This window comes from Aotus nancymaae, unplaced genomic scaffold (assembly GCF_030222135.1).
Source record: "Aotus nancymaae isolate 86718 unplaced genomic scaffold, 86718_ANA_hifiasm-v0.15.2.pri h1tg000036l, whole genome shotgun sequence".
Classification (NCBI taxonomy): domain Eukaryota; kingdom Metazoa; phylum Chordata; class Mammalia; order Primates; family Aotidae; genus Aotus; species Aotus nancymaae.
The window spans coordinates 30,345,640-30,633,997 of record NW_026988450.1 but is presented as its reverse complement, the minus strand read 5'-3'; the positions used below and the strand labels follow the sequence as shown (position 1 = coordinate 30,633,997).

General features: G+C 39.8%; 1 protein-coding gene, 1 long non-coding RNA gene and 1 pseudogene across 7 annotated transcripts; 2 read left to right on the top strand and 1 right to left on the bottom strand.

Moving 5' to 3' along the window:
- Nucleotides 1–222: 222 nt before the first annotated feature.
- Nucleotides 223–1,170, top strand: LOC135277962 (large ribosomal subunit protein uL18-like; annotated as a pseudogene).
- An 11,820-nt stretch (nucleotides 1,171–12,990) lies between these two features.
- Nucleotides 12,991–18,729, bottom strand: LOC135278019 (uncharacterized). The gene is made up of 2 exons (XR_010345568.1): nucleotides 16,366–18,729; nucleotides 12,991–14,128 (listed from the first exon to the last, which is right to left on the bottom strand). It is a non-coding gene; the product is annotated as an uncharacterized LOC135278019 (long non-coding RNA).
- Nucleotides 18,730–120,135: 101,406 nt separating this feature from the next.
- On the top strand, nucleotides 120,136–266,251 carry PAG1 (phosphoprotein membrane anchor with glycosphingolipid microdomains 1). Of its 6 annotated transcripts, none has more exons than XM_064384299.1 (9): nucleotides 120,136–120,154; nucleotides 167,190–167,259; nucleotides 211,727–211,820; nucleotides 249,222–249,426; nucleotides 251,304–251,355; nucleotides 254,802–254,898; nucleotides 257,134–257,735; nucleotides 261,914–261,973; nucleotides 265,037–266,251. In XM_064384299.1, exons 4-9 carry the CDS (start codon nucleotides 249,302–249,304, stop codon nucleotides 265,397–265,399), a joined length of 1,299 nt encoding a protein of 432 aa, XP_064240369.1. In that variant the 5' UTR covers nucleotides 120,136–120,154; nucleotides 167,190–167,259; nucleotides 211,727–211,820; nucleotides 249,222–249,301; the 3' UTR covers nucleotides 265,400–266,251. The 6 variants fall into 6 exon arrangements, with proteins under 6 accessions (XP_064240369.1, XP_012306370.1, XP_012306368.1 ...); XM_012450945.2 differs by lacking the exon at nucleotides 120,136–120,154 and adding an exon at nucleotides 124,299–124,349; XM_012450947.3 differs by lacking the exons at nucleotides 120,136–120,154; nucleotides 167,190–167,259 and adding an exon at nucleotides 124,295–124,349.
- The last annotated feature ends 22,107 nt before the right edge of the window (nucleotides 266,252–288,358 follow it).

Genomic DNA, 288,358 nt, shown 5'->3' with positions numbered 1-288,358 from the left:
TATTAATACAAGCCACAGTGATAAGGAGAAAAGAGTCTGTAAAGCAAAGATGGACAAAATCTTCAAATTAACCCAGGGTGGGGAGAAGTTAGAGAGAAAAGATTTCCTAGCACCTTAATGTGCTTAGATGTGCTAGCATCTTAATACATTTTTTCTTATGATAGAAAAAAAATATGCTTATACGTGACTTAGGGGGCCTGCAGGTCTCTGTTGAGCCGTGGATGCAGGTCTCTGTTCCACAGGATGGGGTTTGTTAAAGTTGTTAAGAATAAGGCCTACTTTAAGAGATACCAAGTGAAATTTAGAAGACGACAAGAGGGTAAAAATGATTACTATGTTTGGAAGCACTTGGTGATACAGGATAAAATAAATACAAAACACTCAAATACAGGATGATAGTTCATGTAACAGAGATATCATTTGTCAGATTGCTTACGCCTATATAGAGGGAAATATGATAGTCTGCACAGCATATGCACACAAACTGCCAAAATATGGTGTGAAGGTTGGTTTGACAAATTATGCTGCAGTGTATTGTACTGGCCTGCTGCTGGCCCGCAGGCTTCTCAATAGGTTTGGCATGGACAAGATCTATGAAGGCCAAGTGGAGGTGACTGGCGATGAATACAATGTGGAAAGCATTGATGGTCAGCCAGGTGCCTTTACCTGTTATTTGGATGCAGCCCTTGCCAGAACAACCACTGGCAATAAACTTTTTGGTGTCCTGAAAGGGAGCTGCGGATGGAGGCTTGTCTATCCCTCACAGTACCAAACGATTCCCTGGTTATGATTCTGAAAGCAAGGAATTTAATGCAGAAGTACACTGGAAGTACACCATGGGCCAGAATGTTGCAGATTACATGTGCTACTTAATGGAAGAAGATGAAGATGCTTATAAAAGACAGTTCTCTCAATACGTAAGGAACAGTGTAACTCCAGACATGATGGAGGAGATGTATAAGAAAGCTCATACTGCTATACGAGAGAATCCAATATATAAAAGGAAGCCCAAGAAAGAAGCTGAAAAGAAGAGGTGGAACCATCCCAAAATGTCCCTTGCTCAGAAGAAAGATCTGGCAGCTCAAAAGAAGGCAAGCTTCCTCAGAGCTCAGGAGCGGGCTGCTGAAAGCTAAACCAAACAATTTTCTATGAGGATTTTTCATATAAAGACAATAAACTTATTGGCAGAAAAAAGAAAAAAGTAAGTTGGGGCCATGGTGGGAAAAATCTGAGAAGTGTGGGAAAGGCATTAAGTCACCTGAAGACCTACTCATTTCACTTCATGGTTTTGCTGAAAATCAGCTAGGCTTGCATGCTGTTACTTCTGTTCCATTTTTTAAAATTCCTAAATCATCAATACATTAATATAAGCAAACCTATACTCTTATTTATTTAAACAAAATTCTCAAAAGTTATTTTTCAGAACTGATTAAGATTTAACTTAGGCTTATACTTTTAAGAAACAAGCATATTGGCAGTGAGTTTCAAAGAAAGCTTAGAAATCTTCTCGATATTTGTAAATCTCACTGAGATTATCACAGTAGGAGCCAAACCATATCTTGGAACTTTGCATGTCATTTTCTCCTCAGCTAAGAACGTGCAACAGTTAAGAACTAATCTCAGCACGGCTGTACCTGCTGTTCGAGGCTTGGTGGCAGATAATTGCAGCTCAAAGCATCAGAGGAGAGAAGGAAAGACAATGTAATAGTATTTCCTTTGTAGAGAACAGGGACAGTTATAGGAAAGAATTATATAATTGTGATTTCCGAATTATTTATCTTGTGCCCCAGATGTCACAGGGCTTGAAGTAGAGTTTCGTTATTTAACATGAGTAAGATGTAGGATCTAAAGTTTCTCCTCATAAAATTTAAGTCATTGACTGTCTTTTCAAGGATGGAAGATACGAAAATTGTGATTCCAATCACGCTTGATTCCATAGAACTGAGAAGTACAGCCAGGCAGAGAACCCAAAGAAGAAAAAAGTTAAGCTTTTCAAAAAAGTGGGGGCTAAGTTCCATATGGCTCGCCTGGTGAGGACCAGATGGCCGGGGCCCTGTGCTGGAAGAGCTGACGCTGGCCAGCAGGCAGCTAGTGATTGTGCCCGCTGGAGCCTTCCATGAATAAAGGGTTCCAATCAGTTAGGGCAAGGAAAAGTCATGATTTTTATGTTCATGATTCCTTGATTTATGCATTTCTAGGAGTGAAATAAAATGGCATGAGGACAGATGTGAAAAAAAGGTGGAAGAGTCTCATGATAGGCCTACTGGTGCCAGAAGCCTAAGAGAACAACTCTGGTTGCTAAACTAGAAACCCAACATCTCCAGAATAAAAGCTAATGTTTGTGTAGCACTTTCTATCCCAGATTTTTGAACTGTCACCACCTTATTAGGTAGGTCCTAATTTTGTTCTTATTTTGTACATGAAGAAATAAGGCCCCAAAAGAGTGACTTGGTAATATTATCCTAAGATTAGTCATGGAGCCATTTCTGATTTCAGAATTCAAGAGCTCACTCTTGGCCATTCCTTTAGACCACTTGTCTGGAAGACGTGTACTTATTTAAAAGCAAGGCTTCCTTCTCCATCATACACAGAGAGTGAAAGACAGAGTCATTCATTTACTCAACAAATCTTTACTGAACATCTGCAACGTGCCAGGACCCACCGCCTAGGCTGTGTGGATGTTTAAGGTGTGAGGATCGAGAATGATGTGCAAACCAGTGATTCCCAATTTTAAAAAATTCTCCTCCTTCTAGAAGATTCACTTTCACACTCTTTATAAGTTACTGTTCCAGAAAGAACACTGCTATTCATGCCCTGTTGTAATTGTGCCTCCTGCTCCTCATGACACACCTCCTGCTCCCACCAAACTGGATTATAGCTACTCAGAGGCTGAGGCAGGAGGATGGCTTAAGCCCAGGAGTTCAAGGTTGTAGTGAGCCATGATTCCACCACTGCACTCTGGCCTGAGCCACCGAGGGAGACCTTGTCTCAAAAAACAAAACAAAAAATCTGGATCATACCCTGCTCTCCCCCATATACCCGACACTTACCATCTTTGGCTTCCTTGATGATACTCTTCTTTCTACCTGTAATTCATCACTGTCTCACCTCAAAATCCTTCTTGTCCAACTGAAATGCAAACTTCTGCCACAAAACCATCTCTGAATTTTGCCCATATGCCACAGCTGGAAGCACCCTCCCCTGCCTCCTTTGAGATTTCTGGGATGCTTTGTCCTTACCTCTCAGGACATCTTGTACATTTTGAGTGTTGTGATTATTTTGTACTGGTATTATTGACCCTTCTTGATTGGGAGCCTTTTAAGAGAGGATTTTTAGTCTTATCCATCTCTGTGTACTCCAGGATCTAGCAATGTATTGAATAGATGGTTGAATAATAATTTTCCTCAAGCATAATTTTCATAAATTAAAGACAACCCTGTGAGTCTAAGTTAATTATGCAGATTTTAAGAATGTCATTATCCAAGAACAATCAAAGATAGGTAACTTTCCTCAAGAACATTATGAAAGACAGTCCCTATAGGCAGGTACCACAAATGAGGATATTTTTTGTTTATTTAGTAAAATTTACCTATGTTTTCCAGAATTGCTGTGATTTTTATTTGTTTATTCATCTGAGTCCTATACCTATAGCTGATACTTTCCCTCCTCTCAGCCTCCATTATCCCCTCCTTGTTATGGCCCTCGTCACCTCTTGCAAGAAATTCCCAAGTTCATCTCCAACTTCTGACTCTCTCTCTCGCTCCACTGTAAACTATCTACAATCTCCAAAATGGTCTTTCTAAAATGTGCTCCAAAGTGGCAATAGACCCGAGTGGTCAAGAGGCTGGGCTTCGCAATCACCGGTGCCCAGGTTTGCATCTCTGTTAGGCCACTTACTGTCTCTGTGACCTTGGAAAAATTACTTAACTTCTCCAATCCTCAATTTCTTCTTCCATATTATTCAAGAAAATTAGTCCTTTCTCTCACAATAATACGGTTTGGCTTTGCGTCCTGACCCAAATTTCACCTCGCATTGTAATCCCCAGGTGTCGAGGGAGAAACATGGTTGGATCATGGGGATGCTTTCATGCTATTCTCATGAAAGTGAAGGACTTCTCATGAGAGCTGATGGTTTTAAGTACAGCACTTCCTGGCTCTTTCTCTCTCTCTCTCTCTCTCCTGACACCATGAGAAGATGTACCTAGCTTCCGCTTCACCTTCCACCATAATTGTAAGTTTCCTGAGGCCTCCCCAGTCATGCAGAACTGTGGGTCAATTAAACCTCTTTCCTTTATAAATTAGCCAGTCTCGGGCAGTTTTTTATAGCAGTGTGAAAATGGACTCATACACATAGTGTTGTTGTGAAAACTTCTCATGTAAAATGCCTAAGTAACATGCCTAGCATCAGTCTCAGTTACTGAACAGGGCTATCATTTTAGTCTCATTCTTTTGCTAAAAGCAAACTATAAATAGTTTTTAATAGGTTTGAATTTAAAATATACATTTCTTAGCCTGAAATGCAAAATATGAAGCACTTGATAACCTAGCATCATTCTATGTTTTCATCATGAGCTCCCATTCTTTCCCTCGTGTAAGCCCTCCCTTCAGCCACAGAGGGTTTTTCTATTTTCCCACCTCATGTTCACACCTATGAATATGTTGGTCACTCTTACTAGAATTCTCCAGTAGTCCATCTGTTAAACTCCTACCATCAAACACAACTTAAATATAAGCTCCTCTGTGAAGCCTTCTTGGTTACCCAAGACAAAATTAATTCTCCCGTTTTGTTCCCAAAGCTGCATTGTTCCTAATTCTAGTAGGTTTCTTACGGCATTGTCATTGTTCATTAGTTCCTCTCAGTAAGCTCTAAAATCCTTTTAAGAATGTGTTTTTATCAGTCTCTGGGTAGCTAATACATACTAGAAGTGAGTGGCACAAACACCCATAAATATCTGTAAAATAAGTGAATAAATGTATAAATGAATAAATTCATGAACCAAATAACTCATTCTTTGTGGAAGAAAAATACAAAGTCAGGTAACATGTATCGGGCCTAAGTATTTCACTTTTAATATGAAATGACAAAACACACACACACATGCCGACGCAAGGAAAAATCAAGGAAACAATGTAATATCAGAGAATGGTTTTGGGAAACCATATTCCCCGCACGCCTATTTTAGCCTAATCTTCTAAAGCCTTTCTTCACATCTACAATAACTTCTGGGCAGTCACAGTTCATAATGGTGACCTGGAGCCACCACAAGTCAAAAACCATTTTCTGGTTACTTTTCAATTGACAGGACATTCCATTTATTACAATAATTTAATTCCTGGTCCATCAGGGCTTACTATAATAAGAAAGGCAGTTGGAATTATACTTCTGGGATTCATGGAAGCAAATAATTCTAGACGAAGAAAAACCTTTATGCCCGAAGATTTGCTCTGTAGCATTATATACAATAGCTGAAAAATTACAAACAAGCTAAATGCCTAAAATATAATCACGTTAAGTGCATTATGGTACATTTACTCAGTGGAATTCTGCTTTTTAAAATTATGTTCTTAATGTGCATATAGTATAATGGGAAAATTAAGTATGTTAAATTTAAAATCAGTGTACATAGCTGCAAATAGACAATTATTACAATCACATAATACAAACAATTATAGAAAAAAATGCTGAAAAAACACATCAACTATTAACAATGTTTGGGTAGTGAAGCCATGATTTTTTTCCTTTTTAGTAATTTCTAAGTATTACTTAATGAAATACAGTATTATTGTTATAAAATATTACCTAATTGTTTTATTTTATTTATTTCTTTAGAGACAGAGTCTCGCTCTATTGGCCAGGCTGGAGTGAAGTGGTATGATCTTGGCTCACTGCAAACTCCGCCTCCTGGGCTCAAGCAATTCTCAGGCCTAAGCCTCCCAAGTAGCTGTGATTACAGGCACACACCACCATCCCTGGCTATTTTTTGTATTTTTAGCAGAGATGGGTTTCTCCATGTTGGCCAGGCTAGTCTCAAACTCCAGGCTGCAAGTGATCCACCCAGTTCAGCCTCCCAAACTGCTGAGATTAAAGGCATGAGCCACCACACTCAACCTAGTTATTTAATTTAAAAGACTATTTTGATGGGCCCAATCTGCCCACTCAAACCACTGGGCTAATTTAGTCCAATATATGTTAGAAGCCTCTGTGAGTCAGCCTTCCTAAAAAGTCACTGTCAGATATTTGCTAAGCTCTTATCTCAGTTCAACAAGCTTTAGTGAAGCACCTATTGTGTGAAGTTTTTATATTAGGCATTGAGGTGAGAGAGAGAGAAGATGCAAAGATAATACACACTATATCATGGAAGGGACTTCAGCCTCATCTTACGTGGCTGGGCTGCACGTACCCCACTCGGTCCACTTGTGTGCAGCCTGTCTGTTCAGATGCTATAACAGAGATGAGAATAAAGGGCCACACAGGATTAAACTCCACTTCACAGCAAGGGAAGCTGACATTTGAGTTGGGAGTTAAAGATTGTGAAGTGTAAAAATGTGAGAGAGAAACTCCAGAAAGATGAAGAAAGGCGTTAAAATGCATACGGAGTAAAGAGCTGTCTGCTGCGATGGGAACATTCAGTATGAGGTGGGGAAAGGCTTGGAAGGAGGAAAGTATAATTGCAGTAATGCATTTGTTGGCAGTGACACGGAAAGCCTAAATAAACTTGTTCCTCTTCCAAGCTTTAAATATTATATACTTAATTTATTCTGGAATACTCATATCCATAACTTGATTTCCCATAATTTAGTCTATTTTTTTAAGTTCTAGATCTGTATAATTATAATTATAAATATAACAACATCAAATCTTTTTCCAGGATTTACCTGTGCCAGGCACTCTGCTAAGTGTTTTCTGTACATTATTTCAGATGAGCCTCATGAAAGCCATGGGTCCTTATCCCCATTCTACAGATGAATGAACTGAGTCACAGAAATGTTAAATATTTGTCCTCAAATCACACAGGTGGTAAATAGGAATGAAAGGTTGTAAAGGCCAAAGCTAATCACATGGCATTAAATTAAAATTAATTCTCAGGTTTGAGTCGACCAAACTAGGTAATGCCCTACCAAGGTAGTTCAAGACGAAAGCCACTAGATGGCGGAACCAGACTAGCTTGCATAGAGTTGTGACTGGGCGTGGTCAAATCTTGGAAGCCATGAGGTTTAGCAATGGTTGCAAATAGCTGCCTCCCTTCAAACATAGCAGATTGAAATAGGAATAATAATAGTTAAGCTTTAAAGGGAAACTTCTTTCTTTTTTCAAGTCGAACATCAAATACAACTGATCAAAATAATTTCCCATATATTTAAAAGGTATAATTGACAAAATAAAACTAAACAGAATATGTCTTTTCAATCCTAACTTTACAGAGGGGAGAGGGTGGAAGGCTGTAATCCCGGCCTTTTAAATTGTAGCTATTTCTGGTTTCAGATGTACATACATCTATCTGCTGCAGTAAATCTAGAGCGTAGACCTTGTTTTATTTGATACCTACCAAAGTAAGAGTGTTACTTAACCTAGTAAAGGTCTGGCAATCCAAGTCTGTCTACTTGGATTGACTTACACATTTTCCTTCATTCTGTTAAATTTTCAACTACTGAACTTAGGTTGAATAGGTACAAATATTTATCACGTAGAAACAGTCCAAAAATGTATATATAAGGCAGGACCTAATTTTTTCCCGTCATCTGTAATTTAGTTCAGATGAGTTGAAGCCAAAACCCAAGCAAACTTTGCTCTAAGATCTAAAATAATCATTTCTGTTAACAGCACTGACAAAATTCACGATCAGGATTTCCCTCCCAACTTAAAGGTATGAATAGATCAAAGGGGCACTCTAACAATTCCTGGTTTAAAGCACAGGCCCTACCCAAAATCACAGTAGTGAGGATCTTTGTGTAATTGAGGGCTTCATGATGGGAGAGCTCTAAATATGTAAGGGATGCATCAGGCTGAGTCACAGCAAGTTCAGGTCACAATTTACTCACACAAACCATGGGAATCCTTCACGATCCACTTCCTGTTTCTTAGCCGGCACATAACCCGGAGCCCCTCACTCCCATCTCATGCTCCTCATCCATCTCCCAGCCCTATTTAAAAGAGAAAAAATCCTAGCTAGAAAACATGTCATTAAAGAACACAAAGAAGAATTTGTAATTCTAAATTGTGAAATAAGAAGAACCATTCAGACCCACATTGAGTGAAACAGAAAGTATGTCACCCATTGTGATTTTGTTAGAACATGCCCCAGAGGCTGTTCCTTTAAATGGGAACAAAAATCCTCTCTTTTTCCTCCATCTTCCCCTGTTCTTCAAAAGGAGAAGTGCTAAATCTTTGAATAGGATCCCAGAGTATTCATAGAAGATATATGTATTTATATGTGTGGACATATACATATATAATCAGCTTTCTTGAGAAATAGCATTAATATAAAATAAAATACACTAGTTTTATTTTAAATTTGTGATGAGCCTGGCCAAATGTATACTGCTGTGTATCCACCACTGCTATCATGAACATTTCTCATGACTTCAAAAATTGCACATTCCTAACCAAAAGAGAGCCCGCATAGCCAAGTCAATTCTAAGCAAAAAGAACAAAGTGGGAGGCATCACACTACCAGACATCAAACTCTACTACAAGGCTACAGTAATCAAAACAGCATGGTACTGGTACCAAAACAGAGATATAGACCAATGGAACAGAACAGAGGCATCGGAGCCAACACAACATATCTACAACCACCCGATCTTTGACAAACCTGATAAAAACAAGCAATGGGGAAAGGATTCCCTGTTCAATAAGTGGTGTTGGGAAAACTGGCTAGCCATATGCAGAAAGCAGAAACTCGACCCCTTCCTGACACCTTACACTAAAATTGACTCCAGATGGATTAAAGACTTAAACATAAGACCTAACACCATAAAATCACTAGAAGGAAACCTAGGCAAAACCATTCAGGACATAGGCGTAGGCAAGGACTTCATGATCAAAACACCAAAAGCATTGGCAACAAAAGCCAAAATACACAAATGGGACCTAATCAAACTCCACAGCTTCTGCACAGCAAAAGAAACAGTCAATAGAGTGAATCGGCAACCAACAGAATGGGAAAAAATTTTTGCAGCCTACCCATCTGACAAAGGTCTGATATCCAGAATTTACAATGAGCTAAAAAAGATTTACAAGAAAAAAACAAACAAGCCCATTCAAAAGTGGGCGAAGGATATGAACAGATACTTTACAAAAGAAGACATACATGAGGCCAACAAGCATATGAAAAAATGCTCATCATCACTGGCCATTAGAGAAATGCAAATCAAAACTACATTGAGATACCATCTCACACCAGTTAGAATGGCGATCATTAAAAAATCTGGAGAAAACAGATGCTGGAGAGGATGTGGAGAAATAGGAACACTTTTACACTGTTGGTGGGAGTGTAAATTAGTTCAACCACTGTGGAAAACAGTGTGGCGATTCCTCAAGGACCTAGAAATAGAAATTCCATTTGACCCAGCAATCCCATTACTGGGCATATATCCAAAGGATTATAAATCGTTCTACTATAAGGACACATGCACACGAATGTTCATAGCAGCACAGTTTACAATAGCAAAGACCTGGAACCAACCCAGATGCCCATCGATGATAGACTGGACAGGAAAAATGTGGCACATATACACCATGGAATATTATGCAGCCATTAAAAACGAGGAGTTCGCATCCTTTGTAGGGACATGGATGAACCTGGAAACCATCATTCTCAGCAAACTGACACAAGAACACAAAATCAAGCACCGCATGTTCTCACTCATAGGCGGGTGTTGAACAAGGAGATCACATGGACACAGGGAGGGGAGCACTATACACGGGGGTCGGTTGTGGGGGAGTGGGAGGACAGCGGGGGGGGTGGGGAGTTGGGGAGGGATAGCATGGGGAGAAATGCCAGATATGGGTGAAGGGGAGGAAGGCAGCAAATCGCACTGCCACGTGTGGACCTATGCAACAACCTTGCATGTTTTTCACATGTACCCCAAAACCTAAAATGTAATAAAAAAAAAAAAATACAATATGAAACAACAAAGAAAATAGAAAGAGACCAGAAACTTTTCAGTGTGAATATCTTTAAATATACACAAAAATAGAGAAAAATAATGAACTTTGATTTATCTGTCAGCTTAAAAAATGTCCAATATTTTGCCCATTTATGCCTCTTTACACTGTTATCAGTGTTTTAGGTAAATCCCAGAGACTATGTAATTTCATCCACAAATGCTTAAGTATAAGTTGATTTTAAATTTCATCTGCAAGAGAAAAGGAGTCATAATTTTAAAATCTTTTTTAAAAATCCAAATATTCTATGAAACAACATGCTATATAAAATGTTCACAAAGAAAAGACTGATGGAAGTTAAAATTACGGACTTGGAGAAAATATTAAGGGCATATATATGAAAATGAATGAAGAAATTATAAAAAGACAACCTAATAAAGTTGGTCAAAGCATATAAAGAGGCTATTAATAGAAGAATTCCTAATGATTTCAAATCCTGAAACATCATTGGTAATTAAAAAAATGCTCATTAAAAAAATGCTCATTAAAAAAAAAATTGCACATTCCTTTGTGCAAACAATCTTCTAACTCTCCCCTCTCCCGGCTCCTGACAACAAATACTCTGCTTTCTGTCACTATAGTTTGTTTTCGTGGGTTTTTTTCCCCCTGGAATGTTTTATAAATGAAATCACATTGTAAGTAGCCTTTTTTACCTGGCTTCTTTCACTCAATATAATGCTTTTTAAGATTCATCCATGATACCGTATATTTCAATGGAGTTTTTAATTGCTGAATAATATTCCATTGTATGCATATACTACAATTTGCTTATCACTTCACCAGCACTATTTTTTTGATTTTAGTTTTTAGCTATTATGAGTAAAGCTGCTAGGAACATTCAAATGCAAGTCTTTGTGAACACGTTTTCACTTATCTTGGGTAAATTCCTACGAGTGGGTCTGCTAGGTCATCCAGTAAATACATGTTTAACTTCTTGAGAGTCCACCCCATAGTTTATCTAGAGATAGGCTTACTGGGTGTGATTCTTCTTTCTAAATCCCCATGTTTGGAATAGTAAAAGACCCAGGAGCCTCACCCGTATGAAAGGACCCTGAGCCAATGCCCTATCGTTCTGCGTTTCATGCATTTACTATAATTTGTATCATGTTGTTAGCTGAAGAATAAGAAGATTCCAAGATTTTACCTGAGCCTGGGAAGAGAACGCTGTCAGATGGTACCACCTCTCCCACACACATCTCAGGCCAGGGGCCTCGCCTTACTCTGGTGTGTTTTATCGGCAAACTTCCATTGTGATCTCAGGTGCCATCAATGCTAATAATAAAGCTGTCCTTGGCTCTTCTTTGTTAGGGTGTCTCTCCCTCTGGAATCCCAAAGTGAAAGAGATGCTGGTAGCAAGACAACATTCACTTGAATGAATCTCCTCACCAAACTGGCCAACAGCTGTGTGCAGTGTTACAGGTGGTGGTATTCCCTCGCTAAATATTACATGCTAATGTTGTGTGTTATTCTGCAGTTCCAGAAGTCAGAATTTGGAGTACCTCTGACTGAATTTGGAATCTGGAAGTCAGAATTTGTACTATCTAGGACTGAGAAGAGAAATTATCAATAAAATAAACATATGGGAAGTTTTTGCCTTGATTATATTTGGTATGTATTTCTTGAGCATTTACTAGGTACTAAGAAGTATTTTAAACAGTGGGTATACAGACAGCTGGGAACATGACAGACAGGGTTTTCTTTTTATGGATCTTATTTTTTAATAGGGTGGGGATATACCCAATTCACCCATGAATGGGCAAACACATGCACATACACGCATACACACAAACATGCACACATACACACACACACACACACACACACCCCAAGAACAATATTAATGCTGGGCAAAGAATGAAACCAAGATGATATGTGAGCTGGAATTTAAGGAAGCCTCTCTGAAGAAGTCAGCTAAATAAAAATCTGGGGCCAGGTGCCATGGCTTATGCCTGTAATCCCAGCACTTTGGGAGCCTGAGGCAGGAGGATTGCTTGAGCCCAGAAGTTGGAGACCATCCTGGACAACAGCAAGACCTGATCTCTACTAAAAATAAAAAAAATTAAAAATTAGCCAAATATGGTTGCATATGTCTGAGCTATAGCTACTAGGGAGGCTGAGGAGGGAGGATCACTTGAGCCCAGGAGTTCAAAGCTGCAGTGAGCCATGATCACATAACTGCACTCCAGCCTGGATGACAGAACAAGACCCTGTTGCAAGAAAAAAAAAAGATCTTGGAAAATGCATCCTGACGCCAAGGAAGCAGCGGAGTCTCCGTGTTGAACTAACTCTGAAAAACAGAAAGGAAGCTGCTAAGACAGAACTCGGGGCTGGAGAGTGCTCTTAAGATTTCCTTGGCCAGAGTCAGGCCTTCAGATTAAGTGCCAAATATTCTGTCTCCAAACCCAAGGATTATATAACCTTGCCCTTGAGAAATGTAGGACCTTAGAAGAGAATTAAAGAGACTGAGTGAGGCTGAGAGTGAATTAATGAAAACCTAATAACTATTTTTATGTTCAGGGAACAAAATAATGAAAGTGATCAAGACCATTTACCTTGCCTTCTAAAGACACCACCTTCCTCACTCCCTGTATAGCAACACCTCAAAGTTTTATCCAGCCACCTCTTCATATTTGTAAAGATCTTCTTTCAGGTTTATTTCTACATCTATCTATTTGCTGTAGTGATGTGGTAGCTTATGAATTTTTGTTTGTTGTGCCACTTCTATGCTAATATATGCAAATTAGTGATTTTATTATGGAAAAGTTGTCTCTCTGAGTGGCATACAATATCAGTATGTGATATTTAAGCACGAAATCACAACATAAACAGCAAAAACATCATTTGTTTTCATGAGATAGCAAAAATTGTGACAGATCATGTTGAGCACAACAAACCCAAAGGCAGACAAGCAAGAGACAGAGGGCAAGGCAGGCTGCTCAGGGTGAGCTGATTTCATTTTACAACTTGGAATTCCCAGCAGTGTGCCCATATTTAGTACAACATTGTCATGGCTCATATGGGTTACATAGAAGTAATTCTGCAATCCTAAAATACTACAGTAGGGTATTTTGTGGATAGAGAGGGCTTACTTCATCGAAATTCTTAGTAAAGAAATGTTACAATCAATGAATGTTATTTTAAAGGAATTCAAAATGAAAGAATAATTGAGTCTGTAAAATCTTCGGCATTCCCTATAAATGCAATAAACAATGAGTGGACTGTGTATCTACTATCTCATTTAATCTTCCCACCAATATTATGCAAATGGCCTATTTTAACAAATATAGAAATTGAGGCTTAGGAGTATTAATTAACTTGTCCAATACCACACTTGTCAGTGATTCCATAGCTGGAGTTTTACTCCAAGTCTGTCTAAGTTCAGAGTCTCAGTTCTTAAGCACCACACATACTGTCTCAGAAGGAGGATAAACTAGAAAAAAAAATGGTCCTCTGGGGCAGGCAATTTCATAATGGCTATAAAAACTATTTTTAAAAATTACATCTCCAGAGTAGGCTGGAGATTCATTTTCCTATTTCCACTCACTCATTCATTCAACAAGTATTTACATGCCAGGCAGTGTTTTCTGCACTGAAACTACGATAATAAATGAAAGAAAATCTCTACCCTGCAGAAGCTTAAATTATAGTAGGGGAGATGTATTAGTTTTGCACAGCTGATGTAACAAATTACTACACCCTGGGTGGTTTACAACAATAGAAATTTCTTCTCTCACGGTTCTGGAGGCCAGAAGTTCAAAATCAATTTGTAGCTTGTAGGGTTGCAATGCCTCTAAAGGCTCCAGGGGAGAGTCCTTCCTTCCTTCCTTCCAGCTCCTGATAGCTGCAGGAGTTCCTTGGCTGTGGCTGCAGCACTCTAAGCTCCGCCTCCTGCATGTGGCCTTCCCCACTGTGTCTTCTCTCCAGTCTCCTATCAGGACTTGTTCTGGATATAGGATCCACCTAGGTAATAAAAGATGATCTCATCTCCAGATCTTTAACTTAATTGCCTGGGCAAAAATTTTTTTTTTCTGAATAAAGTTACAACCTCAGGCTCTGGGATTAGGACATGGACATATCTTTTAGGCAGCCACATTTCAACCTGCTACAGGAGAGAAACAATTTTTTAAAATCAAGAACAAATATGTAGTGGCAATAAGGGCTATGGAAAAAAATAAATAGGGGAAAGGAACAGTGAGTACAGGCATGGCGTGCTGTGGTTGCATAGTAACTGGAAGCTCTCACTCAGGTGATATTTAAGAACCAGCCTAAAGAAAGTGATGGACAAACCCATGTGGTTACTACAGTGCAGAGGGGGCTAGCTGCTCTCTAGAATCTTTCTACTTTCCTGGTCCACACTGAGCTACACGTCCCAGCTCCCTTGCTGGGAAGTTTGGAGGTGATGGCTACAGAAGGACTTTTTATTTGAAGACTTTTTTTTTTTTTTTGGTACATCAAAATGGTGATGTGATCAGTCATCAAACAATGCTTAAATTCCTAATTCATTGCATTCCAACTCATGCTGGAAGCTGTGACACTTTCAGCCTGTCCAACAAAAAGCTTCCCCTCTGTGCTCTTTCCCCCTTCTGCCTTGTAAAGGGAGACACTCCTGAGTAACCACAGAAACCTCATGTTGAAGATGACACAACTTCCTCTAGCCTGGGTGGCTGTATGACAACATGGGGAAGGACTCCCCTTGGAGCTGTCCACCCACCCAACACTATTCATGAGAAAGATGTTCACTGTGTTTGAGGCATCCTAGAATTCTGGATCTACTCATTATAGCAGTTATCGTTTCCTAAGGAATACACAACGGGGAGAGCATTAAGGCAGCAGGTAGAAGGTGAGAAAGGGCATGCTCTATGTGTTTACAGAGAAGCAGGACAGACAGTCAGTATGGCTGGAACGAGGTGGGCAATGAGGAGAGGGCCTGAAGATGGAGTCGCAGAGGTCCGGGGGCCCGTCATGTACTGCTGCAGATCACAACAGACTAACTTGGGAAGTCGCTGTAGAATTTAACTGAGGAGTGACATAATTTGAGAGGATTACTATGGCTTCTGCAGGGAAAAAAGAATGTAGAAGGGCAAGTGCTTGAAGCAGGGAGATCAGTTAGGAAGCTACTGCAATCATCAAAGCAAGACCTGAGAGGTTTAGTCTAGGCTTGCAGCAGTCAAGGTGGGAGATTGTGTAGGTAAGAGAGACGTTTTAAAGGTATATCCAACAAGATTTCTTGACAGATTGAGTACAAATGTGAGAGGATGACAGAATATGAGGATGACTGAGGTTTTGGCGCTAATCCAGAAGGATGGAGCTGCCATTTACACTGTTCCATAAAGGCAACCCTCATGTCAGTATCCCATGAATACCTATAGTGACCATGATGCAGCCTTCACAGAGCCAAAGAAGCCTCTGGATGAAGAATTCTTAACGAGAAATAGCAGGGCTAACATAGATTTCTTGCCTCTATTCTTTGGGATACTCTCTCAGCATGCTTTCATCCTCCCACACAAAAGATTTTTTTCTTTGCAAGTGCTGCCATCTGCTCTAAATTTGACACCTGTGTGGTTTTACTGTGTTTTTTTCAAGTCTACATTAGTGATATTTTTCTGTCTGCAGAACAGGTTTACAAAAAGCAGGAACTATCGCTATTTGAGTATCTATGCACTGTCTACTCAGATACCTTATGCAATGAATTAGGAATTTAAGCATTGTTTGATAACTGATCACATCACCATTTTGATGTAGCAAAAGACAAAACAAAACAAAAGTCTTCAAATGAAAAGTCCTTCTGTAGGTAGCCTACCTAGTCCAGAGTGTGAGCTCTCAAGAAACAGAAGGATTCTACATATTATCAGGACCTCTTTAGTATGAAGAGAAGATTCTCAAAGCCATCATAGAAGATAATTCCCCCTCTATTCTCAGAAAGTGCAAATTTCTTGGAGAAAGAGACTAAGCCCAATGTATGTTTTAGCATAGAGAGAATCCATTTCTCCTGCTTCCTAGCCATTAAACAGATGCCATTCCAAAATAAGTGAAATAAGTGATTGCTGTGGTTTGAATGTTTGTCCCCTCCAAAACCCATGTTGAAATGTAATTGTCAGTGTAATAGTATTAAGAGATACAATTCTAAAGAGGTGATTAGGCCATGAGGGCTTTACCCTCGTGGATAGGATTCACCTTAGGAAAGGGTGAATCCTTACCCACTTTTGGTCTCCTTTGGCTCTTCTGCCACACAGAGAAGAATGTTTCTTCCCTCGAGAGGATGCAGCATTTAAGGCACCATCTTGGAAGCAGAGACTAGGCACTTGCTAGACAACAAACCTGCTGGCACCTTCATGTTAGACTTCCTAGCTTCCAGAAATGACAAATAAATCTCTGTTCTTTGTAAATCACCTAGGCTCAGGTATTCTGTTATAGCAACACAAAATGGACTGAGACAGTGATGACAGCCCCTTTCTTGCTGCTAAATAAAAATGTCTTTTAGATTGAAACAGAAAAAGTCCTTCAAGAAAAATATTAACAAGCAAATTCATTCAGACCTCTATTCTACAACATTCCTTAACAATAGGTATAGACAAATACATGACAATTTTTTTAAAAAATATGAAACAGTTCTATTTCTTTTGGGATAAAGTTCTGAGCAGGACATGGGTTCTTAGCTTGTCATCCTTTGGGCTGGCTCAGGATGAGGAGCAGGATCTGGATAGCAGCACCAAATTCACTTATCTTCAGCAAAGGTTTATAAACCGCCTAATAAAATAAGGCATCCAATATTCAAATATGAAAACTTGGTCCTGCTCCCCAATGAAGTGTAGGCATCAAAACTAGATTGTCTTCCTATTTCCACCTGTGCTACATAGAGTAGACTTACTGCATTACAAACAAATCCAAAATGTGTATTCAGTTTTCTCTAACATTGCAGTCCAATGTTGAGTTTCCTTTCGGAGGCTTTCTGCCACATCCTTCATGGACCGAGGCTTCTTCCATTGTGGCTCCTCCCTTCTCCTGATCTTCTTGTCCTCTCCAGTAAATCACAAGAGGGAAAAGGGCATGTGTAGACTTGTGAGCAAGTTTTTATGAGACAGTCTTAGAAAAGGAACACATTTCTTCCCACATTCCATTAGCTAACTCAGTCACATGGCCACAGTGAACAGCAATGGAGGGTGGAGAAAGTCAACAGTTGAGTGCCTAGGAAGAAAAGGAGATGAGTCATAGAGAACACATCACAGATTGGACACTGATTTGTTATTTCAGGACATGGAAATCTGCCAGGCGCAGTTGCTCACACCTGTAATCCCAGCACTTTGGGAAGTCAAGGCAGGAGACTTGCTTGAGCCCAGGAATTTGTGACCACCCTAGGCAACACTGTCAGACCCTGACTCTACAAAAAATAACAATAAAAAAATTAGGTCAGTGTAACAGTGTGTGCTGGTCGTCGCAGCTACTTGGGAGGCTGCACTCAGGAAGTCAAGGCTGCAGTGAACCATGATTATGCCACTGCACTCTAGCCGGAGTGACAGAGTGAGACCGTCTCAAAATAAAAAATCAGAAAACATAAATCTGTTGGTGGCAGAAACTTCGTGGACTTGCCAAGATTTTACATATTACTGTTGCCTTTGTTTTAATATTTATAGGAAAACATCACCCAGCCAAAGAAAATAAGTAGAAACAGAAAACTATCTTGAGGCATTCACAAGAATCTTTGAAATAGAATATTCTAATTCCTTTTTTTTTTTTTTTTTTGAGACAGAGTCTCGATCCATCATTAGGCGCCAGACTGGAGTGCAGTGGTGTGATCTCGGCTCACTGCAACCTCTGCCCCCCGAGTTCAAGCAATTCTCCTGCCTCAGCCTCCTGAGTAGCTGGGACTACAGGCGCGCACCACCATGCCCAGCTAATTTTTGTATTTTTAGTAGAGACGGGGTTTCACCATATTGGTCAGGATGGTCTCGATCTCTTGACCTCGTGATCTGACTGCCTCGGCCTCCCAAAGTGCTGGAATTACAGGCGTGAGCCACCGTGCCTGGCCAGAATCTTCTAATTCTTTGGTCAGTTCCTCATCATTTATTATGTTAAGGAAAAAACAACCATCCCTTATTTCTTATTTTTAAAATATTAATTTTCAGGAGCCTTTCATTTCTGGATTCTGTATAAGTCCATTATCTCCAGTTTTTCCTGGCTCTCTACTCTTCACAGGGAATCAGTCATCCTGGAAGACAAAAACAGAAGTACCTATAAATGTCGTGTGATGAAGGAGGAGATTCATCAGCCAGATTATCTTAAGTGGCTCCAGGCAAGAAAGGAAGATGGTGCATAGGAGACAAGGCTACTGTGCACCTCCCACTCATATGGACAGAACAGCATGTAGAGACTCACGCCGTGAACTTTTGCTCAAAGAACCACCACAGGAATGTACCAGAAAATGCAAACAACTTCACAGATCCTTTGAAAGAAGTGGTATGCCGCTGCAAATTCCATGAGACAGGCAAAAACTGTGAGTTCCCAAAGTGTGAGAGGGGAAAATCTGCCTCTGAACACACATCCTCCCTGGGGAAACTGAAAATCCAGATCACAGGAGGAAGAATTAACCTTATCTAGAGCTAAAGAGAATTTAGGGAGCCACATGAAACATAAATGTAGAAGCAGCAGCAGAAAGAGCCTTGTAGGCAGTCTCAGTCCCCAGCTCAAGCCCAGGGAAGCCATCCCTGACTATATCTCACAGGGGCCCTTGGGGAAGGCCAACAGAATTGTGGAGGAGTCACAGGTCAAAAGAAGCTCCCAACTGAGCTTTGTAACAATTTTCAAATGGGCACACATTTTCTTGAGCAGAATCTAGGGTATGAACAAGAACTGCTACAGATACAAGCACAGGAGCTGCTGCTGACATCATGGGCAGACAAGGAGGTGCAAGGCCCAAAAGCCATGCTTGCTTCCTCAACAAGGAAGCATACAACCTGGAGCAAGGTCTGAGTCCCATGTGCAGGCTGCCTGGATCTAAACTTCTTGCTGTTAGTGGGACACTGAGGGAGTGAGACCGGCTTCATCAACTATGTGGGAGTTGGGTGAGGTCTATTGCTAGCAGCTTTCCCCCACTTCCCTTGTGAACTATATGGCCCTGCAGAGACAGCCATAATCCCTTCTGGAGCATAACCCCATTGACCTGAAAAACCACCTTCCCATCCCCCACAATGGTTGCAGCAAGCCCTGCACAAAGACAGTCTAAGCTCAGGCCCACCTACCCCTGCCCCTACCTGATGATATTTCCCTATCCACCTGGTAGCCAAACACAAAATATGTAACTCTTAGGAGCGTTATGACCCTGCCCATTGCCCGAGAAACCCGAATATTTACCCTGCCCAACTTAGGGCAAGCTTACATTCCCCTTCTACTACCACAGCTGGTGCTGTCTTGAAAGTGCTACCTCCTGGCTGGAGGCCAACCAAATCAGGTCATTATATCAACTAACAACAGAATAACCCTGCTCCCAGAAAGGAGAAAACAACAGCTAATTCTACTGCCTGCAGCATCCTGGCTCACCAGAGGTCCTGAGTCTGTCCACATGACAACTTTACTGCTGGCATAATCAGCATTCAAGAAATCCAGCACACTAAACATATCTACAACCAAGGACTCACACAGAGTTTACTTCACTTCCCTGCCACTTCCAGCAGAGCAAGCACTGGTATCCAGGGCTGGGAGACCTGAAGACAGATCACATTACAGGACTCTTTGCAGACATTGTCCAGCACCAGCCCAGAGCCTGGTAACCCTGTTGGGTGGCTACACCCAGAAGAGCAATAATAATCACTGCAGTCCAGCTCTCAGGAAGCCCCATTCCTAGGGGAAGTGGGAGAGCAACACATCAAAGGATCAACCCATGGGACATAGAAATCTGAACAACAGCCCTTGAGTTCCACATCTTTTCACTGAAATAGTCTACCCAAAAGAGAAGAAACCAGAAAAGTAATTCTGGTAATATGACAAAACAAGGTTCTATAAAGCCCCCAAAAAGATCACACCAGCTCCCAAGCAATGGATCCAAACCAAAAAGAAATCTCTGAATTGCCAGATAAAGAATTCAGAGGTTGATTATTAAGCTACTCAAGGAGATACCAGAGAAAAGTGTAAAACAACTTAAAGAAATTTTGAAACAATACAGTATATGGACAAAAAATTCTCCAGAGAATTAGATATCATAAGGAAAAAATAATTACAACTTCTGGAAATGAAAAACACATTTAGAGATATATGAAATGGACTGAAAGTTTCAACAATAGGCTAGAACAAATGGAAGAAAGAATTTCAGAGCTTGAAGACAAAGCTTTCAAACTAACCTAATCCAACAAAGACAAAGAAAAAAAAGAATTTAAAAAAAATGAACAAAGCTTCCAAGAAATTTGAGATTACATTAAATGATTAAACCTAAAGACATTTGGTGTTCCTGAGGAAAAAGAGAAATCTAAAAATTTGGAAAATTTATTTGAGGATATAATTGAGGAAAACTTCCTGGCCTCGTTAGAGACCTAGACATCCAAATAAAAGAAGCTCAAAAACAACTGGGAAATTCATCCCAAAAAGACTGTCACCTAGCCACAGTCATCAGGTTAACTAAAGTCAAGTCAAATGAAAGAATATTAAAAGCTATGAGGCAAAAGCATTCAGGCAACCTATAAAGGAAAACCTATCAGATTAGCAGCAGACTTCTCAGTAGAAACCATATAAGCCAGAAGGGATTGGGGTTCTATCTTTAGCCTACTCAAACAAGAAAATTGTCAGCCAAGAATTTTGCATCCAGCAAAACTAAGCTTCATAAATGAAGGAGACAAAAGTCTTTTTTAGACAAACAAATGCTGAGCGAATTCACCACTACCAAGCCATGCTAAAAGGAGCTCTAAATCTTGAGGAAAAAAAAAAACCTTGAAACACACCAAAATAGGTTTGTTTGTTTTTTTTCTTTGAGAGTCTCACTCTGTCACCTAGGCTGGAGTGCAGTGGTGTGATCTCAGCTCACTGCAACCTCCACCTCCTGGGATCAAGCACTTCTCATGCCTCAGCCTCCTGAGTAGCTGGAACTACAGGTGCTTGCCACCGCACCCAGCTGATTTTTTGTGTGTTTTTAGTAGAGATGGGGTTTCACCATGTTGGCCAGGCTGGTCTCAAACTCCTGACCTCAGTTGATCTGCCTGCCCTGGCCTCCCAGAGTGCTGAAATTACAGGCATGAGCCACTGCACCTGGCCTAGAGTCTTCTTAAAGCATAAATCTCACAGAGTCTATAAAACAATAACACTATGAAGAAAGGCATTCAGGCAATCAGGCAACAACTAGCATGATAAATAGAATAGTACCTCACATCTCAATACTAACATTAAATATAAATGGCCTAAATCCTCCACTTAAAAGATACATAATGGATTAAAATCCACAAACCAAGTATCTGCTATCTTTAAGAGACTCAAGTAACACAAAAGGGCTCACATAAACTTAAGGTGAGGAGGTGGAAAAAGATATTCCATACAAATGGATACCAAAAGCCAGCAAGAGTAGCTATTCTTATATCAAACAAAATAGATTTTAAAGCAACAGCAGTTTGAAATGGCAAAGAGGGACATTATATAATAATAAAAGGACTAGTCTAACAGGAAAATATCACAATCTTAAATATATATGCACCTAAAACTGGAGCTTCCAAATTTATAAAAAAATTACTACTGGAGCTAAGAAATGACATAGATGTCAACATAATAATAGTGGGGACATCAATAGTCCACAGACAGCGCTGAACAGATCATAAAGACAGAAAGTCAACAAAGAAACAGTGGAGTTAACTATACCCTACAACAAATGGACTTAACAGATATTTACAGAATATTCTACTCAATAACTATAGAATACACATATTTTTCATCAGCACATGAAACATTCTTCAAGATAGACCATATGATAGGCCACAAAACAAGTCTCATAAGTTTCAGAAAATCAAAATATATCAAGTACCCTCTCTGACCACAGTGGATTAAAACCAAAAATTAACTCCAAAAAGAACCTTCAAAACTATACAAATACATGGAAATTAAATAGTCTTCTCTTGAAATATCTTCAGGTCAAAAATGAAATCAAGATGAAAATTTAAAAATTCTTTGAACTGAATGATAGTAGTAACATAACTTATCAAAACCTCTGGGATATGGCAAAAGTGATGTTAAGAGGAAAGTTCATTACATTAAATGAATACATCAAAAAATCTAATAAAGCACAAATAGACAATCTAAGGTCACACCTTAGTCCTCAATACTCAGGAGGCTGAGGACAGAGGATCACTTTAGCCTGGAAGGCCGAGGCTGCAGTGAGCTGAGATTGTGCCACTGCACTCCAGCCTGGGTGACACAGTGAAACCGGGTCTCCAAATAGAAAAAAAAAAAAAAAAAAAGCAGGTCCTCATATTCAAGAATATTGAAAATGACAGCTTCATTCCATGGTCTAGAGAAAAAGCAAAAGTAAAAAGTCCATTGCAGTGCAATTCCATCTAAGGGGATGGAAGCCACATAAAAGCACACACGCAGCCATGAGCAAAGTCTGGCACCACCTCCACACCCGTATTCCTCCAAGTAAGTCACCCGTTGTGACTATGTCCATAATATGTTTAGTTCCATACTTTCCACTCGTCACTATCACCCAATGATCTATTTCAGAATAAAATCAATACCAGCCATCCTGCCTAAAGTTAATAGCTGTAGTTCACGACAGTTCTATTAGGTTGGTGTGAAAGTAGCAGCGAGGGACAAAGATGAGAGAAGCCAAACCGGTGTATTTGAATCCAGAAGGTACATTTTGAAACCCAGTGCATTGCTACAGTTCCCTCAGGTATGTCTTCCTTTACAACAAAAAGACGCAGCTCATCCTTGAGTGGTGCCGCAGAACTATGCACTGGCCAATAGCACTTTTACAAATAGTAAACTGCGATACAACAATGGTCTGTGAACTTGCTATTTGAAACATGGTTCCTCTCTCCAAACAGCTTCAGCATCACCTGAGGGCTCGTTAGAAATGAAGAATCAATCTCAGGCCCACTGCAGAATGACTGAATTGAAATTCCAGTTTTAACAGGCTCTCCGGGTGATTTTTAAGTTCATCAAATCTGGGAAGCACTGTTCTATAGGGTTCTGGGTCTTCGATGTTACCGTCTCATTTCCTATTGATTTCTTAACACAATCATCATGTGATTCTCAATTGGATTTTGTTGCTATCTCTTTATTAGTCTGTCTATGAGGAAGAAGTCAGCCATCGTGAAATCCAATTTAATTAAATGGGCCTGTTAATTAGGACACAAATGCTTCATCTTGGATTAATCCAGTTGATTACTTGGGTGGAGAAAATTTACTGAGTTTACAAAGGATAATATGATGAAGTGGAGGAACAGAGCCACTAATCCTGATTTTCTTCAAAATCTACTTATACTAAATGCATACAAGTTTCTTTGTTAATTTCAATAAATAAATTTGAAAAAATCTATTATAAATATTTTTCAATCTTTTACAATAATCATAGAAAATGAAATTGTATCTTGTTGCTCAAAATTCACACTCAGTTATTAAAGTTATGAAAGCAAAATTATAAACAATTACGGCATGTGCATTTATTTATTTAATTGCCAAATCCTACAGCATGCATAGGAAATATCATTTTCAAAAGGAATTAATAGAAACTCTACCAAGTCTGTATGCAATTATTCAAGCCCATTTATTAATGTCAAAGATTATCAAAATACATTTGCAATGGTTTTATTTTTTATTGTGCCATTTTATAGAGAGCATTATTCAAAAATTATTGACATACTTTAACTGGCAAAGGGTACAACTGAAACTATTATCTTGAGAGTTCTTTTATACTCTAGAAATACAAGCCTAAGGCAATACTACAATTAGTATAAGTGGACTGTACTCTTTAAAAAATGTGAGACCAGTTATTCTCATGACTGATGAAATCCCACATGACCTTAAGTATTCCCACAATTTATCAAGGACATTTTTTCTGTGCAAAGTGCCGAGAACTTATTCGAGAATGCCTTATGAAAAAGAGAATTTTCCCACAGTGGAACAGAGGAAATGCATGTTGAAAGGCAAACACTAATATGTAATAGGAAGCATGTGACATATTTAATTATGTGCCCTTGGGACATGCAATGTGTTTGCAAAGTAACGAAGGCCTTAAAGGTCATATTGAGGAGCACAAATCAGATGTAAGAAGGAAGACGAAGGAATCCCGGCTGCATGGCATCTTAATGAGATGAAGCATCCTGTCACATCTTCACAGTTTACGTCTATTGACAGCGATCACGAACCCCCAAGAGAAGCAGCAGCAGAAATGCTTATTAAAATGGTGGGAAGCACACTGCATTTACACATGAAATATGATGCAATTGAAGGATATTAACAAAAATTGGATTGGTCTTTTTTTCCTATAGATTATAAAATTTGTAAGTAAAATAAAATTCCGTTTTTCAAATCTAATAGTTTTCCTATTACAGTCTTCAGGCCTCTTTATAGAATCAGAGACAACGATGATAGTTCCTTGCCAAATTATATCCTCAAAAGAGCTGTCCGCAAAGTGAAATTCTCAAAAATATCTCTCATGTAAATAATTCATAGAGAGTTGCTGAGACCCTATTTTGAAACAGAAGACATCATGCCAAGAGCTCCAGTTGGGACTGGCCCTCTCTATGCCCTCAGATGGCACTGAGTAATTTAGGCAAAGTAGCTGCCTTCTCACAACTTCAATGCCCCTATCTCTGAAAGGGCATTTCCCAAAATGAGTGTGTGCTTTTAATAAATTACAAATGCACATACGAAAGATGCACTTTATGGAAGCCATCCCAGCATATTATAAATGGAACAACTATAATGACTGTCAAAGTAAGCCCCAAGCTCATGAAATAATAATAATACCCTGTACTTAGCATTTTTCTCTGAGGAGCTTAGAGCACTTTAGAGGCTTGAAAATGTTTCTCTTTCTAGTAAAAAAAGTCCTTTAAAAGTCTATTCCTGAATGTTGAGTGAGATAAATTACACTCATTTCAGCACACTATTGTGCAATTCTCAATATAGTATTCACTGTGCATCAAACTGTTTATCCGAGTGCTTTTTTTCCAAGAGGATGATGTGAGAACATTTCCTGCTTTTCTTTCAGGTTATCTTATTTAATCTCTGGGTTCTTATATTTAATTAAAATATCCTTTCTTAACTTTTACATTTATTCCACAGACCAGACAAGAAAATGTACACTACGGCTTAATTTTAATGCATGAGCAGTAATTGTAAAGTTTTGAATGTGTATGAGTTTTCTGCTCTTATGTATTTAAGAAGCCGTAGTTTCTTGAGAGGGATTATATTTGGGAAGTTGGTCAATTCTTTGTTTAAACCATGTGCTCTATTTTCTTTTCTTTCTTTTCTTTTTTTTTTTTTTTGCTTGTTTTGTTTGAGATGGAGTTTCACTCTTGTCACCCAAGCTGGAGTGTAATGGTGCAATCTCAGCACACTGCAACCTCCGCCTCCCAGGTTCAAGAGATTCTCCTGCCTCAGCCTCCTGAATAGCTGGGATTACAAGAGTGTGCCACCATGCCCAGCTGATTTTTGTATTTTTAGTAGAGATGGGGTTTCACCATGTTGGCCAGGCTGGTTTCAAACTCCTAACCTCAGGTGATCCACCTGCCTCAGCCTCCCAAAGAGCTGGAATTACAGGTATGAGCCACTGTGCCCAGCCCACATGGGGAGGAAGGAGTTTAAATCAAGTTTACTGAAGTGTAATTTACATACAAAAAAGTTCTTCCTTTAAGTATACCGATGAATGAATATGTATAAATATATATAGTTATGTAACCACCACCACAAACAAGATATGTAATATTTTTATCATCCCCCAAAGTTCCCTCAAGCCCCCATCCCCAGCCCCTGTAAATCACTGATCTATGTTCCATCACTACAGTTTGCCTTTCCTAGGATGCCTTATGGACTCATACAATAGGTGGCCATTTGTATTTAGGTTCTTTAACTTAGCAGAGTGTTTGTAAGACTCATTCATATTGTTGTGTGTGCTCATAGCTTCTTTCTTTTTATTCGTGAGTGATATTCCACTCTGTGTGTACCACAGCTTGTTATCCATTTACCAGTTGATGGGTTGTCTCCAGTTTGGTTGATTATGAATAAAATTGCAGTAAACATTCACATCTGGATCTCAGTTTGGACGTGTATATTTATATCTCTTGAATAAATACTAGGAGGTGGGTTTCTGGGCCTGTGGTAAGTGTGTCTTTAACTTGTAAGAAATTTCCAAACCGTGTCTAGAGTGGTTATACCATTTTGTATTCCCACCAGCAACATAAGAGAATCACAGTTGCTCCACATCCTCATCTACATTTGACATTACCAATCTTTTCATTTTAGCCATTCTATGTATATAGTTGTATCTCATTGTGGTTTCATTTTGCATTTCCCTAATAACAAATGATGTTAAAAGGGCATGATATTTTCATGTCCTTATTGGCCATTGGTGTATTTTCTCTGTTGTAGTGTCTCTTCAAATATTTTCCCATTTTTAAATTATAAGAATCCATTTTCTTGTCTTTTCCAGTTTCTAGAAGCTCCCCACATGCCTTGGCTTATGGCCACTTCCTCTATCTTCAAAGCCATTGCTGGCCTGTCCAGTTTTTCTCACGTCACACTGATTTGATTTTCTCATCTGCCTCCCTCTTCTACTTTTAAGGACTCTTGTGATTACATTGAACCTATCTGGATTATCCAGTAAAATCTTCCTGTCTGAAAGTCAGTTGATTAACAACATTAATTCCGTCTGCATCCTCAATTTTCTTTTCTTATGTAAAATAATCTATTCACAGGTTCTAGGGGTTAGAACAAAAACATCTTTGGAGGTCATTATCTGCCTCATACAGAAAATGGTAAGAAATCAGACTAAAAGCATCTGTGCTACTATAACCTCTAGCCTATCTTGTTTTTGTTTTTGTTTTGAGACAAGGTCTTGCTCTGTTGCCCAGACTTGAGTACAGAGGTGGGATCTGTATGCTCACTGTAACCTTAAACTCCTGGGCTCAAGAGAGCCTCCTGCCTCAGCCTCCCGAGTAGCTGAGGTGTGCACCACTCCACGTCACTAATTTGTTGTTGTTGTTGTTGTTGTTGTAGAGTTGGAGATCTTATTCTGTTGCCCAGGCTGTTCTTTGGGAAGGAGAGTGAGACCCCCCCAGGTACACACTACCATACCCTGCTAATTGTTGTGGGGTTTTTTAGGAGACACAGGTGTCTCATTCTGTTGCCCAGCCTGGTCTTGAACTCCTGGCCTTAAGTGATCCTCCCACCTCAGCTTCTCAAAGCACTAGTATTACAGGCATGAACCACCACACTAGGCTCAGCCTATCTCTTTATAGTATTTAAGAGACACACTGTACCGATTCATTTGTTTGTCTGCCCCTAGCCCTTAAATTGTGAACTTTTTAAGGAAAGGGGCTGGATTTTTTCTCTCTAGCCTTTACAGCAATAGGCCTGCCATATAGAAGGTAGTCATAAATATTTGGGAGATGAATGAATGGAGGTAAAATTAATGAACAAAATTTCTTCAAATCAACCTGCTTGTCTTGCTCTCATCTATTTTCATCACAATACTCTAAGCTGAATGGGATATTTCTTGGATCCACTAATTGCTCCATAACTTTGAGCTTCTGTATGAGTTTTCTGTTGCTGACATAACAGAATGCCCCAAATTTAGCAACTTAACAGAACACCCATTTGTTATCTCACAAGTCTGCAGTTCAGAAGTCTGGTATGGCTTAACTGGGTCCTCTGCTTAGGTTCTCCCATGCCCAAAATTCAGGTATCAGCCAAGAATTCACTTTCTTATGGTTGTAAGACCAAGACTCCCATTTACTCTCTGGCTATCTGCTAGGGTCCGCACTCTGCTCCTAGAGGCTGCCCACACTCATGTGGTCCCTCCCTTTTCAAAGCAGCAAAAGGAAGCTTCTCACACTTTGACTCTCTTTTGATTCCTGCATCTGCCTTTTAAAGGGCTAGAGTGATTAGATTGGGCCCATTTGGATAATCTCCATGTTTTAAGGTCAACTGACTTGGGATTTTAATTACAACTGCAACCCCTCCCCGCACCAACACTACCTAGATAAATGTCTAATTAAATAACCGGAGGAATGGAATGGGGGAAAGGTGATGAGAATCTTGAGAATTCTGCCTACCCTCACTTCTAACTTAACCTAATCTGCCCTTAATAAAAAGTGAAAGTGGGAATTATCCCACCTCCTTATAAATTGTTAAATGATAATTAAATGTCATAATTCATATAATATGCCTAGCAGAGCTCCTAGGCCTTAGGTGAAATTTAAAATATATTTCCTTTCTTACAAAAGTATAATCATTTTCAAAAAGTCTATATTCTTTTCCTATTATTCTTGGCTGCAACTTACTGCAAACTGTGTGCAAAAATAGTTGTCACTTTTTAATAAAGTTGAGTTTGCTTTCTGAAAAATCTGTATTTTACATGAAAAAATGAAGAATTTTCCAATGTAAATTTATATGTGGTGTTTTAAATATCATTTTTGACATATTTTTAATCTTTGGATAAAACGTCCTAGGTATAATAAAAAAATCAAATAATCTTATATGCTTCACCATCGGTAACAGATTTTCTAGGAAGCTTTACTGCTCCAATTAATTGTTAATACTTCCTGCTTTCATTATAGGGAAACTCTATAACTACTTTTGTGGAATAAACTTTCTTTATACTAGGAACGAATTTCATCTCCTTAATACCTCCCTAATTTACTAAAGAATCTCCCGAGTCTTTGATGTGGAAAGACGAATGACCAACAGCTGTTCTCACCAGAGAGTTCCTAACCTCTGACATGGGTTGAGTGAGTCAATTCATAAAACAGTTGACCTTCTGATGACTAGGTTGGGGGTTTCAATGGGTAAAACACTTACAAAAGAATGAATTGGATATTTCTGTCTCCAAAAATTACCTCATTTTCTCATCAGGCCTTTGGTTCACTAATTACTCTATTTTTCATGTAAAAGGAAAAGACAGATTTCTAACAAGGTAACTGTGCTTTCCTGTTATTCTCAATCTTCATCACATCCCCTTTTATGAAATAAGTTTGTAGGTCATGAGCAATTCATTCATTTATCTATTAAATGGTGACAAATTTATTTGTTCACTCTATAATTATATAAAATATTCAAGTTAATTTAAAACGAAAATACTAATAATTCACCTGGATTTTTTTTTTTTTTAAAAGGACACTTAATATGCTTACATTAGTACAGTTTTAAATAAATTTTCCATTATTTCATTTGGTCCTCACCACAACCCCTGTGAGAGGTCAGATGAATATTATTATCCACTTTTACCAGTGAGGAATCAGGCTTAGAGAGGATAATTAATGTGGTTATGTTCATGTTAGCTGGTAAAGGGCTGACCTAGGCCCTCTAATTTCATCTTGTGTTCTTCATCCTATGTAATGCTGCAATTATATTTCAGAACATCTCTAAGTCGACGGGTTCCCCTTTAACTGTACATTATTTAGTCACATAATTTTAAAATTTGTTTTAATTTATCCTATGCTTTAAAATGTAGAAATTCCTAAAAAGAATGCACACTGAAGAAAAACTATGACATTATGTATAAATGTAAATTTTTAAAATTCTCTTTGTGATATACACTACTATTAAAATACATTCATTATTATCTTCTCATGGTAAATTGCAATAGCTGTTCTTTGAATTTCCCACTATATTTTAATTCTAATTTTGACAGCCTGATTTTTCTCTCAAAGTCCAGAAGAATAGGTTCATCTTAGCCACGCTAAGCATTATCATGTTGTCATGGAGGTTAATAAGAACTAAAGTGAACATATAATTCATCATCTAAACAAGGGCACCTTTGAGAGAAATGTTATTAATAATTGTGCTGAAAGAGCAGGCATCATCCAGGATGGACCCAAGGAAACCCAGGATATATAGTCACTGTAATAATAAACACCCCATCCCTGACATCAAAGATTTTCCATTTCTTAAGTGGAAACAACCTTTATCTTCATTACCCTCCACTTAAGCTGCCAACGTTTAAGACTGTGCCTTGGACTTTGTTATCACTCAAAACTGTGTCATCTCCAAAATTTTGAGCTCTGAAATGTTCCCTTCCTGCCTGCCTTTCCACTGCCTCACTATTACTGATTCTGACCTTTCTCTTCCAGTTCCTGGAGCACCTCTGTCTTGGCAGCTCATCCAGCAAATGGTGCATTTGCCTTGGACATGGATCACTCCCTATGGCAGGGGTTCCCAACCCCCAGGCCACCGACTGCTACCAACCTGTAGCGAACTGGGCCGCATGGCAGGTCCTGAGCAGCCAGTGAGCAAGCAAAGCTTCATCTGTACTTGCATCCTCTCCCCATCGCTAGCTCTACTGCCTGAGCTCCGCCTCCTGTCAGATTAGCAGCGGCATCTGATTCTCATGCGAGTGAACCCTATTGTGAATTGCACATATGAGGGAGCTAGGTTGCCTGCTCCTTATAAGAATCTAATGCCTGATGACCTGCCACTGTCTCCCATCACCCACAAGTTGAGGGCTCCCACTGGTTCTACATTATGGTGAGTCATTTTTCTTTATATATTACAATGTAAGAATAATAGAAATAAAGTGCACAATAAATACGAGACACTTGAATCATTCAGAAACCATCCTTCACCCTGTCCTGTGGAAAAATTGTCTTCCATGAAGCCAGTCCCTGGTGCCAAAAAGGTTGGAGACTGCTGTCCTATGGGGAGCCATTTCAGTAAAGCTCTCACGGAGAGCCTCGGTCTCCTCTATGCCTTATCCTTCCAATGACCCAACTTTTCAGTTCTTTACTCCGACTATTTCATATTATCTCTTCCCCTTTTATCTTGAGGCTGTTGGGCATTGCTGAAGAAAGTCACAAAACCAAGCTTTTATGTTTTATGGTTTGTTTTTCAGATTCATCCCATCCGTTAGCAACTTAATTAATCCCATCCGTTAGCATCATTAATTAATGTCCTTTCTTTCACACTCTTCAGAAATCAATCAGACATCATTTCTGCCTTCAAGAAAAATACAACCAGTAGAACAGATAGATCTGCGTACAAAAAGTATAATTAAGAATTATAGGATAATGATATCTTGGGGCACAGTGGGGCCATAAATAAAGAATAGGATGACTTGAGAAGGATAAAAGCAGCCAGAGAAGATTGCATAGATGGTTCCTACTTGAAGTAAGTCTTGAATGAATATGCATTTCTTAGTGGCAAGGCAGTGGGATAAAAGAATATTCCAGGCAGAAGGAGCATCATGATCAAAGGCATAGTGATGTGGAGTAGCCTGATGAGGACTGCAAGCACTTATGAATGACTGGATTGTGGGTTTCAGATAAGGCATGAACTGGTGCAGATTCTTAGTCTGTTTTTCAGGGAACTCAACCTACAGCTGTTACTTAGGTTGACAGAGTTGGAAACGTACTATAGCCTTTAAGCCCCAAATAGATGACTGAGTTGGGGTTAAGATGTTAACTGAGACCATTGGACTGAATGAGCTGACTTAGGGTATACGAAGTGAAAAACAGAAGTTAGAGAACCTTTGGGCATTACTGACATTTAAATGACTTGTCAGGAGAAGACTAATAAAGAAGACTAAGGAACAATGCTCAGAGGGGTAATAGAATCAAGAGAGGGTGCTATTTTAGAAGCCAAGGGACCAAGGAAGTGACCAACAGTTTGAGAGTGGGCACAGTGGCTCATGCCTGTAATCCCAGCACTTTGGGAGACTGAGCTGGGAGGATTGCTTGAGGCCAGGAGTTTAAGATCAGCCTGGGCAACATAACATAATATAGAGCCCATCTCTATGGTATTCACATAGTAGGTGCTCTATTCATACTTGTAAGGAAAGATTCAAAATGACTCAAACAGGAAGAGAAGTGGGGTATGTTGAGTCACTGAGGTGCCCGCCACTGTCATTAAGATGTTATTTTGGGGGGAAAGTTGAAAAAATAGAAAAAGGAACTGTCATCTGCAGACAAAATAAGCTTATAGAACCAAAAGCCAGTCATATTGAGAGCCAGGCAGACTTGACAAGATAGCTTCTAAACTAAACTAGCCTTTTTTGGTCAGGAACAAGACAGTTAATTAAGGATGTCAATTAGTCTCCTTAAGGAACCAATGGATGCAACCATTTGGCATATACTGAAGTATTTCATAATATATGCCAAATGGTATCCAACAGTATTCAGGGTTTTGAAAAAGTTTCTTTGATTAATAAATATAGTTCCTAATAAACTAACATCTAATAATTAATCCTAGTGCATACAATTTATTTGTTATAATTTTCCTAAACCATACCAAGTTTTCTAGCTGAGATTTGGGTTAAAAAAAAATTGTAAGGTAAAACTCAGAAAATGATTGTAACTTTAGCCTTCACCACAGTCTTTTAATATTTCCTTTCAAAAGTAAGTTCCAAATAATTGAGAGAACATAGGAGAAAATCTATTCAGTGTCTAGAATCTCTTAAATATAAAACAAGAGTTAAGGTTGGATTAGCAGTTCCTTTGTGGTTTTACTAAAGTGTCTTTTCAATTGCTTCATCTCCAAAAGAAAAAAAAAAAAGACTCACTCTCTAGGGAAATTAAAATTGTCCATAGGTGAGTTTTCTTATTCATTTTCCTGTTAATGAGAATAAATTTAGAATAATCTTGCAAAATTTGGAGTATTTCACGCTGAGTTAATTTATTAGTGGTTAAATTCCCTTCTAGACTTGATCCTTCTGAGAGAACCCAAAACTTATGAACCTTAATTACGTGTACATTTCTCCCAGTCAAAGTGGAAAAAATTTCATTTTTTCATTTTGTGATTCTCTTGTTTATATCCCTCCCTAAAGAGGGTAGCTGACATAAGAATCAAAGCAAGCATTTCCAATTGGTGAAACAAAAGAGTAATATTTGAAGTAATCAGTTGTGACAGGCCACGATGATAAATTAGGCAGTTAGGCTGTAAAAAAAAATCAGTTAGATAAAACAGAATAATTAGAGATACATAATTGGTGATGCAATTTGCAGATGAAATGAACTATTTTTCCAAATCTTTTCAGGAAATTTTAAAAGTTTCTCAAATACAAACTAGAGCCATTTTAGAAAATAACAACCTAAACCAAGATTTATAATCTTAATTTTGTTTGATATTTAGAGAACACTAATAAAATAAAAAATGATTAATGTTTACATCTTCAGTCTTGGGGAAATATAACACTTTGAAATTTACTTATTTGAATTAAAATATTTATGAAGAGTATAAAACTTGGTATGCATTAAATTTAGCTGTAAGATATAGCTGCATGAAATATGTAAAAGCATTTAGTAAATTCCAAAGAGAAGATAAATGTGGATGCTATTGCTTTACTTATGAGAAGACTTTACTAGAATAATTTAGAGGAGTGACAGTTGTAATAAAGACATGTTATCAGCCTATCTCTGAAGTTATCCATTTATATGAGTTAGGTCCAAATTTAGGCTGAAGAAAGGCACCCATCACCCCTCTCTTTCCTCTCCCCAAATGTGGAGAATATCTTATGCTAGAGCCACATGGCCATCAGAAACCAGCAACGCCTGCCTTTCTGCAGAGTCCCTCAAGAGCTCAAGACCTAGCTGATTTGAGAACAAATGTCTGTCCTTATTGCAGTACTGAATCTTATGGGCAACAAATGAAAACACATGACCTCTTAACAAGGTGAGAGAATATGCCTTACAACTAACTGCAAAGCACAGCCTGACTTCTATGGTATTATGTGTGGGCACTCTGGATTCTTCCAAGAGGGCAGTCTCATGGTGGACTTCCTCTGAGCCCAAAAATTTCTATGCTGCCTTACAGAATGAGAATCCAGAAGGAGATACTGCTCCAAAAAGTTTGAATGACAACAGCTGATCCTTGGGAGCGCCAATGGGGTATATTTCTACCTCAACATGGAGAATTTTGTTCCTACTCTGGCTTTTACCCACACTCTAGACATGATCCCATTACCACTGAAAGGGAGACCTCAGTTGTCTTCCTCTAAAACAGAAAAAGAAGCAGAGATGTAAATGAGCAGGGAAGCAATAGCATTATCTGAGATTTCCATGAGGCCTTCAGAGAGCTGTTTCCTTTTTCTCTTGACTCTGCCTTGTCTTTAATTCCCTGTTAGCTGAGATAACCCAAAATCTGAAGAAGCTCAACCAGCACAAGCATAATTGAATCAACACGCTGTAACAATTTTCTCTTCCCTTTTGTTACTTCAAAGTTTTCTTGGCTTTTTCCAGTGATTTTTTTCCCTTTCTTTATGCAGAAAAATCAGTATCTATTTTGAAATGAGTGCCCAGCAAATCAACATTTTAATCCATTTGTGTTACCCTCATGTATATATTTAGTTTTTATAATGTGAACCAATAATCTAGAGTGAATTATATTCCCTAAATTGTATTTATTTTTTCAGTGACTCTTTAGAAATTCTACTTCTCATCCTCCCTCTTTTTATTTCCTTATACCTTGAGCCTTACCACTGGAAGCCTATAAATGCCCTTCCTCCTCCGTCTCCATTCTCATTCAGTTATTTGCAAATAATCTATGTGTGCACACTCTCATACATGGGGTTTTTAAAATCAATTTTTGTCCCACAAAAGTGGGATAATTCCATAAACATTTTGCTGCATCTTAACTTTCTGATTGAAAAATGGAAATTTAGCTTATTGGATATGACTTTATTTCTTCTTATGGTTACATATAATCCAATGGATGGATATGACACAATATATTCAATTATTTTTCTGTTGAGGAAAAACTTCCTGACTTTCTTCTTCTACAAGCAATTCTACAGGAGGAGATTTTCTGAGTATATATTCTAAGGCATGAAAACTTTTGTTTTTATGTCATAACCTTACAGGAAGAGAATTTCTGAGTTGAAGACTAGTATCTGGTAATAGATATTACCAGATTGCTTCACATTTATGCCAGAAGTCTATGAGAATACTGTTTCACTGAACTCCGTACATGCACTGGATGCTATCACCTTACAAATTTTACTCATATGATGGATAAGAATTAGTATTTCATGGCTAAAATTGATTGTCTTTACACATATGTATTTTTGAAGTCACTTGGATTTTGGATTTCCTTTTCCATGAATTGTCCATTTATAACTTTTACCTATTTATATAATTAGGGGTTTTTTTATTTATACATACATATAAGCCCTTTGCTTATATCAATGTTTTTTGCAAATATTTCTCCATAGTTTTATTTTTGTTTTTAATATATAATTTTCCAAGTAACATTTAAAAATTCTGTGTAGTCAAAATATTTTTATTCTTTTACAGCTTTGTTAGACTGCCTACTTTATTTAAATGACCTCTCCTAATTTTCCCAAAATTTTGATTGTTTTATTTTAAATATTTAACTCATACAGAATTTATTCTTCCAGATGCATCTAATGATTCTCTATATTTCAACCGGATTAGCATGAAATATATACCAATTATTTGTTGTAATTGACAAGCTATAAAATTTTGAGCCTTCTCATCCAAAATTAAACATATTTTCATTTATTCAATTTTGTTGTGTTTAAGGAGAGAAATATATAGTTTAATTCATATAAGCCCTTCTTTCTGGGTAGATTTTTACCAAGATGATTTCTAATTTTGTTTGTATTGTAATTGAGATTGTTTTTCTATTTTTTTTTTGGTCCAAGTTACCATTACAGGTGAATAGAAAAATGGATGGCTTGGTATATTTATTTTACAATCAGTTACCTTAATGAACTCTTTTACTATATCTAATAATTTTTTGTTATTGCTTTCTCGGGTTATCAAAGTAAACAGCCATAATCTTATAAAATGACAATCTTGCCTTCTTGGATTTCATAGTTGTATTTCTTACTTATTTTTCTTGCCTTGTTATATTGGCAGACTTATTAAAATGCAAATGATGATAGCTATCATTGTTTTGTTATTTACTTTACTAGCAATGGTCATTGTTTAGGCATTAAGTAACCTCCATTAAGAATTAGGTTGACTATTGCTTGAGCACAGCCAGATAAAGAGTTATAGAGGTTTCAAGTATAAAATTATGATGCTGCCATCCAAGATGCCATCCCAAACAGAAACAATATTACACTGTAAAATACTGTCAAGAAATTCAACAATTTTGTTTTCCCAAGATGACTATTTCAGTTAGTATTCTGCAAATACCAAATATCAAACTCTTTTGTTTTCTGTGTACATATTTAGTTGGCTTATTGGAATATCCTGTACTGAACTTGAGATAATATTCTTTGTCATATTAATAAAGAATCTTCCTATTTTAAAATAACTAAATGCCTTTGGTCAGAAAGTGATGTTGAATCTTTTCAAATGCCTCTCCAGCATCTATCAAGTTTATCCTTTTTTGTCTCTGATTATTGAGGTATTTAATTATGTTAATATATTTCACCAATGCTTTTATAAGCATTATTGCTTCCTCAATAAACAATGTATAAGCACTTAAATGAAATGTTTAAATGAAGATATAAATTAAAAATGTATCTTCATATATATTCACTTCAAAGATTCTATTTATTAGCAACTTATTTAGAAATTTTAAATTTTTATTGTTACAATAAATGACTGTTGGTTTTTGGGAGGCCCTATTTTCTGCAATTTTGTTTTAGCTTTGGTAAAATATTATAGGAGATATTTTAAATGAACTAACAAGCTTTTCATCATGTTCTATTTTCTGGAAACATTTATATAATAAGTGAATTATCTGTTGATGTTCTGAAATAACTAATTATACATAATTTATGACCTTTAATTAAAGGTGAATTTTTTTCTAATTCTATTGCAGTAGTAACCTTTTTGACTTTTTATGTTCTTTTAAAGCAGTTTAGGAGAGAGATCCAAGATGGCTGATCACTAGCAGCTCAGGATTGTAGCTCCTAGTGAAAGTGCAGAGAATGAGAGGACGCCACACTTTTAGACGAATTTTTGTTGCTCATGGACCAGGAGATTCCCAGTGGAGGAGCTCCACGGGTAACCAGAGTGACTCTTGTGGCTGGCGCGGCGGTTTTGCTGGCGCCTCAGTGCAGCAGTTCTTGGTGCAGAGTGAGTGGGACTGGGCCCCCTTTTGGCCGATCCCTGGGCAGAAAAGCGCCATCAATCTTAACACCGCTGTTTTGGCCGGCGCAGTGGATTGCTCAGATTTCGGCGCTGGGAATCAACAAGTTGGACATCCACTCAGAAACCTAATTTGAAAATCGGAAATCACAAAGACAACAGGTGGATAAATTTACAATGATGGGAAGAAATCAGCGTAAAAAGGCTGAGAATACCCAAAATCAGAATGCCTCTCCCTCTACAGGGGATCACAGTTCCTCATCAACAACAGAACAAGCCCTGATGGAGAACGAGTGAGTTCCATTAACAGAAGTAGACTTCAGAAGGTGGATGATAAGAAACTTCTGTGAATTAAAAGAACTTGTTCTAAGCCAATGCAAAGAAACTAAGAACTTTGAAAAAAGGTTCGATGAAATGCTAACGAGAATAGACAATTTGGAGAGGGATATAGGTGAATTAATGGAGCTGAAAAACACAACACGAGAACTTCATGAAGCATGCACAAGTTTTAACAGTCGAATTGATCAAGCAGAAGAAAGGATATCAGAGTTCGAAGACCAACTTAATGAAATAAAACGAGAAGTCAAGATTAGAGAAAAAAGGATAAAAAAGAATGAGCAAAGTCTCCAAGAAATATGGGACTATGTGAAAAGACCTAATCTACATGTGATAGGTGTACCTGAATGTGATGAAGAGAATGAATCCAAGTTGGAAAATACTCTTCAGGAGATTTTTCAGGAAAACTTTCCCAACTTAGTAAGACAGGACAATATTCAACTCCAGGTTATACAGAGAACACCACAAAGATATTCCTCAAGAAGATCAACCCCAAGGCACATAATCGCCAGATTCATTAGGGTTGAAATGAAGGAGAAAATACTAAGAGCAGCCAGAGAGAAAGGTCAGGTTACCCACAAAGGGAAGCCTATCAGACTTACAGCAGATCTCTCAGCAGAAACCCTACAAGCCAGAAAAGAGTGGGGGCCAATATTCAATATCCTTAAAGAAAAGAACTTTCAACCCAGAATTTCATATCCAGCCAAACTGAGCTTCAAAAGTGAAGGAAAAATAAAATCTTTTGCAAACAAGCAAGTACTTAGAGATTTCACCATCACCAGGCCTGCTTTGCAGAAGCCTCTGAAAGAAGCACTATACATATAAAGGAGCAACCAGTATCAGCCTTTCCAAAAATATATCCAGCTAGCATCAAATGGTAATATTAAACTCATAAATATTATTAACTAAATAAAAAGCCAAAACCCATCGGTACGCTGTATCCAGACCCATCTCACATGCAACGATACACAAAGACTCAAAACAAAGGGACAGAGGAAGATACACCAACCAAACGGAGAGCAAACATAAATAAATAAATAAAAAGCAGGAGTTGCAATTCTCACCTCTCATAAAATAGACTTCAAAGCAACAAAGATCAAAGAGGCAAAGAAGGACATTACATAATGGCAAAAGGATCAATGCAACAAGAAGAGCTAACGATCCTATTTATACACGTACCCAATACAGGAGCACCCAGATACATAAGACAAGTTCTTACCGACTTATAAAGAGACTTAGCCTCCCACACAATAATAGTGGGAGACTGTAACATCACATTGTCAATATTAGACTGATCAACGAGATAGAAAATTAATAAGGATATCCAGGACTTGAACTCAGACCTGGAACAAGTAAACTTAATAAACATTTATAGAACTCTCCACTTCAAATACACAAAATTTACATTCTTATCAGTACCATATCACACCTATTCCAAAAGTGACTACATAATTGGCAGTAAATCACTCCTTAATAATTGCATAGCATTTCATAAGTTTAAATGAAATATTGGTTGGCTGCTTGTTTGTTATTTTCTTCCCTTATTCCTTCCTGTCTCCATTGTTAAGCACAATTATTGGCATAAAAGAGGTTTTCAATTCCCATTTTTAGACTGCATTCTAGCCTGGGCAATAAAGCAATACTCCCGTTCTCTCTCCCTCTTTCTCTTCCTTTTTCTTCCTCTTCTTCTTTCTTTTTTTTTTTTTTTCTTTCTTTCCCTCTTTCTTTCTTCCTTTTAAAAAAAAAAAAAAAATCTCATAAAAGAAATCTAAGTGTCCAGCCTAGGGAACTGGTCATATACCTAGAGTGTGGCATTATAGAAGCCAGGAATTAACTAATGAATAATTTTTATTTAAAAAAAAAAGCAGTTTATAGTTTACTCAAAAACCAACTGTTTCATTGATGTTTCTGTTGTGTTATTATCAAACACTTTTAGTATTTTTCTATATTAGGGCTAAATAAGTAGTAGCCTTATTTTATTTTTAGGAAGCCATATCATAAATGTATTAATTTTAACAATTTGTGGTCTACATTTATTAACTTTTATTTTTATTTAATTCTTTCTCAATGCTTCTTAACTTGAACACTCTTCTTAAGTGTGTAACTTAAGAAGTACCTTTAGAAACTTAAGATGCTTCTTAAGTTTCTAAACTATTTGGAACAGCATTGCTCTGAGATGTTTATATATATGTACTATGAAAAAAATTTTCTCTGATCAAATAGTTTAGGAAATACTAAGTACATATTCCCTTTTACATCTTCACAATGCTCATTATCATGTTACAGATATTGAGTAGTTCTCAATGTCTTAGCTTTTTTAACACAGCATATTCAAATAATTTTTTCCCCAGGAACACTTTCTATGGTATAATAATAACATCTTGTGAGCATGGAGTCATACAGGACACCAGTTTAGAAAATTCTGGCCTCAAGTCATTTGTATTCCTTTTTGTTTCTTTATTAATGATTTCAACAAAAAGAGTCAAACTCTGTAAAATATTTTAAGATCTTAATTCTAGGACAAATATGAGTGACTGTGGCCCGTGATACAGCCCTCGGAAGGTCCTGAGAACATATGCCCAAGGTGGTTGGGGCACAGCTTGATTTTATACATTTTAGGGAGACATGAGATATCAATCAAATACATTTAAGAAATACATCGGTTTGGACCAGAAAGGTGGGACTATTCCAAAAAAGGAGGTGGGGAGAGTCCAGGCTATAGGTAAATTTAAACATTTTCTGGTTGACAGTTGGTTGAGTTTGTCTAAAGACCTGGGATCCACAGAAAGGAAAAGTCTGGGTTAAGATGAGAGATTGTGGAGAACAAAATTTTATCATGCAGATGAAGCTTCCAGGTAGCAGGCTTCAGAGAGAATCAGTTGTAAAATATTTCTTATTGGACTTAAAAGTCTGTGTTGATGTTAAGTTAATGCCAGAAAGATATAATGAGGCATGTTCAATCCCTACTTCCCATCATGGCCTAAAACAGTTTCTCAGGTTAAATACTAAGAGCCCTGGCTGAGGAGGAAGAGCATTCAGATGATTGTGTTGTAGGAAAAGGGTCCCCATCTAGAGCCAAAGGGAGGGTTCTTGGATCTCACACAAGAAAGAATTCAGGGCAAGTCCACAGTACAAAGTGAAAGCAAGTTTATTAAGAAAGTAAATATACTTACTTACATGCCTCCCTTTTTAGACCATATGGGGTAACTTCCTGACATTGCCATGGTATTTGTAAACCGTCATGGCACTGGTGAGAGTGTAGCAGGGAGGATGACCAGAGGTCACTCTCTTCACCATTTTGTTTTTGGTGAGTTTTGGCTGGCTCCTTTACGGCAAACTGTTTTATCAGCAAGGTCTTTACAACTTGTATTTTGTGCTAACCTCCTATCTCATCCTGTGACTTAGAATGCCTTAACCATCTGGGAATGCAGCTCAGTAGGTTTCAGTCTCATTTTACCCAGCTCCTATTCAAGATGGAGTTGCTCTGGTGCACATGCCTCTGATAGTTGCAGGGGCCTCAGAATTTTATTTTTGGTTTACAATCAAGGCATTTAATGATATGAATTTGTCTCTGTGTACTTCTATGACTGCAGTTCAATATGTTTTAATATGTAATGTTTTCTATTGTCAGCTTCTTGAACTCTTTCATTAAAGAATTATATAAGAGAATTTTTAATGTTCATACAGGTAGCTCTTATTTTATATTTTTGTTACAATAAATAATTTTGTTGTATATATAGTCTATATAACTTTTGCTTTAGAGAACTTATTGTGGTTTTTTTTGTGTGTGACCTAATAGGTGATCGGTTTTTTTAATGTTCACAGATTCTGGGAAAAATGTATTTACAAAGAGAAAATACACAGCCTGATTTGGTGCAAGCTTCTTGGCATAATATACACAGATTGTATACATTATACACATGTGCATCAATAAGTCAACATTATTAATTGCACATTACTAAAATTCTCTATATTACTTTTTATATTCACTTGTTTGAATTGTCAAAGAATGAGTGAAATGTATTAAAAATATAATAGAAATGTATTTCTGATAATTTCTCCTTATATTTCTATCAGTGCCTTTTAAAATATATTTAATACATTACATTTTAGGCCAATTAATTATTTAATCTTATTAAGTTTGCTTTATGACCTGATAATAATTTGTGATAAAGCCTAAAGAACCTAACCCAGACCTGGCATACAGAAAGCACTCTAGTATTGCCTTACTTTCTAGAATCTTTGAAAGGCTGGAGAATTAATAGTTAAAATTTTGTGTCAATCTTACATTTCGTGAAACTGAGTTTTCCCTGAAATTTATGATCTAGCAAAACTCCAGTCTTGCTCCACAGCAGTATGATTACCCATCAGGCTTTATTAGAAGCTTGCACCAAATCAGGCTATTAGAGCCAAATGGAGCCTTGATGAGGCATTTCCATACCCCCTGCCACTCTGCTCTTGACATCATGTCAATACAAAGCTTCCTGTATTCTTTCCTTAACTCAGTTAGGCCCTGGGTTGACATTAGCATAATTGACCTGAAAATTATAGATAATAGCAACAAGAAGAAGTTTTAACAGACTGGACAGCATTATTTAGTCTTTTACCAGAATGTCCTTTTTATTACCATTATTTCACTCTCCTTATTCTATTTACCACCCATTGTCAAAGCACTGAGGCATGTAAGATGCTATGAAGCTTTCTTTCCCCCCAAAAGACAAGACTTCTTGTCTTGTCAATGTCATCACCGCTTACGATAACCTTCAAGGCCAGCGACTTAATGACCTTATGTTCCAGGGGGAAATGAAGACTCTGCGTTAAGTGCCCTTCCCAGGACAAATCAGATACACAGCTAGAGTCACAATCCTGCACTTTTGGCTCCTGGTTTGTTTGACTGGAAAATAGTACATCGTCCTGCTTTTAATTGTGGCCAGGACCATTCAGAAGGTAAAATGTAGTGTTGTGGTTATGGGCCTGAATTTCAACTTTAATAAATAGGCATACTTATCATATATAGGTGGCCCCTCGTTGGCCTTTGATCTTTCAACTTAGCTACACACTGAAGTTTACATCTGGAGAGAGTCCAGGGCACTGCATGGGATTACAGTAATTATAGGCTTTTTGTCTGGAAGCTTAAAAATTCAGCAATAATGGGAAAAATGCAAAAAGTACACTTCTTGCCATATGTGGAGCAGAATAACCTGGTTAATGAACATGGAGCCTGTCCACTGGCACGTAAGCACCTTGGGCCATAGTCCAAACACATCTTAGTGACTATCCAAGGTCAAGTTTTGTCAACACTTGGGTGGAAATCATCCAGAGATAACCCCAGGTGTGGCAAGAGGTATGTTGATGATTCATTAGTTGGCTTTCTCCCTTCTGAGTCAATGATTAACCCCAGCATGCTATTATTGGCATTCAGGCATTCTGAAGGCTCTGTACTTTTTATGGCTTTAAAACTAAACTCGGTCTAAAGTATTGGCCATGAAGGTAGTGAAGAGAAAACAGTGAATCTGATTGGAATACAATTCAGAACTAATTGGCTACATAACTTCTGTTAAATTCTTTAGGATTCTCTATAGAAAACTTGTTTTCCTTAATTTCTCTATAAAATTATAATTTCCTTGAAAAATCAGTGCAGACATTACAGCTGTGAAGTAGCATCCTGACAGTGTTTTGAGAATAATATTCTCATGCTGGAGAATTACATAAGTTTACTCCAAGAAAGCAAGCCACAAGTGAGTTGTTTGCAACAGGGCAGTAAGGTTCACACACCTCAGACTCTTGAATGGATACAGAGACCCTTCTCCATAGTGAAAGGCATATTTCTGAAGAAATAGTAGCTGCAAATATGTATACCTTTTACAACATCATTTTTAGTATATATTCAGTATATTGATGCTTATGTTTTTTAATTACACCTTCTTTTTATTGAACTATGAATCCCTGCAGTTTAGAACAATGTTCTCACCACGCTTCCTCTACAGAGGTTAAACGGGACGGCCATAGTGAGTAGCAACAGAAGCACGGCCTGGTTTTCTTCCTGGTTCAGCATCCAAATGATACCTGCTTGGTTAACATGGTCATGATAGCAAAATTGCAAGCAACTGAAGAAAGTCACTTTCAATGGAGTTTTGTGAGGAAAAGAGACCATTAAACTAATCTGAAGGAAGGATGAGGTGGGTGTAACAGATCCAAATCATACTGGCCTTTTAAGTAATCCATTTTGATGGAAGGCCACTATGATTTCGCAGAGCTGAGAAACTGCTAAATTAAAAGACCACTCAAAAGCCAAAATGGCAAATACATAAACTACTCTTATAAACTCAATAACTTTTAAAAAAAATATTAACTTCAGAGCTAGAAGGGGATTTAGAAATTACCAAGTTCAGACAACTGGGAGCTAAGCTATGAGGATGTAAAAACATATAGAGTGATATAATAACACTGGGACTTGCTGGGAGGTTGGGAGAGGGATAAGGATAAAAGACTACATATTAGATACAGTGTACACTGCTTAAGTGACAGGTGCACTAAAATCTCAGAATTAACCACTATGTAACCATCCATGTAATCAAAAACCACCTGTTTCCCAAAAACTATTGAAATAAAAAAGGAAAAACATAAATATATGAAGCAAAAATTGAACTATGAATAAGTAAATATAAGAAATTGTCAAGTTCATACTTGAAGTTTAAGGTAGGCATATTGAAGGTTTATCTGATTGCTCTTTCCTCAAAGATACTCCCTGGGAAACCATGAAGAGGAAATGAGGAGGGTGTGTATTCCTGAGGACTCTTAAGAACAATAGCAGTGAAAAGAGATTTGCTCAGAGATCATAGCCAGCTACATGGTAGTCAGACCCTCCTACTGTGATGTCCTTTCTAGATCAGGTTTACCTGGATATTTCATGACCTACATCCCTTGAAATATGCCTGCTCCATCTCCTCTCTCCATCAGTACTGAGTAATTAACTAATAGATTCTCTTTGGGAAATTATTTTAATCGTTAATAATAACCTAGTATGTTATTTCCTTAATGTTCTATTTTAACAACTGTGATCTGTGTTTAGGCTCAATGCTTTTTAAATTAACTTCTTTAAATGAAAAAAAATAAAAATTAAAAAAAGATGTTTACCTGATTCACATCCCCTTTCCCTCAGCACTAGGTATTAGACAAGAAAAAGTTAGAACACAGAGCTACAATTTACATTTTTAAAAATTCCTGCTTGCTGATTTTCTATCTTAACTGGAATCATTTTTTATGATTCTCTAAATAATCGTCACCTTTTCTTAAATGATGCACACGATACTCTCTTGCTTTTCTAATTCTTCTAGGTTATCTGTGGTTTCATTTGATTTCTTATTTGTAATGCTATTTCCTTGTGTTGACTGTCCATTTTTTCTTGCTCAGAATTTGAGCAGCCATGCTCAACTCAAGACAAACTGAAATGAAAAGAACTAGGCTATAGACAAACTTGTGTATGAAAAGAGGAAAAACCAAGACACTATGCAAAGAGAGAAGACAGAAAAGGTAGTCACCTTGATTTTTGCAAAGTTTCCTGTTTTTTTCTGCAGTTTTGCTTTCTCTAACCTCTAGTTTCTATTTTACTTAAGCTAACCAGAGTTAGTTGTCTCACAACAAAATGATCTCTGACACAATTATTTTATTTCATTAAAAAATTATTATTATTGTTTTTTGAGACAGAGTCTCACTCTGTCGCCCAGGCTGGAGTGTGGTGGGGTAATCCCGGCTCACTGCAACCTCCGCCTCCTGGGTTCTTGTAATTCTCCTGCCTTAGCCTCCCGAGTAGCTGGGACTCCAGGTGCACGCCACCACACTCAGCTAATTTTTTTGTATTTTAGTAGAGATGAGGTTTCATCATGTTGCCCAGGCTGGTCTCGAACTCCTGAGCTCAGGCAATCCACCTGCCTCAGCCTCCCAAAGTGCTGGGATTACAGGCATGAGCCAATGTGCCCGGCCTCATTTAAACAGTTTTAAGTAGCATTTTGACATTATTTTAAATGTAGTGGGTTATCAAAGCTTTTAAATAGTGAGTTTAGTACATATGCTAGCCTGTGAGAGAACTAGCCAGTTGGTTCATAAATTTATGTCATAGTTTATCTGTAACAGCAACTTGACTTTTTAGTATAGTTCCTGGATTTCTCTGCTGCTTTCAATAACTTTGGTGATTCTTTTCAAGAAAGGAAGTAAGCTTGTAAATGGAAATGGCATGTATTAGTTTCCTGTTGCTGCTGTAACAAATTAACATGAACCTGGTAGCTGAAAATAACACAAATGTATTATCTTATGTTTCAGGTAGTCAGAAATCCAAAATAAGATTTATGGACTTATTGTGTTGGCAGGGTGTTGTTCCTTCTGGAGGATTCGCAGAAGAGAATCTGCTTCTTGGCCTTTTCTAGCTTCTCAAGGCTACCTGTATTCCTTGGCTGTGGTCCCTTCCTCATCCTCAAACCACATCACTGAGCTCTGTTTCTGTCATCACATCTTCTCTCTGCTCTGATCCTTCTGCCTTTCTCTTATCAAGATCCTTTTAATTATATTGGGCCCCAGATAAACCATCTTGAACTGAATCACACCTGCAAAATCCCTTTTACCAGTTAAGTAACATATTCACACATATTCACATTCTGGAATGACAATGGAGACATCTTTGAGTGGGCATTGTTCAGCCTGCCATAAGCATTAGAGTAGGGGCTGTTTATTCACATGCTAGTTCTGTAATCAATAGCTCATTAAAAAAAAAAAAATTCTCCACATCTCAGTTTCTAAAACTGTGAAATGAGGGGCTGATACTAAATGAACTTTTAAAAAAATCTCTCTTCCTAGGCCAAAATTCTATGTTTCTAGGTTACCATAAATCACACATAAAATAACACCAAATTGTCAGCATAATTTTGGAAGTGGTTATTTTTTTCTGAAGAATATTTTACTAATTTTAACTACTAGGTCCCTTAGTTTCATGCAAGTATTTAAATGTTCCCTCTCATTTGACAAGAACAGCATTCTGCTTCCCACTAGATATAATTATTTTGTTCTTTCTTAATAGCATTGTTCCTATTCAGTACTATTCAGTACTTCCTTTCCTTTCTAATGCTTCTCCACACTCCTTCCTGCTCATACTAACTGACTTCCTAAATCTCTTGCTAAAAAAAAAAAAAGAACTTTAAGACTCAGTAATATGCTGTAACTTTTAAGAAAGCTTATTTTAAGTGAATACTCCTTTTTTCTATTCATTTTTCAAAAAATATAAAAGTAAAATATGAGGCTTTTTATCTATTCCCTCTTCACCCACTCCCATCCCACAAAATAAAAAAGCTCTACTTAGTCAATAATTTAAGCCTTTTAGTAAAATGCTGTTTCATAAAATAACAACAGTTGGAAATGTTAGGATTCACGTCTACATTTCTCCTTTCCTTGAAGTTATTGCTCATTTGAAATCAGATGAGGTTCTCTGGTATCTCAACATCATTGAAAATTGGACTGGAGAGAAACCCTTGATCAAACAGAAGAAAGCTGAAGGAAGTTTGGGCACAATGGCTCACGCCTGTAATCCCAACACTTTGGGAGGTGAGGCAGACAGGTCACTTGAGGTCAGGACTTGGAGACTAGCCTGGTCAACATGGTGAAACCCCGTCTCTACTAAAAATACAAAAATTAGCTGGGCATGGTGGCCTGCGCCTGTAATCCCAGCTACTCAGGAGGCTGAGGCAGGAGAATTGTTTGAACCTGGGAGATGGAGGTTGCAGTGAGCCAAGATCATTTTACTGCACTACAGCCTGGGCAACAGAGCTAGACTCCATCTCAAAAAGACAAAAAAAAAAAAAAATTGCTTAAAGAAATTCATCTGGTTACAAGATTCACCTTTGCAAAGTCGGTTAGAAAGGCAAGCACCCAGTGCCCGAAGGAACTCATGATCTCAGATGTGACATGCACATCACATTGAGTGGGTCCCCTGGGTGAAGCCTGCTATCCAGCTGCTAGAGAGCAGGCAGAAGATGAGGTCAGGCATAAGGCACGCACTGTCCTCACGTGTCATGTATGGTGAAAAGTATAGAAGCAGGGCATGCTATCCAAGTGGTAGATTGCAGCCAAGGCACAAGGTCGCTGTTGCCCTGCGCTGTCCATTCCTAGCAATAATCACACCTGTGTGGAGAGTAGAAGAAATAAGGTCTAGCTCTTTTGTTCTCTCCTCACATTGACCCTCACGTTGAAACTATTTATGTATTTCCCACTTTTCAGGATTGATTTGGGAAGAGAAAGGAGACAACAGGAAAGCGAAGACTAACTTTCAGGACCAGCCGTTCTTCTCAGAAAGTGAGCTCCTACCTTCTCAGATATTCCTTTTAATTCCAAACCCCACACATCACAGTATCCAGAGAAACCAAGGGTACTTAGAGGAATTGTCAGAGATTAAATAAAGGATATAAGGGGCAATCTCATGCAGGAAAGAGAATATGCTTAAGTGAATATTTTTACAATTCAGTTTATTGTTTTAGCCCTGTTGTCAATACCATTCTCATCAACAGACATTAATGCAACTATGTATTTCAAAATTTGCAAGAGCCAAAATGAGCAACTTTATCTTTTGCAACCTATTTTCAATACTTTCATTATCCTAACTCTGAATTTGCCCTGAAAATGCATTCCAATTAATGTCTAACACCAGGCAACTTACGATGTGGTTATAGACTCCTTAGGGATCAGAATTAAACCATTAAATCCATTTTCTAAGTCTAGGTTGAAAGGTTAATGGATTGACTAAAATGCTAAACAAATTCAAAGTAGTATCCCTCGGAGGAAGAGATGAGGAAACACGTCAAGTGCTTGTCTTGCCAAGTTTTTTCTCTATTCTTAAATGTTCTAAATAATATCAAAAGAACTGCAGAAAAACTATGGAGGCTAAAAAATTAAATAATGATGAGTCCTTTGTTACTGCCTTCCACCAAGAAATTTTTAGCAAATTTGAGTTTTTACCTTGTTTCCTTGAAGACACAGAATAGTAGGTCAACAGGAAATGTTTTTTACATTTAGCAGTTGGCAGAGATGAGACTGCAAGAAAAATTGATATGTGCAGCTTCTCACATCAACAACAAAAAAGAATAATATTCAGAACGTAAGAATCCAGCTACATTACTCATTACCTGGACTATCCTTTCTTTCTGGGAATTAAAAATGTGATATCACAGTTGAATACATAAAAATTATTTTCCTTCTGAAAATCTAAGCTCAACTACAAATGATGTGACAGATTATATGATTGCTTAAAATTATTCTTTCTTCCTACCTACGTCTGTAGAAAGAGTGATCTACTCTGTCTTTAGACTTCGGGCTTGCCACTGCAACTTGCTTTGACCAATGGCCCGTTGACAGATATGACATCAGCAGGAGCTTGAAATGTGCTTGCACAGTTGTCTTCTTGTGCCTCCGCCATTGCCATGAAGAAAGATTCCTTTGCATACCTGTTTGCCCCGGGATGAAGACCAGAGCCAAACCTGTAGCTCAAAGTTGAGTTACTTCGCTGAGACTAGCCCGGATGAGCTAACTCCTACCAACCAGCAAACTCATGAGAAATAAGCACTGATTGTTGAATGGCACTGAGACGTTATGATTGTGCAGGAATAACCGACCAAACGATGAGAATTGTGTGGTCTACAGTCTAGGGTCTGAAGATAGTAGATTTCCTTTTAGCTCTGTCTCTGAGCTGCTTTTCCTATTTTTAACTCCTGAGCCCTAATTCTCCCAGGCTAAGGTGATTTGCTCCAGCTCCCAGCCATTATTACAATTTTGCAACTACATTTTGTTTAGTTTTCCTTGCTACAGCTGCAATATTTACAACTTAAATTACCATAACCTTTGTGTGCCATGTTGCTTGGCTTTTTCTGTTGAAGGAGTTTAGGAAATGCCACCCTGAATTATGCCACTTTGGACCTCAAACTGAGGCCACTTTGGGGAACAGCAAATGCGGGGCAGGGCTTTCTCTGAACATCCGTTATCTACCTAAAGACAAATCCTCCATATGAAATGCAAATGTCGTGAATCCCCTGCCCAGAAATCTCATCAACCAGAGAAGCTCAAACTTGAGTTGAGGTGAGTAAACTGGATATCAATCCCATGCCCAGACAGATTTTGTCAACTTTTCTTCTGAGGGCCGATTTATCTTGTCCCCAAATCATTACTGTTTCCTGTGTTGTCTACGTCCCTTGTTCCCTTTTCCCAACGAAGAGAGTATATAAGCTTCTATATAGCGGATTTTGGGGTATTTACTTTTCCTTCGTGTGTTGCCCCCATGCACGTAATAAATTTGAATACCTCTTCTCCTGCTAAGCTGGCTACTGTCAGTTTATTTTATAGACTCAATTATCAAACCCTCAGAGAGTAAAGGGAAAGTCTTTCCTCTCCTACACTGCTATTGCCCAGGGCAATCTGTGGAATCCCTGAGAATGTAAATGGGCTTAAGGTATTTACACATTTGGTTTCTGCATATTTTTGCTCTTTTACTGTATTTGGAGGAAGACAGCACTGAGGTCAGTATATTTTTGGTATAGGTTTTATCACTGTAAAAATCTCATTTGCATGTAACATTCAGAGAGTAACATTTCCTATCATTAGCTTAGAAATGTAATGTGTACCAATGTGAACATACAATTGTCACTCCTATTTCATGGAATTGTTTCCTAGGGTGGCCACGGAACCTTGGTCTAACAGTGCCAAATCAGATGAGTGTCTGCCAGACTCTGACATTTGAATAGGGATATTGTACATGGAAATGTTAGAACTGCAGGGGTCGGAATTTTATCCACTCTCATGTAGACGGTAAAGATAAAGAGAATCTAAACATCATTAGCTATCTTCATTCAAGGAAGAGACAACTTCCTCAGCCTGCAGTAGAGTGACCCAAGTGAATTGATTTAATGAACACCCTCTCCTGGAAAGGCAGTAAAAAAACTTTAGGTGCATTTTTAAGTTATCATAAAAATAAGGGAAATCTTCATTGTTCAAAAGAATAAAAACAGTAATCCAAAGAGATAGATAAAGTTGGTTGGTGTTTTCAAAATTTAACCTACCTTAAGTTTCATTTCTTTATTTTTGTTAGCTCTTTCTTCTTTCAATGTTTAAAGAAATTTTAAAATTTTAATTGATATATTATATTTGTACATATTTATGTGGTACATGTGATATTTTCTTAAATGAATAGAATGTGCAATGATCAAGTCAGTTATTTAGGACAATCATCACCATGAGCATTTATCATTTGATGTCTTTTTTTTTCTTTTTTTTGAGATGGGGTCTCTCTCTGGAGTGTAGTGGCATGATCTCAGATCACTGCAACCTCCACCTCCCAGGTTCAAGCAATTCCCCTGCCTCAGCCTCTTGAGTAGCTGGCTCTTTGAAATGTACAATACATCGTTGATAACTTTAGTCACCCTAATCTACTACTGAACATTATAACTTATTTCTTCCAGTTGTATACCATTAACCAATCTCTCTTCATCTCGCCCTCCACACTCACATCCTTCCCCGCCTCTGGTAACTATCATTCTACTCTGTCTCCATGAGATCAAGTTTTTTAGCTCCCACAATGAGTGGGAATGCATCTTTACAACGATAGAATTTGGGTCGAATTCCATAAGAAATAAAGCTGATGGGATCTATATAACAATTGCTCTATGGCCGGGCGCGGTGGCTCAAGCCTGTAATCCCAGCACTTTGGGAGGCCGAGGCGGGTGGATCACGAGGTCAAGAGATCGAGACCATCCTGGTCAACATGGTGAAACCCCGTCTCTACTAATACAAAAAAAAATTAGCTGGGCACGGTGGCGCGTGCCTGTAATCCCAGCTACTCAGGAGGCTGAGGCAGGAGAATTGCCTGAACCCAGGAGGCGGAGGTTGCGGTGAGCCGAGATCGCGCCATTGCACTCCAGCCTGGGTATCAAGAGCGAAACTCCGCCTCAAAAAAAAAAAAAAAAAAAAAAAAAAAAAAAAAAAAAAAAAAAAAAAAACAATTGCTCTATTACAAGTGAAGTTTCATAGATATCTATTGATAAAATGCACATAATGGGATGTAGTTCAGACTCTCAAGTTGCAGGGTTCTCAGTCTTGGCACTATTGACATTTTTTTTTTTTTTTTTTTTTTGAGAAGGAGTCTCACTCTATCACCCAGGCTGGAGTTCAATGGCATGATCTCATTGCAACCTTCCAGGTTCAAGCAATCCTCCTGCCTCAGCCTCCCAAGTAGCTGGGAGTACGGGCGTTGGCCACCACGCCCAGCTAGTTTTTGTATTTTTTGTAGAGACAGGGTTTCACCATGTTGGCCAGGCTGGTCTCCAACTCCTGACCTCAGGTGATCCGCCCACCTTGGCCTCCCAAAGTACTGGGATTACAGGCATGAGCCACCGTGCCTGGCCAAAACAATTCTTTTTGTGGAGACTGTCCTGTGCATTGTAGGATGTCTGGCAGCATCCCTGGCCTCTACTCAACAGATGCCAGTAGCACCATAGTTGTGACAATCAAAAATATCTCTAGGTATTTCCAGATGCTTGAGACAAAAATATTCCAGTTGACAGCCACTGAGTTAGAGGATGTTGTACTTCTAGTTTATCAACTAAAGATACCACTTTTCCCTTCTTCTTCTCCATGATTTTGCCAATACGCCTGATCTTTCTCTCTCTCCTCTCTCTACAAAGGTATCATTCTTTATGCAAACCTCTCATGCTTTATAGAAATGTCCCATTACATTAAAGTCCAGTTATAATACAATGGTAAATGTCAAAGCAACATTTATGGAGACAAACTCTTAAATAGACAGGGACTGGTGAACATAGCATCAGTTACGCTAACTTTTTGGTTCCAATATTGTACATTGATACCAGTCTGTATCTGCACTCGTTTATTACATAAATCTAGACATCATAATGGTATTCATTAAAGAGATATTTTACCTATATCTCATTGTTCTCAATTGCATAGTCAAGAGTAGAACATTTTTCTACCGATTTGAAGAAACTTTGTATGCCAACAGCGACAACTAGTCCGGTTCTTATAATTAGACAGTATAAGATTTCTTGCATGCAAACACCATAATCATATTTTATTTTCAACAAAGGACCATCTGTTTGCTAAAGGATGTGCTCCCAGGCATGCAATATTTCATTTAGATATTACGGCGCTGCTATATTATCCTTGCTTTGTGAGTCATAACATTGCAAGTGTGAAGTCCGCAAGCCATGTGTTGCAATATGGTTATCTCCTTTTCTAATGTTAGTTTTGAGGCAACATGTCAATAGTTTATGCATACAGTGACACAGAAAACCTGGAGAGTAAATGAAACAGTTCATGGTAGAGGCAGACGGTGAATGCCCTTTGACAGTGTTCAAGCACAGGCTACATAGTAATGGCTGTTTGCTTGGAGTGGGCAATTGGCCTATTTAATGTCCGTGTTCCCTCCAAGTCAAATACTTTATTATTCCTATTTTTTAAACTTCAACTTCAATCAATTAATTAACACTTAAACTATTTTTAGAAAGTAAATGCTGTGAGAAGTAATGCCTAAATCCTATAAAATGGGTATTGTCATCTCCATTCACAGATTGGGAAAACAAGGTGTAAAAAGCACCCCCTTCTAACTCTATGTCAAAGCAGAGATTCAAGCTCAGATCCAGCTGACTACAGTAGGGGACTAGGAGTCAGAGCATATGATGAGTGTTTGGCCAAGTCATAATTTACAAGCCTGAGATTTTCACCACACATACCAAAAAATCTTCATCTTTCTTAAGATTCTGCGCTTTGTATCACTTATGATGAGATCCTATATTAAACAAAAAACTAATTAGGCAATGAAAAAAACTCTATTAATAAAGGTGTTCGCTACAAGTGATGCTTTGTTCTCTAGTTAAGTAATTGTATTGGTTCAAAATATAATTAAATTTTCCATACACAAAAAAATTCCATTAGAAAGGAACCATAAAGCTATATCACTTTAATTCTGTTATTTCTTTTAAAACTGCATATACCAATTTAGTGAAATGATTTATATGTGTATGCCTGTGTGTGTAGAATTTTTAACAAGTAAGCTTTAAGTCCTAGTTTTCATATTTGCACTATTTTCCCCCAGACCATCAAAAAGATTTGTAGAGAAACACAATTGAAAATAGATTAAGAATTTTGTTTATGGTACAACTATTTTCCTGATGGAAATCAGAAAATTATAAAACAAGATGGTTTGCAGTATATATATTTGAGAACAAGATGAGGAAACAAAATGCTAAAAACATACACCAGAAATGCTATTTCTGTATAAAAATAATGAAATGTCAGGATCACGAGGAATCCCATAAATCAGTGTTATTAGCTTCTGTTTTAGTTTATTACATGCAGCTATGGATCTGAGACCTTTTCCCCTATTAAATCTACAATTGACTAAATTGACACAATTTCACTCTCATAAAAAAGGAGAATCCTATCTAAATTACATGATTTAGTTTTACCCATTATTTGACCTTTCCTTTGCCCATATTTCCTATTTACAGTTTCAAGCTTTTGAAAGCTGGCTTGACATACAAAGTATTTTTCTGTGGCAAACAAAATAAACCAATCCCTTCAGAACACTTTATTGTATTTATATTCCATCTTGTTCAAAAAGATAGAGAGGATTTACAAAATCATGTATAGTAATATGACAATATTTAAGGAGATAAAAGGTTAGAAACGAAGAAAACAATGAGGGAAAGCTTTATAATGTTACTTACTTTAAAAGAAAAGTTGATTAACCACTTAGTTGCTACTGCTCAAGATTGTAAACAAAATAACCAATACCAGACGAACATGCTCTACTAGTTTTACCTTGCTAGGCCATTTCTCTTTCCTCTCACTTGTTTCATGTGAGGTCTTTCTGGAAGAACACCAGGTTAGCATAGCATTAAAGTGACAGTGGATACCATTTGTTGAGCATCTCCTCTGTACCACCCAAATAGTCACTCATTAAATTTGGTCACATTCTAAGCTAAATTCAGCTCCACCATCAGACATTTGTGTCCTGTTATTTCATGTTTTCCCACACATGTATTTTTTATGTGCCCTCTGAGTATAAGCCCCTCAAGGGCAAGAACACAATGTTTCACCCCTTTATATTGCTCACAATCCCAATTCCACCATGCTCCCCCAACATAAAAAAGTTTTATTATAATAGAGGTCTATAGGAAGAGCAATCTTTGCCCATCTTGCCTCTTTGTGTGTGTGTGTGTGTGTGCGCGCGCGTGCGCACGTGTGTGTTTTATATTCTAAACTACTTATTACAGGTTCTGAATCCCAATCCCAAAGTCTATAAATAAAATGTGACTTTGCAAAGAGAGTTGAAAGAGATTCTTATGAGTTGGAAGCATGTCCCTCCCCAAATTCACATGTTGAAGTCCTAATCCCCATTACTTCATAACTTATTTAGGGGTAGGATATTTACAGAGGTAATCCAGTTAAAAGTGAAGTCATTATGGTGCACCCTAAGCTAATATGACCAGAGTCCTTATAAGAAGAGGATATTAGAATTCAAACAGGAACAGAGGGAAGACAATGTGATGATGGAAGGAGAAGACAGCCTTTAGCAAGCCAAAGGGAGACCTAGAACAGGGGTCTCCTTCAAGGCCTTCAGAAAGAACATAGCCTGCTGACACCTTGATCTCAAATTTCTAGCCTCCAGAATTGTGAGAAAATTAAATTCTGTTGTGTACGCTACTCTGTTTGTAGGTACTTTGTGACAGCAGCACCAGGAAACTAACACAGAAGGTTTTTGGGTTTTTTTGTTTGTTTGTTGTGTTTTTTAACTTGCAGCAGCTAGGTATTATTTGACACTGTCTGAACTCATTGAGATAAGAATTATATATATTTTAGTCCTTGTTTTTACATATAGCAAACTACTAAGACTATATACACAGTGGGATCAGATATCAATATTTAGTTCTACTCATTAATTGACTATGGTAAACTTTCACCAGTTTTTCAAGAGAATAGTATGTGTTCTGGTCCAGTCTAAATGATACAAGCTATAGTATCGTCATAATCAACAACTATTGAGGTTATACCCTGTGCCTATTACACCCATGTTAAATCTCTTAACCCTCACAAGAGGAAGGAAATGCTTTTATTATCTCTGTACCTTACTGTTTCGTATACTACCTCTTCTTTCTTCAGGCCTTTACTGCTAACCACAGAAAGTAGTTCCTAAAAGAATTTAAGGTAAGTAAGTTAAGGCTACAATGTTTGATAGCTCCTTTTCTCAGAAGGCTGTCATTCTATCAATTTATTCTGCAAGATATTGGATATGAACAGTACAAGTTAATGAAAATTCTGCATAATAACCCAGCTCCCTGTCATCTTATAGCTCACCTGCTTCAGAATCATCTTGACTACTTGTTTAAAATTCTCATTCCAAGGTCCAATTTCAGACCTAATGAATTAGTTTCTGAAAGTGGGGACCTGATGACTATATTTGTAAATAAACTTTTTGGACAATTTCTCTACACATTCAAATTTGAGAACCACCCTGTTTTGAAAATGCCTTGGCCGGGTGCAGTGGCTCACACCTGTAATCCCAGCTACTCTGGAGGCTGAGGCAAGAGAATCACTTGAACCTGGGAGGCGGAGGTTGCAGTGAGCACTGCACTCTAGCCAGGGTGAGAGTGAGACTGCATCTCATAAAAAAAAAAAGAAGAAGAAGAAAAGAAAATGCCACCTGTGTTTTCACTAAATATTAGTTCAAGTATTTCATTAACTCATTAATGGAGACCTTACCTACTAATCATATGGGAAGAAACTTTAAAAATTATGAAAGTTTAAATATAAAATTATTAAAAAATTTTAAAAATCAGTGCAAATTAAAAGCAGATTACATGCACACTGTTAGGAATACAAGGAAAGCCAGCCTTAATACCCAACAAATGAGCCTGAAAACATCACTAATCCATCTGCTTTACATTCAATGTCTAATTAAGAAGGACAATTTCAGCATATGGTTACTGACCCTGTGGATTTCACCAATTATTCATAATACTGTAATCCAAGTTACAAGCTCCAGCACACATATTTACAATGAAATCTAAAGGACTGTAAAAAAGAAAAGAATTCATTATAAATATATATTAGTCTCATTATTTTCAAAAATCTTCCATCAATTTGATTTGCTGATAGTTAATAGCTTTATAGAAAAGCCTAAATATTTCTAAGTTTCTGATTGGTAACAGAAAGAGGCATATTGCGTAGCCAGCCTCCAAGATGGCACCCAGTAAGCCTGACCTCCTGGTTTTCAGACCCTTATGTAGTCCCCTCCCATACCGAATAGGCCTGACTAAACTCATTGAGATAAGAATCATATATATTTTACTCTTTGTTTTTATACATAGCAAACTACTAAGACTATATATGCAGTGGGGTCAGATATCAACATCTAGTTTTACTCCTTAATTAGTGATGGCAACCTTTTACCAGTTTTCCAAGAGAATAATATGTGTTCTGGTCCAGTCTGAATGATAAAATTTATATTATCCTCATAATAAACAACATTTAATTGAGGTTATACCCTGTGCCTATCCATCCAGTAGGATATTGCAAAAATGATTGAGTGGGATTTCTGAGGCTAGATCATAAAAGATACTGTGGCTTTTCTCCTGTTTTCTGCCTCCTATTACTCTGAAAGACTCCTACTGTCATGCTGCAGGGACACTTGAGTAGCCTATGGAAAGACACCTATGGAGAAAAACTGCCTTCTGCCAACAGCTGGCATGAACTTTCTACGCATGTGAGTGAGCCATCTCAGAAGCAAAACCTCCAGCCTTGGACAATCCTTCAAATAACTGCAGCTTCAGCCACCATCTTGGTTGCAAACTCATAAGATACCCTAAACCAAAACCATGCAGCTAAGCCACTCCTGAATTACTAATCCACAGAAACTGTGATAGAGCAAATGTTTATTTTTGCTTTTAAATATTTTATTATGTAGCAATAAATATAAATTAACACAGATATAAATGCAATAATTCCAAAAATGCTTAAATGCTGGAATAGCACTTGATAATATTAATCTACCTCTCCTCAGCCCTTCAGGTCCAGGTTTTATTTTCACTTTTCCACCATCTTTTCAGATAGCTCTTTCTCAATCCCTTCTGCTTTCTTTCTCCTTTTATCTTTTATGCTTGGTCATTTCCAAGAGATCTAGTTTTTATCCTCTTGTTTCATTCATCCCGTATCAAATAATCTTCTCTATGAGGATGGTTTTCAAATCTTTTTTGTTTTCCAGCCCTGAATGTCTCTCCTAAGCTACAATATACAAATGAAAACGGCACTTGAACGTTTCCACATGGATGCTCAGTCAACACAGCTGCAACTGGATTTGTCTTCTTGTCGTTAAAATTGATTGTCCTCTTCTGACTTCATGTCTGTTAGTGGGACCATTCTTCTCCCCACTGATAAACCATCAAACTAGTTCTCCAACTCTTCACTCATTTTCCCTTGGCTTCCACATTCTATTATTAAATTCTGTGAATTTATGCTTCACAATGTCTTTAAAATTCTCTGCTTCCTTTCATTTCTGTTACCTGACTCACAACCACTTCCTAGTGATGTGATCATTACAATAACCCCAGGAGGTGATAATTATAGTAACCACTGGATCTATTCTTCGTGACCTCCAGCACATCGTTTCTTCCATCTGTCATGCACACAACTGTCAAATTTGTCCTTCTACACATTACATTCTTCTTTCACTGAGAAACTTTCAATGGCAATTCTTTATTCTTAATTTTACCTGTCCCAACCCCTTCTCCACTGCTGAATTATTATTATTATTATTATTATTATTATTATTATTATTATTATTATTTGAGACGGCGTTTAGCTCTTCTTACCCAGGCTGGAGTGCAATGGCGCTATCTCGGCTCACCGCAACCTCCGCCTCCTGGGTTCAGGCAATTCTCCTGCCTCAGCCTCCTGAGTAGCTGGGATTACAGGCACGTGCCACCATGCCCAGCTAATTTTTTGTATTTTTAGTAAAGACGGGGTTTCACCATGTTGACCAGGATGGTCTCGATCTCTTGACCTCGTGATCCACCCACCTCGGCTTCCCAAAGTACTGGGATTACAGGCATGAGCCACCGCGCCCGGCCCACTGCTGAATTATTTTAATCCTCCTTAACTAAGCTGGAATTTTAGTACCATCCTAACATGTCAAACATAGTTCCACCTCCATACTCCCTGTCCAGTTCATTCTCCACTAGTTAATGACCTCCTTAGTCTCTCTACATATTCATAATATTTAAATCCTTGCAGTGCTTTAAACGCAACTCAAGTCTCACCTCTCTAGTAGATTTTGTTTGTTCTCTCTGGTTCACAAAATATTGCCAGTATATGTATTCATAAGTATAATAAATAAAAAAGAAATATTAATATGAAATTTAGATACTATCTATACAAGTTTTGTAATCACTATGACACTTGCTTCTTTTTGCATTCATTTAGCAGTAAATAGTGTATACCTTTGTACTTTTAACCAATGAAGACCTACCTCAACAAGAATCAGCTGAAATAGAATGACATTTCTGAAAATCTCTAGAAATCCCATAATTTCATCTGGAGTTATGAATGCATGCTGGTCATTAATAAGCCAGTTCTACCCAAATAGTGCTATAATTTCATCTGGAATTATGAATGCATGCTGGTTGTTAATAAGCCAGTTCTGCCCAAATAGTGCCATAATTTCATCTGGAATTATGAATGCATGCTGGTCATTAATAAGCCTGTTCTACCTAAATAGTGTTATAATTTCATCTGGAATTATGAATGCATGCTGGTTGTTAATAAGCCAGTTCTGCCCAAATAGTGCCATAATTTCATCTGGAGTTATGAATGCATGCTGGTCATTAATAAGCCAGTTCTACCTAAATAGTGCCTACATGATTACATCAGCATCAATCTGTAGTGATTTAGAATAGAAAGCGGCACCACCTGCATTGTTTTCCTTGCCACTGTTCTGCATTGTGGAAATGCTTAACTGATTAAATTATACTTTCTATACAACATTTTATTAGTAAGAGTGGGAATTGCTGTATTTCTCTTAAAACTGCACTTATTTATGAAATAAGTTCAGTTTTAAGAGAAATATCTTAAATGCTATTCCTAAGGGCCAAGCCCACAATAGTACTTCTCTAACAGCATCAACATAGCATGTCTGCCCAAAGAGCACTACATTTAGCCATTATGATTTAGCTGACTCTAAAATACTGACAATATTATGAAATTTTTTCATGTTTATGAGTGTCTCCTCCCTCCATAAGTTGCTCACCTCTGGAAGTCAGAAAGCAAGCTCAATACTTCATTCAAAAATGTTTTCTGAATATCAGTTCATGAAGGATCTATTAAAAATTTTGAAGCAAGAATGTATGAGGCAGAGTTCTGAGTTGCAAGCAGCAGAAATACTCTCTGGTCAAATTAAAAAGGAAAGGAAAACAATATATTGAAAACCTATTGGGTGGCACGCGGATTCATCTGCAAGTCAGAGATCCAGGCTCATAAAATAGCCAGGAACAAAGGGCAGCTGGATCATGATATAAAACTGGTTGGTCAAGAGACCGAAGCTCTACATCTGACCTCTGGACACTGGAACTACCACCACTGCTACCTCCAGCTCTGTGCTCTGGAGGCCACTCCTGACACTATTACCTTGGAGACTGGATATTGCTGCCACTTTTTACTTTGGATTCTAATTCTGTAGCAGGCATATCTGATTGGGCTATCACAGGTTATGCACCTCAGCTGCAAGAGGCTGAGAAAACAGTGGCAATTCTTTTTTACCTTCAAAAACAAGAGGCAAAATAGGTCAATCAGGGAATGAGGTTGAGATGCTAGACAACAAAAATAATTTTCTAAAAAAAGATATATATTCACTACAATGTATTATGATCATTTTCCAGGTTTAGAAAGATCACTATAACACCAATATTTAGAATAATTACAGAGAAAAAATTGGAGTTTCAGTTTGAAGCTGCATGCAAGACATTATGAAGCAAAGGGGATGGAGAGGAAACAATGGATTCAAGAGAGCATGTAATGACAGAATTGACAGAATCTGGAGACCAATTGCACTTGGTAAGCAAAGGAGGGTTGTCAATAATTGCTGTTAGATTTCTGGCCTGGGAGACCATGTGAATTTAAACAGAAAATTTAGCAAAAGAGTTAGGGGCATGTCAAGTATAAAGTGTCTGTGGCTGTTTAAATGTGGCCATAAAATCTTTGCAGTTTTTCAAAGAAAAACTGCAAAAAAAAAAAAAAAAAAAAAAGATTCATGATATAATTTGGATATTTATCCCTGCCCAAATCCAGTGTAGGAGGTGGGATCTAGTGGGAGGTATTTAAGTCTTAGGGGATGATGCCTCATGACTTGGTGCTGTCCTCACAATATTGAGTCAGTTCTCATAAGATTTGGTTGTTTAAAAGTGTCACCTCCCACCCCCTCTCATTCCTGCTTTGGTCATGTGATGTACCTGCTTCCGCTTTACACTCCACCATGAGTAAAAGCTCCCTGAGGCCTTCCCAGAAGCTGAGCAGATGCTGGCACCATGCTTGTATAGCCTGAAAAACCACAAACCAAGAAAACCTCTTTCCTTTATAAATTACCTAGCCTCAAGAATTCCTTTATAGCAATGAAATAATGGCCTAGAACAAAAAATTGGTACTGAGGAGTGAGGCATTGCTATAAAGATGCCTGAAAATGTGGAAGCAACTTTGCAACTGGGTAACGGGGAGAGGTTGAAAGAGTTTAGAACACTCCGAAGAAGACAAGAGGTGAGAGAAAGTTTAGAATTTCTTAGAGACTGGCTAAATGGTTATGACCAAAATCCTGATAGTGACAAAGACAATAAAGGCCAGGCTGCCAAGGTCTCAGATGGAAAAGAGGAATTTATTGGGAACAGGAGCAAAGATCACCCATGCTATATGTTAGTAAAGAGCTTGGCTGTATTCTGCCCATGTCCATGAGATCTGTGGAAGTTGAAACTTAAGAGTGATGATTTAGGGTACCTGATGGAAAAAATGTCTAAGTGAAAGTGTTCAAGATTTAGCCTGGCTGCTTCCAACAACCTATACTCACATATGGAAGAAAAGAAATGACTTAAAGTTGGCATTTATATTTAAACAGGAAACAGCATAAAAGTTTGGAAAATTTGTAACCTCATGGGATCTGGTTGCTTCAAAGTGTGTCACCTCCTCACCACTTGCTCCTGCTCTGGCCATGTGAGATGCCTACATCCCTTCTTCTGCTTCACCTTCTGCCATGAGTAAAAGCTCTCTGAGGTGTCCCCAGAAGCTGAGCAGATGCCAGCATCATACTTGTAAAGCCTACAAAACCATGAGCCAATTAAACCTCTTTCCTTTATAAATTACGCAGCCTCAGATATCCCTTTATAGCAAAGCAAGAATGGCCCAAAACTAATCTGCTTCCCCACTCCATGAAATATAGCAGGTCTCATGGTAGAAGTGATATGTGACTGGCAAGTCTCAGCCACAATTGGTCTTGCAGTTTTCACTCTCATCCTCTTTGAACATTGTGATCACCAAATGAAGAATTTCAAATTAACCTGGACAAGGACCACATAGACAAAAAGAGGCTCAGCCATTCCAGCCTTCAGAGCTGAGGACTGAGATATGAAACCTACTAACTTCCTATAGCATCCTGAGTGGACCAAGGTGAGACAAGCAGAAGAACCATCCAACTGATCCCCACCAAATTGCAGAGCAAATAAATAATTGAAATTATTTATCTCAAATTCAAGAGCAAAGAAATAATTTTCTAAAACACTGCATTTTGAAATTGCAGTGTTTTAAAAAATTATTTCTTTGCTCTTGAATTTGAGATAAATAATTTCAATGATTTATAGCAATAGAGAAATCATATATTGCTGATAGAATGTCCTGGAGGAGATGTCCATTTGAGAGTTAGAAATGAGTCTGGAGCAAATGAGAGATAATATGACCATCACAATGTCATGCACTGCATGAGATTATCCCACATAAGGTCATATTGTTTCAGTCATAGGCAAAGGTGATAATTCAAACCAGCACCTAAGACATGAATAGAAAAAAGAAATTAGTGAAGGAAATTGCAAAGGAGCTTCCAATGACGAATCAAGCAAATCTATTAAATAACTAGGAAGTCATGGATGACCTTGGTCAAAATTATTAGTGTTCTTTAAAGAACTGGTGTAAATGCCAGATAATATGAATGGAGATGGGTTTAGAAAGTAAAGAAAAATAAATAGTAAGTCATGATATCTGTTTGAAAATAGTTTTATATAACTAAAAGCAAAATATAGGGTAGAAGTTGGAGGATTTTTTTCAAAAGATGAAAAACATATCAGCATGTTTACAAAGTGGCATGAAACTTAAAAGAGATGATGTAACATCCCTGAAGAAACAGTAGGGGAAGAAATTAGGCATCCTCATGTAAAGGGATCAGCATTTTTCAGGAGGAAGAGCTGTACCTTTACGGACCCTGGAATAACGAATGGAAGGACAAGTACCAGAACAGTTGATTTGCCGAAGACGGGCCAATATTTGGGAATGGGAAGGTTCAATCTACAGCAAACTCATTGCCAGGTAGGAGCAGGAGAGGGAAGTAATTTTTGCCTAAGCTCATCCATTTTCTCTGAAAAGTTAGAGATCATTTATCTTCCAACCATAGGAATATATGAAAAGCTAGGAGATCCGAGGAGAGTGGCAAATATTGAAAAAAATAGTGGCAAATATTGAAAAAAAATAGTGTCTGTAATACAATATGGCCACAAATTCTGTCAGTCCTTCTTAGCAAACAGACTTCTGAAGTTATTTCCCCAACTCTTGAAATCAAGTTTGTTTTATGTCTGCTTTGACCAATAGCACATGGCAGATATAAATGTAACTGGCTAGCCAAATGTTCTGGGTTCAGCGTCTTCCTCTGCCATTTTATTAGCTGTATGACCTTTTAAAAGTACATGTGTTCATCCACTCATTCAGCATCCACTTGTTGAATAGCAAACTCTCCTTTGAGCCAAGGAGTGTGCAAAGTATTTGATACATAACAGTAAAAGGAAAAAGATAGCAATATGATCACCACTTTTACAAAGTTTATAGTCCTTAGAAATCACATATGCAGTGTCTCAATTGTCATGTTTGAAAAATATGACTAAAAATTTTAACAATTATGCTGACAATAGCTAACACTTGCTGAGTACAAACTGTATGTGTGACACCATTCTCAGCCCTTACCTGTATTATGTCATTCCATTTTCCAAACAGCAGTAAGAGGTAGGTACTATTATTTTTCCAGTTTTAGGGATGGGAAAACTAATATCAAGAGGTTAAAAGGTTAGAAATAAATACCTTAGTCTGGAGTTTTGGAAAGCACAGTCTTCTCTAAAGGCTTTTGTGCAAGTATTAATACTTTATTGGAAAGTGTGACATAGAGAAGGAGGATGAGGGATAGAAAAAAGAAAACAGAGGAGAGAGAGTCAACACAAAATGCCTTATCAAGTTATACATGACTACAGGCCCCACCAATTGACACATAATTGTTCAATGAAAATGCTACTGTCTCCCTACTGATTTGAGGTGACATCTTTCTTCTATGCTAATTCCCTTTTTTATGTTAGACCCATTTATGGTCTATTTAATCCCATTGATGCCTTTTTATTCAGGTATCACATTTTTATTTATTCTTTTTATTTATTTATTTTTTATTTATTATAGTTTAAGTTCTGGGATACATGTGCAGAACATGCAGGTTTGTTACAAAAGTATACATGTGCCATGGTGGTTTGCTGCACCCATCAACCCGTTATCTACATCAGGTATTTCTCCCAGTGCTATCCCTACCCTAGCCTCCATCCCCTGACAGGCCCTGGTGTGTGATGTTCCCCTCCCTGTGTCCATGTGTTCTCATTGTTCGACTCCTACTTATGAGTGAGAACATGTGGTGTTTGGTTTTCTGTTCCTGTGTTAGTTTGCTGAGAATGATGATTTCCAGCTCCATCCATATCCCTGCAAAGGACATGAACTCATTCTTTTTATGGCTGCATGGTATTCCATGGTGTATATGTGCCACATTTTCTGTACCTAGTCTATCATTGATGGGCATTTGGGTTGGTTCCAAGTCTATTGCTATTGTGAATAGTATGGCAGTAAACATATATGTACATGTGTCTTTATTGTAGAGTGATTTATACTCCTTTAGATATATACCCAGTAATGGGATTGCTGGGTCAAATGGTATCTCTGGCTCTAGATCCTTGAGGAATCACCACACTGTCTTCTACAATGGTTGACTAATTTACACTCCCACCAACAGTGCAAAAGCCTTCCTTTTTCCCCACATCCTCACCAGCATCTGTTGTTTCCTGACATTTTAATGATTGTCATTCTAACTGGCATGAGATGGTATCTCACTGTAGTTTTGATTTGCATTTCTCCAATGACCAGTGATGATGAGCTTTTTTCATGTTTCTTGGCCACATAAATGTTTCCTTTTGAGAAGTGTCTGTTCACATCCTTTGCCCACTTTTTTATTGTTTTTTCTTTTCTTGTAAATTTGTTCAAATTCTCTGTAGATTCTGGATATTAGCCCTTTGTCAGATGGATAGATTGCAAAAATTTTCTCCCATTCTGTAGGTTGCCTGTTCACTCTGATGACAGGTTTGTTTGTTTGTTTGCTGTGCAGATGCTCTTTAGTTTAATTAGATCCCACTTGTCAATTTTGGCTTTTGTTGCAATTGTTTTTGGTGTTTTAGTAATTATGTCTTTGCCCATGCCTATGTCCTGAATGGTATTGCCAATGTTTTCATCTCGGATTTTTATGGGTTTTGGTCTTACATTTAAGCCTTTAATCCATCTTGAGTTAATTTTTGTATAGGGTGTGAGGAAGGGGTCCGGTTTCAGTTTTCTGCTTATAGCTAGCCAGTTTTCCCAACACCACTTATTAAATAGGGAATCCTTTCCCCATTGCTTGTTTTCTTCAAGTCTGTCAAAGATTAGATAATTGTAGATGTGTGGTGTTATTTCTGAGGCCTCTGTTCTGTTCCATTGGTCTATACATCTGTTTTTGTACCAGTACCATGCTGTTTTGGTTACTATGGCCTTGTAGTATAGTTTGAAGTCAGGTAGCGTGATGCCTCCAGCTTTGTTCTTTTTGCTTAGGATTGTATTGGCTATGCTGGCTCTTTTTTGGTTCCATATGAAATTTAAAATAGCTTATTCTAATTCTGTGAAGAAAGTCAATGGTAGCTTGATGGGAATAGCCTTGAATCTATAAATTACTTTGGGCAATATGGCCATTTTCACAATATTGCTTCTTCCTACCCATGATCATGGAATGTTTTTCCATTTGTTTGTGTCTTCTCTTATTTCCTTGATGGTAGTTTGTAGTTCTCCTTGAAGAGGTCCTCCACATCCCTTGTAAGTTGTATTTCTAAGTATTTTAGTCTTTTTGTAGCAATTGTTAATGAGAGTTCACACATGATTTGGCTCTCTGTTTGTCTATTATTGGTGTATAGGAATGCTTGTGATTTTTGCATATTGATTTTGTATCCTGAGACTTTGCTGAAATTGCTTATCAACTTAAGAAGTTTTTGGGCTGAGACAATAGGGTTTTCTAAATATACAATCATGTCATCTGCAAACAGAGACAATTTGACTTCCTCTCTTGCTATTTGAATACACTTTATTTCTTTCTCTTGCTGGATTGCCCTGGCCAGAACTTCCAATACTATGTTGAATAGGAGTGGTGAGAGAGGGCATCCTTGTCTTGTGCCTGTTTTCAAAGGGAATGCTTCCAGCTTTTGCCTATTCACTTTGATACTAGCTGTGGGTTTGTCAGAAATAGCTCTTATTATTTTGAGATATGCTTGATTAATACCTAGTTTACTGAGTGTTTTTAGCATAAAGCGTGTGAATTTTATTAAAGGCCTTTCCTGCATCTATTGAAATAATCATGTGGTTTTGTCATTGGTTTTGTTTATGTAATGGTTTACATTTATTGGTTTGCATATGTTGAACCAGACTTGCATCCCAGGGATAAAGCCAACTTGATCATGGTGGATAAGCTTTTTGATGTGCTGCTGGATTCAGTTTGCCAGTATTTTATTGAGGATTTTCACATAGATATTTATCAGGGATATTGGCCTGAAATTTCCTTTTTTTATTGTGTCTCTGCCAGGTTTTGGTATCAGGATGATACTGGCCTAATAAAATAAGTTGGAGAGGAGTCCCTCTTTTTCTATTGTTTGGAATAGTTTCAGAAAGAATAGTACCAGCTCCTCTTTGTACCTCTGGTAGAATTCGGCTGTGAATGTGTCTGGGCCTGGGCTTTTTTGGTTGGTAGGCTATTAATTACTGTCTCAATTTCAGAACTTGTTATTGATCTATTCAGAATTCTTCCTGGTTTAGTCTTGGGAGGGTGTATGTGTCCAGGAATTTATCCATTTCTTCTAGATTTTCTATTTTATTTATGTAGAGATGTTTATAGTATTGTCTGATGGTAGTTTGTATTTCTGTGGGATCAATGGTGATCACCCCTTTATCATTTTTTATTGTGTCTTTTGATTCTTCTCTTTTTTCTTCTTTAATAGTCTGGATAGCAGTCTATCTATTTTGTTAATCTTTTCAAAAAACCAGCTTCTGGATTCATTGATCTTCTTTGAAGGGTTTTTTCTGTCTCTATCTCCTTCAGTTCTGTTCTGATCTTAGTTATTTCTTGTCTTCTGCTAGCTTTTGAAATTGTTTGCTCTTGCTTCTCTAGTTCCTCTAATTTTGATGTTAGGGTGTCGATTTTAGATCTTTCCCACTTTCTCATGTGAGTATTCAGTGCCATAAATTTCCCTCTTAACTGCTTTGGCTACTTCCCAGAGATTCTGGTACGTTGTCTTTGTCCTCATTGGGTTCAAAGAACATCTTTATTTCTGCCTTAATTTTGTTAGTTACCCAGTAGTCATTCAAGAGCAGGTTGTTCAGTTTCCATGTAGCTGTGTGGTTTTGAGTGAGTTTCTTAATCCTGAGTTCTAATTTGATTGCACTGTGGTCTGAGAGACCATTATGATTTCTGTTCTTTTGCATCTGCTGAGGAGTATATTACTTCCAATTATGTGATCAATTTTATAATAAGCACTATATGGTGCTGAGAAGAATATATATTCTGTTGATTTGGGTGGAGAGTCCTGTAGATGTCTGTTAGGTATATTTGGTCCAGAGCTGAGTTCAAGTCCTGAATATCCTTGTTAATTTTCTGTCTCATTGATCTGTCTAAGATTAACAGTGGGGTGTTAAAGTCTCCCACTATTATTGTGTGGGAGTCTCTCTCTGTAGGTCTCTAAGAACTTGCTTGATGAATCTGGGTGCTATATTAGGTGCATATATATTTAGGATGGTTAGCTCTTTAAAGTCTGTTTTATTAGAGACTAGGATTGTAACCCTCCACCCCCTCTTTTTTTTTTTCTTTCCATTTGCTTGCTAAATTTTCCTCCATCTTTTTATTTTGAGCCTATGTTTGTCTTTGCATGTGAGATGAGTCTCCTGAATACAGCACACTGATGGATCTTGACTCTTCATCCAATTTGACAGTCTGTGTCTTTTAATTGGGGCATTTAGCCCATTCATATTTAAAGTTAATATTGTTATGTGTAGATTTTATCCTGTTATTATGATGATAGCTGGTTATTTTCACATTAGTTGATGAAGTTTCTTCATAGTGTCAATAGTCTTTACATTTTGGTATGTTTTTGCAGTGGCTGGTACCAGTTTTTCCTTTCCATATTTAGTGCTTCCTTTAGGAGCTCTTGTAAAGCAGGCCTGGTGGTGACAAAATCCCTCAGCATTTGCTGGTATGGAAAGCTTAGTTTTGCTATATATGAAAATCTGGGTTGAAAATTCTTTTCTTTAAGAACGTTGAATATTGGCCCCCACTCTCTTCTTGCTTGCAGGGTTTCTGCAGAGAGATCCACTGTTAGTCTGATGGGCTTCCCTTTGAGGGTTACCTTACCTTTCTCTCTGACTGCCCTTAACATTTTTTCCTTCATTTCAACCTTGGTGAATCTGATGATTATGTGTCTTGGGGTTATTATTCTCAAGGAGTATCTTAATTGTGTTCTCTGTATTTCCTGAATTTAAATGTTGGCCTATCTTGCTATGTTGGGGAAGTTCTCCTGGATAATATCCTGAAGTGTGTTCACTTTCAGGAAAACAAATCAAATGTAAGGTTTTTTTCTTTTCACATAGTCTCATATTTCTTGGTGGCTTTGCTCATTTCTTTTCACTCTTTACTCTTTTTCTCTAATCTTGTCTTCTTTCATTATTTCATTGAGTTTATCTTCAATCTCTGATATCCTTTCTTCTGCTTGACTGATTCACGTATTGATATTTGTGTATGCTTCATGAAGTTCTTGTGCTGTGTTTTTCAGCTCCATAGGCCATTTATGTTCTTCTCTAAACTGGCTATTCTACTTAGTAGTTCCTGGAACCTTTTATCAAGTTTCTTAGCTTCTTTGCATTGAGTTAGAACATACTCCTTTAGCTCAGAGGAGTTCATTATTACCCACCTTCTGAAGCCTACTTTTGTCAATTTATAAAACTCATTCTTTGCCCAGTATTGTTCCCTTGCTGGCAAGGAGTTGCAAGCCTTTGGAGGAGAAGAGGCATTCTTGTTTTTGGAATTTTCAGCATTTTTGCACTGGTTTTTCCTCATGTTCTACCTTTGATCTTTGAGGCTGATGACCTTTGGATGGGGTTTTTGTGTGGGCGGACTTTTTGTTGATGTTGATGTTATTGCTTTCTGTTTGTTAGTTTTCCTTCTAACAGTCAGGCCTCTCTTCCGCGGGTCTGTTGGAGTTTGCTGGAGTTCCATTCTGGATCCTTTTGCCTGGGTATCACCAGTAGAGGCTGCAGAACAGCAAAGATTGGTGCCTACTCATTCCTCTGGAAGCTTCATCCCAGAGGGGCACCCACCAGATGCCAGCCAGAGCTCTACTGTATGAGGTGTCTGTCAACCCCTGCTGGGAGGTATTTCAGTTCTGTTCCAATCTTAGTTATTTCTTGTCTTTTGCTAGATTTTGAATTTGTTCCATCTGAGGAAGCAGTCTGTCCCTTACCTCAAGTGCTGTGCTGGGAGATCCACTGCTCTCTTCAGAGCCCATGGGCAGGAATGTTTAAGTCTACAGTAGCTGTGCCCACAGCCATCCCTTTCCCAAGGTGCTCTCTCCCAGGGAGATGGAAGTTTGATCTATGAGCCCATAATGTCTTTCTTTCAGAGATGCCCTGCCCAGAAAGGAGGAATCTAGAGGAATCCAGAGGAATCTGGAGGAATCTAGAGAGGAAGTCTGACTACAACTGCTTCACTGAGGTGGGTTCCACCCTGTTTGAACTTCCCTGCAACTTTTTTTATACTGTAAGGGGAAAACCACCTACTCAAGCCTCAGTAATGGCAGATGCCCCTCCTCCCACCAAGCTTGAGCACCCCAGGTCAACTTCAGACTGCTGTGATGGCAGTGAGAATTTCAAGCCAGTGAATCTTAGCTTGCTAGGCTCTGTGGTGGTGGGATCCACTGAGCAAGCCCACTTGGCTCCCTGACTTCAGTCTTCTTTCCAGGGGAGTGAATGGTTCTGTTTCACTGGCCTTCCAGGCACCAGTGGGGTATGAAAAAAACCTCCTGCAGCTAGCTCAGTGTCTGCCCAAACAGCTACCCAGTTTTGTGCTTGAAACCCAGGGCCCTGGAGGTGTAGGCATGCAGGGGAATCTCCTGGTCTGCGGGTTTCAAAGACCATGGGAAAAGCATAGTATCTAGGCCGGATAGCACTGTCCCTCATGGCACAGTCCCTCATGGCTTTCCTTGGCTAGGGAGGAAGCTCCCCAACCCTTTGCACTTCCCAGGTGAGGTGACACCCCATCCTGCTTCTGCTTGCCCTTTGTGGGCTGCACCCACTGTCTAACCAGTCCCAGTGAGATGAACCGGGTACCTCAGTTGTAAATGCAGAAATCACTCACCTTCTGCGTTGGTCCCACTGGGAGCTGCAGACCAGAGCTGAGATTTAAAATGTGTTTAAATGTGCGAAAAAACTAGTTCTCTTTATGATTGCTTTTCCAGATTTTTCTTGACTATTTTTTCTTTTAATTTTTTCATTTGAACTTTAGTATTAGCTTGTCTTTGATTACAAAATAAAAATGCTGTTGCTGTTTTTATTGAATCAAATCTTTGTGATGTTGACTTTTCTTATCTAAGAAATAATATACTTTCCCATTTATTCATCATATTTTGTGTTTTTTGGTAGCATCTTAAAATGTTCTTTATATAAATCGTGCCCATCTCTGACACTTATTCCTAAGCACTTTATCTTCTTTGTTGAATTGTAAATAGTCTTTTCTTTTCTTTTATCATATATAGGTATATAATTGACTTCTGTAGATTGCAAACCCACAAACTTACTAAATTCTCTGATTTTGGTTGGTTTCTTTGATTTTTTGTCATGAAATCTGACCAACATCTATATTGAATCATAGCTTTGCTAGATTTAATATGCCTTGAAGTAAAGAGCTACAAAAATCCTTTGCATTTGATAAATGATATTATTTGAACGCAGGTCACATCTTCTATAAAAGCATTATTTCATCCTGGTTTTGGGATATGAAGCAATGTTATGGTTGATGTTGATCTGTTTGCTTTTCTTCAATATTTAAAACAATATCCAGCTGTTAGTTTTTATTATTATCAAGTAATCCATGAAAGTCTTGGGAGAGCATTTGCTGTAATATTGTACTTTATCAAAAGAGGAAATATGTGGCTTTTATTGCTAAAAGAAATAAGTTTCAATTATTCTGGAATATATCTTCTCTCTTACCATGAATCATTCAACTGATTACCCACATGGGCCTCACACTAGACCAAGTACTTCTTTAACAGCATAATATCAGAAGTACCAGCTATTGGGAGCTAAGGTTGTGAATACCAAAGAAAAGCTGGAAAGATCAAGGACTATCAATGATCCAAGCTAAGGCAGGTAGGCAAATTGATGTTGGCATGCATCTATATGTCACAATAGTCAGAAGCCAAGCAAGCAGACAATAACTGGTGGTTGAAGTTGGTGGTGGGGGGTGATATTTAATAGAGCATGAAAAAAATCGGGGAGAGAGATCCAAGATGGCTGATCACTAGCAGCTCGGGCTCCTAGCTCCCAGTGAAAGTGCAGAGAATGAGAGGACGCCACACTTTCAGACGAATATTTGTTGCTCACGGACCAGGAGATTCCCAGCAGAGGAGCCCCACGTGTCACCAGGGTGACTCTTGTGGCCGGCGCGGCAGTTTTGCTGGTGCCTTAGCGCACCAGTTTTTGGTGCAGAGTCCGGAGATTCCCGGGCAGAAAAGCACCATCAATCTTAACACCACTATTTTGGCCGGCGCAGTGGATTGCTCAGATTTCGGCGCTGGGAATCAAAAAGTTGGACGTCTGCTCAGAGACCTAGTTAGAAAGTCGGTAATTACAAAGACAACAGACGGATAAATATATAATGAAGGGAAGAAATCAGCGTAAAAAGGCAGAGAATACTCAAAATCAGAATGCCTCTCCCTCTACAGGGGATCGCAATTCCTCATCAGTAACGGAACAAGGCTTAATAGATTATGAGTGTGTTCCAATAACAGAAGCAGGTTTCAAAACGTGGATGATAAGAAACTTCTGTGAATTAAAAGAACTTGTTCTAACCCAATGCAAAGAAACTAAGAACCTCGAAAAAAGGTTTGGCGAAATGTTAACGAGAATGGACAATTTAGAGAGGAATATAAGTGAATTGATGGAGCTGAAAAACACAATATGAGAACTTCGCGAAGCATGCACAAGTTTAAACAGTCGAATTGATCAAGCAGAAGAAAGGACATCAGAAGTCGAGAACCAGCTCAGTGAAATGAAACAAGAAGACAAGATTGGAGAAAAAAGGATGAAAAGGAATGAGCAAAGTCTCCAGGAAATATGGGACTATGTGAAAAGACCTAATTTATGTTTGATAGTTGTACCTGAATGTGATGAAGAGAATGAATCCAAGTTGGAAAATACTCTTCAGGATATCATTCAGGAAAATTTTCCCAACCTTGCAAGGCAGGGTAATATTCAACTCCAGGTAATACAGAGAACACCACAAAGATATTCTTCAAGAAGACCAACCCCAAGGCACATAATTGCCAGATTTATTAGGGTTGAAATGAAGGAGAAAATACTAAGGGCAGCCAGAGAGAAAGGTCAGGTTACCCATAAAGGGAAACCTATCAGACTTACAGCAGATCTCTCAGCAGAAATCCTACAAGCCAGAAAAGAGTGGGGACCAATATTTAACATCCTTAAAGAAAAGAACTTTCAACCCAGAATTTCCTATCCAGCCAAACTAAGCTTTATAATCAAAGGAAAAATTAAATCCTTTGCGAACAAACAAGTACTTAGAGAGTTCACCACCACCAGACCTGCTTTACAAGAGCTTCTGAAAGAAGCACTATACATATAAAGGAACAACCAATATCAGCCTTTCCAAAAATATATCAAAAAGAAAAGAACATTAACACAATGAAAAATTTACACTAACTAATGGGCAAAACAGTCCACTAGCATTGAATGCTAGTATTAAAGTTATATATATTCTAATTGGATGAAAAGCCAAAACCCATTGGTATGCTGCATCCAGACCCATCTCACATGCAACGATACACAAAGACTCAAAACAAAGAGAAGGAGGAAGATTTATCAACCAATCAGAGAGTAAAAATAAAATAAAAAGCAGGAGATGCAATTCTCGCCTCTGATAAAGTAGACTTTAAAGTAACAAAGAGCAAAAGAGGCAAAGAAGGACATTACATAATGGCAAAAGGATCAATGTAACAAGAAGAGCTAACGATTTTATAGATCAACGAGACAGAAAATTAACAAGGACATCCAGGACTTGAACTCAGACCCGGAACAAGTAAACTTAATAAACATTTATAGAACTCTCCACTTCAAATACATAAAACATACATTACCACCTCACACCTATTCCATAAGTGACTACATAATTGGAAGTAAATCACTCCTCAGTAATCGCATAGCATTTCATAGGTTTAAATGAAATATTGGTTGGCTGCTCGTTTGTTATTTTCTTCCCTTATTCCTTCCTGTTTACATCAAGTATAATTATTGGTATAAAAGAGGTTTTCAATACCCATTACTAAACTGCATTCTAGCCTGGGCAAGAAAGCAATACTCCCATTCTCTCTCTCTCTTTCTCTTCCTTTTTCCTCCTCTTTATTCTTTTTCTTTCTTTCAAAAAAATAAAAATAAATAAAAAATAAAATAAAATCACCACCCCCCCAAAAAAAGAAAAAAATCAATGACAAAATACTAGATGGAAATATTATATGTAACTCATGAAAGACCAAACACAAATTGTCCAACGATAAAACAAAAAGCTACAGTAAATATGCTAGGTTATATGCAGCTATTAAAATTATAACTCTGATTATTAGGTAGAAACATTGAAAGTATTTACAAAATGATTCTAAGGGAATAAAAAAATCATAATAACTACATATTCAGTATTTATTATTTTTAATTTAGAAATCAACTATAAAGACAAAACAATGGAGACGGCAAAAATATCAGTTGCTGCCAGAGGTCAGAAGGGAGTGAAGCACAGAGAATTTTAAGAGCAGGGGCACTACTCTGTATGACGTACCCATGCATCACTTAACAACAGAGATACATTCTGAGCAATGTGCCGTTAGGCAATTTCATTGTCGTGCAAACATCACAGAATGTACTTCCACCAATCTAGATGGTGTAGCCTACACATACAGCCTATTGCTCCGCCTCTACAAACCTAGGCAGCATATTACTACTCTGAATATTATAGGCAATTGTAATACAATGGTGAGTATATGTGTATCTGAACATATCATTGAAAAGATACAGTAAAGTTACAGTATTATAATCTTATGGGACCATTCTTGTATATGCAGTCTATGGTTGGCTGAGATGTTGTTTATGCAACAAATATGATTGTACCATAATGTTGGATGTATGTCAATATACATTTATCCAAACCCATAAAATGTACAGCACCAAGGGTGAACCCTAATGTAAACTATGGACTTAGGATGATAGTGATGTATCGATGAAGGTTCATTAATTGTAATGGATGTAGCATTCTAGAGGGCAATGTTGATCATGGAAGAGGCTATACATGTCTCAGGGCAGGAGGCATGTGGGAAATCTCTATACCTTCCACTCAATTCTTCTGTGATCTTAAATCTGCTCTAAAAAGTAAAGATTTTATTTTTAAAAAGTGAACTATGTGTGGATAAATTTTTTGAAATAATATGAATAACAGAGAGATGGGATTATGTTGTGATTTAGAAAATAGATTTTTTGTTGATTTAACAAAAAAAATTAATTCTATTATCAAGATATGAGCTTAAGAGCATGGGAAAAGTGATGACAACAAGAATACCTGATAACAAAGGCTGGCATTTGCTTTAATCAAGCAATGGTATATGCCTCCCATTGTTATCATTAAGAGCTAATATTTACATATTATTTCCTTAAAACAAAAATTAGTCCTCACCTATGATTAAAATCCACTTGTACATATCTTTTTTTTTCATTCCTGTCCAAAATGGATAAAATGAAAGTATGCTACTGCATATGGAGAAAACAAGAGACATAGCAAAATAAAGGCATTTTTCTGCTGCTCACTATATAAGGATACAAGAGAAATATATGAGGTGACTCCTGCCCTCAAGGCCCTTAGAACTTAGCTGAGGGAAATTGTACCTGAAATAATTGGCAATAAAAGCTATTGTTTTCTGTTGCCTCAAAGTGCAATAAAATATTTTAAAAAGAGAACAAATACATAAAAACAACTCCACCAGTGTTCCTCAACAGAAGCGTTGTTAGAATTTGTGACATTTCTTCGATTGTGCAGAACCGTCTCATGCATTGCAAGACTGCTTACATCCCTGGCCCCTATCCTTTAAATGCCAGGTGTTCCCAGCCATTGCGTCAAATAAAAATGAATTTAATTTCAAATGCCCCTCAATTTATTTACAAATTAAGACTCTTTAGACCAAGCATTTTCAAACTGTAATATTCCCAAAGAATCTTAGGTGCTTTGGTGCATTTTGTTCAACTTATCAATATTGAAAACCATAGTAAAAATAATAATGATAACATATGTATCCAAAAACCTTAGACATCTTGACTTTTCTCTTCTCTCATCTTCCACATCAGATCAATCAACACTGCTCTGTGTACGTTTAAAACCCCACTCATAGTCCAACCACTTCTGACTACCATACTGCATTGTGCAAGCCCCCATCATCTCTCACCTGGATTATTGCAGTAGCTTCTTGTTGTGGACTGAATGTTTATGTCTCCCCAAAATTTATATGTGAAGCCCTAACCCTCAATGTGCTGGTATTTGGAGATGAAGCCTTTGGGAGGTGATTAGAGTTAGATGAGGTCATGAGGGTAGAGCCCTGGTACCATGGATTAATGTCCTTATTAGAAGACTCACAAGACAGCACTCTCTATTTCCTCCTCTCTCTCTCTACCTCTCCTCATTCCTCCCCCACCCATGTACACCCATCAAGGGAAGGCCATATGAACACATGGCGAGATGGTGGCTACCTACGAGCTAAGAGAAGAGGCCTCCCAATGAAGCTTACCTCACTGGTACTTTCATCCTGTACTTCACAGCCTGCAAAACCATAAGAAATAAATGTCTGTTGTTTAAGACACCCAGCCTGTAATATTTTGTTTTGGCAGCCAGAGCTAACTAGTACCCCTCCCAACTAGTTGCTAGACGTCCCCTTAGCCTTGTTCAGCCCATTTTAATGGGCTGATGTAATCTGATTTGCATTTTCACCAGGATGATCCTGGTGAAAATGCAAATCAGATTACATCATTTTCTCCTCAGAACACATCCATGACTTCTTCTTTCCTCATGAGCATTACAAAAAAGGGTTTTACATAACCCTTATGACTCGAGACTTGGGCCCTGTGAACTTTTTGGCATGGCCTTTTAATACCTTCCCCACCCACTTCATCCAGAACACAGACTTGCTTGTCTTCCAGTGTGCCAGGTCCACTCTCTCTTCAGGGCCTTTGCACAGTCTGTTCCATCTCTGGAGAGTTCCTCCTCCCTCACTCCCTCGACCATGAAATTTTTTACTCAGCTATCCATGGTCACTTTAGCTACTACTGCCAATGCCCTTTCATGCCACACATCCACTTCCTATCTCCTTCCTTTAATTTACTTTTCTCCTTGTCCCGTGCTGCTTTTTTGCTTTCCGTTGCACATTATACATCTTATTGATTTATCTTATTTGTTGTTAGCTCTTCCCCCCATGAGAATATCACCTCCATCAGGACAGGGGTTTTCTTTTCCATGTTGTTCATTGCTGTTTTCCAGTATCTGAAAAAGTGTTCCTCATTATTTTTTTCATTATTGCTCCCCTAAGACTTTTTCAGACATCTTCTTTCCTAATCACCCCCCATGAAATTTTAATGCCACAGATAGGCTGTATATATGTTTACATTTGGAGGGCCACACACCATTTCAATATATAACATTTTTCACCCTCAATAACTAATATTTTCTCCCTTGGCATATTGAAGGTACATGATCTAGAATAAGGCCTTGGATGTAGCACATGGTAAATAACTATATGTTGAATAAATGAATGATTTAAATAATATATATACATCAAATTTATCACTGAATACCATTGACATATTAAATTATGCACTATAAAATAATTTTATGCAAATTTCAGAAAGTTTTTCCTATTGTTTCTGTTTAATAGAAAATTCTGAGATTGAGACTAGGTGTGGTGGCTCACATGTGTAATTCCAACATTTTGGGAGACCGAGGTGGGCAGATCACCTGAGGTCAGGAGTTCAAGACCAGCTTGGTCAACATGGTAAAACCCCATCTCTGCAAAAAAACAAAAGTTAGCTGGGCATGGTGGCCTGTGCCTGTAATCCCAGCTACTCGGGAGGCTGAAGCAGAAGAATCGCTTGAACCCAGGAGGTGGAGGTTGCAGTGAGCCAAGATCCAGCCTGGGCAACAGAGTGAAACTCTGTCCCAAAAAAAGAAAATTCTGAGATTAAAAGGGGAACTGCTAAAAATTGTAAATATTTACAACTATTTGACTCTATGAATCATAGTTTTTTTAAATACTAAGTAATCATAATAAAATATGACATAAATTGCATGTTGAGGCTAAATATAAGACTATTATACTTATCTATACACCTTGATTTCCAACTTTTTATTAATTGAAACATTAAGTCTCACTAGCTTGGTAGTTAAACTCTGTAAATTCAAATTTATATCTATAAGATTTTGCATGAGCACATTACTTAAAACTTTAAAAAGCATTGCATTCAACTGCCTGCTCCCAGAGGCAAGTGGGACTATGATTATCTGTCTTTATAGTTCCACTGCCTTGTTGAGTACCTGGCACATAGTGTGCACCTAATAAAGACTGTTTGAATGGATATAGGCTGACTGTATTCAGGAGAAGCTTATGAAGAAGCTAGAACTTGAATAAAGGCTAAAAACATATGCTGAATTTACATAGAGGAAACATTTCTTATTTGAAAGAGCATCAGGAGGAAAGACTGCCAGTTGTACATTTGGGAACACAGAGAAGTCAACTTGGGTATATACAAGAAATTCAATTATGAAAAGCCTTGAAAACATGTCTGAGGAGTTTGGACTAAAAGCAAAAAGAAACCATTACAGGAATTTATGAAGTAGAGTTAAATCACAAAAGTCGTCTTTTAGGAAAAGTCACCGGGCAACAGTATGAAAGGTGAATAAGGAGGAGGACAGAATGAGAGGCTGTAGATCGGTTAGGAGGTCATCAGTGATTGAGAGATGACCCTTGTAATAGGGAAGAGTGGAGAGACTGAGGCTACTTTCGGAGGACCAGGTAGACCCTTATCCTCATTAAGAGCCTTGGGCTGCAAGTAACGCAAATGAGATTAAACAAGAAAAAATATTGGGTCCTACTGCTGGATATCCAAAGGTAGCGTCCTTTCAGAGACAGGTTTACCCCAGTTTTCTTCCAGCTCCATTTATCTGAGATTCATCTGACTCAGTGCTTCTCCATTTGTCAGCCTCATGCTCCAGGTAGCATGAACCTGATGACCTCAGTTCCATCGCATACACACAGGAACATATCCTGAGAAAAAGCAAGAAAAAAGAGAGAGAGAGAGAATTACTCCTGAAAGCTCCTTCAGAAGAGCAAGGAAGAACTTCCCTAGAATCACTAACAAATCTTTTCTTGAATCTCAGGGACATTAACTGGTTTGCATGCCAATTGCTAAACCAATGTGGCATGAGGAAAGGAGATTCTCCTTGGACCATCCTACTGCCTTCTTGGGCTTGGGAGAGAGTTTGATTTCTGAGCCACATGGGCTGCCTAGAGGAGGATTTGGATATAGTACTAAACTGGACTTTCTTTAAGAGAAGAGGGAAGAGGTAAGGGATGCTGGATGTGCAACCAACAATGCAATGAAGAAGAGAACAGAATTTAAGATGAGTCCTGGTTGCTAGCTATTCGGTAGTATAACAGGTAAGAGAGACCAGTTTGAGAGTCAGAGATAAATTTAACTCCATTTTTAGAGAGAGCATATTAAACTGCAAAATGCTACTCAAAGATACTGTTGCTTCCTTGTTAGTAATTGGATAGTCAGTGGAGAATGGCCCTGAGCCCTTAGGGATATCTCAGAGCTGGAAACAGAAATTTAGATGTCATCCATATAGAAGTGAATGAGCTCCCCAGAGAGTGGTTATAGAAAAAGGACCCATGATGAGTCTTATCCTCAGATTGGAGGAAGGAGGAAAAACAGATGTTAGGAGATTAAGGAAAACAAAGAGCTGTCAGAGAGAGATCGAAGGAATAGTATATGTGATGTAATCATGGAAGTTGAAAGGAAAAAATAATTCATGATGAAGGTATCAAATGTTACCTAAAGATTATGAAGAAAGAGAGCTGACAAAGCCAAGTTTGGGCTTTAAGGGAACAAGATGTATGTAAGGAAGTCATTAAAAGATTCATGAAAGATTTCCAAACAGCAGCAGACTGAATTGAAATTCCCAGCAAAAATCTGCAATAGGCCAGGTCAATTGAGTCCTTTTCACAATCCAATATGCCTCCTGCATAGGAAAAAAAAAAAAAATGATCTGATCATTAAAGATGTATAGTGGGCTTGGAAAAAGATAAAGAGGTGAGAGAATTTTAAAGCAATATTAAATCGTTGAGTATGGAATTTATACTGTAGAGGGAATCTCAGCCAAAGGATGGACAAAACCTCAGCCTTTGGTTCTGTTTCATTGAATTTGCAATACAATATAGCAGACTTACTAACTTTGTGTCTTGGTTTGAGCTCCCTTGAAAGCACAGCTTAAACTAAGAGCTTGGGTACCAGTAGTTTATTAGAGAGGCAAGCCTAGGAAAAAGAATATGAGGAGTAAGACAGGGAAGTGATAAAAACTGATAAAGTGTGTTATCGATTTCAGCCAGCTATTGCACATAGTTGAAAGTCTGCAATGTAGTTGCTGGAATCCCACCTCAAGCTCATGTGATGATGTCTCTGTTTCTCTGCCACAAAGCTTTCTTTAAAGCTCAGTAACACAGCCTGAAATTGCTGAGGTGTTAACAACTCTAGGCAACCCTCAACCACTGGGAGAAGGCAGGGTGAATAAGGGTCTGCTGTACCAGCCAGTTACCACTGTAGGCAACTGAGACTCAGACCCTCTGGAAACACACAGAGCAATTGTGAAAAATACCCTCAGAATGGTCCCATCAAATAACAGGGAGGTTGAACCTTGGTTGAAGTTTCTCCCAGCATAATCCCACGTTGCACCTGCACAGGTGTTTCAGAGAAAGCCCTAAGGCAGAAAAGCAAAGAGCAACTACCACATGTGCTTGAAGTGAGACACTAGTAATTGCATGCCACTGTCACCACAGCTGTCCATCACAGCTGTCCACCACAGCTGCTCAGAAATCAGTAGCCCAAGAAGCTCTGACATGGGCATCACACACAGCTGCTACACCAAGTTTCTCCACCACAACGCTACTGACATTTTGGACTCAGTAATTCTTTGTTGTGGGGGCTGGCATGTGCCTTGTAGGATGTTAAGCAGCACCCCTGGACTTCCCCTATTACATGCCAGCTGCCCCTTGCCCAGTTGTGACAATGAAAAATGTCTCTAGACATTGCCCAGCGTCCCTAGGGAGGCAAAAATCATACTCAGTTCAGAACCACTGTGCAACACTGTGTAACCTTGGGCAAGTTGCTTCACTTCTCTAAATGTTTCTTTTTTCTTTCTTTCTTTTTTTTTTTTTTGAGAGGGAGATTTGCTCTGTTGACCCAGCTGGAGTGCAGTGGCACCATCTCAGCTCACTGTAACCTCTGCCTCCTGGGTTCAAGTGATTCTTCTGCCTCAGTTTCCTGAGTATCTGGGATTACAGACTTGCGCCACCACACCCAGCTAATTTTTGCATTTTTAGTAGAGACAAGGTTTTGCCATATTTGCCAGGCTGTTCTCAAACTCCTGACCTCACGTGATCTGCTCTCCTTGTCCTCCCCAAATGCTGGGATTACAGGTGTGAGCCGCCGTGCTCAGCCCTCTAAATTTGTTACTTATCATAAAACGAGGATAATAATACTACTGACCTCAAAGGTTTTGGAAGATGATTAAATGAAGTGGTGAACATTAAGCAGTTATCAGAGTAAATGGACCCTTAACACATAGTATGTGTTTAATAATAAGATAATAATAATAGCAGTACTGTAAAAAATAGTGATATATTTTTATGGCTAGAATGAATTCAAGACTTAATTTCCTCTTATTTGATTGAAATAATAAAATAAGGTACTCATTAAAAATAAAAATAAGGTATTTATTCCTAATATCTATTTCAGCAAATGAATCAAAGGCAGAATCTCAATGTGGATAAATCAAAGTGAAAAAGTTTGACATCAGTCACTTTTCATCTTCTTTCATTACAAACACCAGTTAATGCTCTTAAGTTAAACATGACCACATATCATTTTGTTGTAGCTAAGTGAACTCAGAGTGCGAGGGAGATAAAAAGAACTCTACTTAAAAAGTGAATAGAAAATTTGAATGCTGTGTATTTCAGAATAATCTTGCAGAGTTTATAAAATCAGTATTTTATAAAATACAGATTTAAAACATACATTTAGTAAAACAAAATTTTTTTAGCATAGTCTGCAATCTCAGACTTAAAGATGTGAATATTTTAGGTTTATTAGCATAAATTGAATACCAGCATGCAAACACTGAAATGAATTTAAGGAAATTGTTAATGATTCATTACATAGAGTAATTAGATTTTTGTATGATTGGAATAAATTCATTAGCAAAAACAATTATGCACTGATACAGTGAAAAACCACTCTCAGGAAAAAAGTCAGTGGTGTAATAAAAAGGACATTTTTGCAGGGCTCCTCCTGTACTTCCTTGACTGAATCACAAACAGCTGTTGCCATCTGCCAGGGTGAGCCCTTGGCAGAAAGGCATGACAAACCTCCGCCAAACCCTGGTCTGTCGAGAGTGTCTACCCCAGAGCTCTCAGAGACTGAGTATTCTTAAGAGATAGTAAGTGAATCTCCAGTGAAAGTGGCTTATGTCATTCTTAAAGGACTGTAGGGGAAAAGCAAACAAGATAAGCAGAAAAAGCACATTTGTGAAGAATTGCCTTTGTGGCTCTGCTTCTGTTACTTTAAATCTTTTAGAGGGTATACGCTTTTGCTCACAATGGAATCATTGTTCAAACTTACTACATGGTGTTGTAACTACTTCTTAATGTGCATTAAACTGCTAGTACAAATGCCAAGACATTGTCATCTTTGTATCCCCAAGACCTAGCACGGAGCAGGTACTCAGTGGGTAAATGAATGAATAAAAGAATTGGTCCAGGCTGGATTCGGTGGCTCACGCCTGTAATCCCAGCACTTTGGGAGGCCGAGGCAGGTGGATCACCTAGGGTCAGGAGTTCAAGACCAGCCTGGCCAACATGGTGAAACCCCTGTCTCTACTAAAAATACAAAAATTAACCAGGTTCAGTGGCTCACACCTGTATTCCCAGCTACTTGTGAGGTTGAACCAGGGAGGCAGAGGTTGCAGTGAGCCAAGATCTTGCCACTGCACTCCAGCCTGGGGGATGGAAGCAGACTCTGTCTCAAAAAATAATAATAATAAAATATATACATATACATACACATATATATACATATATACACGGTATATATGTGTATTTTATATATATGTATATATACACATATATTTTATATATATGTTTATGTATGTGTATATATACATATGTTAAATATACACATTATATATGTGTGTATATGTATGTATATGTGTATGTATATGTAAGAGTGTATATATATACACACACACACATATATATACACACACAATCACACACACACACATATATATACACACACAATCACACACACACACACACATATATATAGGTCCAGCTCACCATGACTACTGTTCCGGGCTCCAAGATCATTTGCAAATTTCAAATACCAATCTCAGCCTTCACAGGGGTATCTTAAGTACTGTACCTCAGAACCACTGAACCTTCTTATCATGTCTCAGCCTTCCTAGAATAGACACAGTCTGAAGTGGCAGGAAATGAAGCAATGAGAGCCACGTGACATAGGCCACATCTACATCCTTGAAGAAAATAAGTTAGGCAATCTTCTAGATCATTGAGACAGAAAAGATGTTTGCCAGGAAATGCCAGACAACTCAGGCAAAGTGCCTTTTTTTTCCTGCTTGAATTAATAGTATAATTGCCTCAGTTCTCCATTTGTCTATTTTTGTTCAGACATAGCTTCAGATCAAATAATTTGCAGCAAGGAGTCTTAGGGGAATAAAAGAAAAGGAGCCCAGAGACAAAGGAGGAACCTTCCAAACTAGTTCAACTGTGTCACAGAACAGCCTGAATGCATCCAGGTGGCGGTGTGGAAATTAGGAAGCGAAACTGGATCTACACAAATGATGAGGAAATGCTTATTTGAATTTCACAAATAAGAGCATTAGTATTTTCACAATGCAAAGCATTTGATTTTACCTTAATGTATCAATATTTCAAAGGCAAGTCCTTGTAGATCAACTGTTTCTATTTCTTTTCTGTGGATGTTGACTGCAAAGAGGCTTTTCTGTAAGAATTCAGTCTAGAAAAGCTTAAAAGAAATAGTGGTGAAGAAGAAATGGTTTTAAAAACTAAACTTAAATAATAATACTGTCTCCTAGAGAGTGATTTTGAAATAATTAAAAAAATCAAATTAAGTACAGTAGAGTCTCACATGGATCTCTGAAGCCCTGGCTCCAAGATTATGCTAGAGGTGGAATCATATAGGAATAAGCATCTTTTGGGGCTCTCATTATCATTCTCTTGTTATATTTCACTCAAGACAATTTATCTGTTCTTGCCCTAGCCATCTTTGTAGCTTCAAGTTTCAGATTATGAGTGATCACAACAGAGTTCTAAAGTCTGACAGAAAAGTAAGGAGTCACCTTATAAATTAAAATGCAATTAGATGTAAGAACACTTTGTAAACTGCTAAACACCATGCAAATCTGTTATTATGGTACAGGAGGCTCATTAGAGCCTTTTGTTTTTCCTTTTAACAAAATGATGTGACTAATTATGAAGATAAACCTCATGAAATCTTTTAACCTGATTTTCCTTTCTAATTATTGGAAGCTTATATATTGTCTGAGAGTAAAGTTCTTTTCTGAAACTAGAAAGTAGCCTCTCCCTGCTTCGATTGGATTTCACAGGGCCCACTGTGATACATCACCTCTGGAACTGTTTGATTCAAAGGAAGATAGGATTAGTCTACCTGCATTACAGGAATTCACCATGGAAACCACAGAAGAGGAAAAAATGAGGAAGAGAAAAGCAAATTAAAATCACCATGACTGTTGAACACAGGTAGTTAAAATTACAGTAAGGGTTCCCCTGCTTAGTTGGGATTCTATTCCTGAGCCTTGAAAAGAACTCACAGACTTTGAGTAAGACTTGGGGCATACAATGAAATTACTTTATCTTAAGCTAAATGACCTGTATGATAATTTTATTTCCCTTCAGAATTAATTTTTTGCACGTGTAACAGTTTAAAGACAATTTGTAAAACTGATATAAACTTAAACATAAAATGGTAAATTCTCACACATTAAAAATATTAGCTCCAGAAGTCGTATCAATAAGATGGTTGTGAATGACATCGTACATCTAATTGTTGATGATATTCTTTGTTTGAAGTTTCTTTTTCATTCTTTAAAATTTTTTTTTCCTTCAACGTTTGCTGCTTTGGGAGAGGCAAAGGTGTGCTTTTAGACATCATCAGGTTAAATAACCTTAATCTTAAACTTTTTGAACGACTGATCTCCAAACTTTTAATTGTGTCTCCCTTTAATTTAAAAAGAGAGATCCCCAATAGCTCTATATAAAAACATTGTAAAACAAAGATATTTTAAAGATGTTTTAGTAAACGTATTTCATCCTAAGAAGAGATAATCAACCCCATGTCTAAGATATTTTTCATAATTACCTTTGATGGACTTAACAATAACACGTGCTATGTGGCCATTGCTTTGCTATTTGTTTTCTTTTTCTTCACTGTGCCCTTGGGCTTTAATCACTTCTTAAATTGCTTCTAGATGCCTGTGTTGTCATCCTGAGTCCCACATGGGAGATTCTCATACTTTGAACACATAATGATGCAGTTTGCAGCAATCTGGTCTCAGTAGAGGTCAGTTTTCCTAAGTAGGATCTAGTCAAATTCAATTTGAACAAAACTTAGTGGATTAATCAAATTCTCTTGACTACAATTTTGTAGAATTACGTATTATATAAAATGAGTGGTCTATTGTTACATACTTAAATTTCTTTATTCAGAAATTCAATATTGCTCTAGTAATATGTACTTGATAATATTATATCATTCTTACCAGTTTCATTTTTATTTATTTATTTATTTTTATCGCATTTTAGGTTTTGGGGTACATGTGAAGAACATGCAAGATTGTTGCATAGGTGCATATGTGGCAGTGTGATTTGCTGCCTTCTTCCCCTTCACCTATATGTGGCATTTCTCCCCATGCTATCTCTCCCCAACTCCCCACCCCCCGCTGTCCCTCCCCTATTTCCCCCCAACAGACCCCAGTGGGACCCACCAGTTTCATTTTTAAAAAAATTTTTAATAAACAAAAAGAACAAAGAACCCACTATTATATAGAAAAAGAAAGTATTTTTAAGATGGGTAATAAGGAGGATCAGAATTGCAACATTATCTTCTTTGCTATTGTTGTTGCTTTTAGACACTTTAAACCATGCCTAATAAAATAAATTCACTGAAAACCATTTATACAATGTTACATGTCATTACAATAGGCAATAGTATGGAAAAATAATATTTCAAAATGATTCCAAGTGATCTCTCTCTCTCTCTCTCTCTCTCTTTCACACACACACACGCACACACACGGTGTTCATGAGGTTTTTCCAGAGCCAAACTAAAAGGCTGTAGTAGGCTAGTGGTCCTACAATTAAGTTATCTTAGTAAGTTCAAAGGACTTGAATGAAATCTTTCATTCACATATGATTCAATCTCTAATTTCTACTGTGAAAATGTATATAACATTTTTTTAATCCAGTAAAAATTACTTTTAAAGTCATGCAAACATTACAATGTTAGCTACATCTTTCTGTGGATAACCAAGAGTTGACCATATTTCTGATAAGTTTAGTTGGTCATATTAGCCAACAATTCAACTAAAGCTTTTCAATACTTAGTCCTTTTAATTTAATGAATTGCTTTCCCTTTAAAGTTTTAGTAACAGCTGAATGAGGAGGGTGTAGCAGGGGGGTTTAGGTGTCACTCTTGTAATGAGAGTGAGATCTTTCTTTCAAATGTTCAACTGTGCCTATTCTTAGGTTTTATTCTAACTAATTTAATAACATTAAAAATTAATCTTCTCTACTCTTTAGAAAAGTGAAAATTTTAGACAAGTGATTGGAGAAAAGATGTATGTGCATATTTAATTATTTATGTTGGTCACTGCCACTAAAGCTGCAAATCAGAGATGAGGTTTGGTGCCTTGTGACAGTGATGAGGCATTTGCAAATCTGTAATGGGTGCTGTAAAACACCAGTATTACCCAACATCTTTATCATAAGCAATTTCCTAGGGCAAAGGAAAGCCATCTTGGTAAGGGTGCATGGTGTATTTCACAGGCCTTTTGCCACAGCCGGTTTCATAATTTATTACACCAGCTTTATTCATAACATACCAAATATTTCCCTCCCTCCTTGCTAACCAACCTCTGCTGACTTATGAAGAAATAATCAAGGCAGATATCTCATTTCTTTAATTTCATCTGCTCCTCACCTTCCTTCTCCTCCAGCTCACCATGTCTTACAAGATCCTGCTGATACCTAACTACTGGCCTCCTTAGCCTAACTCAGAAAGCTGTTCTGAGGTACAGGGAATTGTTCCCTTGGGCGGCCTACCCAAGTTCAAAAACACCCTCATCTACACAGTGGTCATACCTGAAATTCCACAACGATCTTTGGTAGCATTTTCTCCCTCCAAAAATCTCTTGGGGACTTTAGTAAATTTCTCAGAGGGAAGAAATCTAGATTGGAGTAACCAACCAGAGATTAAAAAGCAGAAGTAGAAAATCTGGATTAGAAAGATTATAGCTGCTGACCACCACATGACTGAATTCTCAACTGTTCCTGAGTAAATGGTGATAAGAAAGGTCATAAAGATTAATCATTTCTGACCATGAAGTAGGTGCTTTCTTTATTGGCAGTCAGACACTTGTATAATTCTTTTCCTCCTCCCTTCCTCCACGTTCCTATTTAAAAAAGAAGACATCCGAAGGGATGGACTGGGGCAGGGGGCAGAGAGGGGACTAAGTATGAAAAAGCTGTAAATTTCACCTTCTCATTCCAGCTGTCAGTTTTCTGTGTTTCTGTTGTCTTGCCCCAAACACTTCTCTATTTTACTGTAAGGTCGAATGAACTAGAACATCTTCTGGAGGATCTTACCTACCTCATAGGACCTCACTATAAACAGAAAACACTTCATCATCATACAAAATAAGTATCAGTAAGATGATCAGGCTGTATACCTTTAACTTAAACTTTGTGGCTTTTAGGGGCTTTGCAACACCTCCTCCAGCTGTCTGCTAGATTTCGTCTGATTGTTGTAGTAGCAGTTGTTCATCAAAACAGAAGAAGATCATACTTCATATTCATTATTCATAGAAAACAATCATGGGGTGCTCTATTTATAGCTCAAAATTGTTGCTCTGTAGAAGAAAAGGGAAGAGGGATCATCTCATGCCAAGACCCTGAATCCAAGCAAGAGATGATTCTGTGCCCAATAATTCCAAGGATGGCATGATCGGCTGCGTGGCTCCCTCTCTAATTATCTCGATTCATTTTGGTTGTCAATTCTGTCAGGAATTTTTGACAGAAAACCAACGCATCGCAGATAAGACTAAACGAATTAATTCTAGTCCTTTAAGCCTAAAATATTAACATAGCAACCAATCTGATGGAGAGGACCCAGTGGAGGGGGAGGGGATGATATCACAGCTGCACAATTGCATGTTGTAATCACTGCTGTTATCTTCTGTGCTTTATATTCAATAGTTCTCTGATAGTTCTCTGTGCTGAGCACTGCATATTGATTTGGAGAAAAGTAAATGAGTTTCTGAATACATAAAGCCTTTCTGATATACTTAGAACAATTCATTTCCCTTTTTATTCTTCTCTGATTTATTTTCTAACTTCAAAGATCCTATGACTCTTATTTTTAACTTTTTTTTTACATAATTTGTTAGGCAGGATAATTGTTTGATGGAGTAAACATGCCAAAAAAATTAAATTAAATTAGAAATGAATTTCTTCCTAACAAGAATCCAGTTTAAACAGATTTAAAAGTTCTAACACAGTGTGCGAAATATTTATGAAGATGTTCCTAAGTAGACATCTAGAAGGTACGGGAGGGAAGTGATTATGTTAAAAAGGCAGTGCTCTGATTCCAACACAAGGCCCTTCAGTTGTGGGGAAACCTCAGTGTTCTCTGATAAGAGATTTCAGGTGTGGACATGCCGCAAGACAGTGAGGGTTCCTGCCGGCTGCTACTCACGCCCCCAGACAGTTCTGCTCTGGTGTCAAGAGGCTGGGTGATGGGGAGTATTTGTCTTAATGAGGTATTGGGTGCACTAGCTCTCCATAAAGAGGGCTAGAGAGCAGGGAGCACCTGTCTTGGGGAGCTCTTGTACCCAACCCTTCCAATCTGGAAGGATACGATGGATGAGTGTGTGAATGTGCCCGAGCTTAAAAAGAGCAACTTAAGAGCTAAGTGCTCTCCTCTGAGATGATAGGTAGCTCCCATATATTGAGTGCCAAATATGGCAGGCATGACATAAGAAGCCCATTCAATGCTTTAACAACTCTTTGAGGCCCATTTTATTATTATTCTCATTATAGAGGTCAGGAGACTGAGGCTTGGGAAGGTGAGGTTACCAGCCCAAGCTCCCATGGCTAGAAAGAAGTAATGCTGATGTTCTAACTCACGCTCTTCCATAGACGTAACCACCACTGCTCTTGACTGCTCACCAGACTGCCTCCCACATGCTGCCATGGGCTGAGAAGGCAAACGCTATCAAATGGGATGACCCCAATATTTGTAGTCAAAGGCCTTCCTTGGCCACTTTCCAGTATGTGATCAGTGTGTCAAACTGTTCCTTCACCCCCTGCTGGTAAAATGGGGGAAAGTAGACTTATTGGAAAGGATCAATATAAGAAATAAATCTGCTTTCCAAGCAGATTACTTGATATATAATCAGCGCTCAATTAATGTTTGTTGCATCTGATTCTTGTATAATAAATATATGTATATTTGATAGTAAAAATATATGTATGTTTTATATAGCTTCACAGTAAATAGCAACTTGATAACATCTCATTTCATCTCTAATAGAAACTTGATAAAATCCAGGGTTGAATTTGGGAGTTTAATTCTTTACTTTGTCTTATCTTGTACATAGATACCCATGCATTTGCTTCCAAATTTAGAGCTCAGGTTCTCAGCTGAACATGCACGCATACGTTGAGGAAGATGTGAGCACCTGGCCCGGAGCCCCCAGAGCAGGAAACTGATGGACAGGTGGTTGAACTGAATCTCAGGCTTGGCAGAGAACTATGCTACACCCATTTCCTGCTACAACCTCTTGTCCACACAGGGTTCCTGCTCTTGGCTGTTGGGGGTTCCTCCCACTTACAGCCCACAGCACTTTACCATACTCACCTTAAGAAGGAGAAAGTGCTGCTGGCTGTGTAGCTGGGTGGGAAGATAAGTTGTATAGGTTCACAGGGTAAAAAAAAGAAGCAAGAATCGAGGAGGGAGAAGAGGTACAGTGTGGACCAGAGAAAACCTTGGCTTTCCGGATATGGTGGGTCCCTTTGGATACAATGGGGTGATGTATGCTTGAATGATGCAACATAGGGAACCCTGAGAACATCGCCAGCCTGAAAAAGCTGCACACAACAGCAGATCTCAAGACCTTTGCACATGCTCTTGCTCGAGGCTACCCAGCTGGTGTCTCCTCCTTGAGAGTCTTCTCTGACTTTTCTACTTAAAATAGTCACCATCATTCCCATGATACTGTAGCATCTTCATAGCACCTATTATGATCTGAAAGTAAATTATGCATTGAGTTACTTCTTTTCTGATTTATCTTCCCCTTCTAGAATGTAAGCTCCTGACTACTATCCCTACAATGCCCAGATTAATGACTGAATGCATATTTAGCAAAAGAATGAATATTACCAGTGACATTTTACCCCCTTTTAGGCTGTTAATTTCCTCCTATTCTAGATCTCCACTCAGATATCTCATTTTTATTCAAAACCAAGACTCAAAAAACGGGCTAAAAGTCCTCTATTCGGTTCCCCAACAAGCCAAAATATTTTCTGCCTTGTGCTTCCGCACGCCGTTTCCTCTGCCTGGAACATCAACTACCTCCACACTCTCTGCTCCTTCTCAAATTCTGAGAGCAGAGACTCTTAGAATAATGTTCAGTTGCTTCTCATCCAAATTCAATGTCATTCTCCAGAAAGGATGTCCCTTATTGGTCAGTCATCTCTACAATTTTTTTTTTTTTTTTTTTGAGATGGAGTTGCACTGTGTCACCCAGGCTGGAGTTCAGTGACACAATCTTGACTCACTGCAACCTCCACCTCCCAGGTTCAAGCAATTCTCCTGCCTCAGCCTCCTGAGTAGCTGGGATTATAGGTCTGTGCCATCACACCCAGCTAATTTTTTGTATTTTTAGTAGAGATGGGGTTACACTGTGTTGGCCAAGCTGGTCTCAAACTCCTGACCTCAGGTGATCCGCCTAACTCAGTCTCCAAAAGTGCTGGAATTACAGGTGTGGGCCACTGCACCCAGCCTCTGCAGTATTTTACATTACAGCAAACTAGGTTTCTTTTTTGATTTTGGTTTTGGTTTTCAATTCAGTCACTTACCTATTTACTTGTTTCTAGTCTGGCTTCCCCACTAGACTATAAGCTTCACAAGGGCAGAGACTGTGTATACTTAATTGTACAATCCACGCTCAGGGTGTAGGACAATGCCTAGAACACACTGGGTACTAAATAAATTGTCAAATAAATGAATGAATCGATTGTTTGAAGTCATTCTGTCTACATTTAGATTAGGAGGCAAATCTAACTTACAAATTTTTTAATAGTTGTAACTCTTTCCCTCTTTTAGTTTTTATTTAGATTATCTCTCTGTTAAAAGACAAGTTAAAATTTCACTTTGCACATGAGGCTTCTCTAAACATTGCAGTCACTGTCACCTTTCCCTTCACTAGACCCTCATTCATTTCATTTACAAATGTGTTCCTAGCACTTTCTAGTGCTAAGATACATTGATATGGTCCCTGACCTCAAGGAGGTCTGAATATCTATCACATACTTTTAGACTTGACTATAATTCAAATGTGTCAAGTGAATAAATGAATGAGTTTAATTACAGCTTTATTGACATCTCAACTCCTCCTTATTCTTCATGATATTAAACACAAATGTGTAGCTTCTTCCCATAATCTTCCTGGGAAGACTCAAGAAAGGTCATTCTTCCAGAAGAATCAAAAGAGAGTGATCTATTCCTGGTACAGACTGGATGCTGAGAAATAAGTCGATTCCCATCATCTCTAAGTCTGACTTACACTCTACTAATTCATTATAGTTAAATGGATTTTCCACAAAGACACACCTTCTTGTATTTCAATGTAAACATGGAAACATTTTCTAAGTCACAGGTAGAAGGATTTTAATTAGCCATCTTAAGACGTGACTTTTTCTCATTGGCTCAGATAACTCTATAGTCGATATCCATGGGGGATTGATTGCAGGACCCTCCTCAGATACCATTCTGGGATGCTGAAGTCCTTTATGTAAAGTGACATAGAAGTTGCATATAACCTGCACACATCCTCCTATATACTTTAAATCATCTCTAGATTACTTATAATATCTAATGCAATGTAAATATCATGTAAATAGTTATTATCCTGTATTGTTTTTACTTGTATTATTTGTATTGTTGGATTGTTATTTTTGTTCTTTGGGGGTTTTTCCAGATGGTTGTTATCCGAGGTTGGATGAATCCAGGAATGTGGAACCCAAAGATATGGAGGGCCGACTGTATTCATCTCTTTTCCTTTTTCTCTTCCTGCTTTCCCAGGATCATATCTGGCAGTATTGCAACGAGGCCTCACCAATTTGAAAACAAACTTGAAATCAAATTCAGGTTTTTTCACTTTGCTTCATCCATTGCATCCAATCCTTTTTAAAAAAGTTTTGTGTATGTAGTACAAAAGCAAGTAGCTAAAACGTGGGAAATTGTGGGAAAATGTTGGCTGTGATATTTGCACAATGCTCCACTTAGGTTTAATGATTTTTCTCTGCATTTGATAAATGGAGCTGTTTTTTTGGCAGTATCTTGGCACAATCAGTATGCTCCCAATTTCCTTTAACATTTCTAAGCTTTATTCTTTCGAAAGCTATTTTTTTCACTCTCAACTGCAGTCTACTAGAACTGACTGTTTCTCTTCCATTCTGCCCTGCTTGCCTCAGCCACAGTGATTAAATCCAATACCCTTTTTACTGGTAACCTCTAGATCAGTCCTCTTCACTATCACATTGACTCAGACTTCTGAAGAACAGACTGTGGGAAGCTCATCATCCTTCCTCATGTATTATAACATTCTAGTTATTTTTCTACTTAACTAATGCAAATCTGTTCATATTTTCTATTCAACTAAAGCAAATCACCTTCTGCCATTGACTCACCAACTCAGTTGTTCAATTTCCTCATTAAATCTATCATCAAGACTTATAAGTTCTACCTCCCTAATATATCTGAACTCCACGCACTTCTTGCCATGCTCATTGCTACAATCTTAGTCTCATCTAAGACTGTATTTTTTCTATACCTTTATAACAGACTCCTTGAAGAGGCCTCTCTGACTCTTTTCTTAGACAACCTTCTGCATATTAACTGCAAGTGTGTAAAGCACCTTCTAAAACATAAATCAGATCATGGCACTTCTCTGCTTGAAATGTTTTAGTGGCTTTTCTTAGAGACCACAGTAAAATCCAAGCTTCCTACCTTGTCCTGCAAGGCCCCGTGTGATGTGACACCTCCAACCTTTTCACTTCTTGCTCTGTCCATTCATTCAAGGCACTTAGGCCTCTTTGGCAAAACACCAACCTCTGAGGGCCTGTGTTTCAGTTCATTTGAACCACTATAATAAAATACCTGAGACTGGGCTATTAATAAAGAACAAAACTTTATGTCTTACAGTTCTGGAAGCTGGTTGGTCCAAGACTAAGGTGCCGGCAGTTTTGGTGTCTGGTGAGGGCTGCTCTCTGCTTCCAAGATGGTGCCTTGTTGCTGCATCCTCCAGAGGATGAGGAACACTGGGTCTGCACATGGTGAAAGAGGGAAGGACAAGAGAGCCAAGTCCTTCATAAAGCCCCTTTTATAAAGGCTTTGATCTCATTTACAGGGAGAGGAGCCCTCATGACCTAATCACTTCTGAAAGACTCCACCTCTTACTATTATCACATCGGCCATTAAGTTTCAATGCTTGAATTTTGGAGGAGATACATTTGAACCTTAACAATCTATGACTTGCTCTTTCTTTCTCTGTCTCTTCACATGGCTTCCTCCTTCATGACCTAGGTTTCAGTTCCAATGTCATTTTCTCAGAGAAGCCTTTCCTTTCTCCCTTGTTAAGCAACATCCCTCTTCTCTCTATATGACTTGTCCACAGTGATTATGTTCTTCACACTCATCAGTGTGTGAAACCATCACATTTACTTGTATATTGAATATTGTCTATCTCTCCCTAGAACATATGCACTGATCAGTGCGAAGGTCACTGATATGCTGCTTAAGGTCAGGTTTACTGTGGGTATTATTCACCATTGTGTCTCCAGCATCTCATATAGTCTAACATGCATTCCTTTCATTCATTCCACAAATACTCATTTAGCAACTACTCTATGTCAACCATTGTCTTGGGCAGTAGGATATAAGCTGTGAATCGAACTGAAAAGATGCCTGTAATCCCAGCACTTTGGGAGGCCAAGACAGGAGGATTGTTTGAGCCCAAGAGTTCAAGGCCAGCCTGGGTGACACAGTGAGACCCTGTCTCTACAAAGAATAAAGAAATCAAAATTAGGCAGGTGTGGTGGCTCATGCCTATAGTTCCAGCTACTCAGGAGGTTGAGGCAGGAGGATCACTTGAGCCTGGGAGGTTGAGGCTGCAGTGAGCCCGGATTACCACACTGCACTTTAGCCTGAGGCAACAGAGCAAGACTTTTTCCAAAACAAAAAGAAAAAGAGAAAGGAAGAGAGAAAGAGAGAAAGAAAGAAAGAAAGAGAAAGAAAGCGAGAGAGAGAGAAAGGAAGGAAGGAAGGAAGGAAAAACTGGAGGGAGGGAGGGAAGGAAGGAGGGAAGAAAGGAGGGAAAGAAGGCAGGGAAGTTTCTGTTTTTACAGGGTCCATGTTATATTTGGGTGGGGCAGTACACACTTCAAAAAAAGCAAACTTGTCAATAAACAACTAAATATATACGACATAAAGTGATAATAGGTGCTCTATAAAGTAAAGCAGGAAAGAGGAATAGGGGATGCCAGCAGACACATTCCCCACCCTCCAAATAATAAGCATGGTGAATTACTTTCCTTTGCTTCCATAGCACTTTAGATACACTTTTAAAATATCACATTTATCACATTTTATCATAGCAACTTGAAGAAAGTGAATTCATTTGGCTCTGAGTTCTAACTTAGTGTTGATGTTATATGTATCAGTCTTTGCACCAGGCATATAGGAAGACTCAGTAAGTGCAATTAAATGAAAGAATATGTGAATTAACAAATGTTTATATTTCTATTCTTACCCTCTTGAATGTCTTCCTTGTAAAACTTCCTGAAAGAGCATTCATAGGAGACCTGCAGAAATATTTGATCATTTAACCCTTCCTGTACACAATCAGGGCTGCATGTGTTATCTCTGAGCATCAGCAAATAGAAGGACCACCCCATAACTGTTGTGTGTTTTCAATTTGTGAAGTGATTATCTGAACCTGGTCAGACTAAGATCTGCCCTTCTTTCCTTCAGCCCACAGCAGAGGGCTTGTGCTCAGTGGCCTTTCATGTGTCATACACTATATTTATTCATATAAAGCAGATACATGATACACATTATCACTAATTTTGTTCCTTTGTTACATAGAAAACAGTTACAGAGAAGATAGTGTGTATTTTGTATTTCTAATCTGGGTGCTTGGCGCCAAGCCACTCATCAAGGGAAAGTCCAATTTTTCTACAGAAATACTGTGATAAATTTGAAGTGCTTCTCTGCAATGACATTACACTACTTTCCTAGATAAGCAAACATCTTTTTTCAGTGTTTCTGGTGTATTTAGATGTCAGAAGCAATAATGTATATAAGCTCATTTTTATTTGTAAAGAATTGGTTCCCAGTTTCCATCTATGACATGGCTGAGGAAACGGTAGATAAAGAATTTAATGAAATCTGATACTATATCCGTATGAGGAGTATTAAAAGGAGAAGTAAGTTTTTGTCAGAGACTTTAAATGCTGGAAAAGTACATGAAGAGAGCAAATACTTGAGCATCAGCTAAGCCGTTCATTTCCTGATAAAGGATAGCTCATGTGCCCCTATAAGAAAGAGAAAAACAAAAGGTCTATTTCTCTACTAAAAGAATATACTCACTAATGTCAGAGGATAAAGAAGAAGAAGAGATAATTGTGTTGCATGTTATTCAGGATTACAGGATTTCAAAATGCATGTGGTTTCCTGCCAGAAACTAAATTTCCAGTCTTGCTTTCCAAACTATGTAGACTGGGCTCTCGTTGACTTCCTATGTCCCTCTCTGATAGTAACATGTAAAAATAGAAATCAGGAAGAAAACACTTATCAGCCAAACTAAATCATTTGTGTTTCAAGTGTCAACTAGCAGGAAAAAAAAAAAAACTACATCATTGGTTAAATCTCTACAATGTCGTGGAGGTTTCAGTTTTTACATTCTGTCAGGGTGTGTCTCTAATCACTGTTGTGTAGGGAGCTGGAGCCCCTTTGGATTGAGCACATTTGGGAAGTGTGATCCAAATACCTAGAGAAGCTCTATGTCTTGCAAAACAATCAGAGAAAAATCAATGCAAGCGTGTCATCTACATAGGAAGTGGTACGGAATCATTTTTGTTTAAGGCACTAAAAGGGCTACCATTTCATAAGGCCTGAAAATGTAGGTCTTTCATACCAGTCTGACACTGGTGTGGGAACCACTGATGGATCCAATGAATCATGTTTTAGCTGGCTCATAAATGGGATTCTTTGGAATGCTTAGCAAATAAAGCTTCCATTATTTATCCATCTTTGGCCATTGTACACAGTCCACATCTTGCTTGCTGTGCCTATGAAAAGAGGTTCTTAATGATGAACACTATTGTCAGTAATTTTTCACGTATTTGAAGTTTTAATTAGTACAGGTGTTTGGAGAAAAAAATTCTCAGATGTAGGCAATTATTTTTCTGCTATTCTATAGGTTAGTTAGGGATGCACACATGCAGAATAAAATTGCATCAAATCAGATTGGAATGTTTTGACAGCAAGCTACAGCAAATGATTAGGCTGGTATTATAAAGCAGGAGCGATTAACAAGTGATTTACGAATGGCAGCAGAGGCACAACCTTGAATTACAATGAACAGAGAGAGCTGAAATATAGCAAAATTGCATTTGATCAGATGAAGATTTGGGGGATTATTTCTAATGAGTCATAGATAATAGTTCTAACACAAGTGATTTCTTAAATGTTGATTTATAATACCCACTCATTGACCGGTCCTACAGGCATATGTGTAGCAGCCCAACAGAATTCAAACAGGTAAAATTGTCAAGAGAGCCCATGTCCATTTACATCAGGAAAATCCTGATTTAACAGATGTGCTTTATGTAATACCCTGAGGGACAACAGGTTTAGATTTTTCTGAATCAAAAGAAAAAACATTCCAGAGCTTTGCATTTCTTTACTAAACTCTCCTACTCTCAGTCCTTAACTAAAAAGACAATTCGAATAATACTCAATCTTAACTCAGAGTAAGACATCCTTCCTTAAGCCTTTAAGATGGTTGAATTGCAATCTGAGAAAATGGCAGGTGTGTGCTGTTTTCCCTGTTTTTAAAATGAGATGTTTTTAGAGGGACGAAAAAGAGTGCGGGTGGGTTTGATTATGTGTGAGATCAGATCCAAGAGGATGCCATTGGTAAAACAAAAGAAAATGAAAGTAATTATCATGATACGGAGTAATGATGTTTTCAGAGTATTTTCTTTTTTTTTTCTTTTTAACATTCAAGGTATCGTCCAAAGAAAAGGAAGTTTTATTCCCACTTGACAAATTGAAAATCAGATATTTAGAGGTAAAAAGAAAATTTATAATAAGTGAGTATAATGATCAAAGATTAGAAACAGTGCTTTCAGAAATGCTTTTGTTATCTTTCAAGCATTGGCATTTCCTTCCAATAACCTTGATCATGAAATATTTCTGGGTCAGCTATAGAAACAGTCAAAGTGCTGTCCCGATGTCCCATTCACTCTGTCTCAACCCTCCCTTCAACCGTATTCATTCTTTCCCTGCCATTCTCCATCCCTACTTCCCATATTAGGAATTATGCACATGTGTAAAATTACAGAAACACACAAAACAGTGTAATGGTTAAGGGAAAAATACATTTATGTTAATATATTTAAGAAACATTTATGGTAAAGTCAATAAAATGTGAAAAAATCTTCATCTTCAATAATAACTTGAAAAATGCAAAACAAATGAGATACCATTTCCCCACTATCAGAATAACCAAAAATTTTTAAATTAAAAACTAGTTTCTGCAAAGATATGAATAAAAAGGAGCCCTCATATCATACCCTGGCATAAGTATAAATTGGTGCAACCCCTTATTGTCAAAATTTTGCCTCTCTCTCTCTCTATATATATATATATGTATGTATATATATACACACATACATGTAAATATATATTTTTGTAGCACTATTTTCTATGGAAGAAAAATGCAGAAATATGAAAAGATCATTTTCTTAAAAGATTGTTATATTTTTAATATAAAAAGTTGCAGAAAACAAACAGCTACATATATATGCAGTTGTGTACACATACTATACATACTATATATATGTATACACACTAAAGTGGTAATAGCAGTTATCTTTGGGGAGAGGGTTGTTGAAAGATTTCATAATGTTTATTTTTTCATGGTAGAATGAAAGTTAATTTTAACTTCTGTGTGTGTGTTCATATTTTTCAAATTAAAAACACAAGCACACAAACCATATTATGTCTTTAAAAAGTATATATGTCATAAATTTGGGGATCAGACAGGCATAATTTGGGTACTGGTTTTACCACTTAATCATCTTAGATTCCCTCAACTTTTGTTTTCTCCAAAATTAAAATAAGATAAGAACCTAAAATTAGTTTTTATCTTATAAAGGTGTAAGGATTAAGGAGATAATGCAGGATAATTTATGAAAATGATTACTATAGTAATGGGTGCATTAAAAGTTTAATAAATATTAAACATTATTCTTATTATTGCATTCAAATTCCAAATTCATCTGGCCTATCAGATAAACGTTAATCCCTGCCTGTTCCTAAACCAGGTAAGGTCCTTGTCTCCCTGTTCTTTTAGAAGTTTGCATTTGTTCTTACATTCCATCTAGTTCTTCCCACCCAAAAGCTGCACTTTCCTTTGCCTTGCCTCTCCGCTGGAAAGCTCTTGTCTGGGTCCCTATTTTCCTAAATTTTTTCAGGTAGAGCTGCCCCCTATCAGCCTCTACTCACCCACTTCAGCTGATCTCACTGGAATTTTATCTAGGCCAGAACTCAAAACCATTCCACTCCTACTGCCTCTCTGTCCTTTGCCTCCTAACTGAATTCCAAGTCTTGCTTATTTTTTATTTTAATTTCTTGGGTCCATGTGCAGGATGTGCAGGTTTGCCACAAAAGTAAATGTGTGCCATGGTGGTTCGCTGCACCTATCAACCCATCACCTAGGTATTAAGCCCAGCATGCCTTAGCTATTTTTCCTGATGCTCTCCCTCCCACCCACCGTGACCCTGTCCCCACCAACAGGCCACAGTGTGTGATGTTCCCCTCCCTGCGTCCATGTGTTCTCATTGTTCATCTCCCACTTATAAGTGAGAACATGCGGTGTTTGGTTTTCAGTTCTGCGTTAGTCTGCTGAGGATAATGGCATCTAGCACCATCCATGTCCCTGCAAAGGACATAATCTCTTTCATTTTTGTTGCTGCTGAAGGTTTTTGCTTTTTTAATGAAGAGATGGGCCCAGGCATCCCAGTATTTCCAAGAAAAACTTTTCCCTATGATAGCAGTAACATGGAAAAAAAATATTACTTTTCAAAAATTGCACAGAAAGCATCAGTGTGACCATAGAAACATTATGCTCAGGTCCCATGATGGACAAATCAGCTATTTTTGGAGGACAAAAGGAGAGATGGATTCTATTTTAGAATATATTTTACTTTGAGTGTGTTCCTTAAAATATTTAATAGGGCAGTTTCACTGGTAACTAGAACATAAAACTAAAGTTTTCCAGTCTCTGCTGTCCATGGCAACTTAGGTGATCACAGGAACTGCCGCTCTTCCTGACTCTGCATGTAGACATTCTGTGCTCATGGGGAAAGAGCCAAGCGGGGATGTGAGGAAGAAGTGCTTTTTAAAATCAGCAGACTTTTAATACTTTTGTTCTTCTGGACAAAGAATATTCTCTACAACTAATGGTTTATCCAACAATTATCTCAGAAACATGTGAGTTTGTTAATTTTCTTAGCATTAGTAACTGGGTGATGTACAGACAAACACGTTTGCCTCCTGACTGTAGCAAAGAATAATCTCCTGATATGAAATAGTTCTTTTTATAGCAACAAAAAGCAAGTAAAGCAGGGCAGTAAGATGATGCTGTTAGTAGTTTATGTCCCTTAAGACCTTTAAAGGTAATAATCATTCTACCTTCCATTTCCGTAGCGCCTGATGGTTTGCAAAGTACTTTCACATATATTATCTTGCTCAAGGAAAAAAAATGCATATTCTAGAAGGGCCATTCCTGAGAGAAAATAAAATGTCAAGCAAATGTAAACTATTCCTAGATTGAATAATTCAGGGAGCTGCTCTGTCAAAATGGTGAACCACTTCATGAGAAACAGAGGAGACAAAAAATAAAATAAAATCACCATCACTAGCATAAATATGAAATGTATGGGGTTGACTAACTTTTTTTCATCATGTTCATGATTCAGGGACTATAATTTGTTTCATATTTGTCAAAATTGGAAATAAGATGATAAATAGATATCCTAGCTCTTAGGCACCCCGTGGAATTTCAGTGCCTTGCCACCTAAGGCAAAATACACACACACACACACACACACACACACACACACACACACAATTTGGCAATGTAATAACTTCCTTTTACCCTCTGATTCCATACAAATTTCACTGCCTGACATGACACCTGCCCCACTGTTCTTGTTGTGTACCTTCTGCTCCAGCCAGGCCAGGGTCTTCCTTTGACAAAAATGTGCACATTGCTGTTTCTAAGCCTCTGTTCCCCACACCATTCTTCACAGCTAAAATAATATTTCTTCCTCCAAGCACTTTGCCCAACTACTCTGAGCTACAATCTCCATTCTTTGTCTCTAATAATTCCTGATTTTTATTCATTCATTCAACAACTATTTGATGAGATCTGCCTATGCACAAGACATCGTGCTGGGTACTGGGAATAGAGCAACAAAAAAGACAAATGAGATCTCTCCTCTTAAGGAGATGGGAACATTCTGGGAGGGGGGACGGATAATAAACACATTTTACACATTTTAGATGCTGCTAAGTGTTATGAAGCTCTAGAACAGGGTGATATAAAAAAGTGGCTGGAGAGGGGACTGATAGCTTAGGTTGGGGGGTAGTCAGGGAAAGCTTCACTGAGGAGGTGACATCCGAGCTGGGGCCTGGATGACAAGAAGGAGTCAGCCCTGCAAAAATAGGGGAAACAGGAAGACGCGTAGTGTGGCAGGAGGAGAATAAGCATGGAGAAGCATGCTGAGAGGCACGAAGAGGAGCTGAGAGGCAGGCAAGAGTTAGATCCTGCATGGACTTTGCCTTTTACTTTAAGTGCACCGTGCACCCAGAAGCATGGGAGGGTTTTTTGCAGGAGAGTGGCAAAACAGGATTTGTGTTTTTCGAAACATCTCTCTGGCTACTGGTCAGAGAATGGACTATGAGAGTACAAAGTTAGAATGAGGCAGACCTGTTAAGAGTCTGTTACGGGTCCATGGGAGACAAAAGAGGTGGAGACTTTGCGTGGGTAATATGGAGAAAAGTTGACAGATTTGGGGTCTCTTTTGTACATGAAGTCATTCAGACTCATGGGTAAGTTAAATGTAGCAGGGGAAAGAAACTCGATTTCATATTCCACTATGACATAATTAAACAATCCCATGTGTGTTTATACAGGTATTTCAACTAAATTATAATTATTTTGCAATCAGAAATCAGTCATATTCTTCTACTTTTTTTTTACTCAACTACAGAAATGTAGAAATGAGCACACAATAAAGACTTGCTAACTTGAATCCAATGAATATTTCTACTTCTATTGTGGGTCAAAAGTAGTCTAGTCCAACTGATCGTTGCAAAGCCAAGTGTCTCCCTTCCATTTTCTTTTCTGCATCCTGCCGTCTGTCCTTTCACTTCCTGCTACTTTTCAGTCAGTGTAATTCTCCCTGTGGCTCCTTGGCAGTCACCCTCTGATCATCAGATTTCTGCTTCCTCACTCACTGCACACCACCGCTCGTTCTGTGCAGCTTGCTCCAGCCATTTACTCTGCACCCACTCCCTGTCAGGTCCTCACCTGCATCATGGGGACCCAAAGGCAAACATCAGCAGACATGAGAAACTTCATAGTATAATTTTCACACAAGAACTAGGAGGGAGAATCCTGGACCACACAGATGAACGTAAGAAAGAAAGGGAAGAATTATGCAGGAAAACACAGATTTGATTCTCTCCTTTAGAGCTGGACTCTCTAAGAGTTCCATAAAAGGAAAGACATCCTTGCTTCCCTGCCCCTTATCTCTCAAGCCTTCTGGCCACTCTGTGTTTCGAGTTCCAGGAAAGGGAATCTTCAGTCTCTCCTTGAGAAGCAGAGGCTTCAGTGATAATATGCACGGAAATGTCTCTGAGATTCCTTAGATGATTCCATCTTTCTTCTCGCAACTCACCTCCTCACAAACAAATGTCCTCTCCTGCATTTGAGTTAATTTATTTTCAGTAAACACTCATCAAATGGCCACCACCAAGCACAAGACCTGGCAGGATCCTAAAAATATAGTTCCTGTCTTCTAGACGTTTGAAGGAAAGACATAAAGTAAAATGAAGTTCACACCAAATAGACATCTGAACCACAGAGTGTTTGAACACAAAGGTGATGCATTCTGAATAGATGGCTCAAGAAAGACACCTGCCTGGATGTGGAAAGGAGGGTCGTATTTTGAGAGGCTCAGAAGAAGAATATGGAGATACAGGAACAGAGTGGGAAAAGGCTCAGAGGCTTCACACTGCATTGAAACTCCAGATTATGGTGGGAAGTTGTCTGTGGCTGGAAAATAGAGATTAAGGAGAAATATACTAAAAATCAAGGTGTAAATGAAGCCGAGGTCAAGCTTTCAGAAACCTTCGATGCATGTTGGAGCACTATTCTCTGGCCAAAAAGGAGTTTCTGAAGGCTTTTGAATACAGAAACAACATGATCTGATCCAGAAAAAGGAAGATAATGCTGACGTGGTGGCCACGGGAAAGTCATGCTGGGGCCTCCTTCAGGGGAATCCTCCCTAAGAGGAGCAGAGCTGACGAACAGTCTCTCCAGTAGTTAATCCTTTATGACCACAATAGTATTTATTCCAAAGCTATCCTTTCTGGCCAGCATGGAACTTCTTTAGTAGTAAACTTCAGTGTCTTACGGACTTCCCGTTGGCTTGGCTGAGACTTTCAAAACTGCTGTGATCTGAGACTCTCTGTATGCAATCCTTCTTTCTCCTTCTCTTCTCGAAGATGTCAGATCTGTAGAGCAGTCTGAAGCCTCTCTCTGTGGACTCCTACTCTCTCCTTGCATTCTCTACAGACAATGCCCCAGGTAATCCTCTTGCATGCTTGGCATCGGTTTCCCAGAGGGCCCAGACTGACACAGCTGGTAAAGCAGGAAGGATGACAGCCCTGACCCTCTTTTGGAGTAATATGCAGGGCAGTGCAGAGTGCTCAGTACCAGCAAGGCAGAAGGGGGACGGACAGGGGAAGGGGGAGGGAAAGGGACACTTTTAATTTAAAAAAAAAAAAAGAGCAGGTTTTGTTTGATCATCTCCAATATTCTTGTGAGAGAAGGGATTTTGCCAATTATTTTGAAATCATTCAGTCATTAATGGATTTTTCGTATATGGTGAGGCAGGGTAATGGATAAATATTGGTGTTTTCTTCATTGCTGAGTCTTTGCCTATGGTATTTTTTCTCTTTTGTGTCCCTCTAGGTATGATAGACCTAGTCACTCACGTCAAGAAAGTTTTCTAATGGCAAGTTAGGAACATTTATGCCCTTTTTTTGCTATCAATAGCAATATTAAATAACATTTAATGTGATCAAAATGTTCTTATTAAAAAATACTAAAGCCATTTATCCATATGCTATGGGGCATAAACCTGAAGAGTAACTAAAGAATAAAGAATATAGTTTGACTCACAATCTTCCTACTATTTCCACATAAGAAATTATGGTTTTACAATGGTGTTTAGTTTTTTAAAAGAGCAATAGTTTATTTATTAAAGTAATCCTCCTCTATTATATCGAAAGTCTTTTAATGTTTAATAAAAGAATAATAATTATAAAGCCAGTTCATAATTTCCAAGCATTCTCTTGAGGTCTATGACAGGTCACTTCTGGTGTTTCACTTATATAGGATTTATGGTGAACTTCCTATTCTGATTTTCTATGTTCCAATTTATCTCCCTACTAAACATAAACATATCAACATATCAGAGTGAATAAATATGAATTTATAGATAAACTAAATATGGAGTATTTAGCAGTAGTTCAGAGCTACTCTGATTTGATGTAGATGAAAATTATTTTATATTTAAGAAAAACTAGGCCAGGTATGGGGGCTCATGCCTGTAATCCCAGCACTTTGGGAGGCTGAGGCAGGCACTTGAAGTCAGGAGTTCAAGACTAACCTGGCCAATATGGTGAAACCCCATCTCTACTAAAAATACAAAAATTAGCCAGGCATGGTGGCACACACCTGTCGTCCTAGCTACTCAGGAGGCTGAGGCACGAGAATTGCTTGAGCCCTAGAGGTAGAAGTTGCAGTGAGCCCAGATTGCGTCTAAAACTTTGGGTGACAAAGTGAGACTCTGCTTCAAAAAAAAAACAAAACAAAACTGTATGCCACCATAAACATTATGGCCCATGGGAGCTGTATGACCATCTAATTAAAGATGTTTCAAAATGCATAATAACTTGATAGTAATTATACACGTTTCTGTGAACATGGAAATTTATTTTAACTAAAAAGGATTTGTTTGTTCATCTCTTATGATTTGTTCTAAACCGTGGTATGTAAACTACTTTTATAACTTGTTTTCATCTCCACATCCTGTGAAACGATTTTGTTTATAAGATTCTTTTTGAAGGCAAGGAAAGCTTTACAGATGAAAGAGATAACACAATCTTGTCCTTTCATATTATAAGGCAAGTAAGGCGAGTTGTTCATTTGATCAGTAGCTGTCCCTCTGAAACAATCTTCCACCAAGTCCAGAATCTTGGAATTATCTGGGAAAGAATGGCCACTACTAACAACCCTTCTAAACCATAAAAAAACTTGTGTGTTTACCTTCGGTATACTAGAAAGTCCATGTTCCTCAGTATAGTTTACAAGGCTCTTCCAAATCTAACTCACAAAGAGATAGCTGCAGCAATCTCCTGATATCTACACCCCTCTTCTTGCTTAGAAGAGCCTGGATTTTGTGTAGGAATCCACGTGCCTACATCCCAGCAATGGTCATAGTCAGACTAAGCCAATTACGCCATTCTGTTCTTTACACTTTTATCTTCTCTTGCAGCTAGTGGTAGCCAGTAAACAGCAACAGAAATCTGTTGTTGGGGCTTCTGGGAAAGTTTTGCCTTCCTGACACAGGCGCAGATGTCCTGCCACCGCTGTTTCTTCCTTCCTCTTGGCTCAAATGCAGATGTGACACCAGATACAGAGGCAGCCATTTTGCCACCATGAGAAAAAAGCCAAGAGAACTGCAGAGCCACTGAACCAATCCTCTGCCTCCCACGTTTAGACCTTTGTTTCAGAAAAATAATCCCGTACTTGTTTAAGTCATCACTACCCACTTCTGTCACTTGCAGTAGAAAACATTCTTAACTGAAACAGACTGATATCACTTGCTTTCATTTCCTGTACCCTATTCCTTAAACTGCAAAAATCTATTTATCATTCTACTAATCTACTGGGCTACTTAATGACTGATACAAAAACACTCTTCCTCCAAAATCCTTTTCATCAAAATAATTCAGCTTAAATGAGAAACATCCCCCAACTAATACCCTCACCCTCACCCATGCTCCTTTAACCTCTGCACTGGCCTGCTGTTTACCAAGGCTGAAGGAGCCTTGAGACACTATTCCCAGTACCCAGCATAGTACCAGGAACACCAGGACACATAGTTATCTTTGTTAAATCTTACATTTTCTAAACTACTTGAAGAGATAGCCTTGGTCTCATCTGCGACTTTTCACTGACAGGGTTTCCTTTGGTTCTAAGTGAAGCTGAATTCTCTCTCCACTGGGCACTCCCAGATAAGGTGAAACAAACATACTATAGAGGTCTTCTGAAGGACAATTTTGTAATAACAATTAAAATGTTAAAGGTGTATAATGTTTGATCTCGCAGTTCCAATACTAGAAAGTGATACCAGAGACTTATCACAAAAGTGACCAGAGATATCTATACCTAGCTACTGATTAGAACATTGTTTATAATAGCAAAAGTTAAAAACAGGCCTTATGTCCACTAATAAGAGACAGGTTAAATAAATTATGGTACATCCATTTAAAAATTGAATGCTATGCCACTGTTCAAAAGAACCAAAAAATCTACAAATGGTGACATACAAGGTCAGGGTACATCACTAAGGAAAATAATCCAGTTACAGAAGATTATATTTTATTCCTTTTCTGTAAAAAAAAAATTATATCTAATGAACAAATTAAGATAAACTCTACCTGAAAATTAGTGGTTAATTCTGAGGCTGGGACTTTTATTCTCTTAGATATCAGTTTTATAGTCTACAGATTTATGTAATCAGTACATGTGCAATATTTATAATCAGAAACAAATTACTAAAAAAGCAGATTTTCCCTGATATTTGTTTGCAGTAATGGGAGGAGGCCAGGAGCACCTGCAGAGCTGCAGCCCCTATGCAGAAATAAAGAAATGCAGAGACAATTTGACATGCAGCGTAGAAAGAGGCCAGAAGTGAGACAGTAAGACTGGAGGTTCAGGGAAGAAGAATACATGAATGGGTGAGCACCTAAATAATCCAACTGTGCAAGCAAGAGATCTAGGAGCCTTCCTTTACAGCTTTCTCTCTGTCATTTTCCTAAGATTCCTCTAACATATACACTTTTCTCCATCTCTACCAACACCATCCACATCCAGCTAACCAACTTCTCTGGCTTGAGTTATCAGAATAACTTACTAATTGTATCTGCTTGAAGAATTTTGGACCCCAGACCTTTGCGCCTGATGTCACATCTGTAGATAGCTTAAGTTCCATAGAAAAAGGGACTTTGCAGATTTGGAAGAATACTAGTCAATTTAACACACTCTCAGTTTATCATCAGAATAGGGAAAGTAGCCTGGAACATCCAGGTGAGCCCAATGTAGTCAAATGAACCCTTAGAAACGAGCTGTCTCCCAGCTGAAGGCAGAGGCGGAAGTAAGGGAGACGCGACAGAAGGGGAAGTTAGAGAGACTGAAAGTGTGAGAAGGTCTTGACCTGGGTTTGCTGCCTTGAAGATGGGAGGGCCTTCATGAAAAGCTGGAGAAGGAAATGAAGTAGGCCAACCACCAGTGAGCTCAGATGAGAATCGCAGCCCTGGCTGACACCTTGATTTCTATCTTATTTAGCTCTAGAGAGAGAACCCAGTTGACCTTGCTGTGCCGAGATCCCTGACTTACAGAAACTGTGATGTTTTAAGCCACTGAGTTTGTCGTACTTCGTTTCAGCAGCAATAGAAAACTAATAATACAACCCTGGCCCATCTCTCATCTAATCTTGCAACTATAATGAGAGCGATATTTTTTTTCCAAAATACAGATCTGGTCATGATACCTCTGTTTACTTACAGCTTCCTAATGCTCTTCGGAAACACGGCAAACTCCTTAACGTAGACTTCAAATCTTGCTTTGTCTTCAGCTGCCATGAACCTCCCAGCCTCATTTTCCCCTACAGGTCCCTAACTGCAGTTCAGCCACTCTGACCTTCTTACATTTGCTCATACTGCCGTGCTTCCTCTTGCCTCAGAGCCTTTGCACAAGCTGTTCCCTCTGCCTAGGATGTCCTTCTTTTCCTTCTTCAGCTTCTGGATATTACCTTTCATCTTTCTATTTAAGTCCATGCACCTCCCTCTTAGAGATGTCTTTCCTGACCTCTCTGACTAAATTAAGCATGGAAATTATAGGCCTCTGTGGAATCATGTATCTTTCCTTCCAAGAAATTGTCAAGATTACAATGGTTCATGGATTACTTGACAATTATCTGTCTTAAGCTCCATAAAGACAAGATGATGTGTACGTCTTTCCTCACCATTATATCAACCGTTCCTCGTAAAGAGTCTACAACATACTTAGTTCTCAAAAAATATTTGCTGTCTGAATAACTGAATGAATGAGTCACATTGAATTACTGAACCAATGAATTGGTACTCTAGGAAAGAGTAGATGAGAAAATACCAGTCACCAGTCGAAGGCTGAGTCAAGTGATCAGAAGTTATCATACCAGTTCTCAGATTGCATGATGCTAAGTACTGTGTGCCCATGCAAAATTTGATAACTGTATTACCCAGAGAACCCTGTTTATTCCAGTTAAAATCGCTGCCAAAACACCACTTCATCACCTATATGTATATATCTTGTCTCATGAAATAAATGTGATAAATATTTAATCAGTAACGACCAAGTAAAACACACTGTATTACATATCCCAAGGGATAGAAACATGTCCTTAAGTATTAATATATTTGATTTATATATTAAACTTCATGCTTTATAAAATATACTTTTTCATATATTCTCTACTCTAACCCTCACAGTAATTTTGTAAAGTATTTGTATATTATTATAACTGTTCTCAATTCAGCACAGATTAATTCAGAGATTTGCAGCTCAGAGGTTAACTGACTTGCTCAAATTCAAAACACTTGAAAGTGACAAAATTTCATCTCAGATTTTCACTCCATGTGCAGAGTGTTTTAACAGAATCCTAGATTTTCTCTGTAGAACTAAGCCTCACGATTCCCTATGTACACCCCTTCTCTTCATCCCTATTCCCTGGGATGTAAGAATGACCAATCCTAGCACCTCAGAAGTGGTCTGGGCAAGTGTCCACAGCACCCTTAGGGTAATGTCTATCTAACCTGCCACTACACTTCCCAAAGATGAGAAGATGAAACAATTGGACAACCAATAAACGTTTCTTGAGTAGATAGTCTACTTTATCCTCACTCTTCACACATACACAAACGAACAATTATTCAAGTGTTAAGCTCCTCAAGTTTGAGAATATAAATCTCTGTGCGAGAAGTGTTCTATTAATTATTTATTATTCTTTTATTGGCTTGAGAGTAGGTCTCTTTTTAAATAGTTAATAGCTGGAGGGGAAAGTACTGTGGAATTTCTGAGAGATGCACTTTTTTCTATGGATTTACGTCATGATGCCACAGATTAGTGTGAAGCGGGCCTTACCAAGAAGGACTGGAAATTGGTTCACACCCAGATCAGCTCAAAGATAAATGTCTGCTTAATTGGAGTGGGTATAACATTCCAATGATTTTGCTGAATACACTTGAAAATCCAGAGGAATTTCCAAAAACTATTAAATAATCTTTACTGAAATAAGAGTATAGTCTCATCTTATAATTACATTAAAAGAAATTAGTCTCATGTGCATTCTTTTAGTATGTTTGGTTTTTAAAAAGAAACCTAAGAGTGAAATCAATAAATCAAAGTGCACAAACAACTTCCTTACAAATTTAATTTTTTTCCTGACTGTTAAATTAATCCATGCTTATGTAGAAAGTACATAAAAGTATCCAGAGAGAGATATACAATTTAACCATAATGATCATTGTGCTACCTTGAGGCAAATATTAACATCTTGACACTTTTATATCCACCATTTACCTATTTATTTTTCTTAGTTGAGATGTAGTCTATTTTTTCTACTTAGCATTTTGCATTTTTTTTTCACCAGTAAAGCATTTGTTTCAGTGCTGTGAGATAAAAGTACTAATTCTCTGTGTTACAATTCAAAAGCTGGCCCTGTTGATGTAACCACTATACAAATTTGGTATAAACCTTCCTTACTTGTTCCCTACCTAAGCAAGTATATATATATATATATATATATATATATATATATATATATATATACATACATACAGTAGATATATAAATACCATTGCTGCTATTGTTGTTTTTACAAAAATGGAATCATACACATAACTCATTTTTTTCCTAATAAATCATTACATTTTCCTGAAACTTTTCTTGTAGACCTATCTCATTTTATTAAGTAACTGCATTAGTATTCCATAAAGTGCACATACAATTATTTATTATACCATCTCCTAATAATGGACATTCAGATTCTTTCCCCTTATTTTTTCCTATTGTAAGAAACATAGCAATAAAAACTGTAATACATGTATTTTTAAAATGGTACTTTTAGTTTTAGAAAATATATATATTTTTGCTATCGATTACTTATTTAACTGACAAATACAATTGGGTTCTTTTCCATATTCTCCATGAAGGTAATATCTGTCTAGTGTATTGCTCTTTTACCCATACGACACAGACTGTGGAATATGGAAAGTTCAAGTCAAATTTATATTTGTTAAATTGAACTAGACAGACAGCATTTTTGTGGGAACTCTGAATTTACAAGTAGTCAATGTGTGATTTATACCATGTGATGAATGTTGAGGGAAGGTACCAGCATCCGGGCTTAACTAGGACATTCACAAATCCATCATTTGCATCCGGCTTGGCTACTAATGGGCGGTGTAACTTTCATCTCTTTCCACTTCATTTTTTTCTTTCTTATAAACTGGTTAAGTGGCATGCTCCTCATGTTGCATAGACATGTCCCATTTTAATATGCATTTTATTTTTGTCATGTGTCTGATGGTAACATAATGCAAAAAGATTCATTTTAACATTAAAGTGATATATTAAAATTTCATGTTTGTAATTATGAGAGTATTTATTGACATGTTTTTAAGGACTATTTCACAGGCAAAGGATGAAACGATTATTAAATTAAATTCTCTCATTGACTCAACTTTAAAATATGCAGAGTCAAAGTGGGAATTTGTTCCATTAGCCCATAGTCACCCTGAAAAATGCATGACACCATCAGGAGTAAGGAAAGAAGGCAATGCAGATGAATCAGTTTAATAAACCCATCTATTTGGGCAGGGAAACAGAGGCCCCTTGGGGTAGTCAACAGCTTCTTGAATGTTGGAAACCAAGGATACTCAATATTAACATCTTTTTTTCTCTCACTTGTGTTACGAATAAATTAAGACAGGAGATGGAGTTAGGTAGGTGGAGGCCACAATATAGCATTTATCACCAATAAAGATGTTATGGTAGGATGTGACAACACATCTATGGGCAAGCCAGCATGTCAGCACTGCACCATAAAGTTAGGCAGGCTCTTCTCTGCTGCAGGGAGTGCTGCACCAAGCCATGTCTCTCTCTTCAGGAGCAGACCCAGCTCTGTAATGCAAACAGGAGAGAAGGAGCACTGTAGAAACGAGAAGAGGGGGCTGCAGGCTGTACATGCCCTGTTTTTCCTTTCAACCCAGCCTATTGGACTGAGTCACCCTCCCTGGGTAGGAATGAGTAGGCAGGAGAAGAGGCTCCATGCATTTTATGCTAGTCAATACCATTTTACATGGAAGAAGATATCAAGTACGGAAAAGAAAGGCTTCTTCTCTTTTTGCTTGCTACTGAAAAATGTATTTTATTATTCATTTTGCTCCTATACATGTTACTGCCTTTTACAGAAATTTGGATTTTGAGATAGCAGCCAGCTTGTAGTACAATCCTTGGACATCTTCACAAAAGACCTCACACAAACCACGCATGAGTACAAACACATCTTCCGCCAAAAGCACGTGGTGAGGGCATTTCTACAGATTGTGAGTTAAAAGGGGTCTTAATTAAAAGTTTTTGTTTGGTGTCTAAATTTTAAATCCTTAACCAGTTGACAATGCATATTGAAATCTAACATCTTTCTTAGTTATGTTGAAAATGGAGCAAGGAAATTAATTTAGTCCATGATTCCATATACAGTTTTAAATTCTCATAGTGTTATATATTTTTCTTGCTGGTATCACTATATTCTTTCCTTTCAATCATGTATTTATTGAAAGCATTTGTTGAATACTTCTAGGAACATTTACGAATGCCAGTAATGATCCAAATCTCACGAGGAAAGTATTATCAAGCCTATTTTACAAATGAGAAAATTAAGATTAAGATAATAATTTGTCTAAGGAGATACACAGTTAGGAAATAGAAAATGATATTTGAACCCAGGTCTTCCCAATTCACATAGGTGTTCCATCATGGTTACTTATCCAGTTGCCCGCCATCCTAGATAAAAATTCCTTGTGGTTGTGATCGTGGCTTCTATTTATTCATTTCTTTTTCTGTCCACAGCAAAGAACACAATGCTCTACACTTAGCAGGTATTCAGTAAATGTTTGTTAAGTTTAAGTAAATACACTATCCATTGTGCAACTCTAGATATGGAAAATGCATAGAAATATTCCAATTTGAGTCTGGCATTTTATGTTAGGAAAGTAAGGCCCAAAGAAAATCTCAAGTTTACGTAGCTAGGAGAGTACCAGAATCTAAGCAAAAATGTAACTCCATCTATGCAGACTTTTGGCCCTTCCTGCTACCACTTCCCCCTCACCTTGGGAATCATGAGAGTGGCAAGTGGCTTGGCGTGGATCACAGTGGCTCACTAAGAGGAAGGGTCAGCTGCTGCTTTTCCTAGGACAAAAGACCTGAGGGAGCAGAGGTCATCGCTGTGTCACAGAGTTGAAAAAACTGACAGGAAGGAGAACAACAATAATAAAATATTATACTTACTTACTGGACAAGCAGCAGCAAATCGTGACTCAGTACACGACCTCGAGCCATGTGGCCTGGTTAAAATGTGTAGAAGTAATCTACTTATTAGCTGTGTGATCTTGGACCGGTTACTTGCCTGTATGTGTCTCAGTTTCTTTATCTGTGAAATGAGAAAGGGTGCGTCTCATTCTGTCTTTGTGAAAATTAAATGAGTTACAGCTATAAAGTGTACAGAAAGCACCTGGCACAGGCCAAGTACTATATAGTAGTAGTGAATTGAGCATTTCACAGGTTCCAGAGACTATGCCAAGTATTTAAAAACCATTGGGTCTATGATTAGCATATGTATTTCACATATTATTAAATACTAAATAAGATAAGCCATTGCTACATTTTAAAACAAGGACTCTTGAGATATAGAGAGGGTAAGCAACTTAATTAAGATACTAGCGCCTGTCAGAGGAGGCGTATAAACCTAGGGCACCTTCCACCAGAGCCCACACGTTGACCATTGTGCAAAGGGCTGAATCTCATTACTGGCTTGCTTTCTTATGAAAAAAGGAAATGATGCCTTGGGGTTCTTACTGAAGCAGACACACAACTCCCTAACCAAAGTCACTCTTTTTCCTAACAAAGCCTCCTTCAATTCTCCTGTGGCCCCAGGAGGGTGGTCCTAAAGTGGACCATCCCTAATCCTGGATCATCCCTAATCCAGAAGAGTCCAGATTGGCTAACAAACTGTTCTGGAAATCAGGAAGTTTATAATTACTATAGGTGGATCTCAAAAAAGAACTCATCTGGACTTCCCTGAAATTAAATGCCCTTGAAATAGTCAAAGTCAGGCCAATCTCTGAGACCTTCTCTTGAAAAGTCAAGTCTGTCTCTCAGTCAACAGCATTGCACATCAACATCTTCCTGGTGTCTTTTGGAGAAAAAAAAGCCCCATCCAGAGATAGAAGAAGGATCACAACTATTTCACTTAACTGCAAAAAGGCCACAAAAATCACCTGCTTTGTCTCAGAGAATGCATCCCGAATATGTGTAAATTTAAGACTCTGGGAAATAATAATTTCTGTCAGTGTTTGCCATTTAGATAAAGTTTCTTGGGAAACATGTTGAGAATCAGTCTATCAACACATATTTATTATTGAACTTATTATGTACTCAACACTGGGTTAAACAGACTTTGAAGTTTCCTATCACATGTTTGAGGGGAATTTAAAGCTCTTAATGGACATGATTACATGTTGTCAAATAGAATGTTTGCTAGTTGCTGTCATTCTTGGAGATTTGTTAGTAATAAAGTAAAAGTTTGGTATGTTAGAAAAGCAAGTAATTTCTTCCGAACAGTGACAATAAATCAGATAAAATAAAACAAGACTTCTCTCTCTGTTTTCTTGTCTGAAATAAATTGTTGGCTGTTATCCCCCATAGTCATTAAAAATGCCTCTGGTTGTAAAGTTACTATTTCAATTTTGATTTATGGAAGATTCAAAGAGTGAGTCCAGCTACAACTCAATAGGGCTAATTACATTTTAATCTGCTAGATAAGCAACACAATTATTTTTATACTCAAGATGTCTTCTTTAAAAATGTTTCTTGTTGCTCTTTTTGTCAATGCTTTAAGTCTATTTTTTTGTCTTTTTAAGAGAGCATATTATAAATTAAGTAAGATTCCTAACCTTTTCTATCGGCACAAGTGATTCATTGGCTTAATTTGGCAAGAAGATACTGGGTTTAGCTGCTAGCACAAACATAAGCTAAAACAATTCTAAGATGAATGACAGTACTTCCATGCACACCATGCATAATAGAACCTGATTCTGAACCTCAATGGCCGCTTCACTCTCTATCATCTTCCGCATGGTGGTCAGAACCAGACATGACCAGTAGTTCTTGATACTTAAGGAGAGTATGGCAAGCTAAGTAACAGGCTTGGAAACATAGGGGAAATGGATTTTTAAATGTATGTCCAATCCTGAGTTTCTCTGAAATCCTAGGCAACACACTTAACCTATGGCTTAGCTTTTCCTATCTGTGAAATAAAGAGAGAGAGAAAAAAAGATTACTAATGTCCAGAGAGATAAGACTATTCAGTAGGCATGCAATGCAAGTTGAGTATTACAATTAATAAGTAGTTATTTGCATATCGTCATATCAACCATAAAGCATTTTAGTAGTACTTAGGATTTTTGAAGACAATTCACAAGGCATAGATTGAGGTAAAAGATGTGGAATACGTAGGCTTGACTCCCAGAAGCTTGCAGTCCAGTTGGAGAGAGAGGGTACATATATTACAATTTGTTGATTTCTATATTGACCGTCAACTCACACATGCAGATTGACTGGTATGAACATAATCACCTGATATAATTGCTCTCTTCTTCATCTTGAGATGGTGATGTTATTTCTGCTCTGTGTTAATCACATTGCAAATAGATGTCACAAAAACATGGTGTATTTTTAAATGCACAAAAAATGAAATGTTGTGTTCCAACATCAAGTCCCTCACACCAACTAGATGTCCTACAATTCAATTCTTCAATTCTGACAGTAACTACCCGGTGTGAGAGTCAGTTCCCACAAGTTAAAGGGTAAGGTTCCTGATGAGACTACTCTCAATTCAGACATCAGTTACAAACAGGGTCCCCAAACTACCTGCACTTCTGTCTGACTTGGCTACAAATTTGGGGACTTTCCCATGACCCCTCTTCAGCTTCAGTAATTCACTAGAAAAATTCATGGAACTCAGGAAAGCACTATACTTACGATTACTGTTTTATTATAAAGCATGCAAATGAGCAACCAGATGAAGTGATACAGATAGCAAGGTCCAGAAAGGCGCTGGGTGCAGGAGCTTCTGTCTCTATGGAGCCAGAAGGACACATCCCTCTCCCAGTACAGCAATATCTTCACCAGACAGGAAGCTTCCTAAATCTCCATGTCCTGAGTTTTTTATCAGAATTTTATTATGTAGGTATAACTGATTAAATGATTGGCCCTGTGATTGAACTTAATCTCCAGTCTCGTTCCCTTCCCAAAAGTTGGGGGCAGGGTCTGAAAGTTCAACCTTCTAATCATATGATTGGTTTTCCCCCATTTGTTAACATAAACTCAAGTACAGTCCAAGGAGGTTAATTATGAATAAGAAAAGATACTCTTATCACTCTGGAAATTCTAGGAGTTTTTAAACTCTGCTAGGAACCAGAGACAAAAGCCAAATATGTTCTGTATTATATCACAAATGAATATGAATATTGCTTTATCAATCCTTAATAATAGTCACACTTCATTTCTAGTCATTTGTTCTATAAACGTTAATTGAGCAGTATGTTAGATTTTTTTCATCTTACAAGGATCGGGCAATGAAAAGGAAAATTTACTTGAGGATATGAAGGGTCTGGAAAAGCATTCCATTGACTGGAATGTTCTGTCTCTCTTCCACTGCATCTCTGTCTCTCCCTGTGTTTCTGTTCCATTTTCCTCCCTAGACCATTCAATCCATTTCATATTCTCTAGTCTATATTTCAGAGGAAGCTAGTTCTATTGGTTCAGCTGATTACCCCTACCCCTTAAGCCCTTTGCAGGTCACTCTTAGGATCAAGTGACAGCCCTGGTCCAATCAGTGGCCAATGTCAAGGCTCAGTGCAGCCTACAGTCACTTTCCTGAACAGGGAACTATAAACAGGCATAGGGAAAAAAGTGGCACAGAGACGGGCAAACACAATGACTGACAGGACAGTTTTCATGTCAAGCAACCTGCTATGAAAGGCATTGTAGCAAGAAAAATGTTCTGCCAGACTTTCTGCTCTCCTGTCATTTCTGCTTTCATAGATGAGCACCTTTTCTCCAACAATAGACTCAGTTTTTCTTCAGGCCTTGGGTTCAGTCGTGTCCCTTATCAGTAGGAGGTGGATACTGAAGAATCCTTAGCCCAGAATTCAATATAAATTAAATCTTAATACAAATCTGGTTCACATCTCTGCTTCAATTGTAGTAATTAGAATTCAATTTTTGCTCTTCAGATCAAGCCCTCACCCTATAACTCAAATGTAATAAGTATTTAATATATAACTATATAAACTTTGACAATCTGCCCAATGCTGCAATCCAAATGGGATTAGGTGCTGAATCACTCTTCGAGTATTAGTTATCTGTCTTCCTCCACAAATCTACACCTCTCTCTTCAGTCAACATGCTCATAATCAACATTATAAGCATGGACATGAAAAGAAGTCTTATGGCCACATACAAAATAACTAGAGAGTTAAGCAGTGGGAGGAGGAGAGAAGACACAAAGAAGTGTAAAACTTAGTGCCTGCCTTCAGGAGCTTGCTGTTTCATTGAACAGCAATACATATATTGATGTCCATAAGGCAAAGCAGTTTAGGAGAAGCACCATGTGGATGATCCAGACAGCAAGTGTTACAGATGTTCCCGGGAGGAGACAATCTTCCAGCTAGGAAGATTAAGATCAACTTCATGGATGAGGTGAGGTATGAATTAGGCACTAGAATGGGTAGTATTCTGAAGGACACACATGGGAGATGAGGACTTGATTAAAAAACAGCAGTGAAACAATAGCAAGAAAGGACAAAGGAAAATGAATCTTGGAATAGTAAAACAGTTTGACCAAAGAAGAAGATTCAGGATGGTGTGTAGCGAAAGATAAAGTTGATGGTAATCGTTCCTGTATGCCCAAAGCCTCTTTTAATCAAGAAGTCCAGTCATGTATTTTCAGAAAAAAAATTCTAATTATTAATATGAACAAAGCAAACTGCTATGAGCTTGCCTATAATTGGGTTCAAAACAGAATAGTCTAGTATTTTCTGAAAAAAAATACTTGAGAATGTCACTGTGTTTGTTTGGATACTGAACATTCCTTGAATAAATTATTTGGACTAAGTATGTCAAAGGAAAAGATTAAATATTTTAAACTGCTGTTTCTGGCTCTAGAGCTCCAAATAATGTCTCTTGGACTCAGCTGTCCCTTTGTATATATAAACAAAACAACGCTTACACTTCGTTTCTTTTCTAGCCAAGAGAAATCAGGTTCCCATGGCTTCAGACAGCTGTCATGCATTTCCCTGACTGCTGCCACATGTGCGTTAGGCTCTGCAGATCATCACCAACGCCAACATCTGGCTCTGCTTGCTTTTTTTCAAAAAAGAGTTTAATTTTCCTCTAAGTTTCCAGAAACAGGAAATACCATGTGCACTTCAGTGGAATTTGGGATTAAATATTTTTAAAAGCAACTGCTGTTTTTACAAGACCTTTTGGAGTGATAGGTTATTTTATGGCTTTTACCTCTGCAAGTTCTTTTTTCTCTCTGAATTGCTATGAAATCTCCAAGGTCCCTTGACTTTGTATCAGGCTACAATTGTGCTTTTATTCATCCCCCGAAGAATTTGTTTAAGACTCTGCTGAGGGTCTGACCATCAGTCACACAAGTAACATCTCAAACACCAGTTTTTGTTACCTGTTCAGATCCATAGGTTTGACCACTGGCAAGTGTATGGAAACTTTAGTGAGGCTGCACGCTCACTGGCCCTCACTGGTATTGACCATCGACCCACTCTAAAAGGTATTCTCTTCTTTGGGAGTAGAGAACAAAAGAAGAGAGTTCAGCAGAAACTGAATGCTCTCCAGAGGGAAGCAGGAGTAGGTAAATGGCTGACTCTTTTACAAAATAATTGTATTGTTTTCTGAATACTGATAGTATTTTCTGATAGTATTATCCTCATTTTTCGGATAAGGAACCTTATGCAAACAGAAGAAGAAAGCCACGTAAACAATGAATAACCTTCCACTTCTCAGTGGGCTTTGGCTTAAAGAGAAAACCACTTTCTGCTGAATTTCCTCTTCCTGTCATCTGTTGTAGCTATATAACAAGAGACAGCTTCCATTTTAGGGTGAGTGCAAGACTGAGAGCAGAAAAGTCTATTTGCTGAATAGGTGTTGAGAGGGTGGGGCTGGAGGGAGATATATAACAGCAAGAAATGACAGAAATGCTTCAGCCACTACGAGTCTTTCACATCTTTCTGATGTTGGAGATGGCACAACTCACTTCTTTTGGAATTGAATTTCTCATTAACTTTATAAATCTTCCTTTCTTGATACTGAAGTTTTGCTTGTTGGAAGGCAACTGGTTGGCTACTAAAGAAACGCACAGTTTTCTCTATGCTTGCTTAAAATATGTTTATAAAAATTGTAGTATATTGAAGTGATAAAGGCAGAAGAATTAAAAGTGAACTTAAGGAATCTCTACCCAACATTCTGAGTATCTACTTCAGTTTTACAGGCACAAATCTTGAGTGTTAATGGCAGAATGGAACTTCAAGGAATGTGTAAAGTCAGGTTAATAAAGGACAATGGCAATGTCCCTTCTTTACTCTGTAATATAAAGACATGTCTTTATAAGACTCTGTTTTCACTTTTGTAGCTACTGTCTCTAGCCACCATAATTTCTTTGTCTCAGTAGAAAGATCTGAAAGTGTCAAGTCCTTAAGCCTTGCCTTTTCCTCCGCAGTATAGTGTGAGGCCACAGAGTTACATTAGTAGGCTTTGCCTTGATCTCCCGTGAAAGCTTTTCTACGTGATTCTCTTGTCCTCAGAGGAGCCCTAAAGTCACTCCTAAGTCTTCTTTTGGAGAAGGAAAGTACTCTTGAAAACTACAGTCCATCGTGGTTTACATTAAAATGATAAAATAGACATTAAGAGATGTCTAGTTTCAGATTTTAACTCTAGCAGAGTTTTTTTTTTTTTTTTTTTTGTAAAACTCAATACTAATAGCTAACATATTCAGAAGCTAATATATGTTTGAAGCTCTTGTCACTGTGTGTTAGGTAATCAAAGATGGCAGCCACATGATTACAGCTGATGGATGGAGATGCTGGGAGCTGGGGCCAGACAGCCTATGAGGTTCACACTGTGCAGCACGGCCTCTCCCTCAGCTGCTCTCTCCATTTATTAGTGGGCAATTTGGTTGGGAGAGAGGAATAAATAATGCTTAGACATTGAAATTGAGTGCATATTTTGTAGTAGTTCTTTAAAGCATCTATCATGGGTTTTAAGGAATGTATAATCTATTTCTTAACCTCTGGTCCCTCTTTCCTACAGACGAAGTCCCACATGGAATCCTCAGCACTTTAAGTTCAGGTAAGCTGTGAGTTGCCAGTGGAGTCTTGACTGCTTGCTCTCTATTCTTGCTCATAGGCCATTGCCCAGCCTTCTCTCCGAAACTGCTGATATTCATTCTCCACCAGCCTTTGCTCCTCAGCAACCAAAGACCACTTCCTGCCTTCCCTCTTCCATCCCTAAATTCCATCCTGTCCCAGCCCCTGACCCCACTCCTACCTTAGTCCAGCATCCTTACCCATCACCTATTTCTTCTCAGGCTCAGGGTTATAATTAACTTTCTATTAGCTTTTTTATTAATAGAGGCTTACAAAACATGGAGCTAGCCTGCAAAATCCAGATTATTTATTATATTGACTGCTTTAAATTCTAAATGAGCTAACTTAGACATGAACATTTAAAATGCAGGTACTTCCTAAGTTTCCTGCATTAGGGCAAGAATTGGGCTAATACTTTTCTAAAGTTTCTCAGGAAAGAAGACAGGATGCTAATCTCCCCCAATGTCATCTACACCAGGAATTCAGTTACAGTTTCCAGTGAAGTTATCAGCTGCTGCATGTATTTAAATAAAGCAAACTTTGTAATAAACAATGTTCCACAGATCAAGCACAATTTATATTAATTTTTATGGCAAGCTTATTTTTCACCAAGTAGCATATAATTCCTTTCTCCCAACTGTCTCGGTCTTGTTAGTCACCTTGGACTCCCCACAGTTCTCTTATCTGGACTGTGTTTATGAAGTAAATGAAGATTTTCATGTCAAGAAATCCCTTTGAGTGAAATGGATAAAGAAATGTAATTAATAAAGGTGAAGACTTTTTGAGCCTAAGCTTTCTAGCTCAGTGATAAGCCTGTGATTTTTAGCAGAAAGAGTTTAATAAAAATCTATGCTAGGTACAGCTTCTGAATGAGAGAAGAATAGGTTCAATGGAGTCATTAGTGTCTATATAATTGAACATCTCACGACTAGGACTTTTAGAGGCATTGAAGGAAGGAATTCTCAGCCAAAGAGTAGGCCTTGCTGACCCATAAGGAATACAGACCTCAGAGAAAAAGATGCAGCTGCAATTCCTGCCAGACAACAATAGCAGCTGATGTGAAACAAATTCTAAATACAGAAACAGTCAATATCAAGGCACAGTCGATATTAAGGCACAGTCAATAAAGTATCAAGGCAATATTATATATTTCGCGTACTTAATTCCAACAACAATGGTTCAAAATTCAATAGCAGTAGGACACACTAGTTATTAACAACTTTTTATTTAATTAAATCTTGGATCTCTTGAAACCAATATACAAATGAATTATGTAAATATTTTTATTGGAGTTTCAGGCACCTAAGAAAACAATGACAATGTTGGGTTCTTCTAAAGGTCCCAACATTATTATTCTGCTACCTTCATATTTTAAAAGATATTTCTTACTAAAAACTGAACTAAGTTTTACAACCTGTGATGCACCAGCTCCTTCAAAGAATTCTCTTTTATTAGGAATTAACTTCATAATCACACCGAAGAATGGCCATAATGGAAGAGTTAGATAAGAAGTAAAGATAAAGGCAGGTAGAACACAGTTGGCAATATAGTATTCCCAGTCAAACCTCTGGATTTGAAGACTGTATATAACTATCACACACTTGCTTCCAAAACATTTCTCAGACCAGGAGTATAGTCCATAGCATCTACCACAAGCACAAGAATTGATCCAGACATTTTTGCTTCTCTATCAAGGAGTGGCTTTGAAATACATTTGGGTTCCAATTTACTGATGGCAAGTCCTGGTATGAAAAATTTGGAAATGAAAAACAACCCTCAGCACGTTACTTGGTGAAAAGAGAGCAGAGGAAAAGCACAGAGGCCTGAGATTGGCTCCTGCCTGCATTAGTGAATTTGTCTAAATCACTTAGCTTCTGAGCCTGGGTAAAATGAGGATGGTAATTACACTTGTCACCAGAAAATGTGTCACCACCAAACTCCTCGATGAAGCCTGAACTGTGTAACTGCAATGTCCTAGGACTGGGTTACTCTTAGAACATTTTGCAATCCCAACTAGTGTAGCTGCAAAACTGCAATGAAGACCCAAAACGTATTTCCTTCTCACTAGAATGAAAGCCTTCCTAACTCCAAATTTAGGTACAGCCTCTAAAAGATGTAACCAATAAACACAGAAACCATTTGCTTTGCACGATCTGATTTGTCCTCTTCTCCAGAGTTATAGGAGCCAAGTCCAGCATTGAGATCGCTACTTTTACTCAGTTTCCACCATGAGTCAACTAATGTCCAGGGTGTCCTCTTTAATGTGTAAAATGGGCACACTTTTTACATTCAACTTAAAAGACCACTGTGAAATTTCAATCAGGTAGCGTCTGTGACATGTCATACTCCATAAGCTCTTAAACACCTGAGTTTCATACCATGCTCTGAAACAGGAGGCCAAGTCTGGTTCCTGAGTCCTCTTCCCCAATGTGATTTCCAAGCTCTAGGCTGAGTTTAAACTTCATTTCCTCCCACATACCCTTCCCTCTGTGACACACTAACATCCTTTACTCCATCCCTGTCTTCCTTACTCTCTCCCTGATGAGCCTTCTTCCCCAGCCAACTTTAAGCTCCCTTTAATGATATGTGTAACAAGTGTTCAATAGAGCGTATGTATGTATATTTAACACCATATATATGTTTTTTCCTGCTCAGTGATGCATCCTAATTGTAGAAATTTGGGACTAGTAAGATAAAGCACCCGTTGGTTTAGAATCCCTGATTTGAAGTCAGATGTCCTGAGTTCTAGACTTGGCTTGTCTCCTGGTAAGTGCAAAAGTCTATCTATTCCCAATTCCAGCTTGCTAGTGTGAACTTCAAGTCTGGTCCAAACAAAACCTCTGTCAGATTTATTTTGAATGCTTATGCCAAATGGAATTCTAGAAGCCCACCTTTGCCCAGGGACTGAACCAGAACCACTACCACTGGGGGTACAGCCTGGCCATTTGCTCTGCATTTTTCTTAGCCCCTTGAGTGACTGTCAGACAGTCCAACGTTTCAGAAGCTCTGCTCCAGGCTCTAGACCACACGTTGAGTAGCAAGGATGGGGGTCCGGACCTGCAGTATTGGCATCCTCTGAGAGCCTGTTAGAAAGATCTCCCCTTCAATATCCCAGGCCTATCGAATCTGAATCTTGCATCTCAACACAATCCTCAGGAGATTGTGTCACACACTGAGGGTTTGGGAAGCACTGCTTTACCTCGGTGTCTTTTGATATCTACTGATACCTGGGCCCCACCCAGACATTGTCCTGTAATTGCTCTGGGATGCGGCTGGGGCAAAGGGCTCTTACAAGCTCCCGGCGTTATTTTAATGCACAGCCACAATAGAAGAGTCCCCCAAATCGCAGCTCTTTACGGTTAAGCTGTAACCTGAGTTAAATTGGCTTTTGTGAGCTCCGCAGGGACCTTAAGGACCGCTTAAACAGTGCTGTTTAAGGGACAATGGGCTCCGGAGACAAGTTCAACCTCAGAGATTTGGGTTCCTAAAACCCGGGGAGGGAGACTTCCTGCATCTTCCCGCGAGCAAGCCGGGCGCCGCGCCGGTCCTCACCCGCGTGCACCCCCAGCGCGGCCCCGCCCGGCTCGCCCCATCCCGCGCCCGCGGCCCGCCCCTCCTCCCCCGTGACGTGCCGCAGCGGCCGGGATCATGCGCACTCGCGCCCCGCTCCCGGCGCCGCTGCTCCGCCTCGGCGCCTGTCATTCTCCGCGGCGCGGCGGCGAGCGCTGAGTGCGGTACTCGACCGCTCGCTCGTCCGTCTGCGCGCCCGCGATGTGACCGACCGACTGGGGGCGGGCTGGCGGCTCTGCCTGCGGCAGCGCATCGATTTTTCTCGTGCCAGGTCTCTCGTTGAGCCGTGATTCCCTTGGAGCCAGAGACACGCACCAGGGGCTCGGAGCGCCGCACTCCGGGGCTGGAGGCAGCTGCAGCGCTCGGGTCCGCGCGGCCGGGTGCAGCAGCCTCAGTCGCCGCCGCGGCCTCACCGAGTCCTGTTCCCTGGCGAATGCCCGGCGCCCGGCACGGCTGAGCCGAGGCAGCTGGTGCAGAGCGGCGGCGCCTGCTCCTGCATTCGCCGCTGCCGCCGGGCTGTGCTGGGGCGGCGGCGCTGCGCGCCGGAGTTTGCAGAGTCTGCCTCCGAACGCGGTCCCCCAAGAAGACTCCCTGCCTCCTGAGTCCCAGTAAGTTGACTGTAGTTTCTGAAGTTGGAGGGAATCGTGGAAAGGAGAGGTTCATTTTTATCTTCTTGTGGGAAGCCGAGGGTGGTACCTCTTGTTAGCAGAGTTCCAGCTTGAGGAGGGAGTGCAGGGTGCCAAGAAGGGGACAAGGCAGCGGGAGGTCTGGAGTCCAGGGACTGGCTGGCCACAGCGTCTCACGAATGTGCCAGTTGGAGATGTATTGGGAGACGACAGGTGTCCTAGGGCGTTTCGCCGGCTGCTCGCTAATTATTCAGTCTGAGCCCCTTGTCTCTGTGTGTACGTTGGGGTGAAGGGGCTGGGCAGGGTCTTGTCACCTCCATCCTAAGACCTCTGGGGAGTGTAGCCAGCATTGCGATGGATCTCTGGGCGAGCCATTCCTTTCAGGCCTGCAGGCTTCCCGCGCATCCCACTTTTCTCTTCCCCTAGGCAGAAGTTGCTAACCTTTTCATAATTGGAACCCAGTCCTTTAGGGAATAAACAACTTATATGTCGACTTGGTGTTTTATGCCCTAAGGCAAATAAAACGAGCTCTGTGCGTGTGATTTCATAGACTTTAAGAATGTGGGCAAGTCTCGAGAAATAGGACTCAAATGATGACACTTGGGTTTCACCCTGATTGTCCTGCACCTCTTATGTAAGCCTCCAGGCTGGATAACTTTGTCTCTGCAGTGGCTGCAGCTGTGGCTCTCCATTCCATTTGTTTAAAGTCCAGCTTGAACAGTATTTAATGAAAATGCTGACATGATATAGCGGCCTGTAGTCTGAACAGAGTGCACTCTTCAAATTGGAGTGTCTTCTCCTAATAGGGAGCAGGGGAGGAACAACCCAGTATATTTTTCAAGGCAGCTCCAGGAATTAGACCCATAAATCATGTTTTAAAATAGCATGCATTGTGCGGAGAGCATGCAGAGGACCGCTTTTTGAACACATCCCCTTTGTTTTAGAAAAAGTGGAAATTGTTTATGCCAGACAATTGTTGAGTCTGAAAATTAAGTGTACTGATGGGCCTAATTATCTTAATAATCAACGAGCATGATTTACAGGTATCTGCAGTGCCCTACTTTGAAGGATAGAAATCTTTAACCTTTCTTTCTCAGCTGTCCCCAAGAGATTCCTTTTAAGCAGAGCAATGGATTATCATCGTTGATGTTTAATACCTGAGTTGATTAAACTTGTAAAAGGAATAGTACTTTGAAATACCATGCAGTACTGTTGTGTGCCTATTACACAATGAATATTATAAATAAGAGGAATATTTGGAGTATTGGGTATAGATGTCATTAGTTTAACAAAATAGATTATATTAAAACTTCCCTACTAAATATGTATACACATACATATATGTTTAATTTGGACTTGAAGTTACTGTTTAAACCAAAGCTCAGGGGTATGTTTTAATATAAGATTTATTTACATAGTCTTTAGAGAGAGAAGTGCATTTATTTATGGTATTTCAGCATACAGAACAAGATGAACTAGTTATAGGCACCTTATTTAAAATGTAGAGAGTTTTTTTTTAGGAATTCTAAGAAAATACACAAAATGTTATTTCAGAAGTTGAAAAGTTAGTCACATCAACACATTGCAGTTTGTGAGAGCATCCAGTGCTTATCTCTAGAAGAGATTACATCCAAGCATGGAGTCTCAAACAGACCCAGTAAGCACTATTGCATCCTGGTTAAGAGTACAGGCTGTGGAGCTGGGCTGCCAGCTCTGGTCCCATCTGTTTGAATCTAGGCACGTTATCCAAAGTCTGTGTCTCAGTGTCTTCATCTGTACAATGGGGATGACGTTAGTAGTACCTACCCCACCGAACTGTGATGAGGATTAAATGAGCTCATAGACATAAAGCTGTTGGGACAGTATCTGGCATATTAAGCTTGTTCTGGGAAAAAATTTTCATTGTTATGAAAGGAAATGCATCTTTGGATACTATGGACATTGACTTGCTGCTGATGAATGTTAACAGAAGCAGTTCATGTGTATAATAGGAGAGAGGGCATAAACATTTCTTGGGCACCGCCTAGCGATACAGACACCAACTGGTGTTTAACACTGTCTTGCTGAATTCCTCACCACAGTCCTTTGAGGTAGGTGGCTTCATCTGTACTTTAGAGATGAGAAAATGGAAGCTCAATGAGATCAAATAGAAATTAGAGCTGGCATTTTAACCCCTGTCTGTCTGTGCTGAAGCTGTGCTCTTTTTGACCCTGTTGCCTCACCTTGCAGATGTAGTCGTGCATTATTATCCTCAATTGACACATGAAGAAATCTGAGCTTAAGGATTAAAGTATGCGAGGTGCTTAACAGCACCCACAACAGAAATGATCCTAATTGTTAAATAACTTGCCCGTGCTTCCATAACTCCTAGTGTGTGGTAGAGGTGCCAGGTCTTTCAATTAGATGTGGATTCTGTTGCTTTTTTATTTTTCTATTCATATATTCAGAGTCAAAAATAGAAAAATTGGTACGACGTTAGAGTTTACACTGGAGGGTGATGTTCTCCATTTGGTTTCCTGCCTGCACATGTAGCTGCAGCAATCTACACAGTCAAGGAAACCACCACAGCAGTGGCAAGCAGTCCACGAACAGCATCATCCCTGAAAATGAGTTCAGTCGCAGCTGGAGAACTCCCTTGGGCAGAGAGAGGCCTTGCGCTTTGCCTCATATTAAATTGCGTGTTCAGAAATAGAAATCATTTATCCTTTTCATTAAATAAGCATGCTCCCTTCAAGCCTTAGTACCGCATGTCCTGGGAAGCAGATCTTGGGATCCTGTACGAGTAGTATTTCCTTTAAGGTTTCCATAGCTTGTTAGACGCCTCACCTGGGTTCTGGAGGTTGGGAATAATTGAGAGGCCATGGTGTTTTTGTGGCTGTCTCAGGTAATCACCCAAATACTAGATAGTGTTCTGGCCTTTTGTAAGTCTTGTTTCTAGAGATTAAAATCTAATTGCTGTATAGGGCAAATAGACCACAGACTGCCCGCAGTCTGATTTAATTTAAATAACAGACTGATTTAATGTTTAATGAAAACTCTTAGCTAATGTATGCTAACACTGAAAGGTACTTCAATACAGATGCTCAAAGTTGGCTTGGAAAAAAAAAAAACAAAAAAAAACTCTCCAAGAGTAAGCTTCCTGTAGGCTGCCCCCATGCGCCTGGGGACACAATACCATAGTTGCAAACTGCCCAGAAGAGCCCCTGCTACCGACCAAGTCATCTCACATCTCTCTGAATACCTTCTGTCTCAACTTTAACCCTCCTTTTCAGAGAACAGATAATCCTCTTTGCTCAATTAATAGTTTATTTCAAGTGTCCCCCTGCTCTGGGTTATTCTATAGTAAAAGTCTCCCTTGATCACTTTTGTGACTTGAATGAGGTCCATGATTTATTATTCACTAACTCCTCAGAATAATCCATATAGTTGTTTTATTTCCCATCTGTGTTATCTGTTATCTATTTAGTGGCTTATCTGTGTCACTTTTAAATCTCTGAATAATTTTCTTCTGATGTCCATCAGAAGATAAGTGTAAAAGAAATGTAAACTAATTTTAACATGGATATAAGTGAATGAAGATCATTGACAGTCATATGTACTGTTTTGAACTTTCTTTCCTTTGGGCTTGGGGAGTTGAGAGCTGATATTTCTAGAGCTCCTGCCTCATGTATTGTGAGAGGTATGTTGGGAGGTTATACAAGTTATACACGCAAGCAGTTCATATGCAACCCTGCAGAGACAGCCCCTGAGGGCTCGGGGGTCATTGCTGAGTTCAAGGGCAAGGGGTAAGTATGAAGGGAAGTATGCACAGCTCTGTGCATGACTTATGTGATCACATTTCTAGTCCTTATTGGTCCTCTTCTGGATAAGAATTGGAATGAGTAGCTTACAGGGAGCATTACTGTGTGTTGGCCGCCATGCTAAGAACTTCCCTTCATCCGCACAGTCACCTTGTTTGGTAGTACTTTATTCTCCTCTTTTGCAGAAGTGACAGCTGAGGCCTAGAAAGGTCAGGGCACTCGTCCAAGGTCACACTAGTAAGCTTCAGAGTAAAAAGTGGAGCCCAGAGCTGTGCAAGGAGGCTGGTGATACTTAGAACATTCTGCTGCCTCTGATTTTTGAGCCTTTGTGATAGCTAAACTCTATTGCATAATATAGGTAGACTCTATTATGCTTTTCAAAAGAGTCCTATGCTATCTTGCTTGGTCCCCAGGTGAAGGAATGGTGGGAAGATACGTGCCTGCCTTCTTACCCACCGCCAGCAGCAGGAATTGATGGCACAGGAAGTATCATCTCCATTATCTTTGTAGAGGAAGAACTTAAGCTTAATTCATGCAATGAGCTCAAAAAAGAAAACCGCATGTCCGCTTTGTGAAATAGGAAGCATAAAGCCTTCAACTGTTAGTGGAGCACAGTGGGAAGGCATGTTAACTTTATCTGTGTTTAATGGCACATACTTACATCATTCTCATTAAAAAAAGGAGAAGTGTGGAGACCTGAGATTTTCTTGGGTGATTTTTTTTTAAAAAGTTTATTTAAATCTAAAAAAGTATCAGCAGTGAACTGTCATGGGAGAATCACATTACTAGCAGTGTCATCTGTCATCCCGTGAGACTAAGGTTTTTAAAGGAAATAAACACTTACGTCTAACCAGTAATGCTTAAACGTGTTATCTTTTAGTAAGAATATTGCATCCAATCTTCCATGCCTGTATCATATAGCCTTTCTAACTCCAGTCAAAATGGAGTTCAAATGGAGTTTTAAAAGGACAGTTTTAAAACCATCTTGTAATATTTTCAAAGCCTTTCCCCTGAGCCTTACCTCCTCTATTTTTTCTCAATATCATACTGGAGCCAATACTTGTTCAATAACTTATTCACATCCCGTGGAGTTTGAATTATAAAAGAACTATTATGATTATAATATTTTGGCATATCCTGTTGATGTTTCATTCACCCCCATCTTTGACGTTATAGGACTGTATGATTTTTTAACCTGAGAAATGATTTAAAATGTTTTAAAACTTTAGTTTTCTAAATGTAGACTGTTTATTGCAGAGGACAGGGTAATTGGCCTGACTGGGACATTAGCTAAAAATACAGAGCTCTTGAAATCCCATGAATCTTATGGAGTAAGCAAGTAAAAAAAACAAAAAAACAAAAAAAAAAAAAACAGAAGAAGAAGTAGTTTTAAGATTGGTCACTAGGCAGGGTATGGTGATTCATGCCTGTAATCTCAGTACTTTGGGAGGCCGAGGAGGGTGAATCACTTGAAGTCAGGAGTTTGAGACTAGCCTGGCCAACATGTTGAAACACTGTCCCTACTAAAAATATGAAAGTTAGCTGGGTATGGTGGCATGTGCCTGTAATCCAAGCTACTCAGGAGGCCGAGGCAGGAGAATCACTTGAACCCAGGAGGCAGAGGTTGAAGTGGGCCAAGGAGATCATGTCACTGCATTCCAGCCTGGGCAACAGAGGGAGACTTTGTCTCAGAATAAATAAAACATAAATAAAATTGATCACTAGCAGCTTTGTACTTCCCTCTCCCATTTCATAGATGTCCAGCTGACCCAATCCCTAGGTACCATATCATGTATTCATTTGCAAGTAACGAGGTTCTCTTGATTTTCTAAAAGTACCAAAAGGTGTGACTAAATCAGTATTACTGTCATCTGCCATCTTCGTGTTGAGAGAGCCCTAGGGTTGCATATCTAAGCTTTTATGTGAATTTATTCTTTGAGGAACGAAGGTTGATCAGATAAGTCCTCAGGCATTTCGTCTCACTGTGTTTGTGACTCCATCATTACTATTAAAGTTACTTCTGCCCACTCCATCCTTTCACCTCAAACCACACCCATTCCTTCATCACGCCCATTGTGGTAGAACATGGTGAAACTTCTGGGAAACTCAAATGTTGAGGAAGCTCATGTTCGAAGTCAGAGAAGAAAACACATAACACAATAATTTTTTCTTTAAAAAAAAAAAAAAAGCCAATCCCTAACATAGCTATACACAAGAACGCCTCACCTTCTGCATTGAGCAGTTGAGAATCACAACCAGAGTAGCCTTCTTAATTTTTCCCTGACACTTTCTAAGGAGGGCTGTGAGCCTCTAATTCACACATAATCAATCACTAGCAGCTTTGCTGTGTTTTGAGTCAAATTTAGTTGGGGTGATATTTATTCATTTATACACCAGATATATATTAATTAATATATAATAACAGGCACATTGTTAGATGATAAGACCTCAACTATAAGAAAATCCCTCTCTCTGCCCTCAAGAATCTCAGATTCATGAGGGAAGGAGATACTGGGCAGCAGTTGGAACCGGTGCTTAAAGGATGCTGGGCTCTGTCAGGGGTGCCTGACTCCAAGGGGATGACTTTCCCTAAGGCAGCAGGGCTTGATTGAGTTTGGAAGAGCCAGTAGGAGGGTACCAGGAGGCTGAGGGTGGGTGTGGGCAGGGATAAATTATTCTGAGAGAGGGAACAGGGAATATGGTACAACAAAGGTACTAGAGAGGTGGGTTGTGGAACAGCTGGTCATTCCATGTGGCTCCTCACTGGTGCACAGTGAGGGTGGGAGATGAGGCAGGAGATGTAAAGCGGAGGCTGGAGCCACTTTTGGAAGGGTCTTGCGGGCCATTTTTAGTCTTGTAGATGAATTTGAGGACTTTTTTAGAATGATCACTCTGGGTGTATTACACAAAATGGATTGGGTAGGGGACAGAAAAGATAAGCAGTGCAAAAAAAGGCCCTTGAATCTTGGTGTGGATTTAAGGTCTGAACTCCCAGTAATAAGCATGGGGACATTAATGGGAGAAGCAAGGAGGGGATGATGACTTTAAGGACGACTCCCAGGTGTCTGGCTTGGATAATTGAATCAACAGGGGTGCCATTGGAGATGATGGTGAATACAGAAGATGGAGCAGTTTGCAGGAGAAGATGACAAGTTGTAGATTTATGTACTGTGAGGCATCAGAGGGACATCCAGGACCTGAGGTGCAATTGACAGTTGTTCAGCCTGCAGTTCCGGAATTGAAGATGGAGGCTGGACTGGAAATGTAGGTTTGCAAGTCCTCCGTGTATTTGAAGATGCTGTTGAGGTTGTGATCTGCTTGTGAGAATGTGTGGACTAGAAAAAAAAAAAAAAAGGAGAAAGGCCAGGGTGGCTGTCAGAAGAAAAAGAGATGGCATAGTCAGATTAAGCGAGAGAAGTTTTTGACAAGTGCTTGGACACAAAGTGGCAGAAGCCAGAGGCAAAGCAAAATGAGGTGCTTGACTGAATGGGAACCAAGTGACAAAAGAAATGAAATTGAAATAGAAAGAAAGCAAAGGGACAGGTCTGATTGTTAACTTGCTTCTATCTACACAGATAATGGTGGCTTTTTCTCCTAGAGTTTTCAGTCCTGGTCAATAAATATTAAGACCTACTATGTGGAAGGTGGGTGGGGAAGGGGAGGGGGAAAGGAATAAAATAACACAGCATGATTCTGGATCTCAAGAAGCTTATAGAATTGTCATTTCTTATTTTTCTTTTCCATTTGTTTTTTTCCTTCATTGACAGCAGGACATAGGCTTCTTGGGAGAATGGGGAGAGTGAAAGAATCACTTTGCTGGTGCTTGAAGTGCCTCAGTTCCCCATAGCAGGCATATCTCATTGTATCCACAAAATAACACACTGAAAGAGAAAGTGATAAAAGACTCATTATTTGACAGATTATAAAAACTAAGCTTTTATCATGGCCATAATGTTATTAGGGGTTTTGGACCTTTGAACCAATGCTTATATAATTATTAATGAGACTTTCAGCTCACTGGATTATTTGAGGTATGCTGAGTACAATGTCCTGTAATTTTCACTTGTCTTAGAAAAATAGGGCACATTATATTAAAGACTAACTGGAGTATTTGAAGATGATGGAAATAATTACCATATATTTTAGTTAAATATCATGCCTTTCAGTCCCCAAATGTTTGTCCTTTAATTTTGACCTGAAGGCAGAATCACTCAAGTTATACAGATGAGGAAACTGAGATACAGGGTTCAGATGGCTGGGTGGAGGTAACACAGCTAGTAAGAGTTTCTCAGATCCAAAATGAGGTGTCCTGGGTTCACACTACTCCATCATGTTGCTTGTATTTTTGTGAATAACTACTAAAGAAGAATTAGGGGGTGGTATGTTTAAGAGATTTTCTTTATTAGTCAGCTCAAAGCACCAACAGTAGAAACTGTATCAGCTTCAATTTCTATATTTGATGGACCACAGGTTATTTATGCAAATATGTGATTAAGTTAGACTGGGGAAAAATCTGGTTGTTTGGGGTTTTTTTGCACCAAATGAACATCTTTTGCTTTCATTATCTCAGGAGTGCTAAAAAAATAATCTGAGTATAAATGCAAGGAATCAGTATTTTGACTTATAAAATTATTGTAGTTAAACCTATTTGTGATACAGTGGGAATTTGTTTTTCAGCAATTGCAATGGCTGTTGTCCGTAAGAGGCATTCTGTGTGTACACATATCTGTATGTGCATGTATGGAAAATAAAATTCAGCCTAATTAATTTTAAACTATTTGTTTTCCTTTTGTAATATTTTTGAATTCTCTAGATACGTTAAATGATATCTTGCTTGCTTTGTCTTGCCAAAGCAGCTATTATGTTATTTAATGCCAAAGTGTTAAAGCATTTGTCTTCTGTGAGAAGTGTAAAATGATGCAGGATGAATCTAAGGGATTAATTTTAATATTACAACTTGTACTTTGGCTCCTGATAGTCTAAAATTTTGATTTACCTAATTTTGCTACTATTAAAGCGGATATTAGCTATTAATACACAGTAATATTAGAATCATGAAAAGTACATAGAATGTTATTGCTGTTGGAAAAAGTTTATGATGCTGCATTTTTTTCTTTCACAAAAAATATCCAGGAGGCGTACTAAATTGCAGTTTCCAGATGAAAGCAATTTCTAGCAAGTAGCAAAATGCTGGTGCTAATGCTTATCCCTAAATCTCAATTTCAAGCTTCATGGTACCCATTTTACATTTTAGCTTCGGTAGGAAAAGTTGAATCCAAAGGGGCTTATGCCTTTGTGACATTTGGTGGATTGCTCTTTTGTTATTGGTGCTGATTTTTTAAAATAACAATACATTTGTAAATTTTAAAAAGTTTTAAAAAACGTTAGGCCACTATCTTAGTTCTGAGTGATCACTACACATGGTGTTTTATAGTAGCCTTAGTCCAATGTAGTTGAAAAATTACAATATAGGCATGTGAAAATTTAAATAACAATGTAAAGTAATATAGTATTTTATATTTGATTTTTATTGCACTTTATAATAATATGTGAGGAAACTCAAATGAGGTAAAATGAAGATTAATTTGGTCATTTCATGCCTCATGTGTCCCAATTTCATCCAAATGCAAATATGATAATCCAGGGCATAGAGTTAGTATTCTGTTCAGGTGATTTGACACTACTGAATTTATCCCTCACTACCAAGATGAACAATTAAACTGCATTTCCTACTCATACTCATCTTTCTGTGAGTATATATTTTAATATTATGTACTAGGAGTTTTCATTTTCTAAAAAGATTAATTGCATTTTCTTCACCTCATTTTTCTTATTCTGACTGAATTTTATTCAGACATTTTTATGTTACTATACAGTTGACATGATAGAACATGTCTAAATTAGTAATCTAATTCGAATACCATAATTATGTGTACAGTTAGAGCTTGATTGAATGGAGTGCTTTTGCACATTGTGTATGTTCTTTCTCTTAGTGGATTTAGGAATTATGTGCTTAATATTAAAGCGTCCTAAACCTGCTTATGTTTACCAGTAGGCGCACAGAGCAAAACGTAAATATTTTTACCAACATAATTGGAAAGATATGCTTCCTTTTCAAGTGTTAGGAATTAACATGTAACTGTCTATGGTAGTTTTTTTCCTATGAACAGATTGCTAAGAAATATAGAAGTGGCTGAAAACTAGAATGGTGTCATTCATATTACCTAAATTATTGGTGTTGAAGTTAGAAGTGCACTCCTCTGTTTTGCTAAATAAGAAATAAAGATGCTTTAAAATATTTCTCATAAATCCTGATAAATATTTGTACATACTTAGATAGTGTTAAAAAATTTCTTTTGCTTTATTATATAATGGTCACTTTGCTCAAAATGTACATCTTGAACTTTAGTATGAAATGCTCAGTGTGTCCAAGGTAGAATTGAAACCAAAATATTTGGAGTCCTATTAAAAAATACAATATGGATAACAGCTTTTTAGTCTTTGGGCTGAGATACTTGGAAGAGGATTGCTAAATACTGTGGTCACTGAGAAAAATAAAATAAAGCACTGATGTACTAAACTTACAGTTAATTTAATGGTTTCTGCTCCCACCGTCCTTAACCTTTCCAACTGGCTGAGTTATTTGCTAATAGTGGCTTGTCACAACCTGAATTATAGATCTTTCCTTTTAATACATATTCAATAGCATTTTCAAAATTGTTCTCCTAGATACAATTCATAATAAACAGCGCAGTGCTGGCAACAAGCATGCTTCTTTCAGACTGTTTTATAGCCACAGGCTATTTGGCATTTGGACACTTCTCTTATGTATTTCTGCAGCTCCACATTTCCTGAAAACTGTCAGCTTTATATTAGAATTAGCCTTTTGCATCTCCACAGTTACATGGAGAATGAAAAGAATTTCTCTCCTTTTCTTTCCCTGTAATACACCAAGGCCTGTGGTCAGAGAATCATAATTTGCTAGTCATATGCTTTTTCTTTCTTGATGTTCTCATTAGCTTCAGAAGCCATAGCATGAAAGGCATTGTTGAAATGCATTTGCGTCAGTTTGGTTTGATCCATCTTAAACTTTTTCTGTCTAGAGCTGTGGTTCTTAACCCCTCAGAGGACATTTGGCAATGTCTGAAGACATTTTTGGTTGGCACAGCTGGGGAAGGGGATGCTACTGGCATCTGGTAGGTAGAGGCCAAGGATGCTGCCATACATTCCACTATGCACAAAACAACCCTCTCCATGGAATAGTTTTCCACCCCAAAATGTCTATAGTGCTAAGCTTGAGAAACCCTGATTTAGAAGGTAGGGAATGTCTGTTTAATTTGTATTATATTTTTGATGCAATTGAAAAACCCTGATTTAGAAAGTAGGGAATGTCTGTTTAATTTGTATTATATTTTTGATGCAATTGAAAAGTGATATATGGTTCTGGTGAAGAAATCATTGCATTTAATATAATCATTTATTCAATACCTGCTAGGCTCTGAGAATACAATGAAGACTGTGACATGTTTCTTGCCTCAGGAGTATACCCTCTCTTTGCCAAAATGATTAGTAAATAAAATCAAACTGTTCAACGTGATGCATGCTGTGATTAGAGGTATGCATGGCACATTAAAATAAAAATAATTTAGATTTCACTAGGCAAATATAAGAGAATTTCTGGAAGGGATTGTTCTCTGACTAAATGTAGTATCAGTCATTTGTGAGTATAGAAATTCTCATTTTTCCTTGGTAATGAGAAATAAGTTTTATTTATTGTCTTTTAAAATTTCAACTAGTATTAATTTGCAGTGTCAGGAAAGAAGGGAAGGTGTTGACATAAAAAGTGTTACTTTTGGAATTTAGGGAATTAGTTTTTTACCATCTTCATTGGCTTTTACATGCCATAAAAGTCTCCAATTTCAACTGAACAATTTGCTGATTTTTAGTAAACTTACAGAGCTAGGGAACTGTGACCACAATTCAGTTTTAGGACTTTTCTATCACCCCAGAAGGCTCACTTGTGCCGGTGTGCAGTTAATTCTCATTGCCCCTGCCAGCCCCAGGCAGCTACCAATCCTCCTATCACTTTCTTTTCTGTCTCATTTTTTGTCTTTATACATTTGCCCTTTAGCAAATCTCTGCACATTTCATTTGGGATATTAATATTTACCAGTTAAAACGTAGTGTCTATCTTCTTTTTCAAGATCAGCATCACCTTGTATTTTTCATATTGCCTGTACCATACACAGGCTACAAGGCAGGTTCAGGAAATCTGAGTTATCAGAACTCTCTGACTAATAAAGTGAAATACGCAGCAAAGAAGAAGATAAGCATGCGTGTAAGAATGGAAGGTGTGCCTGTTTTTCAGCTTTGACCTGCTCTGTCCCTGGGTCAACGGTGATCACCCCCCTACTACTTTTGTAAATCTATCTACAAAAATAATGCTATAGAAATAATTGCAAAGCTGAAGTCAGATAAATACCTGCAAGATGTGTGGAAACTATAAAAGGATTAAATCTGGAGAACACTCCTGTTTGGGAGCTGTATTCTGGTCAACCATTACTTAGCCAAACCCTTTGGGGCCAAATGTCTTTTCAGATTCAGCCTTTAGAAAGGTAAAACAGTGCATACATTGTGTATTAATGTAATACCCCCATGGGATCCTGGCAACACACAGTAATTTTTGTAGCAAAGTGGATGAATATTCACATTTAGTTAGGCAGGGAAAAACTCACCTCATGTCAATTCAGGTCAGTTCGGTGAGCAAATTCATTTTGTAGCAAAATAACAAAGAAATTCTATTTTCAGAAATTTCTGCATTTCAAAATTGTGGGTAAAGGTTTGTGAGACTGTCTCAGTGTATCCCAGGATCTTGCATTTCAAACTATTGCATTTCATCTTCCTTCCAGCTCCCCACCTCACAATCCCCTCTCCCATAATCACACTTCATTTAACTTAGCCATGGATGTATTTGTCTTTCTTTTTTATGTTGACTTGACAAAATGCCAAATTAGCTGTTCACTTTTGATGGATGAAGGCAAGATATGAATGTGTTATGGCCAGCTAGGTTTGTGGTTTGTGGTTCACCTCTCCGCTAAAGGCCTGGATTGTAGCCATGTTCATCTGCTCCAGCCCCTGGGTTGAAAAAGAATAACATAGTTTTGTTGGGTCAAAAAGACACCCATGGAGAAAAATCCAAAGGTAGCAATGGCAGCTGCCATTCCAGGTAGCCCCAGGCTCATGCTCCATAGCCCTCTCACTTATCATGAAATCCTAGGCAGTGAGACTAGACAGCTATAGGAAGAGAGTCAAAGCAGGTAAGAGAATTCACTAGAGTAAATTTTCTTGAAGGAAAGATATTTCGAGTTCAAGGAAGATAAAGACATGAAGAAAATTATGTGGGGTTCTGTATTGGACCCACAGCTCAGAAGTAGGATGCCATTCCAAAGCAAAACATTAAAGACTTGTTGCAAACTATTGAATTTTGCATAATCATCTTATGTAATTTGCCTAATGGTCCTTAGCAAGCCCATTAGTCTTTTAATCATAAATGTAACATCTGTGTTAATTTCCAGATTTCCAGTGGTGGTACTTAGAAAACTATAACTGCAGGCCAGTGGGTCTTAACTGGTTTCCTGTGGCACTTCTGGGTTGCTATAGACCCATCATGAATCTAAATGAATATTTTGATGGATGTGTAAAATTTGCTTTCTTACAAATAAAATGCATATTCTTATGGCAATATTAGTTAAGCAGAATATAGTCTAGATTATAGGACTCATTTATAAGCAAGGAGATCTAATTTCTGCAAATTATAAGAAAGAGCAGAGTGTAATATTGCACCAGAATCAGATAAAACATTTATAGGAACATTTTCTTCTAAGGACTCAAAAGCATCATCAAGGCAGTACTGTTTTCAAAGAGCAACGTGATGCTTAAGGTCTACATGGGAGTGAGGTGGTAATTCTGGATGCTTTTATGGACACTCAGAAGCATGTACCAGGGAATACATTGCTACTGTTGATTACCTCTTTTTTTTTTCCTTAAGTTCTTAATTGATTCAACTGTGCCACCAAAATCTGTGTCTGAAGGTGAATCATCAGTATGAAATTGAATCATTGCTGTTTGGTTGTGGAAGTATGCGCCCCGCCTTTCCTACCTGCAGACTTCTTTCGTAGGTGTCTTGGTGTACCCCCACCACCTCCTCCAGCCCCTGCCAATAATTTGCTTACAAGTCTTAACAGGCTCTTTGCAGATATCATTTTTTCTTTTACCTCCCAGCTTTCAAGAGCTAAACTTGTCCTGCCTCAGTACTGCACCTGCCTCCTCTTACCAAGTGTCTTTCTGAGTTTGCACACATTCCTTCTTTTTACCACACTTCCTGTTGGTAAAAAGCTGACAGCCTCGCCTTGTTGCTGCTGCACCCCCTTCCACATTTAACGACATCCTCTACCCCCGCCCCTCCCCAGCTCTGGTGATGCTTTTTAGAGGGTGGTTCTCCATACTAGCTGTGACGAGCATCATCTGGGGAAGTTTCACATCTACCATAACTGATTACCAGGGCCCATCCCTAGTAATTCTGGTTAAAGTACCCTGGGGGTGGGGCCTCAACCTTGGTAGTTTTTGAATGCTTTCCCTGGGGATGCAGCCAGCACCGAGAACCACTGGTGCATAGGGTGTAACACCTGTCCATCGTCAATAATGAGAGCAATTGCAGAAAGGTTACCAGAGAGTTTTGAAAAAGGATGAGAGGAGATTAAAAAACAAACAACTCTTCCTCATCCCTCTGTTTGCTTTCAGTTTCAGCTCAAAGGAATGAGTTCTGGTAAGTGGCACCTATGCCCACCTAACTGGTGTGACTTCTTCCCCTTGGGCCTGTGTTCTCATCAGTAAATTCCTGGCAGGCATGTGCTTCCAGCAGGCCAGAAACCATTCCAGGCAAGGCCTGTGCTTATCTCATCATGAGGCAGCCCACCAGGGGCCTGCTTTTCCTTTCTTAACTGCGCATCCTACCCTGCAACCTAGTATTTTCATTTTTCCTTTTTGTAAGGCTCTGTAAACCAAAGTCATGCACCCTCCCGGCTCATCTGCTGTCGGTTCACTTGAAACTCACTAGCCCGAAGGACACACACAACAGAACCCATTAAAGTTCTCAAGTGGAGATTTTTCACTTAATTTTTCACTTGCAGGAAAGATGGATGGCAGAGTCTTTGCTGGAAAACTATTGTGTAGAATTTAATTTTGCTGAGTTAGAGAGGGGAGGCCACTACCAAAATTGAACTGTCATTGTTTTTGAAGTTTTCTTTTCTTCTTAATACATCTGTGGGCCTCTAAAATCTCTTTTTATATATTATTAAGTCCAGGAATTGGGCAGAGATTCATTTGGACAGCCTTCTTTATAAAGCGATTTTTGTGAAGTCTCTTCTCTAGGCTTTCTGGGTTCAGAATACATGTTCCTTTTCCAGAGGGCAATACACAAAGGCCATTGGCTGTGCTCCTTGGCTACAGAGTTTCTAAAGGAGCTGAGAACACTTACAACATGAGTACTGTCCAGTACTCTCTGGACCCCACTGCTTAATTATTACGGAATTATTTTTTTCCAAAGACAGTAATTTTATTTTTATTAGTAAGTAGGAAAATTTAAGTGAGGTGATTTTGGTGTTAATAACAAGGATGCAGAGATGTTTTAAGGAAATCCAATGCAAAATTTATGTGAATATCCAGTTGTACAAAAATTAAGACAAAAGTGCTTTACTTGACAAACTTCTCCATAAGAGGTATGGAGTCCGTTTACAAAAATTGTTTATTCATTCATTTTTCCTGAGCACAGATATTGCACAAAGCAAACACCACCCTGCTGTTGTCCTGTTGCATGGTAAGAAATGCAGCTTTTGTATTTGTCAGCCTTACACATATAGTGTGAACCTTGCCAAGACTGGCAGTGGTGCAGGCCAATAATTAATTAAGGGGGCATGCAGCATACATTTATTGAGTACCTATTGTGTCCCAGGCACAGGGATAGGTAGTACGTATAGAAGCAAACAAGCTATCCATCCTTACTTCCTAGTGGAAGGAGACAATCACATAACCAAGGGATTATCAGTAGTAGATGTTTGGTTTTAGCAGAGAGTAAAATATATATAGTCATTAGGAGTGACTGGGAGGCTAGGGAGGGTCTCCCTGAAGAAGTGACATTTAAGCTGAAATGTGACCCTAACAACCAGGACTGGCATGAATTGAGACCACCTGGACAGAGTACATGCAGGCAGTTGAAGGAGGCCAGAAGGGCAGAGAGTTGAGATTGGGTGCCTGTACTCAGGATCGGGAAGCAGCATGGCCAGGTTTGTATTTTAGGAAGATAACTCTGGTAGCCGCACAAAGGGTGAATTGGAACCCAAGACAGGGATGCTGGGAACTCAAAACCAGGGTACTTGCTGAAAATAGAACAGGCAGTGTGCTGACTTGATGCTGAAATGCTGGGCTCCTCTTTTGTCCTCTGTTCAAACCCAGATTGGACCTCACAGCCCCGAGAGTACACTACCCTTCATTAACTTGTTAAAATGCTTTTTAAAAATGCCAATTTCTGGACCTGGTCCTCACCAAATGATGTGAACTGGCCACCGAAGACTTCACTAAACCTTTGAGTGACCTGATGCAGGGAGTTCGTGGACCAATCTTTGAGAAATATTGTGCTAAAGACTGTACTTTTACTTTAATATTCCATTTAATTCTCAAACAACCCTGTAAGAGAAGCGTGTTTTTCCTAGCTTCCAGATTAAGAAACATGCTCAGTGTGATTAAGCATCTGGCTCAAGGTCACACAACTGGTGCGTGTCGTGGCTGGCAAAGCAATCTGCTTCTTTTCATAGAGAATCCTGCCTGTGTGAAAATGGTAAGAAGAGCCCTGCAAAATTCAGAAAACCTTTGAGGGTTAATTGTTTCATGAGTGAACATGGTCCATCTCTCAGATACAGGACTTCATATATCCCATCTTGGGATAGAACCAGAGTGTTTATTTTTGCTAGCTTTTCTCTTTTCTGAAGAAGTTTAATTTTTTTTCCTCAAAGCTAGAATTTTAAGTTCTAGGGGAAAATATATATATTGCAAAGGAAAGCTTGGATCTTAATATTGGTGTTTCTGGGCCTCTTTTTCCCATAAAGGAAGTTGAGAGGGTCAAGGAGTAGCATATTTTTATCACCCGTAGACCGAGAAACCCAACCATTAGGCCTCACAGAAAATTATCATGCTTTCAGTTGCCATGAATCATTTATTTCTTAAGTGGCTCTTGAACCAAGAGTTGCAAAAATGATGTTGAAGAGGTGGAGGAGGGTTGCTGAGTGAAAAGCACACTGATAATTAGAAATCTTGTTTAAAAGCTAGCTTGAAAACACATTTGCTTCAATAAATTACCTACCTGCCCCCATTCGAATGTGTGAGAAAGGTTCTAGCTTAATTTGCTCATGTGGGCAAGGTATCGAACGTATTTATCTGGAAGACTTAATTTCGTAATAAAGTTTAGCCTGGCCTGACTTTAAGGCGTCCCTCCTGGGGTATAGGTAGAGAGGAAGAAGGTGAAAAAACAAGACAAGAAAACGTTTTCTCAGGGTGGCCCCTGCTCCGCCACACGCTCTCAGCTGGGGAGAACTGCAGTGAGCTCTACCGCAGCATCCTCTAGAATGTCAGGCCCCCACCCCACAGCCGACTCCAGGGTGTGAACTGCCTGTCTCTCGCATGAACCCAGTTTGAATGAGATGTCAGGAAGTGATAGAGGGGCTGCACGTCCTCCTGAAGCCTGGCCATTATGTCCTACAGAATTGGCTGGGGCGAGGCAGGCCTTTTTGTTTACAGACCACATCACAATTGTTACAGTGTAGATTGCTGCTTTGATTATTTCAGAACGTTGGATGAACAAACCTTCCTGAGGTTATTTTCATCAGCAGTGATCAAATTCAGTTGCTACTGTGTGTGGCCGATTGTCCAGAGAGGGTGATTTCTTGTGTACAGGTTTTCCTAGGGGGAGGTTGTGATGCTTGGTCTTGGTGGTCAGTCTTATTTACCATCATTTATGGTGTAAGGTGGGCCTAGGGCCACGTCTGGGGGTATGGCATACAAGACATGATCATATTGTAAAAGCAACGTGTTCCCCCCTTGTCTGTGCCCACATTTGTGTCTAAGTAAAAGAGGAACCTCCGTGACAGTCTTGAAAGGAAAACAGTTAACTGCAATTTTAAGAATGATGGATTTGCATGGGGGAGAGACGTTAGCTTTGTGACTGTAGTGAAAGCATTTATGTGTTGATTGCATCGATTGTTCATAAAGTCTGGAAACATCTATTTCTAGAACATATTATATAAAGTAAAATGAACCTACCATTAATTATACATGGGTCTTCATTGATTTCTAGACCACCCTCAGACTTTTAAAAATTAATCATGTTAGATTATCTCCCCAATTCCAGCTGCATCCTGGATTCATGGTTCACCCACTGAAGGTAGATGCCTTACCTGGGGCAGATTCAGGTAAGGCATATAGTCATTCTCTTCTCTGTGCAGCTGATTGTGATGGTGCCAAGAAGGCTGGATGCTGTCAGCATACCATTTCCTCTGTTTTGTTGTTATTGTTGTTTTTAGCATATGTCTTCACTTACTAAACATTTATTAAGCAACAAGTATTTTTTAAGCACAGTAATGTGTATCGTACATTAAGGCCTCACAATTTCTACTTCGTAAGGGAGGAAATCTAGTTGAGGTGGTGGTGTGACTTGCTATGTCATGCAACTAAGAAGCTTTTGAGTTGAGATTTAAAGAGAGAGCTGATGGAAGTTGTGTTTTATGCTTTCTCTCTCAATTCTTATATGATTTCTCCTGTTAAAGCTCACCACCACAAGAAATCAACATTAATTTTCACATCAGTTAGGGATTAAGAATGAATTGTTAAATCAGATCACATGTCCTTTTGACATAGGTAAAATGGTATATACTGTGAACTTGAGAAACAATTTTCATTATTTTTTCCATATGACGTTGAGAAAAGCATACTGCTCAATGAAGAACTTAATTTTAAAAGTTGTAATGCTGTGTCATTTGTTGAGTCAGTTCCATAAAGAGGGATACAATTTTGGATCAAGCTAATACTGCTGAATCTGTAGAGGAACATCGACATTCGATGGTTACTTGGTTGACATTTAGAAACCACTTCATTCTGAGATGTAAAGATTCTATGGATTTGTCATATTTAACAGATATCAAATTATATCCAGAATAAATGTCTTTCTTTACTGCTTCATTATAGAAAATGATATTGTCATTTTAATATTCACAAATGGATTTTTTTTTTTTTGAGACAGAGTCTTGCTTTGTCACCCACACTGGACTGCAGTGGAGTGAACACAGCTCACTACAGCCTTGACCTCCCGCACTCAAGCAGTCCTCCCTCCTTAGCCCCTCAAGTACACCAGGGTACACACCACCCCTGGAACTACAGGTGCACACCATGATGCCCAGCTACTTTTTCCTTTTTTTGTAGAGATAAGATTTCACCATGTTGCACAGGCAGGTCTTGAACTCCTGAGATCAAGCCATCCACCCTCCTCAGCCTCCTAAAGTGTTGGGGTTACAGGTGTGAGCCATTGCACCCAGCCTAGATTTACTTTTATTCAGACAGATGTCTAAACTAATATTGTCCAAGTTTTGTTTGTTTTCTGTTTGTTTGTTTGTTTGTTTTGAGACAAGGCCTTGCTCTGTTGCTGAGGCTGGAGTGCAGTGATGCAGTCATAGCTTACTACAGCGTTGAACTCCTGGGCTCAAGCAATTCTCCTGCCTCATCCTTCCAAAAGATTATAGGTGTGAGCCACTGCATCTGGACAGGGTGTTTTTTGTGTTTTTTTTTTTGTTTTTTTCTTCTTTCTTGGTTCTGTGACTTAGCATGTATTTATTGTAAATCCCATTGATAAAACTGGTTCTTGACTGCTTGTTGAAGCTTTCATGGACTTTAGCATTTACCAAGTCCTGCTGTGAATTGTTTGTTTATTTATATATGTATATAATCATGCACCACTTACCAACATTTTTGTCAGTGATGGATCACATATAAAACAGTAGTTCCATAACATTATAAAACCCTATTTTTACCTTATCTTTTCTATGTTGTGTTACAATGGCCTTAAGTATTCAGTACAGTAACATGCTGTACAGGTTTGTAGCCTAGGAGCAATAGACTACCCCATATAGCCTAGATATGTAGTACAGTATACCATCTAGGTTTGTGTAAGTGCACTGCATGATGTTCACATGATGGAATTGCCCAATGATGCATTTCTCAGACTGTATCCCTGAAGTTAAGTGAAACATGACTGTATTCTCTACTAGATCATAGGGGAAAAGAATTGTGTTTAGTGCATCTTTTGGAGAGTCCCTTAGGTGCCTGATAAAAAATGAATTTTTGCTATGTGATACTCTAACTCAGCATGTGCAAATAACCAGCTTGTCAGTATGCCCCAATATGCTTCCCTCTACCACATCTTACATCTTTCTGTAGTCTTTGCCTTAACGTCTCCCATTCAATAGATGAGGCAAATAAAACAGAAAACCACTCTTGGTGCCTCTTCATCCTTCAAGGTCTATATGCTCTATCTATAAAATATTGAATCTGCTTTTGATTTCAAGTCCTTCGGCCATTCTCTTAGTTTAGACCCTTATCATCTGGATGACATATGTTCCTGTATTAGCTAGTCTCCATTCTGCCGGATTTGGCTAGGACTATATTATTAATATTTTCCACCCTCTGCCAGGGAGAATTTTCTAATATGCCAGTTTGCTCAGGTCATTCTTTAAAATCCTTCATTGATTTTTCTGAACATTGTCTCTAGGTGAGAGATCTAACTCCTTCATGTGGCATACCAAGTCTTTAGTGATAGACCCCTGGTGGTCAGTCAGCCTCATTTCCTGTACTCTGCTGTGTGATCTGTATTCTAGTTGTATAACTCAGAGTTCCTCACGTGTGGCCCAAGGCTTTCAAGAACCACTTCCTTGAGTTCCTCAGCTGACTTCCCTCTTCAGGTATCCTATTCTCTGAGAAGCTGATCCTGATTGACCAACCACCTCAATCTAATCTGGTTTAAATGCCCCTCATTTGCATTCCCACACGCTCTATTACATCCCCTTCAAAGAGCCTTTCACACTCTGCTGTAATTGCTGGTTAGTGGTCTCTCTTTCTTCCAATGGACTATGAGCTTCTTGAAGGCAGATGTCACATCTTAATATTTATTTCCTCAGTGTCTACAATTGAATCTAGTCTGTAGGAACCAATCACTTATTTATGGTGTTGGACAAGTTACATATCCTATCTTTTTAGTTGTCTTCATCTAAATAGCAGAATTTGTCTTATAAGGTTTTGTGAGAAATGAAAGAGCTAACATACAGAAAGCATCAGGACAGAGTCTGGCACAGAATAAGAGCTCCACAGATGTGTTCCTGTCTTGTAATCCATCCCAGGGACATAGAGTACTCATTGAATATTTGTAGAATGCTATCGATTGATAAAGCCAAAAAAGAGTTACACAAATCACCTGAGAGAGAGTTTAGAAAAATTGTGGGATATGTCATGGTTGCATTCCTATACACCAGGAAATTAGATAACTGTTTGAGATTGTTTTAATTATATAAAAATAATATTTACATTAGCAACAGAAACTACTCATGCCCCTTGGAGAATTACAGAACTATTGAAATGCATAAAAGAGCTAAGAGTAAATGGAAAGATATATGCAGAGTTTATGGATTGAGAGACTCAATATAGGATCATCCTTAATTTTTAAAAATTAATCTATAACTCCAATGCAGTTTCAATCAAAGTCTTCTCTCACAGGTTTGTTTTTATTTTTTTAAATGAGTGGGCTGGGAAAGTATTCTTCATAGTCTCTCATGTTTCTGCCTGTTGTGTAAGCAGAAGCACTAACAACCCTTTTGTTCTGAACTGTCTTTTCAAGGATGTTTGCAATGTAGCTGTAGAAGATAAAGCTGTAGAAGCTAAAGATAGTGTTTCCCTCCAGAGCAAAGGGTAGGTTTGTTTACTGTCCAATCCAATAAAGATAATGTCTCCCAGCAGGGCAGGGCTCCATTATGAACAGTTCAAGTTCCCTAAACTCGGGGTTCTTTAAGTATGATACAAACCCATTACATGCACAGCATCTGCCTGTGCCCCTGGTATTTGGGCACCAAGCAGAAGTGACTGAACATGAAACTTAATGCTGTTAACTATCGTGTAAATAATTAAGTCCTTTGTCTCAGACCCAGGAGTTTTGTGTCTTCTTCTAGCATCTGTAAAAATGTGCAGGCCAACTTGTTAACTTGTAAGTTGGGTGAAATCTCAGATCTTTCACAATTCTTGACAGAATTGTGATAAATCTCCACTTGTAAAAATCATTTAGCATATTGAATTACAGTGCTGAACAGTAAGAATGTGGTACTATGCTTTGTCAAAAAGCTAAAAACAAATAGATCAGCCATTATTGACAGGAAAGAAACTGACTTACCTTTTTTTTCCTTAAGGATGTTAAATGAGCATCTTCAATTTGTCTAAAGCCTTTCACTTTGATATTTTCCATAACAACTTTCCTTTGGTCTTGTTAGAGTTTAGCATTTCTAGATCTTTCTACTGGTGTGTTAAGCTGGCATCTTTTCTGAAGGTATGTGGTGGGGTTAGCTTGCTTGTTTGTTCAAATATTTTTTTGTATTAAATAGACAAGGCAGATTTATTTGGGCTCTTTTTTGTGACTTAGTACTTTCCCACTATTTTCTAGGTCTCCTTACCCAGCTCTCTTTGATTACACCAAAAGATATTATAGTCATTTTGCTGTTTGTCCTAACCCTACTTCTAACCTTAACCTCTAACTATAACAAGGATAAACACATTATGGTGTTAAATGCAGTAGGGAAAAAAAAAATAAGTGAAAAAAATCCCCAGTTAATAATGATTATGGAATGCTTATTTTAGTGCAAGGAACAATTCTTTTGAAGGGTAATGGATTTTGGGAGATTAAAGATCGTATAAATAGCATTGATAACCAGTTGTAAATCTAATGAACTACTGTTGAAACACAATGCTCCACTTGTGTCTGGTACATTTTTTTCATAAACACGTAAATGACTCAGGTTGCTTCAAATCCTTTTAGGAAGGAGTTGAGATGTAAATAATACAGAATCAAAGCAGCACACCCACACTGGAAGCTCTCTTGAGATAATAGATATTGAGGAGTTATTTTTGAGAAAAAAAAATGAGGTAATTAGACAGCACAAAAGTATTTTAAAATGGCAGTAAATTTTGGTTCTGAGAAATCTTAAGCTTTAATTCAGTATTTTTTCCCCGACTGATCTTTGATATGTATTTGGGAGAAGCCCAGTGATGCCTCAACTGCCTTACCTTTCCTAAAATTGTCAAAATTCTTTTTTTTTTTTTTTTTTGAGACAGAGTTTCGCTCTTGTTACCCCAGGCTGGAGTGCAATGGCGCGATCTCGGCTCACCGCAACCTCCACCTCCTGGGTTCAGGCAATTCTCCTGCCTCAGCCTCCTGAGTAGCTGGGATTACAGGCGCGTGCCACCATGCCCAGCTAATTTTTTGTATTTTTTTTTTTTTAGTAGAGACGGGGTTTCACCATGTTGACCAAAAATTCTTAAAATCATAGTGGACAACATCCAGTGTGGCTTATTTGGGTCTCTGGCCCCAGCACGTGGTGCCTGGCCAGCCCAGGTGACCGACAACAGTGTAGCCTTGCAGCTGAGGATTTGTTCTCCTGCAGCCACAGAGCCCCCCATGTGTACACCTATCCCTAAAACATGAGCTGGGCTTGTTCTATAACTTTGTGCAAGTCGAGTCCTACTCAGTGTGTCCTGTGACTTGCTTCTTTTACTCAATAATTGTTGAGATTACAGTATGTTGCATCTAGCTGTGGTTTCTTTTCATTGCTGAATAGGGTTCTGTTGTATGATTATTCCACAATTGACTTATCTACTCTCCTGTTGATGGACATTTGGGTTTTGTCATTCTGTTCTGTTATTGACACGGTGCAAATATGGAAGAGTTTCTTTAAGATGGGTCAGCAAACTTTTTCTGTAAAGGGTCAGGTAGTAAATATTTTAGACGTTACAAGGGCACATATAGTCACTGTTGCTGCTGCTGCTTCTACAACTCCTTAAAAATGTAAAAGTAATTCTTAGCTGGTGAGCCATGAAGCAGGGGTCGGCAAACTGACCCCTGCTCTCAGATATATACCTTAGAGTAGGAGTGCTTAACATCAGTCATGGACGTGTACATTTTAAAGGGCAATGAGAAACTTTTTTCAATGTGATTATATCAGTTTACTATCCCACAAGAAGTACATGAGACAACCCCAATGAGCCTCCACACCATAACCTAACATTTTATTTTTTAACTTGCTAGTCTGGTAGGTAAGAAATGGCATCTTCTTATGGGCCCCAGTTAGCATTTCCCTGACTGCCAATGAGGTGGAGCATCTTTTCCTACAATTATGAACAATGTGTGCTTTCTCTCATGAGAAATATTTGTTTGTATCTTTTGCCTGTTTTTGTTTGTGCTGTTTGAGTTTTTCTTATCAATATGTAGGTATTTTTATATATCCCAGGGACTATTCCACTTCTGTATGTTTCAGATATTTTCTCTTTTGTGTCCTGTTATTGCATCCTTTTGTGTACGCGCACACACACACACACACACTCACACACTCACACACTTCTTTCCTTCTTCCCTAACAGTGAGAGTAAGAACTACTCATGTTCGCCCTGAACTACTTTAACATGCTCCTATCTGAAGATGAAAAAAATGAACTAGATGACTTCTTTTTACAGTACTCTCAGCAATAAATTCTGATTTAGACTAAATGTTCATTATTAAATAAGGTAAAATTCTATTATGAAGTAGCCTGTAAAAGCAAGCCAGAGTAAAAGTATAACCACCTGCTAGAAGAATTAGAATTGTATATGAAAAAGATTCTAAACCAAAAAAACATAATTGACCAAAATGCATGCTATAGTGTTAAGCATTCAAAGACTTCAAATATTGACTGTGTACTTAGGTTTACCTGACTATATTAACAATTCAGCTTTGCATATGAAAGAATTACTCTGACCAAACAAAATTCAGATTTATTCAGCATTATTTCTAGGTCTCAGGCAGCTGGAGATAGTATAGCCTTTGCTATATACCTCATCTCTGTAAGGATGTGTCATGTGTCCTTTTCACATAAAGGGAAATAAGTCCTCACAAAATCCTACATATTGCTCTCTGTTGGTAAATTTACTTCTGTGGAGACAGGGTAATGCACTATTTTCTTTCCTAAGCAGATTTCACGGTGGGCCAGTGGGCTGTTTTGGACTTGCATATTGAGTACAGAATGGACTCTTGTTATTCTAGTAATGGGCTTGGTTGATCACAGAGCACAATGCACCTTTTCATGATTTTAATGCCTGAGTTATTTAATTTTTTGTGCTACTTGTCACTTCACTGTTTAGTTTTTTTTCTAGGGTGCTTTTTGCTGGATTGGCTGTGAGTCAAGCTGGTTGATGAAGCTTAATTTTGCTAAATCTCCAGAATGGCTTGTTAATCCTTATTTTACATTTCACTGAGTACTGTACCATGCAGTTTCCTTCTGTTCAGCGAAAAAAGAGAAAATGGCTATATGAAGCAATAATGTGATGAATTTAGAGTCTAGCCGGAGGAATCACCATTTACTTCTAATTGGCACATGGAGCATAAAATCAGAGCCCTGATTTTTCTAAGAATTATTCCAAGTAAAGCCCCAGCAACAGTCTTAATTCACAGCTACTCCTAGATTGTTTTAAAGTGCCTTCATCAATTTGAAGGGTATTTTTATTTATACATTTCTTGCCATTTTTTGTATCTTATTTGACTCTGATACTTTCAAATTTCTTAACAGTAACTTTTCATGTTGAACTGTTAAAAAAAAAAGAAAATGGACTTCATCTTAGTGTATTTCACATAGATTTCCATTTACTTTTCACTATGTTTTGTCTACATTTTACTTATAACAAAGGTTGATTAAAGGAAAATAGTTGTAATTTTTGGAGCTTGTCTGCTCTGATACAGTGACTGACACTCATAATGTACATTCAGTTCTCTTAAATCCCATAAAAAGCCATTGGGGAGAAAATTTTTGAGATAATATAAATATAATCATACATAAGACCTGTATAACCACTTCTTACAGACAACTTAGGAAAGAAAGAAGCCTTCAAATAATTACCAAAGTAGGAAGAAAACTAAAAACCTCTGGTATTAAGGGTAATAATTTCAAAATGGTACCCACATAGAAAAATTCCCTTCCTTTCATTTTCTTGAAATATCTTGAAACAAAAAGTTAATGAACATCATGTCGGTACTTTTTAAGAACTTTTAAAATACATTATTTTAAAATTGACTTTCTTAAGGGTTCAATACATGGTTTTGAAGTTTTTCTCAAGCTACTTTGAAAGTATTTTAAATTGATTTTAGGTACACTTTTGCTACTATTGGATGTGGCCTTTTCAGTATAGCAAATGCAGTGTTCTTCATTTTGAAGCTTACTAATTTTAACCTCAAAATGAAATGAAGAATTTGTTCTACTTCCAGGAAGATGGAGTAGACATACTTTTCCCTGTTCTTCCCACTAAGTACAACTAAAATCCCTAGACATTGTACATAAAACAAATGTAAAAAGACTGAAAAGTAGAGGAAAGATGGCAGAACATCTATAGACCTCAAAACCCAAGCAACACACAATGGGAGTTACCTGGCTTTTCCTCTTTTTGCATCATATATCCCAGAGCCCGTATATTCCATTTTTTTTTTTTTTTTTGAGATGGAGTCTCACTTTGTCGCCCAGCTGGAGTGCAGTGGCGCCATCTCGAGTCACTGCAACCTCTGCCTCCCAGTTTCAAGTGATTCTCCTGTCTCAGCCTCCTGAGTAGCTGGGATTACAAGCATGCACCACCATGCCGAGCTAATTTTTGTATTTTTAGTAAAGATGGGATTTCACCACATTGGCCAGCCTGGTCTTGAACTCCTAACCTCAAGTGATCCACCCACCTCTGCCTCCCAAAGTACTGGGATTTTAGGCATGAGCCACCGCAACCTGACCGAGATCCTGTATGTTCCTGATGAAGAAGGCAGCAAGCAGCAAATACCAACAGACACAAGTAAAAACAAATAAGTAAAAAATGAAAATCTGTTCTCTGTAACCAGAGGACCAGAAAATGTACAGCCTAGCAAAATGGAAAACTTAGATAATAAATGTTGTACTCTAGCCAAGCCCCACAGAAAAAAATGTGGCCTCACCCTGGCAGCAAAAGCTGATAAGGAAGCCTAGATTTCCATCCTTGCCAGCTCTAAATTGAGGACTGGGGTGTCCCGAGGCACCCCAGCCCTCCCCGCTGAGTAGTGTCACAGAAAACTGAGTAGGGAGCCAAGGCTTTCATTTCTGCTGTGTAGTAACAAAAGCCTCCACCCTAACTCCATGTAAGTAGAAACCACATGTGGAACCTGGGTTTCTGCCCTCCCCAACTCATGACAGTAATGAGGGGTCCTTTTCCTCTCTGACTGGGGTGGTGTCAGTGGACATCATGTGGGAACCAGTAACACTACTTCTCCCAGCCAGGAGGTATTGGTGGAGGCCCGATGGAGAGCCAAAACTCCCACCCCTACCTAACAGTAAGAATGTATCCGCCTCAGGTATCAAGGGAGGTATAGTGGAGAACCTGATTTTACGCCAGTGATCAGGCTGACCCAGCAATAATAATATAGTCTCCCTTTCCCTTGTTGAAGAGGTAACAGAGGAAGTCAACTAAAATAGAAAGTTTAAGTAAGATCCAGAGTCTCACAGCATAATACTCAAAATGTCCAGGTTTCAATGAAAAAAATCACTTATTATACCAAAAACCAGGAAGATCTCATACTGAATGAAGAAGAAGAAGAAAAAAAAAGGCAGTCAACAGAGGCCAGCACCAAAATGGCAGGGATGTTAGAATTGTGTGCTAAGAATTTTAAAGCAGCCATTGTAAAAATGCTTCATCGAGGAATTCTGAACATGCTGGATGCAAACGAAAAAATAGAAACCTCAGCAAACAAATAAGAAACATAATGAAGAAGCTAGTGCGCATCTTAGGACAGAAAAATACAGTAACCTAAATAAAAATCTCACTGGAGGAAAGAATCAGTGAAGAAAGAACCATCAAAACTATTCTGTCTCAACACTAGAGAGAAAATAGAATATAGAGCCTCAAGGACCTGTGGAACTACACTTAACATCTACCATGTGTGTCATTAGAGTCCCATAAGAAGCATAGGAAGAGGGAGGGCCTGGAAAAGTATTTGAGAAATCATAGCTGAAGACTTGCCACATTTAACAAAGGACTGAAACCTACAGATACAAGAAGCTGAGCATAGTAGACCAAGTAATGGATCCCCAGGCAATGACGTCTTGATTCCTAGAACCAGTGAATCAGGTTCTTTTTTTAATGTGGTAAAAGGGATTTTGCAGAGGTAAGTAATATAAGGATTTTTTTTCTTTTGAGACAGAGTCTCACTCTGTTGCCCAGGCTGGAGTGCAGTGGCACAATCTCGGCTCACTGCAACCTCTGCCTCCTAGGTTCAAGTAATTCTTGTGCCTCAGCCTCCCGAGTACCTGAGACTACAGCATGTGCCACCACACCCGGCTGATTTTTGTATTTTTAGTAGAGATGGGGTTTCACCATGTTGGCCAGGCTGGTCTTGAACTCCTGGTCTGGCTGCCTCAGCCTCCCAAAGTGCTGGAATTACAAACATGAGCCACTGCACCCAGCCAGGGATTTTGAGATACAGCAATTGCACTCCTCAGCATTTAATCCCAGGAAATTGAAGACATTCTCACAGAAGCATTAATAAAGCTATTAATGCTTATAGCAACCTTATTTGTAATAGTCAAAACTGGAAATAACCCAAATGTCATTTAATGGATGAGTGGCAAACAAACTGGAACATCCATATCATGGAATACTACTCCACAGTAAAACAAAAGAGCTATTGATACATGCAACAGCTAGTGTGAATTTCTAGAGAGCCATGCTGTGTGAATAAGACCAATCCCAAATGGCTACATGTAACATGACTCCATTTATATAACATCCTTTCAATGATAAAATCATACAAATAGAGACGAGATTTGTGGTTGATAGGAGTTAAGGATGTGGTAGGAGCAGGAGGGAAGTGGGCGGGGCTACAGAAGGGCAAGATGAGTAATCCTTGGTGGTGGAAATGTTCTGTATCTTCCCCCTCAATGTGTATACCTTAGTTGTAATATTGTACTATAGTGTTGCAAGAAGTTACCAGTGAGGGAAACTGAGCAGTGGGTACATGACATCTCTCTTTATTATAAGTAACTGCTTGTAAATCTATTGCTATCTAAAATTTTAAAATTTAATTTAAAAAATAAAGAACTTTTTAAAATTTCTTGTAGCTATATCAATTTGAAAACACAATGCTGTATCATACTATGAAGAACTTTGCATATCCAAGTTCAGAAAGGTGTTAGTATGAAGTTCCTACTTCTAAAGTCTAATTTTTTGTTATTTGCTTAGGAATTGGGAAGGAAGGCAAGAGATTCTGTCTTATCGATCATATATGTTAAAAATAGATAATATTTGTTGACTCCTAAACACCCTGTGAGGTCAGCATTATTGTAAAGAAGAACACACTGAGACACAGGGAGGTGGAATGATTTGCCCTCATGAGTAGTGAGGTCACATTTGGACTGGACAGTCTGGTTCCAATGGCTGCATCTTTTCTTAGTGACTATACTCTTTGGCCTATCTGCATAGGCTATTAGTATCCAAGTATTTTTCCAGAGCAGGACACTCAACCTCAGAAAGTTTAAGCACTTTTCCTAGGTCACAGCGGCATAGGTCTGGGACTGAAATTCAAGACCTTTCCTATCAAAATCCCATCCTGCTTCCACATGGGAGAAGCCATATTCCAAATGACCCTCAGACCTGATCCTCAAGCATGTTTTGTTTGCCCACTTAGTTCTGGGCAGTAGAAAAATTTTCCTTTTTAAATTTACATTAGCAGCATATACTTAAACATTGTGAGATATATAGAAATCTAGGTTTCTAGCTTCTCAGGAAAAATAAGAAAATCTGCCAACACTGGGTTTACATTCTCAAGTTCTCCCAAAGATACAGGATGTTTAGGGAATGCCTCTTTAGAGGTGGTTGTTTGCCTCAGTCCTTACCACTCCTTACTCAGAGACCATAGCCAACCATAAGCTGGTTTTTATTATTGTGCAATACTGTTGCGTTTCTTAGAGTGGAGGAAATGCTTCTACCCACCTTACTACTCAATCATAGCTTTTATGTTTTACCTTTTACCTTAGCAGTTTGTGTGGTTGTATTCTTCCTGATTATAAACTACTTCAAGTTATATTTCTGAAAATCTCCATTATTAGTGGATTTGCAGTTGTTGTGCTTAAGACCCCAATAGAATTGGAGGTGCTAAAATCACTAGTCCATCCATGAAGTCTAGTCACTAAAATGAAATAGGCATACATGAAATAGAATATGTCTCCTTCAACATTTCTTAAATTAGAAACTACGAGTATTGTGCCGTCACTCTGTTCATCATTACAATTACTTTAACATTCCTTTCTAAAGACTTTCTAGTAATTTATCTAGAGATTCAATGAGGTGCTTATAAACTGATTTTGTGCCAGGTGCAGTGGCTCATGCCTGTAAGCCCAGCACTTTGGGAGGCCTTGGAAGGAGGATCACTTGAGCCCAGGAGTTTGAGACCAGCCTGGGCAAGATGGCAAAACTCAACCTCTACCAAAAATTAAAAGAAATTATCTGGGCATGGTGGTGTGTGCCTGTAGTCCCGGCTACTCAGGAGGCTGTAGGTGGGAGGATCACTTGAACCTGAGAGATCGAGGCTGCAATGAGCCATGGTCATGCCACCCTACTCCAGCCTAAACGACAGAGTGAGTCCCTGTCTCAAAAAATAAATAAATAAATAAATAAATAAATAAATTGATTTTGCTTCATGACATGTGGTACGCATAATAATAATAATTTCTTCTGTGTCTGGCTTTCTACTGAAGTGTTTTCAGTTCTACAATTCAAGGTTCCTCCACCCCTATTGGTCTCTCTCTTAAGGAGCCCAACTCTGAGTGTCTTTCCTGAGTCTCATATGCTCAGTCTGAAATAGTTGACCAAGTAGGAAGTGGAAGTTAAGAATTTCACAGAAGGGGAATTTGCCATAAGGGAAGGGTTAATAAGTTATTCCTGTTGATAGCCTTCGCGTAGTGCCTAGCACTGTGAGTAGTTACAGAGTAGACATCCAGAAGTGAAATGATTGTGTTTGATGATGTCAGACTCCTAAGTAATTCAGTATTGTCTGAGGATAATGGTTCTGCAAATTATATTACAGTCAGAAGTGTTTTTGTTTTTGTTCTTTTCCGATCGAGGATTAGATGACTGGAGGCTGCCTTGTTTGCATCAGTGGTGTCGGGATGACCTTCCAGGCTGGGCATGTGATTTGTGAAGAAGTGGTTACTTGTTTGGCTCCCATATTAATGCAGAAATTAGGGTTTGAGTTGATAGGATGTAAGAAAGGGAAATCAAGAAATGGAAAGGCTGCTTGAGATGGAATCTGTGGACTCTTCCTGTCTGACCTCTGGTTGCTAATCTATGTAATCTTTACTGGAAGGGGAGGCCTGTGAAGGCTGAGTCCTGGGTAGGATTTCACCAGACAAGGAGATCAGTGACTTCTTAGCTTATAATACCACTGTAGATGGAACTCTAGCATTTGCAGGCAAGTTGGAAGATAAGGAAGTGAGTGAAAGGGTGAAAAATGAAATAAAGATTGAATAAAGCACCTGTACTCTGGAGCTAGACTATGTGTATTTAGTTTCTGCCTCATTCTGCCAGTCAACTGTGTAACCTTGAGCAAATAAGTAACCTCTGAATGATTCAGTTTCCTCATGTGTAAAATGGGAATAATAATAGTATTTACCTCATAGTGTAAACAGCCAGTAAGTAGCAGCATCTCTGTACTGGAAAAAAAAAATTTCTTGTCAGTTGCTCCTTTTATTTTGTACCTACAAAGTCATCCTAAATAGCCTGTCCCTTAGTGTATGGAGTCAGGAACCTAAGAAGAACTTTAGAAAAAGTAAGGAAGGATAAAGGAATAGTAAGCAAGGATAAGCAATTGCCTGCATTTGAAACCTTTGTCAACGTGTGTTTTCACCAAAGAAAATGTGCCTCTTTAGAGAACCCATTTCCAACCTTAATGATTTTTCAGATTCAGTCCATGCACTAAACCCAAATCTTCTCATTTCCAAAGTACATCTGTTCATGACTTACATGTGTTAGGAAGATCTTTGGCCATGGTGAGAAAGCCTTAGTTCTTATCCCTACTCAACTAAGGGATAGAGAAGAAAAATCTTCAAATTGCAATGAAATCAATTGACCTCAATTCTTTTGAGATATTTTCTGCAAAATATCTATAGTAATAGATTTTAATACTTTTGCGGTTGATTTTATTAAACAGATTAAACGTATAAGGCCACTTATCTCAATAAACGTGTATACAAAAAGTCACATACAACTAACTACTTCAAACCCAAAAGCTCTGGCACTGAAGGAGATGAACTAGCAGACACCTTCTATGTATTTTCCTACTTCTGTACCTCTAGACATTTTCTGAGTATATTTATAACAATGACCATGTCAGAAATAATATTTTTGAGTTCCTGGATTATTTTATTTTTTTATTTATTGAGATGGAGTTTTGCTCTTGTTGCCCAGGCTGGAGTGCAATGGCTCAATCTCGGCTCACCACAATCTCTGCCTCCTGAGTTCAAGTGATTCTCCTACCTCAGCCACCCAAGTAGCTGGGATTACAGGCATGTACCACCATGCCTGGCTAATATTTTATATTTTTAGTAGAGACGGGGTTTCACCATGTTGGCCCGGATGGTCTCGATCTCTTGACCTCGTGATCCATCTGCCTCGGCCTCCCAAAGTGCTGGGATTACAGGTGTGAGCCACCGTGCCTGGCCCCTGGATTTTTATTAATCCATTTCATTTACATGGGTTTGATTACTGTGGGCTGGAGAATGGTAGGCAGAGTAATACACAAATTGAACAACATGGAAGTCCTGTTTCAAGGAGTTGCTCTTCCAGCCCCTGACGTGGCTCTTTGAAATGGATTTAGGGATGTGGGAAGAGCAGAGTGAATCCCGGGGAGAAGGATTCATGTGGCTGAGGGGAAGTTTGGGACTGGGAAGAGGGCATGAGTGAAGAAGAGGGTAATGTCTCTTGAAACAGCAGAGTGTCATGAGGCTTGCCTGCCCCTTGTTCTTCAATACCTTTTCTCCACCTTCCCATTCTTTCAGCAACTGCAGACTTTATTCTGAAGTGGAGGATTAGGCGGTGGCTTAGGAAGGGATGAGGAAAAAAGTTAGGATGTTTCTTTTTCCTGCCTATGCCTCTTTCTCCTTACTTCTGATCCCACCTTGTCACATGGAGCTGACTTGCCCTCTGGACTGCCGAGTGGAAGCCAAGGACGAGAGTTCCAGCAGTACCGGAAGAAAGTGCGGTGGCTTTTACTCCTTCATCTTTTCTGGTCTCCCCTACCACTTACTCTGCATCTTTCTAGGTCATGTGGGGAAGGGAGATCTGCAGGAGGAAGGTGCAGGCTCTTTTCTTGGTCCCTTTCACATCCTCTTCCTCTCCATCTCCCCTTCCAGCAGGACCCCCTTCTGCCATGCTGAGGTGTGTGTAGTGTGGTGATGAGGGCTCCAAGAGAAAGGAGGTTGAGAAACTGTAGCTGGATGTTGTGAGTGATGGAGGGCCTAAAATTATGAGAAGGGTGATCAAAAGATGCAACCCTTGGTCTAAAATGATCTATGGTTGAGAAAACCGGTTTTAACATTTTTATACACATTCTAATAAAGCAGTAGATTCTGACTGAAGAGGTCAGAATGACTGAGTCTGCCTTGAAGGATGAGTTGTAATTGAGCGGGTGGGAAAGGAGAAGAGATCCTGGTCCCAGCAGAAGTAACAAGTTGGTAGCATCCAAGGCAAGAGTCACAGATTCAGATGGGACCCATAAATGAGTGAATTGAGCCTGGGGATCTCTAAGCTGTCTTGGAAGATCAGTGACTTGGGAGAGAGGTGTGTGAAAACAACAGTGCTGTGCAGTGACGAAAGATAGCTGGCACTTGGCTGCAGTATGGGAGACAGTGGGGAGTGGTAAGGACTGTGGCAAAGAGAGAGCACATGCGTCCTCTCAAGAGGGAGAACTTACTGCTTTTGGAGAATGTGGGAATGTGAGCCCAGTGCTGGTAGATTTTACATTCCGCTTACCACATGTTAAGCCCTATTCTAAGTGCTTCATATACTGACTTAACAACCCCAAAGATGCAGTAAAGGTTTTCCAAAACCTGATACTTCACCTAATTCATGATAGCTTCCATGGTATGAGTTCAGCAGCATATTCTTTTTGTACTTTTCCCCAGTGATGGGATGATGTTGTCTTATGAAGGCCGTGCTTTGAGGCATGGGAGAGTGCTTTTAAGTAAGCCTGTCCCCTTCTGGCTGTCTTTGATAGGGTGGTCTCTCCCAAGGTTTATTTAGGAAGTGATAGAACACAGGTCAGTCTGTCCTTATCTCTAACCAATCTAAACATTTCACTTTCAGCAAAATTTTTATATTCTTTTCAAACCTTTACTCCACATCTTGCATTATTGATTTGATTAATCTTTGCTGTTTTTAAGGCATATCTTCTTCAAGACAGCAGTTTTCTTTCATATCCAACAAATTCCTTTCAGATTTCTAAATGTGGAAAAAAAACTTAGTTGTGGACAAAAGTACAGCTAATCTCTTTACACCTGGAGAGGTTGTTTTTTCCATAAAAGTCACCATATGTTAGGAGGGTGACAGTTGGTATTCAAATGTGAGTGAGGACAGATATCTGCCATATACAGACTGATTAAAGTACATGTCAGCCCTTTCCAGCTTTGGAAAACATTGAGGGCACAACAGTGATGGAATTGTAATATTCATTACTAACTACTTTTCATGGCTGAAGTCTAGGGGAACGTGCTTATAATCTAATTTCTCTAGTTAGAAATTAATATCTCCTACTCTGTGGTAGGAAGTATATAATGTGGCTGGACTGGCAAGGTGTGCATGCAGGGAACTGGTTTGAAAGATGCAATGAAAAACCAACCAATGAAAGATGCAGAATCAACAGCAACTCAAAGAAGTTTTTAAGAGTTTTTAAAAAGGTTCTATTTTTTTTTTCTTGGAATACATATCCTTGAGGGTTTGTATTATATTCATTTGGCTGGAATCTAGAACTCCAAGGCAGAGCCATATATAAACCAGGACTAGGAAAATTTAATAAAGCAGGGAAATAGAGGTCAGAAGTGAACAACAGCCTGGGCTGCATCACTCAACTTGAAATGTGCAAATACATGGGGATCCAGAGCTCAACTGAAAAGCATAGTATCCAGTCCAGCACACCATCACAGCGTGTTCTCTTGTCTCTGGCAGTGTGCAGTGAGCCAGTCCCCTGCTGTAATATCTTTCTAGATTTTTGCTGGTGGCATCTTGTAAGTGTATTCAAAATGTGGAAAGAATAAAGACCTCTGAGGCAAACAAATATTGCCAGTATTGCAGTGTTTCCTGCAATCTGTGGGTTGTTATTAATTACAGTTTCATTCCTATTGGCCTATAGAAGAGAATGCAAGGAGGTGTACTCCTGAGTAGAAGTAGCTGTAGAAGGTTGGAATGGAGAGCAATGAATCCCAGGTCAGGATATGGACAGGCTTACAAGTCACTTAGCCTGTCTGGGTCCCAAACTTTCTCAACTGTAAAACGAAGCAGTTGAACTTGATGATTCTCTAGTTGGTGCCTCTTAGACTTTAATGTGCATCCTGTTAAATGTGCAGATTCTGATTCAGTATGTCTGGAGTGAGGCCCAGGGTTTGCCTTTCTAACGAGCTCCTAGGTGATGCCAGTGCTGCTGGTCTGCAGATCACACACTGTTTAGCAAGCTCTGCACGATTTCTAAGCTCAGGCTTCCATTAGCTCTACGATTCTATGAACGTGCAGTCATCTGACATTTTAGAAAAGACAGGAAGGTTTCATGAAACATGCCTACCATGGTATTAACTGTTCTCATTCTTCATAATCATCTTCATCAAAAACTCTTTAAGTGTCTAATTATGCATAACAGTTTCCCATGCTTTACAAAAAGAACTAAGTAGATTTGGTCTTTGCCTTATCAGACTTGACAACTTAAGACAGAGAAGTATGTATAGAGACAGAATAAATATTGAGGCAGTAATAAATATTGAGTGATAAATGTTCATCCAGATATAGAACACATGAAAATAAAAAGAGTATGTATTTAGCATGGGCCCTAGGATATTTATTTTCTTACAGTTTGTCTTCCTTTCAAAATCTGGGAAACTGAAGAAGTTGCCCTACAATTTTCACATAAAAGCAAAAGGTTTCTCTTTTTTTGCAGATGGGGGTTATAAATGGGAAGATCAGTTTCTGACGCTACCTTTAATGTTGTTGTTTGGTTTATTTTGGCCTCACTGACTTAAAAAGAAATATTTTCTCAGCCCTGAATGCCTAACCCTGATTACCATCTGCAGGTGCCTTGGCTTGACTTTATGCTTCTTGGCACTGTGTGTGTACATAGGCTTATTAAATTAATCTCATCTCCTCCTACCCAAGGATCTTAAGCCCATCTAGTCACCCTGACAGTATCCCTGGGAAGCAAAGGAGGCAGGGCTGGACATTGTTATCTCTGAATCATGGGCTGTGAGCTGATGCCAAGAAGGAAACTGGTATGTCCAAAGCCTTGTGATAATTCACATGGGAAGCTTTGGATTTGGTTCTCTTTCTTCTGTACACATTTGCGTTTGCTGAACTGACCTGAGGACTTGATCTGCCTTGGTATGGGAAAGGATCAGATAAGAGGTCATTGCCGGCATTTTCTTCTGACAGCAGAACAGGTTCTATTCCTGGAGGCCAAGTCACCAACCAACAGAGAATGTGTTCATGTACCCATGGTAAGGAGCCAGTTTGTTATAACCATATCACAGGTTAGCAGAATAATGCCAGGATGGCTGATTTCATTGATTACTCTAGCTTAGCAAGAGCTACAAGAATTATAATAGATCTAGAAAATGGTCATGTCTAAGCAAGGGTCTCTGTGTCGAATATTTACCAATAGTGAGATTAGAGACCCTTGTTTACACTTTCTCGATTCAAGTAGGCACATATAATATTTAGTCATGACTATGTGTATGCTCAGAGATGCAGGAATCCAGAGGGAGCTATGTGTGCCACGCTCTCGGGCTTCAGCTCTGTGTTATCCTGTGTGTGTGCATGAGGAGCCACTGTGGAATCAGGTGCACTTGGGTTTGAAACTTGGCTCTACCACTCATTGCTGTATTACTTCACCTTTCTAGGCCTCAGTTTCCCCATCTGTAGAACCAGCATAACAATAGTATGAATCCCATAGAATTCTTATGAGCATTGCATGAGATGAGGATGTATGGAATGTGTAGCATGGTGTCTGCAAACAGTACTTGATAATTATTGGTAATCATAGTAAAACTCATACGTGACAGCATCTGAAATCATTTGTCTTAAAAGAAGTGAAAGATTCTAAATTATTTCACATGCAAGTGTTTATACAGGAGGTTATATCTGGGTTAATGAAAATGTCACACTCTGTTTATTAGGAATACAGCTATTAAGAAGGCAAAGCAAGCCTCCCTTAACTAGACTCACCCTCATCCTTCACTCTGTAATGTCATATACAACTGTTTTCTCTTTTTTATAAATTATAAAGAGGTAAGTCACTCTACTCATACTAAAAAGATACAAAACCCCGAACACTTATTATAGCAGGAAGCTAAACTTCTAAAAAGCCACAAATGGCAATACTATACCTTTTGCATTCATGTCTTGGGATAGATCTGTATGGGCACATGGAATTACACAGGCTGGACTGAGGACCCTAAGTATCTGGTTGCCTTCTCTCAGGAAAACTAGAGTGGAGACAGGTATGTGGAACCTGGTTGTGGGAAGTAAGGAGATGCTCTGCTCTTTGCCTACAGACAGGGAGGGAAGGCTAACCAACACTTGAAGGGGCAGTGTTCTTTGGGAAATGGAATTTTAAGCCTGCCAACTATATCATAAGACCTAGCAGAACAAAAGCATGAGACAGCTGGATGGAAACTCACAAACCAAATGAGTGATTTAAAGTGGAGCTGTTAGGGCCGGGCATGGTGGCTCACACCTGTAATCCCAGCACTTTGGGAGGCCGAGGCAGGTGGATCACGAGGTCAAGAGATCAAGACCATCCTGGTCAACATGGTGAAACCCCGTCTCTACTAAAAAAAATACAAAAAATTAGCTGGGCATGGTGACGCGTGCCTGTAATCCCAGCTACTCAGGAGGCTGAGGCAGGAGAATTGCCTGAACCCAGGAAGTGGAGGTTGCGGTGAGCCAAGATCGCGCCGTTGCACTCCAGCCTGGGTAACAAGAGCGAAACTCCGTCTCAAAATAAAATAAAATAAAGTGGAGCTGTTTGAAGGGGAAGCAGAGCCCCAGGGAATTTCCTAACCTCAGAAAGCTATTCACTAGCATTTTTTTTATAGGGTGTCTGTGGCTTCTGGTTGCCTGCAAATTGAGCCAGCATGGTGCAGATGTGATAGTGGTTTAAGGCCGTTTTTCCCCGAATTTAGTGTGAATCACCTGGGGATCTTGTTAGAATGCAGAGTCTGATTCTGTAGATCTGAGGTAGGGTCTGAGATTCTGCTATTTTTAACAAGTCCCCAGATATTGCAGAAGCTGCCTATCCTGGGGCCACACTCTAAGTAGCAAGTGTCTAATCCACTCTCTCCCCAACCGTTCCATTCTCTGATCACCACTTCCCATCTTCTATCCCATGTACCCTAAATCTAACCATTCCTGGCCCACCAGTATTCACCATCCAGTGATCTTACTAATTTTCATGATCTGTCACCCTTTCCCGTTCTTTTTTCCTAGTTATACAGCTTAGATTCCATGATCTCATGTTATAATTATTCTTTTGCATCCACCCTCTGGTTCTTTTCTGCTCCCTCTTTCCTCATTACCCTCACTGGCAAAACCCCAACCCTGCATAACCCAGCTCTCTCCCCATGCCACATCTTCACCTACGCTGGTGAGTGCAGCTGAAGGAGCACACGTCACCGTGCTCACAGGTCTCACTTTCATCTCAGTGGGTCCCTGTGCCACTATTCTGTTCACTCTTCCTCTCTTCTGGATCACCTTCTTGTACCCTCTCCTCATTATTGCAGCTGTTCTGCCAGATGATGGGTTTATTTACCACCTCCACCAGAAAGCTCCATGAGGACAGGGAATTTTGCCTTGGTCAGTAGTGGAACCTCCACCTAGAATAGTGGCTGACACATGGATATTCTCCTTAAATAAAGTATTTGGATAGATACTAGCATGGAAGGTGGGATTATGTTAGGACAGAATCAGAAAAAGTCAACTAGGAAGAACTGCATATCCATGAATGTATTTAAAAAGCCACTCTCGGTCTTTTTGAATAGACAAGGCTAAGTAAGATCCTTTTTGGGGGATGCTTTTGACCTGAATGTGCTCAATTTACTAGAGATTGCTGAGCCCACCAGGCCCTTTGGGGATCAGGAGGGGAAAGGACCAACATCAAATTCTGTCTGCGAATTCCTGTCCCTTGTTTTATTTTATTTGATGCTCACTTTGGTAGTGTGAGTCAGGATTTAACCTCCAGACACTGCTCTGCACTCCAAAACTTGTCATCCTCACTTAGGACACTAGCAGAATTGTAACCTGTTGCATTTAACAAATCTGCAGGCTAAATAGGCCTAATTTGCTGTGGTTTGAGGAAAAGAGATATATCATGGCCATGCCTAGGACTCCATGTGGGCCAGTCATGATGAAAAGAACCACAGGACTTTAAGACAGCCCTGGAAATGTCCTAAAACATCACAGAATGAAATTGATTGCCATGAAAATGTGCTGTGCTGGTCATTCTCAAGGAGGGGAAGAGTCAGGTGTTCAGTCTACTGAAAGTGAAGGAAAGGTGTGGCTAGCAATGCTTCTTTTTATTTTATTGTGAAGAGTTCTGCTTTTAATAACATTCTCAGCATGCACTAAATCGTTGCCTCTCAAGGTTTTGAGCAGCTGTGACACAGAGGGAAAAGCCCAGGGTGTTTTGTGGGTATTGGATAAAACAACTGACCTCATGTGGGGCCAAGAATACAACAGGGACTTTGTACATGCATCCACTCCCTCATCTATGCCCTTTCCAAGGGTCCCTGTCCATACTACTGCTTTTCTGCATGATATGGAAGTTAAGTTATACATATGAGAATATGTGAGTGTGTGTTTGTATTTAAGAGATGCTCTCGCTCTGTCACCCAGGCTGGAGTGTAGTGGCACAGCATAGCTCACTGTAGCCTCAAAATCCTGGGCTCAACCAGTCCTCCCACCTCAGCCTCCTAAGTAGCTGGGATCACAGGTGTGAGCCATGATGCTCTAATTATTGTGTTTTAATAAGTCATCCTTCATCTTAGACCAGTGATTTTCAACTTGGGGATGATTTTGCTCCTAAGGGGACATTTGTCAAAGTCTGGAGACATTTTTGTTTATTACAACCCAGGGCAGGAGATGCTAGCCCCTCAAAACAAAGAATTCTCCAGCCCCAAATGTTAGCAAGGCCAAGGTTGAAAGCCCTGTTTTAGCACATGGCTTTCCACTGGTGTTTCTAATTATTTCTTCATTGGTCTCTAAATAAAGGAAGGAGAGGATTGAGAAGGATGTGACTGCCTGAGGACACAATGGGACAGGAGGTTGGGACAAGTTGGAGGACCCACCTATCAGGTGCCAAGATTCACCAACTCTACAAGCATACTACAGTTTCCAGCTTAAAAACAAGTGTTTCATTAGATATTTACAAGCACACTACAGTTTTCAACTTAAAAACAAGTGCTTTATTGGATATACTCACTAGCAAAACCCCAACCCTGCATAACCCAGCTCTCTCCCCATGCCACATCTTCACCTACACTGGTGAGTGCAGCTGAAGGAGCACACATCTCAGTGGGTCCCTATGCCATTCTTTATTGGTTGATTAGCCTATAAAGCAGACAGGGTGGCAGAGGCATGGAGGACTCAGGAGGGCGGTGAGGATGATGGGATGATACTGGACAGGTTGGGCACATGATGGGGAGATTGTCACAATGCCAGGGGCTTGGGTTTTATCCCAAGGGCTGTGGAGAACAGCACGGATGGGGCCCTCCAGAACCAAACTGTCCTGTTCTTTTCTGTACTTTATGCAACGTGTTCATACTCCTCTGATTCCTTGTGTCTCTCTGTATTGTGCTACTTACTTGTAACTTGGGCTCCTTAACTGGGCCTTATCATCTTGCCTCTGTATACCCCTTGTACATAGCAAAGAGATTTATCAGTAAGTGTTTATTAAACAGATTTGGCAGTGTTTTAGACACCACTAGCAGCCTCTCAAAATAATTGTTTCTACACTTTTGAACAGATACTATTCCCAAATACTTGTTTCCGATGCAGTTATTTAGAGCTTGAAATGCATCCTCCTGGTTTTGTAAATGATAGGTTTCCAGGCTGGTAGGGAAATTTCCCAGCACCCATAGTGTTGTTGAGCCATAATGTTTAATAGTTCAGGATAGGGAATTTCCTAGCAAAAGGCCAAGAAAAGAGATTTTTCCATTGCCTTTCTTTGTTGCATGTGGACTCTTGGCAAATGTATTCTTTACCATTTTACTGCCATTCCTGGCATGGAACTTTCTCTCGCCTTCTACTGCACTTTTCTCTTGATAATTGTATCCAAGAGGCTCTTAGACCACATGGGTTAAGTAGTCTGGGGATTCATGTCTTGATGGCCACTGTGGAGTTCGGTACTGGAGCTTATGGAAGGATTATCACCTTGCTTGTTGTCAGCTTGACTATTTGGTCTTTCAAATGTTTCTTTGCTTTTCATTTCTTCTGAAAAAATAGCTCTTTCTTCTCTCTTTTAAACTTTATCAAAAAAGAAAAGAGAAGAGAGGAGGCACCGGTTTCCCTCAGTGGATATTTTTCCTGAAAAAATTCAGTCTCATTATTAGGTTCATTCTTTACCCATGCTTTTTACTTCCACTTAGCATATTTTCAGATGTATACTTAAATCCACAGTTCCACAAAAACAGAATTTTCAATTTGAGATTACATTCCTCAAACTCTAATCACATTTATTCTTGGAGAAGTGATCTATATAAGTGATAATTTTATTTTTAAGCGTAAGAAGCCATGCTAACAAAAATACAGCATATTTCAAGATGAAGACATTAAATAATATAGCTAAATATAACAATTATCACATGTCTCTATACAATTTTGTTTCACCTTTTTTTTTTTTTATTCTTTTTTTACTGACAACACTGTCATCTTCTTGAGGCATGCAACCAATTTCGTTTTTGCTTAATCCATGTACATTGCACATGGCCTCTAGGGGTCTGTGTTTGGGGTGTGCAGGTGCAGTGCTGGTGATAACCCCAAGTCACTATCAAAATTGGTGCAAATGAGGTAGAAGGCAGCAATGAGTAAACGTGTGAGGTTAATTTATTATCACATTGATTCATGTCATCATTGTTACTTTTCTACATGTATAAAATTAGGGATAGCATATAGTTCTGGATATTTTAAGAGCAAGTTTTAGCTTTTGCTTTTTAACATTCTTTTTTTATAGTATTAAGGCAGTAAAGCCTAATTAAATAATTGTTTTTCAGTTGCTTACTATTGGCCAAAACTTAAATAAGTAAATGAAAAGATTATTATTTTACCCTTAGTTGTTGCAGTTTTAATCCAGTTCAGAATTTTGAAATTGTTCTCTCTTGTGTTTCTTTTCCAGAAAACACGAGGTCGTTCTCCTATTTTGGCAGTTGGGCACAATTTCATTGCTGAGAAAGGGTGATTTCAAGGTATTCCTTTATCTGATTTATTCTACATTAATACTCATTCAACCTGGCTTTTAGTTTAACTTTGCATGTATCAGTTGTTGATTTGGAGACTCTGTTTGGGTTAAGTCTGCAGACACACAGCTTCTAAGCTGAGAAACATCCAGGGTATGAGCTAGTATGATTTGAATTTAGCACCTGAGGTCTTCTGCAGTAGAAATCAAGATGCCAGTGGGTGTACTTCCTACAGCATGGTGTTTCCCTTTGATTGGTGGTAAGCCGATCGTGGCTGAGTTTTGTAAAACCTCTGTGAATTGGGCTAAATGCCTACACTCTCTCAATCTCTTTCCTCATCTTTGAGACAGGGATAGTAACTGGATAGCCTCATGGGCTTGATAGAGAGATTAATGGGATACACAGTGCTCACTGCCACCACCACCAAAATGATAGGAGGCTGTGTTTTTGGTTATCATTATTCATGGTATTAGTAATCTCATTTTGTGCTGATGATTCAGTTATGTTAATAATTCCTTAATGACCTTGAGTCATCTTCTGTGAACAGACCAAACACAGAAAAAAAACCATTCAGACTAAATGAACAGGTTAACACAAAGACATTCTGCATTTGATTTTAGCAATTAGTTTACTACAGTGGTTATCACTTTTTATAATGAATCCTGGACTTTGAAGCACTATGTCCACCCATTTGAAAGATTTATTTTACAAACCTCAAATGTCATGGTCTGCCCGACTCATATTCATTTTAAATCATTATCCAATGCCTGTATGGCCTGGAAAGGAATTCATCTCAGCTTTCCCAATCTCTTCACCAAAGGAATCATGTAAAATAGGCCACTGTCTTTTAATTAAATCTTTGCTTCAACTTACTGAGAAATTCCTTCTCTTGCTAAAGTAACCCTTTCCTCTTAGGAGAGCAGGGAGCTATGTCAGGGTTATTCTGGTTCCCCTCTGAGGCCACAGTCTTTCTAAATATAACTACAGATCCTGGAAATCAGCCTGCCTTTTGTTAGTTAACGTAGGCTAAAGAATCAGTGCATTAAGAGCTTTGATTATCCACGCTCTAAAAATGCCTTCCTCTGATCTCCTAATATTTGACAAGAATCTCAATTCAGGGATTAGACATTTTCTCTAATGCATTTCCATTTCCACTAGAGCTGCTTGCCTTACACATGTTATTATGGCCTGAAATGTAGAGCATTTTACGGTTGGGGGTAATTAAGATTTAACTCAAGAGTCTATGTATTTTAGAATAGGCATCACATGCTTCTGTAGTAGAACCACAGTCCTCCCAATTTCTGGAAAGCATTGTGTGGTACTTTTTTATACATGGCTGCCTTCTTGAGTTTTACTCCATCTGACCCTCCTATAGAAGCTAAGCTTGAAGGCAATGTTTGTATCTTATTTTAGTACCTACAGCATCTAATAAATGCCTGGATCATAGTAACACACAGTGGATGCTCTAATTTCTTTAAGTGAATATATCTCTGACACTGTAATAAAGAAGATAGAGACTGGGCGTGGTGGCTCACGCCTGTAATCCCAGAACTTTGGGAGGCTGAGGTGGGCAGATCACTTGAGGTCAGGAGTTCAAGACCAGCCTGGCCAACATGGTAAAACCCCATCTCTACTAAAAATACAAAAAAATAGCTGGGTGTGGTGGCGCATGTCAGTAATCTCAGCTACTTGGGAAACTCAGGCAGGAGAATTGCTTGAGCCCAGGAGACAGAGGTTGCAGTCAGCCAAGATGGTGCCATTGCACTACAGCCTGGGTGAGAAGAACAAGACTCCATCTCAAAAAAGAAGAAGAAGAAGAAGACAGAATTCATGAAAAATAGTTTATCTCAAGCTGTGCTTTTTTTTCCTGACTAAATGTAAGCATTCTTCTCAACAATAATGCTTTCCTTGTTATTTTTGCTTTTAGTAGCTGTACATTAAAGAAGAGCCACCAAAACCAATTTATGTCCCCTTTCCCTCTTCTGCTGAGATCAGAACTAGCATGGTGGCTACATTCTTTTGTAACTGTGTATTATTTCCACAGTGGAAGTAGATTCAGACTGTATCCGCACCAACTTTAGTGATAATAGTAGCTACTTTATGATGTTTTAGTTTGAAATTCAAAATTCAAAATTGCCCCAACCCATTTTCAGGCTTCTAATGTGCCTGTGCCTAGTAAATATATTTCAAATATCCAGAGTTGTTCTTTCCAGTTACTAGAAATACAAGCAAAGCACGCATGGTGCAGCGGCTCATTCCAGCACTCTAGGAAGCCAAGGCGAGCAGATCACTTGAGGCCAGGAGTTCGAGACCAGCCTGACCAACATGGCAAAACCCTGTCTCTATTAAAAATACAAAAATTAGCTGGGCATGGTGTTGCACGCAATCCCAGCTACTTGGGAGGCTGAGGCATGAGAATCGCTTGAGCCCAGGAGGCAGAAGTTTTAATGAGCCAAGATTGCCCCCAAAAAAGAGAAACACAAGTAGAGAACACAGAATCAGCAACTGTCCAGGGAGATGTGCACTCCTAAGCCAAATTAACAAATAAGTGTGATTTCTTGAGAGGCCAGAGTTAACACAATTAGTGATGAACTGCATCTTTGAAGAGCTAGGGGAAAATAATAGGATTCATTTTTAATTCAAACCAATTCTAAGCAAGAGCCTTGGCTTTCTGGAGTGGCTTTGTAATCAAAGGTTACCGCAGGGCTTGTCAGAACTTTTAACAACTGTCTCCACTGTGAAAATGGTCTTAGGTTGTAAGGTGATTGCAGAGCTGAGGAAATGATGACTCTAGCCAGCTTTTGTCTCACATTTGATCTTTGGCTCACAAAGACAAGGTTAATTTCAGCATAAGCTGTAGCTTTAATTTTTAAATCAGTCAATTTTAATAGCAGCCTGCTTATGCCCTGAAAAGCATCCAAGAGCAGTCAGAACGAGTTGGCCTGGAATATAAATAAGTGTTACAGTATAAGTCTTAGCTATATCTAGGCTAGTACTCAACAAAATACTTTGCAGTCAGTCTAATTAATCTTTCATTTTCTTTTTGCTATCCTCCCTTATGTTTATTGTGTGTGTGTGTGTGTTTTCTGAACTATAAAAACATATACATATTCACTATATTCACTACAGTTGGAAAATTTATTATTCTCAAGAAAAAAAAGTTTCCTCGTGAATCCATTACCCAAAGAGAACCATTGTTAGCATCTTGGCTGATGTTTTTCATTGAGAATTTTGCCAAACAAATATACGTAATTTTTAAATTCCTTTTGTTTTTTTTTTGGTTTTTTTTCTGTTTTTGTTTTTAGAGACAGGGTCTCACTTTGTTGCCCAGGCTGGACATAGCTCACTGTAGCCTCAAACTCCTGAGTTTAAGAGATCTTCCTACCTCAACCTCCCATGTAGCTAGGAATACAGGTACACACCACCATGCCTGGCTAGTTTTCTTATTTTTTTTTTTGTAGAGATAAGGTCTCACCATGTTGCTCAGGCTGATCTCAAACTCCTGGGCTCAAGCAATCCTTCTACCTTGGCTTTCCAAAATGCTGGATGGCAGGCATGAACCACCATGCCCAGCCTCATACTTTTAAACTGCTTATGATGAAAAGTTTTATGCACACAGGACAGAATCACTGAGTCCTTACATACTCACAATCTAGATTCACAGAGTATCAAGCTTTTGCCATCATGGCTTCATCTGTCCCTTTTTTCTTTCTCCCTTTCTCTTTCCTTTTTTGAAATATCAACTAAGCTACTTTTAAGAGGAAAAGAGGACTCCTGATATTCTTAGGACTACAGAAAGCAAGTATTTGCCTGCCAATTTCACACACTTTCATTTATCCTTTATTAGGAAGCAAAAAGTATGGTTTTACACTTCATGTTGTATTGTACTTTGGGAATAAGCTGCCTTAAAGCTCAAGTCTACTGCATGCTAGATGGGTATTGATCTTTCCTCTTAAATCAATGTTTCCCCAGAGCATAGTTTTATTTATTCATAAAGCGAAGATGATGTCTGACAGGAGTTACAGCAGTGTAAATCTGTGGTGCAGGCACAATAAGAAGAGCTTTTGTAAGACTCAAAAATCCATATTCTAATGCTAGAGGGCATCCTCAAAAGCCTGAAAAAGTGCATTTGCGATGCTTCCAAGTGTAAAAGGAGCATTGCAGCATATGGTTAAGTTTTACTCCTCTGTCTCCTATGCTACTTTGCAAACGGACCTAAATGCATTGCAACTGAAGCCAAGCCATGATTGTGTCTGATGCCAACCCGTTACAGGAACAGCAGGCTGGATAGAATCAAAGCTTCAGCCACAGTCTCTTGTTGTCACCAAATGTCAGCTTGCTCTGGAAGGATGTAGTGACCCTGTTGATCTGTCCCCTGTAATTCTGCTCCCTGGCCCAAAGGATGGGCACTGATGTCCAAGGGGCAGTTAACATGAGAGTACTCACTTTGGGATACTTCATTCACCTCGGAATATCTCTGTGTACTTGTTGGTGTGTTATAATACATGTAACAGCTCTCTGTGTAGCTGGACCATGTAAGTCAAGTGTAATCCTAAAAGTGCACTCCTTTTGTTGATGTGTGTGTGTGTGTGTGTTTGTGTGTGTGTGTGATACATAGTCTATTTTTTTTAAAGTGTTTAGGATATAAAAATTATTGTTAGACTTTTTAAACTTAGATAAAATATACCCCAGATTTTCTCTCAACATTAACTGATTTATTTTTATGGTTGCAAATGCTTCTAATGGCTAGAATGGCACCATTTGGAATTTTAAATGTCCAGTTTTTTATTGGCGGTCTGATCTTCACACAGTGCAACTGTTTGGAGAGTCAGGTAACCTAAAAGCTAGTTTCATCGTCCACTCTTGGCTGCTTTGTGACCTAAGGCGAGTTTCTGAACTTCTCTGGAACATTTTATTTATATTGTTGTGTTTTTCCTAATTTAAATAACAGTGAATTTGTGTGAAATTGGCAGATATTTACTTCCTGATTTCCATAGACTTCCATACATCAGGATTTTTCCTTTCGAAAGTTGCATTTAAAAAGAAAAAAAAAAAAGGAAGTGAAAAGAGAAATAAAAGAATGCAGAAGTGAGGATTATTTCTTCATGGAGAATAAGGTTCCTTCCAAGTTTAAAAGCCCATGACTTTCTGTGAAAAGATTTCAGATGATTAACTCAGCTACCAGGAGCCACACAGTTTTCTTAGAAATTGTGCCATCGAGGACACCAAGGGGGCCCGGGAGGACGCAGCTCCAGTTAGAGTCTGGGGCCTTTAGCCCCTGCCCCTGAGAGCAGCTGGTGCTCTGCCAGGCCTGTGGCTCCCAGGATGCCCAGATCCCTTGCCAGAGGTTTGGAAGAAGCCTTGAAGGTGCTGTCTTTTTGGATCTCTGCTGTTTCCTCTCCACTGGTAGCTATGTTGAGAGCTTCTTCAGAGGAGGGTTCTAGGAATTAGAAGGGAAAGCATATAAATGGCATTACTACATACCTGTTCACTGCTGGTCAGTTTCTCCTTTGCCACATCAGCCACAGGCATGGAAATAACCTAGTGGCAAGTCAGTGTCTTCAAGTTTTTCACATTAAGCTCCAAGAGCATTGATTGCTATTCACTTCATGAATGGATGTCTGAGAAGATTGTAGGAACTGCTTTTGGAGGACCAAGGCTGAGGTCTCTGCTTCAGTAGAAACCCGAGCTGTCTGACATGAAAATCACATGAGAGGACCTATTTGAAGAGAGTTAGCTGTTTTGAATCCAGCCATTTATGTTAAGGTCTCTGTGTAAGGTTTTCTAACTGGTTTTAGCTAAGTCCTCCAAAATCTTATTTTACATTCCTCCAGTATAATCTGCTTTTTATTCTTTAATACTGTGTTTTGCTCTTTTAGCATTAATTATGCACTCCTCTAGGAAGCTGATTAGAAAATCTTCCTCCTTGACCCTGTGTTTGGTTCCTTTAGAGCATGAGTTTTCACCCCTTGGAGGAACCAGGCCACACAGCAGGAGGTGAGTGGTGGGCCAGCCTCCTGTCAGATCAGTGGTGGCATTAGCTTCTCACAGAAGCGTGGACTCTGTTGTGAACTGCACATGTGAGGGATCTAGTTTGTGTATTCCTTATGATGATCTGAGGTAGAACAGTTTCATCCCAAAACCATCCCCACTCCCCCTGTCTGTGGAAAAATTATCTTCCATGAAACCAGTCCCTGGTGCCAAAAAGTTTGGAGACTACTGCTTTAGAGGTCCTCTTGGCTCCCCAAGTCAACCCTGGAGAAACTAAAGTAACTCCAACTTGTAAGCTAATCTACCATGTTGACTTCTTATGAACAGTTCCAGGAATGCCTCTGAGATTTCAGTTTATCTGTCGTTCCTTGTGAAAGAGCACATACCTACCATAAATCCTGCCTTTAGAGCAGATCGACCTTGATATACTGGTCCTTACTGTAAATCCTGCCCTTAGATCAAATTCCTACTCATTTCTTCTGGAGCATGTGTACCCCTTCTCTGGGTATATAATCTGTAGGTCGGGGGTCAAATGATGAGGAAATCCACCCGTCTTGTGGTCACCCAAGACCATGCTCCTGTCTGTAAGTTCCCCAATAAAATCACCCTGTAACAACAAGATGGACTTGTCTGTCTCCTTCCTTGGTTTCTTGACTCCTTCTGTGTTTGGGGGTCACTTTGAATATATGGCCTTTTCATGAAACACCTCGTCATTAATGGAGTGATAGTTTCACAACCAGACACCTGTCACATCCAAATTACTAACATAAGGTGATTCTGAATGCTGGACTTCTAGGATCAACCACAGGTTCTGGTACTTTAAAAAAGTTTAAAATTTTTTTTTTTTAGAGACTCCCACTCTATCTTCTGAAAGCTCCATCCTCACCAGTGAAGAATTTCCCTGTTGGGTGTTTGTGTCTTGCAGGTGGCCAGGGAGGCTCACTGAGGCCTCTCCTGTTCAGTCACAGAGAGCTCCAGACCAGCCTCTTGAGCAAGGTTTAATGAAACTGTGGCTGCCTTTCATATTCCTTTTTCATGTCATGAAAAAAGATATTTTTTATGGGCCTGCAACCTTAGGAATAAAAACCCTCCCCCAACCCCTTAGTACCAATATCACCCTAAGAAGGAAGCACCTGGCTCTCATGGCCTTATCTGAGCCTCAAATAGCAGAGACCACACAGGCTAGAACGGCCCTGCCCAGGCCCACCAGGAGAGATGTTTCAGTTCCAAGTAGGGTTTTCATTTTAGATGTTTAAATTCCAACTTTCTCATAGTTATTCATGACTAAGAAAAGGGGCAGCTCTGCATTATTCCTCCACTTACATATTTTCTTCTTTTCGCTTTTTTTGCCTTCTCCTTCTCCCTTTATTTAGTAGATTTTTAAAATAAACAAAATGCTATGTGGCATAGCACTTTGCCAAGCAGGAAACTCGTAATTTCATAATATTTTCTAAAATAGATTTTAGACCAGCCATGGTGAAATTTAATCCTGGTGCTATTGTGCTTCTGAAGATTACTGGTAAAAGACTTATGTCTGTAGTCCCAGCCACTCAAGAGGCCAAGGCGGGAGGATCACTCGAGTCCTAGACTTTGAGGCTGCGGTGAGCTATGATCACACCTCTGCACTCCAGCCTGGGCAAAGAAACCCCATCTCTTAAAAAAAAAAAAATTTTTGTTGAAAGAATAAGTTAACCCTGTCTCTGGTGGCTTTAACTGTGGCAAATCAGCCAGCAGTAAATTAAATAAATAAAATTTTTTCCTAATATTTCATATAAGGGAAGAACCAGGGCCGGGCGCGGTGGCTCACGCCTATAATCCCAGCACTTTGGGAGGCCAAGGCAGGTGGATCATGAGGTCAAGAGATCGAGACCATCCTGGTCAACAAGGTGAAACCCTATCTCTACTAAAAATACAAAATAAATTAGCTGGGCATGGTGGCGCGTGCCTGTAGTCCCAGCTACTTGGGAGGCTGAGGCAGGAGAATTGCTTGAACCCAGGATGCGGAGGTTGCAGTGAGCCGAGATCGCGCCATTGCACTCCAGCCTGGGTAACGAGCGAAACTCCGTCTCAGAAAAAAAAAAAAAGGGAAGAACCAAAAGATTGAGAATTATATGAGAAATGAAATATGTCTGATAATGGGATAGCTAGAAAACTTAGAAAATGAGAAATGGAATCGCAATTTCACTCATGTGATTCTTTGCCATTGCCCATCTGATGCCCCATAGCCCAGAGACATGCTGCCAATATGAATGTTTACATGTATTTTTTCATAGCTGAATATATATAGTTTATAAAATTTATATATACCATTAAGATGTTGTTAGACAAGTATTAAGCCAAACTGATTATGTATGCACAAAACAAGTGTGAATGCAAGGAGTTTAGTGTGTTCTTAAACTTCTGCTAACAAAAGATCTCCCATTTACTTTAACAGAGATAAGTCTGCCTTCTGAGTATATGAGAATGTGACATAGACCACAAATAGCACCTCAGACTTGATGTGAACTGCTGGTGACTATCGGGATGAGTGTGGGTGCTTTTATAGATAACTGAGGTGTTGTTAGCTGAAGTGTAGAGTGGCTGGATTGTAATTATTGTTGACTCATTTTAAATTGCTTTGTTTTATAATCCCTTAATATAATCTAACAAATACAGTAATATTTGAAAATACACCTCCAAGACACCAAAAATGATGAAAACTGCTGAATTATGAGACTTAACTGCTCCCTCCCATTTGCTGTCTATCATCCTTTTCCCATAAAAGATGGTTTTTATAGGTTGAAGGCATAGAGGATTGTTCCTTCTTGTCATTCAGATCTCCGCTTAAGGATTACCTCCCCAGAGAGGACTTCCCCAAGCATCCATGGCTCAGGAAACCCCCAAGACACTCTCACCTTTCCTTTTTTACCTTTAAAATGTTCCCTGTCTGATACTTTGGTGTTAGCCTTTTGTCAGTCTTCACCTACAAGGAAGTAAGCTGAGACCCCATTTGTTTTGTTCACCCTGTGTCCTGAGTGCCTGGAGCTGTGCCTGGCATTGAGTAGGCATTTGTTAGATTTTCCATCTGCGGGCTTTCTCCTTTGGACCTACCACTGTGCCTGACCTTGAGACCATGTCATCATCATTGCCTTGAATCAGCCCTTGTTTTGGAATCCATGGTACTGTATTCTCTGAATTTCCATCATTAACCAGCATTTACTCCCTGGTTGCAGCATCTGATTAGTATGATGATAACACATCTACTGTACATCAACACGATAAGCATTTGTGGCAAGTGAGTCCTATCAAATTTTCCAGCCACAAGATAGCTTGAGAAAGGTTTTGAGAGAGAAACGTGTAGACATTTAAGTCTTTCCTATGCTGGTGTTAACACTCAAGATCAGTTGACCAGAATGTTCTGCTCTTATGGTAGACCTGAGGAATAGCCTATTGTAGCTTCCTTTTTTGGTATTGTTATTTAATTTACCCCTCCCCACCTTCCCCCTCCAAACCCCACCACCTCGTGAATACTAATATAAGAAAGAAGGCTTTCTTTTAGGAACACTTCACTTCTCATCCCCCCACTTCCAGCCCAGTAGCCTGAGTCTAATCTTGTTATATCTGGGAACAGAATTACTAGATTTTCTGCTAATGGCTGTATTTTACATGATAATGAATCCAGTCTTTTCTACAAAGTCTACTTCATTTATGCAAAACAGATATAATTCGGAATCTGTATGAATGAAGCTATTCTTTCAAGGGAGCAGAGAGGCTGCTGTAGAGTCTGTTAAATACAATTTTATGGGCCCTCATGTCAGGTTAACACAAGCAAATGTTGGTTCTGTGGTCATCAAAGTAATGCTTATTGGATAGTTTCAGGTAAAACAAAAAACAGCTGTTGAATCTCAGGGCCTTGTCTACTTACTCCCTAATTTAAGCTCAACTTGTTTTCAACCATCTTTCACACTTTGAAGTAGTGACCTCTTATACATTGGTGGCTTCAAAGTATTAGTAAGACTGCTGCTCATTGATTTTCAATAATATGGAGAAGGTATTCCCAACTGGTCCTGGCTATTAACAGAGCAAAGGCAGAAATTTAAATTAGCAGGGGGATATATCAAAAGCCTTTTGTAAGTGCCATAAAGTCTCCAAAATCTAATCCCTGAGATAAATTTATTTTGTTCTGGAAAAAATAGCTTTCTCTCCTAAGAGATGCTATAATGCCTTTCATTTATTAAGAGAATGGATTGTTGCTTATGAATAGAATAACAGGAATTCTGAATCCTTTAATTTTGTCATCAACTTGTGCTGGTGTATCTCAAAAAATTATCAATCTGTAAGAAAAACATTCATGGGCTGCTCTGCTCTTTGACTTTTAGGTAGAGTTAATTGTATAGATTAATTTAAAAGTTAGGTATACCAATTAATAGTCACACATTTCAAAGTCCTTAGCTCAGGGTATTTATTGATTTTTGTCTTTTTTTGAGCTTTATAAAAAGATATCTAGATGCCTTAAAACTGAATTGTTTTAAAATGCTAAGAAAGAGTAACCCTGCCTTCTTATTAATGGACAAAATTTTGATTTTCGGATCTACCACCAGTGGTCTAGTGCAGAAAAACAAATATTTACTTGCTTAATTAGGATGGATAATCAGTTTTTTTATTTTTATTTTTTCAGAAGCAGGGGGCTAAAAAAATACTTAGGTTTTTTTTTTTTTTTTTTTTTTTTGAGACAGAGTCTTTTTGCCCAGGCTGGAGTGCAGTGGTGCAATCTCAGCTCACTGCAACCTCCGCCTCCCAAGTTCAAGCAATCCTTCTGCCTCAGCCCCCAAGTAGCTGGGATTACAGGTGTGCACTTCCACACCCAGCTAATTTTTGTATTTTTAGTAGAGATGGGTTTCACCATGTTGGCCAGGTTAGCCAGGCTGGTCTCGAACCCCTGACCTTAAGTGTTTGGCCTCCCAAAGTGCTGGGATTACAGGCATGAGCCACCATGCACAACCCAAAAAAATACTTAGCCTTTTTAAGCAAGATAAATGTGCTTTAGGAAGACCTGTTTGCAGAGGCTGATATAGCTTTGGGGAGATAATAGACTCCTTCGAGAAGCTAATGATTATTCTAGACTGTCTGAAGAAAGACACATGTGGGAGTGGGATCCAAGATGGCGGATTAGACACAACTCCAGCACACAGCACCCAGCGAGAGACGCAGAAACCCAGAGATCTCCTAGCTTCAACCGAGGTACCAGGTGCATTTCAACGGGTCTGGTCTGAGGGTGAGCAAAGCCCACTCAGGGCAGACGGAGGTGAGGGGGGCGGGTGCTGCTTCACTCAGAAAGTGCATCTGACCGGCGAGTCGGAGGCTGCACCTCTGGAGCTCCGGTCCAGATCCAGCACTTCCCCCAAAGCCTCAGCAATACACAGAACAGGGGATCTTTGCCAGTCAAGCGCCACCTGGAATTACAAATGCGGAGTTGAATAAGAGTCTGCAGACTGAGCTATCGCCCCCTCCCCATGCCTGGAGAGAGAGGGAGCTGTAAGCTGGAGCAGCTGGGCGGCCCCTACCCCATGACCTGAGAGAGGGAAAGCTAAAAGGGGGAGACTGCCGGCTGCAGCTGGGCGGGTCCCTATCCTCCCCCACAAACCCCAGAGGGCTGAAGCTCTGACTCTAGTGGGTTGCGTAGCCAGTGCCACAGTCTAAGATGAACCCTGAATGATCCAGCCCAGTGGAGGAAGGGCACAACCCACCACTAGAGGGGTGGGACTAGGCTACATGTTTTAACAAAAAACACAGGAAGCCTACGTAGCAACAACAGCGTTCTTGCGGAAGAGGCGGGCCTAATTTCCCAGCATAAACAAAAAAGACACAGGAAGCTTCCCTGGTAACCTGAAGGAGTCCCTAGAAACCCAGTAGCATCCCCACAGGCAGACAAGTGACCTCATCAAGCAGCTCCCTGACACCACAGCCAGGTAAATCCACAAAGATGGGGAAAAAAACAGCGCAAAAAAGGTGAAACCATCAAAGACCAGAACACCTCCTTTCCTTCAAGGGATCACAACTCCTCAACAACACAGGATCACAACTTGACCGAGAAGGAGTGTGAAGAATTGACGGAAACAGGATGCAGAAGGTGGATAATAACAAACTTTTCAGAGCTAAAGGAACACGTTCTAACTCAATGCAAAGAAACCAAAAACCTTGAAAAAAGATTAGATGAAATGCTAACTAGAATAACCAGCTTAGAGAAAAACACAAACGACTTGATGGAGTTGAAAAACACAGCACGAGAACTATGTGAAGAAAACACAAGTTTTAATAGCCGAATCGATCAAGTAGAAGAAAGGATATCAGAGATTGAAGATCAACTCAATGAAATAAAAAGAGAAGACAATACAAGAGAAAAAAGAGTGAAAAGAAATGAACAAAGCCTCCAAGAAATATGGGATTATGTGAAAAAACCTAATCTATGCTTGATCAGTGTACCTGAATATGACGGGGAGAATGAATCCAAGCTGGAAAACATGCTCCAGGATATTATCCAGGAGAACTTCCTAAACCTAGCAAGGCAGTCCAAATTTCAAATTCAAGAAATACAGAGAACTCCACAAAGATACTCCTCAAGAAGAGCAACCCTAAGGCACATAATCATCAGATTCACCAGGGTCGAAATGAAGGAAAAAATGCTAAGGGCAGCCAGAGAGAAAGGTCAGGTCACCCACAGAGGGAACCAAATCAGACTCACAGCAGATCTCTTGGCAGAAACCCTACAAGCCAGAAGAGAGTGGGGGCCAATATTCAACATCCTTAAAGAAAAGAACTTTCAACCCAGAATCTCATATCCAGCCAAACTAAACTTCATAAGTGAAGGAGAAATAAAATCCTTTACAGACAAGCAATTATTGAGAGATTTTGTCACCACCAGACCTGCCCTACAAGAGCTCCTGAAAGAAACACTAAGCATGGAAAGGAACAAGTACCAGTCACTGCAAAAGCAAACCAATTGGCAAAGACCAAAAATGCAATGAAGAAAATGAGTCAACTAGTGAGAAAGAAAACCAGCCAGTAACAAAATGGCAGGATGAAATTCACACTTAACAATATTAACATTGAATGTAAATGGCCTAAATGCCCCAATCAAAAGACACAGACTGGCAAACTGTATAAAAAGTCAGAACCCATCAGTGTGCTGTATTCAAGAAACCCATCTCAGATACAAAGACACACACAGACTCAAAATAAAGGGATGGAAGAAGATTTACCAAGCAAATGGAGAACAAAAAAAAGCAGGGGTTGCAATCCTAGTCTCTGATAAAATGGACTTCAAACCAACAAAGTTCAAAAGAGACAAAGGAGAACATTACATAATGGTAAAAGGATCAATCCAACAGGAAGAGATAACTATCCTAAATATATACACCCCCAACATAGGAGCACCCAGATACATAAAGCAAGTTCTTAATGACCTATAACGGGATTTAGACTCCCACACAATAATAGTGGGAGACTTCAATACTCCACTGTCAATATTAGACAGATCAACGAGACAGAAAATTAAAAAGGATATTCAGGACTTGAATGCAGAGCTGGACCAAGCGGATCTAATAGACATATACAGAATGCTCCATCCCAAATCCACAGAATATACATTTTTCTCAGCACTACATTGCACTTACTCTAAAATTGACCACATCATTGGAAACAAATCACTCCTCAGCAAATGCAAAAGAACAGAAATCATAACAAACAGTCTATCAGACCACAGCACAATCAGACTAGAACTCAGCATCAAGAAACACACTCAAACCCACACAACCACTTGGAAACTGAACAACTTGCTTCTGAATGTTGACTGGATAAACAATGAAATGAAGGCAGAAATAAAGATGTTCTTCAAAACCAACCAGAATGAAGACACAACTTACCAGAATCTCTGGGACACCTTTAAAGCAGTATTGAGAGGGAAATTCATAGCAATAAATACCCACCAGAGAAGAGAAGAAAGATCTAAAATTGACACCCTATCATCAAAATTGAAAGAACTAGAGGAGCAAGATCAAAAAAACTCAAAAGCTAATAGAAGACAAGAGATAACTAAGAACAGAGCAGAACTGAAGGAGATAGAGACACAAAAAACCCTTCAAAAAATCAATAAATCCAGGAGCTGGTTTTTTGAAAAGATCAACAAAATAGACCTCTAGCCAGATTAATAAAAAAGAAAAGGGAGAAGAATCAAATAGATGCAATAAAAAATGATAAAGGGTATATCACCACTGATTCCACAGAAATGCAAACTACCATCAGAGATTACTACAAACAGCTCTACTCACATAAACCAGTAAACCAGGAAGAAATGGATAAATTCCTAGACACTTGTACTCTACCAAAACTAAACCAGGAGGAAGCTGAAAGTATGAATAGACCAATAACAAGGGCTGAAGTAGAGGCAGCAATCAATAGCCTACCAACCAAAAAAAGTCCAGGTCCAGACGGGTTCACAGCCGAATTCTACCAGACATACAAAGAGGAGCTGGTTCTATTCCTTCTGAAACTGTATCAAACAATACAAAAGGAGGGAATCCTCCCTAACTCATTTTATGAGACCAACATCATCCTGATACCAAAACCAGGCAGAGACTCAACTAAAAAAGAAAACTTCAGGCCAATATCCATGATGAACATCGATGCAAAAATCTTCAATAAAATACTGGCAAACAGATTGCAACAGCACATCAAGAAGCTTATTCATCACGACCAAGTAGGCTTCATCCCAGGGATGCAAGGCTGGTTCAACATACACAAATCCATAAATGTAATCCATCACATAAACAGAACCAAAGACAAAAGCCACATGATTATCTCAATAGATGCAGAGAAGGCCTTCGATAAAATTGAACAGCTTCATGCTAAAAACTCTCAATAAACTAGTTATTGATGGAATGTGTCATAAAATGATAAAAGCTATATATGACAGGCCTACAGCCAATATCATACCGAACGTGCAAAAGCTGGAAGAATTCCCTTTGAAATCAGTCACTAGACAAGGATGCCCTCTCTCACCACTCCTATTCAACATAGTATTGGAAGTTCTAGCCAGAGCAATCAGGCAAGAAAAAGAAATAAAGGGTATTCAATTAGGAAATGAGGAAGTCAAACTGTCTCTATTTGCAGATGACATGATTGTATATCTAGAAGACCTCATTGTCTCAGCCCAAAATCTTCTCAAACTGATAAGCAACTTCATTAAAGTCTCAGGATACAAAATCAATGTGCAAAAATCACAAGCATTCCTATATACCAATAATAGACAAACAGAGAGCCAAATCAAGAGTGAACTCCCATTCACAATTGCTACAAAGAGAATAAAATACCTAGGAATACAACTAACAAAGGATGTACAGGACCTCTTCAAGGAGAACTACAAACCACTGCTCAATGAAATGAGAGAGGACACAAGCAGATGGAGAAACATTCCATGCTCATGGTTAGGAAGAAACAATATTGTGAAAATGGCCATACTGCCCAAAGTAATTTATAGATTCAATGCTATCCCCATCAAGCTACCAAGGACCTTCTTCACAGAACTGGAAAAAACCACTTTAAACCTCATATGGAATCACAAAAGACCCGCATAGCCAAGACAATCCTAAGCAAAAAGAACAAAGCCGGAGGCATTACACTGCCAGACTTCAAACTATACTACAAGGCTACAGTAATCAAAACAGCATGGTACTGGTACCAAAACAGAGACATAGACCACTGGAATGGAACAGAGACCCCAGAAGAAACACCACACATCTACAACCATCTGATCTTTGACAAACCCAGAAAAAACAAGCAATGGGGAAAGGACTCCATGTTTAATAAATGGTGTTGGAAAAACTGGCTAGCCATGTGCAGAAAGCAGAAACTGGACCCCTACCTGTCACCTTACACTAAAATTAACTCCAGACAGATCAAAGATTTAAACATAAAACCTAACACCATAAAAACACTAGAAGAAAATGTAGGCAAAACTATCCAGGACATAGGCATAGGCAAGGACTTCATGACTAAAACACCAAAAGCAATGACAATAAAAACTGGGATAGACAAATGGGATCTAATTAAAATCCAGAGCTTCTGTACAGCAAAAGAAACTATCATTAGAGTGAATCAGCAACCAACAGAATGGGAAAAAACGTTTGCAATCTACCCATCTGACAAAGGGCTAATATCCAGAATCTACAAAGAACTAAAACAGATATACAAGAAAAAGACAAACAACCCCATCCAAAAGTGGGCAAAGGATATGAACAGACTCTTTTCAAAAGAGGACATAATGAGGCCAAAAAACATGTGAAAAAATGCTCATTATCACTGGTCACTAGAGAAATGCAAATCAAAACCACACTGAGATATCATCTCATGCAGGTTAGAATGGCAATCATTAAAAAATCTGGAGACAACAGATGCTGGAGAGGACGTGGAGAAATAGGAACACTCTTACACAGTTGGTGGGAGTGTAAATTAGTTCAACCATTGTGGAAGACAGTGTGGCGATTTCTCAAGGACCTAGAAATAGAAATTCCATTTGACCCAGCAATCCCACTATTGGGTATACCCAAAGAACTATAAATCATTCTACTATAAAGACACATGCACACATAGGTTCATAGCGGCACTGTTTACAATAGCAAAGACCTGGAACCAACCCAAATGCCCATCAGTGATAGACCGGACAAAGAAAATGTGGTACATATACACCATGGAATACTACGCAGCCATAAAAAACGATGAGTTCGTGCCCTTCGTAGGGACTTGGATGAATCTGGAAACCATCATTCTCAGCAAACTGACCCAAGAACAGAAAGCCAAACATGGTATGTTCTCACTCATAGGTGGGTGTTGAAAAATGAGAACACGTGGACTCAGGGAGAGGAGCATCACACACAGGGGACAGTTGGGGGGGTAGGGGAGAGACAACGGGGAGTGAGGAGGGACGGGAGGGTGGGGAGGGATAGCATGGGGAGAAATGCCAGATACAGTATGCACCTAAAGTAAAATAAATTTAAAAAAAAGAAAGAAAGAAAGACACATGCACAGAAAATTTTTCATATAGTTGCAGGTAGTTTACAGACCCCTCTGAAAGTTGGCCAAGATCTTGTTGTCATCTATCTATAGAACTCCAGGTAAATACAATTGCACCATTGACTTACTTCTTCCAAGCAGGAGGCCTGTTTAATTTTGTGCTGTAAATACTGGTCTTTCAATTTCTGGTAGTAACATAGCACCCCAGGTATATTTGAATTTTATGCAATGCTGTAATGTTTTTATCTAAACAGAAACAACATTTACAGTTGTCTCTCTGTATCTCTGGGTTCCGCATCCATGGATTCAACCAACCACTAATTCAAAGTATTCAAAGAAAAAGAAAAGGAAGGCTTGCATCTGTACTGAGTATGTACAAACTTCATTTGTTGGTTGAATATGTACAAACTTCGCTTGTTATTCTCTAAACAATGCAGTATATCAACTACTTATATAGCATTTACATTGTATTAGGTATTTTAAGTAATCTGGAGATGTTTTGAAGTTTATGGGAGGATGTGTATAGTTTATATGCAAATACTATGCCATTATGTATATATATACTTAAGTATATATATGTAAGTGTCTGGGGATTTTGGTATCTGAGGGGAGTTCTGGAACCAATCCCCCAGATACCAAGGGACAACTGTATTTAATCCTTTTGCAATGAAGTATACATTTAAGATGCTGAAAATTATTAAAGAAATAGTTATATAGAACACTTACTGAATCAACAAGATGCATTTTTTTGTTTCGTTTTTTCAAGGCAGGGTCTTGCTCTGTTGCCCAGGTTGTAGTGCAGTGATGTAATCATACCTCAGTGTAGCCTCCAACTTCTGGACTCAAACAATCTTCCTGTCTTAGCTTCCTCAAGTAGCTGGGAGTACAGGTGCACACTATGATGCCTGGCTAATTTTTTTATCTTTTGTAAAGACAAGGTCTCATTGTGTTGCTCAGGCTGGTCTCAAACTCCTGGCCTCAAGTGATCCTTTTACTTTGGCCTCCGAAAGCACTGTGATTACACATGTGAGCCACCATGCCTAGCCTGAGTTTCTAATACGAGCTTTAAAATGTCTCGCCCTGGTGCCCAGGTTGGAGTGTAATCATGTAATTGTATCTCAGTGCAGCCTCCAACTCCTGGGCTCAAGTGATTCTCCTGCCTTAGCCTCCTACAGGCTCACACTTACAGGGGATGTTAGGAAGGAAAATAGTATCAGCTTTTATCACTTGCCTGGCATTTTTTGTTTTTTCCAAGTATTCCTAGTAAATTTTGGTTTATTCTCCTTTATGTACACACATTGAAACCTGCAGAAGGATGGGTTCTTTTCTTTGTGCTGCTGTTGTTCAAACCTGCTGTAAGAAGCTACAGGTTCCTTTTTGGGTCCATGTTAGATTATGGTTTAACAAGCATTTAATTTTAGCAGGAACTAGGATTAGGGTTGCAGGAAAATGAACACAGAAGTCTCTCACTGAACAATGCCTATACATCCACTAAGGTCCAGCTCAAATCCCCCCTCCTCTGAAAAAAGTTCCCTAATTCTTTCTGTTTCACTTCTCTTTGCAAGTTTTTGATACCTCCCTTAAGGCAGTATTTACTGTTATCACTTTATGCAGTCCCTTCTGCTAGACAAGGAGTTTGACTAATGGGACTGGAGTTATTCTCGCTTTTGTTATTGATATGTAAAACAATGGCTACCAAATGATTTATATATATGGTAGAAAGAAGTATAAGGAACGTCATTAACTTAACAAGAAAAAGGAATTTAAGTTATAAGTAAAAGACTGGACTTTCATATTCTAATATATTTTACCAGTGATACTATTTTTCCAAACATTTATGAAAAATTTAATAATCACATGAAACATACTCAATTGTTAAATTTATTTAACTATCAATTGTTGCTAAGATGCAATTAAAGTCAGTTCTTAACTTTTCAAATAATATGAACCTTGGGATGAATTCATTCATTTCATTCATTGACCAAACCAAATTCTTCAAATATTTATTTTATACCCTGATATCACTTCATCTTCCTGAATTTCCTGTCCCAGTTAATGGCACTACCGTATGGGCAACATAGTGAGACCCTGTCTCTACAAAAGAAATCAAAAATTAGCCAGACATGGTGGCGCATTCCTGTAGTCCCAGCTATTTGGGAAGCTATTTGCTTGAGCCCGAGAGTTGTAGGCTGCAGTGAGCTCTGATTGCATCACTGCACTCCAGAGCAACACCCTTTGTCAACAACAAAGAAAGGAAGGGAAGGGAAGGAGAGGAGAGGGGACGGGAGGGGAGGGGAGAAAATTAATTCAGTGATGAGTTAGTGTCTTGGACAGGAACTGATCTTGGCTTAGTCATTGTATCCTTAAACTATTAGGAGAAGATAGAGTCAATTATCTCGTGTCTGTGTCTGAAGAACAATTTCATTTTCTTATGAAATCTAAATAGACACGTTTTAAAGTAAAAGGAAATTACCACAACTTTTAGAAAAAAATCTGGGTTTAGTTACTGACATTTACATTCTAAACATGAAATAATAAACTACAATGCACACTTACACATTTGTAAATATGCTAAAATGTTATTTAACTTAGATAATAAATAAGTTTAAATGTGAAAAAAAAAAAAAACTATTGATGTCCCTCAAGGTTAAAATAATAACAATAATGGCCACATTGGGTTTTTTTTCTACATACCAAGGGCAGTGATAAAAGTTTCCCCCTTCTCCCATGCAGTCTTATGAGCTTTTGAAATGTAGGAATGATTGAGAGTGAGGGGTATAGGGCCAACTGCCTGGGCTGGAATCAGACGTCTTTCACCACTTACCAGCTGTGTCACTTAGACATGTTTTCTGGCCCCTTATGCCTCAGTATACTCATCTATAAAACAGATAATAGTATGTTATTCTGAGGATTAGTAGAAATATTAATATACTCCTGACCCCTGTGCCTTGTGTTAGCTGTTAGAATCATTATCCTCATTTTGCAGTCAAGGCATCTGAGTCTCAGAGGTTAAATAACTTGCCCCATTTCACACACTGTCAGTATGAATCAGAGCCAGGGTTTTGGAACCATCTGTCTGACTGCAAGCCTTGTATATGGGATATATCCTTATTGAACTGAATGGAAATTCATGATTACATGTTTTCAAATTTCATAGCACACAAATTTGCCTTACATATGTTCTTCCTGGGTGATCTTATCCATTCCAAGGGCTTCATTTTCCATCTAATTCAGGGTTGGCAAACTATCACCTGTAGGCCAAATACATTCTGGCACCTATTTTTGTAAAAAAAGTTTTGTTGGAACACAGGCACACTCATCCTTTAGCTACTGTTAATGGCTGCTTTGGTGCAACAATGGCAGAGTTGAGTGGTTGTGAGAGACTCTATGGCCTGCAAAACCTAAAATGTTTACTCTCTGTCCCTTTATAGAAAGCGTTCACATACCCTGATCTTGCTCACTACTTTCAGCCTTTCTCGTGACATCTTGATTCCTAAATTTAGCCACCCTCCAAATTTCATCATGCCCCATATCTACCTTAAAATCAACATTTTCCAACCTGATTTCTTCAAATGTCCATTTCCCACCTGGAAATCAGTTTCTCTTCTTGAATTTCCTATCCCAGTTAATGACACCACCACCTGCCCAAACTGTATCTCCCCTTTTTTATTGCTCATGCTTGATCACTTCAAAGGGCCTGTTCATTGATTATCCTGAATACATACACTTTTTGAAGACAGTGATCTAGACTTTTAAGTAATCAATGCTAATCATTCTAATATTCCCAGGCCCCATGTGTGATTAGACCAGAAATTCCTTTGACAGTCCCTCAGAAGTTGCTTTAAGGTATATTCAATGAGAAATAACTATGGTCTGTCTCCATCAAGTACGCCATGGAAACATGGATCCATTTCTCAACTTCAGATACTATTTCACAAGTAAGAATTAAGGAATGCTAGAAAGTCAGAATATTGTAAAATTTTTAGTCATTACTTGAATATATGGGGAAAAATGGGTATATGATTTACTAAGTTATCACTTGAAAGTTATTCATCATTAATGTTTTAAAACTAAATCTCTATTCTTTATTTAGGCCCTCATTGGCTGGCGGGGTAAGAAGTTAAAGTTCTAACATCAGATTATCATTTTTTCTTGTTTATCCAAAGACTATATTCAGATAATGCATTCATGTTCACCCTCATCAGTATTACTTGAATATTATTCCAAAGCTCATGATATTATTAACTCTGCATTCTCTTTTATGAATTTACAATTACAATTATGCTGTAATAACTGATGAAGAGCACTGAAGAGCATAGTAAAAATAAATTAACTTTGAAATATAAAAGGATTAGCAGGGATAATAAATATCCACTCAGTGTCTTAGCATCTTTGATCTTGGCATTTGTTCTATGCAGCAAATATTTTCATAGTACTTTAATTTCAGTTTCTTTATCTGAAAAATTATGCAGGAGCAGGCTTTGTTTTCCAAGAACAACAGAGATGTTTATAGCATTTAAGTCAAAAGCAGAGGTAATAAATTAATTCTAATCCTCTGAGCAAAGACATTAGCCTTTGTGTAGCACAGGGATTTGGGTTTGTTTACACAAAATAATCCCAAGAATAATAGTTCCCTGTGCTCACAATGATCTTAAAGATTAATATATTTCTGTGGTTAATGATTATGTAATACATTAATAAGCTTCTCCAAATACTTCCTGAAATTTTAATTATCTGTAGACTTTTAAAGCTATATTTTGATCAGACATGTAAAGAAGCAGTGTGGCTTAGTCACTGTCAAATTAAGGATGATTTTACATTCTACTTTAGAGAAAAATGCCACCCACTATCAGTCTTCAAAATAGCTGAAATACTTAGAGGAAAAAAAGTAAGTGGTTAAGGATGATAAGCTAAAATACTGTCTCAATGCCCTTTTTGTCAACTAGCCTCATGCAGTGGTAGAGGCTGCTAAAGTCATATGATTTCACCCTGCCTTCTGCTGGGAGTGCAGGTGCCCCTGGCCGACCCCCCACCTAAGCTAGAGGGTGACACTGATAGTCTCGACCCAGTCTCACATAAAAATCACTTTCAAGTCTTTAGTGAACAGATTTTAGCTATGAAAATGAAAATTTGGAAACTACTTGCTTCAACAATGAGGATGTGACTAAGGATATAAAAATGTTATATAAAAATATTACTTATATGTAATATATAAAAAATGTAATCGTTTTATAGTCAAAATGATTTATGCAGGCTATTCTGAAACATAGAAATGCATTTTTGACATAACTGAAAATTATACATACACTGTCTTTGCTGATTGCAACTTGCTAAATATTTACATAAAATTAAAGATCAAAGGAAACGTTACAGTACAATTGAGTTTAATGTTCATTGGTTTCTCTGTTTTCTATAAAGTTGTTTAACTTTATAAAAATTAATATGACCTATTTGTAAAAACCCTCCTTTTCACATCATTCTATTGAGAAAGTATGTTCAGTCTTCCAATGACTTAAAGATGAATTTTTGGAGTAAGCTCCTTTTATAAATTAGGCCTCTTCTGATGTTTTTCTTTTTCTGGGTTTCCAGATCTTATGTATGTGCAATAAGCCAAAAAATGGTGGGAAGATGAACAGAACATTTAGATTTCTAATTAATCCAACACAAATAGAGAAATGCCTAAGTAGATGTGTCATTCTATAGAAATTGATGTGACAGTTAGGGGCTGATGATTTCAAAAATCTTAAGTCATTTTTAAAGGGCACCTGGCTGTGATTCATATAAATTAGGACTTCTCTGTTCTCATTTTTCTATTTCCTCTTATCACATCTAACAGAGATGCTAATCCAGTAGTGCTCATTTTACATTAGAGCAGAACCTTCAGGCTTACCTTGGGCATGTGATAGAGCTGGCATCGCGTCATTCAGCCCAACACTCAGTATCAGAGACAGGTTACAGATGGATGGAGAAAAATCCACTGCATAAGAAATAATGCTGCATTCATTAAGAGACATATATATGTATAAGTTTTATCTCAAGAAAAGTAAAATGTAAGACAAATGTAAAGTCACAATCCTGTAGAGAAAGAGAGTAGTAGAAGAATATGGGCAACTGAAATTCACTTTGGCTGTCTTCTCTACTTGTTCAGTTCTGTAAGACTGATGATTCTAGGAGGTAGAAGGCAGTGGGTTTGTGTTTCCTTTGTAATGAGCACATGTTCGACTGGATTCTGCCAGCTTATGCAGCAGGAATGTGAGGATGTGATTGTGGAGTTGACTTACCAACTGATGGACTCAAGTACCTACTTTTCTCTTTTCATTGCCTCATTGGTTTTCTCTACATATTGCCTCACTGGGTTTGCTTTTCTGTCTGTTTTCCTATCTGGAAGGAATCCAAATGCCTTAAATCCAAATGTTTTTACCACACATGAATTAACTTATGGGCAAATATAGATAGAAAGCACTGTGAGTACCATTTTTTTTTTTTTTTCATTTCAGGACTAAGCTTTGATCTCTCTCCCATATCTTATGGCATTTTATGACAGCTACACTTATGAAGGGGTAACTTCATACTAAAACTGTGGCTTGAGAACTGCAGCATGGTACTGGAGCCTCAGATCCCTGTGATTTTAGATGCGTAAAACTCAAAACTGAATTTCAAAGAGGGTCTTCTCCAGACACATTATTACCACTCTTCCAGTGAATGTTTAAATCTAAGTTTGCTTTATTAGATAAATTCTGACATTTGGGTATATGAATGAAGTAGACTAAGTTATGTGATTAAATTCTCATTTGTTTGATAGAGGATTAAATGCTTCATTGCAAAATGCCAAAGGATATTTTTAATTTACAGTCTCAATTTTAATTGAAACACTATCATTCTGTTTTGAGCATTGAGGACTAGCAGTGAAACACGTGCTTAAGTTATAAAGTAATGATTGTGTTGTATTAATTTTAAGGCAGTTTTCCCTAGTTTGGTTTTTATAGGAAAAATATTAACAAATTTTTGTATAATTTAATTTAACAAATTAAATTTTGTCCACATATAAAGTGAAAATAGTACATTAAACATGCCATCCTGTGTCAAATGGGGCAGAGTGGGTGAGAGACCAGGAGAGCAGGGAGGGACCTTCTCCATCCCCAGGCCCAACATGGGGTTTGTTATATGGTAGGCACTCAGTACATATTTTTTGAATCTCCAAATGAATGATTAACTACTGGGAGTTAGCAGTCTAGACTGGAGTACCCGCCCTGTTAGTCCTCAATAGTGTCACTGATCCTCAGTCTCGGTTTCCCCATTTGTAAAGTAGGCAGGGCAATGTTTACTGTCGTTTTAGTGGAAGATGGTGAGAACAAAGGGAAAATGTGTGGCACATCTTAGAAAATTGGAAAATGGTGATCTAAGCAATTCTTTCTAGCATTATTATTTTGCTCTGTGCTGCTTGTTAGTACGCTGTGTTTGTTAGTATTAGCATCGAGTTAACATTCAACGAATGCATATTTAAGATAAGCTAATGCACTGACAGTAAAATTGAGGACACATTAGCAATTTATCATAAATTATTTGACTTAGCATTTTTCATACCCAGTATTTATGTAGGCATAATTGTAATTCATTTATGTACTTAGTTTACTTTTGCATTTCCATAGGTGGACTTTGAAAAACACGCGTAGACAACTAAATCATTTCTCTGCAGCGTGGTACATTAGCAGCTCTTTGTGTACGTGTGAATAGGAGTCAGCGAAAGATAATGTAGCACATAATATAAAGGTTTAAGATGTACGTAAACGAGAAGCTGGTTTATTGCTGTCACTGCTTTGGAAATTAGATTAGTACATATATCACATAAAATTCACTTTTAGATATATTGTGAAGCTAATGACAGGGCTTTGTTGAAGCGAGATCTTGTGGGTTTTGATGAAGAAAATCGGTATATGCCTTATCTTTTATTCTCTTTTCTTGCTCATTGTGCAATTAGATTTGCTCTGCAGGATCACAGTGTAGAGCATATATTAATTTTATATTCACCCTGCCTATAATGATTGTATGCTAAGCACTTCTAAGTAACACCAAAAATGCGTTAATAAAGTCATGACCATCAGCCAGAATCACAAGTGTTGTAGTCCTAACTTTTGCTTTATTTTCTCTGTATATCCTTAATTAGATGATGTATTAATGATTGAACCCATTTGAGTTTATTTGCACTGTATATTATATATTGCAATGAAACACTGGGCTGCAAAAGCTTATGAAACATGACCCAAAACTTTGTCCAGGCAGGGAGATGGGACACAATCTCACATCAGCTTTTAAGATCATCTAATAAATATATGTATGCTTATATATGAATGATGCTGGAGTCGTTGATGTAAATCATAATAATGACAACCACCTTGAATTTCCCAAGTTCTGAGAAAAACTAAGAGATAGGATAAAATCATTGGCAGATAAAGCTCAAACATCACCCTTATTATCTATAAAGGCCAGGCTGCAGGACATGGTTTGTTTGGTCTCCTGATATGGAACCCAGGAATTAAGCTCAGGCCACAATGGCTGGGACAGGCCTCCCTGAGCCCAAAGAATCAAGTCAAATTATTTGCTGGAGGATCAGAGAATTCATATTCCTGAATGGTAGCCCTACTGCCTACAGAGAGAAGGCAAGAGCTGAGTCCAGGAGATGCTTCCCCAAATTGCCCATTAGACATGTATGTCACTGAACCTCTCCTTGGGTAGAGTAAATGAAGAGATGAAAAGAAAGGTGTTATATGCTTGAAATGTATAAGGAAAAAAGAACTCTCCCCCGATATAGGACAGGTAATATAATACTTGTTGTCAAGTGAACTGGGCAGACTCTAAGGGCAGAAGGAAAAGAGCAAGCCTTAATAAAAAGGACAGTCAGGACTTAGAGATAAGTGGTCAGGGGAGAAGGGGGAGGAACATTCCAGGCATGAATGGTATCAGCAAAGGCACAAGCAGAGATGGTGAGTTTATGCTGGAAAGCAGTCAAGGCTGGTGGATCAGGTTACAGAAAGCTGGAAAGTTCTAACCACAGGAAATAGGCAGTACCTCCTTAACCAGGGAGCTTTCGGAAGTGGTGCATTTGAGTACTTCTTTTTGAACATGTGTAGGAGAGGTTTACGTTTTCTTTATTGTATCCTGGAACACTGAACTCTAAGAATGGTTTTCATATATTTGCATGGTTCTCTCTATAGTTTATCTTGGCTAATTACATTTAACTATGGGCTCTCCAATTATACGTTGAACTCAATGACTGATCATCAGATTCCGATAGCAAAGAGCCTTTAATGTTTTGAGTGTATGACCTATGTAAGGACATGTTGCAGAAGGAAGCTATTTTCTTTACCATGGTAAAAATTTGTTTGTGGTTACAATAGAAGCTACCTCTAAAAGACATTTAGCTCTGAGATATTTTTAAAGCTGAAGTTTGTTGTATGTGTCCATCCGAGTGGACCCTGTGGAATCCTGCTTACCGAGTCATCCCCAGCTGCATGAGACAAGAGCCTGTTGATTTTAAAGGCTTCCGTTTCTGTTTAAGTGATTATAGTATACATTCCTCCAAAATAAAGACTTTTCTCAAAAGAAGACATGCCCAGTCTATCATTGATGGGCATTTAGGTTGATTCTATATCTTCAACACACATGAAGAAAAGCTCAAAATCACTGATCATTAGAGAAATGCAAATCAAAACCACAATGAGCTACCATCTCACACCAGTCAGAATGGCTATTATCAAAAAGTCAAAAAACAGACGCTGACGAAGTTATAGATAAAAAGGAATGCTTTGCCACTGTTGATGGGATGGTAAATTAGTTTAACCATTGTAGAAGACAGTGTGGTGATTCCTCAAAGACCTAGAGGCAGAAATATTTTTTGACCCAGTAACCCCATTACTGGGTATATATCCAAAGGAGTAAATTGTTCTATTATAAAGATACATGCACACATATGTTTATTGTGGCACTGTTCACAATAGCGAAGACATGGAATCAACTTAGATGCCCATCAGTGATAGACTGGGTAAAGAAAATGTGGTACATATACACCATGGAATACTATGCATCCACAAAAAGGAACGAGAACATGTCTTTTGCAGGGACAGGGATGAAGCTGGAAGCCATTATCCTCAAGAGACTAATGCAGGAAGAAAAAAAACCAAATGCCATGTGTTCTCATTTATAAGTGGGAGCTGAATAACGAGAACAGATGGACACATGGGGGGAACAGCACACGCTGGGGCCTGTCAGAGGGTTTTGGGGTGGGAAGAGGGAGAACATCAGGAAGAATAACTAATGGGTGCTGAGCTTAATACCTAGGTGATGGGATGATCTGTGCAGCAAACCACCATGGCACACGTTTACCTATGTGATAAACCTGCACATCCTGCACATGTACCCCTGAACTTAATATAAAAATTGGAAATTTTTAAAAAAGAAAAAAAAAAGACCTTAGAAACGAGGCTTCAAAGAGTTGTCACAATCAATTATGGGATTATTACATAGATTTTGTTATTCCGTGCATTAAATTATGTTTGCCCAAAAACAATGTTACTAAAAAGAAAAAAATATTTTAATATGAAACTCTGCTATAGGTCTATCCTGTGCCCATAAAGCAACTGTTAACTCTTTGCTGAATGCTTTGAGTATCAAATGGTGATAAGAGAAGGGGGAAAGGACATATCAGCTGCCTTTGCTGTCATCAAGGAGTTTGAAATTTCACTGGGGAGATGTGATAAGCATTCACATGGTAAGTGGTAAATACTAAACAGTTTATGGATAAGCATCAGGATGTCTGCTTTTAGTCATTCAATGTTTCCTTTATTCAGAAGGCTTTCTAAACAGTTTGCAAAGAGTTAGAGATGCGTTCCTTTGCCTGATACACTGACAGATGTTACTGCCTTCCGCAGAGATCATTGGATTCACTCTGTAACTGATATCCTCTCCAAGACCAAAAGCTTGGTAGATTTTTAGGGTTCTCTTCTTGGCTGTCATTTTATCATCTGTAAAATGAGGGCTTTGGAACCAATTGAATGTCTTAATTTCTTCCCAGCTCTAATATTTACTGACTTAAGAGTATCCCTAATGACACAGAGAAAAAGAAGAGAGAATAAGGATAATGTAAGACAAAAGGAAAATTTGAGGTCAAGTTATGCTGTTACAAGCCCAATGCCGAAGCAGTGGGATAGTTCAGAGTAAATGGGCCTGGCATGAGATATCCTCGTCTGTCAGGTTTTCTTTTAGATGCTGTAAACATTACAGGCTGCAGTATTTTTTTTTCTTTTTTATTAGTGCAGAAGGTCTATTTTATTTTGTCTGTGCGGATGTTTGCTTATAAAATAATTGGCTTGTTTTAACAGAAATCCTTGTAGACTGGGCTGGATTGAATGAGCCACTCTTTTTTAAAGAACAAACTTATTGAGATATAATATCTTTCACATGCTGTACAATTCACCTATTTAAAATATACAGTTCGGTGGCTTTCAGTATATTCAGTTGTGCAACCATCACCACAATCAATTTTAGAATATTCTCATAACTCCAGAAGGAAACTCCTCACCCCTAGGCTGTCACCCCACCTCCAATTTCCCCATCTCCCACTCCTCCCAGCTCTAGGCAACTACTGATCTACTTTCTGTCTCTAATGAGCTGCTCTTAAATGAAGGAGACAGTCAGTGGACCTCAGAGACTAAGCACCATAGTGAAGCTTTATCCAAACACATATATTTAATGCTTGGAACTGTAGAGTTTGCAGTATCTGATGGAAAAGTCTAGTTTCTAAATAAGACTGACTGGAAGAATGAATGTTATCAAAAATAACAGCATGAAAATAGCCACAAATTCAGTGCTTAGGAAAGTACTCTTCAGCCATTGTCAATGGCGTGCGTCAGTCATTTGCAGTCAGCCTGACCTACTCTACCTCGTTGCATGAGACCTGTTTAACAAAATAAAAAATTATGATACATTGCTGATAGCTGTTATATTTTCATGGCACTGGTATACAGTTCACCCAGCAAAATCCCACTTTGGACATTGTGTATATGGTAACTTTGCTAGAGACATTGAATGGCTTTATCTTCGAGGAGCTTGTAGCACAGAAGTGGGTGATAGGTGTGTCTAAACAAGCAAGTGCAAAATAACATTAAAATACTCCAGGTGCAGCACAGGGGGGACTCACAAGGACAGCCAGCTATGCCCAGGGAGACTGGTTGGGGGGGGTGCCAGAGACAGCTCATGGAGGAGGTGGCCTTGCAGATAAGCAATGGAACGTTAGTCATGCTTAGGCAATGGGAGAAGCAAATTTAGGTAGAGGGACTGGTGTGTTCAAATGCACTGACATAGGAAGCATCCTAGAGCCTTTGGATGTGAGTAGATAAGGCAGTAGGGTGTTTGCAGGAAAGGTTGTGAGGAGGATTCTGAGGCTGTGTGTCAGTGTGTGAAAGGGACTATTTGAGATCCCTAAGGAGTTGGACTTGACCCACTGTTTTAGTTTCCTGTGGCTGCTATAACAAAGTACAGCAAACTGGGTGGCTTAGAACAGCAGAAATGTATTCTGTGCCAGTTCTGGATGCCAAAAGTCCAAAATCAAGATGTTAGGAGGGCCATGCTCCCTCTGAAGCCTGCAGGGACAGACCTTTCCTTGCCTCTTCCAGCTTCTGATAGCCTCAGGCATTCCTTGGCTTGTGACAGCAAAATCCCAGCCCTTGCCTTTGGCTTCAGATGGCATTTCCCCTGTGTCTCTTCACATCTGCTTCCCTCTAGGTACATCTGTTTCTGTGTCCAAATTTCCACCTTTTATATAAGGACATCAATCCTAATGGATTAAGGCTTACCCTAATGACCTCATTTTCACTTGATTACCTCTGTAAAGACTCTGTTTCCAAATGAAATCACATTCTGAGGTACTGGGGGTTAGGACTTTTAACATTTTTTAGGGGATAAAATTCAACCCATAACTGTCCCCAGGCGTTCAGGTGTTATTACAGGGGAGTCAAGTTAATATTTGCATTTTAGAAAGTCACTTGGAGAGCCGTATGGAGGACGAATGCAAAAGGGCAAGAGTAGTTGGGAACCTCTTGGCCTTGACCGCACAAGAAGTCTGGTGGACTGTTATTTTATCCTTCATGCTCCAGATTCTTCAAGTTTAAAAAAAAGAAGAAGGAAAAAGAAATCCACACATCCACAGCAGAACTGGAAAGTCAGGGAGAAATACCATCAGTGGAGAAGGATATTAAGAATTCCCAGAAGGTACTAAAAGAAATGAATCTGACTGGTAAAACCCAGAAGAACCAAGGCTTATATTCCCTATTACAGTTATATACTATATATTAATAAAACTTTGGTTTTTAGGTCAGTAAGGAGCAGGAGAATAAAATGAAAAATGTGTATGTCCTTTGACTCAGCAACTCCATGTCTAGGAATCCTATCTATACTCACTCATGTGCTGAGATATATATATGCAAGACTAATCATTCTAATGTCGTTTATAATTGAGGAAAACCAAAAATAATCTAAGCATACATTGGCACGGAATGCCCACTTACAGTATAACCATACCATTCATTGAATATTCTATAGTTATTAAAAGGAATGAGATAACCCTATATGTACTGACAGGGAACATTCTCTAACACACAGTAAATGAACACAATAAAACTGTTGAACGGTGACTAGTATAGGGCATTATACATGTAACAAAGAAAGAAAAAAGTATTCTTAGATTTCTGTATCTTTCCAGGCATTTTTAAAGTATTGTACTAAACTCTAGCAGTGCTTACCTATGGGATTATACAATATAGTGAAAAGGAACGTTCTTTTTTAAAAAATATAATACTCTATGTCCTCTGTGTTCTGTGAACTTTTTCAGTAATCATGCAATATACCAAAACTGGACATTTACTATAACATTTAAGGAGACAGACTCCATGAGACTTGAGACTTGGCCAGCAGCTGACTGTGGTAAACAGCGGGGTGGTAAAGAGGGGAAAGTTGAGGAGGGGTGGAACAGATCGGGTAGAGGGAACCTGAATTCAAAACACCCAGAAGCAAAAGGGCAACATTTTAAAGGGAACTATCTTTAAAGAAAGACAGAAAGTATGTATTTTGCTGTAAAAGGAGTCTAGGAGTGTTAGAGAAACAGAAGGATTTATGCATCTTCAACTACAATTGGTGAAGCCCATCAGCATGAGAATGTAGAAACAGTGCTGTGAGATGAAATCCAGTCGCAGAAATTAATGCCATTCCCAGAATCTCTTCTGCTAAAGAGTGTATACAGCCACCAATGACTTATTCCTAGTGGTCCATAAATTGCAAACAAAGTAACACACAACCTCAGGGCTAGGTACTTATCTCTGAAATGGGAGGGAAAAGTCTTTACTCCTTCTCTTCATTAACACCATCACTTGTTCCTCTCTCTGATTTCCCATCTCTTCCCTTTTCCTTTGACTTTCCTTTTCCTCCTTCCCTTCCTCACCGCTCTTTCTCTTTCACATGCACATACACACATGTACACCTACCCACCGCATGATACAAATCTGTTAGCCTGAACAAAAAGTTAAAGAAAGGGAATTCATAGAAGAACGTTCAAATCAGATAAGTATCTCCAAATAATAAAGAAGAAAAAGATTTTCTTCTAAAATTAACGTGAAAATTGTCATGGTCTACTTATTTTATCATTTTAAAAAAGTGTGTTAAAAGTAATGTTAACATAGCAGAAAGCTTAAAAAACAAGTGACAACCATATTTCCAAATCAGTTTTATATGCCTAGTGTTTTGCAGTTAGTGACCAAATACTTTCACAGCATTATCTTGTTTGAGCCTCACACGGACCCTTTGAATGAGGTAATGCTTCTGTGTCTCTATGGAAGGGGACATTGAATCCCAGAAATGGGCAAGAGCCTTGACTGGTGAGGCATCGGCTCTCTGTTCTCTATGACACTCTGTTGCCTGCCTGGCCTCAGAAGAATATAGTTGGTACCCCATGGATTTGTCTCTCAAGCTAAACCTTTCAGGCTTTATCTTCCAAAATCTTGTTCTGTCAGCTGCCTTAATCTTGAAGAATCACAGAAGTTAGCAAAATATATTAATCCATGTTATTTATTTATAAAGCAGGGTGGTCATTTGAACAACAACAAGTTTAGTAGATAAAGGGGATAAGATTTGCCCTTTGGGGGACCACCAACAATAGCTTACAAAGTAAAAAAGCAGAATTTAATTTCAAAAATAGTGTTACTTCCTCATTCATGATACTAACTGTGGATATTATCGTGAGCCATGAGCAATGGAGGAATGGCCAAAGAAATTAGGTTTTCAAACACCGCATGTTCTCACTCATAAGTGGACATTGAACAATGAGAAAACATGGACACAGGAAGGGAACATCACACACTGGGACCTGTCGGGGGGTGGGGGTTAGGGGAAGGATAGCAGTGGGTGGAGGGATAGGGGAGGAACAGCATTAGGAGAAATACCTAATGTAGATGATGGGAGGATGAATGCAGCAAACCACGGTGGCATGTGTATACCTATGTAACAAACCTGCACATTCTGCACATGTACCCCGGAACTTAAAGTATAATTAAAATAAATAAATAAATAAATGAGGTTTTGATCCCAGCCAGGCTCTGAGGTATTTACTGGTACCTGGCCTACAAATATTGGTGATACTTGTTCATAAGAAGAATTAGCTATGAATTATATATTTCACCAATTTGTAGCATGCAATCCTGAACTTCTCTATCTGAAGGGAAGAAAGCAGAGAAATTATTACTAAATGTACGACCTAAGAGAGGTAGAAGTACAATCAAGGAAGTCATTCAGTGATATGTTTACTTTTTAGAAGTTTCCTGATATAACACTACCCAACTGCAACTTTCCTCCACAAAGTCATCACAGAGCTGAAATGTACAGATGGGAATAGGGATATAAAGTGGAACCTAAAACAAATGGAGGGCCACAGCAGCCCCTCACAATACTTCCCTGGCCCCGGTTCCTCCAGGGACCATGGTCTGGGCTGACACCTTCTCTCCTTCCAGCATCTCTTTCAAATAACATGAAGATCTGGTAAATGGCCAGTCGAGTCTCTGGCTGCTCATTCCGGTAGGTCTGTGGTTATTTTTGCTATAACACATCTTTCTTATTTTGTCCCTCTGTTGTGGTTTTGTATAGATTTTCTTGCTTCTACTACTTCTTAACTACAGGATAGTTACCATGGCAACACCTGTTGATGGCAGACAAAAAAATATGTGATTCCACTGGGAGGAGGCTGCTCCTATATTTATTGATCTTCACTCATGGTTAAGATTCAAGGGGTGTTTTTGTTTCTTCTTTCTAAGTCTTGTGGGTGACACCAGTTTTCTCCATTTTGGCAGATTGATGTGGAAACTGCTGTCAGCTGCTTCAGTTTTACATGTAAAGATGCAGCCATGTTACCCTCGGGAGCATTTGTTGTCATGATTTTTAACACCTGTAATAGACATTGCGTCTTTGTACAAGGGAGTTCACAGTCTTTCAAGTCTGTCTTTTTTTCTCCTTTCCTCTCGTATTTCCTTCTTCTCTTTCCTCTTCCACCCTTATTTGATCAATTAGATGGGCCCATATTCCTTCTTTGACTAGACTGCCAAAGGTCTGCAGTAGTAAGGTCTAAATTTCACATCTCACTTAAAATGCCATTAGTCTGGTTATCAAAACAACTAATAAAGTAAAACATGGGCTATACATAATGCCAACTAGTTCTGTAAACAATCAGGTTGAAAGAAATATATTCTAGAGAGTAAATAAATGGAAGAGACTTAAAAAATAATAAATGTACTAAAGAACAGCCACATATGATAAGTAGTCTCTTCTTACACAGATGTAGTTATATCATAAATATTTCATATTTAAGCAAGCATTTTGATATGCCTCATCTGGACATGCCATGGCAGAAGAATCTTTGGGATGAGGGTTTTTGTTTGTTTGTTTGTTTTTTGGCATCTGCTGTAACGCCAAATCACCTGATTGGGGAAACCAGCACAGGTGGCGTTAAGTGAAATGGAGGTGAAGGTAGTGAAAAGTGGCCTGAGTTTTGTTTGTGGCTCAGACCTCAGATAGCTGTGTGATTACAACCGGGCCTCAGTTTCCTTGCCACTAGAATTAGAGATTGAGCAGAAATATCATGGAGTTTGTTTCTAATTTTAAAGTATATTAATATAACTCTGAAATATACACAAGTACTAAACAATAGAACAGAAACATCATTATACACTACAGGCTGAGGAAATGTACATAGAGAACCAGAGCAGACTCATGCGCATGAATTTTGAGTGACTTTTCAAAGACAAGGCAGAGCATGAATTATCCAAGAGGGGAGTCTAAGAAAATAAGTGATCTAGCATATTAGTCTTAAGATACTGTGTCCCGGTAAAGCAAATAAATTCCCAGGAATTTTGGTCAATACAAATTCTTATGGAGCCCTTCAAAATTTTTCCTCACAATTAAAACAATTATTGAAAGTTTTCTCATTAATTATGCTGCATATTTTTTGGTCATTCATCTCTCAAACTGTTGCTGGGAAAAAATACTATTGAAAATGCAAGTTCCCTCTTTGAAATTGTATAATGAATTGCATGAACTTGACTGTTATTTTGATGTTCATCTGAATTTATGTGATTAAGAAATTATATAGCAGCTGGGTTGATATGTAAACTTTCTTGATATGAAGTATGTAAAGTAATAAGAGTTACCTTCCTTACCCTAATCTCTGTGTCTTTAAGTCAGGACTGGAATATTAGGTAACTTGACCATCATTTTATGCACTGGCTCTGTATTCAAGGGCTGCCATAACAAAGCACCACAAACTGAGTGGCTTAAACATCCAGAATTGATTGTCTCCCGACCCTGGAGACTGCAAGTCTGAGATCCTGGCATCGACAGGGCCGTGTTCCCTCTGAAGGCTCTAAGCCAGGATCTATTCCAGGTCTGTCTCTTAGCTGCTTGCATTTCCTTGGCTTATGGCAGCATACCTTGAGTCTTCACATGAGGTTCTCCCTGTGTGGGTGTCCCTGTGTCCAAATTCCACCATTTTATAAAGATACCAATCACATTGTATGGTGGCCTATCCTACTCTAATATGACCTCATCTTAACTACTTACGGTATATCTGGGATATGCTATTTCCAAATAAGGTCACATTCTGCTTTCCTGGGGGATAGGACAAAGATGTGAATTTTAGGGGACAAAAATAACACCTAACAGGCTCAGAAAAGCATCACATAGGCACATGTACACACACATACACACACACACACACACACACCCAGAATAAAAGATTCTCTAAGTGTGGCCACCATGCGAACATGGACTCTTATTAGGGTCTGTCATGATACTTGTAGTTCTTCTAAACACCATGTTTTATCAATTATACTTTAGCTAACATTTACTGAGCACTTAACAGTTGCAAAACTCTTGTTAGAATGCTTAAGCATACATTAGATCATGCATCCTTTCCCTTGAAGTGAATCTCCTTGACTATCTCTGTGAGAGTGAGCATTACATCTCACTGAATGTCTCAGAATTTCTCTAAAGTTCCACTTAGATCATTTAGTAGTAACTTTCCATCATAGAAACTAAATGTCATACATATGACAGCATGTCTTAAAACCACCCTAGGTCATACGAGAGTGCACACATGGGCACATTATCGATAGCAGAGTTCCGTTGTGGTATCTACAGGCAGCATTGAAAGTCTAAGATTGAAGTGGTCTAATGTGTGTGTGTTCTCCTCATACACACACACACACACACGAGTATATGTATGTTTATGTATGTGTGTCATGAGTGTACATTATACTCATTACATATATATATGAGAGAGTGTGAAGAAGCAAGGACACTTCAGACTACTTTATCCCATATGGTCCATCTATAAAATGCCAGCCTACCAACCCCCAATTCACACACAGCCCTGCATACCCCTCTGAAACTCAGGCATTTTACAGACAACAATCTTTCAAAATGTGGAAGCTGCCAGGCAAATAACCAGAGCTTAAATGCCTCTCCTGTGACCCCACAGGCAGAGCCGTTGCCTCAGGTCAACACAAACAGCCCAGCCAGTTCTGCAGAACCCCAAGAACGGAGGTAAGGGTCCTTTCTGTGGCTGGGAAGTTACCCTGGGACTGGGACTTTTCACAGCAGAGGAACTTCACAGCAGATTTTCATGAATGTTTGGCATCTCGGACTCACACCTGGGCAGACTTCATGTTAGTTACTGACCCCACACCTTCCTTGACTTCCTGGGGAAAGGGAAGTCTTTCTTGCATGCCTCTCCCGACTCAACGTGCATACCCATTCACACAACTTCTGCTGGGGCAGCAACCCTCCAACCCCTAACTCCTTGAGTGATCCCAAGATTAGATAACTCAGAAGTCAGAGAACTGTTTCTCATCAGGGAATGCCTGAGGCAGACCTGAGGCTCTGTGAGAGACAACGGAGTGTTCCAGGTGGCTACCCAGTTAGATGCCCATGATATACAGTGGCAGGATAGGTCATGGGCATTAGGCCAAGACAAGCCAAAGCTCCATAAAATGGCAGCTAAAGTCCCAGTCCAAAACAAAGTTCCTAAATGTGCAGAGTGGAAGGGACTGGAATAATACTTACTTTTGTCCATTTTATTCATAAACAAGGAAATAACATTGACAGGTGAATAAAGAAAATGAACAAATCACTGAATGAATATCCTCTATAGTTGTGCTAGTTATTATCTCATGTTTACTTACATTGCCTAAAAGAAAATGTTTTAAAATCTGTATTTTACTATTAATTTATAAACTAATAATTAGAGGGGTCAATTTATATGTTTTCTGTTCACTAAAGCAACATTTAAGTACTGAAGCTAGTTTTGCTTTGTATTCAGATGCCTGAGAAGCAGGCTGTAGAACTTCTCTTAAATACATTGTGCTGCATATTAAAAACTGTTCTATTCTGTGCCAACAAGAAAGATTTCTTTTTCTGTTGAACACTTCTGTCATTTTGATTATTTCTCTGCTGGTATTGAAACTGCAAGGAATTCATATCCAAGCCACACTTGGGATGGGTCCCTACAGATAAGGCTTATACTAAATCATGGCATTTTAAGCCTCTTTCTAGGCGGCATACTTAAAAATAGACGATTTTTGCTAATAAAATGTCATTTTTTAAAAACTCAGTGTATGTATTATACTTACCTGGGTCCTGTATGCTGTAGATAGTGTAAGGATAACATGTTTAAGGATTTTTATCATCAGCTTCCTAGAATTCAAGAAAATTATGTTCCTCTTGGAAAGGAGATTACAGCGTTTTCATTAAACCACACCATTGAAGAGGATTTTCAGAAGGAACTGTTTTTCCAGTTTCATACTTAAAATCTTTTTGATGCCTAAAGAAATCTGATTATTATTATTTTTCGCCTTCATCTTATCTTCACAGTGGCCTCTCTTTGGCAGCTCTGTGAACTACCCTTTCTCGCTGCTTCCATTTTTTCTGTACTCAATGAAAAAAATAAAACCCAGAAAACCCTCTTTTAATGGACTGCTGCTTTGCATACATCAGGGATTTCAGCTGTTAAAGTGTGTGAAAAATGAAATAGGAGACATCAGATGGCATGAAGACTAGAACTGTTAACACAGTAAATACCAGGAAGGCTGAAAGTGTGAGCCAAAGCAGCTGGGGAGGGGAAAAAACGAGAGGCACAGCTGGGAGAAGCAGCAAGAAAAAGCAGCCAGGAAACACGAGGGAGCTCAGCAAGGGGAGAAGAGCAGCTGATGAAAGCAAGAATCCTAGGGTAAGGGAAGCAGAAGCATTGGTAGTTATGTTTCTCCAATATTGCACCGGGCATCATAGCCCATATGCATTGTCTTTGGCTACGTCTTTCATTGCTGTGCCATTGAGCATATTTAATACCGTTTTCTTGCATGATTACTGTGGACTGAATATGAAATGTCAATGAAATAGCTATGCTTTGAGGTTGATCTCTGTTATATTGATAATGTATTAAACCCATCATAGAAGTCAGACAGGTTAATGAGAAGTATCATGCATTAATTTATGGGTATGTTTTGGGTTTTTTTTTTTAATCAAAGGTATATCATATTGCTAACATTTAGTATTTGGACAAATAAGGAATGTGTGTAATTAGCTGGATTAATAACTGGTTTCGTAGGTATATCCAGAGAAAACTGATTAATACATTGCTGTCTTCCTGAAGAGAAGTTTTTGATATTTTAACCTTATTCAATCTTAGTACCTGTTAGGCCTCACATGAATAAAACTATATAAATGCATGCCCCAAAATTGGGGGAAAGAGCAGATGTAAAAACTGATGGAAACAAGATTCAGGAACATCTTGACATTTAACATAGTGACCCAAGTCTAAGAAGCAGAAATGTCACAGGGATCAATGTAAGCACCCTGCTCTCCCAGTTAAATTGCAAAAGGACAGTGAGGAGAGATGAAGCTTAGCAACATTGTATTTCACAGAAATTTAGATTTTAGTCAAATATAAGTATATATAGATGTGTTAGTATATGTATATAACATTGTATATATATATGCATGTATATATGTTGATACATATATACACGTGTGTATGTGTGTGTATATATATGTATGTGTGTGTGTGTGTGTGTGTATGTATGGCAGGGCTGGTAAAAAGGCTTCTGTGATCTTTGGCCTTCTAAATAATGTGGGTGGACAGAAATAAGAGTCCTGTTCCACTCTTCACTGATGAAGTGCTTAAGCTGGAGAATTGCCTTTGAGCTTGATCTTTTAGAAGAGAACATCCAGAAAATGACAATGCCAGTCCCCCATCCCCCAATACATCTCCTGCCTTCCCTGTTTCCTCACTATCTCTCTGTTCTTCTTGCATGCACCGTCGTTGCCCTCCCCAAATATGACTTTGTTCTGACTAAAGCAGGAAACACTTAAGATGTTCAAACCTACCCCACAGTCCACTGGAGCACATTACTAATTATACTCTCTCTCTGCCTCGCCCACAGTAGCATCTTGCCCAGTGCCAGCTGTGCTTGTTTTTGAATGGTAATCTCCCATGTTGAGATGGTATTGCCCCACTGAACACTAGGATGACTACACCACATTCCAGCGATTTTATGGCTATGCAGATGCAGGCTCTGGTATCCCAGTAATGATTCTCAGGCTCCCATGATCCTTACTCCTTGGCCTTCCAAGTTTCAGCTCTTTCTGCTGCTGTGTAACCAAGTGTCTGGGACTGAAGATCTTCTTTGGGTCTCATAGTCTGTGTTGGTCTTGCCAGGTGGTCTTCTTGAGAATTGTGGCTGTTACTCTGAGTCACTTCAGTGGCCAGATTCTGTTGCTGTGACTAGACCTCCAGGATGGTAATGGACCACCTTCCTGACTTCACCAACTTACTTACTCTTTGCTGATAGCTTTGCCTCCCTGTGACAGATGGGCCCCAAAGGTCCCCACCCACCCCCACCACCAAAACCCAGGTAAGGGTTATTTCCTAAATCAGGTCCACGTTGCCTTGTCCCTTGGACATTGTGCTTGGTTGCTGGCTGCCCTCTCAGGCTGGGCTTTGTAGCTGGAGCAGGCTCTTCACCTACTCTGCTCTTATGGGCAGACCTGGCCAGGGACCTGCTCCCTTCTCCTGGCAGTCTTTGTGTTCTTTTGAGTTATGACAGGTGATACATAAAACCATATTCTTTGGAATAGAGGAGGAGAGGCTCAAGGGTGGGGGAAGAGGGACTTCTTTAAATAGGTGTCTTCCAGTATTTGAAGGGTTGCCATGTTGGGGAACTATTGGGCTTGTTCTGCATGGCGCTAGACATTAGAACTGAGATTCAAACTAGGTTGAAGCCACTAAGCCTCTGGAGCACAGAGGCTTGCTTTCTTACTTATTCCTAGCTCAGATTTAACAAGGCTTCCCAAAGACAGAAAGGGATTCCTTGGGATGGAGGAAGCCCTTTGTTATGGAAGGGAATTCAGCATAGGTAGATTAGCAGGTCTAAGTTTTGTTTATTGGTTTATTTCCATTGCAACATAGATAAAGTATTGTGTTTACTGGAATGATGTTTGCATGTGGGAAATACTGCTTCAGTGGTATGCCAGTCGTGAGCAACCTGTAATCCTACTCTCTTCTCTGTCTTCAAGGACTGTGAGGGAGAGAGGTTTTATTACAGCAACACCCTGGAGCCTTACTCTGATTTTTTAAAATTAATTCACTCAGTCAGTGAATAAATATTAAGCAGTTACTATATTCTAAGCACTGTGATTCATTCAGTGCTCAGTATGTTGAACTGTTTAACCAAGTCCTTTTGACATTGCAGTTACAGATGAGATGTCACAGACATCATAGAAAGGATTCAGGTATCAAGTGGGGTTGATTTATGGATGATCTTTAAGTTTCTTTTAAATTTGAGAATCTATAATTGAGCTTCATGATTCTAGTCTCATTCTGAGTAGATATCTTGCCTCCAGGTACAGTTTTTAAAAGTCAGACGTGAATTTGGAGTAGATTGCTGAAGTCTGTTCTCAGTCCCTGTATTTGTCTACCCAGATAGCAGGGAGACTGCACTCTCAACATCATTACTCCTTCCCCAGAAAAGACTGTTAGGATATAACCTTGAGAAAGCACTCCTCTCCTTAGACCCTCCTCCAGCACTGCCAGCGGGGGCTCAGCCCCGGCCATCTGTCGGGTGCACATCTCATCTGTCAGGGTTTCAGTGTCCCAGAATTGCGCTCTGTTTTGGTTCCTCTGAGTGGCTTTAGCCAGAATAAGAGTTCAGGTTAGTTTGGTAAAAATACATCCTGAACTCCCGGAGTTCACTCGCTTGGGCCTTCTTAGGAATGTCATCATCAGTGTTAAGAAGCTGCTAACCACCCTTATGAAAACTATCAGAGAGCCAGGTATAGCAGAAACTGCTGAGCATGGCATTCCATGGACAGGATATGTGGGTTTTGGAGAGAGGGCATATTTGACTTAATCATCTGCATCAGAAATCCTAAAATTCCATTTGGTGGAAAAAGAAATCAATATTGAAGGCACAGGGTTTCTATGTGATTGGGTCAATAATCATTTGCAGTGATTCACCTTATCTCTATACCCTGATACCCTGATTATCTCTATCACCCTTGGAAATAATCAGCATGATGAAAGGAGACCTGAAGGAGTATTTGGTCTATCAGAATTATACTCAAGTTGTCCCAGTCAGGGTATGGTAGTTTGCAACGGAGCTAAGTCATCTGCTTAGTGTAACAACTCTCATGATTCAGCTAAAATTATTTTGGGGTTTGCCATATTTTTTAAGATTAATCTGGAAAATAACTGATGCTTATAACATCCAAATGCTTGGAATATTAGTCTTGATAAGAGCTTTATATAGATGTAGTTCACATACCATACAAGTCACCTATTTAAAGTGCAACCATCAATTCTAGGACATTTTCATCACCCCTTCTTCCCCAGCCCTAAGGAACACAAATCTACTTTTTATGTCTATGTATTTGCCTATTTTGGACATTTCTTATAAACATATAATCATATAATATCATATAATTTTTTTGTGTGACTGGTTTATTTCACTTAGCATGTTTTCAAGGTTCATCCACGTTGTAACATGTACCAGCATTTTATTCTATTTTATGGCTGAATAATATTCTTTTGAATGGATATACCACATTTTGTGTATACCCACTCACCAGTTGAGGGGCACCGTTTCTCCTTCTTTGGCTGTTATGAATAATGCTTCTGTGAATATCTATGTGCAAGTTTTTGTGTGGATGTATATTTTCATTTCTTTTGCTTTGTACCTAGTAGAATTGCTGGGTCCAATGGTAACTCTCTGTTTAAGATTCTGAGGAACTACCAGACTGTTTCAAAGCAACTGTGTCATTTTACATTCCCATCAGTGGGGCATGGGGGTTCCGATATCTCCACATCCTCTTAACACTTGTTATTAGCTTAGACATGTTTGTTACGGCCAAGTGCAGATCACTAGGAAGGTATTAAGTGGTATCTCATTGTGGATGATTTCCACTTCGTTGTTGGCTACTGATGTTGGCATCTTTTCATGTGTTTTTTGATTATTTGTATATCTTTTATGGAGAAATGTCTCTTTGGATCCTTTGCCCATTTTTTGTTGGGTTACTTGTCTTTTTATTATTGAGTTATAAGAGCTATTTATATATTCTATATGTAAATCCCTTATCACATACGGTTTGCATATATTTTCTCCCATTTCTTGGGTTGTCTTTTTATTCACTTGATATTGTCCTTTAAATTACAAATATTTTTATTTTAATAAAGTCCAGTTTATCTGTTTTTTCTATAGTTGGCTTGTGCTTTTGGGGTCCCGTGCCTCTGCCAGATCTGAGCTGATGAAGATTTAGCCCTTTGGTTTTTTCTAACAGCTTTGTACTTTTTGCTCTTACCTTGAGGCATTTGATCCATTTTGTGTTCACTTTTTCTGTGGTCTGAGTTTATTCTCTTGTATGTGGCTGTCTAGTTGTTCCAGAACCATTTGCTGAAGAAGCCTGCTTTTTCCCCATTGAATACTCTTGGCACCCTTGCCAAAAACTCAGTTGGCCATATAGTTGAAGGAATATAAGTATATGGGTTTATTTCTGGATGCTAAAGCATTGAGCTCTATGTCTGTCCTTATGATAGCACCACAGTGTCTTAATGACCTTGTTTCCTTGGAATATTTTTAAGTTGCAAAATGTGTATTCTGAAAATATAAAACTGTGTACCATTTTTGTATTATTAAATTAACTGTCAAATCTCATCTCTAATTTTCAAATTAGGATCTTATTCATATCTGGTAATAGGGAAAGCACATCCAAACATTATTTTTAATACACATGAATAGAATTTGACATTTTTAAAGAAAATTGTTAATTCTTTACATTTTACCTTATTTAACTGTAAATATTTGCAGTTAAAATTGCAGCAATTTGATTTAGATAATTAAATCTTGTTCACGTTTCTGACTAATTCAGGAGAATTCCCTGGATTGACCATGATGACATGGAAGAGTGGAGAGGTTTAGGGTTGGAATCCACATCTCGATGTATCTGAATGGCAGGGGTTCAGAAGGAGGCTTGTCCTGAAGTCTAATAAAGGGGTGGCACGATGGCTTGGGAACTCAGTTGTCTATCAAGCCCTGCACCCGGCAAAGCTGTCTCCTAGTTGGTGTGATTGACAGCAGAAAGACCTGGAGTTGGGTTAGAAGAAGATAGCCCATGATCGTGTGTCTTGTTCTGATCTTTTTAAACTTATTAAAAGAAAATAATAATGTAGCTGAATGCCATGGCAAACAAAAGGCAGCAGTTTCTCACTTTCTAACTGTCAAGGAAATAATAGATATACCTCAAGATAATATAAATATTCTGCTGACTCTGCTATGGGAGAAAGCAACACACAGTCTATGATGATAATATGTGGTTCTAACAAAAGAACATCAGTAGATGCAAATCTGGAAGGCTCATGTTCCACTCAGTTTGTTATATTGGAAATCAGGAGTTATGCCTCAGTTGGTTAAAATGATTGAGATGTTCTGAATCTTAGTCAACAGCCAGGATATTCTCCTTAGAGTGTGAACACAGTCGTTCTTTCATTTGTTCGTTCATTCATTAATTCATTCCATCCCTCTTCCCTCCTCCGTTTCACACTGCACTTGTCATGGTGTCTTATGTAAAGTAAGTGTTCAATATGGGAGAGACTTATTTGAGGATGGAAAGAGAAGTAGAGAGGAAGAGGGGCAGAGGAAGGACTAGACACCAAAAATAGAGCAAAACCACAGATAGGATTGGGGAGCTGGTGAATCAGGAGGGACAGCAAGGGAAGTTGCCCACGTAGCCTCTCCTTTTCTGCACATCTTCCCCATTCCCACAGCAGAATACGTGAAGGGATGGCTTGGGGTTAGGTCTGCATGTCATCCAGGTCACACTGTTCACTCTGCACCAAAGTTTCCTTTTAATAAGAAATGTTCTGAACTGAATCACAGCTTACCTTACCAAAAAGTGTAAATCCTCTTTTTAAACACATCACTTGTTTTATTTCAAATTTCAGAAAACAGTTATTTGGATTTTAATATCACTGTAGTAACGCAGAGATTTACTTGGCATAAACTAGGAAAAATATGGAAAGAGCAAGTAAATTGATTTATATTTGATGAGACACTGACTTGACTTTTTTAATAAAAATTTTGGGGGGGATGGGGAGATGAGAACTTTATTGAAAATTTTTTATTTAATTATTACTGTCTATAGTTGTCTCTACTTTGCCTTTTGCTTTGTTCAGGAAGGAATATAAGAATATAAAGCTCAGTGTTTGATGTAGGAACACTAGCAATTTTACAGTGAACTGAACAAGTATCTTTCACAGTGTATACCCATCTGCCTTTTTTCTAACTTTCCTTCTCTTTGGTTATAGGCCAAGAAAGAAGAGAGAACTCTCACCACAACATTTCAAAGGGGATTCATTGCCAGAATTTGGAATACTCTTCTGGACAAACGTTTTCTCCAAGGTAAATATTACCATTGTACCAATAAGGGAGCACATGATTAGAATTTTCAGATGGCAGCGGTACAGCACAAAGGTTTAATTGTTTAGTCTCATACAGACCTAGAGTGATATGAGAGAAAGAGAGAGAAGGAGAGAGAGAGAAGAAAGCAGTGCTGTTGGGGCATCCTGCAGCCTCTTCTAAATGTGTTACCAGGAGAATGCCATCAGAATCTGGGAGCTCACTGGGCTGGACGAAAAATGTGTGGGAAATGAGGAAGAAAGGAGAGGCTGGCCTTTTTTCTTCATGTTACAGATACTTGTGAACACAAAAGCCAGTGGGGTTTGATTATAAAAATAACATTTTATCTTTAATAAGGAAAAAAATCAGTAGTTTCCTTTAGAGGTTAAAATAAAATATATGCTATATTCATATCACAAGAGGGGAAAGCCTGAATCATAATATTTTGCACTAACTGAGACAAGTATGAAAGATTTTAAGGAACTCCATGTTCTTCTATGAAAATACTTGCTAAGTAAGTCTTTAGAAAGCCTTTCATTGGTTTGTGAGAAATGCTTTATGAAGTTCTTGTTTTGGAAATCGTATCTTTAATGCCTCTTGTGGGGAGGTGTGTGTGTGTGTGTGTGTGTGTGTGTGTGTGACAGAGAGAGACAGAGAGAGAGAGAGAGACCAAAGAAGAATCTGTCAGCATGATACTCTGTGTTTCACAGGAGTAACTCTAGGCGCTTTCTTTATGAATCATGAGCTCAGTGGGAATAAAGGCTTAACAGAAGCAGCTGAATTCATAGTCAGCTTCAGCATTCATGAATTAGCTGCCAATATTTTAGCACAAATTGTTATGTCATTTCTATGAAGTTTCCCTGTCACTGCTCAGTCTGGAGCTAAAAGCTGTTTTATTTTATCTGATGAAATGCCTCCTAAAATTTTATCTGATGAAACACCTCCTTCCTTCCTTATAAAGATATTTGTGTAACCCACACACACAGAAATTCAAAAACATATGATCTCATTTAAAAGAAAATAAACTTGTCAACTTTCCCTGTTTAGAAGTTAATATGATAGAGTTGGCACTACTTAGCCCTTAGTGTTCTAGAAGGCAGTTTCAGACCGACGAGGGGAGAGTTCTGTTTGCCTCCTCGGTCCTCATCCTGGTTATTCTCCTCTGAAGGGCTTGGGGTGAGGGGAATGTAGGCTGTACATTAGAGGAGAATTTTGTGATACTATTCATTCTCTGTTCTGACAGAGAGGACATTGTTTGTTCACTGTAACAGGCTTGGCAGGAATCTGTGCTGTGCGTACAGAATGGGAAAATAGCAGAGCAGTGGGAAATCTGAAAATTCTAAGCAGCAGATCAGCTTAGAGATTTTTCAAAAATCTATTTTAATAGCTTCTCATTACTGTAGATGTAAGTCATAATTTGGGGAAATAGTTTTCCTTTCAGTGATAGTTTTTTTCACATTGTATTTTGCCTGTGTTACATGAAAAAAAGTCTCTAAGATAGCAGAATGCCTATCCAAGTACTGTAGTAACAAGAATTAAAATCATGGAAGTTTAGGAATACTTGATGAACTCACTAGACCTGCTTTGATATTGCCCTTTGTATGTCAGCATTCACATTGGTAGAAATGAAAATTAACCTATGTACGTCATCTGGTGGTTCACAGACGCGAGTGTGTTCTGCCAAAGATACATTTAAAGATGTGCCTTGAGGTAGAGGTGCCCTGCTAGTGAGAGGGAACTATGCCCCAAATGTTCAGAACTTTAAAGGCAACAACTATAAAAGCAAGGGCTCAAAGCAGTGTGCAAACCCGGAATTGGAAACTGACCTGGCCATGACTGAGGTCTGGTGTTTCTGCTGCTTGAAGCTATGTGTTTCCACCTCTCCCTGAGTACAAGGACTCGGCAATATGATGGTCCCTGATGGCCCCAGGTGTCTGGGGACTTTGTGTGTGTGCATGTGTGCTAGGCTACTGTGTTCACAGAAAGTGTGTGAGCTAGAGAGTGGGACAGCTTGCCACCAGCAGCCCCAACAGCAGGTGTGGGCAACCTCGTCCTTACGCTTACAGAGAAATTTATCATTACTTCTCAATCTTGGCCTATATTTTTAAGAACAGCTCCCTGGATATTTTTTTTTAAACTACATAATACAAATTATGAGACTTCTAAAATTATATCTGTGGTAGTATCAGTACACAGTAGAGCACTGGATTACTTTTTGTGTAGCCCGCGTAAGGGTTAATCTTACGTAACAAAAGCAGGTCCTTTACTCCACCACTAGTGATGTGATTCACATATACTATGTGCTTTGTTTTTTTAAGTTTCCCAGTCTTTTAAATTTGTTAGACAATCCTTTTGATGATGCATGTTTGTCTTTTAAAAAATGTATAGAAATTGGCTGGCTGTGGTGGCTCATGCCTAAATTTCCAGCACTTTGGGAGGCCAAGGCAGGCAGATTGTTTGAGTCCAGGAGTTCAAGACCAGCCTGGGCAACATGGCTGAAACCCCATCTCCACAAAAATTACAAAAATTAGCCAAGCATGGTGGCATGCACCTGTAGGCCCAGCTACCTGGGAGGCTGAAGTGGTAGGATCACTTGATCCTGGGAAGCAGAAGCTGCAGCGAACTGAGATCACACCTCTGCACTCCAGTCTGGGACAGAGCAAGACCCTGTCTCAAAAAAAAAAAATGTATAGAAACATATTTACATGATGGTAATTTCAAGTACATTACAAAGATAGCAAGAAAAAATAACCAAGGCTTTAATACCCTCTTTATCTTTCTTATATCTATTTGGTACATTTTTTGGTCTGTTTTTCAAGTAGTTTTTATTTTATTGTTTTTCACAGCTGAGTTAAGGATTACCGAGGGACGTGAGGTTGAGGCAGGGCCAGGCTCTCCTGGCTCAGCCAGGGGCTCCTTGGAGGTGCTGCCTGCTGCAGCAGGACCAGCAGACCCCTGGAAGACACCGCTATGTGCGGGGTAATTGCTGGCCCATCTGTGACTGCAGCCATGCCTCCTGTCCTGCCTGCTTGTTCCTTTTCTGCCGGGATCTCTGGTAACCCCCAAGGCCTGATCTTTAGCACATGCCAGTGGCAGCTGGCTCTTCATAACATGTGACCACACCTTGCCAGAAAGCTGGGAGAGTCTGCAGGCAGCTAAGTAAGCATGGGCACGGGCCTCATGTGTGTCATCATCACGGCTCGGGCAGGATACCCCAAAGCACGGCACGCAAGGGCCTTGTTTCACCAATGTTATATGTCACCATCAATTACGAAAGAAAATGTTTATCCGTCGAGGGAAATTGGAGTAAACACTTAATGACACTATTTTATTTTGGGTTTTGTTTTGTTTTGTTTTTCTGAGACAGAGCCTTGCTCTGTTGCCCAGGCTAGAGTACAGTGGCGCCATCTGGGCTCACTTCGATGTCTGCTTCCCGGATTCAAGTGATTCTTATGCCTCAGCCTCCTGAGTAGCTGGGATTATAGGTGAATGGCACTATTTTATTTAACAAACACTTAAATTGTACCTACAGTGAGGCAAGCACTGGTCTAAGCACTTTGCAAATATTCCTGATCACCCTATTACTATTATTAACATTTCTGTTTTACCAAAGAGGAAACTAAAGCTCAGAGAAGGTAAGTGACTTGCCAAAGGGTAGAGTGACTTGCCATTGGCATCTACTCCAGGGTCTAGGCATTAGGGCTCCATGGGTCCAAACACAGGTGTCCGTCCCTTGGACCATAGCAGAGCTTGCTTAACTGTCAGGCCCCTTTGGGCTCTGTACACACACACGCTGCCCCCACAGAGGTACACACAGCATGCTATGTTGTCATTTTTGGAACTCTGTCCCCACTGACTGATGGCATTTGCTCAGTGGAAGAAGAATTTGTTATCCCTGTCTTTCTAGAATTCACAGTGGGTGCAGACTAATGTTGCATGGTAAAGAGGATTCCAGGCACCTCCTCCTGTGGCTGTCAGGGTGAGCTGCATCCTGTGGCGTGCCTGCAGAAAAGCGCCCAAGCAGCATGCAAAGAAAGGCCTAGGGTACTGCCCTGCCATTCTTTACAGCTTCTTCACTGGTGGGTCCCGGGCCCTTTGACATCCTGTGGCCCTGGGCACAATGCAGTGTAGCACCACCTGCCAGCATGGAGAGCAGCCGCTCTTCAGGATGGACTTTTTTGACCATTTCTCCCTTCCCGCTACCGTGGGGATTTAGACAGTTGCTCCTGCAGACCTATCTTAACCCAGAACTCCCCAAAGTGGAATCTGAGGAGTGTTGATGGATGCAGCTCTCTCTCATTTGGATGCCCCTGCAAGAGAAAAGAAAAAATGGTTTATTAGTGGTTGGATATGTTTGGGAGACATGGGTTCAGCAGAATGAAATTGATTTACTTATTGCACAGGATTTCTCAGAATTTTCTTGTGACTCTCCAAAGCAACATGTAGAATGCAGAATTTCCTAAATTTTGTATTGCCTCAGGTCAGTGAAAATGTCTATCAATATCCCTTGGACAGTGTTGTCTTAAGGAGAGGTAAAAAAAATAAAAATCTAATGTCACAGGAGGCAAACAGATATTGAGGGAAAATCAATAAGCTATATTTTGGATCTCTAAATTCCAGTCTCTTTTTAAACTGATAGCTATTGGGACCTTAGAGCCTGAAATTTCTCATTTGTAAAATACGGAGGATGGAACTGAATTTTCTCTAAGCTTTTTTCTTCCTTATAAGCTAGTGGCTGTTTTGTTCCAGAAGAGTTTTAAGAATAAGATGCAATATACAACACATCAAATGGAAAATTGGTGAGGGTAAAATGAGACACAGAATATATAAGGTAGAAAACATGGGCCAGGCACAGTGGCTCACACCTGTAATCCCAACACTTTGGGAGGCCAAGGCGGGCAGATCATGAGGTCAAGAGATCAAGACCATCCTGGCCAACATGGTGAAACTGCATCTCTACTAATAATACAAAAATTAGGCGTGGTGATGAGCGCCTGTAGTCCCAGCTACTCGAGAGGCTGAGGCAGGAGAATTACTTGAACCTGGGAGGTGGAGGTTGCAGTGACCCACGATTGTACCACTGCACTCCAGCCTGGCAACAGAGTGAGACTCCATCTCAAAAATAAAATAAAATAAAAAGATGGAAGAAAGAGGGAAGTTATTATGCAAAATATGTTCTGTGAAATCTTTCATGGTTAATATAATAAAACCAAATTTTGTTCTGTGCTTTCTAAGGAACAGTTTGAAAAGGGAACAATGACCATAACTTCCTAATTAACAGAGTCCTAATTAAAAACAAACATTTTTCTAGAAGAAACAACTGTTCCCAGTTTGAACAAATTTTTCCCATGGCTTTTAATGCTGTGGTGTTGTCCTTTGGTCTTTTAGGTAGAAATTTCAGCTCTGGCAGAATGGCACCAAGATTTGGAACCTCAGTAGATACACTTCATAGGTACCTGTGGATACATATATATTATATACATCATCCATGCTTACTGAACCATTACATGTTGTAGCCCAGCCCAACTTGTGTATATGTGGAGCTGTTTGGGTCTTAACTCTGGACTCGAGTTTCTCCAGATCCTGGAGGGGCCGTGTGCCAGGAGCCCGGGAGTATCAGCCGCTCTCCAGGTGGCCTCCTTTATGCATCTTCACATCAGTTCTCCATCCTGCATCTCTAACTTAGCTTTGACCAAGCCTGGATCTGCATTTCCCAACAGCCTCTTCACAAAATCACTGCAATGCAAAGGTGTCCCAGGGGTTTTACTCTGTTCTGGTAGTAAAGGTTCAGACCTACGTTCCATTTTTAAAGTAATTATTAATAAATAAAATGATTACTTAAATACATTTAAGAAAATAATACTGCTTCAGGACTTCTTAAAGTGTGTGAAGCTATTAGTGCCAGTCAGATGAGTGAACATGCTTATGACTCACATAAACACTGCAAGCCCCCATAGTGGCTTTAATTAGTTTTTATAATTAGTCATGTACTGTTACTTTATACATATAATGGATAACTGATTAAAGACAGTAAGCAGAGGAAGCAACTGATGTGATGTTTATAACTGCAGTCATCTGGTCAAAATTCTTACAGACTTTTCATAGTGTAGATAATGTTTTATTTCCTGAACTGGGTGTTTATTTCTAAACATAGGTGTTTATTGGATTCTTCTTTTAATCTTAAATATTTTAATATATTTGTAAAGTTTTATATTAGCCTATTAGGTCATTTATATGGTATAAAATTCAATGTTGAAAAAAGAAAAAGTAATGATAATCATATATAATTTGGCTTGTTTATTAGAAATAAATATTACTCTTTCCCTCTCTCTCTTTTTTTCTTGCTCTCTCATTTTGCTCTCTCTCTCTTTCCTTACATTGTTTCTGATAAGCTGACAACACAGTCAAATGAAACACAATATATATATTAACTGCAGAGAAGTGTATGCAAACAGCAGCCTAAACCTTTTTTTATCTTGTCTCATTATTTTATAATTAAACACAAAAATTATTGTAGGTTGATTTTTTTGTCCATAATGCAAGATTACCAAATATTCATGAATGAAAACAAATTTTATCTGTTTATCTATCATGACATATTAATTTTTAGGTTGAAACTTATGTAATTGGTCCCCAAACCAAGTATATGCCCATTTGTCATTTCAAAAATTTGTCTACAAGTCATGCATTTCATTACATGATTAACTTAAAATAGACTAAGCAGCACATCACTGTTAAATAAGAAGAAAGTCAAATTAGAATCAGTAAAGTTTGTATTTAAATGAACTTGATAATGTAACCTTTAGTAATTTACTTAAAATCAAATAATTTTACTTAAGTTACTTCTTACATGCCATAAAATTTTAAAATAATTAAAATATCTTCCATAGAGGTTTGCAAAGTTTATACAAGTCAAAACATATGAAACCTTTAAAGAAGTCAGGAAAAGATATTAAAATAATTATTTGTATTCATTTTAAAGAGAATCTTACTGTTCTCGAGTAGATTACTGATAATTGGATAATGTGAGGTGTGGTCAGTAGCAGAAGGGAGATTAAAGGCCAATCGGATAGTCACCTGATTTGAAGAAAATGTTATAAAGTAATTCTTGCTATGCCTTGCCCTGTGCACATCATAGAAAAATCTCTTATAATTCCCTGTCCCAGCTCTCAGTGAAAATCAAGGATTACCTCTTCCAATGAATACTAACCTTAAATAGTTATACAAAAACCTATACTGTTTTATGTTCTTTTTATTTATTGAAGGTATACATAGATATTGATAGTATTTTGAAATACCAATTACAAATGAGTACCATTTTCCCAATAATATATGGGCATTATTGTGAAATGAAATACCTTTTACCTTTAATTAATTGATTGATGGGCGTTATTGTGCCCATATATTATTGAGAAAAAATACGGTAAGTAAATTTTACATCTACTATTATATCCAAATGTGGCTAACAATTCAGAATGATTTAGATCAGCATGATTATTTTCCAGCAATATCGATGTTGCTTGGCTGTTCCAATTGTTAATTTTAAAACTCAACTGTCATCAGACTAACTATGATTTAGTAAAACTTTGGTAAATGTCTAAAGGAGGCCTTCAGTAAATATGATCTAAGGAAAAGGAAATATACAGAAATGAAGTAACTTTTACTTTGAATTAATTGAAGTAAGTTGCAGCATTTTTCTGAATTGCAGCTAGCTTTCATTTTCAGACTTGGGAAGAACAAGTCATTTGTACCAGGAAGTAGATGGTAAAGCACTATGTTTGGCAACTTAGGGAACATTTTTAGCATTTGAATTTCCCTATTTATAGTACAGCATCAGGCATAGTAAAATGTTTGGCATTTCTATAAGGGATGCAAACGCCTTAACATTCACTGTTGTGATCTAACAATTCATTTCAGAGTAAGATGAATCAGTCTTGTTTGGAAAATGTTTTACACAAATACTGGCAAGGAAACTATCACTGCATTTCTGTGGATTTAAAAAATGCAGACTCCTCTAAACTAAATGATGACAAATTGCACAATGTTTTTTCTTTCTTCTGCATTACTATGCTTCTATGTGAACTGACTTTTATTACTCCAAATTCTCACACTACTCTGCTCCATTCCTTGATTTTTAGATTTTGTTAACCCATGCCGGAATCAGAAACTCTGTTTCCAGGCCCTTCTAAATGTCAAATTCTTTTTAACCTAGCCTTCCTTTAATCCACAGTGTTTTTCCCATAATTGAAACTACAGATTATTTCATTAACATATGCCCTTTTCTTTTGCATTAGAGAACATGAGAATTGTAATTTGTAAGATTTACCCTTCATTTGCTACATAGAAGAGAAATATTCATATTCTCTTTCTCTCTTTATCGCACACACAGAAGCACACACACACACACACACACATACATGAAAAATGAGCAGACTAAATGTAATGCAGCATCCTAGATGGGATCTTGGAACCAAAAATAAAAGGATCAAGAAAATCTGAATAATAATAATAATAATAATAATAATAATAATGTACCAATATTGGTTCATTAATTGTAACACATGTACCATACTAATATAAGATGTTAATAATAGACTAGAAAAAAATACAGCAAATGCATTTATAACTAATGTATTAAATAACCATAGTTGACTTCAGCCTGTTTTGTGATAAGAAGAATTGAAGTATAAAAAGTGATAATGATATCTCCTGTTGTCAGTGTCTTCTACTGAACATAGCCATCTATAGCAGAGGCTGGCAAAATCCAAGTATTTGGCAAAAGCTGGGGACCAAATCCAGCCCCGCCACCTGTTTCTGTAGGGCTTGAACACACTTCACTGTTATCTTCCAGATGCCCCTAGCGGGGCGAGAGGATGCAGGTTCAGATGTCCTGGGCTCCATTCCCAGCCATTTGGTGTTATGGGTATTGTTTGACTTGTTTAACCTTTCTGGATGTCATTTTTCATATCTGTGAAGTCAGAGGGTCAAAACAGATTTTTCGGAACCTGTGGTTTAGAGAATTTTGATTCTGAATGTGTGTTGGAGGTCCATTTGTGATTACAGCATAGAGTTTATTGAAGATGAAATTTTGGCATTAAGGCAATTTGCATTCATTATGTATGCACTATATAGTTTATAACATAAGATTACCCATCACTTTTCAGCACTTTTGAACTTCTTTACAAAAAAGAAGTAATCACAAAAAAGAACACTATTGCCGTGTGTATTAATTAGTCTGTTCTCATGCTGCCAATAAAGACATACACAACACAGGGTAATTTATAAAGGAAAGAGGTTTAATGGAATCACAGTTCCACATGGCTGGGGAGGCCTCACAATCATGGTGGAAGGCAAAGAAGAAGCAAAGGCACATCTTACATGGCAGCAAGCAAGAGAGAGCTTGTGTAGGGGAACTCCCATTTATAAAGCCATGAGATCTCATGAGACTCATTCACCATCACAAGAACAGCATGGGAAAGACCCGCCCCCAATGATTCAATCTCCTTTGACCAGGTCCCTCCCACAACATGTAGGAATCATGGGAACCACAATTTAAGATGAGATTTGGGTGGGGACACAGCCAAACATGTCATTCTACCCCTGGCCCCTTCCAAATCTCATGTCTTCCTATTTCAAAACCAATCATGCCTTACTAACAGTACCCCAAAGTCTTATTTCAGCATAACTAAAAAGTCCACAGGCTAAAGTCTCATTTGAGACAAGGCAAGTCCCTTTCACCTATGGGCCTGTAAAATTAAAAGCAGGTTAGTTATTTCCCAGATACAATGCGGGTACAGGCATTGGGTGCATATACCCATTCCAAATGGAAGAAATTGGCCAAAACAAAGGGGCTACAGGCCTCATGCAAGTCCAAAATTCAATAGGATAGTCATTAAACCTTAAAATGACCTTTGACTCCATGTCTCACACCCAGGGCATGCCGATGTAAGAGGTGGGTTCCCACTGCCTTGGACAGCTCTATCCCTGAGGGTTTTTAGGGTACAGCCCCCATACTAGCTGCTTTCATGGGCAGGTGTTGAGTGTCTGTGACTTTTCTAGGTGCACAGTGCAAGCTATTGGTGGATCTACCATTCTGGGGTCTGGAAGACAGTGACCCTCTTCTCATAGGTGTACTAGGCACTGCCCCAGTGGGGATTCTGTGTGAGGCCTCCAACCCCACATTTCCCTTCCACAATGCTCTAGCAAAGGTTCTCCATTAAGGACCAACCCTTGCAGCAAACTTCTGCTGAGACCTACAGGCATTTCCATACGTCCTCTGAAATCTAGGTAGAGGTTCCGAAACCTCAGTTATTGACTTCTGTGCACCCATAGGCCCAACACCACGTGTAAGCCACCAAGGCTTGGGGCTTGCACTCTCTGAAGCAAGGGCCTGAGCTGTATGTTGGCCCCCTTTAGCCATGGCTGGAACTGAAGCAGCTGGGATGCAGGGCACCATGTTCCGAGGCTGCACAGAGCAGGTGGACCCTCGGCCTGGCCCACTAAACCATTTTTCCTTTCTAGGTCTTCAGACCTGTGATGGGAGGGGTTGCTGGGAAGGTCTCTGACATGCCCTGGGGACATTTTCCCCGTTGTCTTGGTGATTAACATTTGCTTCCTCATTACTTAGGCAAATTTCTGCAGCCAGCTTGAATTTCTCCCCAGAAAACGGGTTTTTCTTTTTTATCACATCATCAGGCTGTAAATTTTCCAAACTTTTATGCTCTGCTTCCTCTTGAATGCTTAGAAATTTATTCAGCCAGATACCCTAAATCATCCATCTCAAGTTTAAAATTCCACAGACCTCTAGGGCAAGGGCACAGTGTGCCAGTCTCTTTGCATAGCAAGAGTGATCTTTACTCCAGTTCCCAACAAGTTTGCCATTTCCATCTGAGACCACCTCAGCATGCACTTCATTGTCCCTATTACTATCAGCATTTTGACCAATAAGTTCCAAACTTTCCCACATTTTCCTGTCTTCTTCTGAGCCCTGCAAACTATTCCAACCTCTGCCTGTTACCCAGTTCCAAAGTCACTTCCACATTTTCAGGTATCTTTATAGCAGCACCCCACTCCTGGTACCAATTTACTGTATTAGTCTGTTCTCATGCTGCTAATAAAGACATAGACAAGACTGAGTAATTTATAAAGGAAAGAGGTTTTGTGAAATCACAGTTACACATGGCTTGGTAAGCCTCACGATTATGGTGGAAGGCAAAGAAGAGGCAAAGGCACATCTTAACGTGGCATCAGGCAAGAGAGCATGTGCAGGGTAACTCCCCTTTATAAAACCATCAGATCTCATGAGACTTATTCACCATCATGAGAACAGCACGGGAAAGACCTGTCCCCATGATTCAATCACCTCCAGTTGGGTCCCTCCCACAACACATGGGAATCATGGTAGCTGCAATTCAAGAGAGATTTGGAGGGGAACACAGCCAAACCATATCACCGTGTGAGTCACTTATGTACTAGGAAGGCAAGACCACAGTTTTTTGAAATGCCCATGTTGAATCTGAGCTCAAAATTATATTAAAATATTAAATTGTACCTTAATTTGTGATAAAGTATTACATCCATTATAATGTACACTTTCAGAAAGAAAAATTTTAGGCTAATGTGTTTTTAGATTGTACACTTAAATGCAATGTAGATTGAATTTATAATCCAGTATAGCGAATAATATTATGTGGTATTTAATTTAGGCCAATAAAATTTTGAATACCTAATTATGTTAAGGTCTTTAAGAAAGTTAAGACTTTGCCAGATGTTCATATTATGCTTGTTGAGTTAATTATCAGGAAGTTACTTATCTGATCATTGTTTCTTAATTTCTTTTGAGCCAGTCATTGTCCATTATAAGAAATTATTTTCCATCTGTATTTCAGTGCTGGGTTTTGATTATAGACATATCAAAAAGGTTTATTTAGACTGCCTTTAAAGTTAAATCTAATAGTAATCATTTGACTAGTAGAGGCACTCCAGGAAAAGGTTGAGTAGTGGCTCTCCACTTTGGCTACTCAGTAAAATTACCCAAGGGACCATTTAAATTCCCATCTGCAGGTGTACCCCCAAACTAATTAAGTCAATCTCTGGAGGCATTTTTTAAAGCTCCCAAGGTTTTTCCAATATGCAGCCAAAGTTGACACATACAGGCCTTGAGAACAAGCAAGGAAAGCCTCCTGTGGAGGTCTTTCTATAGCATAACACTCTTGCTTTTTGTAATTGGGTAACTTGAGTAGCTATGAAGTTATTTGAAGAAGTTTATTTTCAAAGAGAAAGAAACTTCCCAGTATCTGGAGGGGGCAGAAAGCACATGTTGCTTGCCCTAAATCTCCATCCTACAAATACCAGGAGAGTTTGTCCTGATTTTGAAAGGATTTGGGAATTAACATCCTGCTTGTGTCAATGCATGGTATTTGCTTTAACTTTTGTTTGGCATCTTATTTCACCTATAAGATCAATGGAAGTTAACATTTATTGAGCACACTTGCTAAGTATTAGGCCCTGTGCTATAAACATCACTCTGTCTCATAGCCAGGAAAGATAGAATTATTCACTTTGGAATAAAAAGTCAGAGTTCTGTTTTGTTAGAGAAATCTTACCTCAGAGTAATTGAATGTTTAGTCATTTATTTATTCATCTGGTAACGTTTGTTGAATACATATGCTATTCAAAAAAATAAGTTTAACATGCCCAAAGACTACAAAGAAGCTATTCATTATCTGTTGCTTCATAACAACCTTAGTAGCTTTAGATGAACGTGTATTTAGCTCTTGATTCTGTGATTGATAGTCTAGGCTGGGCTTAGCTGGGCAATCCTCTCTTGGCTAGGCTCACTCATGCAACAGTGGTCAGCTGTGGTTTGGCTTTGCTGATCCTGGTGGAGCTCTGTCACCTGTCTGGGAGCTTTAGTTGAGGCAAGCTGGCTGACCGAGCTCTGGTCCTTTGGCCTCTCAGCCATCAGCAGATTTGTTGGAATATGAAGTTAGGGTTTCCTAGAGAATGCCTGAAGTATGCAAAGCACCTTAGGCCTGGTGTGAGAACTGGCACACCATCACTCCTGCCACATTTCCTGGCCAAAGCAAGTCACAAGCCCAGTCTAGACACAAGGAGTGGGGAAAGAGATTTCATTTCTTGATGGAATGTACTAAAAAGTCACATTTTAAAGGACAAGGAGAAAGGAAAGAGTGAGCGATTATGGTTAATTTTGCAGTCAACCACAGGTAGAAAACTTTAATTCTATTTTGGAACATTAAAAGATGTTCCTGAGAAATGGTTACATTTGAGCAGGTTTCAAGGGTAGAAAATATATTTCAGGTAGAGGCAATAGCATAAGGAGAACTGTCAAATTGTACTTTCATTAGTGAAAAACAAAATGGAAATAGTAAGTTCCCTAAACATAGAAAATGTCTAGCCAACACCGAGCATGTGGAAGGCACTCAGCATGTACTTTATCATTTACATCAAAAGGCAGTGACGTGACTAAGAGTTTAGGCACTTAAAGCAGGTCTAATAACCGGATAGCCTTACCATTTACCAGCTAGTTGAGCTGGAACAAGTTACCGTGCCTCTTTAGTACACTGAGGACAATAATGCCTCCTATATCAGGTAGCATTTGCTGCATAACAAACCACCCCATGACTTCACAGCTTAAAAACAACAGCCATTTTCTCAGCTCCTCATTCTACAGTTTTATGGTTTGGATCGTCTTAGGTGGGAGGTTCTTCTGACCTCAGTTGGGCTCATGCCTGTGTCTTTGGTCAGCTTGCAGTCAGCCAGGTGTCTGCTTCTGGGGATGACTGGGTATTGGGGGAACAATAATGACAACTGGACAACCACATTCTCTCATCATCCAGCAGGCTAGTGTGGGCTTATTCACATAGAGGATCAGCAGGGTTCTAGAGGGAGAGTAGAAGCATTCAAAGCATATGGGCTGGGTGCAGCCTTGACACACTATTGCTTCCACTGAGGTCCATGAGCTAAAAGGAGTCACAAAGCCAGCCCACTATGAAGAGTAGATAAATAGCATTTCTTGCTGGAAGGGGCTACAAAGTCATGTTGCAAAAGGTGAGGATACAGGGAAGGGAAGACTTGTGACCATCTAGGGAATCTTTTATACCTATCTATAGCTCACAACACTCCTATGAAGAAAAAGTTAAATGTAACTTGATTTTTCTAGGTGAGGCTCCAACCTAAAAAGTACCAAGTTAATCATAGATATTCAATGTATGGATTGAATATCTTTTTCCTGTAAAAATTAGAAATCAGATTTTAAGCCAAAATCTTTAATCGCTTACTTTTATAGAATATCAGATGAGCCTCCAAGTGCTTCTTACAAAGATTAAACATTACAATTCTTTCCCTGTTGCAGAAAGATAATGTAAGTGGGGAAAACTCACTGCCTCTGAGTGTGTGCATATCTAGGCATGGAGTCCAGGTGCCAACACCTGAGGAGGCTGACAGAGCCTGGCAGCTGCACTGTGTAAAAAAAATACGCTTTCTCAACATAAAGGGTCAACTCAGGAGAAGAACCAGAGTTGGTAAAGTACAAAATTTCAGCTCCCAAAATATTTAAGGCCTTTTATAATGGGTAAGAACTCGTTTCAAAACCTATGCAAAGAACAAAAACCTTAATAAATTGTTATTGATTTTTTTCACTGTTACGAGTATTTTCATAAAACCAGCTAAGCCTCATATAGTTCTAGATTGATCCATGCATAGCTTTTGGATCCCATAAATTGCATTCAATGGAGATTTATTTATCTGGCAGCTAGAATACCTCTAATCAGTGATGTGAGCTGGATCAAAAATACCTATCCTCTTTGAAATAAATAGAACATCAAAGGGTATTCTTTCAAGAATGTGTAGTGTAGAAATATGGCAAATGTGCATTGAGGGTGGTGACTGCCTTTTTATGATTATGGAACTTCTAAGCTCCTTAAAGGCTTAAAGGATAGAGATCAGATGGTCCTTGGGCTCTGCCTCCTGATTCCAGCCTGCTTTACCCAACGCACCACCTCCAGAAGCTTCAAGGCCCCCAAAAGTGCCCTCTATCCGCCTGATTGTACATCATTCGCAAACACTGAGTCTCCATTATACTGCTGTTCCTCTTATGATTTTACAAAGTCTTAGTAGGGGAGTGATTAAGCACTGTGGCTCTGATCCTCATATCTCTCATTTTCTTCCTCTCTGAGTGACAGGGGAAGCTTCTAAAGCTACAAACCTCATTCCTTATTTCCTTAATAGTGGTCGTATGAAGACATGTTTACGTGGTCATTCTATCGTATTTAGAGTCATTTGCTCTTAACAACAACCATTGAATCCCCAACCATTTCTGTCACCAGAAAAGAAAAACGAATATAAATTAATTAACATTTTTAGGATAGCCCAACATTGGGTTTGCTGATGGTCTCGCTTTGGCTTTCAAAGCCTGCTGGTCCCTGCCTTGCTCTATGGCACTGGAGTATGGGTCAGTCACTTTCTGGAACGGCTTCAATGCATTTGCTATAAAGAGTAAATAGTTTGTTTTCAACTGTCAGTTTGTTTTTAAAGTAATGTTTTATGGGCCATGTAATGAAGTACCTAATGTAGTGCCAAGCACATAGCAATAAGTATTTGTAGACTTGATATGTCTGTCTGTGCATGCCTGAGAATGATTTCCGGTTTATAAAATTTGTGTTGTCAAGGAAAGCAGTTTTTGTTGCTACTGATAAACCATCTGGGGCTTGATATTCTAAATTTGATGACTCTACTTATGCATAATATCTTTAAGGGAGATTCCATATTTTTGATGTTTGTTTGCCAAACTAGAGTTATGTACAAAGTTGTAAGCCCAAAATATGAGAATTTTACCCTGGCAAACCCTACAAATATTTTAAATTACTGCAGTGATTTTTTAGTAAATAAAATGTAAATGCAAATTTGTGGGACTAGATTTCAGAGGTCCCTGAACATTCTATGGTTTTTAATACTGGTACTGTAAGGAATTTATATTATATTGAACATGTTGTATTAAGCATATGTCTTGAGACTAGGTGCAGTGGCTCACACCTGTAATCCCAGAACTTTGGGAGGCTGAGGTGGGCAAATGACTTGAGGTCTTGAACTTCTGTTCAAGACCAGCCTGGTCAACACGGTGAAACCCTATCTCTACAAAACATACAAAAATTAGCCGGGTATGGTGGCAGACACCTGTAATCCCAGTTACTCGGGAGGCTAAGGCAGGAGAATCACTTAAACCCTGGGGGCAGAGGTTGCTGTGAGCTGAGATCATGCCACTGCATTCTAGCCTGGGTGACAAAGTGAGACTCTGTCTCAAAAAAAGAGGGCAGGAGGAACTTGATATTGAATTAGGTATGGGAGGAAACTGAGAGGGTGGTAAACAGGGAGGACTTGGGATTTGATCTTGGGCAGCTACCTGAAGATGGCACTATTTCCAGAGAGAGGAGCCCTGGAGGATGACCCCTGGGCAGGGAACAATGGAGAGTCCAGCCTTGTGCACACTGAGGTGGAGGGCTGGGGGACACCCAAGCGGAGAAACCCAGGTGCAGCTGGATATGGGATGGCAGCTCAGAACAGAAGCTTGGGCCAGAGATACAATTCTGGGGATCACGGCAACCTAATGGGAATTGAAGGCATGGTTGTGGATGACATGTCCAGGAAGACAACATGCAGCAAAATCAGGGAAAGGGCCCAAGACTACACCTTAAACAACTACGGTATTTCACAGCTAGGGAGAGGAGCCAGCTTCCTGGGGTGTTTTCTCAAATGTGTGGTTACCATAGTTTGTCATCCTCCTTTGACCCATACCTCTGCCTTTTAAATTGGCAAATGGATGATAATGATTCTGGATAGTTACACAATGTCTGAAATTTGATCTGATATTTTCTCACACAAACTCATACACAAACTTCTGTCTTGTGGATGTGAGTTGACTGACATGGGTAGGCAAAATTCTTGATGGCTATTTGATGATTTAAGTGATAGAAGTGAAAAACAATGTTTCAAAAGTTCTGGCAGGTAGATTTAGAGGCTTGATCAATGCAAGTTTACATTATCATTAGACTTACCAGCTAGTGCCCAGGATTTCCTGTTGCATCACACAACACAGTGTCTGGTTGTGCCTCTTTTCCTGACATTAAGATTCATCACTGGATTCAGAAGAATCTGCTTCTTTTAAACATTCCATGTATATATAATATATTCAAATGTACAGCTGGTATCTGATTATTTCTCTATTTTAGTTACAGCTGCATTAAATTCAATTATAAATTATAAATCGTAATAGCAGAATCAGCTGCTTCGAATGCAGGAAGATGCAGATTCTTCTTTGAGTATGTTTTTGAATAAAATAAGATTTTGCTAAACCACCCAGGCAAGCAGCAAAAGGAATTAATATTTATTGGGTGCCTACTCTGGGCAAGGGCACTGCACTATGCATGTTGCATGAGATACAAGTGTAGCTGATTCTATGCTGAATGGCAATCTGAAATACTGAAGATACTGAATGGAGCTGACATGCAAACATAGGCACATGTTTGGAAGGCTGGCAGAGTACATTATCAATATGGCTTAAAGCGCTAGTCTAGACCAAACAGAAGTGCCTCAAAATAGTGGTAGTGCCCAACTGTCATTCCATATGTCAGAAGGATTTGTCCTGAAGATATTGCAGCTGACTCCCTGGCCAGTACTCTCAGTATCGTGGTAATAATGGGAGGATAAGATTACAAACAAAAGATCCCAGGCTGTAACGAGTCTACTAACATTAAATGGATGCTTTCTGCAATATACCTCCCATCTCAAGACGACACATATGGAAATGAACAATCACAAGAGACCCAAAAACTTTACCATGGCAGACTGAGGACCCTATGCCAAATAAACATGGTGTTACTCCCAATAAAGTGATCTAAAGAAGCCTCAACACATGATTGGAAGTACAGTTTCAGACATTAATGTCTAGCTGCCTTCTGCTGGAAATGGAAAGGAACAACTAAGATTGCAAAATGTGCAAATGGAAAAGCCCTCTCTAGCAGAAGCTTAGAGCCAATCAGAGGTCAGCAAGGCACAGGCTGCAAAACGCCTTCTCTGCAAAAGTAGCTGGCACTGTGAATCTAATTAAAATCCCAACATGTGCATATTGCATGAGGGACTATAGCTTAAAATAAAATTGCAACCGTACACACTCATTATCTATTAACTATCAGTAGTTACAACCTTAAAGAATACAGGACTATATTTGGTACTATTCTTAGTAAGACTGCAAAGATATGCATTCATTCACTCCATCAATATTTACTAAGCACCTGCTCTGCTGTACGTGCATGTTAGTCCATTTTCATGCTGCTGATAAAGAGATACCCGAGACTGGTAATTTATAAAGAAAAAGAAGTTTAATGGACTCATAGCTCCATGTGGCTGGGGCGTCCTCATGATCATGGAGAAAGGTGAAAGCTATGTCTTACATGGCAGCAGGCAAGAGAAAATGAGAACCAAGAGAAAGGAGTTTCCCCTTATAAAACCACCAGATCTTGTGAGACTTACTCACTACCATGAGAGCAGTATGGGAGAACCACTCCCATGATTCAATTATTTCTCACCAGGTCACTCCCATAACATGTGGCAATAATGGGAACTACAATTCAAGATGCCATTTGGGTGGAGACACAGCCAAACCATATCAGTGCCTTATTTATAGCTGCAAAAACAAACAGGGAGTTTGTGCTCATGAAGTTCTATTCTAGAGGGTGCGCATACAACAATAAACACAAAGGCCAATAAATCATATGCTTTCAGATAAGGATAACAGGAAAGGACAGCAGAGTGATGGGATGAAGGCTGAGTATAGTGGAGTGGAGAGGAGAGCTTTTGAATGGTTGGTCATGCTTTTCTGAAAACATGATCTTTGAGCAAGACTGAAAAAATAAGGAGGAACCAGCTGTATGATGACCTGAAGGAAGATCATTCCAGAAAACAAACAGCTAGTATAAAAGCTCCAGATGGGGGGAAGCTTGACATGGTCAAGGGCTAGAAAGAAAAAAGCACATGAAAGGTCATGATCAAGGATACCAAGGAACCAGCTGAGGCTGGGGTGGTTGGGTCCACCTGCCCCATGAGAATCCATCAATTAATGTTGATCAAACTGAGCTGTACAAATGTACCATGTCTATTTAAACAATGAAGGTCAGTAGAAAAGCTAGAGTAGCCTAAATCATAAAGAAAAGTGATTATCATAATAATGTGTTGATTTCTAGGACATTCTTTCCCTCTAAGAATTATGGATCATTTTGCAAGTGGATAGAGAAATGTATTTTAGATCAGCTTTGACATACAGCCTAAAAACAGTGGTGTGTTACCCTCAAACAAGGAACGGGCCAAGAGATTTTATATATTTCTTGTTGAAAATTTTATATTTGAAAATACTTTTTAAAATGCTATTTTAATTTCTATAATAAATTACAATAAACATATAACTTTTAGGTTATTTTGAGGGATACAGAGAAAAATACATAGACATAATATAGCAAACAAGCAAAAAAAATTGTGGCTCAAAATCCCTATCTTCTGAATCTGAGTCTTTATGTTATGTGAGTTCAGGTACTACCTTCTGGAGTAGATAAAAAACATGATCTGTTTTGGCCTGGGCTTTAAGGATATGCATGTGCAAAACTTTGGTTTATGCGAAGCCCAGCGTAGACTCATTGTGTGGGAAGAGGAACAATGAGCTGTATCTGTTTTATATTGCCACGTCCTGATTCTGACATATTCCAGTACTACAAGAGAAATAAGATGACTTAGCATCTGCTAGTTAAGAGTTTAGAAATATGAACGAATCATCTATATACTCACTGATTCTCAGCCCCAACCATATATTCAGATGCCCTGGGGACACATTTACAAACATCAGTGTCCCGGCCCCATCCCTGACTTATTAAGCCAACTTTGAGAGTTAGGCCTGGGCATTAGTGTATTGTAAAAAGTTTGGGCTGGGTGCAGTGGCTCACACCTGTGTGTGATCTCAGCACTTTGGGAACCCAAGGCAAGAGTATCACTTGAGGTGGGGAGTTTAAGCCCAGCCTAGGCAGCATAGCTAGATCCATCTCAACAACAAATAAATAAAAATTAACCAGATGTGGTGGTACATGCCTGTAGTTCTAGTTACTTAAGAAGCCTAGGTAGGAGGATCTCTTGAGCCTAGGAGTTTAAGGTTATGGTGAGCTGTCTATGATCACGCCACTGCACTCCAGCATGGGTGTCTGAGAGAGACACCATTTAAAAAAAAAAAAAATTACGATGGATAGCGAGGGCTGAAAACCACTGGTCTAATTTAATAGGTCACCATAGTCTTTAGGATAACGTTGGTTTGATTTTAGCCATCTTACTCTTTGTATCTCATATGTTATCATCTGGGTAATACTTAATTCATTATTTTTTTAGAGATCAGAACTTATGGTCCCTAAAGTTAGTTCGATGGGAAAGTCTTTCATTTCTTCCTTCCTTTTTCCTTTTATTCGTTGCTGTTTTGAAAATGTATTTTTCTTCTAAAGCATAATCTGGACATTGAGAACTTTTTAAATCTATAAAGGAATAGTCTATGATAATTAAACTTCAAGTTTCATGTATCCATTATTCAGAAATTAATATCTGCTTCTAAAAATATTGAGGTTGTTATAATAAAGATACATACGGTTTTTTTTAAAACATATAAAATAAAAACTTGTAATTGGCATTGGTGTAGAGAGAGGAAAGAAAGAGCTAGACGAAGGTAATTGCTATAATTAAAGATAATTATAGCTTTGAGCATCCAGCCAGCCATGTGAGGGGAAAAGAAGAAAGGAAATATGATTTTTGTATTTGTAGTTTATCTTTTATACAAAAAGGCAAACTAATTCACCGGGACAGAAAGCCTTCTTCTAAGAACTAAAATCTCTAAGAGTGTATCATGCAGACACATAAAGCTTTATGTTCCACAGAATAGAACAATGTCATTCATAGTCTTATAAGAAATGTGATAAACAAATCAAGATAATTTCTTATATTAATATTTTAGAGAAGCTACCTTTATGACATTAATTTGTCAGTAGTTTCAGCTGCTACCTCAGTCTCCAGCTCGCAACAGTAGGACCGTGCCAGCTGCAGTCCTGGAGGATGCCAGTATTCCGGTGAGCTGTGGCGGGGGGATGTCCTTCAGGTCATCCAAAAGCCATACCAAGTCATAGACTAGAGAGAGCATAGGGCAGAACACCACTCTGTTAGGAAATGTGAGATTGGAATTTGTTCTGTCAGGTTCACCCTACTGTTTTAAATTCTTACTGTGGTTTGAGAACTATATTGCAGTCATATACCTTAGTGTCTTAGATAGATACTATCTTAGATGGCTACAGAATCAGAGAAAGATGTATGATAGATGAGTGGCTACTGAAGAACACCTTACATTGTTCCTTTTTTTTTTTTTTTTTGAGATGGAGCCTCACTCTGTCACCCAGGGTGGAGTGCAGTGAAGCGATCTCAGCTCACTGCAACCTCTGCCTCCCGGTTCAAGCAGTTCTCTATGCCTCAGCCTCCCAAGTAGCTGGGACTACAGGCACGTGCCATCACACCCAGCTAATTCTTTTGTATTTTTAGTAGAGACAGGGTTTCACCGTGTTAGCCAGGATTATCTTGATCTCCTGACCTTGTGATCCACCTGCCTCGGCCTCCCAAAGTGCTGGGATTACAGGTGTGAGTCACTGGGCCTGGCCCAACAGTGTTGTTAATTATGTTTAAAGGGAAGCGGTGTTATCAGTGACTACTAGTGGGCCAGTTGCCCCTAAAGTTTGTTTATTCCTGAAACACTATAACATGACAATTTATTAAGAAGTACAATGGAGTACATTTTTGAGAGTTTGGAGAAAGGCCTAAGATATGTGATGTGAAAAAGACTTAATTGTTCTTGTTTATGGCATAAAAGCTATTGTTTTACCATTCCTGTCTAGAAATCACGTAACATTACAAATAGTTGCTTACAAAAAGAATTAGGATGAAGCCACATAGCTTACATTATTTAATCCAATGGACAAAAATGATACATACTAACTTCTTTTCCCAATAGCAGTAACTAGATGTCAGTGACTACCTTGATTTTCCTAGATGAGTTTCCTTTTTGTCCTAAAAACACATCTTCCTGTCATATTTTGTAAGTATCTTGTTCTTGAAGTTGTCCTGTAATAGAGGCATGAGAAATAAGCACACAGTGACTCTCCCTGGACCAAATTCCACTGTTATATTTCTCATGGTATGCATTGGCAGGGCCACTGCAACAGCTATATAGTGCAAACCTCAGGCCTCTAAGGAGGTGCCACTCACAGAAGTATACTCTATGCCTTTAGCACAGCCAGACCTCCTCAAAGCCTCAGTGGCAGAGAAGCTTGAACTCACATTCCTGACTCCATGCACGAGAAGTTCTTTGAGCTACCGTGTTTTATTTTTTAAGTTCTTCTTCTTCTTCTTTTTTTTTTTTTTTAAGATGGAGTCTCACTCTGTCGCCCAGGCTGGAGTGCAGTGGTGCGATAATCTCGGGTCACTGCAACCTCCACCTCCCGGCTTCAGGTGATTTTCCTGCCTCAGCCTCCTGAGTAGCTGGGATTACAGGTGCCTGCCACCGTGCCCAGCTAATTTTTTTTTTTTTCTTTAGTAGCGATGGAGTTTTACCATGTTGGTCAGGCTGGTCTCAAACTCCTGAACTCAGGTGATCCACCTGCCTCAGCTTCCCAAAGTACTGGGATTATAGGCATGAGACACCTTGCCTGGCCTATTTTTTAAGTTCTTAATAGAACCTTGTACTCCATAAAGATCTGTATTTCTTTTATAATAAATTAACTGAAAATCAAGTAACTTCCACATTTCTAGATGTTTTGGCACCTTTTTCCTGTACTTCCAATACACATCTCTAATATATGCCTGGCGTCCCTACCTGTAAGCCTTGCTGCTTTATCATAGGCCACTCTCTCTCTGCCTCTCAATTGAATGCCTTTAAAATACCCCTTCCAGAAAAGGAGTGAAAACATAGCACGAGAAGTGAAGGGGGCAGGGCTGTTAGAGCCATACCGTGATATTCACTCTCACTGTACAATTTGAAGACTTTCCTTGCTTTCTACTTTCCAAAGAAAGTGGAAACTGGGGGTAGTGTGGCCATATTGACTGCCTTACATACAGAGGGCTTTGAACTCAGCTCGGGGAAGGGCTGTCTTTAAAATGGTAGCTTAATTAATCCATATTCTAAGGCCTCTCCAAAAAAGTTCTTAATACTGTGGCATATAATACATATGATCTTTCAACTTGAAAACCACTGTGACATTCAAAATATAAAACTCTTCGCATTATACTTCAAGACTTTTCATAGACATAGCCTTAACCCATAACTTCCATTTTATTCATGATTTCCAAACAGAAAAAAAAAAAAATAGAAAATCTTGAGGAAGACAGTGTAATTTTCATTTAGAATTGTATTCTTTCAGTGCTTGAGGTCTTGTAAACACATTAGCTCCGTGGCTTTCTAAGGAGGGTCAGTTTTCTGAGTTCTCTCTGTGGACTTCTGGAGTTTCACTGCCTCCTCTCATGGGACCCATATGAGATTAGATTTTTACTTTCACAGGATGAACCAGGGACACAGTGAGGCTTGTCTACAGAAGCAGTGAGATGGAGAGGGACAAGGAAGAGGTGGCACACAGGAAGAGAAGTGCCCACATGGGGAGAGAAGGGGTAGAGAACAGATTCAGGATTGGGCAGTGCAGGACTCACAAGCTCCAGACCTGTGTCCTACAAATGGTTTCCAGTGAATGACCTACTTTGGAATCACTTAGGATGCAAGATAAAAATGCAGATTCTTGGCTTGGTGTGGTGGCTCACACCTGTAATCCCAGCACTTTGGGAGGCTAAGGCAGGCAGAGCACTTGAGGTCAGGAGTTCGAGACCAGCCTGGCCAACATGGTGAATCACTGTCTGTACTAAAGATACAAACATTAGCCAGGGGTCACGGTGCATTCCTGTAATCCCAGTTACTCAGGAGGCTGAGGGGGGAGAATCACTTGAACCCGGGAGGTGGAGGTTGCAGTGAGCTGAGATTGTGCCACTGCACTGCAGCCTGGGTAACAGAGCAAGACTCTGTCTCAAAAAATAAATTAATTAAAATTTAAATTAAAAACTTAAAGTATAGATTTTTGTGCCCCTCTCCAACTCTATTATATCTGGGCCTCAGCCATTTAACAAATTGCCCTATGTGTTACAAGGCAGGATGGGGAGAATGTCAGAGAGTGAGGGATTCTGGAGGGCATCCTTGCCTGGGAAGGACGGCAAGTAAAGCTGACGAGGCTGACAGATGGAGGGGCAGGTGTGCTGAAGGGACCTGCAGGCCATGCGCTCTGGTACAGATGGAGGCTGGGTATTCCGTACGGCCACAATCACACTCATCACTTAAGTTGACAGAACACACACTTGCTTAGAAGTGTTCTGTCCCACTGTTGTGTCTCTCCTAGGGACCCTCCAGTTTTCTCCATGTTGCCTTTTCTATAGGGTCCGAAGTCTTTTTGGCTCTCCAAGGTATTAGCAGACTTTGAAATGAACAAGAACCTCTTCCAAAGAGCATGACTGATTCTGGTCACTGAGTTCCACATTCAGCTGTGTTAGACTGTGAAAGTACAGGATCCGCACTGGTGTTAGGTGTTACTGTTCTGTTGTACCAATTTCCCCCACCTCTGTTGACTTAGCTTTATCTTCCCTAAATTGGACAGTGGAGGAGAGAGAGATTGATGTATTGGAGTACATAAACATATACATACATACATACATACATACACATGTCATTCTCACAGAATTCCCCCTGGATTAAGGCCAGCCACAGGCAAAGAGGTAAAGCAGAAAACATCTGCATGGAAAGCCCCCCAAGTATGTTCCCCCACATCCTGTCTCTCTCAGACACACAAGGTCCCCACGTCCTGGCCTCAGCCCTGTCATCCTTCTCCTTCCCCTCTTTTCCTCGCCAGGTGACTTGGTCTGTTGCCAGTCATTTATGCCTTGGTGTGATTTTGAATGCATGCATCACCTCTTTCATGCATATTTGCTTGTTTAAGCTTTTGCTTTAACTGTAAAGTGAAAGCAGTTTTCTTCCATTCAGAAAGTTGGGGAGGTAGGCTCTATACAGCACCTTCCTGGTCCCTGGGATCCAGCCCGTCCTCAGAGGCCAACTGGCCCTGGCTGTGGTCAAGTGCACGCGTGGGAGGCAGACCTTTCCACCCTCTGAACATGCAAAGGCTGTCTTCGGAATCTACCAGACACATTGGGGACAGTTCTCAGCTTGAAACAACATCAGTCCAAGGGCACTGCAGCTGCATCAATGCCATGGAGCCTCTGCCACCAGGCTAAACAGAATCAAGCAGCAATTATTGTGATTAAATGTTGTTTCTAGTGCAACATGGTAGAAATGAAAGGACATGTGCTTTTTCGTTCTGATTGCCAAGCTTGGAGTTCAACCATAAATGGCTTTTCATTTGTGGTCAAAATATATTTCTGAATTAGGAACTGAATCCTAAACAGTTTTTACCTCTTGCAAAGTGTATAATGGTCCAATATCATCTCATATTCATGGTGTGATTAGAAGATGAAACTGGGCCTGGCACATAGTAGGTATTTATCAATTTGGTGTTTAATGTATGACAGAGTGTCAGCGAGTAGGAAATATCATCCGAGGTGTTAGTCAAGAAACCAGTGAAACCAACCCAAGGTGCAGACTGTCTGTAGTAATAGAAACAGAAAAGGTCTCCAGAATCGCTCATCACATTTAGAATCTCGAGCTTATCAAGTCCTGAGATTAGAAATTAGATAGATCCCTTTCCAACTTGCTTTCTGTGTAAGATTTTCAAAAATTAGGGCATATGCCCGTAAACAGCCTGGAAGCTTCCAAGAGAAGTGTTTTCTTTCTGCATTACCTGTCCATGCACCATCTGCGTGTTTTGGTTCTGTCTTCGCATTTTGTTGAAAGGCTACTCTAAATCTGAATTGTAAATATGTACATATGCCAAGTTCATGTTAATGAAAAAGAGACTGGTAAGTCAGCCCTGCAGCCGGTGTGCAACGGTGGTGTTGCCAGAGTGCAAATGGTGTTTGGAAGAGCTGTTGGGAGTGATTCCTGGCACCGCACGCTGACTAAAAAGGCCGTCCATGGTTTCTCTTCCTGACACCCACTTAACTGGTGTGGCCTCATCGGGTTTGCCTCTGAATTACTAAGACTGTGCTTTCTGGGGAGTTGAAACTATTGATCATATTGAGAATATAAGGTTCTTGCTGGAGCAATATTGGTTGTTATGTGGAAAGCCCTGAATTTTTGTCTTAGACTTTAGGAATCACTGGCAACCTTTATAAAAAGATAGAAGCTGAGAATTCAAAAGAACCCTTAGAAATGACTGCATTTGTCAGAAGAGGAAACTGAGGCATGGGGAGGCTTGGACTTGCTTCAGGCTACACAGCAATTCAGTAGAAAAGAACGGAGCAGAACCTGGTCTGTGCTTCTGCAAAGCAGCAACGTACCCACTCACTGCCATTTTACCAGACTCTGGAGTGGGAAAGAGCTGCCTTATTTTCAAGTTCCTTTATGGGAATCAAGAAGGCTCCTAGGAAACGGAAGCTCTGACTTGATCGTCCCATAATCTTTGAGTAAGCTGAAGGCCAGGTTTCAGCTCCAGGGAGCCGGCTGTATAACCTTCAGCATCTACGCTACTACTACTTCAAATGTAGTTCGCAGACCAGCAACCTGGACATCACCTGAAAGCCAGTTAGAAATGCAGAATCTTGAGCCCCGCTCCAGACCGGCCAAGTTAGAATCTATACCTCAACAAGATCCCAGATCACCATATATGCATATAGCAGCTCTTCTAGAACAGTCTTATCAAACTTCAGGGTGCATCACCATCACCTGCAGGACTTGTTAAAACAGAGGGTGCTGGGCCCCACCCCCAGAGTGCCTGAGTCATAAGTCTGGGGGAACGTCCAGAATTCTGCATTTCAGCAAGTTCCCAGGTACTGCTAACCGGACCACCCTTGGGGAAGTTCCATTCTCCAAGAACCATGACCCCATCCCTTCCTCTGCAAGGGGCTTGGGAGTCATACCCCTTGAGTCATCTGCCTTCCCTGCCCTCTCCTGGCAGAAAGCCGTGAGGATAAACTCTGAACATATATTTTCAAATACAAGTTCTGACTTTCTCTAATCAAGCTAGTCTCTCTTGAGACATTTCCCCAGCCCTAAGTAATTCACAGTAACACCAGTAAATAACTTGGAGGGGGTATGTTTTGAGGATTTTGGTTCTATTTTTTAATGAGTCAAGAAATATTTTTGCCTGGCTATTAATAGTTTTAAAACATCATACAGATAGCCATGATTGAAGCACTGGGTTATAATCTGAGCCACGTTTTTGCCAGTGCTGGGTAAAATATTAACACTGCTTGGTTAAGCCAGCAGTCCTTACGATGGCGGTACATCTGATGGTGTGGTAGAGACCACAGGACGTGTCCTCTAACTTGGCACTAGCTCACAGTGAACTGGCGTTACAGACTCCTCTGTTGATACTCCCTTGGTGTATGAAATGATCATCTGCTCTTAAATTCTGCTTCACCAGTCTTGAGGGTTTACTTTTCCCAGATCAAGCATCTTTTGCTGTGCAGTCCCAGTGAGGTGGTAGCTGTCTGCAGAAAGGGGGCATTTGTAGTTAGCCCAGGCTAAACAAGTGCTAAAAGGAAGTGGATCTTTTTAATATCATGAGCCACGAGTAGGGAATTTGATCGAGAGGCATTTGTGTCAAGCAGTACATTTTTGAACCTCTTGGCAAAGAAACTGAAGTTTGTTTTTTGTTAAGTCTTTTATTATGGAAAGAAAATAGGTGGCTGAATTACTGTCCCTCAGAAGCCAAATAAAAACAGTGCAAAGCAATGCTTAACAGAGTGTGACTGCAAATAGTGCTGGTCTCAGTAAACCGGCCTGCCTGTAAACACCACATCCATCACAGCAAAGCTGGTGGGATGTCTGCAGAGCCCCCCAGATCCCTTGGAAGGAAGTTTATGATTAATGCAGGGCTGGGAGTGAGCAGTGGGTGAACCAGACGGGAGTGAACATTCTTCTCTCTGACGCTAAAACAAGTCCTGATAGAGTGAAGTTAAGACTGCCAGGGAGATGGGTGTGGCTCCCACGTCCTCACCTGTCTGCTGCTGTTCCAGACAGGCCAGACACCCGGAGGTAGTGAATTCATGGGGCTGAAAGCGTGCTGGGTGGTGTTAGAAGAGGAAGTGCTGGGGACAGAGTCTGGGAAGCTGTAGCTGCATGACCCTAAATAAGACCTTGAACCTCAGTTTCCTCATCCATAAAATCGATTCAGTAACATCTACCTTAAAGGGTCATGAGGACAAAATAAAATAACCCCCAGCAAAGTGGCTGGCAGGCCCACAGTCTCTGCTCATTTCCAGTTTTCAGTGTTTTTTATGTCAAGCCTATGAGTCAAAACTGGAATGTAGTGAGCCTCCTGTGGACCCTGGAGGGAACTTGGGAAAAGCCACGGTGATCAATTTTGTGCAGGCAGGAGCACTGTGGAGATCCACCTGCTCTGGCCGGGGGGTCAGGTGAGCAGGCTTTTGTAGGTCTTGTGCCCCCATCAAGTTTCAGCATCACTTGAGAGGACTGAGCAGAAGGGTTTCTTCTAACTCTTACCACCTTTGAAGTCCTGATCAATATGCACTTGCGTCCTTTTCTTCCTCTTAACTGTTAATTTAGCCAATAAATATTAATTGCCTACTCTATGCCACACACTAGGGCTACAGTTATGAACCAGATAAGTCTCTTCGAAGTTCCTCCCTCTTGGAGCTTAGCCCAGCAGAAGAGACATTTGAATCGCTTCATAATTTCAATTTCGAGTAATGCTAGGAAGGAAAAACTTTGGATTAATGCTAGGAAGTAATACTAGGAAGATGGGCCTCAGCTACACCTGAGAGGTGGGAGGGTTTCAGCATCAGGAAAGCTGCCCCAAGGAAGTGAGACTCATGGGATGGTTAGACTCATCAGATGAAAAATGTTGGAAAGAGAGCCAACACTCTTTAAGGCTCCTGTTTCCCTTGAGAAATGGAAGATCCAGCCCCTTGAGGCTTGTGTCAGGAACCTAGGAGCTGGAGAAGGTGTGAAATTGTCATTGCAGGGAGGGGTTGGAAGAACACGAAGCGTGAGGACATGGTGAGATCCTTGAAGTTGAGAGGCCTCCCACAGGGGATAAAGACACCGATATTACGGTGCTGTGACTTTTCTCAGGAGATGTTCAGCTGCTTCAGTGATGATACAGAGAAGCCAAGTGGCTGTGTTCATTCCAGAGTGAAGGATTTGCCTTAAGGCAGAGCATGGTGGCTCACACCTGTAATCCCAGCACTTTGGGAGGCCTAGGCCAACAGATCACTTGAGGTCAGGAATTCAAGACCAGCCTGGCTAATGTGGTGAAACCCCATTTCTACTAAAATTACAAAAAAATTAGCTAGGCATGGTGGCACATGCCTGTAGCCCCAGCTACTTGGAAGGCTGAGGCAGGAAATTGCTCGAACCCAGAAGTCCTTAAAATTAATTCAGTGGCATCTACCCTAAAGGGTCATAAGCTGAAATCACACCACTGCACTCCAGCCTGGGCCATAGAGCAAGACTCTTTCTCAAAGAAAAAAAAAAAAGAATTTGCCTTAGACACACTTAGCTTATTTTTTAATTGTTTGCTTAGTGCTCATCCCTATTATCCTCCTTCTCTCCCGTATGGCATAAGTTATGAATTAAACTTGCAGTTTGAGAATCCATTTGGGAATCATTCTTCCTACAGGAATGTGTATTCAATAAAAATTCCTGACGGGCTCCTATTTCCCAGGTCATAGAGGTGCTGGGAATATGCTGGGAAATGAGATGGAGACATCCCTGCCCTCAAGGGAATTAGATTGGATGAGCCAACATGCTAGGCAGGAAGAAATAGAACCTAAAGCCCAAAATACACAGTGTCTGAAACATTCCATGAAACCTCCTTGTGCAAAGTGAAACCCCATTACCCACGTTCCTTAGGCAGCCAGTGTAGAACATATCACATTAGCCCAAATAGAAGTGCATCTCAGGGTTCTGTCGGAGTGCATGTAATCCATACTTCTAGAAGGACTATGCTCCTGCACTCAGCCTCCCTCCCTCTCTCTCTCTCCTCCCTCTTCACCATGAAAAATGAACCTTTACAAGTCAGGATTTGGGAGAAAGCAGCCTTAGAAGTCATTCCTTGCACATCAAATTCACTTGCCTTTTAACTTCTCTGAAGGCAAAAGTGTTCATAAACAATAAACTATATTATTTCTGCGATGTAGGTTTAATGTATTCTTGAAGACCAGTGACAGCCCCACATACCTCTCCACCAAAAGGGTCAGCTTTTCTGTTTCTGTGCAGATCGATAGGTTTGGTATATGCGAAAAGTGATCAGGTTATGCTGACAGTCGGCCTTGAGGATTTATAGCCTGCTCTTAGAATGAGTGCTGGGCTCTTTCTGCCATGAGCAGTGAGTCCTGAGAGCAGGGTCGGTGTGGTCTGGTGATGTTAAGGCGTTGCAGGTTTCTTTCATTACTCATTCTTAAACTGCTGCAGAAAGAAATGTCAAGATGTCACTGGGTGGGAACATTAGAAAATAATTCAGAAATCTATAAACAAGAAAAGCCTACCTTCCACCACCCTCTGTGCTTTGGGTGTGCTCTGCCCCTGACTCAGCAAAGGATCAAAATAGGGAGATCTTAGTAACAGTGGCGTGTAGGCAAAGCCTTTGTACCTTGCCAGGATGGAACAGTAAACATCTGGGTAGGTGATTCCTATGTGTTTCCTACAGACACTCCTCTGTGCAAAGTTCAGTGTGGCAGGCTTGTCTGTAGCATAGTCCCTGTTACCTGAATGGAAGACTACCTGAATTTATGCACTTTAGCTTAAAACTCTTTCAGGGGGCTTGAGGATTCTGTTGAGAGGTTTATTTTGCCTTAGCCTGTGTGCAGCTGTCAGCGTGCTCACAGGACCCAGGGAACCCACCGAAGAGTCTGCTTCCTCTGCCATCGTTAAATCTGGTTAATTTGGAACCCATAAGGTGTCGTTTTACTGCATGGCTCTCGTGCCTGGTAATGACCAGGAAGGAAGAATTCCCACTGGGATTAGGCCCCTGACCTTATTTCATCCAACAGTGAAGGGTCATGAGTGGAGGTGGTTTCTGTCATGCTTAATTATGTGTCAACTGCAACAGCTGTAAAAAGGTAATGACTATCATTACTGACCTAGACCTGCTTCAAAGGAACTCTAAAGTGTCTGTTCCCAGAGCTAATCTCACTGGCCATCCCAACTCGACCAAATTATTATTTATAGAATTTGCTATGATCAGAGAACCTACCTGTTAAGGATGTTTGGCTAAAGAAATAAATTAGCTGCCATTTGGTCTACACCTTTCATTAATTTTTGTGGCTTTCTTTTCTGTTGGAATTGATCTTGGTGGCTGATAGTGCAGGCTAATGAAGACAATTCAAATGGCAAGCATAAGACACCAACAATAATTGAGCAGCTTTCCTTGAAAAAAGTGCTGCATAGGGCTGAGAACAGAATTATGCTGCCACCTTGTGGTTAAAAGTGACACCTGCTGGTCCGGCGCGGTGGCTCACACCTGTAAATCCCAATACTTCGGGAGGCTGAGGCGGGTGGATCGCAAAGTCAAAACTTCGAGACCATCCTGGCCAACGTGGTGAAACCCCCGTCTCTACTAAAAATACAAAAATTAGCTGGGCATGGTGGTGAACACCTGTCGTCTCAGCTACTCGGGAGGCTGAGGCAGGAGAATCGCTTGAACCCAGGAGGTGGAGGTTGCAGTGAGCTGCGATTGCACCACTGCACTCTAGCCTGGTGACAGAGTGAGACTCCGTCTCAAAAAAAAAAAAAAAAAAAGTGACACCTGCTGTTAAATTAAAAGGTCAGTGGTTTCTCTAGTGATTAAATCACTTATTCATTAAAATGAATAAATGTATATTAAGGGTAAGAGATTATGGATCTTTTGGTCCAAAATCTTTGAAAGAATCCCCAATGAAAGTCCAGTAACCATAAGCACTTTCCTCAAGGCTAAATGACAAGTTCTCACAGTAGTTCAAAATTATATAAAATTGGGGTGGAGATTGAGGTAGTACCATTGCCTCTTTTACAGCAACACTGTATGCTTGTATTATGTTACAGTCTCCAGCCATGACTTTACATCAATGTAGCCAATAATGAAGCCTATTCTATAGCAAACAGAATTAATGTACAACTGTTCAGCTAAATCTATGATTACATTAATATTACCATCTTCTGTGGCTCAATGTGTAGCATTCAGGTGCCAAAATTAAGTGTTAGTAGAGGTACAATTAAAATAAATGGTCCTTCATTGCCCTGTGTTAAATAACTCGAAGAATATTTACACATGTGGTCTGATAAGAGAATATTTTTTAAACTTTGAAGAAATAGGCCAGGTGCAGTGGTTCATGCCTGTTAACCCCAGCACTTTGGAAGGCCGAGATGGGAGGATCACTTGAGCCTAGGAGTTCAAGACCAGCCCGGGCAACATAGGAAGACCTCATCTCTACTAAAAATCAAAAAAGTTAGCCAGGTGTGGTGGCGCATGCCTGTGTTCCCAGCTACTCAAGGGCAGCCGTGAGAGGATTGCTAGAGCCCAGGAGTTGAGGCTGCAGTAATCAAAGCACTGCACTCCAGCCTAGGTGACAAAGCAAGACCCTGTATCCAAAAAGAAAAAAAAAAAAAAAGGCCAGGTGTGGTGGCTCATGCCTGTAATCCCAGCACTTTGGGAGGCCAAGGTGAGTGGATCATGAGATCAGGAGTTCAAGACCAGCCTGGCCAACATGGTGAAACCCCGTCTCTACTAAAAATACAAAAATTAGCCAGGCATGGTGGTGGGTGCCTGTAATCCCAGCTGCTCGGGAGGCTGAGGCAGAGAATCGCTTGAACTCAGGAGGCAGAGGTTGCAGTGAGCTGAGATCACACTACTGCACTCCAGCCTGGGCGACAGAGTGAGACTCTATCTCCAAAAAAAAAAAAAAAAAAAAAAAAAAAAAAAATGAGGGAGAAGAAGAGGAGGAGGAGGAAGAAATAACTTTCTGTGGTTGAATGCAAGTTTATTGAGTCAAGTAAAATAACAGGATTCAGAGAAATAGACTTAAATGTTTTCTTGAAAAAATCATGAGAGATGCTCCTCCAAATGGTTCAGATATTTCTGCTGGAAGAGATAATTCCTGACAGTCAAGACATATTTTACTTGATATTGAATCAGCCAAAAATGAGATGGTCCTTGTGGACCCTAACCATGTCACAGAACAGCACGGCCTTGGGTGGTGGCTTTTCCACAGGGAGCCCAGTTGACACAGTGTAGGGTCTGGAAATGCCACAATTGCCACAGGGCCCTTCCTGTTCAGGGTAACTCTTACTATCCATACGCTGCGCCTCCTACCACTTACTCTCTCTCTCCTCCATCACTCGTCCTAAGAAAAGCCTCCTGGCAACTGGAAAGGACACTAATTTCCCTCCACCTTCCCCTCACTCAGAAGAACAGAATGCGGACCCCCAAGCACTGCACTGAAGGGCTGTAAAACCAACGTATGAGGGTCCAGCCTAGGGGCAGAGCACTGGACCTTCCACATGAGGCCTCTACCCTCAGCCGCTCCAAGAAGGTGAAACACAAAGTGATCTGTGTGCATCTGCGCACATGGGGAGGGCGGAGCTGGTCCACCCAGACACATTTCCCGGGAAGTCCATCTAGACATGTAAGCAGGAGGGTGAGCGGGAGGCAGTCTTGGCTCAGTTGTAGATGAGCTGCCAAAATTTAAGGAGATAGCCAGAGAAGGCATGGGCAGCGGAATTTTGGAAACAAATATCCAGGAAAAAAAAGAGAGAGACCAGGAGAGAAAAATAGCAGCACACAGATCTTCTCCAAAATGGGAGCCGTCCACCCAGGACACCTGCTGTCAAGGATTATGTTAGTCTAGATCCCCTCAGCCACCCCACACACACTCTGCCAGGCCCCCAAAGAGGAGTAGGTGGCAGTTGCTGGTGCAGCCACTCTTGACCCACCAGCACTGCCCACGACCACGGGGACTGGTGTCCCACAGTCCTGCAGAGCAGCACCGAGAGGGTCTGAGAGGAGGAAGCTGCCCCCGCAACTGGGCCCTTTGTCCCTGGGGACTGCAGTGCATCTGACTCAGAAACGTGCACCCGACGATGATCATTCTGTTCACTGTGAGAATTTGTCCACAGTAAGAACTTTGGAAAAAGTCTTTCAGTGGCTTTATAGAAAATTGTAATTGAAGGGGAGTGAGCCAGGAATTTTGATACATTTCCTCTTGGTTCCGTCCTTTATTCAGCAGCTTGTAATAATCCCCTTTCATCCTCTTTCTCCCTGCACTGTCCTAATAGGCTGGGCACCCCACATCTCTCATCATATTCTGTCGACCTCCTTCTGTTAAGAGAGAGAAGAGAGAAAAGAGAAACATGTACAGAAAAGCGAGAGGTGCTAGCAATTCCACGCTAGGTTTCATAGATGGATCTCTGGCTTTTGAATAACTCACACAGCAAACTATTTTCTAAGAACGTGACGTTTTATAAATAGGCATCAATTAATCTGTTGTATGAATGAAGAACAAACAGATGCCTGCACAGGAGATAGATACCTTTTGTCTGTGCTTCCTAAAATGCTTTATGCTTTGGGCCTGTGTATAAAAATGTATTTTATATATTTTCATCAGTCACCATAATTTAGGTGTTTGCTTGAATGCATTTTAAAACCTATTGTGGTGCCAATTTGCAGTCTCCATTTAAAGTGAATTATTCTTTGCATCAACAAATCACAAGAGAAGTGGTGGTTATTTTCATTTGGTTATAGCTTTCTGGGGGCAAACGTGCAAAAGTAATTTTACTTGTTATTACTGTATGTCTGTAGTGTTTACAGGCATAATATACAATCAAACATAGGAAGAAAGAAGTTTGGTGCTACGCAGGAAGCCCTGCATTTATATAATTACCGAGCCTCAGAAAATGTTCATGTTAACTCAAAGATTGAGGAAAAAGCTTCCTCTCTCAGAACGCTTTCCCTGCATATATTGTAGGTAAAAGTCTCTTTTTCTTCAGCTTTTGGATATTCTTTAACTTTGGCCAGGCGCAGTGGCTCACGCTTGTAATCCCAGCACTTTGGGAGGCCGAGACGCGCAGATCAGAAGGTCAGAAGTTCAAGACCAGTCTGTCCAATATGGTGAAACCCCATTTCTACTAAAAAATAGAAAACATTAGCTGGGTGTGGTGGCGCATCCCTGTAGTTCCAACTACTCGGGAGGCTGAGGCAGGAGAATGGCTTGAACCCAGGAGGTGGAGGTTGCAGTGAGCCGAGGTTGTGTCAGTGCACTCCAGCCTGGGTGACAGAGTGTCACCATTTTGGCAAAGGTGGTTCGATTGGACCAAATTATCTCAAGGTGAAACACTGTCACATTTATTTGAATATTCAAAGTTAAAGAATATATTCAAATAAATGTGACAGTGTTTCACCTTGAGATAATTTGGTCCAATCGAACCACCTTTGCCAAAATGGCTTTTATTTTCCCCATTTTAGGAGGCACCCTGGTTTGTTATGAAGCCCCCTCCCCGCTGTCGTGATGTCTGTGCTCAGGGATGGCTGAATACAGTCACAGCTTCATCACTGAAGCAAATGAAAATGTAAATACTGTCTTTTTGAGGAAAATACTGCACTATCATCAAAAAACAAAAATATTTGCTCTCTTCGTGACACTCAAGACCAGCTTAAAGGCTATTTCTTTCCATTTCTAATGTTCTAGAATTGAGCAAAGCAATGTTCTTTAAACAAGGTCTCTGTGATGACAGATCATTTGATATATGACTCCATTTTTAAAATATCCGTAACTCTTAAAATATTTTGCACAAGGAACCTGACTGTTTCTGTCTGGAAGCATTGGGACAGGGTGCAGTGACCCCTGTGAGTCCCAGCATCCCCAAAGTGACAAGGAGCTTCCTTGATGGGCGCAGAGCACAGGCTTTGGAGTCTGAGACAGCTGGACTCATCCCTCCCTGCCACTTAGCTCCTGTGACACTCGGGGGAAGTCACCGCTCTGCTGGTATTTAGCTTCCATCTCTGTAAAAGGGGGATTAACAGCGCCTTCTACACAGGGTGGTGACAGCAATTAAATAAGGAAAGCGTTTAGCAGAGTCGCTGGCACATACCAGGTACGGAAATGTACTAGGTACAGCTCTTATGCTTCTCTTGCAGTTGTTTATAAATAGGTCTTATTTATTGCTAGGGATGTATTCTTAGCACACACTTCATTCATTCATTTGAAAATGCATTTATTGGGTGCTTACAGCAGGATAGTGAAAACATACTTAGAATAAATAACATACTCAGAATAAATAAATGCAGGTGAATATAAAGACATTCTGTTTCATTAGTTTCATTGACCTTAAACCTCCTCAGAGAACAGTGGGTTAGGGAGATGAGAGATGGCAGTGGGGAGTGGGGGCAAATGAGTTGCATTTTTGTAAAAACTGTGTAAGTATTGTTGTATACTGTTGTGATTTTTTTTTAATGGGCCCAAATGAGCATGTTTTATTTGCTATGGAGTACTTGAAATCTTTATTTATAGACATTAAGAATCCATCCAGGCCAGGCACAGTGGCCCACTGTAATCCCAGCACTTTGGGAGGCTGAGGCAGGAGGATTGCTTGAGCCCAGGAGTCCAAGACCAGTGTAGGCAACATGGTGAGACTTCATCTCTACAAAAAATAAAAGTATTAGCTGGTAATGGTGGTGCATGCCTGTAGTCCCAGAAGTTGGGGGTGAGGGGTGGCTCCGGAGAGGATTGCTTAAGCCCAGGGAGGTCAGGGCTGCAGTGATCCATGATTTCCATGATTGTGCCACTGCACTCTGGGCAACAGAGCAAGACTCTGTTTTGAGGAAAAAAAAAAAAAAAAAAGAACAAGAAGAATAGAATAGAAGAATCCACCCCCAAATATATCAAGGTAAGACATCTATTGCTTCAAACACTGAGGCCAGGCAGCTGTATGTTCCTGCTTTCGTTTTCAGGTAAAATAAATAAATAAATAAATAAATAAATGAATAAATAAATGAATAAATAAAGGCCTACACCATGGAGCGGACTTGCTCAGGGTCTAATTTCAACTCCAGTCCAGGGCTCTCCTCAGCATCCAGCACACGCTTCCCTGACTTTGCACAAAGGGCTCGCTTTAGACAGGGACCAGATTACAGATTCTGCCATTTACCCTGGAATTACTCTCCACACACACTGGTCTCTCTACAGGACGCAGCTCTCTGCCCCCATGTCACCACCTTTGAAGGACTGACTGACACCCTCGGCTTGTGCCAGTGCCTGCTGCCACCATGGGGCCCGCGGGGAGCCTGCTGGGCAGCGGACAGATGCAGATCGCCCTGTGGGGAAGTCTGGCCGCTGTCGCCATTTTCTTCCTCATCACCTTCCTCATCTTCCTGTGCTCTAATTGTGACAGGTGAGAACCAGAGTGTGTATACTGGTGCCTAAACGAATACATCCTGTGTACCCAGAAGCATTTATGTGAAAAGCCTGTTAGGAATTGAATCTACCGCAGATCCATCACAGAAACCTGTGTGTTAGGTAGGGTTAACTCCCTTCTCTCTGCTGCAAAGCATCCCAGGACATTCTTTATTCACTTAAGGAAAACCCATATTTGATTTTGCTGGGGAGCAACTAGAAAAGCCCTTATATTTTAAACTTCCCAGAATGAAAGTCTTGCTGTTCTTTTGAGCACACCCTTGTCAAAATGGATTTTGTCTTTTTTCATCAGTGGGCGTTTTGAAATCTTGTGTGGCATCCATCTTTGCTACCATCCCATGGAAGTCACTGAGAATGTTTGCTGCTATGTGGCTTTGGAGGGATTGTTATGATTTAAAATGTGTGATGTAGACCTTCAGTTTCTTAAGAAACAGATTAGCCAGGCACAGTAGCTCATACCTATAATCCCAGCACTTTGGGAGGCTGAGGCCGGTGGATCCACGAGGTCAGGAGTTCAAGACCAGCCTGGCCAAGATAGTGAAACCATGTCTCTACTGAAAATACAAAAATTATCCAGGCGTGGTGGCAGGCGCCTGTAATCTCAGCTACTTAGGAGGCTGAGGCAGAGAATTGCTTGAACCTGGGAGTCAGAGGTTGCAGGGAGCCAAGATTGGACCACTGCACTCCAGCCTGGGCAGCAGAGTAAGACTCTGTTTCAAAAAAAAGAAACAGATTAATTTTCCCAGGAGAGAAACATGCTGTATGTAAAATAATCATCAGTGTCTTTTTTTGAGTTATACTTCTCTCTCTCTCCCCTGTCTCATATAAAATGTCAGTTCCCCCCAAAAGAGAAATCTTTGCTCAGAGAGAAGTTCTTTCTAACCAGGAGTGATTTTTCAGGACATCCTGGAACTATCATAAAGCACGCAACCTTCTGATGGGCAGAATGCCACCAGAGGCCCGTGCAGACCAGCTACCGTCAGCCAGCCCTGTCCAAACCCTCCCTCCACCATGGAAGCAACTCCAGGAGTGTCACTTAAAATTCTGAAATAGCTTCCTACCCTAAAATCTGTCAGAAGGAGAAAAGCCAAGACTCTCTGAACCCAGCCAGCCTCCTAATCCCTGTCCAGGTTGGACACAGACCTCTGTGGCTGTAACAGAGTCTGAGTCGCTGGGAAGATGAATAAAGAGGCTGCAGAGCCCGGGCTTCCCTGCAGTTACTCATATTCCCACTAGGTGTCACCCTTGTTTTATAGAGAACGTGGATGGGCCGCGTATTCTCTACAACTGATGGCCTTTTTTAGACTGTCCCAAGTAAAAACAAATTCTATTTTTACTTGACAGACTTTCCCATAGACTAGAAGTACATATGACTCATCCTGAGAGCATGTACCCTTCCCGGTGTGCCAAAATTTGTATTTTCTTTATTTTCTCCATCCCGTTGCAATGTGTGACTTTGCAGAGACTCAGATAATTGTTTCATCTTTTTTTAAAGATAATTTCTTTAAAAAAAAAAAAAAAGTGGGAGTGGAGGGGCATAACTTGTTCTGCTAGTTTAGGTATAAACAGTTTCTACTCAGGCTCAGGCCTCGGTCCTCTCCTCGTGAACTTGTATGTTTTTTCCTGGAAGAAGGGTTCCCAGGGGAGGTGGACAGTCCCTAGCTGAGGCTTGACCTCCTCTTACTCAACACCTGCAAATGGGCCATCAAGCCACTGTCTGGTTTTGTCTTTGTTGACAAAATAAACATCGTTCTTAAAACAAGAGAGATTTAAAAGCTGATAAGAATTGGGCCAGTATGTGTTTGATTTTACGGGGACACATTTGACATTACAGCATTTCACTCCTCATTTCAGGGAAAAGAAGCCACGACAGCCCAGTGGGGACCACGAGAACCTGATGAACGTGGTGAGCCCCCTCACGTCTGTCTGCCTGTCAGTCCGTGCCTGCTCCAAACATCAACTCCTTGTCTCAGTGTGCTCCCACGTGCTTGCAACCCGAGTAGAACCCACAGAGAAAGCTAAGCCTGAGTTAAACCGTGGCCCCCTCCACTGCATCCTCTCTCTGTAGGTTTGTGGCTGCCACGGCTGGAGGCCCATACAGTTCCCCTGCGTTTGCTGGGAGAGCTTCCAAAATGGATGCAGTAGTGCTGCCGCTGGAATGATCCTTAGATGGCTCCAACCTACTTCAGGGATGTGACTTTTTGCCTCTCTTTATTTGCTAGGGCTGTCATAACCAAGGACCGCAAACTGAGTGGCTGAAATAACAAGTTTGTTTCTCAGTTCTGGAGGCCAGAAGTCCAAAAATCAAGGTGTTGGCAGGATTGGTTGCTTCTGGGAGAGAGTCTGTTGCAGGCCTCTCCTAGCTTCTGGTGGTTTGCAGCCAAACATCGGCTGTGGCTTGCTTTGCAGAGGCACCACCCCAGTCTCTGCCTTCTCTTCCTGTGGCGGCCTCCCTCTGTGTTTCACATCACCTTCCCTCTATGCCTGGCTGGCTGTGTCCAAGTTTCCCCGTTTAAGAAGGACACCAGGCATATTGGACTAGGGCCCACCCTCCTCTAGCACGACCTCACATTAACCAGCTTCATCTGCAATGACCCTGTTTCCAAATGAGACACATTCTCAGGTGCTGGGGGTTAGGACTGGGACGTGAATTTTAGAGAGACACAGTTCAACCCATAACAACAGGTCATGAAGCTGGCGGGAGCCTGGGACCCACAGCACCCTAGGTATAGTCTGGCCTTACTGGCGTTTTCCCAGCTCTCAGTATCCTGCAGGGTCCTGATGATCCCGAGGCCCTCAGGGATCCACCCTGGTGAGGAACAGCCTGAGAGTCCTGCTTTGTCCTCTCTGACCCAGGGCCGTGCTGCTAGGGAGGGGCCCATCCTCATATTAGCAAGGCAGAGTTCAGAGTCTACCCTGAGTCCCAGGGCAGTGCTAAGACAGAAGGTGCTTCTTGTTCAGGACATCATTTTTCAGGGTCTAGCAAAAACTGGTTGGGAGGAGGGGGTGCAAAAAAGGAAGCATGGATGAGCCGAGGTCTGGTGTAAAACCCGCAGCCAGCAGACATATGCAGAGAGGACCCGGGGGCGCCTCCAGTCTAGGTTTCCTGACCTGCCAATTCTCGGGACTCCTCTGGCCCAAGCAGGCAGGAAGTTATCAGGACTCCCTGTTCCCCCTGGGACCCCCAGGATTTTCCTTCCCTCCCCTCCACATGCACACGCCCACCTCACCCTTCACCACTTTCCTGGGCCCTCATTGCCGCTCCTACCTTTACTCTTTTTCTCCCCCAGTTCCCATCTCTGGTTATCCATGTTGTCCCCACTTCTCATCCGTGCCCAGCACCTCTGCTCTGCCTGGTGATTGCTGCTGTGGTGGCCTCAGCAGGGAGGGTGGGAGGGATGGAGGGAATGCCCCACAGTTGCTTCTCCCCATGCAGACTCCAGGCCCCCGCCTTTCCTGACTTCACCATCCTCCTGGTGCCAGTTGGCTGGTGAGGTGGGGTGGGCTGGAGAAGGGCTCCCACCACCATTCCTCACTTCTTTCTAGAGCAGGGGTTCTGCGGTGTGGCCTGAACCACCACCAGCAGCAGCAGCACCTGGGAGCTCCTTAGAGGTGTGAATTCTCCTGGGGGTGGGGCCCAGTGAAAAGCTAACAAGGTGATCGCCCCAGGTGATCCTGTTGTAAGCCCAAGTGTGAGAGCCACTGGCCTATAGCTTGGGTTCCTGCTGTTCTGCTCAAGGTCCAAGGTCGGCACAGCCCTGGCTGAGATAGGAAGAGAGTGGCAGGTGAATAAAAGGAAAAAGCTGGCTCCCCACCCCCACGCCTTCTTCCTCATCCACCATATAATTCATTACCGCCCCAACCCATAGCCTCACTTATTTGGGTGTGAATGTCTGTGAGTGAGTGCATGCACACACAGGGACACATGCTTTCACTGTCACTGGCACCCATGTACACACGCTCACCCACCCAGCTCTCTCTAAGAGCTTCTCAGCTCCTAAATCTTATCCCTCTGGTGGATTCTTCATCTCATAGAAACAGAGATTGGGAATAGTAGTTACAATCTAGATTATAGTAAGTTCAGCTGTGATCAATTATGCTGTTATGGGTCCACCTGGGAGCCTTCCTCCCTCACACCCAGGCCTGCCCATTTATCACATCATTTCTGGGATATTAGCACCTGCATTGCAAGTTCCTGGCAACCTAACACAGTAACCCATCTCACTGAGGGCTGATCAGATATGAATGAGCTGCATTGGATTGAAACAGCTGACTCCCAGTACACTTTTGAATCATGACACGGCATGAACTATCTGCTATTATTGGCTTCCGGTCAAGAGTCAGAGAAATTGTGAGGTCAACTAGCAAAGGTTCGTGTGCTATTTACATCACAACTTTCCTGGTAGAATCCTAGAGCATGACGCCGCCTCTTGGAACACGCAGGCCATGAAAAGGATAGGGAGCAAATCACATTTCTCATGGCATGGCGCACCATTAGCAGTAATGATTTACAACACCTGTGTTGTAAGGATGAGGCTGCTATAGTCTTTTTCAACCAGTCCCCTCCCTGCCTTGAGCTAAAGGAACTGATATCTCACAGCCTTCCTGTAGCCCTGTGTAGATCACCAGGCAGGAAGCTCTGCACGTGGCCTTGGAAGATTCCCAGTGCTTCTAAGATTCTGGGACAACACTGTCTACTAGAACTTTCCGCAGTTCTGTGTCTCCTATTGGATATGGTATCCACGGGCCACATGTGGCTATTGAGTGCTTGAAATGTGACTAGTCAACAAGGAACTCAATTTAGTTTCTTTTATTTTACTTATTTTAATCTAAAAACAGTAGCTCCCCTCAATCTGTGGTTCTGATTTCTGTAGTTTCAGTTACCCACCGTCAACCACAATCCAAAAATAGGTGAGAACCATGAAAGATATTTTGAGAGAGAGCACATTCACATAACTTTTGTTACAATATAATTATAGTTATTCTGTTTTATTATCAGTTATTGCTAAACCTCTTACTGTGCTTACCTTGTCAATTACACTTCATTGTAGGTGTAATAGATATGGATAGGAAAAGACATGGTCTGTATAGGGTTCAGTACGACTCATGGTTTCAGGCATCCACTGGGGGTCTTGAAATGTGTTCTCTGTCTACACCGTGCTTTCACCAGAGGTAGGAGGACATCCTGTTACCCCTGTTTGCCGATAAGGAGACTGGTGGGGGACTACTGGAGGAGATTCTGTTTTCTGTTTCCGCTGTGTTAATTTTTTTTAAATCCATGGATCTTCTCTCCTCTGCAGTCCCGATTCTTAGCAATGTGATGCATGTGTTGTTATTGTTGTTGTTTTTCAGCCTTCAGACAAAGAGATGTTCAGCCGCTCAGTTACTAGCCTGGCAACAGATGCCCCTGTCAGCAGTGAGCAGAATGGGGCACTCACCAATGGGGACAGTAAGTTCTGCAAAAATACCAGCTTTCAACACGGGCCTCATCGCCTATGGAAGTCCAGGGTTTCCAAATGTGTAGCTCACAAAGTAGGAAATGTGTTATTGCTCACTTTTAGTATTACTAGCAATTTTAGCAGAACACCTCATTTGGATGAATAATACTACTTATTCATCCACTTCTGTGTGCCAGGCATTGTTCTAAGACTTGTAAGTGTACTAATTCCTTTACTCTAACCCCACGAGATTACTGTTATTGATAATAATATCAGTACCTTTTAAGATAGCTATTATTACTATTCACAATTTAAAGGTGACAAAACTGGGCACATGGCTGCTGTAACAATATTACCACAAGCCTTATGCCTTAAAATAACAAAATGTGCTTGCAATTCCGGAGGTCAGGAGTCTGAAATGGGTCTCACTGGGCTAAAATCAGGGCATTAGGCCTGCAGTCCTTCCTGAAGTCTCAAGGAGAATCCATTGGCCTCTCCCTCATTCTCCACATCCTTCTCTGACCCTCCTCCCCCCTCTTCACTTATAGGGACCCCTGTGATTACATTGGGCCCACCTGGATCATCCGGTTTCCCTCTCATCCCAGAGTCATCTAATTAGCAGCCTTCCACCTGTAACCCTAGTTCCTCCATACCCCCCACGTAACATAACACATTCACAGGTTCCAGGAATAAGGAGGCAGACATTTTTCGGGATGGTTCTGCCTTCCACAGAAATGTTGCTAATTTGCCTGATATCATAGAGTCAGCAGGCTAAGGATCTGTCATTGGAACGTGGGCACACACTCGGCCACTCCGCGTAACATGTACGTCACGCACTGTATACTCTTGCTGATGGAAAGAGCAGCTCCATTTGCTTCACGCTTTAGAGTTTACACCATGCTTTCACCTGAGGTAGGAGGTCGTCCTGTTACCCCTGTTTACCCATAAGGAAATGGTGGGGTAGTCAGGACACCAGTGCCTGTTCTCTGTCCACCATGATGTAGACAACTAGAACTAGAGAGCGAAAGTTCACCCCTCCGTGATGATCAGGGATTTCGAACACACATGAGCGTTCGTAAGTTCAGAAGGATTGGGGATGCATTGTCATTTCTTCATGTACCCCTTGGAGACACTTTTCTTTTCTTTTTTTTTTTTTTTGAGATAGAGTCTTGCTCTGTTGCCCAGGCTGGAGTGCAGTGGCACGATCTTGGCTCACTACAACCTCCAACTCCCGGGTTCAAGCGATTCCCCTGCCTCAGCCTCCCGAGTAGCTGGGACTACAGGTGTACACTACCACGCCTGGCTAATTTTTTGTATTTCAGTAGAGATAGGGTTTCACCACGTTGGCCAGGATGGTCTCAATCTTCTGACCTCATGATCTGCCCACGTCGGCCTCCCAAAGTGCTGAGATTAAAGGGGTGAGCCATCACGCCCAGCCCAGAGACACTATTTCTAATTCCCCCAGAGTGAGACACTAATGGAATAACTTGCTTCCTTTGTGTCCACATCCTAAGGGCAGGGCTTTCTGTTGGGTTGAACGACGTGTCTGCGCACCCTGCACCATCCCTGGTACGTGGCAGGCACTCACAACATAGTTGACAAAGGGACAGCTGAATGGCTCCACACAACAGCATATCTGTGGCTGGCCAAGAATCTCACATTTGGTTTTTTCTAATTTGAGGTAGGAATCTTGGTGGCAGGGTGAGATGGAAGAAGGGTATGAAGTGCCAGTCCCTTTGTGCTAATGGCTGAAGGGTGCTGTTTGCCCTGTGATTTCCATTATGTCTGCCAAGCAAAAGTGATCTGTGTGAAAGGAGTGGCTACCAGTAGTTCCCTCCACACAGGCAGGGACCAGTGGGGCTGGGGAGTGTGGTCACTGCACATGCCCCGTTGCTGGAGTCCAGCATCCCATAGTTCGGCTGCATCAACCTGGTCACCTTCTGGTCACATTGGACACTGCCTACAAGACTCTCATCAGGAGTAGCATTAACTAAGGAAAGTAACTGTGAACTACATTTATACCCAAGATAACTTACCAAATGTTGTATTGGGAGAGATATAATGGACAGCTTTATTTTAAGCTGTGATTAAAGTAGGATACTAACTGATGGTCATAACAACTATAATTTGTGCCAAAGACTTAAAAGAATGCATCTTGATTTAACCTAACTTTATATTACCTGATTCTCAGTAGTGATTATTGAAAGACTTGCCTTTCTCCACTTTTAATATGTCTGCTGCTTTAGTTCTTTCAGAGGACAGTACTCTGACCTGCATGCAGCATTACGAGGAAGTCCAGACGTCGGCTTCAGATCTGCTAGATTCCCAGGACAGCACAGGGAAGTCAAAATGTCATCAGAGTCGAGAGCTGCCCAGGATCCCTCCTGAGAGTGCAGTGGATAGCATGCTCACGGCGAGAAGTGTGGACGGGGACCAGGGGCTGGGGACGGAAGGGCCCTATGAAGTGCTCAAGGACAGCTCCTCCCAAGAAAACATGGTGGAGGACTGCTTGTATGAAACTGTGAAAGAGATCAAGGAGGTGGCTGCAGCTGCACACCTGGAGAAAGGCCACAGTGGCAAGGCGAAGTCCACTTCTGCCTCGAAAGAGCTCCCAGCGCCCCAGACTGAAGGGAAAGCTGAGTTTGCTGAATACGCCTCGGTGGACAGAAACAAAAAATGTCGCCAAAGTGTTAATGCAGAGAGTATTCTCGGAAATTCGTGTGATCCAGAAGAGGAGGCCCCACCACCTGTCCCGGTGAAGCTTCTGGACGAGAATGAAAACCTTCAGGAGAAGAAAGACGGAGAGGCAGAAGAGAGTGCCACAGACAGGACCAGTGAAACTAACAAGGTGAGTGCTGGCGTTTTTGTTTGGCCTTTGTGGGCTCCTGTCCTGGTTAGGAATCTAGCTGGTCCTGGGTTGTTCTGGGAAATATCTGCAAACACGTTCCAGTTTGTTGAATGATGAGAGCTGTTTTCATGGAAGCTGTGTTTGGCTTTTTCCCCTTCCAAGTAATAAAATACCAAAAACTTGCATTTATCACATATTTCTCTCTCAGCACCTTACTTGGATATTTTCGCATTTTTTCCATCATGTCTAATTAGGGCCAAGTCTCATTTGCTTCATTTTGAAGTCCAGGAGTTAAACAGAGAGACTGGACTCTGCCCACAGATTTTACCTATTCTGCATGTTAACTACCTCCGCAGCATGGTGACCTTCACCCTTCCCCAAAATCAGCATGCATAGCGACAGGCACCACAAGAACCAACTCGCAGGCGCCCATGGTTATATCTGATTGTATAAACTTTCATATAAATCAATAGAAGATCTTATTTTGTGACCATTTCTAAACTATAGCTTGTACTTCCTAAATTTAGATATTGAATAAAGCTCTAAAATGCATTAGCAATCCACAGCCTTCTGTGCGCATCTGATAGCTTGATATCTGCGCTACAGTGAAGTTCACATCCCTAGTTGTCAAAATCTCTTTGGGATTTAACTAGCCCCATGTACTTCAGGCAACTAATATCTAATTTCTGTTTTCTACACAGAAAAAGAGCAAGGTTCTCTCTTCTATTTAGATATTAGTAGGAAGGACGTGTAGCAGGTTAGCCAGTCACTAGTAGCCTTAAAAACCTTCCGTAGTTCATGGCCAGAGGTGAACACTCTGTTTGTGTAGTTAGACCGAGAAAGTCATTCTTTGTGATGTTCTCTGAATGCATTTCGACTTTTTGTATTATCCATGAAATCAGCTGTTGAGAGCACCACTAAAAGGGTTTATGAGCATGTTCATAAAATGCAAAAATGCAGTCCAATTTTTTGCCCTTCATATAACCAACGACAATAAACCTGATGTGAAGTTCATGCTGCCTAAACCAGCTAAAGCTTTTTACTTACAAGCATTAGAAAGATAAGAAGATGTGTTGTCTAAGCATTGCTCGTAAACAGTTCTCCCAGATTTCACATTAGAAACTGGAAATACTCATCTGGAAACAAAATTCTCTTTCCACAATATAGTAAAAAATGAGTAATCTGCCATCTTTATATAAACAACCCCGATTTTAAATGAGTCGAGAGAGTTTGAAGTATTTTATATTCATTCATTTATTTAACAAAAGATCTTAATGAGCACCTGCTGCGTGCCACACAGTCTTCTAGGTGCTGGAAACAAATCAGGTACATGAACAAAATCCCTGCTTTGTGGAACTTAAATCATAATGGGAAGAGACAGACATAAAATTTAAAGCTTATAAGAGAAAAAAAATAGAACTGAATAAGGAGGACTGAGAAAACAGGTAGGGAGTAGAGTTTTGGATAGAGTGGTCAGGGTCTGCCCAGCTATGAAGGTGACGGTGACGTCTGAGTTAAGGAGGTGAGGAAGTGAGGTTTGTGCTTTTGTGGAAAGAGCACATGAAGCAGAGGGGATGACCAGTGTGAGGCCCCTGAGGCTAGAGCTTGCCTGGCTTTTTAAGGGAAAAAGAAGGGGACTGGTGTTGCTGGAGAGGGAAGAAAAAGGACAGCAGTGTCCCCACTGCTCGATCCTGGATGGCCTTGGCTTATAGTCTGAACAGTAATAATGTCACTAGAGTCCCGAGCAGCAGAATGGCACAACCCAACCTATGTTTTCAAAGGATCCCTCTGGATCCAGTTTTGAAATAGACTATAAAGGGTGGAAGTGAGGAGACCAATTGGGTGGCAACGCTAATAAACCAGATCAGAAATGGTGGTGGCCTGGATCAGGGCAGAGGCAGCGGAGGTGATGGGAAAAGCTAAGCCAGAGCCAATAGATTTGCTGATGGATCCTACGCTTGGTGAAATGAAGAAGAGGCAGTGATGAGTACGAGGCTGGGTCCAACACACAGGAAAGATGGAATTGCCATTAACTGAAATGAAGAGGATACAGGCAGAGCAGGCTTTGCGGGGAGATCCAGCATTCAGTGTTGGATATGTTTAGCTTGAGATACCGATTGGACTTCCAAATAGAGCTTATCAGATGGTAGCTGGATTGATAAGCCAGGTTAAGAGGAAAGGCCAGGGCTGGATTTGCTGATGTGGGAGTCATCCACAGAATGTGGCTTTAAAAGCCAGGAGATTGGATGAGGTCACAGGATAGGCGAGTGTAAATAGAGGCTGGAAGAGTTCCAACAGTAGAGATCTGGAAAAGGAACCAGCAGACGAGACCAAGGTAGGAAACAAAAACAGGAAAGTTATAGAGTCCTGGAAGCCAGTGAAGAACGTGTCCAGGGAGGAAGGAGTGGCGGGCCGCTCTGCTGAGTGGAGCGGGTAGGGCAGGGAAGATGAGTCCCGTTGGTGCCCTTGAGAAGAGCAGTCTCTGGGGAGTGGTAGAGGCAGAAACATGACCGAAATGGATTAGAAAGAGAATAAGAAGAGAAAAATTGTTTGGCTGACTTTTTAAAAGATTTTGCTATAAAGAAGTGAGACAGGCTGGGTGCAGTGACTCATGCCTGTAATCATAACACTTTGAGGCTGAGGTGGGTGGATCACTTGAAACCAGGAATTTGAGACCAGGCTGGGCAATGCAGCAGAACCCCATCTCTATAAAAAATACAAAAATACAAAAATTAGCTGGGCATGGTGGTGTGTGCCTACAGTCCCAGCTACTTGGGAGGCTGAGGCGGGAGAATGGCTTGAGCCTGGGACTTCAAAACTGCAGTGAGCCAAGATCACAGCACTGCATCCCAGCCTGGATGACAGAATGAGACCCTGTCTCAAAAAAAAAAAAAAGGAAGTGAGATAATGAGTAGGTAGAATTTCAGAGTAGGACTGGGTTTGTTTTATTTTTAGAATGAGAGAAACAACAGCATGTTTGCATGTGGCTTGGAATGGTCCCACACTGGGAGAATTGTTGGCACAATTTAACAAAGAGAAAATAGATGAATGAAGAAGCTGAGGGTAGGGGTAGGAGTTCATAGAAATTTCTTATGATTCCTTCAGTTTTCTTAGCCAACTAGGAAGCAAGGTCATCTGCTCAGAGTAAAGATGGGTGAGAAGGTGTTGGAAGTTTGGGGCGAAGAGGGCAAGATGCAAAGTAGACTTTGAGTTGAGCAGAGACCGGGTGTATTGGGGAAGCATCGGATGATATGAAACTGCTGTAAGGGCTCACTAAAGGGTTAAGTTCACATATGATTGGCAGTTGACTATGGAGCTTAAGCTTAGTAAAGCAGTAAAGGACACCAAGGAGAAGAGCAGGCGTTGAAAACATGAATGGGTCCCAGTGGTGTTGAAGGAGCATTGGAACTGGGTTCCAGGAGTGAGCTTTGACAATGAGCTCTGGTCTGAAAGAGTTGCAGGGAGTTGGGCTGGTGGAGAGGCTGTGGTTTAGAAAGGCCTGGTGTGCAGCCATGAGGGTGCCGAGGTCGGGGGTGGGCATGGAGAGGGAACACAGATAGAGCCCAAGATCAGTGGGGGCAGGGCAAGTCAAGGAACTAAAAGACGGGAGTTAGAAGGATACACATTTGTTGAGGTCACCAAAAATTAAGACAAGGGATGTGTTAGAGAATCAGCAAACCAAGAGCCAAAATCATTGAAAAATCAGGCAGCGGGCAAGACACAAAATGGGAGTCCATTTCTCCATTAGCTTTGACATTTCCAGATGACTTAAGGATCTTTCTGATGACGCCTGCAAACCGTAGAAGTATAAAATTCAGGCATTTAATAAAGAAACACCATGTTTTTAAATATTAGTCCTCCATGAATGACCAATCTTTCAGTGACAATTAGAAATTGAAACAGTAGTATAGATAATTATTTTGGCTTATTTGTACCTACAGATCCAAATACAAAATGAGAGGAAATTTCTCTAAGGATAATGCTAGTAGACATCACTGAACATTGTACACGTAGTAATAGATTGCTTAAGTGTTTGTTTCTCAGTGCTTCCCATAATTCCTTTGTGGTTCCCTAAAAATCATTTGAAGACATTTTTAGACAGATATGAGGAAACGTGCAAAAGAAAGGTCAGATGTTAACTTCGAACTGCTGTCCTTGGCTTGTGTTTGTTCTGACAGAGATTTAGCTCATTGTCATACAAGTCTCGGGAAGAAGACCCCACTCTCACAGAAGAAGAGGTAAGTTTTGTTTCTTTTTAAAAAGAGAAAACTCCTGTAGTAAGGAGTAGAGCTTCTCGTCTTGAATAAATGCACTGTAATGTTACCCTTTGAAAGAGCTGAAATATTCTCTACACCTATGTTTGGAGATCAAGACTTGGGTTGTTGGTTTTATAATGGCTCAGAGAGACTGACGGGCAGGTTGTAAGACAAGAAGGATGGCAGGACAAGCAGTCGGCTTAGGAAAAGAAACTGAGCAGGAAAGCAGGGTCAGAGCCAGGAAAAATAGAGAGGGCAGGGGAGGAGAGTGAGAAGAGAGAAACTCCGCCATGAGCAGTCAGCAGTCAGGAAGACTGTATCAGAAGGAAATGAATTGTGGGTTGGAAAATTCGGGAAATTACAATAGGTGGGTGTAGGGAATTTGCTCCTGCCTGGGAGACAGAAAGAGGAGGTCTCTGTGTGGAAATCTGGATGCTGAGAGCAGAAAACTTCAGTAAGTACCATTCCACGCTGGAGCTAGGGTCAGACATAGCAGCCAACAAGAGCAGATCCCATATTCCCAAGCATCAGGGAGCAAAATCCACAGGTTAGATTTTCAGTGAAGTGTTAAAGTTGTTAAAGCCAGTAAATGTATATGTGTGTGTGTATGTTAAACAGTTCAGTCTGAAACTGAGATCTGAGCTTTAAGTACTATTATCCCAATTTAACGGAATGTTGTGGAAATGATTGATTATAAAGAGAAGAGAAATGGGAAAAAGGAAGAGAGTAACTTATGAGAATACAGCAACAATTTACAGACTGAGGAAAGAAGATGAAAGTTTTAAAGAGAAAAATTGAGAAGCTAAATAGCAAGGGGACTGAAAGAGAAACCTGTATACAAAATAAAAATAGTAGTCATAGAAAACAAATAATCAAAAGGAATCTTAGAAGACTCAAGAAGCTTTCATAAAAGTTGAAATGTACAGTAAGACCCTCTACACACTAGGTTCATTCCCAGAGTCAATATTATTTTGCAAGTTAATGAATGAGGACAAAGGCCAAGAAGACCCAGTACTCTTACAAAGAGTGAGGGGCATTAATGGCAGGGACCACGGGGAAGAAAGTTGAGGAGAGAGGCAGACGGTGGTGAGGGGCTGACTCTCATTGTTGCGATCTAGGTCAAGGTACGTTTGTCCTCCTTGGTGTTACCTTTGAAAGTGATGAATAAGCTGGCATGCCATCTCCCCTCACCACTGTCATCCACTGTTTACCCTTTCATAATCTGTCCATGTATAATTTTTGGCTTGGACCACCATTTAGAGAATAAATTCTGTGTTTGCACTTCATTATAAACAGCAGTGAATTTTTTTTATTCTCCTTAAATTCAAAGAAATTTCTTTGAATTATAATTCTTCTATTTTTGAGAGCAGTTTTTTACTTAAAATCTCTAAGGTGAGAATGTTAATAATTTAATATTCATTAGGATAGTCAGATCCACATGGCAAGAGTTTTCCGAAGACTATTTTTCTGAACTGTTACCCTTGGATCACGAAGGCCTAACCAAAGTGAGCCAGCCACCAGCCTGTATTGAAAAGTTCTCATGCAAATGACCAGTTAGCATGTGGCAAGCCTGTCTTAAGAAGCTTTTGAGGCCAGCTGGAAACTTCACCCGCAGTATGTGAGAAACGTGAAAGCAGGAAAATGTCCCTCGGCACTTGGGAAGCCAAGCATCTGTCAGGAAGTGTGTTCATGTATTTCCTGGGTATTTCAATGAATCAAATCACTGTGTTAAAACTAAACACAGGTATAATGAAGGGTATTTTTACTTATTTCCAACCACGATTTTTCACAATAAAATAATACTCCCCAAAAGTCTCCTAATCAATACACTTAACCTTCACAATGAATGAAATCTCTGTTGATATCAGAGGTGATACAGGATTTATTAGTGAGACTGGGAGGGTGTGCTTGGAAAGCCACTGGCTCTTACCATAGAAAATAGTATCCTGTAAGTTGTCATTTCTGACTTGGCTGGTTGCAAGCAAGAATGAATTTTCCCACTGAAGAAAACTAGATCTGGACTGTCAATGTCTGTTTACCCAATAATACGCAACTAAATCAAAAAATAATGGCCAGGCGTGGTGGCTCACGCCTGTAATCCCAGCACTTTGGGAGGCTGGGTGGGCAGATCACCTGAGGTCAGGAGTTCAAGACCAGGCTGGCCAACATGGTGAAACTCCATCTCTACTAAAAATATAAAAATTAGCCAGGTGTGGTGGCAGGTGCCTGTAGTCCCAGCTTCTCGGGAGGCTGCGGCAAGAGAATCGCTTGAACCTGTGAGGCAGAGGTTGCAGTGAGCCGAGATCCACCATTGCACTCCAGCCTGGGAGAAAAGGGTGAGACTTCATCTCAAAATAATAATAACAATAATAATAATAGACAGGAATACCCTTTCAAATATATGTGTGCCACCAATGAGCATCCAGCCACTGCTCTTGGAGACCGTGTGATGCAGGAAGCGTGGAGTCGTCTAATTTAGTGGCGCTCACACTTTACTGGCCCTCAGAATCAGCACCGGTTGCTGGGCCCCGGCCCCGAGGTTCTGATTTGGGGGCTCTGGGGTGAGGCCTGAGAATTTCCCTTTCTGACAAATTCCCAGATCCTGCTGCTGCTGGTTTACAGCCTATACTTTGAGAAGCACTGGTCTACTATGTGTTTTCCGTCCTTTTTTGTAAAGCAGTGGAGCCCTTTTTTAGGCAAAATATCATTCTGATGTAGAAGTGAAATAAAACAATGCTGTGGTCAGGTCTCCGGGGGCTTGAGGAGCTTCCCACTCCGCCTCTCCTCAAATTCCTCCACAGACCCAAGAGAACTGAGTTTTCATGGAATCAAGGGAATATGACTGATCTAGTTAACACAGTTGAAGATAATGTGTATAACTATTCTCTAGTAATGTGCTCCATGATTAGTACAGATAAGAAAGAACAAATCTTTAAGAACACACACACACACAAGCCCAGGAGTGCTCAGTACGTAGCCTGTCACTAAAAAGGGGGAGAGGGAGTCACAGCTGGAAGTTTATTCAACCCTCCCTTTGTTTCCTAGATCTCAGCCATGTACTCATCGGTGAATAAACCTGGACAGTTAGTGAATAAATTGGGACAGTCGCTTACAGTGCCGGAGTCCACCTACACCTCCATTCAAGGGGCCCCTCAGAGGTCACCCTCCTCCTGTAATGATCTCTATGCTACTGTTAAAGACTTCGAAAAAACTTCAAACAGCACACTTCCACCAGCAGGGAGGCCCGGCGAGGAGCCAGAGCCTGATTATGAAGCGATACAGACTCTCAACAGAGAGGAAGAAAAGGCCACCCTGGGGACCAATGGCCACCACGGTCTCATCCCAAAGGAGAACGACTATGAGAGCATTAGTGACTTGCAGCAAGGCAGAGATGTCACCAGGCTCTAGCAACCCAGAAGACAGCCCTGGGTAGCCTGTGACGATCAGCATCTGGGGACGTTTCTTCCATGGAAGAGAAGAAGTGACACAGACCTATACTTCACGTGCTGCTTTACTCACCTGAAGCTGGTTGGAGAGGCCCTGACTGTTCTCCCAGTTGTTCAGTTTCTGAGACAGAGAGGTACGGACCAGGTGCACCTGAGTGTGCCCCTGCCTGCCAGACGGACAGGCACACCCAAGCATATCTCCCTCCTGCACCCTCACTCCCACAAAAGATCCCAGCTGTCAGTGGTCTCATCCTATTAGTGAGGAAAGCCAGGCTGTATGGAAAAACTGCACTCACCGAGGACCACAACGCCCCCCGCCTAACGTACTGCCATTTGGAAGAGCCAGGTTTTTCTTCCTCTCTTTCCTTTTCTCTGTCTGCTATTGACTTTAAAATGTAAAGCTTTTCCCCCTCAAAATGTCCAGATTTCTATGGTTCATTCCAAGGAAATTTTCACACAAGGCTTGGCCTTTGCCTTCAATGGAGGTGTCTTAGGATGGCAACAAACTGTGGCTGCTGCTTTCTGCCCAGCTCACCAGTCCTGGGGATCTGGACCCTGCAGGTGAATGGGACTGGGGAGGGATGTCCCTGGAGTCTCTTCCATCTTTGTTTCTTCTTATTTTGGCACTCTCTATCAGCAGCCTCTCCCCAAAGTACTTGAAGTCAGTTTTAGATGCTTTATTTTATTTTTCTAGTCAAAAACATTTTCCCCCCAATGTTTGAAAACTCATCCAAGCCTTTTCAGTATTTTCCATGAGTATTGTGGTACTTCTATACTGGCTTAAGCCCAGAGCTCATTCCTTCAAAACAGAGAGCCTTAATCTTTATGTTGGGACACAGACCGCATATTTGGACGGCAGCCATACATCCATCTCTGAAGGGCTGTGGACATGAATGTGTGTTTCCCATGGCCTCCGCTGCCCACACTAACAGTGTGGCATCTTATAAGTTAACTGCTACCCTAAGGTCATCTAAGATTAAAATGTAAACATTTATTTTTGTTATGTAAGTTTATAAGATGTTTTATGTTTAATGCCTACTTTCTTAAAAGTGCCAGAAAAAATGTATATTAACTATTTTGATTTTAGGTACAATGATTTATACTCTCCTTTTGAAAAGATATCATAAAGCACATAGGCTAGGTCATTACAAGGAGCTGTTATCTTTTTTCTAATCAGATGTTTAAAACACTGATGGTTTTTAAAGACACCTTTTTAAATGGTACTTGGAGCTCCTGATCCAAATTACCTAGACCCCTAGAGAAATAAATGGAATAGACATAAATAATCATTTTCAGTGGTTTATGGTGAGCAATATTGAATTATTTGAAATGGTAAAAATGGAAAGAAGAACAAAATATATGATCAGAGGTGGCTGTGAATTATAAATCTTATAAAAGTGTCATAATTCCATTAAGGTTTAATTACATTTTTTCAGACAACAGTGATGAATTCTGCAGACCAGTGCTTACCAATGCAAATTGTCTATTGGAATCTTTTTCCTATATTTTACAAACATCAGTGGCTGAAATAACTCAGATTAAGAGCTCAGCCTGGTTTGAATCTAATCATCTCTTTAGATCTTATAAGGCCAGCATTAGGAAACTTGTTCACTTTCATTTTCAAAGGAGCCTAGTTGAAGTGCTATTATGAGTGTGGGCTATGGAAGGGCAGCTTTTCCTACACTGATAAAGAAAAAAATGAGGAAATTACTTTATCCCATTGTGATGTCTGTGACTTTTTGGATTTAATAATCTAGCTGTTTTTCTTTATGACAAAACATATAATTGGGAGATTGAAATGTCTTAAGAATTGTAGAGACCAGCTCATTGGAATGTTTTTCCATCCCTGTATTCGTGGCTTGACTTTGTGACTGCTGTACGTTGCACTTCTGACATTGTGAAGTGAGCTATGTTGAGGTCAACTGGCTGGTTGTCATTATTTTTCAATCATCTTGGTCTCTCCCACTAAGATATCATGTGCATAAGCACAATCATCATTGATTAGAAGATCATGGCAGAATACCCTCGGATTAGAGAGAAGTTTGTACCTTGCACTTCTCTGAATTCCAATCTCTGCTTTTTGCCAAGCACTGCTTTTTGCCTGGTGATTTTCACTCCTTTGTATTAATGACTTTGACCCAGCAATCTCTCACATGACCGGGTTCTATAGTACATGGTAACAGCCAAGTCATGTTACACACCTAGCATTGTGCATGCTGTAATGACATCCTTTATAGGCACCTTACAGCTCAAAAATTTTGTTTCAGATCATGCCTTACTTATCACCAGGAAAGTGGGTATGATCTCTAAAGTAAAAAAAAAAACTCTTTTAATAGAAAGCTCATAAATAATTATGTCACTTTACAATTTCATTACCAAAATTTCACCCAGAAGTTTTCAAATATTAGTTCTGCAATGTGGCCAAATATACACTGAAATACACCTTTTAATTTGAGAACGAGTGGTTAGAATAAGTTGTGATATAAACATTTTCAGTGGACTTTTAAAGGAATTCTGTAAGGCCCTCCAGCAAAAACGCTAAAAGAATAACTGTAGCACAGGCCATGAGGGTTGGGGGAGAGAGAAGCAGAGTAAACCTTAGTAAGATTGCTCAGCTCTTTGGAACACCAGATATTTTATTGAAGTATATTTACTTCAGTATATAAACTTCATCTAAATGGTGAGGCACCATCACCATTTTGACTGTATAGTATAGTTTTTCATAAATTTCATCACATTTACTTTGTTCAGAATCTGTGCTTAGATCTTTGAGTTGGACAGAAGCCTATGGCTTCTTTAAAAAAGTTTCATCTTGAGCTAATACTACATTTTAAATAAAATGTGTGAAAGGTAGTTGTCAAAACAATATATTTAAAATTCTATCTTGACATCCCTTTTTACAAACAATGATAATAGGTTATGTGAAATTTAAAAATAAACTTTAGGATATGTTTTTATCTTATAAGTAAGAATTATAAATCTATCTCAGTTAAAAGTAGAATCTTTGTTTTTATTCAGGTATTTTGAAAGTTTAGAAGCATTTCGTATGCTATTGTTTAGTATTTCTTAAGTATAGTCAGCAGGAAAGGGTAACCTATTTTATGTGAAATTTTTTGATTTGTCAAAATTTTTTAGTATGTCTACTTTCTGAAATAGTCTCAATATCCTGTCTGTATCCTAGGCAGATAACTACACAAGAACAAAATGCTATATAGAAAAGAAGACATTTGAGGAAATCTTAAATTCTATAAGAAAGCAATTCTTGCAAGAATGTTGGCTACATATATTTTTTCTGTCCTGAATAAATTACATCATTATGTCTGCTAAAGCTTTTGAAGCTACTACTATTCTTTGTGGGAAAAAGGCTAATTACTGATTTATCTACCCTCAAAATCCCAGAGTTAATTCTAATTGAGTACTAAATTAACAATAAGTAGTTAACACAGAGAACTAAAATTTAACCACATTATGTCACTATGTATATTTCTCTTGATTTTTATTTTGCCAATTACAGCATTTACTTACCTTAACCAGTAACAAACTACACACACACACACACACACACACACACACACACACATATACACACATACATACATGTGTGTGTATATACTTGGCTCTGACACAACTCTGGTGCTAAATTAGGATATGTTATATTATGTATTTTGAATGTTTATTCTGCTAGTATGAGGAACTTTTGTCAGAAAAGCAGAATTAGAAGGAACAGTTTTTAAATCATTTTCATTTGGTAATTATGGGAAAATCTTGAGTTGCTCTCATTTAATTTTTCCAATTAATACATTTGGATGTTAAATTGCATCCATAATTCTCTTGGCTGAAAAACAGTGGTATTTTAAGACTATTTTGTTATATATGTGACTGACTTCTGACTCAACCTGAGAGGAGGAAATGTAAAGAGGGTACTTCTCAGATAAGTGTTTGAGAAGAGATTTGGCCTAAAGAGAGTGGTGGCCTTGAGCCAGGATGAAGCCAGGGCAAGGTAACTCCCAAGGAGCAGCAGCAGAGGTCGGTCACCCGTGGCATTCTGTTTCATTGCCTTTTAAAACTGTGAGCTTTTACAGGCAGTGTGAAACATCAACAGGCAGCAATGTGATAGGATGTGCACAAAAGCTGGTCTGATACCATGGCTATAATTACAGACCTTTAGTTCAATTAGGATTTTGAATTCGGATTTTGTAAATGAGCAAATGACCTTTTTTTTTTTTTAAGTGCTCCTTGTAATAGTTAATATGAGTCCGTGCAATCTTGTGATGCCATTCTTCTGAAGCTGTTGATTTATGGTACCCAGCCAGCTTAGCTTTGGCTGCTGGAAGCACAGTAGGTACTGATGGTTATTTCCTGGAAATCTTGACAGGCTTATTGTACTGTGTAATGGGGAAAAGTTGAAGTGTAGTGTTTGGTGTTAATAAGCGACTGATGTGAAAATAGGAACATGTGTCTATAATATCAAATATGGCTTTATTTGCAGTGAAATCTAAATTCCTTATTCTATGGTACTATTTCCCTGCCCTGTGTTGTATCTTTTCTTAAGCACATTTTTCCTGACAGTGGCTTTAGGCAAGTTGAACACACTTAGACTGAAAGTGTTTAACTTAAAGAGATCAGTCCAGAAAGCATGATGAATTAGAATCTTTATCTGGAATCACCAAATTAAAATTTAAAATCATAGTCCAGAAGAGAACAAACATTCATGTTTGTTTGCATTATCCTACTGCTCATTTTTAGGTCTGTGTTTACATCCAGTCTCTACTATTTGTGAGATATGTCATTATTTTTTTCAAGTTTTTCTTTGACTTAACTGAAAAATAATATTCCAAATTCTTCTTAATGTAACGTGAAAAGAGAAATACAATTTTTGTTTAAAAGACAGTTTTAAAAAAGCATTCAATCCAGTAAGGAAGATTTTTTTTGGCTTGCCAGTTATATACTGTGGGGATTCTGTTAACTGCTGTGCTTAGGTCGCCTCGTATCACCTTGCATAATCATGTATGACAGAGGTTGCTAATTGTCATTTCTCAGATGACTGTATGTTACATTGGCAGCAGTAAAATGTTTTCATGTTGTTACCTTTTAAATAATTGTGTTGTATTAACATGCCTCATATTTTCTGGGAAAACTTGAAATATAGCTAAACACAAAAGGTCTGTTATAAATAGGAATTGGCATTTCATTGTTAATACATTTTTTCCTCATAAAAATAGTTACACCAAAAGTGACATATTGTCTATTACATGGGCCCAATCAGTATTAAAGTACTCCCCTTACTCAAAAATGTTAAAAAAAAAATAATTCATGACCACTTAGTAGCATTTTCATTCATTGTTTCAAAAGGTCTTTGTAATGGTCAAGTTGTCCAATTCACAAAAGAGTGAGAAAGTTGTTTTCAGTACTGGGAATTTGTAAACCTTAGTTTTAAGTACAAAAATATCTCTTGTTAGCTTAGACATTTTTGTGGTTACTTTTCCCTCCCCAGCTCTAGTCCTTTGAAGGAGTAAGTCTGAAGAATGAGGCCATGAAGTCACTATTTCCTCTCACCTCAGTTTGCCTTCTGGTACTTAGCTGGACTGTCACTTTGTATAGCAATACCCCTGGCTGGGTCTCTTCTTCACTCAGCCTTCTGAGTCTACTATTCACAGGACATGCCATTATGTCTTTCCAGTACTGATCACAATGCTGCCATATCACAGACTCTGCCAGCCGGCATAGAACCATGTCTCATCACAGCTGGGTGAACAGACAGCTCTGCCCAACTCACAGGCTGCCAGGATGAGGCCACAGGTCCACCTAGGGTGGCAGGTGCTAGTGCTATTTGTCATGAGTTTTGCCAAAACATGTATACTGTTGCTCACCTCTTTCGTAAGAATGGTTGACACTGAGGGGCCATGGAAAAGAACTTTTAAAAAATTATGTGGTGGAATCAAACTCACAAAGGCAGAAATGTGAGTGCCATGCTCTATCCAAGTAAGCTCAGTGTTCCCCGCAGTGCTTTGTATCTGGCCCGGGTCTCCTCAAGTTCCAGTGAAGCAGCAGCCCCCACTGTCCAGCATGTGGAAGGTAGATCCTTATGACAACAGCAGACCTGCAGTTACCAGGAAAGAAAAAGGAAGCTGAGGATTGTGAAGGGGAAGAAATCCTTATCATAAGAAGTAATCATTTTTAGGCCAGGTGCAGCAGCTCATGCCTGTAATCACAGCACTTTGAGAGGCCAAGGCAGGTAGATCACTTGAGGTCAAGAGTTCGAGACCCGCCTGGCCAACATGGTGAAACCCCATCTCTAGTAAAAATACAGAAAACATTAGCCAGGCATGGTGGCATGTGCCTGTAGTTCGAGCTACTTGAGAGGCTGAGGCAGGAGATTCACTTGAACCTGGGAGGCAGAGGTTGCAGTGAGCTGAGATTGCACCACTGCATTCCAGCCTGAGCAACAGAGTGATGAAAAAAACGAACACCATTTTTAAAGTAAATTAAGTGTAAAATGTTTTTGCCATAAAGCCATTGCACCCTCTCCCCCAGGAAACAGTGTCTAAGGATGATGTCAAGTTACAGCTAGTTTGTTCTGCTCTCCCAGGTCCTAGGAAAACTGAGAGTGCTTCAGCATGCAAAGTAGAGCTACCAGATATGGAGAATAACTTGGCCATTTATAGCAAAGCATCTGATTTTAGAGTGAGAAGCCAAGCACCTTCTAGGTACTGGGATAGGTAAATGGGAGATAGCTGCTGAAGTTCTCATTTTCTACGTACATCAGAAACCAGGGTGTGTTTCATTGTGGTTTTTTAAAACTTTGCTGTAAGTCATCACAGTTAATTCTTTGAATGGATATTCTAGTGTGTAATTTTTTTTTCAAAATTAGCAGAACAGATATTTCTGCTCATTCTCTTTATACATTTAGTTTTTTAAAGTTCACCTAGTATACCTGTTAGGAACCCTAAATAGGACACAGTCAAGGCTAAAAAAGGACCAGTTGGTGCCTGGAAGCTGCCGTTCAGAACTGTCGTGTTGCAATGTCCTGGTTTGGTTTGTTTTTTAACTCAACAAGTTGGAAACCATGAGTTTAAAGCAAACTATTTCCTTTTTCTTTCTTAGGTTAAAGAGATTTTTTTTAATCTTTAGCTCCTCATTTAGGTAGTGAAGGCTTCCCTGAAAGACAGCAGCTCTTTCCCCAGAGGAAGAGACTAGGACCAACAACCTGAGTCTGTGGGTTGAGGATTTTGAACATTCCTTTGACAAGCTTCTATGTATTTTTAATGGAAGACTCATAAATGAGCCTGATGTGGTGTTCACGACCCATCCCTTAAGCATGCTTGCTTTTTTTAACTTCACTTTTTGAATGTGGGACTTGTCTTGTTTTTCCTGGGGCCATGCTGGGATTTAATTCCTGTGAGCTGCTCCACCACAGCCTGCCCCTGTCCTGGAAGATGGCCATACCTGCAGCAGTGCTCGGGTCTTGAGGAGAAGCAATGTGAAAAGCGGCAGGAAAGCTGACTTTACATGTGAGCATTCCAGTGTGCTTCCAACCTTGACACTTTTTAAAAGTTACTTTTTTTTTTTTTTTGCTCCGAGTATCAACCATATAGTTGACTCTGTAGTGGCAGAGGGAGTAGGAATTAGAGCAACATTCCGACTTCCTGCCCTTGTGTGTCTCAGTTCTCATGTCTCTCTGGGAAACGTATCGGCCCAATTCCCTTGTCTGCCACTCTGAGTCTCTGAAGGAGTAACAGTCAATGTGTGTAAATGAGAAAAAAATATCTCAAAGATTTAACTTATCGTTTCGATTGTTTCTTCTTTTTAAACTCAGGAATACACCTGGTTTGTAGATAACATAACATGGCTACTGGAGCTGTAATTGGGTAGGCGACTAGAAGCATTCTTTCAAATATATTTCTTGTAAAGACATCTATTTTGTTTTAACTAGGAAAAGAAACTCCTTGTATTAAAATAAACATTTCTATAAGCTCTTTCTAGAAGAGTGTAGCATCCGTCTACTATCCATCCCAGAGTGTTTGTGTCTTGCTCATAGTATTTCAAAAATTGTTATGGGTGGAAAAAATGCACATTTTTTTATTTATTGGAAAAGTGTACTGGGTTGTTGAATTAAATTCTCATGTAGGACAATTTAATCTAAAGAGAAGCATTGGTTTTGCAGACAACAGCACAGGGCTGTGGTCCCTGTTCCAGCGTTAACTTTACTGTGTGACCTCAAGCAAATGATTTAACTTCTCTGTGCCTCAGTTTCTCCATATTCCAAATGGGGATAATGATACCAACCATTGCCTACCTCATAGAGAGATTATGGGGACAAATGAGAAAATAGAGATAAGCACGAATGCTTTCAACTCTTCGGAAGAAAGGTGCTATATAAATCGAAGCTGTGTTTTTAATGATCCAATTATTAATTATGTTTAGGGTTTAAATAACAATACTGTTAGTCATGTTATGAGTAAGTTTTGTTTTGATACATATTTCCAATTCTCTTCTGTGGCCAGATCTTGATCATTCAACCAGTAATGGTACCTGAGGAACTGAAATGATATTTGTTTTCTGTGTGTTTCTGCCAGTAGTATTTCAATTCTGAATATCCAGAAAAGACTGCATTTTAACTTGTAATATCTTATAGTTTACATGTAATAAAACTTATTCAAGCTATATATAAAAGTATGATTACATGTAAATAGCAGGTATGTTGTAATTAAAGGCACTTATCAAATTGTCTTTGTTCTTTTTTTAATTGTAATAAAAGTCAGTTTTATATAAATGCTTGTTAAAATTTATTTGGTATTTGAAAAGGTCAAGAATGGCTAATTTATATACCTTTCATATATTAACAGGGTGTTGGGATTCCAGCAGTTAACTCACCACCATAACAGGAAGGAGAATGTGCCTGGTGATCAGACCAAAGTGTGTAGAGGTTAGCATCAAAAAGTGTGCAGAAAAGGACCTGAGTTTGAATCCCAGCTCCATGATGACTGTGAGGAAGCTGCTGGACTTCCCTATGCCCTCCTTTCCACATTAGGAAATGGGGAATTATAGTATAGAACCTGTTAATGGAGTTGTTTGGGAATTAAATGAGATATTAAGCATGGTACGTGGCAGTTGTACTCTGGACATGGTACCTAGCAAGGTGATAAGTACTGTGTACATGCTAAGAGACCATCTTCACAACAAGGGTAGGAGATTTTTGATGGCATCTACCCACACTTGCCAAGCACGCCTATGAAGATGTGCAACCTGAGAGCAAATAATTGCCCAGGCCGAAAGGAAAACCCATCTGCTTGTTGTGTGAAGGGGATGCAGCCCCAGCAAGATGTCTCACAACAAATGACTTTAATCAGCATGTGGCCTGGCTGCCCCCTCCCTAATCACTTAAGACTGACCTTGGGGCCAAAAGGTGAAGCAGGGAGAGTTTTCTTCGGCATGCTCTTGCCTCCTTTTTGTCTGTGCCCCGTAACTACAGGACACCCCAAACCCAACAGATTGCCTCTTTAAGACCCACCACAACCCAGCCTCCCTTTCTGAGATTTTTCTGTGCTTTCTCCTGTTCCACCCCATCTGCACCATTATAAATACTCACTCTGTTCCATATTTCTCCATGGACTGGCCCGCTTATTTCTACCCAACTAACCTTCCTGTACAGCAAGTGAATATCGTTCCTATTCCTAGGACTGTTTACAATTTAAGGAGCTTGCTGCCTATCACAGTCTTGAGCAAAACCACCCTTCACTCAACGAGCATGGCAAACTCATGAGAGACTGCTGGGAGTGTTTGAGCATAGAGAGAGCAGAGGCCCCCGCAGATCACACACCACATCCGCAAATACTTGCAGAGAGCCCTCACAGAGGCCGTGCCTGCTGCTCCCTATGTCAGAGGGTCTCATCTTGCCCTAGGACTTTGCTTCCTTGTGCATGATATAATAATGGCAGCCTAGAGGCAGACATGGAGAAGGGCCTGACCATCTTGGTTTCAAACCCTGGCTTCATTTCTCACCACATGTGCAGAACTTCCTTTCCTTTCCCAGAGTATTAATCACAACTCCATTCTGTGTGTGAAGGTTCGGAGCTAAGAAATGTTTGTTCTGAGCCTTTGGATCACAGATCCTGGTTTCCCACCTGGGCTACCTGGGGAAATGGAAGCTCCAGAGCTCAGCAGTTTGGTACATTCTCGGTCACCTGCAGAATGGAGTACTCTACACTTCTGTCAGAGGTGGACTGCTGATTCTAGGACATAGACATTTACCAAGTGCTCACTAAGAGGAGTGGAGAATTCTGATACGCTAGTTAAGGTGAGCCAAACAGTCCACCTTCTTTGTCATTGTTTTTTTTAAAAAATTTCTCCTTGGGTCCATCTTTCTCCCTCTGTGAATACAATCTGCACTGTTCTTTTCATCTTTGAAGAATTATTCAGAACCTTACTGTACTTTTGAGGTTGCCATTTTGAATGTTTGCTCTCATCCTAGATGATTCTTAAAATCTCAGGGCTGGACCTTGGCACTTAAAAGCCAACTGTCTCCCAGGCATCACATCTGTTTCCAAGATGTCTCCATCCATATGTCCCAATGTAAATGTGGTTCTGAAGTGGAATCATCTTTCCCAGCCGCCTTGTCTGTTCTTAGGTCACATTTAACTTTGAAGTATTCCCCGTAGCATATACTAACAATTTCCTGCACACAGCAAGCACTAAATAAATGTTTGACTTGATTTGAATTCTCCTACCTCTCTATCATCCATAATCCTACAAACCTGTCTTGAAATAGTGCCTATCAAATCTTCGGATTTCATACTTGAACTCTTCTGCCACCAAAAGCTTCTCTGTGACTGTGAATTTCTGAAGAAATATCAGGTTAACAAGGTAGGGATGTCTGCCAAGTCAAACTAGCCCAAAAAGAGGTGGTACAGGGAAGAAGGCAGACATCTGACATGCAGATAAACAGCACCACAATCTGGCAGAGTATCTTCTAAAACACACACATTATTCAAAACAAATAGCTTTAAATGTTTAGGCCCAAAGGAAAAAAAATAAATCACCACAACATCAAAGTAGGAAAGCAAAGTTAACAGGAAAACAAAGGAAGCCACAGAAAAACCAAATATTGATTCATTCCATAAATACTTGCTGAGCATGTACTATGTGCCAGGAGCTGAAACACAGTGAGAGAGACGAGAGAGAACTCCAGCCTCATTGGAGCTCACATTCCAACGGCCTTAGTGCCTACCTTTAAATGTTTGGCATGCACATTGAAATTCTCAGGGTATTCAGTATCTCAGTGTCTCCACTGATTGTACCAAGTCTCTGGAGATCCACTTTACAGAGAGGAACCCAGTAAGGCCTCTGTGAGCAGGTTATGTTTGATGTGAGACTGAAATGATAAGCCAGCAGAAGAAATTCCGGGCATGGTACACAGCCAACGCCGGGGCTCCAGGCCGGGAAAACCTCCATCTTCTTGCACAAGCACACATTAACCAATACCGGCTCAGCCTGCCGGCTCTCCTGCACATCTCCTTCTCCACCATTCCCGCCCTTGTCCAGCCAGCCCCCATCCTAAGTCACTCTAGCACCTCAAATCAACCTTCCATACTGTTGCCAGTGTTATCCATCTAAAAAGCAAGCCTGTTTGCATCAAGAGAAAAGTACAAACTGCCCACTAAAGTAATTATTATCTACCATTTCCTGGGCACCATTCTAGACTTTGAGGATACAGCAATAAATAAAACAGCCACAGGTTTCTGTTCCAATGAAGCTTACATTCTAGCAGGGGAAGAAAGATGATTAATCAAAACAAATTTCAGATCCTAAGTGTGATGAGTAAAACAAGACAGAATAAAGTAAATGAAATGATGATAAAATAGAGAGTGCCTTGGTTTGTTAGGGCAGGAGGAATGATGCCTTTTCTATTGGGTGGTCAGGGAAGGCCTGAATCACTTGGGGAGAAAAACATTCCAAGAAGAGAGAAATAGGAAGTGCAAAGGCCCCACAGAGGAAGAGACGCTGGTATGTTCCTGGACCACAAAGGAAGGCAGGGTGTCCGAACCACAGAAACAGAGTGATAAAAAAGGGAAATGTGAGAGACAGGCAGCGGACAGATGCCACAGAGCAGAGTAGATCAAATAAAGAATTATACCGTGGTAGTCCAGGCACAGTGGTGCATGCCTGTAAACCCAGCATTTTGGGAGGCCAAGGCAGGTGGATCACTTGAGGTCAGGAGTTCAAGACCAGCCTGGCCAATATGGCAAAACCCCATCTCTACTAAAAATACAAAAATTAGCTGGGTGTGGTTGTGCACGCCTGTAGTCCCAGCTACTGCGGAGGTTGAGGCCGGAGAATGGCTTGAAGCCAGGAGGCGGAGGTTGCAGTCAGCCAAGATCATGCCACTGTACTCCAGCCTGGCTGGTGCAGCAAGACTCCGTCTCAAAAAACAAACAAAATTGTACTGTGATACGAGGAGCAAATAGCCACTAAGAGATTTTAAACAGAGATTTGGCAACAATTGGCTTTCCATATGAAACATAACACTTAAGGCCAGGAGTTCCAGACCAGCCTGGGCAACACAGGAGACTATCAGTACAAAAATAATTTTTTTTTTTTGAGACAGAATCTCGCACTGTTGCCCAGGCTGGACTGCAATGGTGCTTGATTCACTGTAACCTCCCCCTCCTGGGTTCACGTGATTCTCTTGCCTCAGCCTCACAGGTAGCTGGGATTACAGGCACACACCACCACACCCGGCTAATTTTTTTTATTTTTAGTAAAGATGGGGTTTCACCATGTTGGCCAGACTGGTCTCGAACTCCTGACCTCATGATCTGCCCGCCTCAGCCTCCCAAAGTGCTGGGATTACAGGCATGAACCACTGCGCCCGACCATAAAAATAATTTTTTTTTAATTGGCTGTACATGGTGGCACACATCAGCAATCCCAGCTATTCGGGAGGCTGAGGTGGAAGAATCACTTGAGCCAGGGGAAGTTGAGGCTGCAGTGAGCTATGATTGTGTCACTGCACTTCAGCCTGGAGGACAGAACAATGTCTCAAAAGCACGCACAATAAAAAAAAAGAACATAAAATTCAATTTCCAGTTTATACCATAAATGAAAATAAATTTCAAATGGATTAGAGAAAGAATAATAAGAAACAAACACAATAGCTATAATAATATAAGCTTACTATTTATGAGTTACCATTCTACCGGCATCTCATTGTATTAGCTCTTTTAATCTTCAGAACAACCCTAATGAGTTAAATCATTATTCTCATGGTAATCAGTGATATCACACTGAAGCATAGAATAGTTAACAAATTTGCCCAGCTTTTAATGGCAAAGCTGAGATTTGAACTCAGGTAATTTTATTTCCAAGCCTGAGTTCTTAATCAAAATTCTGCTGCGAGAGATATTTATTATGGCTTTATTATAGTTTAGAACTGAAAGATAAGCAATTCACAAAAGCACAAATCATTCAGGAAAACACTGATCTGTTTGACTTCATAAATGTATCAAATGTCTTTATAAAGGTTTAAGTGTATGCATCAGTGTAAGAAGCAATGTATCTAAGGACAGTGAGATCTGTTTTGTTACTGCCATATTGTCATTCACCTACAAGTGTTCCGACCCATAATAGCACCTCACTAAATATATGCTGAAGGGATGGATGGTGGATAAACAGATAGATGAATAGCATGTAGGTTTACTCAAAGTAAAACAGGTAGGTGGTACAAAGCCAACCTACCAGGCTTTGTACTAGAGCTGAAGACACAAAGGTGGATCAGACAGACAACCCCTCCACAACCCTGCAACCCCACTGGAGCTCACAGCCTTGTGGGCAATGCAGGCAACATTTGTACATATGATGGAAAGGAGTTGAGGGGCTTCCATCTGAGGCACTTGAAGTTTGCGTGGCAGAATGCTGAGATAAGAGCTGGTAGACCAGAGGGGTCAATGAAGGCTTGGCCAGGGCAGAGGAAATGGGGAGAAAAAATGCTAATTTTAGACATAAGTAGGTGGTGTTACAGAATGGATGTGGCAACTGATAAGCTGTAGGAGATCAGGGGCATAGAGATGAAAAGCCAACAGTTGGGTTTCTGGATAGATGATTATGATATTAATGAACTACAGATGGAGAAGGTTGACGAGAGGTAGGTAAAGATTTCAGATTGGATTCAGATGCACATCTTTCCACTTCAACAACTAGTCATAGAATATTTACCTATTTTCAGTTGATTTCATAACTATTCAGTAATATTGCTTTAAGCCTCTTGGTGAAAAATATTTTGCAATATCATGGTGGGGGTGTTAAAGCTAACCAAATATGGCCTGAGAAGGACTCTGTACTGCTGTATTTAAGTCGTTGTGGATGAACTGTAACCTAGCTTAATAATCAGACAAAATCGAAAACCTAACTTAATAGTATGCACCTGTCACAATGGCTGAGCATTGGCCAAGCCCAGCCGCCATACTTGAACCACTCATAGACTGCTGAATGATCAAACAGCGTTCAAAGAAGGCAAGGGCTTAGCTGTAACTAATTTCACTGTTTGTGTACTTCACTTCCGATTCCCGTATGTCACTTTACCTTTTTTGTCTATAAATGTGTTCTGACCACGAGGGACCCCTGGAGTCTCCATGAATCTGCTGTGATTCTGGGAGCTGCCCGATTCACGAATCGTTCATTGCTCAATTAAACTCTTTTAAATTTAATTCAGCTGAAGTTTTTCTTTTATCAGGGGAATGAATGTAAACTCTCCAATTATAATAAGTTGAAAAACTATGGAGTTCCCACTGAAACATAATTAATCAGACATGGGTTTGCCCAAAACCCATAGTTATCTTCCATTAACCTCAACCCCAATGAATAAATGTTATATGATAATCATACGCATTGCCGAATGAAAGAATATCTGATCATTTAAATGAAGACTAGCTTAGTAATTGAATGGAGGCTCAACAAAGTAGGAAGCTGGCAAGCAGTTAAAGGGAAGAAAGAATGCACAGAATTAAACTGTATCAGCCCAGTAACACCTAATTAACGCTTTTTTTTTTGAGACAGGAGTCTCTGTCACCTAGGCTGGAGTACAGTGACACAATCTCAGCTCACTGCAACCTCCGTTCCCCAGGCTCAAGCAATCCTCCCACCTCAGCCTCCCAAGTAGCCACACCCAGCTATTCTTTCATACTTTTAGTTAAGACGGGATCTCACCTAGTTGCCCAGGCTGGTCTCGAACTCCTGAGCTCAAGCAATCTGCCCGCCTCAGCCTCTCAACGTGCTGGGATTACAGGCGTGAGCCACTGTGCCTGGCCTCCAATTAACATTTTTTTAAATTGAGGTAAAAATAATTTTCCCACAAAAAAACACAAAACACCTTTTCTACTCTCACTCCTCTTATTCATTAGTTACTAGGAAGTTTTTGAAAAAGGAAAAGTTTTTAGTTCTGAGGTTGCTGTTGCCAGCCACGTTTACTGTTAGTATTATTTTTCCACATGGTTTTCAATCTGCTCGTGCTTCTCTCTCACTTTGACCTCACTTCCTTCTTCCAGTGACCTTGAATTGTCCTCTGTCTTCCTCTTGCATACATCTTGTTATATGCAGAAGGGTAAAACTAACAGATTCAGTGTTTCCTTGGGAAAATGCTAAATATTCATATCCCTTGACACCAATGGTCTCCCACTGGGTCCTAAAATAAAGTAACCTCGTGTACTCTGGCCCTGCTTTTACTGTGCCTCCTAAACCAATGCCCCACTCTCCTTCCCACTAGTGAGAGGGAGTCCTTGCCTTTGCAATGCCTCACGTGCTTAAGACTCATTTTCATCTAAGGTCACGCTCCCTTTTGAAATGTAAACAAAATTGGCTCCTGTGCAAGGTGAGGTTAGAGGTGAGGTTAGAGGTTGTCAGAGATTGTCCCTAGATTTCTGTAGAACGTCATTGGACAGGGGCTGACTGCTCTTGGTCCTTGCTAAACCATCCATCTCGCTTTCTTCTTAGCTCCAGAAGCTGTTCTCTTTCCTCGTCTACAATTACCCATACTCCACCTTTTTAATTTCCCTCGAAATCACAAAGTATGCATGATGGTAACAGATGTTGCTGAAGGTAAAAGTGAGAACAGAATAAGTCAGCATCTCAGTTGAACCGCTGGCCCCACCCCCAAAGCTCTTCCTCAGCAAGACTCTTGCCTCCCAACCTCCCTGTTTGCACATGCTGCACGGTTCCCTTCTCCCCTCCTTGCTGGGCTCAAGAACTTCCGTCACATATTCGAAGACTGATTAACGGGCTCAGATACAAAAAACATCGACTCTGCATATCCCTCTTTGCAACAAACATAAACAGGCAGCAGCTTTCAAGTTTCACTTCCTTTCTTTTCCACATAACAGCCAGTGTTGAGTTGTATATCTAGATCTACAAAGTAGCCACATCAAAGTAAGTCATTTAACCAGCCCATTGAAACTGGATCTTAGTTTGCTAAGAAAGAAGAAAGAAAGAGAGGAAGGAAGGAAGGAAGGGAGGGAGGGAGGGAAGAAAGGCTGGGCACGAGTGGCTCATGCCTGTAATCCTAGCACTTTGGGAGGCCAAGGCAGGCAGATCACAAGGTCAAAAGATCAAGACCATCCTGGCCAACATGGTGAAACCCCGTTCCTAATAAAAATACAAAAATTAGCCGGATGTGGTGGTGCACACCTGTAGTCCCAGGAACTCAGGAGGCTGAGGCAGGAGAATCGCTTGAAGCTATGAGGCAGAGGTTGCTGTGGCCGAGACTGTGCCACTGCACTCCAGCCTGGTGACAGAGCAAGACTCCGTCAGAAGAAAGAAAGAAAAGGAAGAAAGGAAGGGAGGAAGGGAGGGAAGGAAGGAAAAAGACTGCAGGTTTCACCATGTGGCCCTAGTAATAAATGTCTTTCTAAATTCTGATACATACAGGGACATCTCTATGTTCCTCCACCTGCCTAGTTCTTTCGCTTTACCCCACCCGCAACACACGGCAGACTGAGTTCTGGGTTCCATTCACCGTCTCATTCATTCATCAAATAATCACTAAGTGTTTTATGTACCAGGCACTATATTTCAGTCTAAAAACAGTAGGCCCGCAGTCGAAGGGAGTAGAGATTAGTGTCCAATGAAGAGGTAGTCGCCCCTACTCCAGAAACCCTGCAGATCTCACCAACAGAATATCCGAGCTAAAATGAATCTTTGGGCTCATCTACTTCATCTGCCTCGGTTTGCACTTGAGGACACAGAGGCCTAGAAAGACGAAGTGATTTACCTCCAGAGTTCCATGCACTAAGGCACCGGGGTACACGGTGCTTTGAAGCGACTACAAGAAGAAGCCGTCGGAGCGGCAGTGTGGGGAATGAGATGTCCACGGGCCTTGGGGTCAAAGACCAGAATTCAGATCCCAACAGCGCCATTTAATCACCATTTAACCTGCATCAGGAACACTAGCCACTCTGTCTGCCTCAGTCTACTCATTCGTGAAAATGGGACAATACTCATCTAAAGGGTTACATGGAATAGCAAATACGAAAGGCGCCTGACTTATCCTCCCCAACATGTTTAGTTTTCTTCTTTCCTTCAGAGGTCCTGCCCCTTTGCACCGGGGAAAACAAAGGAGACCCATTTATCATCATCACGATTCTTTTAACGTCTTCCCCCACACCCCAGCCCAGGTCCTACACAAGCCTTTGCACAAGCATGCACACACACACATGCACACACAGGTACATGCACATACACATGCACACACGTGTGTATGCACACACACATGCACACATGCTCACACACATGCACACATGCACACACACACTTGCACGCTTAACACTGACTCCTCCCTATGGAAACACAACCTGCTCACCTGCACCAACAGTGGTGACAGCTGCAGGTCCCTGAGGGGTTCTCTGTTAACTTCCATGTTTGGCTCAGGTTCCCAACAACTACCTACCTCATTGCACCCCACTTGTTGACACCCCCAGGGCCCGAGATCACATACAAAGCCAGACGCCACACTGGACACTTCCCTGCCTGGCATAATTCCATTTCTTTGTTTCACTCGAAAAGACTTCTTTAGTTGTCTAATCCACACTGTGTTTTGGCTGACGTACAGGCTCTAATTCAGCTGTAGAAAGTGCCTAATAGAATTTAGCCATAGAGAGGTGAGAAAACGAGCCCCCTTCTCCCAGGGATTTTAGGCAGGAACATAGTGATGAGTGTTTTCATACTTTTGAACCTATCCACCAGGAATTGGGGGGATTAAAGTTTTACCATTTCTGGGCACTTGAGTCATTCAGATATATTTGAAAAATAAACTGTTGGAGTACAAAAATAAAAGCATTCCCACCTCAATACGGAACCACTCCTCTAATTTACGGTGTGTGCATTTTAGATTCAGCGACGCTGGTATTGATGGTAAACGATGCATCTGTGTCTTTAGTAAGATAGAGCTTTCTGCAAGTCACTAGGGGAATCTTATTAACAGCTGTAGAACGCCAAGAAGGGGCTTGACCCTTTCTTAGTGCTAAGTAGAGAAAGACCAGCTCTAGACATAGTGGTCGCCTGGTACACATTCAAAAAATATTTGTTGAATTAATGGAAATGGCATGGCCACATTTCACCATTTTCATTCCAATGACATAAAGAGTCATATCCTGCCACAAGACGACTGCTCAAACACCTGAGTTAGTGATTCTTATCTCTATCACTTAGACCACTGTTTCCTAACCTGTACATCAACTAGTACCTGATTCTCTCCCCAGCCTGTTATTAGTCCTCTCCCCTGACAGTAGCTCTCTGCAGGGCCCAGAAGTGACGGAGGCAGAGTCTATGCTCTCCTTCTGCTTATCCCACATCTGCCTCTCTTGCTTCCACCCCTGCTTGGTACTTCAAGCCCCTCCTTGCAGAGAGTGAAATCCCAGGAAAGGAAGATCAAAAGAAAAGTAAAAAACACCTTTAGCCCAGCTGACCTCCAGTCCTTCTGTCATGGACGGCATCCAAATGCTGGCTCTTTGAAGTGGAGAAGCAGTGGGACCTTCAGAGATGACCAAAGGGGACATCTGTGCTGCACCAGCAGTGACCTCTCATCCAGGCTCAGTTCCTGCCCCTGGTGCTACTGCCCTGGTGCCCCCAACATTTTGCCCAGTCTGGGTGAGGGGCTGAGTTCTTTCAAGACAGAGCTCTTGGGTGCCTGTGCCCTCCAGTGTCCCTGCCCCACCAAGCATGGGAAGTGTGGCCACTGCGTGTCCCCTCACCCACTGTCCCAGATATCTCCCATAGCCTCCCAGCTTTTACTTCTCAAGACCAGACTCAGGCACTGATCTCTGTAAGAAACATCAGTTCAGTTCCTCCTAAGAACTCTCGCTGCCCTCACCCCACACCCCAGCCCTACTCCCCAGGACTATGCCGAGATGGGTGTCAGAATCTGCAGCTCAGCCTCCAGCAAGTAGGTAAAGAACACAAGCCCTGACCCTGACAATATGTTGAGTGAGAAAGAAAAGTGAAACACCAAGAAACACCAACATTTAAGAGATGGAACAAGGAAGAGAAGACCATAGAGAGACAGAAAGACACAGCAGAAGAAGAGATAATTACTCAGATGATGATACCACAAAGGTTACAGTAGTAGAAAATTTTAAAAGGAGTTTACCAAGGGCAGCAGACAATGTGGAGAGGAGGACTAGAACCAGGATGAAATGGAGAATTAGGACAGTGTGGGCATTAGCAAGATCAATTTCAGTAAAGCTGTAGTGTGGATGCCAGAAGGCATTAGACAGAAGAAATATTCAGAGAAGTGAAAGTGCAGCTATTCCTTTAAGAAGTCTGGCAGCAAGTGGAGAAATATGGGAAGAGAAGGATAAAAGAGCAAGATCAAGGGACAGGTTATTGGTGAAATGTTGCATCTTAATGCATTTATTTATTAATGATCCTTTTTAGCATTACAAAGTCTTTAGCATACTTGTAGGTATAGGGAAATGAACAAGAAGAGAAGATCAGGAAAATAAGAGTAGCCAACTGGCAGAGAAAGTGTTCTGGGGAGACAAGGCCGGATGGAGCTAGGGAAAAGAGGAAGGATTTCCTGGGACGAGAAAGTGTGATGGTTTAATTTCATGTGTCAACTTGACTGGGCCAAGGGACGCCCAGATACCCAGTTGAGGAGGCACTCTGTCCCTTATCAGAGCTCAAGTGCTGTGCTGGGAGATCCCCTGCTCTCTTCAGAGTTGGCATGAAGGAACGTTTAAGTCTGCTGAAGCTGCACCCACAGCCGCCCCTTCTCCCGGGTGCTCTGTCACAGGGAGATGGGAGTTTTATCTATAAGCCCCTGACTGGGGCTGCTGCCTTTCTTTTAGAGATGACCTTCCCAGAGAGGAGGAATCTAGAGAGGGAGTCTGGCTACAGTGGCTTTGCTGTGCTGCAGTGGGTTCTGCACCCAGTTCAAACTTCCAGCCGCTTTGTTTACACTGTGAGGGGAAAACCACCTACTCAAGCCTCAGTAATGGTGGATGCCCCTCCCTCCACCAAGCTTGAGCATCCCAGATCAACTTCAGACTGACGTGCTGGCGGTGAGAATTTCAAGCCAGTGGACCTTAGTTTGCTGGGCTCCATGGGTTGGGACCCTGTGAGCAAGACCATTCAGCACCTTGCTTCAGCCCCCTTTCCAGGGGAGTGAATGGTTCTGTCTCGCCAGCCTTCCAGGCACCAGTGGGGTATGAAATAAACCTGCAGCCAGCTCAGTGTCTGCCCAAACAGTTGCCCAGTTTTGTGCTTGAAACCCAGGGCCCTGGAGGTGTAGGCACGCAGGGGAATCTCCTGGTCTGTGGGTTGTGAAGATCACGGGAAAACATAATATCTGGGCCAGATAGTACAGTCTCTTACGGCACAGTCCCTTATGGTCTCCCTTGGCTAGGGGAGGGAGTTTCCTAACCCCTTGTACTTCCTGGGTGAGGTGATGCCCCACCCTGCTTCTGCTCACCCTCCATGGGCTGCACCCTCTGTCTAACCAGTCCCAATGAGATGAACTGGGTACCTCAGTTGGAAATGCAGAAATCACACACCTTCTGCATTGTCCCCCCTGGGAGCTGCAGACCAGAGCTGTTCCTCTTTGGCCATCTTGCCCAGGAATCACATTCTTTACGTTTTAAATAATACATTTAATGTACTATGAATTATTTTTAATGATTATTTCTCTTAACCAACTTTTTCAATTCATGAAAATTATTCTACTGTATCAGTTAATAAAGCTTCTATTACAGATGGATGACTTGTCAGTGAAACGAAATATTCAGCTGACCACTGTTTTCTTTGAAGGAGAAAATAAGATCATCTGTTGAAAATGGGAGGAGATCATGGGTAAAAGCCATGAAGAGAGAGAAGAGCAATGAAAATTTCAAAATGCTGGTAAGGGAAATAGAAAGGAAACTGAGCACCCATAGCTAATAATAATCACAGTTCACCTGTAATAAGCTCCTACTATATGCCAAGCATTGTACATATTATCTCTAACCTTTAACAAAAAGGAACAACGGCTACAGTAATTTTATTATCTATTTTTATAGATCTGCACTGTTCAGTAAGGTAGCCAGTAGCCACATATGAACACTGAGTACTTAAAATGTGGCAAATCTGAATTAAAATGTTCTATTAGTGGGCTGGGCATGGTGGCTCATGCCTCTAATCCCAGCACTTTGGTAGACTGAGGCGGGCGGATCATGGGTTCAGGAGTTTGAGAGCAATCTGGCCAATGTGGCAAAACCCTATCTCTACTAAAACTACAAAAAATTAGCTGGGCATTGTGGTGTGCACCTGTAGTTCCAGCTACTTGGGAGGCTGAGGTAGAATCACTTGAACCTGAGAAGCAGAGTTTGCAGTGAGCCGAGGTCATGCCACTGCACTCCTGCATGGGCAATAGAGCAAGATTCCATCTCAAAAAAAATTTTCTGGACCAGGCGCGGTGGCTCACGCCTGTAATCCCAGCACTTTGGGAGGCCAAGGCGGGTGGATCACGAGGTCAAGAGATCGAGACCATCCTGGTCAACAAGGTGAAACCCCGTCTCTACTAAAAATACAAAAATTAGCTGGGCATGGTGGTGCGCACCTGTAGTCGCAGCTACTCGGGAGGCTGAGGCAGGAGAATCGCTTGAACCCAGGAGGCGGAGGTTGCGATGAGCCGAGATCGAGCCGTTGCACTCCAGCCTGGGTAACAACAGCGAAACTCCATCTCAAAAAAAAAAAAAAAAAAAAAAAAAAATTCTGCAAGTATAAAATACATACTACATTTCAAAGATTTAGTATCAGAAAAAATAATGTAAAATACCTCAATATTTCTGTATTGATTACATGATGCTTTTTGAAATGTATGTGTTATTAAAATTAATGTCACCTGTATCTTTTTATGTGTTTTAAACATGGTACTGGAAAATGTAAAACCACACATGATGCTCACATTGTGCTTTATTGGACAGCACTACTGGAGTTTGGAGCCATTAACTGAGATTTGAAGCAAGTCAGCTCAATGCCAAAGCCAATGCTCTTACTCAATGCCGTGCTGCTTCTGAGGACAGGCACAAGGTTGGCAGAGAGATGCCAAGAGTCTAGATGGAATGGGAAGCCTAAAATTGAAGATGTGTCAGACTACAGAACAACGCAAGTGTCTTTAACAGAGGAGCCCAGGAGCGAAAAAGGAGGAAACCGGTCATTGTTTCAAACCATGGTCAGGGATGGACAATTAGGTCCTGTATAGTTTCTGGAATGTTTCTTCTTAGAAAGACACCCCTCTGCCTGTATTAGTCATAGTCTAATTTGGAAAATCATCTAAGTATTTTTAAAAGTAGAGTTTAATACAGGGACTTGGTTGCCCAGGTGATGTAATTTGCTGAGAAGTCAGACAGGAAAGCGAGGTGCTCCAGAGATTATCCGCAATGGAGAAGGCGCTACCATCTTT

Coding starts and splice junctions, on each gene's coding strand:
- PAG1 (XM_064384299.1), top strand. CDS start 249,302: ATGGGGCCCGCGGGGAGCCTGCTGGGCAGCGGACAGATGCAGATCGCC. Junction 249,427..251,303: donor CTGTGCTCTAATTGTGACAG/GTGAGAACCAGA, acceptor TCCTCATTTCAG/GGAAAAGAAGCCACGACAGC. Junction 261,974..265,036: donor CCACTCTCACAGAAGAAGAG/GTAAGTTTTGTT, acceptor TTTGTTTCCTAG/ATCTCAGCCATGTACTCATC.